The sequence below is a fragment of the Colletotrichum karsti genome (assembly GCF_011947395.1).
Source record: "Colletotrichum karsti strain CkLH20 chromosome Unknown Scaffold20, whole genome shotgun sequence".
Lineage (NCBI taxonomy): Eukaryota > Fungi > Ascomycota > Sordariomycetes > Glomerellales > Glomerellaceae > Colletotrichum > Colletotrichum karsti.
The window spans coordinates 1-272,116 of record NW_024065920.1 but is presented as its reverse complement, the minus strand read 5'-3'; the positions used below and the strand labels follow the sequence as shown (position 1 = coordinate 272,116).

At 53.7% G+C, this 272,116-nt stretch overlaps 71 protein-coding genes across 71 annotated transcripts; 28 read left to right on the top strand and 43 right to left on the bottom strand.

Moving 5' to 3' along the window:
* Positions 1-725: 725 nt before the first annotated feature.
* Positions 726-3,928, bottom strand: CkaCkLH20_06674 (uncharacterized protein; the record flags this gene model as incomplete). The annotated part of the gene is made up of 2 exons (XM_038889391.1): positions 726-3,731; positions 3,833-3,928. 2 exons carry the CDS (start codon positions 3,926-3,928, stop codon positions 726-728), a joined length of 3,102 nt encoding a protein of 1,033 aa, XP_038745203.1.
* A 3,341-nt stretch (positions 3,929-7,269) lies between these two features.
* CkaCkLH20_06673 (phospholipase a2) lies at positions 7,270-9,117 on the bottom strand (the record flags this gene model as incomplete). The annotated part of the gene is made up of 1 exon (XM_038889390.1): positions 7,270-9,117. One exon carries the CDS (start codon positions 9,115-9,117, stop codon positions 7,270-7,272), a length of 1,848 nt encoding a protein of 615 aa, XP_038745202.1.
* Positions 9,118-10,688: 1,571 nt separating this feature from the next.
* CkaCkLH20_06672 (major facilitator superfamily transporter) lies at positions 10,689-19,959 on the bottom strand (the record flags this gene model as incomplete). The annotated part of the gene is made up of 7 exons (XM_038889389.1): positions 10,689-11,301; positions 11,365-12,083; positions 12,148-12,416; positions 12,497-12,685; positions 12,781-13,244; positions 18,071-18,221; positions 18,279-19,959. The coding sequence occupies 7 exons, from the start codon at positions 19,957-19,959 to the stop codon at positions 10,689-10,691; spliced, it is 4,086 nt and encodes a 1,361-aa protein (XP_038745201.1).
* Positions 19,960-22,226: 2,267 nt separating this feature from the next.
* CkaCkLH20_06671 (uncharacterized protein) lies at positions 22,227-23,565 on the bottom strand (the record flags this gene model as incomplete). The annotated part of the gene is made up of 2 exons (XM_038889388.1): positions 22,227-23,068; positions 23,118-23,565. The coding sequence occupies 2 exons, from the start codon at positions 23,563-23,565 to the stop codon at positions 22,227-22,229; spliced, it is 1,290 nt and encodes a 429-aa protein (XP_038745200.1).
* An 815-nt stretch (positions 23,566-24,380) lies between these two features.
* On the top strand, positions 24,381-25,486 carry CkaCkLH20_06670 (uncharacterized protein; the record flags this gene model as incomplete). Its single annotated transcript, XM_038889387.1, has 2 exons — positions 24,381-24,687; positions 24,747-25,486. 2 exons carry the CDS (start codon positions 24,381-24,383, stop codon positions 25,484-25,486), a joined length of 1,047 nt encoding a protein of 348 aa, XP_038745199.1.
* An 897-nt stretch (positions 25,487-26,383) lies between these two features.
* CkaCkLH20_06669 (uncharacterized protein) lies at positions 26,384-27,795 on the top strand (the record flags this gene model as incomplete). Its single annotated transcript, XM_038889386.1, has 2 exons — positions 26,384-26,690; positions 26,750-27,795. 2 exons carry the CDS (start codon positions 26,384-26,386, stop codon positions 27,793-27,795), a joined length of 1,353 nt encoding a protein of 450 aa, XP_038745198.1.
* A 9,148-nt stretch (positions 27,796-36,943) lies between these two features.
* Positions 36,944-37,984, top strand: CkaCkLH20_06668 (uncharacterized protein; the record flags this gene model as incomplete). Its single annotated transcript, XM_038889385.1, has 2 exons — positions 36,944-37,154; positions 37,212-37,984. 2 exons carry the CDS (start codon positions 36,944-36,946, stop codon positions 37,982-37,984), a joined length of 984 nt encoding a protein of 327 aa, XP_038745197.1.
* A 260-nt stretch (positions 37,985-38,244) lies between these two features.
* Positions 38,245-39,216, bottom strand: CkaCkLH20_06667 (uncharacterized protein; the record flags this gene model as incomplete). The annotated part of the gene is made up of 1 exon (XM_038889384.1): positions 38,245-39,216. One exon carries the CDS (start codon positions 39,214-39,216, stop codon positions 38,245-38,247), a length of 972 nt encoding a protein of 323 aa, XP_038745196.1.
* A 1,200-nt stretch (positions 39,217-40,416) lies between these two features.
* On the top strand, positions 40,417-46,734 carry CkaCkLH20_06666 (uncharacterized protein; the record flags this gene model as incomplete). Its single annotated transcript, XM_038889383.1, has 11 exons — positions 40,417-40,578; positions 40,650-40,793; positions 40,847-41,372; positions 42,429-42,580; positions 42,633-43,162; positions 43,216-44,112; positions 44,175-44,216; positions 44,921-45,243; positions 45,308-45,634; positions 45,712-46,389; positions 46,448-46,734. The coding sequence occupies 11 exons, from the start codon at positions 40,417-40,419 to the stop codon at positions 46,732-46,734; spliced, it is 4,068 nt and encodes a 1,355-aa protein (XP_038745195.1).
* Positions 46,735-46,921: 187 nt separating this feature from the next.
* Positions 46,922-48,799, bottom strand: CkaCkLH20_06665 (cytochrome p450; the record flags this gene model as incomplete). The annotated part of the gene is made up of 5 exons (XM_038889382.1): positions 46,922-47,084; positions 47,138-47,304; positions 47,386-47,700; positions 47,785-48,657; positions 48,749-48,799. 5 exons carry the CDS (start codon positions 48,797-48,799, stop codon positions 46,922-46,924), a joined length of 1,569 nt encoding a protein of 522 aa, XP_038745194.1.
* A 6,240-nt stretch (positions 48,800-55,039) lies between these two features.
* CkaCkLH20_06664 (manganese ion homeostasis) lies at positions 55,040-57,198 on the bottom strand (the record flags this gene model as incomplete). The annotated part of the gene is made up of 2 exons (XM_038889381.1): positions 55,040-56,797; positions 56,848-57,198. 2 exons carry the CDS (start codon positions 57,196-57,198, stop codon positions 55,040-55,042), a joined length of 2,109 nt encoding a protein of 702 aa, XP_038745193.1.
* Positions 57,199-59,836: 2,638 nt separating this feature from the next.
* On the bottom strand, positions 59,837-62,779 carry CkaCkLH20_06663 (glycoside hydrolase family 3 domain protein; the record flags this gene model as incomplete). The annotated part of the gene is made up of 7 exons (XM_038889380.1): positions 59,837-59,885; positions 59,939-60,429; positions 60,478-61,780; positions 61,829-62,048; positions 62,095-62,353; positions 62,402-62,527; positions 62,582-62,779. The coding sequence occupies 7 exons, from the start codon at positions 62,777-62,779 to the stop codon at positions 59,837-59,839; spliced, it is 2,646 nt and encodes an 881-aa protein (XP_038745192.1).
* Positions 62,780-70,728: 7,949 nt separating this feature from the next.
* On the bottom strand, positions 70,729-71,870 carry CkaCkLH20_06662 (uncharacterized protein; the record flags this gene model as incomplete). Its single annotated transcript, XM_038889379.1, has 2 exons — positions 70,729-70,886; positions 70,982-71,870. The coding sequence occupies 2 exons, from the start codon at positions 71,868-71,870 to the stop codon at positions 70,729-70,731; spliced, it is 1,047 nt and encodes a 348-aa protein (XP_038745191.1).
* A 3,859-nt stretch (positions 71,871-75,729) lies between these two features.
* On the top strand, positions 75,730-77,580 carry CkaCkLH20_06661 (uncharacterized protein; the record flags this gene model as incomplete). Its single annotated transcript, XM_038889378.1, has 3 exons — positions 75,730-75,855; positions 75,915-75,998; positions 76,057-77,580. 3 exons carry the CDS (start codon positions 75,730-75,732, stop codon positions 77,578-77,580), a joined length of 1,734 nt encoding a protein of 577 aa, XP_038745190.1.
* A 1,408-nt stretch (positions 77,581-78,988) lies between these two features.
* CkaCkLH20_06660 (uncharacterized protein) lies at positions 78,989-83,745 on the bottom strand (the record flags this gene model as incomplete). The annotated part of the gene is made up of 2 exons (XM_038889377.1): positions 78,989-80,008; positions 80,062-83,745. 2 exons carry the CDS (start codon positions 83,743-83,745, stop codon positions 78,989-78,991), a joined length of 4,704 nt encoding a protein of 1,567 aa, XP_038745189.1.
* Positions 83,746-84,789: 1,044 nt separating this feature from the next.
* Positions 84,790-86,534, bottom strand: CkaCkLH20_06659 (uncharacterized protein; the record flags this gene model as incomplete). Its single annotated transcript, XM_038889376.1, has 2 exons — positions 84,790-85,793; positions 85,880-86,534. The coding sequence occupies 2 exons, from the start codon at positions 86,532-86,534 to the stop codon at positions 84,790-84,792; spliced, it is 1,659 nt and encodes a 552-aa protein (XP_038745188.1).
* Positions 86,535-88,126: 1,592 nt separating this feature from the next.
* Positions 88,127-89,038, bottom strand: CkaCkLH20_06658 (uncharacterized protein; the record flags this gene model as incomplete). Its single annotated transcript, XM_038889375.1, has 1 exon — positions 88,127-89,038. One exon carries the CDS (start codon positions 89,036-89,038, stop codon positions 88,127-88,129), a length of 912 nt encoding a protein of 303 aa, XP_038745187.1.
* Positions 89,039-91,507: 2,469 nt separating this feature from the next.
* CkaCkLH20_06657 (acetamidase) lies at positions 91,508-93,446 on the bottom strand (the record flags this gene model as incomplete). The annotated part of the gene is made up of 5 exons (XM_038889374.1): positions 91,508-91,921; positions 92,039-92,477; positions 92,528-92,655; positions 92,747-93,130; positions 93,189-93,446. The coding sequence occupies 5 exons, from the start codon at positions 93,444-93,446 to the stop codon at positions 91,508-91,510; spliced, it is 1,623 nt and encodes a 540-aa protein (XP_038745186.1).
* Positions 93,447-93,918: 472 nt separating this feature from the next.
* Positions 93,919-95,697, top strand: CkaCkLH20_06656 (uncharacterized protein; the record flags this gene model as incomplete). Its single annotated transcript, XM_038889373.1, has 5 exons — positions 93,919-94,271; positions 94,343-94,681; positions 94,742-94,825; positions 94,888-95,064; positions 95,136-95,697. 5 exons carry the CDS (start codon positions 93,919-93,921, stop codon positions 95,695-95,697), a joined length of 1,515 nt encoding a protein of 504 aa, XP_038745185.1.
* Positions 95,698-96,047: 350 nt separating this feature from the next.
* CkaCkLH20_06655 (ABC-2 type transporter) lies at positions 96,048-100,727 on the bottom strand (the record flags this gene model as incomplete). Its single annotated transcript, XM_038889372.1, has 4 exons — positions 96,048-97,882; positions 97,934-98,459; positions 98,517-98,676; positions 98,731-100,727. 4 exons carry the CDS (start codon positions 100,725-100,727, stop codon positions 96,048-96,050), a joined length of 4,518 nt encoding a protein of 1,505 aa, XP_038745184.1.
* Positions 100,728-103,218: 2,491 nt separating this feature from the next.
* Positions 103,219-104,067, bottom strand: CkaCkLH20_06654 (retinol dehydrogenase 8; the record flags this gene model as incomplete). The annotated part of the gene is made up of 1 exon (XM_038889371.1): positions 103,219-104,067. One exon carries the CDS (start codon positions 104,065-104,067, stop codon positions 103,219-103,221), a length of 849 nt encoding a protein of 282 aa, XP_038745183.1.
* A 1,001-nt stretch (positions 104,068-105,068) lies between these two features.
* CkaCkLH20_06653 (uncharacterized protein) lies at positions 105,069-105,585 on the bottom strand (the record flags this gene model as incomplete). Its single annotated transcript, XM_038889370.1, has 2 exons — positions 105,069-105,430; positions 105,498-105,585. The coding sequence occupies 2 exons, from the start codon at positions 105,583-105,585 to the stop codon at positions 105,069-105,071; spliced, it is 450 nt and encodes a 149-aa protein (XP_038745182.1).
* Positions 105,586-106,307: 722 nt separating this feature from the next.
* CkaCkLH20_06652 (CDP-alcohol phosphatidyltransferase) lies at positions 106,308-111,437 on the bottom strand (the record flags this gene model as incomplete). The annotated part of the gene is made up of 7 exons (XM_038889369.1): positions 106,308-107,351; positions 107,416-107,541; positions 107,663-107,772; positions 107,950-107,972; positions 110,716-111,107; positions 111,168-111,256; positions 111,332-111,437. 7 exons carry the CDS (start codon positions 111,435-111,437, stop codon positions 106,308-106,310), a joined length of 1,890 nt encoding a protein of 629 aa, XP_038745181.1.
* Positions 111,438-115,800: 4,363 nt separating this feature from the next.
* On the top strand, positions 115,801-116,624 carry CkaCkLH20_06651 (PX domain-containing protein; the record flags this gene model as incomplete). Its single annotated transcript, XM_038889368.1, has 3 exons — positions 115,801-116,265; positions 116,326-116,504; positions 116,561-116,624. 3 exons carry the CDS (start codon positions 115,801-115,803, stop codon positions 116,622-116,624), a joined length of 708 nt encoding a protein of 235 aa, XP_038745180.1.
* A 1,578-nt stretch (positions 116,625-118,202) lies between these two features.
* Positions 118,203-120,401, top strand: CkaCkLH20_06650 (iq calmodulin-binding motif protein; the record flags this gene model as incomplete). The annotated part of the gene is made up of 1 exon (XM_038889367.1): positions 118,203-120,401. The coding sequence occupies one exon, from the start codon at positions 118,203-118,205 to the stop codon at positions 120,399-120,401; it is 2,199 nt and encodes a 732-aa protein (XP_038745179.1).
* A 2,937-nt stretch (positions 120,402-123,338) lies between these two features.
* On the top strand, positions 123,339-124,527 carry CkaCkLH20_06649 (glutaminyl-peptide cyclotransferase; the record flags this gene model as incomplete). The annotated part of the gene is made up of 2 exons (XM_038889366.1): positions 123,339-123,982; positions 124,029-124,527. The coding sequence occupies 2 exons, from the start codon at positions 123,339-123,341 to the stop codon at positions 124,525-124,527; spliced, it is 1,143 nt and encodes a 380-aa protein (XP_038745178.1).
* A 539-nt stretch (positions 124,528-125,066) lies between these two features.
* CkaCkLH20_06648 (oligosaccharyltransferase subunit ribophorin ii) lies at positions 125,067-126,152 on the top strand (the record flags this gene model as incomplete). The annotated part of the gene is made up of 4 exons (XM_038889365.1): positions 125,067-125,200; positions 125,288-125,486; positions 125,558-125,845; positions 125,913-126,152. The coding sequence occupies 4 exons, from the start codon at positions 125,067-125,069 to the stop codon at positions 126,150-126,152; spliced, it is 861 nt and encodes a 286-aa protein (XP_038745177.1).
* Positions 126,153-126,493: 341 nt separating this feature from the next.
* Positions 126,494-127,021, bottom strand: CkaCkLH20_06647 (uncharacterized protein; the record flags this gene model as incomplete). The annotated part of the gene is made up of 1 exon (XM_038889364.1): positions 126,494-127,021. One exon carries the CDS (start codon positions 127,019-127,021, stop codon positions 126,494-126,496), a length of 528 nt encoding a protein of 175 aa, XP_038745176.1.
* Positions 127,022-127,856: 835 nt separating this feature from the next.
* CkaCkLH20_06646 (glycosyl hydrolase) lies at positions 127,857-129,884 on the bottom strand (the record flags this gene model as incomplete). The annotated part of the gene is made up of 2 exons (XM_038889363.1): positions 127,857-129,320; positions 129,375-129,884. The coding sequence occupies 2 exons, from the start codon at positions 129,882-129,884 to the stop codon at positions 127,857-127,859; spliced, it is 1,974 nt and encodes a 657-aa protein (XP_038745175.1).
* A 1,890-nt stretch (positions 129,885-131,774) lies between these two features.
* Positions 131,775-135,106, top strand: CkaCkLH20_06645 (rhoptry protein; the record flags this gene model as incomplete). Its single annotated transcript, XM_038889362.1, has 2 exons — positions 131,775-132,984; positions 133,035-135,106. The coding sequence occupies 2 exons, from the start codon at positions 131,775-131,777 to the stop codon at positions 135,104-135,106; spliced, it is 3,282 nt and encodes a 1,093-aa protein (XP_038745174.1).
* Positions 135,107-141,461: 6,355 nt separating this feature from the next.
* On the bottom strand, positions 141,462-143,609 carry CkaCkLH20_06644 (uncharacterized protein; the record flags this gene model as incomplete). The annotated part of the gene is made up of 2 exons (XM_038889361.1): positions 141,462-141,763; positions 143,063-143,609. The coding sequence occupies 2 exons, from the start codon at positions 143,607-143,609 to the stop codon at positions 141,462-141,464; spliced, it is 849 nt and encodes a 282-aa protein (XP_038745173.1).
* Positions 143,610-144,967: 1,358 nt separating this feature from the next.
* On the top strand, positions 144,968-146,236 carry CkaCkLH20_06643 (heterokaryon incompatibility protein; the record flags this gene model as incomplete). Its single annotated transcript, XM_038889360.1, has 1 exon — positions 144,968-146,236. One exon carries the CDS (start codon positions 144,968-144,970, stop codon positions 146,234-146,236), a length of 1,269 nt encoding a protein of 422 aa, XP_038745172.1.
* Positions 146,237-146,239: 3 nt separating this feature from the next.
* Positions 146,240-149,065, bottom strand: CkaCkLH20_06642 (uncharacterized protein; the record flags this gene model as incomplete). Its single annotated transcript, XM_038889359.1, has 2 exons — positions 146,240-147,985; positions 148,943-149,065. 2 exons carry the CDS (start codon positions 149,063-149,065, stop codon positions 146,240-146,242), a joined length of 1,869 nt encoding a protein of 622 aa, XP_038745171.1.
* A 1,492-nt stretch (positions 149,066-150,557) lies between these two features.
* Positions 150,558-151,150, top strand: CkaCkLH20_06641 (RNA recognition domain-containing protein; the record flags this gene model as incomplete). Its single annotated transcript, XM_038889358.1, has 2 exons — positions 150,558-150,818; positions 150,896-151,150. 2 exons carry the CDS (start codon positions 150,558-150,560, stop codon positions 151,148-151,150), a joined length of 516 nt encoding a protein of 171 aa, XP_038745170.1.
* Positions 151,151-152,065: 915 nt separating this feature from the next.
* On the bottom strand, positions 152,066-157,567 carry CkaCkLH20_06640 (uncharacterized protein; the record flags this gene model as incomplete). The annotated part of the gene is made up of 3 exons (XM_038889357.1): positions 152,066-153,737; positions 153,785-155,207; positions 155,257-157,567. The coding sequence occupies 3 exons, from the start codon at positions 157,565-157,567 to the stop codon at positions 152,066-152,068; spliced, it is 5,406 nt and encodes a 1,801-aa protein (XP_038745169.1).
* A 2,134-nt stretch (positions 157,568-159,701) lies between these two features.
* Positions 159,702-162,211, bottom strand: CkaCkLH20_06639 (subtilase; the record flags this gene model as incomplete). The annotated part of the gene is made up of 3 exons (XM_038889356.1): positions 159,702-160,398; positions 160,453-161,027; positions 161,078-162,211. 3 exons carry the CDS (start codon positions 162,209-162,211, stop codon positions 159,702-159,704), a joined length of 2,406 nt encoding a protein of 801 aa, XP_038745168.1.
* Positions 162,212-164,969: 2,758 nt separating this feature from the next.
* On the bottom strand, positions 164,970-166,487 carry CkaCkLH20_06638 (vacuolar targeting protein; the record flags this gene model as incomplete). The annotated part of the gene is made up of 2 exons (XM_038889355.1): positions 164,970-166,151; positions 166,233-166,487. 2 exons carry the CDS (start codon positions 166,485-166,487, stop codon positions 164,970-164,972), a joined length of 1,437 nt encoding a protein of 478 aa, XP_038745167.1.
* Positions 166,488-167,291: 804 nt separating this feature from the next.
* On the bottom strand, positions 167,292-169,010 carry CkaCkLH20_06637 (mrs7 family protein; the record flags this gene model as incomplete). Its single annotated transcript, XM_038889354.1, has 2 exons — positions 167,292-168,856; positions 168,950-169,010. 2 exons carry the CDS (start codon positions 169,008-169,010, stop codon positions 167,292-167,294), a joined length of 1,626 nt encoding a protein of 541 aa, XP_038745166.1.
* A 2,445-nt stretch (positions 169,011-171,455) lies between these two features.
* Positions 171,456-172,322, top strand: CkaCkLH20_06636 (adenylate kinase; the record flags this gene model as incomplete). The annotated part of the gene is made up of 2 exons (XM_038889353.1): positions 171,456-171,612; positions 171,673-172,322. The coding sequence occupies 2 exons, from the start codon at positions 171,456-171,458 to the stop codon at positions 172,320-172,322; spliced, it is 807 nt and encodes a 268-aa protein (XP_038745165.1).
* A 1,222-nt stretch (positions 172,323-173,544) lies between these two features.
* On the top strand, positions 173,545-174,806 carry CkaCkLH20_06635 (uncharacterized protein; the record flags this gene model as incomplete). The annotated part of the gene is made up of 2 exons (XM_038889352.1): positions 173,545-174,034; positions 174,082-174,806. The coding sequence occupies 2 exons, from the start codon at positions 173,545-173,547 to the stop codon at positions 174,804-174,806; spliced, it is 1,215 nt and encodes a 404-aa protein (XP_038745164.1).
* Positions 174,807-175,387: 581 nt separating this feature from the next.
* On the top strand, positions 175,388-176,558 carry CkaCkLH20_06634 (uncharacterized protein; the record flags this gene model as incomplete). Its single annotated transcript, XM_038889351.1, has 3 exons — positions 175,388-175,753; positions 175,808-176,012; positions 176,128-176,558. The coding sequence occupies 3 exons, from the start codon at positions 175,388-175,390 to the stop codon at positions 176,556-176,558; spliced, it is 1,002 nt and encodes a 333-aa protein (XP_038745163.1).
* A 319-nt stretch (positions 176,559-176,877) lies between these two features.
* Positions 176,878-177,813, bottom strand: CkaCkLH20_06633 (uncharacterized protein; the record flags this gene model as incomplete). The annotated part of the gene is made up of 3 exons (XM_038889350.1): positions 176,878-176,929; positions 176,985-177,587; positions 177,644-177,813. The coding sequence occupies 3 exons, from the start codon at positions 177,811-177,813 to the stop codon at positions 176,878-176,880; spliced, it is 825 nt and encodes a 274-aa protein (XP_038745162.1).
* Positions 177,814-179,033: 1,220 nt separating this feature from the next.
* On the bottom strand, positions 179,034-179,543 carry CkaCkLH20_06632 (uncharacterized protein; the record flags this gene model as incomplete). Its single annotated transcript, XM_038889349.1, has 1 exon — positions 179,034-179,543. The coding sequence occupies one exon, from the start codon at positions 179,541-179,543 to the stop codon at positions 179,034-179,036; it is 510 nt and encodes a 169-aa protein (XP_038745161.1).
* Positions 179,544-181,383: 1,840 nt separating this feature from the next.
* Positions 181,384-182,587, top strand: CkaCkLH20_06631 (ER lumen protein retaining receptor; the record flags this gene model as incomplete). The annotated part of the gene is made up of 3 exons (XM_038889348.1): positions 181,384-181,537; positions 181,597-181,865; positions 181,934-182,587. 3 exons carry the CDS (start codon positions 181,384-181,386, stop codon positions 182,585-182,587), a joined length of 1,077 nt encoding a protein of 358 aa, XP_038745160.1.
* Positions 182,588-183,390: 803 nt separating this feature from the next.
* Positions 183,391-184,666, bottom strand: CkaCkLH20_06630 (uncharacterized protein; the record flags this gene model as incomplete). The annotated part of the gene is made up of 2 exons (XM_038889347.1): positions 183,391-183,970; positions 184,161-184,666. 2 exons carry the CDS (start codon positions 184,664-184,666, stop codon positions 183,391-183,393), a joined length of 1,086 nt encoding a protein of 361 aa, XP_038745159.1.
* Positions 184,667-186,754: 2,088 nt separating this feature from the next.
* On the bottom strand, positions 186,755-187,909 carry CkaCkLH20_06629 (uncharacterized protein; the record flags this gene model as incomplete). Its single annotated transcript, XM_038889346.1, has 3 exons — positions 186,755-187,209; positions 187,275-187,309; positions 187,368-187,909. 3 exons carry the CDS (start codon positions 187,907-187,909, stop codon positions 186,755-186,757), a joined length of 1,032 nt encoding a protein of 343 aa, XP_038745158.1.
* An 860-nt stretch (positions 187,910-188,769) lies between these two features.
* Positions 188,770-189,939, bottom strand: CkaCkLH20_06628 (uncharacterized protein; the record flags this gene model as incomplete). The annotated part of the gene is made up of 2 exons (XM_038889345.1): positions 188,770-189,230; positions 189,312-189,939. 2 exons carry the CDS (start codon positions 189,937-189,939, stop codon positions 188,770-188,772), a joined length of 1,089 nt encoding a protein of 362 aa, XP_038745157.1.
* Positions 189,940-190,663: 724 nt separating this feature from the next.
* Positions 190,664-191,824, bottom strand: CkaCkLH20_06627 (uncharacterized protein; the record flags this gene model as incomplete). Its single annotated transcript, XM_038889344.1, has 2 exons — positions 190,664-191,163; positions 191,221-191,824. 2 exons carry the CDS (start codon positions 191,822-191,824, stop codon positions 190,664-190,666), a joined length of 1,104 nt encoding a protein of 367 aa, XP_038745156.1.
* A 411-nt stretch (positions 191,825-192,235) lies between these two features.
* CkaCkLH20_06626 (AT hook domain-containing protein) lies at positions 192,236-194,952 on the top strand (the record flags this gene model as incomplete). Its single annotated transcript, XM_038889343.1, has 6 exons — positions 192,236-192,334; positions 192,898-192,913; positions 192,967-193,006; positions 193,062-194,436; positions 194,486-194,656; positions 194,713-194,952. The coding sequence occupies 6 exons, from the start codon at positions 192,236-192,238 to the stop codon at positions 194,950-194,952; spliced, it is 1,941 nt and encodes a 646-aa protein (XP_038745155.1).
* Positions 194,953-198,176: 3,224 nt separating this feature from the next.
* Positions 198,177-199,345, bottom strand: CkaCkLH20_06625 (uncharacterized protein; the record flags this gene model as incomplete). The annotated part of the gene is made up of 2 exons (XM_038889342.1): positions 198,177-198,605; positions 198,698-199,345. 2 exons carry the CDS (start codon positions 199,343-199,345, stop codon positions 198,177-198,179), a joined length of 1,077 nt encoding a protein of 358 aa, XP_038745154.1.
* Positions 199,346-200,012: 667 nt separating this feature from the next.
* On the bottom strand, positions 200,013-200,813 carry CkaCkLH20_06624 (40s ribosomal protein s11; the record flags this gene model as incomplete). The annotated part of the gene is made up of 3 exons (XM_038889341.1): positions 200,013-200,081; positions 200,161-200,399; positions 200,636-200,813. The coding sequence occupies 3 exons, from the start codon at positions 200,811-200,813 to the stop codon at positions 200,013-200,015; spliced, it is 486 nt and encodes a 161-aa protein (XP_038745153.1).
* Positions 200,814-201,334: 521 nt separating this feature from the next.
* On the top strand, positions 201,335-206,067 carry CkaCkLH20_06623 (Spc7 kinetochore protein; the record flags this gene model as incomplete). Its single annotated transcript, XM_038889340.1, has 3 exons — positions 201,335-201,547; positions 201,596-205,352; positions 205,406-206,067. 3 exons carry the CDS (start codon positions 201,335-201,337, stop codon positions 206,065-206,067), a joined length of 4,632 nt encoding a protein of 1,543 aa, XP_038745152.1.
* A 970-nt stretch (positions 206,068-207,037) lies between these two features.
* Positions 207,038-210,591, top strand: CkaCkLH20_06622 (uncharacterized protein; the record flags this gene model as incomplete). Its single annotated transcript, XM_038889339.1, has 3 exons — positions 207,038-207,287; positions 207,345-207,348; positions 207,405-210,591. 3 exons carry the CDS (start codon positions 207,038-207,040, stop codon positions 210,589-210,591), a joined length of 3,441 nt encoding a protein of 1,146 aa, XP_038745151.1.
* Positions 210,592-210,793: 202 nt separating this feature from the next.
* CkaCkLH20_06621 (uncharacterized protein) lies at positions 210,794-212,245 on the bottom strand (the record flags this gene model as incomplete). Its single annotated transcript, XM_038889338.1, has 2 exons — positions 210,794-211,608; positions 211,657-212,245. 2 exons carry the CDS (start codon positions 212,243-212,245, stop codon positions 210,794-210,796), a joined length of 1,404 nt encoding a protein of 467 aa, XP_038745150.1.
* A 714-nt stretch (positions 212,246-212,959) lies between these two features.
* Positions 212,960-214,359, top strand: CkaCkLH20_06620 (uncharacterized protein; the record flags this gene model as incomplete). Its single annotated transcript, XM_038889337.1, has 5 exons — positions 212,960-213,193; positions 213,244-213,367; positions 213,421-213,447; positions 213,749-213,813; positions 213,868-214,359. 5 exons carry the CDS (start codon positions 212,960-212,962, stop codon positions 214,357-214,359), a joined length of 942 nt encoding a protein of 313 aa, XP_038745149.1.
* A 1,432-nt stretch (positions 214,360-215,791) lies between these two features.
* On the top strand, positions 215,792-217,281 carry CkaCkLH20_06619 (casein kinase II subunit alpha; the record flags this gene model as incomplete). The annotated part of the gene is made up of 6 exons (XM_038889336.1): positions 215,792-215,864; positions 216,005-216,046; positions 216,185-216,363; positions 216,443-216,637; positions 216,694-217,113; positions 217,165-217,281. The coding sequence occupies 6 exons, from the start codon at positions 215,792-215,794 to the stop codon at positions 217,279-217,281; spliced, it is 1,026 nt and encodes a 341-aa protein (XP_038745148.1).
* Positions 217,282-218,066: 785 nt separating this feature from the next.
* Positions 218,067-221,186, bottom strand: CkaCkLH20_06618 (uncharacterized protein; the record flags this gene model as incomplete). The annotated part of the gene is made up of 1 exon (XM_038889335.1): positions 218,067-221,186. The coding sequence occupies one exon, from the start codon at positions 221,184-221,186 to the stop codon at positions 218,067-218,069; it is 3,120 nt and encodes a 1,039-aa protein (XP_038745147.1).
* A 373-nt stretch (positions 221,187-221,559) lies between these two features.
* Positions 221,560-226,643, top strand: CkaCkLH20_06617 (ATPase; the record flags this gene model as incomplete). The annotated part of the gene is made up of 5 exons (XM_038889334.1): positions 221,560-221,770; positions 221,826-223,154; positions 224,126-224,317; positions 224,372-225,339; positions 225,396-226,643. The coding sequence occupies 5 exons, from the start codon at positions 221,560-221,562 to the stop codon at positions 226,641-226,643; spliced, it is 3,948 nt and encodes a 1,315-aa protein (XP_038745146.1).
* A 287-nt stretch (positions 226,644-226,930) lies between these two features.
* CkaCkLH20_06616 (putative acetyltransferase) lies at positions 226,931-227,695 on the bottom strand (the record flags this gene model as incomplete). The annotated part of the gene is made up of 1 exon (XM_038889333.1): positions 226,931-227,695. The coding sequence occupies one exon, from the start codon at positions 227,693-227,695 to the stop codon at positions 226,931-226,933; it is 765 nt and encodes a 254-aa protein (XP_038745145.1).
* A 1,002-nt stretch (positions 227,696-228,697) lies between these two features.
* On the top strand, positions 228,698-229,216 carry CkaCkLH20_06615 (uncharacterized protein; the record flags this gene model as incomplete). The annotated part of the gene is made up of 1 exon (XM_038889332.1): positions 228,698-229,216. One exon carries the CDS (start codon positions 228,698-228,700, stop codon positions 229,214-229,216), a length of 519 nt encoding a protein of 172 aa, XP_038745144.1.
* A 321-nt stretch (positions 229,217-229,537) lies between these two features.
* On the bottom strand, positions 229,538-230,731 carry CkaCkLH20_06614 (putative ankyrin repeat domain containing protein; the record flags this gene model as incomplete). Its single annotated transcript, XM_038889331.1, has 1 exon — positions 229,538-230,731. The coding sequence occupies one exon, from the start codon at positions 230,729-230,731 to the stop codon at positions 229,538-229,540; it is 1,194 nt and encodes a 397-aa protein (XP_038745143.1).
* A 651-nt stretch (positions 230,732-231,382) lies between these two features.
* CkaCkLH20_06613 (uncharacterized protein) lies at positions 231,383-232,192 on the top strand (the record flags this gene model as incomplete). Its single annotated transcript, XM_038889330.1, has 1 exon — positions 231,383-232,192. The coding sequence occupies one exon, from the start codon at positions 231,383-231,385 to the stop codon at positions 232,190-232,192; it is 810 nt and encodes a 269-aa protein (XP_038745142.1).
* Positions 232,193-232,792: 600 nt separating this feature from the next.
* On the bottom strand, positions 232,793-233,272 carry CkaCkLH20_06612 (uncharacterized protein; the record flags this gene model as incomplete). The annotated part of the gene is made up of 1 exon (XM_038889329.1): positions 232,793-233,272. One exon carries the CDS (start codon positions 233,270-233,272, stop codon positions 232,793-232,795), a length of 480 nt encoding a protein of 159 aa, XP_038745141.1.
* Positions 233,273-234,467: 1,195 nt separating this feature from the next.
* CkaCkLH20_06611 (uncharacterized protein) lies at positions 234,468-235,938 on the bottom strand (the record flags this gene model as incomplete). The annotated part of the gene is made up of 5 exons (XM_038889328.1): positions 234,468-234,707; positions 234,800-234,889; positions 234,987-235,603; positions 235,653-235,840; positions 235,892-235,938. 5 exons carry the CDS (start codon positions 235,936-235,938, stop codon positions 234,468-234,470), a joined length of 1,182 nt encoding a protein of 393 aa, XP_038745140.1.
* A 1,700-nt stretch (positions 235,939-237,638) lies between these two features.
* CkaCkLH20_06610 (ABC transporter) lies at positions 237,639-242,377 on the bottom strand (the record flags this gene model as incomplete). Its single annotated transcript, XM_038889327.1, has 2 exons — positions 237,639-238,199; positions 238,250-242,377. 2 exons carry the CDS (start codon positions 242,375-242,377, stop codon positions 237,639-237,641), a joined length of 4,689 nt encoding a protein of 1,562 aa, XP_038745139.1.
* Positions 242,378-248,322: 5,945 nt separating this feature from the next.
* CkaCkLH20_06609 (uncharacterized protein) lies at positions 248,323-250,721 on the top strand (the record flags this gene model as incomplete). The annotated part of the gene is made up of 5 exons (XM_038889326.1): positions 248,323-248,442; positions 248,531-248,633; positions 248,691-248,924; positions 248,973-250,062; positions 250,112-250,721. The coding sequence occupies 5 exons, from the start codon at positions 248,323-248,325 to the stop codon at positions 250,719-250,721; spliced, it is 2,157 nt and encodes a 718-aa protein (XP_038745138.1).
* Positions 250,722-251,244: 523 nt separating this feature from the next.
* Positions 251,245-256,007, top strand: CkaCkLH20_06608 (DnaJ domain-containing protein; the record flags this gene model as incomplete). Its single annotated transcript, XM_038889325.1, has 2 exons — positions 251,245-252,350; positions 253,571-256,007. The coding sequence occupies 2 exons, from the start codon at positions 251,245-251,247 to the stop codon at positions 256,005-256,007; spliced, it is 3,543 nt and encodes a 1,180-aa protein (XP_038745137.1).
* Positions 256,008-256,197: 190 nt separating this feature from the next.
* CkaCkLH20_06607 (isoflavone reductase) lies at positions 256,198-257,392 on the bottom strand (the record flags this gene model as incomplete). The annotated part of the gene is made up of 4 exons (XM_038889324.1): positions 256,198-256,461; positions 256,554-256,892; positions 256,953-257,237; positions 257,303-257,392. The coding sequence occupies 4 exons, from the start codon at positions 257,390-257,392 to the stop codon at positions 256,198-256,200; spliced, it is 978 nt and encodes a 325-aa protein (XP_038745136.1).
* A 1,064-nt stretch (positions 257,393-258,456) lies between these two features.
* On the top strand, positions 258,457-259,792 carry CkaCkLH20_06606 (L-iditol 2-dehydrogenase; the record flags this gene model as incomplete). The annotated part of the gene is made up of 4 exons (XM_038889323.1): positions 258,457-258,510; positions 258,581-258,951; positions 259,029-259,425; positions 259,490-259,792. 4 exons carry the CDS (start codon positions 258,457-258,459, stop codon positions 259,790-259,792), a joined length of 1,125 nt encoding a protein of 374 aa, XP_038745135.1.
* A 134-nt stretch (positions 259,793-259,926) lies between these two features.
* CkaCkLH20_06605 (fungal specific transcription factor) lies at positions 259,927-262,042 on the bottom strand (the record flags this gene model as incomplete). Its single annotated transcript, XM_038889322.1, has 6 exons — positions 259,927-260,422; positions 260,478-260,636; positions 260,686-260,904; positions 260,974-261,106; positions 261,174-261,373; positions 261,432-262,042. 6 exons carry the CDS (start codon positions 262,040-262,042, stop codon positions 259,927-259,929), a joined length of 1,818 nt encoding a protein of 605 aa, XP_038745134.1.
* A 3,655-nt stretch (positions 262,043-265,697) lies between these two features.
* Positions 265,698-267,261, bottom strand: CkaCkLH20_06604 (uncharacterized protein; the record flags this gene model as incomplete). Its single annotated transcript, XM_038889321.1, has 3 exons — positions 265,698-266,106; positions 266,162-266,305; positions 266,363-267,261. 3 exons carry the CDS (start codon positions 267,259-267,261, stop codon positions 265,698-265,700), a joined length of 1,452 nt encoding a protein of 483 aa, XP_038745133.1.
* Between the last annotated feature and the right edge of the window lie 4,855 nt (positions 267,262-272,116).

The following is a 272,116-nucleotide window of genomic DNA, read 5'->3' as shown; positions in this document are numbered from 1 at the left end:
ACAGGTGAGCAGGGAAGTAGTAACCCTTTGCAACCAGCTTCGGGTCTTGTCCAAAGACCCGGGGACAAGTCGAGCCCACCACCCATCGTCTCCATGTGAAAGTCGGGCTGTTGAAGACAGGGGCATGCGGCACGATGGCCTGGAGTCGCATTTCCTATTGTGACTGGTGAAGTGGGGTGTATGGAGATGTCATGGGCGAGCGTATTCTCTAGATGCCCTCAGAAGGGCACGCAGCTATCTGCATCGTCGTTGTTCTCGTTGTCTTCGTTATATTGGTAGTCGTCTCCTAGTTACTGCGAGATCCTAAGCTGCTCAGCAGAAAGTGTGTCGAGAGAGCAGAGTAGAAGCAAAAGTAAGTGAGACAGACCCCTGGATGTCCAGAAGAGTGTTGAAAAGTAGTCCATGTTACTTCCATGCAAGAACATCGACACAAGGCCACCAGCAGAACTAACCATCTAACCCACTTCATGTCACATCCGAGAAGCTTTTGCTAATAGTGATTTGATTGTTTCTCATGTCAGCCACTCGCGAGAACTGATTGATCTATGAACTAATATACACATTTTGTACAAAGAAACTCGTTGACCAAGCTTGATCGATCACCATTGTTGCTATTACTGTTTCCTAAAATCCTGTCGTCGTGACTGCGTATGCTCAACCAGAGCTCTCAAAAAATCCAATTTTGGGCCAATGAAATCAGTAACCCGCATCACGTATGTGGGGGCTCAATGCAGCTTTTCCTTGAGGTAGATTACGGCTGCGTACCCGGCGCAGCACTTGGTGGTCATTCCGTGGGAGCACCATGGGCACTTGACCGTGGTCGAGATCACACCGCTCACTCCCAACTTGTGGTCCTCCACCATGCCATCGGGTTGGGCCATGCATTCGTAGACCTTGCTCGGCATGTCATGCAGGAACTTGCAGCTGCAGCATTCCACGAGCATCTTGGCAACAGGCTCAGGGGCGCCATCCGGTGGTACGATGGACGCGCGAGACGCACGACTCGATCGTGGGGGTACCGGCATAGACTTGCGGGCCTGCTCCAGATAATTCGACGGGTTTGAAGAGGCCTTGAGAGAAACGATGGACTTGCGCGCATCCGAGGACAGAGGCGAAGGAGCTGGCGACTTATTTGTCGGGCTGGAGGTTCGCTTGGCTGAACGTGGCGGAGGAGGGGGAACCAGGGGTCGCGGAACCAGCGGTTGGTGCTTCAACTTGGGAAGGAAACTTGTGTCGAGAGCCAAATCAGGGCTCGAACGGCTCTTAGACAAGCTCGGGCGACGCTGAATGAAATTCTGAAGCTCTTCCTCGACCATTCGCGAAACATCTTCAGTCTCCTTGTGAGGCTGTTTGCGTTCAAACTCCTGAGAGCTTCCCATGGATACAGAGGTGGCTGGCGATGCCAAAGCTGACCCATTCTTGGATGTGTCGGTGTACGCCGGAGTAAGACAAGCCTCACTGTCCGACTCGCAATCAGCAACGCTAGCCTTTTTGCCGAACTTTTCCGACACGAGGGCCTCAAGCTCGGAGAGATGAGCCTCATGGTTTTGAACCGGAATCTGAGGCGGAAGGCTGATCCTGGGATTTGAGGCAACGGGAGAAGACATTTGCATCGCGGCCTTGTGCGAGTGTCTGTACGATCTCTCGTCATTGTCCACCACCAGTGGCTCGTTATCCACTCTTCGTACTTCTTCATCCACAGAGTGAACTCCTTTTTCTGACTGAGGCCTTGAGGAGTCTGGTGTCGTTGCTGGTGATGGCGAGGACATCGGCTCCTCAAAAGAAGACATGGAGGACCTGTCCGTCGGGCGAGCTGATGAGTCCCTCGAAGGCATGCTAGGCTCGGCAGACTCGGCAAAGGGGGGCCGAACAGGCGGCGCCGACAGCGGCAAATGATCCAGACTCGAGTATCGCGAGCTTGACGTTGAATCCGGGGTCAGAGTCGTGTCGCGTGCAGCGCGAGTGAAGTAGTTGGAGACCGGAGGCTTCGAGGCTGAGGGAGAGACCCTGTTGAAAGCCGCCTTGGCGGCATCCTTAAAACTTCTGATGGCCGCTCCAGGGGTTGGAGGAAGCCTCTCCCGGGACTCTGACCGATCGGGGGGCAGCGGAAACTCCTTGGAGAGTATTCTTTCCCTTGATATAGGTGGTTGTTCAGACAGTGATCGATCGAATGACCCGTGTCTTGGACTATCGTTAGCTGGAGGTGTGTAAGGAAGACGGAAGGAGATGACGAAGTCGTCGCCCGGGCTCGGATGATCCTTGGAGGAGTTGAGATTCGTCAGAGAACCGTTACGAGGAGGAAAGTTGTTAGCCATTGGGCTGGTCTCCGATGAAGAAGAATACGAGTGAGGCTGGTACTTCTGGTTGGCCTGAGGTGGATAGTGAGATTTGGCAGATGACACTCTGACTTCGTCGTTGAATCCGTTGATTGAGCGTTCCTTGCTCTGCTGGCGATGGTTGTGCACGTAGCTCTCCCTTCTGCGACCACGATCTTGCTCAAAATCGACATTGGGCTCGACAAGAGTGAGCTCAATCTCTTCAGTATCAGTGGGGACAGGCACTGGGTATCGGGTCGGCCGGTCTTTCCACTGCTGAAGCTTGCTGACATCCGGAACTGGCGGTACGGCGGGAGAATTCCACTGCTGGTTCCACGACGGTACCTTCATCGAGATATGCTGCGACTTTGGTCGAAGCGGACGATCCTGTTGGCGCTCCATTCCTGGCGCCATAGGTCCGTCTGAGGCAGAGTGCGGGAGAGTGGGAGGGTTAAAGGCACCAGATACAGCCACTCTTACATCCGGTCCGAAAGACTGAGCCCTTTGATTCGCCAGAGAAACCGGTGGAAGTGGTTTTCTCAACGGAACGCCAGATGCTGTTTGTCTCTCCTGATCCAGCTTCAAGCCGCCGATGAAGCTCGGTTCGTCATTGCCAGGGTAATGCATCTTCTGACCGGTGATGGCGGCCTTGAGCTGCATTGCCACGGAATCTGACCTCTGTCTGGCATGTTGAGGGCGAATGGGCGGCGGCGCTTCATAATACGCTTGAGTGCTCGCGGGTCGAAGTCTCTCATCGGCGAGCATGATAGGGCTGGACATGGACCGAGACGAGTTCGGAGGTCTTGCGACGGGTGGTGTTTTGTGCAGTTTGGCTGTCAGTCTCTTCTTGACAGACTTGGCCTCCTTTTCGGCCAACTTCTCTGCCTGTTCCTTCTCCTTCCTGCGCATCTTGTCCTCGTTCTTCTTCTCTTTCTTCTTCTTCCCACCAAAAGCTTCCCAGCTTGGGGAGTGACAAATTGAGGACTCGTCGTCTTCCTTGGGCTCGTCCTGGGTATCGACTCCCAGGAACGTGACCGTCTTGTGCTTGTGATCGGCGGACTCCCGGGGTACCAATGCACGATCGATCTCAGTATGTGTGTTGGCCGGTGGTGGCACCGAGATTGAAAGCGAAGGTACGGCAATGGTTCGGCGGGCAGCTTTCATGGCAGAGGGTAGCGGCTCGGGTTCTTGAGGCGGAAGTGTATCCCTCCGACGAGACTGTATTGGAACAAGAGGCTTCACTTGCGGTGGAGGATGCAGGGTGGGAAAAGGCGACAATCTCGGAGGGGAGTGGGAAGGGCGGCCCTGATTAAGTTGATGGCTCAGAACCTGCTGAAACGCCATTTGGGATTGGTGAGCCGGCGTGGGCAGAGACTGGTGCTGGTGCTGGTGCTGGTGCCCCTGAAGACGCTCGAGCTACGAGATGAAGCGTGTTAGTGGAAAGGAAGCTATAATAGCCAAATTGGTGTGGATGCGATCGAGGCAGAAGGCGCAAGACTAGGGCGGGCATGGCTCACCTTTTGGAGGTGCTCCAGTTCGAGCATCTTCTGAAGGCTGTCAGACCTGTCGCGGCGAGGCTTGCCCGGGTTTCGCTGAGCGGCCGTAGAAGTCATTGTCGGGATCGAAGCCGTTTCGAGGCGGTTTAGAGATGGGATATTGCGGGCGGAGTTGTGGCGTCAGAGACGAAGAAGATAGGCGGCTAGCGGTCGCAGAGTACAGGAAGAGGTTAAGGCGACGCTAGTTGTGGCGTCTCGATGGTGTCATATCCTCGTGAAGATTGTTTTTGTTTGTTGAAGAGATTGGCAAGATCGACAAACGTGAAAGAAGACGGGAAAACGGTTCGAGAAGAAGGTTGCAGCGAAGCCAGGCCCACAACGGTGAATGGCGTTGATGATGTCGACGATGGCAAGTGTGCGCCCGGAAAAGACGGTGAATGAGCGAGCTGATGAGACGAAGAAGAGGCGGCAAGAGCTAAGACGCAGTTGGATCGCTGGATGGGCAAAGAGAGAAGTGCGACGAAGTAACGTTGTTGTGGAACGGAAAGATGTCCAAAGAGAGTCGGTGACGAGAAGGAAAATGGCAGCAATTGCCAGCAGCGAACGTAATATTTGGGTGATAATGAGGGTGAGGTAAGGCAAGGTGGTAGGTGGACCGGAAGGAGCTGGGGTTGATTAAGAGAAACGGCAAGACGGGAATCCAAAAGTGGTTCTCGAATGCGGGATGCAGCAAAGAAAAAGAACCTAGGAAACACAGATCGGGCAAGGTGCCCTGGTCTCCGGACGATCTAGAATTTGTTTATGGGGAAACGCTTGGGATGATGATGCCACAGACGCAGAGAGGCAAGACAGCACAAGAATAGGTAGGTGAACATCAGCTAGGTAGAAGTTAAACCGGTGAAAGTCAGGACCCAAGAGCGTCTTCATGATCAGATTTCGTCAGATCTCGTCTGCACGACAACCGGGAGGGGCCATGGCTTACCTATCCAGCGGGACACGGACTGGGGACTGGAGCATCACCCACGAGTGCCATGGGGATGGGCTCCTCTGGAGGGCTTTTCCAGATCAAAGGAATGGAATCAACAGAACGTAAGCTGGTCGCTTGCCAATGGGAGGACCCGGCGGCTATCACGTCTGACTCCTTGAGGGTGCTCAGAGGTCAGAGGTCAGCGCAACGCAAGTTGGGATGGTGATCAGCCTTCTGTGGTCTGAGATGAGGGCCGGGTACAAGAACAGGTGCGTCAGGCACGGCAAGCGAAAGCAAGCACAGGTGCATATTCAGCCGGACTGGCAGGAAACGGGAGGCTAAGGTAGGTACCAGAGACGAGAGACGTGCTTTGGCAAGAGAATTGGCTGTCTTCTCCCTCGCACGGGAATTGTCGCTTGGCACTATCAGTTGAGAGAAGAACAATGTACCTTCCCGTGCCATGTCATCGTGGATATATTGCCTGATACAAAGGAGAGCAAAGCGGCGACGCGCATACAGCCATCGGTTGGTGGGTGGTGTTACACAGCAACTGCCAGCGACGGAGGCGGAGTTGGTAGCCAGCAAGACATGCCGGATAGGTGGTCTGCAAGTATACTGATGGCTGATTTTGTGTCTCTAGCCACATGAAGTGTATGAAGTGAGGTAAGAAACGGTGTGGTGGGATTCAGGATTTCTCTCTGCATGTTGCTAAAGGTGGGATGACAAGATGGAAGCTTGATACGAGATTTCGGGACGTTGGCTACCCTACCTAGAAGCCCCAGCTCGACAAGGGAACCTAAAGCTGCAGGCGCCACCTGGCTCTCCAGACCCCGCCCCGCTGTTAGCGAGGACCGGCAGACATCCCCTGGCTGATCAGCACCGGGACAAGGGCTAGCCTAACACGGACGCTATTTCGGGATGGAGAGAGGCGACGAGACGATTATCTAAGCTAAGGCGGGGCACGTTGAGGACGGTACCTTAGGAAATGCCTCCAGTGTCTCATTTGTTCTTAATTTTCACCCGTTTGTTTCTGAGGTTAGCAGACCGTTGCCTTTCAGTTCCAATGTGAGTATTCCTTCCCGTCTAAAATCTTAGCTGCAGCAAAAGAAGCAATCATGGGTGGTTCTGCTCCATGTTTCCCCACATGGTTCGGCGTTCCATTTTGCGAAGAAAACACTTGCGAACCTCCCCGTCGTGCCGCCGCCAAAAAGCCTCCCTCCCACCTTATTTCCTTTCCTCACCTGAATTCGAAGCTGGCCACCAGACTTCATCCCACGCGCCGCACATACACCCATCAGCTCACAATATAGCCTTTCGTCACGGACATTTTCCCTCTCCCGCATCCTCCAATTCCTCATCCGACCTCTGGCTCGCCATTAAGGTTATGGTTTACCGATCGCCTAACAGCTCGCATCATGGCCTTCCACCTGCCTCCTGCTCCTGCAGCTCCATGGAAGAATCCAATAGTGCCTGACAGCACACTTCGTATTACCGTCGTCCCATCAACTGACACTTGCATATCAACCACTTGCGGCGCCTCCCACACCACCATCCCGCAGCACGCAGCATGCGATCGAAGGGTTCCCTTGCTCTGTCTTGGCCCAAGCTCTATTCCACATGGGAGCTGCTGACACTGCATAGCATTTCGTCCGAAAGACACTGGTGGCAAGAAAGCTGCAAGCCTGCAAGCCCACCGCAGAGACGAAAATAGCTCTCGCACAACAGCAATATGCACCTGCGACAAGCCTGCTGCCAAGCCGCACGTCAAGAAACCAGGCAAACAACCCTTTCTCTGACTCTTGTTTCCCAAGACTCAGCCGGCGAAACCATTTCTCCCCACAACATCACTTCTCCAGGGCCGGAACACCCTTGATTCGATCCGATCGAAATTTACTGGACGCCAACGTTCCTGGGGCTAATGCTTTCCGGCAAGGCGTCCGAGCCTCGCCTCAAACTTCAAACCAAGACTACCGTCCTCTCACGACAAAGCGCAGGCCGCACGAGCATCACACTTGTGGGACGCGTCGAGATACCTTCGCGGAAGAGCTACGTACTTTCCTGGTATCGTGGGTAGTCTATGATCTGCTGTGCGCTTCAACAGTTCTGTCCGACCATGCCGATGGCTTGCATGCTGCTAGACCGTTGCCCAGTCATGACACCATTTGGAATCATGTTTCTTCCCGTTTCAACCAAAGACTTTCCAATTCCTACGATGAGGCGCGTCAATCTGGCGCAGGATCCAGTTCGTGGGCTTCCTGGTGGGCAGGACGTCAAAACGCTGTTCTCTACAGCATTGGTACACTCTATAACACTGCAGATTGATTACAGAAACATCCCGAATCCACGAATGCGGTCGGTTCGGTTCAACTCCGAAAACGCCAAACATCAACATCGCTACCCATTTACCCAGTTTAATCGGCCCAAAACACCAACAAGCAGATTCACTGCGTCTCGAGAAAGTTTGCGTCGTTGTAAGCCAGCCGACGTTGATTTAATCCGTCGTACGCTCTCGCTGTCGCACGTACTTTTCGACAAGCTCGCTCCCTGGGCTGAAATGCATGAGGAGCTCGTTGCCTTCGCCCCAGTTGATCAGCCCCGGAGGCAAGCCGGATCCTCCCTTGCGGAATAACACTCGCCTTTTGTGCCGAAGCCAATTCTTCACCCGGAGGCTGGCCTCGTTGTCCACTTTCAGCCGAACCGCAATCCACTTGTCGTCAGGGCGGTGATCTTGCGTCACTACAGCATCTGGTGCTGACGGTGACTTTGCTGTCTTGAGAATCTTTTCATCCACCCACATGTTGTACTTTGTCTGTTCTGGAGGCAGAGTAATCTTCAAGAACTCGAGCGCTGGCGAGACCGTGAGATAGATTGCCCTCAGCGGGTTAACCAGCGTCTTCATCAGCAGGTCCATCCAGGTGGAATACAGGATCGCGAAGTCGGTCTGGGAAAGGTGAGTTGACCCCCGGATGGTCATCATCCAAGTCAGTGCGTCCTCTCCCCTGGCTTCATTGCAGATGTCGACGAGCCTGTCGAAGTTCTCTTGCCAGTGCATAAAGGCCTCCGATCCGATCGACAGGAGTGGCTTCTTAACGCGATGTCTAGCGTCTTCTCCCGGGTGAGGCGTGGCGGGACCCCAAGCGTCGAGGATGATGCCTTGACCGACCCAGCTGAGCGACTCTGTTCTTAGCATTTCGACCGTCGTTGCTCCGCCAAACGAGTGGCCCATGATCGTCACATCCTCCAGAAACATGCGCCCCTTCCAGTCGCTCCAATCGATTCCCGTCAGACCTTTGGAGCTGGAGGCCACATTGCCCTTCCTCCTCAGGTTCATGGCTTCAACCTCGTGTCCTCGGCCTTCGTTGATGTACCCCAGAACACGATACGCCTCCTCCATCTCCGTCATTCTCATTTGAATCTGTGCCGTTCGCAGCTGCGTGTCGACCCCGCGAGCGTTGTGGGGTGCCGTGTCCTGGGCGTTGTCTTTGGGGAAGAGGTAGTCGACGCAATAATGCTGATCGTTGCCCTCCTTCCCTTTTTTCTTGTTCTTGACCTTCTTCGCGCTGACGCTCTTGACATGGGCGTTCGTTATCGACGAGTCGCTGTCGGAGACCTCGCGATGCTCCGGGAGGTTGACATATGTCCTCGCACCACTGCCGTCACGGTGCTCAACCGCCACGACGATGAAGCCGTAACTCGCCAACTCTCCACAGATGGAGCTGTAGCTCATTCTCGACCCGCCGAGACCGTGACTGAAGATGATGACGGGGAACCTCGGCTTGGCCGACGACGTGGACTCCTCATTCCTGGCGGCCCTCCCGGCCGGCCCGCCGTCGCCCAGCATCTCCTCAGGCCAGTTCTCCGCCAGCTTCGCGTTCCGCAGGGCGGGGAGCTTGGTGAACATGGACGTGGAGGCGATGTACGCCGTCACGGGAAGGTGCGGGACGCTCATGAACTTGGCGTAGCCCTTGCACGTGAGCACACGCGGGCGCGGGAGCCATCCCACCCGGGAGAGCTTCTGTTTCTTTTCCTTCTTGGCGCTGCCGTCCTGACGCCCGGGAGCCGCCGCCGCCGCCGGGTCGTCGTTGGCCTTGGTCTTGAGTGTGCACGGGTAGTAGACGGAGAAGAGCACGGTGTCGAGCCTCAGCAGCGGAACGTTGTCGCGCCTGAGCTCGGAAAAGGTGCGCGGCTGGCGGGCCGGGGCCTCGATCTCGAGGAAGCCCACGCCGTACGGCCCCGTGTAGTACGGCAGCGAGTGGAGGAAGCGTTCGCGTATCGTCCTGGGCGGGTGGGCTTCCGATCGACGTCTCCTGTCGTTTGCGGACGTCGTCTTCTCCGCCATTGGGGTGGGCATTGCGAGGTAGCGCTTAGTCGTGGACGACTAAGCAGGTGTAGTCGTCTTACAGGTTTTCTTGGGTTGGGTGGTCGTCGATGTAAGTGTGTCAATGGTTCGAAAAGAATGCGAGGGTTATTGTTTGATTATAGATCTGTTTCCACCGGACTCCATCTCTCAAGGTCCGGCATGTGGGAAAAAGAGGAATGCAAAAGAAAAAAAAAGCGGTTGGTTGGTTGGGGGGGAGAGAGAAGGGCGATCGGATCGAGGAAAGGATCAGTCAGGGTCTGAACATTCCAGACTGACGCTTCCTCGCTTCTTTTTCGCCCTTACGAGGAGGGCCTTACGGAGGAAACGTTATCTTAGTTAGTCCCCCCTCCCTTCTAGCCCGAGGTGATTTGTCTTTGCGTGCGCGCCGCGCTTTTTCTGCTTTCTCGCTCGGTCTAGAAATTGGAAGTTCGCAAGGGGTTAAAAAAGGAGGGACGTGTGTTGTCGAAGAACTACCTACCTACCGACGAGTCCGGATGAACGCACTGACGTCATGAGCGCCGGGGTTTCTGGTGTTCTGTTAATTATCCCCGGACTGGATTCCGTTTTAGTGCGTGTTCCTTGCAGGAACACGTCCGGGCAAGGAACACGACCGGGGGTTGTTTGGTGGGTGTCGGCAAGCCAACGAGTAAGCAAAGAAGATGTTGAAGTTATTTCAACAAGATGGAAAAGCCGTTTTGGAATCGTGGAATTTCCTGTCGGAATGTTTCTGAGATGTTTTTGCTAGTACATGGCAGGGCAGACGCAGGGGTTCACTCAGCGAGACATGCAACTTTGGGGAATCCGTGCGTTTTGGGTCTCACATGTTTTTTGTCTCTCTCCCGTGCTGCTGCGATGAAGCAATTGTGAATTAACCCGAAAAAGAACATGAAAGTCAATTCCTGCTGTTTTGGTTTATGCTGGTATCTGTATCCGTATCCGTACTATATACGCAGGACCGAGGTCCTGTTTCGCTTTCTCTCTCTCTCCCCCGGCGCTCGGTTCTACACAGTCAAAGGCAGGACCTCATCCTGCGACCTGCCACCCCCCCTGCTCGTCTGACTGCCGGCCCGGGGATCTATCGTCCGGACAAATTTTGGCCGGCCGGTCGTTGCCCGTTCTCGTGACCGGATTCGTGTTCGACGCGAGATCTTGTTGATGATGCGCCGTCCGGCGCCGCAAGATGTTGTGCGACTTACGTTCGTCGTGCTTTCGTTCAAGCCGGATTCGCTCGCTGCGGGTAACTCATCCGTCATTGGGGCTTTTTCGGGCAAAAGATCGCGTGCTTGACGATTTCTGATGCGCCTTTTCTCGCGCGAACGCTAGGTACGTTGGCAAGCGTCGGCCATGATCCGGCTGGTCCAGCGGTTCCTGTCTTCGCGTGAGAACATGAATCGGGGGGCGCGGCGCTGCTTCTGGAGATGGCGGGTCTCCCGTTGTGGAGCCGATGACGCCAAGCCCCGCGCGATTCTTCGGCCCTGTAATTTGGAATCTTTCGATTTGCCGCTTTTTGGTGATGTGATTCTAGAAACACCTAAGCCTCAAACCGAGCCTCAGTTCTGTTCCGAAAAGCGGCCGTCGAGGACGTTGTCGAACTGCCACAGCTCCGGCTGGTAATCCATCGGCAGCCGCCAGTCCGACATGTCCATGTACCCGTTGTTGAAGAACTGGCCCTCGGGCTGCATCCCGCCCATATCCATGAACCCCGGCTGTTGCTGTTGCTGCGGGGGATGGTCCGACATGCTCAGGCTCGTCATGGGGCCGAGGACGTCCCCGCTGCTTCCGGTCCGGGCGGCCGCGGCGGTGGTGCCGCTCATGGCGGTGTCGGGAGGGAACCCGGCGACCTGCTGGCGGGCGACGCCGGTGGCGGGGGATGTGCCGCGCATGGATGTCGGAGGCGGCGCGATGGCGTTGGAGGGGCGGGAGACGGGGAGCATGTGCGGGGGCAGGGTGGGCGTGTTGGCGAGGACGGAGGCGGCGACGTCGGCTATGACGCCGATGATCTGGTAGGAGATGACGGACTGGTGGCCCGGGTCGAACTTTTCGAAGAAGGAGATGACGGTGCGGATGAGGTCGAGGTCGCGGCGGGCGCGGGGGGAGGTCTTGTTCTGGAGGATGTTCACGAAGAGGATGTCCACGCTCCATGCTACCTGGTAGAGGAGATACCTATGCGGGAAGTTATGTCAGCATGTGTGATGTTTGAGAGAACATGAGAGCGGGAGGACTCACGGTGTGTACGGGTGCTCGATCTGGTGGTAGTTCAGCAGCGAGATTGCCGCTCTCGACGCGGATACGCAGAGGGCTAGGGAGGGGCCGATGTCGGGTGCTTCCATGCTCTCCTGGTCGTCCAGGCTCGGGAGGCGGAAGGCGGCGGAGTGGATGGCCACGACGAGCTGGAAGTAGGTGAAGTGCAGCGTCGTCAGACACACCATGCGGTGGTAGTCGCCGTCGAGTAGGGCCTCGACGCGTTCGGGATGTATCATTTCCGGGATGCTCTCCCTCCACTCCTGCAGCTCAGCGTCGAGGCGGCGGATCTCGGCCTCGAGCTCCGAGGGCGGGACACCGCTCTTGGAATAGAGCGCCGACGAGATGCGGCCCTGGATCTGAGCGAGGCGGATCTGCTGGAGGAAGAAGTTGAGGGTGACGTTGTTGGGGTAGTAGTACATGCTGTAGCCATCGGCGGGATGCTCTTCGGGGAGGTCGAGGAGGAAGTCGTCGCTGATGAGCGGGGGCTTGCCGATGCGGAGCATGAGGTCGTGGTCTATGATGTAGGCCTGCCAGAAGAGGCGGCGGCGATGGAGGTGCTCTACGGGGTTGAGATTGGAGGGGTTGGCGAAGGCGAGGTCGGGTTCGGGGCGGTGGTAGCCCGACATCAGGAGCAGCTGGACGGTGAGGCCGAGGACCGTCAGGGCGATGTGATTCTCGGACATGAAGCTGTAGTACAGGATCTGGTAGAAGCACAGTCAGTTTTGCCAGTTGTGGTGAATGATGTGAGATGAGTTTGGAACTCACGATTGAGAGCAACGAGCCTATTGTGAGCGGCGAGGGCGAGCGAATGATGACGTTCGGGATCATGCCCAGCGCGTTGTGGATGTACTTTTCGTACTCTTCCTTGTTGCGCATGCGGTTCCTCTTGCGCAGCGTGTGGGCGATGATCGAGTTGACGGCCATCCGCCAGCCCGGGTCTGCGATGGGCTGGCCGTGGAAGTAGGCTCGCAGCGCCGCTCGCACTTCGTGTTCCTGGAACAGTTTGATACCGGCGTTCATGGTCACCATATAATCTGTAAAGCAAGATGATTAGCTCGCGCTCTCTGATTGTGTGCTCACAACGGTTTCGGGAAAGGGGGGAAAGTGTCTTTACCGTTTACGCAGTCCATGATGACATGGTTAGGAGGTAGCGGGTGGTTGGTGTCTTCTGGTGTCAAGTACGGTTCCGGGTTGTTTGCCAGAATGCTGGGCTGCAAAGCGTTCAGGGCGTTGCTGAACCTCGAGTCTCCAATGAGGAGCTCGATCTGGTTCAGGCCTTGCGGCGAGAGCAGCGAGCAGGCGCCTAAGGGGTCGACCGCGTTAGTTTTTCTCTTTATCGTCATCTTCACGCAAGTTGTCGTCGTCGACTACAACTGGAAGTTTCGTTCCAGAATAGACGTTCGACCTTGAAGCGGAAGTTGCTGGACGAGGGCCTCTTCTTACCTGCGGCAGCGACCACCTGCTCACTGGGAGCCCCCACATAATACGGCCTTGCGCCGGTGGAGGAGGTGGCGGACGGCGGCGACGGGTACGTGTCAGGGTTCCCGGACGACGGGCTTGCGCTACTGGCCTTCCGCCTCGACAGGGGGGAGTGGGAAGCCGAAACCGAAGCCGACGCCGTGGCGGAGGAGGCTTTGGCCGTGCCCGTTGCCGTGCCCGTTGCCGTGCCCGTTGCCGCCGCCGGCGGTGCCGGTGGAGTGGTGTTTGTGGCAATCAGAGGTGAGACGCTTGATGTCGTCGGTGTTGCCGTCATCGCAACCTCGCTGGACTGCGGAGGAGTCGTCCCCGGCTGGTTGGTGGTTTGAAGCTCCTCCACGAGCCTCTCCATCTGGGCCAGTCTTGTGACGACATCTTCATAGAGCCTTGATTTTTCGGTCTCGTATTAGCTGCGAGTCCCACGTCTGAAGGGAGATCGGCAATGTGACAGGCGGGGGCGGATACAAAAAGAGGATGCTTGATAAGGGTAGGGGTAGTTCCTGAGATGATGATGGAGTGGAAAAGGGGGCAAGAAACTCACGGCCTTTGACGCCGTCCTGAGGAGCGTCGACCTTCGGGCCAGGTACATTCCAAGCCATACCTGACGCAATTGGAACAGATTGGCGTCTTGTGGTCGCATCTGATCTGTAAGAATGCCGTACCGGATCGCCGGTCCGCCGTCAGCCAAGATCCATCATAAGTTCAGATATATTTCCCGTCCGCCTCACACGAACCCAGATACCCGGATACTGGGCTCACTGAGCCAACCCACCGGCAACGATCGTCCATTCAAAACCCCTCAGCCAGTGATGAAGTGCTATTCCCGCCCGTCCAAGGGCCATGAGCGGCAAAGATGGGGAACGAATCTCATCAACGTACCTTGCGGCGCCGACATGGAGTGCAAGCCAACGGACGCGGCCTCGGAAGTGCGTCGGACCCGCGGTTCGCCGCTTGTCCGTCTGGCGGTGACTGCTGAGCTTCGGGGCTCTGGTCCATAATAACAGCTTAAATTTTTTCCTTCTACGTCCTTCTTGGCAATAAAACCCGGACTTGTTCGGCGTGCGGTTGGCCGTTGCCGTGCAACTCTTTTTTTGCCTGTTGTTTTCTTCCTCGTGGGGTTTACCGTTTACCAAGCTGTTGGAACCGAGAACGATGCCGAAACCAAAAATGAGGGCCCTTCTTCTTTTCCCACCCCTTTCAATGCGCGAAAAAAAAATGTTAGAGGGCTGCAGAAAAAGGCCAGCAGGGCGTCTTTGCGTGCTTCAAGCGGAGATGGGGATTTGGGACGGGGGGGACTTGATTGTGCGGTGTTTGGGGTGGTGGTGGTGGTGGTGGTGGGCGGTTGGGTTTGGGGGCCGGAAAAGCATGTGCAATCCAATCCAATCCAGTCCAATGTCATGGATGGTGAGTCCCCTACCTTGCCTTCAGCTTGTTACTGACCGTAGTTCTGTCTCACCGATCTTTTTTCCTTGGTGCTCGTCGTCGACCTGCTGGTTTCCTAGCGTCTTTCCCCCCTCTTCTCGTCTTTGTCTCTCTGTCTCTCCTTGGCTTGCCGCTGGCTCTCTTTTCCCCGGTCAAAATTTGGTGTCTCTCTCTCTCTCTCTCTCTCTCTCTCTGTGGCTCCCGGCTTCCCTTCGAATTGCGCAAATTGGCGGATATTTTTGATTGTCCGTCGGAGTGCGCGGATGGGCGTGTAGGTGGTTTATACCCAAAGGGATGGTCAGCGCCGACGCGACCTGATGCTTGTCTGGTGTTTTAGGGGTGAAGTCTAAATGCCCCCAACCTTAAGCCGATTCCACCTCATTCCTCTCCCGTCAATCTCTGGCGTCTCCACGGTCGAAATTCGGGCGAAGCGTCCGCGTCGCATCCCATCCGGGGGAGAGAGAGAGAGTGGTGGAGGCCCAGGGTCTCTCTTTCTTCCTCCGCGAAAAACCTTGGCTTGCTGACCGCAAATTAGACCGAAATATTAATCTTTTCCCCAAGTGACGCTCGCAATAGCAACGGGTAGGGCGTAACGCAATTTTATATAAACGCTCGTCCCACGTCCTAGTCCGCCTTCAACTGGTGTTGGCCTCTGCATATTTTCAGTCTCATCTTTTATTTCCCTCCTCACTCTTAACCCCCCCCTTTCATCCCAGGAGATGACGACCACGAACTCTCAGTGAGCCCAGCAGCGCCCAAAAATTCTCCAACGGCGCGCAACTCTAAAAGCCCTTAGCACCCCCACCGTCATCTCCCACCGAGTCAGTCGCCAACACCGATTTCGCTGCTCTTTCGCTGCATAGTAATCCTGCATTTCCACGCTGTGGCTGTAGCGTAGCGAGCCCGGCTTACAAATTGATGCTACGCTGCCTACCTCAGGTTTGTTGGACGGGGCCCGTTTCGCCTCAGGTCGACGTGCGAGCGAAATGCGCGCAGAAACTCTGTCGGTCTGGATGCCTCGAGAAGGAATCACGCCGATAGGCTGGGCTGCGTCGAATCAACAGACGACAACCCGGCCAAACCCATCCCTTCGGTCATTTCGCGACAGAATGACAGGTTCGGGAGTCCTCGAATGGGCAACTCAGACGAACGTCTCCTTACCAACCTCCGAGGTCGCATCGACGAGACTTTTCTTCTTCTTACTGTAAGAGCTATTGCAACGCTATCGCCCACCGGAACTCGTGTTGCTATACGACAGATATCAGGAAGGTCCAACTCTAAAGAGAGGAGCCCGCGCTCTTGATGAAATTGCAACGGAAATACCGATACTCAAAGTCTTGGGAGAAAATATGAGTTCCCTGTCAAAATTGGCCATTCAAGCCTTTTGATAATTGACAGAAAGTTTCTGTCAATTTCCGGATCAGCCTGAGGCTTGAAGTCAAGCTCAAAAGCAACTGTCATGGCAAAAACACTGTCAATGATGGTGCCGTCTCAAAAGGGTAACCCGGCTGAAGTTGGTAGGGCAAGCCAATCACAACAACTGTGTGGTAGTCGATCTGAGAAGGTTCAACTAGTCCTTCAACTACAGACCCGTTAATGCCATTCTGCCACGCCGCCACGCTGGCTTCATCAACTACGAACCCGCACAAGAACGTCGTTCAGTAATCACCACGCGGAGGTCTCCGCGGCACGAAATGTCGGGAACACATGCTGCGGGCATAGCTTCCAATTGGCCGCCGCACGTAGTCGTGCATCCTCAACTCGGCATCAGCATAGCGCTTGGTTTTCTAAATGAATTTTCACATAGCATAGCATTGATATGGCACTATGGAGTTGACGCCTCTCGAATGATCCGGCCTCTCCTGCGATCTGGTTCAGCAACTGATCCGTACGCTCCATGAGCACTTATACAAACTCGTCCGTTGCCTTAAAGACGTTACACAGCTAAAGACTTACTGGCATATCTGACTAGGGGAGACATCCCTATGTCCAGACTCCAACCCAATACACGTGAAACGCAGAGATCCGACATCTCTACTCTAAGCTGCGTATCATCTTGGAATAGTCCGATGGAGACTTGCAATGTTTTGCTTGTCTCCGCGAGTCAACAGCTTCTCCTGTTGTTGGTGGTATCGTTATTGACATCGCCCTTGTCGGTCTCGTTCCGTAGTGCTATCCTCGGTCGTACTCCGTTTGCTTGGATAATCTGTTCGAGCTTATGCGTTTGGACTATTGACTAAGTACATCTTAGTCCTCCGCTTCGTCGACTGTGCCGACACGGCGCCATATCCCATTGCTGTACCGGATGATGGTCTGCACCCGAATATCGACTCGGTGCTGGCGCTGCTCCGATGCCAGACTCACTCTGTAGTCACGCTGTTGATGATAGAGAAACCACTCGAATGGCACGGTGAATGCTTCATTAAACGGCAACATCCTCCAAGATTCCCGAAGGTCGTGAACTTTCAAGCGCAACTGCTGCATCTCGCTCTGGGTGTACTGCTGCATTTTGCATCGGCCAGTAGGCGTTATGAAGTTTGCGGAGACCGTGAGGCCATCATAGTCGTGCGCAGCAACGAAAGAGAAAGTCCTCAAAATCCGCAGAGTCCTTCATCAACGGATCGTATGAGGAATAATGGGCGCTATCGAGGTTGTGGTAGGCGGGCACTCTCATCGCCAAATGCTGCAGCCCTCGGAAGCGATCGCACAACCGCTCCGCTTGGTACAAAAGTGCCGTGACGGTTGGGTTGGAGACGTGTATACTTTGCGTGTCGAAGAGAGTGTCCAGATCTGGGCGAAAGCTACGAATGGGCATCTTGTGGCCGGCATATGTAGAGTATTTGAAGCGGAAGGTGTCGAAGACAAACTCCCGAGAGGCGCTACAAACGTGTGCCAAGTTGGAAAACGCCGTTTTGACCGTCAAGCTCGCGATATTTTTAGGCAGACGTTCTAACGAGGCTATGATGCAGACCTCAGGTTCGTCTTCGGGCAGTGCGAGCTTCTAGATCATGGCCTGCAGCTTGTAAGGAAGCTCCAATAGTCTGCTCGAAGTCATGTTGTCGAAGTTTTGAAGGTGGAAGAAAGGAAGCTCCCACAGTCCGCTCGAAGTCATGTTGTCGAAGTTCTGAGTGTGGAAGAACAAGCTTCGATGAAAGGATGAACAGCAAGGATGTCGATGGATGGGAAGAAAGTGACATGGTCGGTGAGAGGGAAAATGATTTTGACATTTGCTGGGAGCAAGGCGTCCTGATTGAGGAGAGGCTGACTTAGGTGCCTATGTACCTAGTAAAGAGTCAGCTCCTTCCCCGACCACCTTACTGTGGTTTGAATAATCCAAAGGCAGCAGCAGCAGAGGCTACAGTGCCTGCCCGAATGAGCGGGACTAATGATCACTATTGCACGTGAATTGGAGAGTATAAACAGCTTCAACCATCTCTGATATTAGGGGTATTGCGTCGTATCTGAAGTAGAGAGTGTGACACGTGTGCAATCGAGCTTGATATTGTTCGCCTAGCTGAAGAACAAGTAATAATATGTTTTCCTAACTTCGCGTCATAGCCTTTCTACCATTGAGCACTCGAAGTTGATACACACAAACTTCGCTTGCGCAGAATACAAGTCTCTCATACTGAATGATCTGAATTACGACTATATTAATGAGCTAGGTAACTTGGCTAGCGCCATGGGGTATCGCAGGTCGCAGAATAGACATTTGATTTCCAACTTTTCCAACCTCTCAAACTACATGAGGTCCATGAATTAATGACATATCATGACGGTCAAGATTTACTTGCGCCTGGAAGGGCTGTTGGCTCTGCTGGCAGACGGGGTGCCTCTCGGGGTACCGCGGGGAGTCACGCGGTTCTCGCCAAAGAATCTGGAGTTCTGGCTGTACTGGCGTCTGTTTGGAGGACGTCCAGAGGCATCAGCACCGGAAGTGCCTGAGTGAAACTTGTCAGCGTCTTGGTCCAGTCTGGAAATATTTGAGATTAACTCACTGGCATCTCCAGGCACATGGCTCAGGCGGCGGCCGCCAGCATCATCCCTGGCACCGGCCAACTTCTGAGCGAATGGCGACCGGGCACGCAAAGTAGGTCCCTTCCAGTAGATGACGTAGACGGCGGCGACCAGCAGGAACGAAATGCAGAAGAGAATCGTGCAGGCGTATTCGAGATTCTTGCCGGTCTCGGTACCGATGTTGCTGAAGAACGGGACAGCAGGCAGAGTAAGCACACCGGCCAAGAAATCACGAGCCCAGCCGTTACCACCAGTTGCAGAGGCGGAGTAGGGGCCGTAAGCGCAAACCATGTAGTCGATGGTGGCCATGTAGATGGCGTAGTTGGCAATACCGACGATGGCGGCGAAGACCATGGAGCCGATCCAGTGGATGGGAGGGCCCTGAATGGTCCAAGCGAATCCGATGAGGCCGATGGGCAAGCACGGAGCAGTGTAAAGCAGGAACCAAAGGCGAGACTCGTACTGTGCCCTGTCGTCGTTGGGCTTAGCCTCGCGTTCCTTGATGTTGCGACGGATGGCGGGGATGAACAGAGCCCAGGCAAGAAGGTAGCCGATACCGATGGGGATGAAGGCCAGACCAATGTCAACGGTGGAAAAGTTCCACTGCTTGTAGACAAGGGCGTAGGACTGAATGAACATGAAGATGAGGGCATCGGAGAAGCCGGACAGGAGCGACAGAACCAGAACGATGGGCTCGGTGAGGAACATCTTAAAAGGTCGAACCCAGGTAGAGAGAACCTCCTTGACGGAGAAGCGATCGGCGAAGGGTACAAGCTCGTCGGGACCCCAGATGTTGGGGTTGCCAGCCGCTCTGCGCTTCTTGGCGATCCTGTTCATCAAGATGGTAGTGCGAGTTTCGGGGACAGCGACGGCGTGAAGCAGCTGAACAGCAACACCAAAGATCAGCTGAACCCAGATGGACCATCTCCAGTGCAAGTGCTCCTCGGTGAAGCCGCCGACGATGGGGCCGAGAACAGATCCGAACACAGAGGAGAAGACGACGTAGGCGACGGCGTACTGCTGCTTATCGGACTCGAAAAGATCGGCAATCATACCCAGGGTGACGGAGCCACCGGCAGAGGACAAACCACCGAGGGCACGGCCGACCATGATGGTGGCAAAATTGGGGGCGAGTGCGACAGGAAGTTGCCAGATGTTGACGAGGAACAGTGAGAGCTGAAGAACTGGCCAGCGACCAAACTCCTCGGACCACGGAGCCCAGAGCTCGCAGCCAAAGGCGTAGAGAACCAAGAAGATCATGGCACCACATCTGGCACCCTGGGCGCTGACGCCAAACTCTTCCGTGATACCAGGGATCGCGTTGGAGTAGAGCGAGGTGTTGAAGTTCATGGAAACCTGGACCCAGAAAATGACGGTGAGAATGAACCATTTCTTCCACTTGGGAAATGAGTAGCCGAGCTCATCGTAGCAGTCGTCCTCGGTGATCTCGTACTTGTCGTATGTGCCCAGCTTCTCAAGCTTGGCTCCGTTGGCGTTCTCGCCGTGTTCGACGGCTTTGTTCTCCTTGGCGATAGCATCCTCGCCTGAGGAGTTTCCATTTGTGGAAGATTTCTCCCTTGACTCGAGCTTTTCGTTGGCGAGTTCAAGATCCGCCTGGTTGATGACCTGAGGCGGATCGTCGGCGAAACGTGCATTCGACATGTTGGACCGTCAACATGCAGATGCGCAGTGTGGATGGAATGGTATCCTGTTTCCGGTGAAAGAGTATGTTAACTGGGGAAGAAGGTGGGTGATAAGAGACAATTCCTTCTCCGCCGATCGACCTGCTTATGTATAGTAGCAGAGAACGAGACAACCTTAGCGGATAGTTTGATCGCCAACCTTGGGGAAGCAGCGGTTTTATGAAGCGACCATAGTTTCCCATCATCAAGGTCAGATCCAGAACTTCGGACGGAGACCGAGGAACATCTGCCCATGGAGCCCCAACTCTCCAGGTCTTCGTACCATGGTCGATTCCAGTGTCCCCAGAGCAGAGGACATACACCCACCCGTGACATCACCGGTGCAGGAGGGTGGCGCGAAACAGGCAACCTCTAGCGCAGCACAGTCCCACTTTGAGATGCAGCGCTGTTGAGATAAAGCAACTAGTGCCGGTCATGTCGCCCAAACGTTCGACCCTTTGCTGGTCGCAAGCCGCAAATAATCGGGACAGGACGGTCCACTGTGGATGCGAGGAGCAGTCCGGAGGAGGGTCAGAGCGAACGCGGAGAGCTGTGAGAGACACATGGCTGAGCTCTCGTGTGAATTGACGCCATCCACGAGCTTGCGTTGACAGTGACAGTTGGAGATGGGTGAGGTCTGTGAGAACGACGGAGAGAAAAGATGCGGCTGCTCTTGTGTGGCTTTGCCAAGTTGCGGCAAAGCGGCAGCGAAGCTTGTTTCCCTTGTAGGCGGCTCTAGTCCGCCGTGCCTGACAAACCTTCCGGGGCTTCTCATTGGACGAGACGGGCAGGCGGGTCTCGATGACGATCAATGGTCGTAAACTTTTTCTCTTGCTTATTCCCACCTCCCGCTACCTTTACCTTACCTTGCCGGATACACGTACCAACACCAACAAAAAGTCCTCCGTCTCCATTCAGTCTGTCACTCAGTCAGTCGGACTGCCGAACAGGGCAAGGCGGGATGCGGGTGTGCGAACGGCTCCAGCTATGACGTCCTATGTCCGGGGACTCCGAACTACTGCGAGACGGTTAGAGACCGCCTCCTTTCCCTCCGCATTATTATTTGTTTGGTCAACATTCGGCACATGACATTGAATTGACGTTCTCTCAAGGTCAATTGGGCTTCCTCAATCTGCTTCACGTGCGGTCTGGAATTCTTCAGGAGGCGAGGTCAGTTCAAGGTCAGCCACTCCCGCAACCCCCCTCCATCTTTCGCCTCATCCCATCTCCAGAACCTTGAAGCCAAGCCTGGCCAGCCGCATCATTACATCCGAATCCTTCCTCGACGGCCCGAATGTCGATGAAACATACTTTTGCACCGCCGAGGCATTCCGAGCTGATCAAGAACTCAGCTTACCGCCCCTCTCTACCTTTTCGCCGTCTCCATTTCCTGAGCCTCAAGTGAACCGACAAACAGGAGTCTCCGACCACTAACTTCTTTTCTTCGCTGGTCTCAATGCCACAAGGTATTCCACAACGGTGGAGGCGTCGTACGAGCCGCCATCCAACGTTACTTTCGTCCCCTCGCCATGGTTACGACTGCGCCAGCTGCAAGATCGGATCACCCCCGTTGGCCAATCGAACCGTTCCAACCGAAAATTCATTTCTCACCATCTTGGTGGAAAGATTATGTAATTACGTACCACACATCCACCTCCAGAAATGCATAATGGAGATCTCCACGTGCGGAGGACGGGCGTTCACAATGTGCCCCCTTCCTATTCCGTCTCCTCGACCAATCACACGTCTGAATCGCTTCCCGATCCCCGGAAAGGTCGAGAATGGCAATCCGTCGCGAACAAAGAAAAACATTGTCGCCGCGAAACCGCCGGACTGCAGAGAACAGTCGGCAAGGGGCGGTGAAAAATTCTTCCAGGTGCACAACGGCGGCTGCATTCCCCTGCGATTTCGCGAATCGCCGCGATGGAACATGGCCGAGGTGATCGCCCTCGACCCGTTCTGCCAAGTCGATGCTCGGAGCTTGATCTCCTCATACCCTGGTACATCACCGATGACGCCGACCGGTCAACCGCCGACTTTGACGGGTCACGATAATTTCTCTCCGACCACATCGGAAGACGAAACCAGCGATACCGGGGTATGTTAATAGAAGCTGCAGCAGCAGCAAGGCTCAGAATGATATGACTGTCATGTGATGAGAAGTGCCCTCTGGGGACCGTGAGGCAAACCACGAATCCGGATCCTACTCCGATCGGACACCAGATTCCGGTATCTACCCTTATTGGCTCAGAAAACTCTCTCAGTCAGGGGAGGGAGCGGCGAGAACCGGTCGCGCTCATCAAAAGACTTGGGGCGCCAGGCCTTGAGCGCCCTCCAGTGATCCAAGATGTTCCTTTCGGAGTCCATCTTCTCACCAGTGCTCTTCGCAACTCTTCGAAATGCCTCTTGCACGATGTCCTCCAGCGTCTGAGGCGCCTTGCGCTGCTCTTCCCGGGGATGCGAATACCTCGTGGCCTCAGTGAAAGGATTCTCGTCCGGTTTGAAGAGTTCCTTGAAAGACGTGAGGAGCTCTACGTGAAGCACTCGGAACTCATTGACAGTGCCCTCCAAGTTTCTCACAAAACTGGGAGAGTCTTCATCTAACTCGATCCGCGCCGCGCCGGCTTCAGGATCCACTGAGATCCGAACACTGTTGCCCCTCGGGTCCGGATTGTGGGGCCTGAAAATCCGGGACCGGGTGTCGGCGTCGGCTGCGAACAGGCCGATCGGGACTGGTACGCCCCAGTTGGGCACTTTGTAACGTTTCTGGAAGTCGACGAGATAAGGGTTGGATGTCCAAGCCCATTCGATACATTTTGCGAATTGAGAGGGGGTGAACTGGCGGGGCCGGCGGGCGGCGTGGATTTGTTGTGCCAGGTCGTGACGTAGGGCGTTGAGGTTGCTCGTGACTTCGTTCATGGCGTCCGTTCGTTGGGATGAACTAACTGGCTGTGATATCAGGGCTAGTATCTTCTTGTCCAAGAGTAATGGCAGGTTCTCTTCTGGTGGCGGGCTTTCGAACCAGGTCTCTTCGCCGTAGATGATCGAGACGGGCTCAGTGGTAGATAGACGTCGGGAAAGTCTGAGAACTGAAAATGATGAGCAATATCCAGGCTGCCTTTTGGTCCTAGGACTCACTGGTCCTGGGCTTCATGGCCTGGACGATTCGCCAGGGGAGATAATCCCACCACGGCACCTCCTGCGCGTCCTCCGCATCAACTATTCGCTCGCGTTCCGCAGCAGACAGAATGGCGCAAAGCTTCCTCCTCGCATCATCACCGACGGATTCTATGTCGTAAAGGAGAAAACAAAACGTGTCGACTCCGTAGAAGGGAGAGTGTCTCGTGTCGTTGAGGTTTTGCTTGAGCACCCTCCGCGTCAGGCGGCGAAGCCAGAGACAGTGGGGGAAGAGGTACATGTAGACGCACTGCAGGCTGTTCATGGTGAAGCAGAACCACCGGATGGCCTGGCCGGATAGCCAAAGGTAGATGAAGGCGCTGAAGAAGGGCGGGAGGTAGACGGAGAGGATTGGGTAGTTGGCTGTGAGAGCCTCCAGGTCTGGAGATGGTGTGATGTCTTCCAGCATCGTGTGGAGTGAGATGGTGGTTGAGGTGTTGGCTGAAGTGAAGTTGGAAGTCTTAGAGAAGGGATGAGGAGAAAATGAGTATATGTATTTTGAAGGACGGCGGCGTCAGACTATCCATCAGGTGAAGGGACTGGAATGTTCTTTCCACCTCGTGAAACGGTATGTCATGTGCTTTGTTGTCAACAGTGTCTCTCAAACTTATAAATATGAAATTGAGAAAGTCGAAAGAGACTACAGACTGCTTGATATACTGAACGGAGAGATTATATCATTTCGAACTGCATTCCCATCCAACATCAGTACCAGACCGCTCGTGGTTCGCCTCAGGGATTGTTCTCGGAGTCCAGAAGCCTATGAGCTCACCAGATTGGAGGGCTTGAGGCTAATTCATGCAGTGATCACCAAGCTTATGAAGATATATAGAGAGATAGGACTATATGTCTGTACTGAAAAAATGAGATATCGAGTGTCATCAGAATGATGCTTCAGTGCCTGATCTACATCACCGCATCGGGTGGGACTGGGGTTTCAAGGAAATATTTCCTTGAAATGGCAGAAAATATTCCAGCCATCTCCGAGTCTAATTTCAGACCGTCACCCAACATTTTCCTTTTCATCTCGAGCAGGTCGGACTAAGGTAGCTTATGCTTTTCTTCTCATCATTTCATCAACTCCCTCTCTGCCTCACACGTTATGAAGCGAGACGCTATCGCTGGAAACCTGCCCTTTCCTCTCTTACTTACATCTTCAAGGCTCAAAGTTTTCTGATGTACTTAGAGAAGTATATTGTGCGCCTGTAAAATTGTGGAGGGATACTGAAAAGGGTCAGCAATCTTCGCTCTTCCCAACCCTACCGATCTTCCAACTTCCTCCACGGACATCACAACTCACAAAACTCACAGGACCAGCACCAGCACCACGCAGCACAGCGACAGACGACACGAACAGCCTTCTTCTTCTTCTATTGGGACACCCAGGACAAGACGAAGAAGAATTTTCCCGACTCTACAGAGCAGGTCAACATCCTCATCCAGACGTTCTTCCAGCAGAATGAGTACGATGATCTCATGTCGTGGGATGTCTTGTTGCGCGATCTCATGGTCTTCGTACAAGACAATCTAGGTAAGTACTCACCTGCTGCTTCGACCTCACCTAGCGGCGGAATTACTCACACGGCATAGCGTCCGACGTCATGCCCGAGAGCGACGATTACGAGTGGCTCAAGTGCGCGGCATCCAAGATCGCTGAGCCTCATGTCAGCTGGTCCCAGCTTCACCAGAACCTCGAGGACCACTGGCTCACGTCGGCGGCCATCCCCAACCTCATCGCTCACATCCAGACCGTGGCCTACCACCCCGTCGAGACGCGTTCCTCCTGGACCCTGAACACCGCTTGGTCCAGCAACCCGTTCCTGGTCGAGTTCCAGCATTCGCAAAACGTCGGCCCCTGGGAGATCAACCTTCCTCTCCAACTCGACAAAGCCGAGCTGCCAGGACAGAGAGATCTCGAGATCGTCCTTCAGAAGATCAAAGACGAAACTTTCCCGAGCCTCCAGATGTACTTCAGCATCAGCATCAACACCAGCCTGAACAAAGTGGTCCTGACGTGGGGCTCTGCGTCTCAGCATGTCAACATCCAGACCGTCAACTTGGCCAAGCGGTTGTACACCGGCATGCTCCTCTGGGTGGACGACATGAAGCAGACGAAGCAAGTCGCGTCTCCCCACGCCATCCTTTGGCACCAGTTCGGACAGTGGGAGCAGTGTGGTACATTGAAGACCAACAAGGAGCTTTGGGAGGCCATGAAGCGTCTTGAGCAGATGAGCCCTCCCGAGTCTCCCTGGCGTCCCATCAAGCCCGCATTCAGGAAGACCACCGAATTGAACGAATCTCCTACGAAGGCGCCTCGGAGAAAGTTTTAGAGGACACGTCATGGCAGGGTTTGTGGTGGCCTGAAAAGGCACATTCAACACGCCTGGAAAGGATTCATTTCGATTTGGGTAAGTCGAGAGAATTCTATTCTTGTGCAAAACAGCAGGATAACGATTTTCTCAGAATTTGCAAATACGCTCATCGAAAGCGGGATGCCGCAAATAAATCATTGCCCAGCGTCGCAACCACACGATATCGGGAAAACGGATTGGAAGCAAGATGGACAGCCTGGAATTGCATTTGTAGCTGAGGGGATTGTGGGCAGATTAGTAAAAGCAGAAAAAAAGAGCTTGTGTACACGGAAAAGAAATTTCTACTTTTAGGGACATTGTGCAACGTCCGAAGCCAACCTGCCATGAGTAAAAAGGTTCCCCTCGTAAGGGCTTCCTAGTTCAAGTCGGGGTACAGTCTTTTAAAGCTTATATCAGTATCTCGCATCTTGCTCTCGACTCATCCCGAGCCGGCAATGCAGGCCTTCATCAAAAGGGTCGATGGTTCTGCATCAGCTTTTAGTAGTTATACCAATTCGGAATCTTCTAGAAATCTTCTGGTATCATGCCCTGGCATCTAATAGGCCTACTTACCTAGCGAAAGCCCAGTTTAACAGGGAGCGGGAACGGCCGCTTAATGGGTTCAATAAACAAACATTCCTATTTCGAGATTAGCCGTTAGTTTGTGACTTCGGATAGGTGACACGGATAGTTGCTATGAAAGACAAAGGATCTGGTGTTTTCAAACAAGCTGCCAAACATTTTGTCTGGAGCGCAGTGAAAGTTCTTCCAGTATCGCCTTCATCTTTCAAATGCCATTCCCACGTGTCGTTGTATTCATATCAACTGCATCAAACTCCAAAGATCACCAAATCGTTAATCCCTGTTTCAATTTCTATGTCTCGATCGGTATCGCTTGGGGCGCGGAGTCCTAGTCGCAGAGAGTCCTCGCCACTTCAAACCTACTCCTACAAGTCAACCGCCGAATTCGGCACCATGGATCACAATGAGATCAATTGGAAGGAGGCTTTCCTGTTCTTCTACTGGGATATAGAGAAACACTGCCCAGAAGGAATGAACCGCGTGAACGAGTTGATCCAACACTTTCTGTTCCACAAGAAGCCTTCAGCGGTTGACGATATCCGCCCTCAGTCATGGAACACATTGTTGGCCCATTTGATGAGAGTCTTGCGGTGCCATCTCGGTGAGCACCAATTTGATGCATTCTCTCTACGCCCAGGTCTTTGAACTGATACGGGGCAGCTTCCAATATCTTGCCGGACAGCGACAACGAGTACGAATGGCTGGACTCAGCCAACGTCAAGCCCGCAAGGCCGTATGTCAACTGGATCCGTCTCGCTCCGCATTTCGCAGAGCATTGGTCCGGCAAGGCCCCCGCAATAGAAATCCTCGCAGTCATCAACCATCTGGAGACCGTGGCCTACGGACCCCTGGAGTCGCGTCCGACCTGGAGCACCACCATGCAGTCTGCGTGGCACGCGAATCCATTCTTGGTGGATTTTCAACAGACCCAAGAGCTCCCGGTAGCATGGAGCGTGCCTCTCGCTTTTGATATCGACGCCCGATCGGAAGAGCTGAAGGGCATCGAGATTTTTCTCTGGGGCGTCGACGATGCTTTAACCCATGAGCTCGATGGCACGCCGGAAGTAACCTTTGACTTCACTTTCGACAATAATCTGGGCTTTTCTGCTCTCATATGTCAAACACCTGACCCATTCAGTCGTCGCACGCTGAACTTGGCGAAGAGGTTGTACACGGGGCTGCTTCTCTGGGTGGACGAAGTTCGCGAAACAGGCCGGATCACATCACTCTGTGTTACCCTGGAGAAGGAGTTGCACTTGTGGAAGGCCTTAGGTGATACGATGGAGGTCAACAAGGCGCTGTGGAATGCCATGCGCAAGTTTCGCCTGCGAGCCGTGCAGCGGAAACGGCAGAATCAGATGTCCAAGGAAGTCCCCTTGAAGTGTCCCCTACAGACTCCCGTTAAGCCTTCGGGAACGATACAAATCGAGACACCCACGAATCCGAATGAGAAGATGGCCATCAAGAGCGACTACACGCCAAGGACTCAGGGAATTCAGAGAAATACCACATTCCAAGAAGTTTCAGTCGAAGAAGCGGTCGACAAAAATCTGTGCCAGCCCGCCTTTAAGGGAACCAAAAGAAAACACATATTCGAGAAGGCTTCGATCGGAAAGAAGGGGAAACGAATACGGCGCCGTTCCCTAGAGTCAGACACCTCCGAGTACATGCCGTCTGCGGACGAATCCCTGTACTCGGGATACTAGGACTGAATCACGGAAGAACCACGTTTCAGGGCCTGCATGTAGGCTGTGGGATGTTGTGCTTGATGGGTTCGAGTTCAAGGATGAGCATGCTTAGGCGTACGACGTTGAGTTAGTAGAATAGAAAGACTGGTCACGGTCTCGATAGACTCAGGCATGAGAATGATGTATATTTATTCGTCAATTGATATCCACGGAGTCAAACAGATGCCGCAGGAAGAGATGTAGGCAGCTTCTAATGGTCATGGGCGTCGACCAGCAAAGTCAGAAGAAGTCAAACATCTCAGAATCAAGATGGATCTATGAAACATCCTTCCATGCCCAGTACCTCATCGTCACCTTTGCTCCATCTGTGTCTGACGGCGCCCGGCGGGTGCTCTCGAGCCCGACGGTCGCCACCATCCGTATGCCACCAATTCATGCTCTTCCATCCTGGGTCGTCGGGAGAACGGCATTTTCCAAATTGCTTCCATGTAGATACCGTCACAGACCATTGCTTGCGCTTGTAGCACCAGTTGACCTTGATTTGAGCGTCTGTCAGACACGCAGGACAGGACAGTATGGTACCGAGCAGCAAAGTCTTGTGATACTCTGCTCCGGAGCGACGAAATGAGATTGACTGGGAGTCGTGACCGTTGGAGCGTGGCTTGCCCCATACATTGCGGTGGCAACAGATCTCGCCAGGGTGTAATCTGAAAAAGCGTTCAAGATTATTCATATCACCCGACAGATCATATACTGTTAGGTCCATAAATAGGAAGAGCTCGTCGTCAATGATGCGTGCTCGCCAGCTGTATTTGATGTGTACTCCTTGTTGATGGAAAGGTTTCTCCACGTCCCTGTTGAGTATCCGAACCGGGAAACCATGTGCGTCTCCGTATAGATGACGGTTCATAACCAATCTGACTTGGTGATAAGATATCATCGCCATTGCAAGAGGCGGAGTAAAGCTGATTAAGAAACATGGACGTTTAGAATAAAGCTCCCAACTAATTCTCGGTTCAGACCATTGTCGCCCCCATGGATGAAGGATAATGCAGTAAGTGCAGTATATAAGGTGAGGAATATCCTTTTCCAGTAGTGTAAGGAATGTCCTCTTTGATTCAAAGCTTTGGGTTGACGAATCAGGAAAATAAGAGACGTAATATAGCCGACAAGTTAAAGCAAATGATAGGATCGACTCGGGTTCCAGGTAATTGAGGATGAGGAGTATGATTTCTGGTGGTACTCTGAGGGTTGACGTTTGTTTCTGAGTTTCACCGGGCGCCTCAGATGCCGAAGCAGACGACGCATGACGGGGAACATGCCCATCGAGGGCGAAAGAGCGAATGAAGATTGTTCGGAGTGCGTTTGTGTTATGGCGGAGCTTTCCGTGGATGCGTTGTTGGTATTGGAAACACTTCACGTCGGCTCAGATGGATAGACTGTTGAGGTGAAGCGTGCTCATAAGTGAAGGGCGTTCTGTGATGGGCGCGTGACGGTCATCGAAAGGTTACCGGCATATGTAGGCACTTTTTTCCGGGGTTATTTATGTGTTGACGACAGATTTCACTAAATGGTCACACCTTGATAGTTTGCATCGAAATCTTGTTCCTGGAATCACCATCACGGTCAACCACACTGACTGCTAGGCATCAGAGACTACCACTGGAATCGCTGAAGGGTTTGAGAGTTTGGAGGCTGTAGCGAAGTGGCTGGATTCAGTCTAATGCCTGTATTTAAGATTAAAGACGACGACTATGAGTGACTTGTACTAGGATGTATGAGAAGATCCACGTCAAAGGCGTTGTCGAGATACGAAGTCCAAAAGTTATCGTAAAACAGCTGAGAGTTTTCTTGACTGAAATCTTCGTAAACCTGGAAGTCCTGACTTTGGGAGTTGTTTATGCTAGTTCCATCCGGTTCTGGACATTCGATATCTCGAGCGCTCCCAGCACTTGAGCTCTCGTTCATCACGCCGTGGCATGGTTCCTCGAGGCCGGTTGTCTGCTGAAGATAACCGGATGCGTTATGATCGAGGTCTTCACGTTGACTCACAGGCAGGACACTCACTATGCTTGACAAGACTCTGACAATCGACCCACTGGAGGTAGCCGAGCCCTGCCCCGTCAATCTTGACATCAGGTTGACAAACGATTTGGAGATCCAGAGCCTGACGGGCCATGATTTGGAAAGCTCGCTCAAAGCTAGCAGGCATTGTCTTGACTTGTTCTCGGCAAGCTGTCGACGGATGGAGTCCCTTCGGCAAATCACGATGGTGTGGATAGATAAGGCTCCGAATAGGGCTGGCACTCTGTAGGATGTATGGGATCAGAGATGAATCTCTGCATCTTTTGGGAGGTGTTCTCACAAGTGTATTTGTGCAAACCTGATGGTTTCGGCTGACAGCTGGTCTTCTGCGTTGCGGGTGATGGCGTCGGCTGCCATTCGCGCCCGCGTATCCCTCTCTGCTTCTGTTGGAGTCGATATCTCGATTGACTTGGGTCGAAAAAGAAGTATCTGACAGTACCTATGCGATGATGAGTAGAATCTCGATATATGATAACACATAGGCGTCTTACTGGTAATTAAACTGCAACATGCTGGCCCAGAATGGTGCACCTAGGGAGCCATCAAGTTGCGACATCCGAAGTTCATTTGGCAGATCCGACTCCCATTGAAGGAGCCTGGTTTTCAGTGCTGTTGTTTCAAACCTTTCTGTTAATTCACGTCGAGGGCTGAACTCGGCGATTAGGACATCTCCAACTGAATAGAGCAAGCATTAGCATATGTGACGAAACTTTCAAAGATATTTGGGGCTCTATGCAGCGTACGTATTACAACAAGCTTCGACATTTGGACAACGTATGAGACGTGAAACTTTTGTTGGTGCGGTATGAGCATCTGATCATAATCTAGATCGAAATTGAAATCTCCCTCTGTGAGGGCTTCGACATCACAGTCCTCGTCTCGAATGCGGCAAGGCCGACCAAATGCTGCAGAGGTATGCCTTTCACGGATCTATCTTGGTCAGCTTTGTCAATCGATGTGCCTCAAAGGTCACAGCCGGCCTTACGTATATTGCCCACCAAATCCTTCTTCTCAGGGACTTCATTCGGGGGCTCATTGAGGTCGACGAGGTCCTAAACCATCTCTAAGCACATCTTCCCGAGCTCGGAGGTTGGTCGCTGATCTTACAAGCGGTGCATACCGAGAGATTGTGCGAATGTGGTTGCGCATCCAACCCAATGACAATGATCTTTCTGCTCATCGTATCCGGCCCACCAAAAGCCCAGAAGGAACAGAACAGCCACGACGTTAATGGGGTCGGTGTCATAATCAGCATCATACAAAGTCTTTGCGCGACAGTAGTAGGTCCTCCTGGCGGTGGTCCTGTCACTGAAGCCGCCTTCCTGAACAAGACTGTCACTGCAAACTGTGAAACCTAAGAGGTAAATCGTTTGCAACACCATTGGAGACGCCTTGCCTTCGAGATACAGTTTCGAGAACTTTTGGCGGTCAAATACGGGGAAGGCCACGTGAACCTGTTCGAAGAAGGCTCGAATCAACTCGTTGGCCACAACAGGAGCCGGCATAGTCAGAGCTTCTCCCAGAGACATGGGTAATTGAGTCTTCTTGGGTCCGAAGCTGAGAGTTGACTGGTCTACGACAAACGCTGGGATTGGATAGTGTACCCGAAGAGGCTCAGTTGAACCATCTTTGGGCCTGTGAACCACTTCGACAATGTATGATACGTTAGATGTGGTCGATGGTTGACGCTGCTGAAGATCTCCTTGCGGCTGTGACCACCCTGATGTTTCGTGCTCCCGATCAGGTGGAGGATAACTCTCCTCGAATGAAATGGAGACTTGCTCGACATCACTGTTTGGCTCTTCGATACTGCGTGGTGTTTCTTGTCGATTCAAATTGACTGAGGGCCCATCAGTTTGAGGCCCTTGAAGACTGGTTCGATTTCGTGGCCTTTTGCGAATGTATCTGGTTTGCAGGTAGTTAAGTAAAAATTTTGACACAGTTAAATAGGCTCGCGAGTATCACATACTTGCCCCTCCTGGACTCGATCAGTTCACAAGGCGTCTGGCGTGTGCGGCATTGCCAACACGGTTGACCTTGGTCCGCGTCACATTTGACCCGCCTGGCGTTGCAAGCTTTGCAAGCTATTCTCACACGCTGTGTTCCCGGCCTTGGTGTACTTGCTGTAGTCAAGTCGCTGCTGGCGCTAGGAATCGATTCGGCCATCTTTCCTGGCAAATGATAGCGTGGTACTTCGTTCAACAAAACGGCGAGGTTATTCGCGGCCTGTGTGGCGAATGGCGGGTGTCTTGACTAAGACCCCGCGGCAAGTTCAACCTAAAGTGCGGAGAAGAGCAGCCCAAGAAGCCGAGGGCTCTTATTTGGTCTCCACGTGACCCTAGCTTACACCTCGTTAATGACGACCCTCATGACATTGAACACGTGAATTGTACCATTTCCAGATTAATTGGAGAATAGATCGTCTGTTTTGTGTTCAGGAAAATCTAGTTACAAGCCTCTATCTCTCCAATGGCTGTGGAAAGCCGTTTCAAACCCTCTACCAACGCCTCTCTTCCGAAGCTGAAAGTAACTCGAAACCAGCCAAACTCCTCCGGCATATAGACACTGCCCGGCGCAATCATCACACCATGCTTGACACAGGCATTGATAATTTCTACTTCGCGCTGCTGATGGGCAACTGAGCGCTCGGACGTGATCTTCAACGTGCTAGAAAGCAGGTACTGGGCCGACCGTAATGGAGGCGATGATATGAAAAGGTGCCGTAAATCGATCCAGATGAAGAGTCCAGCGTTCCTAAGTTAATGTAAGTACTGAATACGATGTATCATTAGGACAAGAAAAGCCCACATACATCTCAAAAAAGCCAATGTTGCTTTTTCTGAGGAAAGATGTGGCGACTTGGTAGTTTTCAACCATGAGGTCGGTCTTTCTGATCATGAAATCATTCGTCCACTTTTTGTTCTCCAGCATTGCAGCCCAAACATCTTGAAGAACGTGTGGTGACCAAGAGAACATGCTTATGTGGATATGTCAGATACGATAAACCCGAGGTAGTTGGAGAACTGACCTGATGCTCGACATGGCGCCCAACATGGCCTCATTCTTGCTGTAAACCATTCCCAGACGCAAACCATTGGCACAGAAGTCCTTGCTCGCCCCATAAAGCACATGCAGAAGCGTTGGGTGAATAACTTCGCGTAAGTCAAGCGAGAGAACAGAAACAAACGATGCTTGGCCAGAGATCGCAGGATTAGGGAAGACGGACTTGGCGTATATCTCGTCGGAGATTAAATGAAGTCGGTTTCTGCCACAGAAGGAAGCGAACTCCCGGAGTGTCTCGGCAGGATAACATCTGCCCAAAGGATTGTGTGGGCTTCAAACCGCGGGTGTGAGCTTTCTTGTAAGCCCGCCGGGGATACTGCAGAAAACCTACTTGGAGATGATAAGAGCACGAACGATCACGCCTCCAGACTGGGCTTTACGTAATGCCGCTTCCAAAGCAAGCTTGTTGACTTCGGGTCGAAACAAATCGTCAAGACCGTTGAACCCTTGAATTCCGTCGTATGGGACGCCGACAATGCGAGTATTGCTCCGATTGAGGAGGTCGAAGCTGAAACCATTGTAGAATGGCTGCGGAATCAACACGCATTCGCCCTCATCACAGATCGACCACGCCACCGCATCCAAGCCACTCGCCAGACCAGGTGTGATGAATAGGTCGCCAGCGCTGACCGGCTCGCGAGGATGAAACTCGTCATTCATGTAATCACTCAGAGCATGACGAAGGCGCAGTGATCCACGTGGTCCTGTGCTGTAAGTCAAATGATTCAGAGGAAGAATATCGATCTAATTTCATTCCGAAGTCAGCCCTGAGAGGCCACACTGGCGCGGAAGACTTAGGGACGTGGCGGTATAACCTGGTCTTTCATAAACTCGGCGACTTCTTTATGTAGAAGGCTATTCTCTGCCAGACGCAAAATGACTCTGACTGCCACTTAAGCCATGTACGTTACTAAGATTGAGGATGCTCAACTTACGTTCCGTCAGGGTTGTTTGGCGACCAGGGATTGGCCATAGACTTCTCCCGTGGTCCCCATATGTCTCGATGCACAGAATTGTAAGCGCCTCTCTTTGACAAGCGACGCTCAGAAATTGCCCAATTCACGAGCTGTTCCTCTTCCGCCGGATCCATCTCACGAGTTTATCTGGGTTGCAGAATCCGGTGCGGAGTTGGAGAAAGTCAAAGTGTGTTGGTTAGATTGTGATTCTTTCCGTCGGATCTGTGTTGTAAGGTATATTATTTGGATCTTTCGGTGCAACATAATGTTAACTAGAGAGTATATGAGGGATAAATACACAAGAATATTCTGCCGTCAGTGACTCTTCGATTCTCACCCAGCACCGAGCTCGCTTCGGGTTCTTCCTACTATGCCGAGTCACCTCGGGTTCTTACTATGTGGGGCCGATCGCCGGTCCAGCAGCAGTTAGTTAGTCTACCTTCATGGCATCACACAAGTCTCAGCTTTTGACCAGGTCTCTGATATCTAGCATCCTGAATGCCACTGTTGACAAGCACTGAAATAAATTGACTCCCTCTAGAAATGACGTAAATCGTTTACCTACTCACTGCATCCTCCGTGGCTTGGGCTCAGGAGTCAGGACCGCGACGGCTCATCGTATCAATCTTTCATCAGATCGCGCCAGAAGGACTTTGTCGGCAGAGAGCACGCGTCATGGCTGAGAAATCGGAACACACCCTGGGTCGGTGTCTCGTTGATGTCAGCCATGACCCTCTTACAGCGACAACACCCGAACGCGGAACCTCACCAAATGCCCATATTGCTCATTCCTCCAGCCAGGACACGTTACGCCAAAATCAGGGGATTTCGACATCTTCGCGAAAGGAGCAACCCAAGGCGTCTGACCATGACAGCTTCCTCGTTGCTTTCGATGGCGCCGACGACCCAATGTGTCCTCACAGCATGCCCCTATTCCGCAAGTGGCTTGTCGTGAGCATTGTATGTCTGGGAACTATTTGCGTGTAAGTCTACATTCTCAACCTTGTCTTTTTATTGCGCAAAATTTGCGATGCAGTTTTCCTGGCGCCTTCATCCTGTGACATAACAATCATGAGGAGAAAACCTCGCCTACATCCTAGCAATAACGTCAACTGAGCAGCCACTAACCATGCAATCCTAGTACGTGCACCAGCTCCATATATACGACCACTTATACTCAAATGAACGCTGAGTTTGGTACATCATCACTCATATCAACATTGGGTCTGTCTTCTTTCGTCCTTGGAATTGGTCTAGGACCGGCGATCACCAGTCCTCTGAGCGAGGAATACGGCAGACGGCCGATTTACCTTGTGTCGTGGTCACTGTTCATCATCTCAACTGTTCCATCAGCGGTTGCTAAAAACATCGAGACGATTGCAGCCACGCGGTTCTTCAGCGGATTCTTCGGCGGCACTTTCTTGTCAGTTGCAGGAGGCACTGTGGGCGATGTCTTTCTTCCACATGAGATTCAAACGCCGATGTCTTTTGTGTCTTTAGCCCCCTTCGTTGGGCCCTCCACCGGTCCCCTCATCGGTGGTTTCATCAACTACAGTCTGGATTGGAGATGGACTTATTACATCATGATCATTTGGTCCTCAGCCCTGTTGTTGCTCATCATAGCTTTCGCACCCGAAACATACCATCCCATCCTATTGCGAGGGAAAGCCAAAAAACTCCGGAGAGAAACCGGAGACATTCGATATCGAGCACCAATGGAGAAGGACGCGGCGAGATCAAAGACACAAGCAGTGACAATCTCAGTCTTGCGACCGTTCCAATTTCTCATCTTGGAGCCCATGTGCTTGTGTTTGAACATCTACTCGGCAATCCTCCTTGGAATCCTGTATCTTTTCTTTCTTGCCTTTCCTCTGATATTCCGAACCCAGTACGGTATGAATATTTGGCAAATTGGTCTCACTTTCTTGGGTATCATCATTGGTATGTGTTTGGCGGGCACAACGCCACCGATGTGGGCTCGAATGAGGAACTACCTGCTGGAAAAGACTGGCCACAGTGAGCCTGAATTTCGTCTACCCCCTGCCATGGCTGGTGGTCTTCTCATACCTATAGGCTTGTTCTGGTTTGCCTGGACAGCGCGCTCCGGGACTCATTGGATACTCCCGATGATTGGTTCTTCAATTTTCGGCTGCGGGTTAGTGATCCTTTCGCTTTCCGTCCTCGCAAATGCTAACGTCGACTCTTTGGCAGCACTGTATTGGTCTTCACTGGTATCTTCACATTTCTGGTTTGTTACCTGCATCCAACAAGTCCCGAGGAACTTGCAGAAACTGATACTTCAAACTCCAATAGGTCGATGCTTACAAAAAGTATGCCGCATCTGCAATGGCTTCGAATGGTTTGATAAGGTGTTCTTTTGCAGGTACGTGAAAGAGTTCTGATGGAATCTACATAAGCTAACAAATTAGCTGCATTCCCTCTTTTCGGTATCCAGATGTATGAGAAACTTGGTAATGAATGGGCAACGAGTCTCCTTGCCTTTCTGACAGTAGGAATGATGCCTTTTCCATGGTTGTTCTTCAAATATGGAAAAGCCCTCAGAAGCAAAAGCAAATTTGCAGTCCACACAACATAGAAAGCACTTTCACCTCATGCAGTGGGAAGCCACTGGTGAATAAAGACGTAACATCCAAACTTATCATTTGGTTTTCTTATGCTTTTTGATTGAGTAACTGAACTTCATTGTTGCTAAGCCTTTCAAGCTCCATACCTGCTAAGGCTCTCGCTCGTCATCGTTGATGTCTGGTGCTTGTCAGTTTTGTCTCTATCTTTGATCGCCTTCACTGGTCTCTGTTGCTCTTCAATCTTCTATTATTCTCCCAGACTGTTTTCCTCTTGGAATACGCACCTATAACAACATGAGCTGCGCTCCGACATGTGTGCTGTCACTCAATTGCGATCCGGATCTGGCTAGAGTACCCTCATTGTGGCTTGTTCTTGACGTCACTGGCTGTTGGCTGAGTCTACAGCGTCTACAGCGAAAAGTCAAACCAAGCAGCCCCTGAATCCGACGTATTGTTCGCAGTCCCCGCGGGTCCAGCATGACACGGCCTGACGACATCAACTGGAAAGAAGCCTTCTGGTTCTTCTACTGGGAGCTTCTGGCAAATGACGAAGACCATGACCACGCGAACGATGGTTTCATTCTCACCATCTTCCAGATGGAGCGGCTTCCAATCAACGCAACCAAGCCTCCGAGATCATGGGATCATCTGTTGTGGCATCTCATGAGAGCTATGGTGTACCAAAGAGGTGAGAAAATCCAAGATTCTTTGCCACCTGAGCTTTCCCATCTGACGACTACTCGAGGCCTCGGATCCGGCGCAGAAGAAGTGGGAAAATACGATTGGTTGAAACATCCTCCCACCTCCACACAGAGACCCTTCGTGGACTGGGTAGACTTCTTGGACTTCCGTTGGGACGCTTCGCAATTCAACATTGAAGACGACAGCTTCTGGGTGCTCGGATACCTCGAAGAGTGCGCCTACGAACAGTCTCAAGGACAAACCGCTCCATCTACGACAATGGAAAAGGCTTGGTCTCGCAATCCCTACCTGCTCGAGTTCCAAAAGGCCCACGGTCTCGCCACTCCTTGGGCAGTACCGATGCCGCGGCAGTTAAATCACCCGTCATACATGACTCTCTCAAAATGGCCCTTCCAGGTCATTTTCGACAAACAGCACGGTGTCGCTTATCTCAAGTCTCTGCGCAACGGTAACCTCACTTGGCAAGCGCTCAACGAAGCTCGATACTTTTATACGGGGATGCTTCTGTGGATTCACGAGATGAAGGTCAATGGCTACGTACGAAGCATCAGGTCCTTTATGCAGCTCAGATATGAAGACTTGCCCAGCGGCTCGTCTGGCGGAGAGCAGGTGGCGTTGTGCAAGAGACTCTGGGAGGCAATCAGGAAAGTGGGACATCAGCGTATCTTTCAACAACCACTACGCCTTGCTGTACCCCAAAAGCGGATCGTCCTGCCCCTCCCAGCCAAGCGTACGGCACCGGCCGTACTCGCCCAAGAATTGAGCAAAAGATTCAAGAAGTGCGTCAAGTCAGAAGGTGAATCGGATGAGGATTGACGCATTAGAAGACTTCAATTTTACAGACACCAGCGGTGTTGAAAACCCATAGGGATCGACAGAGGTCATGTTGCCCGCAAGATTGTAGCGACGGTCCTGTCATGTTACGGAGTTGTAATACTTAGAATGCATTATCAAACAATACAGCATTATGTGAAGAAAGAAAAGCCAAAACCAGGGGTATACGTCAATATCAAGTATTTGCTGTATTAATCGTATCTAAACTCAGAGAGTTTAAAACAGGTACATTCTTTTCCCCATCAAGCCTGTTTCTTCTTCACCAAAAGAAGAACCCCAGACCACCCGATCGTCAACTTCTCATTTCCCTTCTCAACACCAGCATCATGAAGTAGGCCTTCAACTTCCCTCCGCAGCATCCTGACAACATCGCGTTCAGTCCCGGCATCATCGGGGTTCGCCTCGCGCCATCGTGTGACTTGGCTTATGGTGCTCATCATGTTCTCCATATCATCCAAACTCCAAGTCAGCTGGTGGAAGAATTTCCCATTTTTCTCCAGCAAACCATCTTTGTTCCACTCCTTGCGATAGAAAGTGCTCTCGTCAAATTCCGGGATTGGCTCCTCCAAATTCCAAGGAAGAGGCAGCGTCTCGTATAGGTTTTCACCAAGGAAGTTACCCTGCGCCATGTAGGGCACTAGATATTTCTCCCGGCAGACTTGCAGGGATGTCTGGATGCGTTCGTGATTGGGCACCGAGGGATGGATGTACATGGAGCCGCCGCTCCAGAGAGCAACAGTACCACCTGGTTTCAGAACGCGAGCTGCGGCGGCCCAGAAGCCGGGCATGTCGAACCAGTGAGCGGCGGTGGCGGCAGTGACGAGATCAATGCTGCCGTCCGCGACGGGCGGAGACAGATTTGACAGCTCTTCGGCGGTGGAGATATCGAAGCGGATCGGCTCCGAAGTGGAGGAGACTCCACCCAGGGACCGGGCCGCGGCAATCATGCCCGCAGCGGGGTCCAGTCCGATGACCCGTGCAAAATGCGGACCAAGCTCTCGAGCAACAGTGCCCGGACCGCAACCGACGTCGAGCAGGGCTTCCAGCTTGCCGCCCGTAGATGTGTGGTGGTCTAGTATGATCTTGTACAAACGCTCCTGGTAGCCGCGGCGGCCTTTGGCGTAATCTTTGCCTTGCTCTGCAGTGTAGGCTCGGAAGGTTTTCTCAGAGGAAACTGGGGCCGGGATGGCGGCAGCGGCGTGGGGCTCAGCCATTATGTCGAGTTTTTGAATTGCTAAGCTTGGATGATATGAGCTTGAATGTGGAGTAGGGAAGAGATACGTAAACTGCTAGTAGCTAGATTAATGAGGAGAGAGACTTTATTTTTTGGATACCATCCAGTAGGTCTTTATATTCCAAGTGAGTGCCTTCTGAAGTCAATTCACATGAAGGGAGGCTATTGCATTTTGGTACTTTGGTTGAGACGACGCCGCTGGCTGGGTATTCCCAAGAAAGACAACGAAGTGACCAACAGCGAATCAGATGCTAAGGCGCATGCGCTATTCCCGATTCAGGTCAAGACTGCGAGCTGGGGCTTGCTCCGCCCGCCGATGCGCTGCCGGCCACCCGGATCCCGCCCGGTTGTGCCCCTGATCTTTGCCATCGTTAACACTGACAACATTCCCAAAAATTGGTTACGCGTTTCTCAAAAAGCTGAAGACTCCTAAATTCAACCGCTCATCCTTCTTCCTCTTGGGATTTTACCTCAGCCCTCGGACCGGTGTTTTCGGGAGAACGCAGAGTAAAGGCCACAACCGGAGGCGGAATTTTATCGCAAAGTCCGAATCCCGCTACGCTGAAATCTCTCTTCTCCGAAAGTCTTTGGAGGCAGGGTATTGCGACTGATCTTATTAGCGACATAATTTGTACAAGATGGTCTACTATGGTGCACTGAGCAAAGGTTGTCAGCGCTGTCGTCAACGCAAAGTTAAAGCAAGTGCTTCCTCAATCCCGGTTCGGGTCAATCCCGAATGCCTTTCGAGTTACTAACATGGCCTTGATAGTGCGACCAACGAAGACCGGGATGTGTCAAATGCGAGAAGGGAAAGAAGCCGTGTCCCGGGTATCGCAACCTAACCGACATTGTGTTCCGAGATGAGTGTCAAAGGATTAAGAATAGATTCTACGAAGACGTCAACGCAGAACAGGGCGAATCTCGTACCGTTCAGAAACAGAGGGGTGCTTCTCCGAGAGCAGATCCACGGTTGCCCGTTTCCGACCCGTCGGCCATCTCCCCAGGCGGCATTTTGCCCGTCTTATGCCAAACTCTTGAAGAACGAGCAGCCAACTTCTTTTTCGCCTATTACACAACAACTGGCCCGCCTTTCTGCGATACTTACCAAGCATGGCTGGCCCAACAATACCTGGAAGACGGTCCCCAGAATTTAGTTCGCGCCACCATCCAGGCGGCAGGAATGGCAGCAATCTCCAATATCTTCAATGCCCCAAATGTCGTTCTTCGGGCGAAACAACGGTATTGCCAAGCTCTCAAGGCCACTCATTTGGCACTACGTGATCCTGGTCAAGTTGTGGCTGATTCAACTCTCATGGCAATTCTCTTGCTAGGACTATTCGAGGTGTGTCAGTTCAACTTACTGTTCGGAAACGTAGGCTGCAAAACGTCGACCAGAAGCTGATACTATCATAGATAATCAGCTTCGAAAATTGGAAGGACTACCATACATGGATGACGCATATTGAAGGAGCCATGGCTCTGCTGCGGATTCGTGGCCAAGAGCAATTCTCGCGAGAACTGGGTATACAGCTCTATGTCCAGTTTCGGAATTACATTGTAAGCCTATGTTCCTGGTGGCGTGTCATTTCAAGTACCTAAGTGTGTCTCAGCTCCAGGCTTGCATACAACGAGGCGCGCAAGTGCCTCCTGCCTTGGTTGAGGTGACGACCGCCTTCGAAATCAGCAGGCTCGGGAAGCGCTACAACAGCATTCGACCAGGATCCTTAGCTCTTATAGGGTTTCGAATCGTCAACCTACGAGCAGACATCAAAAGCCATAACGTCACTGATCCACAGGAGATCTTCCGTATTGTAGTCGACATCAATGACGACCTACAAGCTTGGGCAAGCTTGCAGACAAGCAGGGTCTACTATGAGACAGAAGCCGTCGATGACTGCACAGGCGCCTACTTCAATGGTAAACGTCACATATACGCCAGCGTATGGGGTGCGCAGGTCTGGAATAACTGGCGATCACTGTCAATCCTCACCAACCAGATCATGTTGGACTATGTCAATCAGCAGAAGGTGTATGCCGAGGAAGTCAGAGGAATAATGCGCGAAGATTCCTTATCAGCCATACGCAAACTCTCAACTGAGATCTGCATCTCGACAGCTGATCTCTCCGATTCCCCACGTAAGTCCACTCAGCACCAGTATCGCGTCAAGAAAATAGAAAAACTGATAATTCGGAGGCGCATCCTCAATGATCTGGCCTTTATATATTGTGTCGCAAGAACAGATTAATAGCACTGAAGTGCGATCTTGGGCTGCTGACAAGCTGCACGGCATCAAAGTCTCTCTGGGAATCAATCAAGCAGCAGTTTTGGCTGATGCAGCTTGTCCTAACTGGAGAGAATATGGCATAATTTCGAGCATGGACTTCCTTCCATGACGAGTGCTTCTTCGCACGCTGATTAGGAGCATATAATAACCAAACGAACACGTATTAGCTTATCATATTGGCATATTCGATCTTGAATTGGTACTCGTTGCCCGTACTTCTTTTTTCTTCCCACGTGCAGTTTGCCGCGGTTTCCCAGATGGTAGCCCCTCTGCTGCGGTTCAGAAATTCTCAAGAGAATGCAGCTGTAGTCTCAAGGTTTATTTCGTCCGAAACCTTCAGCAGCTGGACGAAGCTCGACCTGAACAGCTTGAGATTGTTGCTCACTGATTCAGTCGCTTGCAGGATGATTAACAGTAACTTACGGGTAGCCTTCTTGATTTCGGCTTTCGGACTGTTTTGACAATCAATAGCTGAGCAAGTATTAAGAGCCACGCGTTGCGCTTACCACAACCTGTCCGTAGAGAACGCCATTTCTTGATCATTGGAGCTTCATTCTTTTCTATCCAAACACGTCTTGCAGACTTCTAAGCCTGACAGTGGCCGCTGCTGTACACCAAGCTGTTCAATGAGACGTTTTGTCTGCCATGACTCGCATCGAGCAAAGTCTCGTAGCTGTGACCTGGTTTGGTTGGAGCTTAAGCTTCTCGGCGATTTCAAGAAAGGGTAATGTAAACACATTTCCGCTTTTGGAACTCCGAGTCGGTCGAGTGCTTCCTCTTAATTCAGGCCCGGTATATATAGCTGCCATCATACCTAACTTCCTTTTTCGACCAAATTTCTGCGTCATCCTTTACAATCACTGATTCGAGTACTCTTGGCTTCAATCCCCTCGAACCGTATTAGCAGTCATGGGTTACATGATCTCATGGACACCAGCGGCACTTCTGTCGCTGGTCCTGAAGCTCTCTGCCATTTTTATCGGCACTCTACTCCTCAAGGTTGTATGGAGGGCTTATACCATTCGAAGGAAGTTCAGACAAGTGAGAGCGCAGGGTATTGTGAGTATTAATGATCGGGCTGGTGGTGTCAAAGACTAACATCACTACACAGCCTATGCTGCCTCACTCATGGATAACAGGTCATCTGAACGTCATGTTCGAGTTCCGGAAGGAATACCCGGGAGACATCAACATCGGGAACTTCCATCCATGGATCATCAACAACTATAGGAGATACTTCCCCGACATGGACCACTGCCCTCCTGTCATATACTTAGATCTGTGGCCCGTTCTGAGGTCACCTATCGTGGCTGCCTACAGAAACACCGTGGCAGCGCAGTTCACTCAGATCAAGAACCTCGACAAGCATCAGATTTCTCTCGACTTCATGAATCCCCTGACCAAGGGCAAAGACATCGCCACTCTCCAAGGCGAGGACTGGAAGAAGTGGCGCGGGTGGCTCAACCCCGGCTTCAGCTCGAGGAATGTTTCGACCATGGTGCCTGAACTCATCGAGGAGATTAAGGTCTTCGCTGAGAACCTACGCCAGAAGGCTGGTCAGAACGGGTCTTGGGGCCCCATGTTTCAGTTCCGCAACATGACCACAGCGCTCACCTTCGACATCATTGTTCGTGCCTCCTTGTAAGATACCCCTTTTCCACAGATTTGTATTCAGATTTACTTATATAATCAAGGGACGAACGCTTGCATGAGCAAACGAATCCAACTGGCGGACCACTCAGGGTAGCTCTTGCAGATCAACTGAGATTGATGGGCATCCGGCAGGCGTTCAGCTTCGGCTACCTGTTCCCATGGCAGAACAAGGCAGTCGAACGCAACAATCGAATCGTCCACAACCAACTATACCCTAACATTGTTCGTTCGGTAGAATCGGGCCTCAAGCCTTCCAAGAAGAAGACCGTACTCAACCTAGCTCTGACGAATCTCGCGGAGGAGGCTGGCGGTCGCCCAGTAGACCCAGCTACCGACCCTGACATGATGGAGACCATCATCAGCAACCTCAAGACTTTCCTCGTCGCCGGCCACGAGACGACCGCCAGCGCGCTGTGCTTCATGTTCAAAGTTCTTCAGGACAACCCCGACTGCATGGCTAAAGTCCGCGCCGAGCACGACGAGGTCTTGGGACCGGATCCGGACCAGGCGGCTGAGATCCTCAGTGGCTCCCCTCAACTGCTCGGCTCGCTGAGATATACTCATGCAGTCATTAAGGAGACGCTGCGCATGTATCAGATGGCTTCAACTATGAGAGGTGGAGAGGCCGGCTTCTACCTGAATGACCCAGAGGCTGGGAGGCAGTATCCTACGGAAGGCTTCCTTGTATGGGATGGTGGCCCGGGAATGCAGCTTGACCCGTCTCTGTGGCCTCACGTTGACAAGTTCATCCCGGACCGCTGGCTTGTGCCTGCCGAAGATCCGTTGCATCCTGTCAAGGACACATGGCGAGCGTTTGCCAGAGGTCCCCGAGATTGCATTGGTCAAGAAGTCGCGCTGGTGGAGATCAAGTTGGTGGCAGCTCTGATCATGCGCAAGTTCGATGTGGAAGAGGCGTGGGAGGATTGGGACATCGCCAAGTAAGTCGACTCAGGCTTTCCTACGAGATGATGAATGACGATTGACTAACCATGAAAAACAGAGGACTCAGTGGAAAGAAGGATATGGTCAGAGGCCAGCGTCTGTACGTGGCTGGGGACGGTATTGGGCATCCTAAAGATGGCATGCCGGTCCACGTGAGGCTTCGTCAAAAGTGATCTCCTGGGACAGGACGGTTGTTCCATGTGCGACCGCTGTGTTTGGCCCAGATCAAAAGGATGGTCAAGTGAACTTTTCCATAGAATCCAAGCAACTCAGAGACTTGATTCACTTCCGTACTGGACCGGGGAAATCGTGACCTCCAGTCTATTGGTAAAGGATTGCTCATTCAGAACGTCACTCCCCTAGGCCACACCATTCTTTTTTTTCGATGACACGGCCCGGTTTGGCATCAACATGTCGTCGGCACGCAAAATTACCGAATTCGGTAGTTCCCAGGACGTTAGCGTCGCAGCTGTCGAGAAACATTGTCTCAGATGCCTCCCGTTTTCAGCGGCCGTGACGACTGCATCCCCTTTGTCTACTATACCCCAATCTCATAATTCCCCGCCAGAGGGCGCAGACGGAAAGATGCTGAAAACTTGGGACTCTTGCGTTTCCTCGCCATGGCTGTTCATAGGAGATCGAGGCCTTTGTTGCTTCTTCTGAGCGCCGTTTCTGCTGTCCTTGGCCAAACGGTATCAGTGGAAAGCAACGGTTTGAACTTTCTTGGCGTCCAAGATGAGAGTTCTGGGTAAGCTATCTGTTTTATCACCGAGGCGCCTGATTAGACACTTACTATTTGCACAGAATCAACAATTTCTTGGGCATCAGGTACGCAGAGGCGCCGGTGGGAAACCTGCGATGGAGACCACCCGTACCTATCCGGTACGAAGCCGACTCGGACGCGGCGGTGCACATCAATGCGACGACGTACGGGCCGAATTGCGTCAGTGGAAGAGTGCCCTGGAGCCCATTTTGGGAGTTGGCCAACAGCAAGAAGAAATCTCATCGGAGGAAAAACAGCCACGAGGAGAACTTCGAAGATGAAGACTGTCTGGTATTGAATATTCAGACCCCTATGAAGCCCAGGTCCAAGCGGCTTCCAGTCCTGGTCTACATACACGGCGGAGGTTAGTAATATCAGGGGATTTCAACTTCTACGACTCTGTTCAGCTCATAATGTTTAATGAACAGGATACGTGAGCGGCAGTGCCTACCCGGTAAACGGGAACAGCCTCGTGGCCCAGTCTGATGGGTCGATCATCCACGTTCAGTTGCAGTACAGGCTCGGAGCCCTAGGATTCCTCTCGGGCGACGAAGTCAATCATGACGGCACGGCGAATGCCGGCCTTTTGGATCAGAGAATGGCGTTGAGGTGGGTTCGTGACAATATCCATGTCTTTGGCGGCGATCCCACCCGCATCACCATCTCGGGCAGCAGTGCGGGAGGGGGGTCTGTTGCAATGCAGATGGTAATGTTCGGCGGATCCGAAGAAGCCCCTTTTCAAGCGGCGATTTTGGGTACGTCGGTTCCCTTCTCTAGCATCGCGATTATCCATCACGACTTACTTCATAAAACCCCTTATTAACATGAACAGACTTCCCCTGGTGGTCTCCAATGTACGACCGAGACTGGCAACAGAACCAATACCGCAATCTCTTAAGAGCAGCCAGGTGCTCTTCCCTAACCTGCCTCCGCAAAGCCTCCCTCACACGCATCATATCCGCAACGGAAGAAGCCTCCCAAAGAGCCTACAACAAAAAGCAATTCGCCCACGGCACGTTCTACTGGGGCCCGGTCGTGGACGGCCATGTCATCGTCCGCCACCCCATCAGGGAGTTCCGCGACGGCCGCTTCACCAAGATCCCCGTGCTGACGACGCGGAGCTACGACGAGGGTTTCGTCTTCACCAACGTCTCCGTGGAATCGGAGGCGGACGCCATGGCGGATCTCTCCACGCTCTGGCGCGAGGACGACGGCTTCTTCGCCAAGACCCTGATGATGCTGTATCCGTCGACGGTGTACAACAGGTCGCACCTGGATACCTTCAATCGTCGTGGTGGGGCCCAGTTTTTGAAACTCATTGACCACCCCCTTTCCGACGCCTTTGTCAGGTTGTCTACGATCTTTGGCGATGCGTTCATAAATTGCCCCACGAGCCATGCGGCCAGGCACGTGGTCAAGTACGGCCGGAAGGCGTGGAAGCTGGTCTTCAAAGCGGGATATGAATGCCATGGAAGTCCACTTTCCTTCCTTTACAGCGAGAATGAGAACGGTACGCCCAACTCTCCCAGGTTGATTCGTTACTTCGGTGCTAACTTCCAGTCTCACAGCCGACGGTCAACAAGACGTTGGAGATCTGACCTTCCCTGGGAATCCCACGTTGGCGGACAGGCTCCGCAGCTATTGGATCTCGTTCGCCATACACCACGACCCCAACAGAGGCCGATACTCAAGGCTTCCCGCGCCTTCGTGGCCGGAGTATGACCCGGAGGATCCGCATGTTCTGTGGGTTGAACAAACTAGTATGCGAACTCGACCAGACCCGGACAATTCGGCCAACTGTCAGTTCTTCCATGATTGCCGCGGCAACAAATGTGGTCTTGTGGAGGAATGGTGATCGCTTGGTCTGGTTAAGTGGTCATGGGACGCCTTTTGGTTTTCAGTGTCAGAGCTCGTGTGCTCCGGTCAAGGGTGTTCAGGACAAGAATCACGTCGTCTTTATTCAGTTGCCGGCATAGCGTACTGGAAACATGTGTTAGACAGCGTTTCCCATATACGAACTTGATTCCTCCGGAATAGTCCCATCAGTCCCTCACGACAGGCTTCAAATACACATTCAGCGGTCCCTTCGCCCACAGAACGTATATCATCTGCTTTTCCATCCAATCCTGGCTGTCGTCCGCGAGCAACAGATCGAAGTTCCATATAAGTCGCGCCAGCATGATTCTCATCTCGACGTATGCCAAGCTTGTCCATCGTCAGCGTCCATCACACTTCAAATACGTAGTCACAGTACTCACTTTCTGCCCAAACAGTTCCGAGGTCCGACGTGGAACGGCTGTAGCGCCTCTCGTTTGTCAGATGCGTACTCGGGATCTTCCAAAAACCGCTCCGGATGGAATTTGAACGGGTTTTTGAAGTTCCTCTCGTCGTGATACGTCGCCCACTGATGAATAGCGACTATCGTCTGTTCGCGAAGTCAGCAAATATCCAAACCGGCGGGTGATAGTTCCGGGTTTATCGATAGTTCTGGAGGGTGTCAACTCACATTCTCCGGGACGTAACGCCCGGCGACTGTAGCGCCGCCCTCCGGCGCAACTCTCGGGAGGCCCGTGGGCACGGGCGGATACATCCTCAACGTCTCGTCGAGACACGCCAGCATATAAGACAACTTATTGACAGAAGTGAGGTCAATCTCTTCTTCCGTTTGGAACATCGTCCGGACCTCTTTCGTTAACTTGTGCATCTTGTCGGGGTTTTTAAGTAGTAGGTACGTGACCCCTGCGAGGACCGATGCCGTAGTCTCAGAGCCCGCGATGATGAGAATGCTGCTGTTTGCTTCGAGCTCGTCCAAGGACATGTTCTAGTCCCGATAATGTTAGATTATTCGACCCTCTCTTGATCATCAAACAACAGACACTGGGCGAAGACGTGCGACCGTACTCACCCACTCTTCCCTTTTCTTCAGCAGCCCTTCAACCAAATCCGACCGCGGGCCATTCTTCCCTAGCTCGATCCTCCGCAGAACCTTCTGCATTGTCATCTGCCTGTGTTCTTCCCTCCTCCTATGCATCGCCTTCGTCGACAGCGCTGCAGTGATAATGCTCCTCAGCCAGGGGTAGTGATTCGCCGTCTGGAAAGCCACGCCGACTCTCACCATCTGGAACACCGTTCTCACCCACGGATGGTAGTCGCAGTTGTCTAAACATCCAAAGGGCTCCCCAAACGCTAGGTCTCCAATGATATCGAACGTGCAATAGTTGTACCACAACGATATGTCGATCGGCCTCTGCTGTCCGCCCGAAGACTGCGAAGAGGTCGTCGATGCGGCCGCATGTTCCCGCATTCTCTGGATAAATAGGTCGACGTATTTCATGATGACGGGCTGCTGCTCCCTCAGCGCGCGGTCGCTAAACCCATGCGACATCTGCCTCCGCAGCGCGGCGTGCTGGGGCCCCAGGGCCGTGATGATGTCTCGCGGGAGGCCTGGGATGGGTCTGTAGAACGTGTCGGACTTTTCAAAGCTGAGAGACTGCGTGGTCGTCGGCTGGCCTGCGGCGTTGCTGGTGTTCGTTCCTGTCTTGTGGCCAAAGATGACTTTCCACGCCCCCGCGTCGGAGAAGGCCAGCTCGTCTGGAGCGATGCGGACTACTTGGCCATACTTCCGGTGGAGTTCTAGCATGTCGAAAGAGAGGGTGCCGCGAACGAGTCTGTAGCAGTACGCGGCGCGGGTGGCGCGCATTGCCAGAGGACCGGGGAAGTGTCGTAGCGGATGGAAGAAAAGGTTGTAGATTATGTAGTATACCGTATAGACCGAGATCTATGAAGATTTAGGGAGGATTCTTAGGAGAAGCATAAATCGTTTCTGGGTTTTATCGTAGAATTCTCTGGTAACGGAATGGCAAACTTACAAGAATCACGCCCAGGCCAAGGGCCTGGAGAGCCAGGGTAATCACCGCCATCTCGAAAAATTCGTGGTTAGAGCAAACCAAGAGACGAGAGCTTGATAAACGTAAATGAACTTCTAACGAACAAAAAAGGGTTTTGTCGTAGTATTCATACTTCTTCAACCTGCCGAAAAGAACGAGGTCCACGCGTCGTGCAGCTCAAAGATGCCAGCTCCGGAAACCCTCATCGTCACTAAGACCGAGTACGACGGCAAAAACCGAGAATGGGCCGTTTCAACGGGTTTAGACGCCGCTAAACAGACAAGCATTTTCCAAAGACGAAAGAAAAGGGACGAAGCCAAGTCTGGGGTGTTTAGCAGAACTCAGAAAAGTGAATCATCGGATGACAACGGTGGCACGAACCTTTCCGCAGTCAATGTCGTGAGGGTTGTCTCCATAACCTGGGCGCACGGCATACCTTCCCGTCCCCTCATCTTCCGGGATACCTGCTTGAACGCCGCGCGTTTCGCCCAGGAACGGCAACTGTCCACCTGGGCTGCCGCTGCTATCGGGAATTCGTTGTGATCCGCGATACGAGCGACGAATCGCGTACTTACCCGAGCGAACACGAGCATGTCGTAACTATATCGAAAGCGACGGTATAGAGAACTCATAGCATTGGTGCCCGGGGATTCAGTTGCCAAGAGCCTCGGTGTAGTGCATGCTTTCCTGCCTCTGGAACGCCGCCGTATATGACCATCCTTGCCGCCGTTCCTGTTTTGCGTATCTGCGTTCGTCTCAATCCGACCTGAAGGTGCTTTCTTTTGCTTCTTTTGGAAACCAGTAGCCGTTCTTGGGCCACCATGGTGGTAATCTGAGTTGAAGTTGGCTGTTCGCGTTCAGCGATGGCCTTCTGCAAATGTATTTGATCTTCCTGTGGCGAATAGAATGTTAGACCGACTACGCGTTATGTTGTTTGACACACACACCTTGGTTGTTTTCGAAATCACAGCGGCTCCCTGCCGAGAGCATGATCTTGCTGAAGGCCGCCATCTTGTTCCCTATGCATCTCCATAGGTTGACTGCCACAAACGAAACCAACAATGATGCTCGAAGGTGTTCTTGAGTCCTCGCCCGGGTTCGTGTTTGGCACCGTGGTTAAATTGCCCGCAACGGAGCCGATCGAACAGCCAGCACCGATCTCGTTGGACATGACGCAGACGATACTATTGCAAACCGTTTCCACACCGCGCCAGTGTCTCCCAGGCGGCAGCCTTCAGCCTCGAGGCCCAGCCCTTTGATCAGCGTACGAGGCGTTGTGGAGCGACGGAAAAGGGTGGCTTCGACAAAATACACATCTCCCAGGACGAATACAATCCGAACGCTGGAGGGCCGTACGAAGAGTTCCATGGAAGCCGGTTATGGACGACGAGGACGTTGGTAGCGGCGGTGATGATGCTCGGCTTGCCGCCAAAAGCGCCTTCGGCAGGGGTTGGTAGCTCCGGTGCCTTCGCAATGACAGGAGTGGGCTTGAGATGCGAGGATGATGGGCTTGCTGGAGATCAGAAATTGAAAAGCAAGAATATGCGAGAGAATACCGCTCAGAGATAATTTTGAACACAGTGTTTATCAAAATAACAGATAAGGTCTTCGATTTGAGTGAAAATTCTGCATTGACGATTGATAAGCTGCTGGCATCTTTAGATGGCAAGAGGGGAGGAAGGAGGGAACCCCAAGGTACTTAGACAGGTTATCAAGACTGATGTGCCCTTTCTTTGATACTCTCCGAGGACAGTTAATGCCTTCCATTCATTGCCGGGACCTTGTCGCCGTTCCAGTAAGTCTTTGCTATGGAAGGCACTGTCACTGCCGGAGCGCTTGTTCCACCCAAGGCAACCGCCCATCCCTCGCTGTTTTTGCACCACAGACAGGATCTTGAAGGAGATTAATTCAACGACAGAAAGGAAATAACTTATGTCAGATCTTTGGAGAGAGAACAATCGTTTTCCCCTGGAGAAAAAAAACGATCCTCCGCTATAAATCGTGGGTAAAACAAAAAACAAAAGACATACAACACCGGTCATTCGCTGGCCGTCACCGAACCAACTACTACTCCGGCCCTCACTGGCTTATCTAGGGGAGATCGGACGGGATCCCGAGTTTTCCAGTGGGTATGGTCGTATGTGTGTGCCCTGTCAGGCGGAAGACTTTCTGCTCAACCCTTAGATAAAGCATGATTGCTCTGTCATGAGACCCGTCATACCCTCCATAGGTTATTGATTTCCCTGGAAGTTGCTGGCCTAACCTTTTCAGCTACCCCGCTCGTTTTACGGACAACGTTTGATCAATCTGTGGTATAGATTCCAGATCGTAGAATGGGAAAGGAAGAAGCTCAATGGCGGAGAGAGATTCACTTGGAACAATCCGCGGATGGGGAGAAACATCGGGCAAGAGATCTGGACACGCATGAGCATCACCCATGATCAATTGCCAGATCACTGGTCGAATCGAAAACGAAGTTACATTGAATTACGCGCCATGTCGGGGGCCCAGTCATGTCAGCTTTCCGACAAGCGGCTCAATTTCGAAGCTGATGCTTGGAGAGCTTTCTTCAACCTTGTACATCAAGCCTGAGCATATAGTCATTCGAGGAAAAAGAAACATTTCGATGAGCAGGATCTCTAGATTTGAGGCTCTTCTGAGCTTGAGAGACCTTCAAGGGATAAACAACGTCAAGAAATGTCTGCCGGAAGCTGTGGTGCTGAGGATATTCTGGCTGCAAAGGAAGCACCAGTCTCCAGGCTGGGGAGGGCAGCTCCAAGAAGCACTCAAATCTGCAAAGCAAACTCGATCTCACAGATAATGAAGATTTGAGAATGTTTTCTTCTCCTTGTCGCGGCGCAGTGGCTACGATCCAAAGTGAAAAAAAAAAAAAATGAAAAAAAAAAAAACCAAACCCCCAGGTGCCCACAACGCCCACAATGCCCACGATGCCCACGATGCCCACGATGCCCCAGGTGCCCACGATCCCTCAGATGCCTACCCACAAGACTGAAGTCTGAAAACCCCCGGGCCCTCTGTTCAGGCGACCATTACAGCCGCCCTGAACTCCCCTTCCTTTCCCTCCCATGGTTGGGGTGCTACGGTCATCACATTGCCGGAATGGTGACTCTCCAAAAACCTCGCCTCGCTGCTACGCCGACTTGCGTCAGCTCGTCGCCCAAGGGGTGAACGCGCGGGCTGCGGCCGGCGAACACCACCCGAGGTTGACGCCCCCGGGGGACCATTACAGCCCGATAGCTTCCCGACTAGCTCCCGGTGGAAGCCCCTACCGACAAGAGTCGCAGGCCGGAGCCTGTTGGGGCATATTCCTGAACACGGTCAACCCGTAATGTCGGGACTCAGACGACCGGCTAGCCGATCATCTGAGCGAGCATTCCGAAGAACAGGAAAACGGCGGCGGCGGCGAGTCTGCATGAGAATACAGCCCAAAATACCGGACTATCTGGCCCTGTACGACAGAGAGTCAGCAAAGTCCGGAAGAGAAAATGAGATCGGAGCAGGAATGGCACTTACTGACAGGGTCATCGCCCCCAACCCGACGATGCAGATAGATCGATATACACCACCCCGCCAAAGCGATTATGGCAGACAAGATATTCCTTTTAGTGGCGTACACTGGAAGGTCGTCAATCCAGCCGAGCCAGATGAGACCCTGCAGGACGACACTGAGGGAAGAAAGAGAGAGCACAGCGTAGTACATGTTGCGATTTCTTGCGAGGTGAGGAGAAAAAGAGAAGATGGAGGGTCGACGGCGAGGAGGAGGGGATTAAGTAGATTCTCTGGGGCCAGCTCCAGGCAAGCATAGGCAGGAGGCAATCAACGCTGTTGCCGAACGTTAGGAAGGACGGCAGGGGAAGGAATGAAGGAAGGAAGGAAGGAAGGCGCGGCTTGTCATTTGTAGGAGAAAAGGGAAGGAGACCGCTTGATGTTCACAACTTGGGAAGGAGGCAGCATAGGTCAGAATACAAAAGGAAGGCACAGGATGGAGTCGAGAACAAACGGGAAGGAGACTCCAGAGATCTGGGGAAAATGGGAAGGCGCCGGCCCGAAAGATGAAAAATATGAGAAGGAGGCAACTGCTGGCTTCCAGAGAAGAAGAAGGAAGGAGGCAGATCAGCACCACACTTAGGAGAGCATGTAAGTGGAAGTCGCGACGAAGATACAGGAAGGGGATGATTGGGAATTATGAGAAGGGCAGGAGGGTGCAGACTTATGGAAAGCTGGTGGTGTTCGAAGTGAAGAAAGAGCAAAAGGAGAACGAGGTGTAGAACTTTCCAATAAAACAGGCAGCAAAAAGTCAAAATCAAGAAACATCAGGAGTGATGGAGCCATTGGTGTTTCTTCAGCAGGTGGTATCTTTCGATCACAAATGCGCCTCAAACCTCACATCTATGAGCTGAAGTCTGGAGATCACGTCCCCAACGGGTTAAGAGGAAGAAAATGTTTCAGCGTGGTGGGAATTCATTCAAGTACCTACACGCTTGTAAGGACTCTGCACGTGTGTTGTCGATTTCGCCGATGCATTGACGATGCGACGACAGGAAGGAGGGCAGAGCTTCTGTGATTATCAACCCTCCGGAAGAATATTCAACTTCTTCCTGTGAAACACCAGACCCCTCTTAAAAGGTGGCGACGGCAGAAACCAGCTTGAGGAGAATATCCTGGAGCTGCCTACCTGGTACTTTCTTGTCGCCAGCCTCGACGACCTACCTTTATCTTGAGGTGATCCTGGTGCCGTCTCACTGCGCTCGTTGGTACATTAAGCTGCCTTGCTATCTTTGCCTTCTGCTTCTGTCGCGGTTAACAAACTTCCTTCTGCGTCATCTACCTCAGACGTGGACGTTCTCTCAGGCAATCGCATAGTTGGCGCATGTATGAGTAGGGGAAGCCACGGCTGCTCCATCAGTACGGCGGTTGATGGACCGTTTGATCACAAGTGAAGAAAAGTTCCACCATTTATGCAGCACGCTCACTCAAATAATGCGAGGGTAACGTGATGACGAAAATGATATTGATTCTTAGGGGTTGTCTCATATGTTCCCTTGGCCCTTCAGGTTGGAGCGTCTAATCCAGACGAAGTTTGTCTCCGTTCCAGTCATAGTCCGGCTTGCTCAATCGAATTCTTTCCTGAACACCGCCGAACCAGAACAGCCCTAACAAAGTAAAACCCCCGAAGACCGAAAACGCGGCCATAACACGAGTCGGTCTTTCGGGCGGTTCGATCTCCAGGAAAACCCACAAGCACAGCACTACCCAGACGGCGACCGCGGTAAGTGAGATGATGTACGAGGCGCCTTGCGCAGCTTGCAGCCGGGGAGGACCGTTCGAGAAGTAATGGAGTCGCGCGGGAATGTGGAGGATGTTGGTCTGAATGTGATATCCTCGGGCGGCGACCGCAACCAGAGCGGGACTGGGGCGATTATCGACGATCTGAAAACTGAAAGCCTGTCTGGTGGTCCAGAGTGTGTCTCGTATTGAGCGGAACATCTGTACGCATTAGCAGCTGAGGTATTTAGGAAATAGAGCATCGCGAAGTACCTTGATTTTCTTCTTAGTAAAATATAATGTGTAAGGTAGTATGCGAGGTGTGGTTGTTTGGGTCAGGTTGGCAACCAGCGACTGTGAGTTTGGGAAGGTAGGTAATTAGCTGGATACTTATATTCACCTATTCGTACATCCCTCAAGGTCAAAATAAGCTTACCTGGCGTGTGGTGGGGACGCACAATTCATTCGAACTTCCCAAAGGAGATAGATATCCAGCCAATAAAAGCAGTCGCTTGCCACGACGGTTCATCAACACCTATCTGCGATACCTAAGGTTAGGTACTCTCCCATGCACAACTGCTATCCTTCATTCCGTGTGCTGTTTTGTTCTTGTTCTGGCTGGTTTGGATGAGTACTACCCTTGTCAGCAAGGCCAGGGTTTTCTTGCATGTCACCTAGCGGCGTTGCCTGTACCGTTGGTGATGAGGGGATATGGGAGTATGAGCTAGAGTCTTGGGCAACGCACGATCTAAGCATCAACTACAGGGAACTGCTTTTCATTACGACCCCGCGATCTGTCGTCGGGGGACTATGATTCAAAACCAAACAACGCCGACGGACCATTTTCTTTTGTACCCAAAAACAAGAGACCCCGTGTCAAAACAGCCCGCCAATGCAACCGCGCTCAATGCCGGAGTTCTTCAAAGAGGACGATGACAATAATAATACATGCTCGAGGAAAGAAGAAACGGGCAACCGTCGCCCGTTCTATCCCTTATATGCAAGATATGCCCAAAACAAGACGACCATCCACACGACCCTCCACGTCGAGAAGCCAATCTCCCGCAGCACCCTTCCGATCGTCGTCCGCGACCGCTGGGACGCCGCCTTCCACGTCAGGCGAGGCTTTCCCGCACCGTAGAAGTCGTCCTGGAAGATTTCGATCCGCGGGGCGCGGTGGCCCCAGGCCTGCTTTTTGAGCTTGCTCTTCGGGGGCAGCGCGGGCGGAGCGGAGCCATTCATGAGCGATCCGCTCCTGGTCCGCGACGAGGAGTTGGTCTGGTACCGGGTTCCGGATGACGCAGAAGTCGAGCGCATGTTGTACGTGCCTTCGTCTTCCACCTTTTCCTTAAAGGTAGGTAGGATGTTAGTCTTCGGCTGCTCTGCCTCCAGAGCAAACGGCGTCAGGTTGAGGACGGGCACCAGGAAGGATCTGATACTGATCGCGACGATGCTGACGAAAGCCAATCCGATGTACTTCGCGTAGGTCGCGAGCTGGTTCGGCAAGAGACACAGGTGAGTCTGCAATGTCTTTTCCGGAGCTCCGGGAATGGGCTTGCCGTTGGCATCGACAGGGTTGTAAAGACTGAGCATGAGAAAACCAGGCGTGGGTACACCCATGGCCATGCTCACACTCTTCACAGTGATTTCCCGCACATTGTCCTTTTGAGGCGAGTGGACGATCTCGCAGTAGTCGTGGTCGTCTCCGGAAAGAACTTGCACAATGTTGCCGACACTCTTGACAAGCTTCACGGAATCGTCCTCGCTCAGCACGTTCTGATACTGATAGCCTTTAGAAACAGAGATGGCGTTCCGGTGGTCGGGAATAACAGGGCCCTTTTGTCCCTTTGGCGGTTTGGCAGGGGGCCAATGCTCGCGGTTCGGTCCGCAGGGGGTTCCAGGGTCTCGGTACAATGGCACATGTGTGAGGAGGATCGTGGGAAAATCGGGGCCATCTTCGCCAGGCGCAATAGTCGGGACGTTGTCCACGTTTGCCGTGTCCAGCTCCTCGACTAGGTGGTTGTAGTTGAGGCCCTCCACATCGCCCCTCCAAAAACGCAGCTCCTTTTCCACCGCCTTCCTCTTGGTAAACTTGACATCTTTCAGGAAGATGTCGGTTGGTGTGTGAATTGGTCGCAAGTCTCCCCGTTCTGCTTGAGGCGAGGAGCTTGCGCTCAAGGAGACGGTGTCAACTGAGACGATCGAGTGATTGCCAACCACATCCACGCGGTTCACGTCTCCGAAGTAGGAAGCGAAGCGCTCCCTGACCGAAACCTTGACTTGGTCACCGAAGCCGAGATCGTGATTTCCTGGCAAGCCCGCCACCAACTTGCGCCCCCTCTGCCAGCTGCCGGCTTTCGTGCCGCCTAGGTTCGCCCAATTATTGAAGAAAATTTCGCCAAATCGCTCGTACTCGCTCAACCAGAACTTGTCTCCGTAATGTTCGTTCCACTCCTTGACATGCTTCAACTCGTTCTTCGGCCGACGGGCAACCGCCCACTCGGGGTCTGGCCAGTCGGTCTTGCCCGTCTTCCACTCTCTCCCGCCGTCGAAAAGATCGCCCAGGAAGAACAGCGAGTCGGGTACCAGCTGGGACTGGAGCTGGGTGAAGCCTCTTCGAAGGTAGTTGTCGGTAATGAGTATGGTCAGGTCGGACAAAGGCCACGGCCTGCCAGGGTATGAGTGAGGGTCGATGATCTGGGGGTCGGCAACGACGATGAGGTGGTGAGGGTTCGTTCCGGAAGGCTGCATCTGGTCAGCATCACAGGAAAGCTTTCCTTATGCATTCAACATACCCAATTCTCCCAGTTGCTCCATCTGCATTCGGCAACGCGACTGCTAAACACCCAGCGCTCGCCCCAAAGAAGCACCAGCATCCAAAAGCACACCAGAAGGTGGGGGAAGCTCAGGAGACGTCGCGCCGTCAGGTTCTGGCGCAACTGCCAGCCGGCCCTGTACAGCATGTTGATCGCCGAACGCCGTCCGCGGGTCTGCCAGTAAGCCCAGATTGATCGCGATAGGCGCGCAGCTGCGTCGATGACAGGTCTGGCGCGGTCGCGGAAGCTGGCGTCATTGTGTTGAAAGGGCAAAGAAGAAGCCGATTTGCCCTTGTAGGCGTAGCCGTTGCTGTTGGGCGGAGCCATCATGCCGTAATGCGCAGTGCGCCTGCCATTCCCCTGCAGCTACTACTGCTCCTTTTTTTACGGGGCCCCGGAATGGAATGGTCGCAGGAAACCTGGACCAGCGTGTCTGTCGTGTCTGGGCAGGGCTTGCGTATGCGGGAGTGTGGGCGGGAAGGGAAGGGCGCGCTTCTTCGGCAACTTGCGCGCGATCGTCTCGTTCGTCGAGGAATGGATTGGTCGGAGGGGTAGGTCTCAAATCGTGGATTTGATACAAAGTCGCATTGATTTAACGGAGTAAGGAGAAACGACGTCGGGTCGGTTTGGCCGAAGAGGCAACAGACAGAATCCAAGAGAGACACAAAAGAAAACGGTGGTATCCAGGCTGTCGAGCGCCTGCGTCGGAAAACTAGTTAAACAAAACGTTGTTCATGGAAATTGAAGAAAATAGGAGAGAAAGACGCGTGGCGATAATGAAGGGAAGGTGGTAAGGTGCAGAAGGCCAATTCCACGTCACGAATCACGATATGAACACGGGGTGGCCCCGGCAGCTTGGGATCGGGCCCGGCGTCCATGTTCCAGCAAGGTCCCCGCTGGGGAATCAACGGCACGATGCACTGGACTGGAAACAACCAGCGCTGCATGATCCACTGCCAGCTCGACTGGGAAGGGAGCTCCTGGTGCTCTTTTTTTAAGGGGAACTTGCTCGGCAAGTCTAACCCGCAAAAGCAACGCTCCAGGCCCGGGCGGGGCCAGCTGAGCTGCATTTTCCGGGCCATTTCCCTTGACGTTGCCGAATCTGCGGCTTGGTATCCGGGGCACTGAGGGGTTTCCCTGGCACAGACATGCCGTCGTGACCCAAAGACATCACCAATGCTTCCCCATAGAGGCACGAAACTCCCCTCGCCGCGCTCCCTGATCCTAATCATATGGGCGGTAGAGATCAAGAAGCTTCAGCTGAAAACATGATACGGACAACTTGGCAATCCACATGCGTCCCGGACTACAATCACCGGCCCCGGGCGCTCCTGGACGGAACTCGAGACCGGCATCGACGAGCAGCTTCCCGACGCCGATCCCGCCAGCGCGGGTACCCCATCTACGCCGGGCTCGGCGTGCCAACGGCCCACCCATCTTCGTCGAACGCCTTCATGGAAGACATCTACCTCGCCGAATGCTGACATGTTCGACACCCGCCGGAACCCGGGACGGCACAAGGGCGTTTACGTGTAACGTCTCGCATACCCATTCCCGCGGATGAAGAAGCCGGGCAAGACATACATGTAGCATCGAAGCTCTCCTCGCAGTCATGTGTGGTAGTGTTGATAGCTTTTGGCTTCCAGCACCTTAGGTAATCCCCTCATCGAAACACCAAAGACCTCACCACCATCACCATCATCACAGTCCAACAAAACCACCCTCCCCCCTACACAACCCATCACGCCCCAATCCACCCCAGCCCTCTCATAAGCCGGCACATCTTAGACCGACCACCTCCGATCCTCGCGCCTCAAAAGTACCCGCGGCATCAACCAGCACGACGGATTTCCTGGAACCGACAGCCAACCTCGTGACACCCTCTCATTCAGCCGGCTTCCGAGGCGAGATTGAGGGGACGCTGAACACCCGAAGAATGTCTTTGGGGGGTTTAAAGTATCTCGAGGCAGCAGAGGAGTGTCACGCCGGACACGACATCGCTGCTCTGCATCTTCTTCCGGCGACTCCATGTTCAAGATCATCCTCCGTCCGGTTCTACGGACTGAGAATCATCCAGGTAGCAAGACGAGACTGTGCTCCCGAGGCATCTTAACGCCCCCCACGAAGCACGTCCTCGTCATAATCATCCTGAACCGCACACGACACGCCCCCCGTGTCCTTGGTTCATATGACTACACATCCCAAATAACCCAGCACGTGGACCATGCTAAACAATCTCCCGAACCATGCCTCTCTCAGGCAAGTATATTGGTGGAAACACAAAAGGTCTTTGCTACGAACAAGAGGGAGATAGGGTACCATCGAGCGTTCCCCTCACGATGCAAGATAAGGTAAGGCTAAGCTCGGAGCCCCGTCACCATCAACCCGCTCTGGGAAACATGGAGGAAGCCTCCCGAAGTTCCCACCCCACCGTATAGAGATCCGGACGCTTGACAGAAACGGTGTTCGGACGACAGCGACGACAAAGATGGTCCGTTTTTGATAGACAGACGCGTGATTATGTTGGTTGGCTCTGGGATATTGACCCCCGGTGCGAACCGTTTCTCGAGGAAAAGCACCGTTTCTGATGCCATGAGACTAATCACGGAGCTTATCACATCAGTGGGTGTGGCATTTCGGTCAAAGACGTGATCCATGCATCTACATGACCTACATCTTCAATGCACTCAAATCCACTCAGGCACAGGCCGCTGACGTGGACATGTACCCGTTCAAGGTCAGGTTCATGACCAACGTCTGCCATCTTCGTTTGACGACAGAAGCAAAGGGAATGGCACGAGACTTGTTTGGTCCCAACTTCAATTGTCATTGGTGTCGTGGGCATATCCCCCACTTCCCTACATCTATTCAAACCACACTGCACCCAAGATGGCGCGTGATCAGACTACTGACCGAAAGAGCAAGCGAAATGGTGTTGTGTATATCGCGGACAAAAGCAGACCGAACTCTAGAAGACCCAGCTGAAAGACTCCTTGACATCGAATTGGACCGAGTGCCTAGCATAGTGGTCAGCGTCAGCGTGTTCAGGGAGAAAGGGCGGTGGACTCACTTGATATCAGCGGACGACGCGCCAATGAGAACCTTGAACGTGCCCTCCTCTGCGATCCATCCGGGAACAGATGTGTCATAGTAACCCACGGCGTACTTGTCGAGATAGATGTGGAGGTGCTTGGTCTCCCCGGCTTCCAGGAACACCTTCTCAAAAGCAACAAGCTCCTTCTCCGGCCGTGGGAGTCTCGACTTGTCATCACGCACGTAGATCTGCACCGCTTCAGAACCAGCAACCGACCCGATGTTGCTGATGGCAAAGACGACCTCGATGGTGCCCCGGGATGTAAGCGTCTTCGTGCTGATGGACGGGCGTCCGTACTCGAAGGTGGTGTAGGACAAGCCATGACCAAAGGGGAACAGGGGCTCGATCCGAGCTCGCTCGTAATGGCGGTAGCCGATGTAGATTCCTTCGCCGTAGTTGACCTTCAAGTTTTCGCCTGGCCAGTTGTTGTACGCTGGCGCGTCCTGGATGCGCTTGGGGAAAGTAGACTACGGCTTATTAGCATGTACCGTCAGTCAGATGCAGAGAGCACCTACTGGAAGCTTTCCGCTTGGGTTTTTGAACCCAAACAAGACATCAGCAAGGGCATTTCCAGCCTCTTGTCCTTGATACCACCCTTGGATAATGGTAGGAACTTGGTCGACCCAGGGCATGGTGACTGGCGTGCCCGATTGGTTGACTACGACAGTGCGGGGGTTGGCCTTTACAATCACTTCGATGAGCCTGTCCTGACTTCCGTCAGACGGAAGGTCCATGGTTTGTCTGTCATATCCCTCAGACTCCCATTCGGCATCAAGGCCCACGATGACGACGGCAACGTCGGCGGCCTTGGCGGTATCAACTGCCTCTTGCAGGAAGTCGACCTGATCTTCTTCCTTGAAACCAATACGGCAACCTCCATACTTGTGCGTAATGCCGAACTGCTTCTGCTTGGCGATCGGTCGGAGCTCGTTGGTCATCTCGACTTTGAGTTCCACTGGCTTACCAGCCTCCATATCGACCTCAACCAAGTAGTCTACTGAACCGTCGAACATGGCCTCGCCCTCCTCTGTCCAGTCCCATAGATCCAAAGCAAGCTTGCCGTTGACGAAGAGCTTGCCAGGTCCTACGCTCATGAAGCTGACGGTGTGCCTGCCGGTCGTCTTGGGTGTCAAGTAGGTCGTTGCAACAGCAGACCATTCGGGGCCAATCTCATTGAGTGGTGCAGAGTCCCAGAGAAATAGATCAGTGTTCACCCGCCTTTGGACGACAACGGGCTTGCCCTCAAACTTGTCCCCAGCGTACCACTCAATACCGACCCCGGGCTTGCCCGACTTCTCAGTACAGTACGGAGAGGCGACCGGAAGCCACTTGTAGATGTGGCATCCCTGCGCAAAAGTAACCTCCTGCTCAGATGCAGCTCGAATACTCTCGAGAGGGATCGTTCTGTAGTACGGGTTCAAGCTGGCGCTGCCACCGCCTCCCGCAATGGCTCGATTTGCGTTCGGTCCGATCACCGCAACTTTGGTCGTCTTCGGATTGAGCGGCAGAATGGCACCGTCGTTCTTCAACAGTGTCAAACCCTCAGCACCGGCAGTACGAATAAGACTCCTCGTCGATTCTCGGTTGTCTTCCCTTTCTGCTTCCTCCGCAGACATGTCGCTGCCTTTCAGGCGTTCAACCAATGTGAGAACATTCTCGGCCGCGCGATCGATATCCTCCTTGGAGATCTTGCCCTCATCCATCGCTTTGGTGACCTTGTCAAATCGCCACTTCGGAGAATATGGGAACTCGATATCGCACCCCGCAATGATGGATTCAGATGTCGAGTTGGTGCCACCCCAGTCGGAAACGACTGTCCTGTTGTAAGTCAGTTCAACGTCCAATCTTTCTACTCAGCTCACATACCCATCGTAGCCCCATTCACCGCGAAGAATGTCTCTAAGCGTCAAGTTGTTCATGTCCGCATGCACACCATTGATCAGGTTGTACGATGACATCAATGCCCATGGGTTCGCCTCACGGACGGCGATCTCGAAAGGTCGAAGGTAAATCTCCCGAAGGGGTCGTTCTTGAATGAGCGAGTCAATCGTCAATCTGTGGGTTTCCTGCTCGTTGCCCACGAAGTCTATCAAGTGTTAGCGGACGGCGACAAATGCATACAGGCCACGAACGTTTGATGGTAGCTGCAACCCCCTTCTCCTGCAGCCCACGAATGTACTGAGCAGCCAGCTTTCCGGTCAGAAGGGGATCCTCCGAGAACGACTCGAAGTTGCGTCCGCCAAGGGGATGACGGTGCATGCAAACAGTTGGAGCGAGGAGAACGTTGGCGGATCTAGCCTTAGCTTCATCGGCCAAATGTTGACCGACTTCATAAAGCAGGTCCTTATTCCATGTCGCTGCCAAGGAAACGCCACAGGGGAAAAGGGCGGCCTATGGCCATCAGCCATGTCAACTTCTTTGGCGAACTTCACAACATACCTTTGTTCCTCCAACGAAGATGCCTCCACGAGCTCCATTGGGCCCATCTGAAGTTTTGACTGCCGGGATGTTCTTGGACGGAATGGTCTTCGTTCTCCAGAAGTCTGCGGCCGTGAGAAGCGATATCTTAGCAAGGTTAGCATCCATAAGCCAGGTCCAGAAGCAAGATGTAGATGATACCTTCTCTTCCAGTGTCAGCTGTTCTAACTTCTTCCTTGCTGCAACTCGGGTGTCCTTCATGAGTTGTTGGACCTTCTGTTGAGGACTGTAGGGCGGAGAAAACTCCGTGTTGGGCGTTGAGTTGGACATGTCGGTGTCCCTTGGGGACGTAGGAGGATCAAACTCGTGATCCTGAGTTTGGTTTTGGACACTGTTCATTATTGAAAGTTCTCTTCTGGTCTTTTGCCAGGATTGCAGTAAGCAGTCGTGTGGAAAGAACGTATAGTTTCGCTGTTGTGGTGACTGCCTCGTCTTATATACGCATGCAGGTTGAACCAGAATAACGACCAGCAGCGATTCGAAATTGGAGGGCAAGTGTTGATGATATACTCAAAAGAAAGACCAGGAGAACGATCCTCCAAAAGGCTGCTTTTCTTATGCCTGGCCAAGAACGAAAATGGCCATGTCAGAAATAGCATAGGCAGTCTGGGAAGGGTCAGGCAACAGAACAGCACTGGGTTCATGTAAGTCTTATATGAGACCTGATAGCGGGCAAACTGTCAAAGCGAGAGCTCAAGTGACCGACATTTAACCGGCACAAATGAAGGATGATCACTGGATATGAGGGTAATATGGGCTGAGCGGTGGGGAGAACAAGGACGGAAGCAATAGGAATGGGCAGGGAAGTGGGTGAGTAAGAACGGGAGAGAGACGACACCGCAGCGGTTGACGTATCTGGACTAGTATGCGGCTACGGAGGGTGACTTTGTCCATGACAACGAGTAAACGGAAGCTCAACGGGCAACTTGCCGAAAGCTTGAGGACATTCCTCCGTCCGTTCATGATAGAAAACGGAACCACCGGTTGAATAAGGAAACATGGGAAGCTGGGATGGAGAGATCGCCCACCACCATGCAGGGGCCTTGCAGGCAAGCCCTCTGTTGGTGAGGACTGAGGATTGCCGGGGAGCCGCCGACTGCGTGGAGTGGAGAATTTGGAGTTGCTTCGAATTGTGTCACTTGACTCTAACGCACGCCAGGCCCGGGTCTCTCCTGTCCTTGTCCTGTCCTGCCCTGCCATGCTAATTCCCAATGGGATCTTTATCGATGCTGAGTATTCGGTTACGGCTTTCTGGGCGACGTAGCCACATCGGTAGGAGCGGACCGTTCGAGCGGTGCAAGCTGGACGTTTCCTTTGGAGCATGATTGGAGTAGGGATTGGGGAAGTGCAGGAAGCTGGCCGCCAACTAATATTGGTACATTAGGCCTTGCGGGAGGTGCAGGTGGGGAATTGGGGTGGTTGCAGTGCTGTCCTGTGGTTGATCAACTCTTCGCAGGGCGTGAAGTTAGCAACATCGTTCCGTCTCTCTGGTTGTGCCGTGTGATGCCCGTCTTGTTCCTGTATGAATGTATGCTTCCGCTGGAGATGTATATGAGAGTCACTAATTGCCAACTCATTGTTGTCATCAAAGCTGAATTTGCAAGACAACCGTCGGTTGGTCCAGATCGCAACGATTGGTACCCGCATGCTGGAGACATTGCTTTCCAGCACATACTGATGTCCACTGATGTCAGGACGAGGTTCTCGGCATCGCGGATACCTTCGCCGAGTGGCCGACGCTTCGAACAGGCTCGGGGTCGTTTCGTAGTAATGCGTGAGAGTGCAGCTGATAACCGTAAATAGCGAGGCAGTCGGGCCATTCTAGCCATGTAGCAGAACGTTAATATCTGGTGGGCGAAAAAGCTGGTTGCGCAGTATGCTCAGAATTGATACCATCGGGGAAGCAGCGAAGTGCAACACAGCAGGCAGTGCCTTCCGACGGCCCTGCGTTGCAGAGGCCTGAGATGCCGGGCCTTGGCTCTTCTCCTACAGGTTCCCTGCACCAATACGAGAACGCAGCCGTCAGCTCGAGACGTATCGAGGAGCTGAGCTTCTTTCGAGCTTCCAGAACCTGTAACTGATCGGCATTCTGTGCAGTCGAGTGGTGAGAGATATAAAAAGGCGGCATTTGGCCACCCCTAGTTGTGTGCTGGTGGCGACGCTGCCTGCGAACTCGATGTCCAGTAGGATAGAGCGGACGGGAGAGTACAGCAGTTTGACATGGCGATATCGAGATCCCCAGCGCCCTGAGCTTTTTCATGCATGTCCCTCGGGATCCATCCGCGGTGGAAGCCCGACTAGCGGCACGGCGGCCCGGCTACCCCAGCGGCCCCGCCGGATTGGCTGGCCGGGGAGAAACTGTCAGGGCAAGACGTTGAATTGGAGCGTGGGGTCCGACTTCCGGGTCCCAGAGAGACGGCTTTTGGCCATGCCTTTTCCATAACTGCATTGCTTGTCAGCTTCCAATTACGGGGGCACTGGATGAGTTCGTCATTCGCTTGCCGTCCAGTGCTAGAGAGATTCCCGTTTGTCCCCCATTCGCCATTGATAGCTGTTATTGCGAAGACGACCCTGGCGATGTTGCTGATGCTTTGCTGGACCCATCATCGTCAGCTGGCTGTGCGCCAGCTGAGCATGGCTTGTGACGGCCACAGAGACTGCAATGAGACGTTGCGAACCGCTGATTATCGCCCGAGACCTAGACGAATTCGCTGTCGGTCTGAGGTTAAATCTGCATAGCATGCGGTGAATTCTGTTTCCATGAACCGGAACTCGATCCAGATATTTCTTGTTTACGGCGCAAGAGATTCGAGGCGGGAAACTTCAGTTGATGCTGTGTACCAGAAATGGAGGGTTGCGTCGAGGCTCAACGGTGCCTGGCCCTCGGCTTGGCAGAGTGCGACCCGGAAGCGGGCGACAGCAACACCATACCGTAACTTGAAATGCAATTGACATCTGCCGAACGCTTCTTTGGCTGAAAATTGACCTTGGGATTGCGGTCAACGATGGCGGATTCGGGCATTTCCTGCTTGGTGCGTAGGATTGGTTGCATCCTCTGTTGACGGAGGGTTGTCGCCGCGTTGCATTCCCATCTTCTTAGAATGAATGACACCCTGGAAGAGACCGAAAGATAAAGTTCATCCAGGGTCACCACCTGCGTCCGAACGCAAGGTGCGGATGTCTGTTCCAGGAACGCGTTCGTTTGACCATGACATGGCGGTGGTTCATCCCATTCGATGTAACGCGGCAGACAGACGGCCATGTGTGCTCCATTTTCGTTGGAACTTCACATGCAAAACCGTTCAGTATGAGCGTCGGAAGTTCATGGATGAATTTGTTGCTTCTGAAAATCTCAGCGTCGAGACGGCATCTCGGGTAGTTGAAGGTAGGATTCCCAAGAAACTGGATCGCGGAGGTTGTGAAGTTGGGGAATATTGTTACGAATCCGTAAGGTGCGAACGGAATGGAAGGTGCTCCCAACCTACCTACCTAACCCCGCTTTCCTGTACCAGATACACTATTCAATCGGGGAAGGAGAGGCATTCAGACAGATTTCGGGAAACCGAAGAAGAAGCGGAGGAGACTGCAGTACGGCATCGCTGATACAACTGTGATGGGCGTGACTTGCATCGCATAAGGTACAGTACCTGTACTGCCATTCCTCCCGTCACTTGAATCATTCCAAAATCCCCTCTGCGCCTGCATGACATAGGTCGTCCCTTCGACAAGCTTTCACACATCGTTCTCCAAACAGAGGGCGTCAAGTCCGCTGAATGGGTCCTCTTATTTCCTTATGTCGAGGCTCCTCATGTCGAGCTTGCTCATGATCCTATTTTCGAGCGAAGACAGGGTATCCCCCAGCAATTCCGTCCTAAGTCCTGCTACGCCATGGATTTGAATCAAGACCTTTCCTTTGGTGCAGTAAATCGTTTCTTTCTGGAACGCCGGTAAGGTAACTTGCGAAGGAAATCCAACCCTGACACCGTTGACAGGTTCAACTTCCTGCCTTTTCTCCACTCGGCCGGCTTTCTGTGGCAATCGGAGCTGTTGCAACGGCATCGAACTGCCGCAGAGATGAACTCATTGCACGCTCATCCTTGTCCGGTGGATCGCCGGATTCGTCCGCTTCTCGGGGACCACGCAAAGTGTCCTATCGCGGATGGCCCAATTGTCCCCGAGTTGTTTCCTATCACCGGCAGCCGGTGTCTCCTCCACCCAAGCATCAATATTGTCGTTCTCTTCCCGTTACCGACTGCCGTCCGTCCGGATCCATAACCGAAACACCGCTACGGATCGTCCCAGGTCTTCGTCGACATTTCTTTGACTTATTTTGTTTGTCGACATTCGAGGCAATGAATATCTAAGGCGAGACTTTCGTTGTCACTTACACGCTGTCCAAAACCGACTGATCATTTGCACTTTCGACAACTGCCAGATACCACTGCCCTGCATAGCAACCACATCACGCCTGCATCCGGTCAATCTCGAACCAAACGAGACTGCAAGGTTCCAATTGTACCAAGACGATCGCTGTCACCTTCCGAATCAGCCTACCGGGCCGCCCCTTCAATTCAAGACTTGTCTTGATCTGCATCAGCCAATTTCAAACCATTAGTGCCATTCCCGCATCACGCTATTGCTGCCGGTCATGTTCGAGTATGAACTGCAGATACGACGGCCAGAAGCCTCGAGTAACGAAACGAAACCCGCTCGTGATAACGAGATTTTGCAACGTCCTGAAAAAGAGGAAGATGAGCAACACCCGCCTGCAGACTGCAATACAGCAGAATCGGACGACAACGGGACATCGAGCTCATCCTCAGGACCATCGGGCCAAGTTCCGACTTCAGCAAATGCAAAGTGCATTGTCCAGCGCTTTTGGAATGAGCAAGTCAGCGTTGTAGTTGATTTTGACGACTGTCGTGATCATTTAGGTACGTATCATTGGTTTCTTAGTTGCAAGTCTGTCCAAGTGGAGTTTCATATAAGAGCGCTCAAGATTAGATTCGGAGGGGACCTCCCGGGGGCGACCTCCTCATCATCCCCGCCTCATGTAGAATCAACCCGGTTCTACGGGAAGAGAATGAGGTGCGGAACAATGTCTGGTAGTACCTGACGGCTGGCGAAGTTCAGGCACTTTTACCTCCGCCGCTACACCATCCTAATCTGAGGCCATGAAACGAGGCATCCATCCGATCGATTAATGTGCAACCCCTTTCATAGTTCATCCCTTGTTAGATCAGTTCATCAGCCTGTCCATGTAAGGGTCTTCCTGCGCGCCAGATAACATAGCAAATCTTGTTTTACCCAGTCGATGGAACATGACGCAGCAGCGCAAATTAAGACCACGGCACACGAGTTTTGTTCTCCAACTGTTCAGACGGTTGAAGGCCTTGCCCGAAAGTCGAGTGATCGGCCCGGTAGTGCGGCCATCTGTGTCCGAAGTCTGCCTCGAGATATGACATTACGGTTCGATTACTCCGGCTCATCGCTAACAGACCAACCTCCGCCATCTCCAAGCCCTCGAGCGGACCTTTCTAGGATACCTCCGCACCGGACTCGCCACAGCTATTCTGGGAACCATAGTCGCTCAGCCGCTTACGCTGCAACAGTCAGACTCGGGTTTTGGCTACTCCGCACTTGGCAAGCCTCTCGCCAGTGTGTGTTATGGCCTGTCGATTTGCACAACGCTTCTCGGCGCCTGTCGCGCTTGGAGGCTCCAACATGCCATGCTCCGCGGAAAGACGATCTCTGGCGGGTTTGAAATCATGTCCCTGGCTCTGGGTTTCCTAATGGTATGCTTCTCATCTGTGATCTTTCAACGCGTCAGATTGTGGGCGCCGCTGATCCATCGCAGCTCATAATGATATTCTTCGGTCTCTTGATCGCTCTCGACGTCGTCAAGGAATCTTCCAGTGTCTAACCACCATTCTATTGGCCGCGAGCATGGCTCATGGATTCAAGTCAAAAACTCTGCGGCGCCGCTTGATGTTGCCAGCATGGGGTTCACAGATTGAAACTCAAGCTCGACACCTACAACAAGATAAATGCTGATCATCACACGGGGTAAGTCAAGATCCAGTGTCATCGTGATGATGAAAAATTGCGGGCTGAATTAAACAATTTGAGATAGATTAAACGGCCACAGACAGCTTCGCGGTTACAGAGCCCCTTCCAGGATGCAGGTCCAGCTCTATTTATCGTGCCGTGTCTTGGCAAAACATCGTTTCCGCTCCGCGGATTGATCCACCAATTGCTGCTGGCAAACGACCTGCTTCGGCAAGTCTCTATAATATGGGGACTGCATCTTAGATGAATTATGCGGAGGTTCGATGCCCCTTCGCTGCCGATCACGTCGTATGAGATCCTGGTGCGTAGCATGCACGGATAGACGCTACCGAACTCATCGGCCTCTTGAGGCTCTACTTGCGAAGCCTCGAAATTATTTCAACTGCGGTAATGACCTTTTCAGTGACTTGTGTAAAGATCAGGCCGATTCGGATGTGGCTCCGCCGACCCCACACGGCGAATTTCGGGTCTCGATCGGACGGATCGGCCTGGGTGGGGCACAAGTCGCCGGAGCTCTTGCGTCCTTTAGGCAGAAGTTCACGTGCCAGCTTTCAACTTCACCCCCCAACTCGAAAATGCACCCAGGCAGGCTGCTGTATCGAATCTAAACAAATTTCCACCTGCGTCCTACTTGCTCTCGAGGACTTTTTGCAACCACGGAAGCTCATCGGACGGTTCCGCTTCTCAGTTCTACCACGGCACAATATCTGAGGTAAATATGCATACTTTGTCACCACCCCGCCCGTCCGCCAAAGGCTCATCGAACGATTTTCCAGATCAGGTGTGTCACAACTTCTCCATGGACTCCGCACATCCGGAAGGTGCCGTTGAAGGGGCGGCGGCAGCTGCTCCACTCGGCGAGCAGGCAACAACTGCCGGCGCCCGAAGGCGGCGCAGAGGTAAAACTTTCTCACACGCCGCTTTTGAGCAAAGCTTTCAGCCAAGCTGAGGGATATTGATGCAGGCCCGATCGATGTTGAGCGCCAGTGTGGGGTGGCCCTTCCCGATGGTCGGCGGTGTGGTGCGGCGTTAACGTGCCGGCGTCACTCGATGGGGAAGAAGAGAGCCGTGGCTGGGCGGTCGGCGCCGTTTGATGTCCTGCTTGCTGCTTTGATCGATGAGAGGGTGCCATGAGCTAGTGAGTCGATGGTGAGTCACGGTCTTTGGTGGGCGGGAGCTAGGTTGGATAATACGGAAGTTTAAATGAGAAGAGCCTTGAGCGTTCGCATCATACGGGGCACGAAGTGGACTCTTGGTCAAGTGATGGCGTGCAGGCAGAACTGGTCAGAAGCGCGCCGCCTTATTGACAAGCCAAATCCACTACCATCATGAACTCAGTTCGGAGAATCTGGTCAGCCTCGTTCCTCAAAAGACTAAAACCTTAAACATATACTGCGTGGTGTGATAGATGTGGACTTGGGAGAACACACTGTGTGGAAAAGAAAGCACATATTCACATCTCACAGGGCGCCACTGGGATAAGCTTCGCGACAGCCTGGCTATCCTGCAACTATGCTACACAGTATGAGCCTTATCGCGTGCCGAAAGAGAGGGCCCTATTTCTCTCCCGATCAGCCAAGTGACTGGTCATGTGGAAAACCAGAACCTCGTGTGCCGGCTCCGAATCCAAGTACGAGGGCGGCCTAGGTCGCCCTTCGCCTTTGTCTTTACGTTATGTGTAACTCAACGTGTTGATGTTTTCTCTGACTCACAAAACGTTGCGTATCGTGTCAAGTATGTAGCTGTATACGTACTTCCATGTCATCGCGAGTTGGTGAGTTTACGGCTTCATCGTCGACAGCAAAGAACGAGGCATCGGTTTAGCGAGAAGTTATGTCGTGGATATGATGACACTTATCGATGAAGGGGACCCGGAGCAACGCCATTTGTGCATCTATATCTATCGAATCATGATTAATCTACAAGTAGCAATGAGATGATCCCACCCATTTTTATCACCCATGAATCAAACGCCATGGTATGTATGCACCACCTTCGGACTTCTAGGTGATCCCAAACAAACGCCAGGGTATCTATGCATCACCTTCCGGTGTCTTTTCCCAACCAAACGCCACGCTTATCCATGCTCCCAAGTCCCTGTGTCAATCACGGGTGAGTGCTCGTACTCTTCCGACCTATTCGTAAACTCCACCATCTCCGTTTCCTCCCGCCCAATGCCGTATTAGGTATTGCCTTTGATGTGTTTCGACTACTCCCAGCTATTTGGTTTTCTCTATGCTGTTCACGGAGCGCTTCCCACTCCGCCTGTCGCTCAGCTTCAGCCCTCCTTGCATCTTCTTGTACTGATGAATCAAGATTGTTGATGCAGGTCTCGATCGCATCGCGGCGGTGGGCCTCGGCCTGGACTCGAAGTGGGCTGAAGGCATGTGGTGAGGTGACTATCATGGATCATCAGTGTTAGAATCGATATGGAACTGATTTTGCATCAGCTGAGTGCGGCTCAAGACTTACGGTCATTGATAAATAGATCCTCGATGCCTCGAAGCTCGGGGCTGAATTTCCCAATCAGCCTGAGATAATTCAGCTCTGCGGCATCGTCGACAGATTCGAGATCGATCAGGCACTCCTCATATCTGGAGTAGACGTCCATTTCGAACAGAAAGTCGTTGCTGAAAATGATATCGGCTGGAAGATTCTCCAGCACGTAGAAGTCCTTCGCGACACGGTCTTGGGTGTCCCCGAATCTCCATTCCATCTGCTCTTGGACTATTCCCGAGGTGATGACTGTTGAGCCGTCGGCCAATTGTAGTTCCAACCAGTGTTCGGGACTTCGATCGATAGCGAACCCGCGCGATTTTGCGTACGATGCATCGACCAACATCACATCGGAACCTGTGTCTGGCAATGCAAGAGTGGGCAAGCCATTCATGTAACCTCGCAGACGTTGTCTTCCGCCACCGATCAAATTCAGCCTGAGTGTTTTCGCGGCGTCAGATATGATGCGTCTGATACGGCGCTTGAACTTGGTCAGCGTCTCAGTGATGCGAAGGAATTGGCCGGAGAGGATGAGGTCGTAAGAGCATCCAGGCATGATCAGGCAATTGATGTCCGTTGCCCCCTTCTCTTCTGCAAACGCAAAAGGCACTCGAATCATGCCTGGCGAGAAAACGCTTTTGCCAGATGGTAACCGAATGATGCCGTAAGTATTGGGTTGAGGAGACTTGCCTAGACTGCTGGCAATCTTGTCAGAAATGAAGTTGAGCTCGGCGCCAGTATCAGGCACGGCAACAACCCTTTTGAGGCCGATTCTTCCAATAACCAAGTATCTCGGTGGCTCTTCACGACGATAATGCTCGACTGTGGAATATCTGGTTCCAATAGGCAAGGGCAATGTTCTCATGGCTAGGCGGCGCAAGGCAACATTAGTAGGTATAGCATCAACCTTTTTGTGGTGGCCGACATTTCCACGGACCAAGTGTGTCGGTGGTTCTAAATGACGGAAATGCTCGGCTGGGGAATTTTGCGAAGCAAGGACCTTGCTAATCTCCATGTCGTTTCCACGATACATGTGAGTTTTCATAACTCGTAGTGGTCCCTACTTGATGTTATCCCACCTGGCATGACTGAATTTGGAGGGAAATATCCGCTTACTACATCTTCCTGTGTATTCAGTGGTGGTCGATTGATTGCTTCGAAATCGACTGCTTCGAAATCGATTCGCATGTTTACGTCGCAAAACTAGACGAGCTGAGTTCAGCACCAACAAGGCGCAGACCCCGCTAGAAAAATGGAGGATAGATGGAAACGATTACAAACGGCCTGAGAATGAGCATATTCTAATGTGTTGTGCTCGGGAAGAAAAGATAGATAACTTCGGAAACAGATTGCACTCCCCTAAGTATGTCAGCGCCGATAAGGCGGCTCAGTTGGCTTGTGTGAGAACACGTGGCTGTGCTTACTCAAGCCAAATATGCAGAATTTGCGGCCCAATAAGTGGCCAAGGCAATCTGCGCAGCACCTGGAAACGCCTGGAGGAGCGGTAAGCCAAGCCGAATGTGCAGAAGTTGCTGCCCAATAGGTCGTCGAGGCTCTCTGCGAGGCGTTCCGAACAACCCTTGGTAGAGAGGAGCTGATATGTCCTTGACATACTATGCCATATTCATTTCAAGTCCTCACTGACCTACCTGGTACCTCAACGACATTATGGAAGATATCGAGAAGGCGGCCGACGAGTTTCGGCAGAAAGCCGGCGAAGGATTCGCAGCCGCCTCTTGGTGTTGGCTCAAGACGAGGATTCGGAAAGCTTCATATTCCGTAAGTTCAGCCAGTTAGGCGCTCGGAATCTGCTTTACTTGCAATGCGAGATACTCGTTATCGAAGATAAGTTACGCAAACTTGATAGAATCTTTCTTGACAGCAGTGAAACTCCCATAACGGAGGCGGCGCGGAAGTGGGAAAAGCTTGTGGAACAGTCCACGAACAATAAGGATGCGGAAGAGATGATGCAGACGATCAAAGAGCTGAGGAGCAAATTGAGAGAGTATCGTAAGTCTAGGACGTTGATGATAATTTGACGAGAACGCTGACTTGAGGGAACAGATGAAACTTTGAAGCTGCAAAGCGAGATAGCTGGACTGCATCGTCCAGAAAAGAGAGCCGTCGAAGCGACAAGACACTGGCTCGAAGAACCTCTCCCGATTCTCGGAGGGAAAGCGGCGAGGTACCTCAGCGAAGATGCCGACTTGGTTGCTTTGAAGGCGCCAACGGAGGTCGACATACTCTCAAAAGCGCTGCGAGCTTGTTGGCCGGGAAAGGTGAGGAGAACCGTTGACATTCTGTCTCCATCATTCTTGTAGCTAGCGTTCTTCTGTCGTCCGAGTAGTCTTGCTTACACGTTTTAAGGATGAACTGTCAAGAAATGGACTCCATCGAATACGTCGATATAACGAGCACTCCATCACAGTAACTGTGGGCATCATCAGCATCATTCTTGCGGCGATCCTACTCCTCGGAGCCATCATCGGGTTCTCTTTTGTCACGACGTGGGCTGCGAAGCTAGTCATGATATGCTTCTTCACCATAGCATTCGCTCTCAGCGTAGGCCTCACAACGAATGCAAAACGAGCCGAGATATTTGCGGCAACGGCAGCGTGGGTATTCGTCGGAGCTGGTGCAGCCTTCTCTTTTGCTAACAATCTGTAGGTATGCTGCCGTACTGGTCGTGTTCGTAAGCAACGGAGACCTCTCAGGGAACCAACAATGCTGCCAGGCAGCGGCGCAGCAATGAAGTTGGCCGCTCGCTCGGCGCTCAGGTTGTGGGAAAAAAGTTTAGGAAACGGGGCCGATGCGCGTGGACGGGTTCGTCTCCACAACGGATCCCGGCTTGGCCGACCGAACTTGGGCCGGCGCCGTGGGTCCTCCGGGGACCAGGGGGACGGGAGATCCGTTGTTTTTCTAGTGTAGGTAGCGTGCGAGAAGGTTGCCAACACGAGAAGGAGAACGGAATCGGAATGGTGTTGCAAAATTCGGGCGGGGTGTCTTGGGAGGATGCAGAGAGTCCAGGGATTGCGTCAATAGTTTCTGGAATGGAAGGATCGACCTCCAATGACGATATGGGCGCATACGTATTGTACCTATTGTGTGGTACGGGTGCGATCCGATGGCACCCGACGGTGCGACTCCGAGCCGAGTGAAAACCCGCGAGAACGGTACGCGGTTTCCGTACGGATAGTCCGACCCGAACAACTCAGTGTTGCCTCCTTTTGCAGAAGTGTTGAACTGCCCGTGTGAGTCGGGTGACTTTGAAGGGAGGAAGGGGGCAAGCTGGGCTGGAAAGTGAGACTCCCACATTCGGAATCATGTGGAGTGGATAAGTGGATGTCGCCTGGTGGAGAGAGCAGGCGACAGTGGGCTCTCAGATTCGTCGCGACGGTGGTTCATGTACCTGCATAAGCCAATCAGAGGCCGATCGCAACAGACCTCGCCGCAGTATTCGTAGTCAGCTCATACTAATATGCTTCGGTATTCGTATGGATATATTATGAATAGGCTTTGAGGTGTCAAAGTGAAAGCATGGAGAGGCGTTAGACCTTTAATAATTCTGCATCATCTCTGCCTAATGCATGTGGGTTGGTTGCCTTAGATGCAATACCGCTTCTCTGACTGCGTGTAAACAGTTTCTGGTGTAGGTACCTACCTCAAGTGAGCTCAGGTCCGATGCCCGAGCTTCGGAGGCATCGTTGGTGTACCTAAGGTAGCTTCAGGCAGGTTGAAGCGGACGACCGATGCAGCCCCAAACTTCATTTCGCCGTGTTCCGTGACAAAGGGCACATCTTTATTCAGCTGGAGCAAACAGTTAGTTGCAGCTTCCTGAATCCCTGACAAGCTCCCTGCGCGTCTCCTGCTCCCTAGTGTTCCCAAACCGAAGACATGACCGCCTATCTGCATCGCTTTTGGAGGCGCCCCTCATCTCATTTTGGACGATTCGATTTGTTTGTTGTTGCGTGCTAGGAAACAGCACGTGTTATTCGCCCGAAGGCCAGGGAAAACGGGGGGAAAACACTAACTGCCCGTGACTGTCGAATGCATAAGCCACACCAAGGAAGAAACTGTACGTATTCGTTGGGTCGTGATGGCAAAGAGTAGAAAAAAAAGAAAAGAAAACACTAATTCCGTCATAATACCCACCCAAGGTCCTGGTACCTACCTGCAACCTGCGCACTGGGCAGTCTTTGTGTGTCCGACCGCGTTCCGACTTTTTTCTCCCCGTTGACCACGGTGCCACGGTGCTACAAACAGTAGCAAAAACGGTACGAGCGAGCGGCAAACGGACGAAGGAAAATAACAGACCTTTCGAGTCGTAGGTAGGTGGTTAGGAATTCCCCGTATCTTTCGACATCACCCTCAGATACAGCATAGCGCCGAATCCAGCTTGCCGCCGCCTGCGCCTGCCGCTTGCCCTTGTCTCTTCTCTTGCCTCTCCACCTTCTTCTTACCCCCCGGCCGTCAAAAACTCAATCTTAGCGGTACACAAATATAACCAGCCAACGCCCCTCCTCCTCCCCCCTTGCCTTTCCCCGATTCCGCGCTCGCGCAATCTTCAACTTCAACTTCGACTAACGTACAGGGCAACCAGCGACTACACCTGCCACCCAACAATTGCTTTTACTGGCCCAACCCATTAATATTCAGAGCTCTTAGAGCTCACTTTGCCTCTTCTTACCCTCATCGTCCGCGATAACATCGATTTTTTGCCCATCATGGCGTGGTCAAAGACGACGCGGATCAGCATCATGCTGGCCATCGATATCGTCTTCTTTCTGGTTGAGTTAATTGTTGGTTTGCTCGTCAAGTCGCTGGCCCTGACCGCAGATGCCTTCCACATGGTACACATCACACCCGTACTGCGGAACCGCTATGTGTGACGCATTGCTGACTGTTGTAGCTCAACGACATCATTTCCCTTTGTGTTGGTCTCTGGGCCGTCTCCGTCGCGAGAAAGGCCACTACCGACAAGTACTCCTATGGCGTAGGTCGCCTCCCATTCCGAACCTGAAGCTATCACCCCTCTGACTCCATTTCCGCAGTGGCTGCGAGCCGAGATTCTCGGTGCTTTCTTCAACGCCGTCTTCTTGATTGCCCTCTGCGTCACCATCATCCTCGAGGCCATCACCCGATTCTTCGATCCTCCCGAGATCGAGAACCCTCAGTTGATCTTTGCCGTCGGTGCCCTCGGACTTGTTTCCAACCTCGTCGGATTCTTCGTTCTCGGCGGCCACGGCCACTCCCATGGTGGCCACGATCACGGCGATGACGAACACGACCATGAGCACGCTCACTCCCACGGCCACTCCGACGAGCACGCCGCCGAAGAGGGCCGTGCTACGACCCTTGCCAGCGATGATACCGGCAACGTTGCCGACGTTCTCCCCGAGGCCGTTGTCGCTAGAGCCACCGCCGCCCCTCAGTCGCCTCGCCACATCAGATTCGAGAGGGAGTCTGATGCGTCCGGCCGAAACCAAAGCCGTGCTTCGGGAGCGTCCAAGGCTCAGGACCGTCGCAAGAGCGGCAGCCGTCACCACTCGCGCCTCACTAGCATTGAGGATATCAGCATCTACCCCTCGAGCTTCCGACAGGAGATTATTGCCGCCAGCCAACCCCAACTTGATGGTCAGGAGTCCGCAAGCGAGAGCGAGATCGAAGAGACGGTCGTAGAGGACGGCGATGCGGACGAGGAGTCCCCTCTGCTCAAGTCAAATGGCAACAAGTCTTCCTACACAATCGAGCAACCCCGTGGTCGTTCCGGCTCCAAGCGACCTAGAAGAGAGTCCAGCTTGCACGTCGGCCACAACCACAACAAGGAGAGAAAGAAGGCCTCGGGCGGACACGGCCATAACCACGGCGATATGGGCATGAATGGCATGATTCTCCACGTCATTGGTGACGCCCTGGGCAACGTCGGCGTTATGGTCTCCGCCCTCATCATCTGGCTCACCGAGTGGCGTGGCCGCTTCTACTCCGATCCCGCCGTCTCTCTGCTCATTACCCTCATCATTCTCAGGTCCGCCTTTCCCCTGACTAAGGCTACGTCCAAGATTCTGCTGCAAGCGACCCCCGATCACATCGACCTCAACGAGATTCGCGAGGACATCCAGGGCCTCCCCGGTGTGGTCAGCTGCCACCATGTCCACATCTGGCAACTCTCAGACACCAAGATCATCGCCTCCATGCACGTTCAGGTGAGCTTCCCCATCTCGGCAGAAGGCGGCGAGAAATACATGGAGCTCTCCAAGAGGGCACGCAAGTGTCTCCACGCCTACGGCATCCATTCTGCCACCATTCAACCCGAGTTCTGCGGCGATGAGAACTATCCCGAAGACCCCCACGCCCAACACGCACTACAGTACGACGGAGCTGCTACTTACGGCTCCCCTCCCAAGCAGGCTTGCCTGCTTGAGTGCGTCGACGACTGTGTTGGCAAGGGTTGCTGCTCCGGATCAGAGTCGACTGCCGCCGGCAGCGTACGTAGCCACTCGGCCCACAGCCATGATGACCATGCTCATGGTGGCCACGGCCACAACCATAGCCACGACCACGGTCACTCACACTAATTCTGATCACAACGCGGTTTCTCATTAATAATACCCCCATTTTCTCGGCCGCGACAGTTGGAAAGGGGCTACATGGGGCTTTTGTCATTATTGCGACATCACTACAGGCGGGCGGGGCTTTTTTGTTTTTGCACACATTTTGCAGACGCGAAGTCTGGCAATTAACCCAACAAAAATACCGGCGTTTTTGGGACTGGGAAGGGGGCGGATACACTTGACACACTCTGAAGTTGGGGACGGAAACATTCTTCGTTGCCGCCAACCGTCACATGACAAATTCATTTTCCTTTCTTTCTACTTGATTTTGCGGGAGTGGCATTCTCTATGTAAGCGTATCAGTCACCAAGTCAGTCTCAGTCGTCGACTGCATCGTGGGAAAGGTCATACAGGAATGGCGCCGCATACTTGCTGCCATTTCTGGTTCTGGGTGTTTAGACCGTTTGTAAGACTATCAAAATATTACTTTTAAATTCGAAATGATGCGCCTGCAGAGGGCATGCACAAGAGATCCATAGTGCCGTAACAGTAAATGAGTTTCGGCGACGTAGAGATCTCTCTCCCGTGTTAAGCAATGCATTCAACGAGCAAGCAGAGGGTCTTTGAGGGTCGGAACATCACGCATCTCGGTCGCGAAGAGAGAAACAGGGAGGGACACGCACACGTGGCCGATGGAGTGTCAACGTCCCCGGCTCCGACAGATCTCCTGTCCGACGGGCGAAACTTGTTGATCCCAGCCGAGGTCCTATCTGGCTGGCTCACACATTTTTCGTCGTTCCTCCTTGTGGAACAAGACTGTCTTTGCCAAGCCCAGCCAGCATGAGCCGCAAGTTGATTCCTTTCTGGGTAGATACCCTCGTCTTGGCTGAATACGGGATGCCAAAAGAGGGCTCAACGCACTCGAGACAGTTCTAGGAACGGCGCAGATCCAGCTAGACATCCAAAAGTCAGGCCACAAGCACGAAAGTATCTCCTTCAGGGTCGAGGGTATCATTAAAATTTTGCTTCTTTTAGAAGTAGTTATGTACACACGCTGACCACCCGTCGAAAGATGGCATCCTCTTGTCCTCGCTTTTTCTTTCTTTCCCCGGCTCTCCTTTAAAAGCCGCTGTGCCCAACGTACCACCTGGCCCGTCTTCTCCCTCCTTGTGTGCCCCCACCTTCAGACCGAACGCCCGATAATGCTGCTTGGTGTAATGTCTCGGGAGCGTAAAGCGCCGCCGACCAAGAACAGGAAAAAAAAAAAGAGTTTAATAATAAGTGAAATAAATGATGCCACGACGAGTCAGCGGACTCTTAAAAGCGCTTTAGGGGAAAGTAAAGAGAGGAAGACACCCCCTGCCCGATGATCCCTCTGTTGACGCTCCCTGTCGGACGAAGAAACCCATCCTCTCTCTCAGCATGGGCAGTACTATTTCGGAGGCGCCGAGGACGATGGCTTCTTGATGACGAGCTTGACGCGCTTCGGCGGGGGCTGGCCATCAGCCGGCGGCGGAGATGCTTGCGGCGGAGGCGGCTTAGGCGGAAGGGATGTCGCTGGCGGCGGCGGGGGACTAGCCGCTGCGCCTGACGAGGCCCCACCGGGCAACGGCTTGCGCGCGGGCTTGGCCATGATGCTGCCGTCAGATGGACCGGGTGCTGGAGACGCAGCGGGAGAAGCTCGAACGCTGAGCGGAGACGCAGGCTTGCGAGACTTGACCAGAGACGGGTCTCTTGGCGGGGGCATCTGGGATACCACCCCGGCTTTCTTCATGATTGCCTTGAGGTTCGGGTGCTTGAATCGAACCATTCTCCGGCGCTTTGGAATGGTGCCATCGGGACGAACGTTCAATTTCGCCTTCTTCAGAACTGGAGATGCGTCGTCAACCCCAGGGACCTTGTCAGGTCGAGGTCGCTTGTGAGCTTTACTGTTCAGGGTGTCGGACGACGGTCCGGGCTGAGGTGTAGAGCGCCCGTTCGATGTAGAACTTGAACCAGATGGCAACGCAGATTTGGCGATGGGAGGTTTGGAGGCCGCGGGTTTGCCGACAGAAAGCTTGGTGGTTTGCGAGGGCTTCGATACCGTAGTCTTGATGACAGAAGGCTTGGGTGTCGACGGCTTCGGAGTTGTCTCCTTTCTGATCGTCGATGCGACAATCGAATCTGCCATGGGCGAAGGCGCGGAAGTTGGCTTGGGAGACTGTACAGCCGGGGATGGCGAAGGACGTGGGGCCGTCGAAACAGGCCTAGGGGCTGACGGCAACGGTTTGTTGATCTTGGCAGAGCCACTCTTCATGTTGACGATGAGGCGCTTCGGCTCAGGGGGCCGGGCCACAGGCTGTGGTTGCGGCGGCGGCGGCGGCTGAGCTTGCGGCTCGGGCTCCGGCTCGGGCTCCTTCGGTTTGACTTGCGGCAAGGCTGTCTTGTAGTAGGACTTGAAGTTGACCATGAACTTTGATGCTCGTTAGAAGAGAACAAACACACTACACGCAGGTTTCGACTTACTCTGCCTGGGTGGGGCTTCACTGGACGAGTGGCTCTCCACCGCTTGGGGAAGTTGAGAGTGATCGTCCATCGGTCAGCAACATCAAACATGGTAGCACACAGCTCGAGGAGCGTGATCTTTTCGGCACGACCGAGCACTGCAGAGTTCAGTGCCTTCCAGACTGCTTTCTGCAGCGCCTGCTCATGTTCCGAGTACTGCTCTTCCATCTCCGTTCTCAATGCAGCCAGTGCAACGTCGACATCGTGCTTCCTGTCGAATTGTTTGCGGCGCTCCCGCGTCTGAGCCTCTTGATCATGTTCGATTTGAAGCACGTCGCCGCTGATAGGGGCGCGGGCTGACAAATTCGGTCCGGACTGCTCGCCAAAAGCCAGAGCAGCCAAGCCGGAACAGAAAATGTTGAGAAGCTTGTCCCGAACGAATGGGGACTTGTCGGTGCTGATGACGGACAAGATCAGGCGGAAGATAGGCATCTCCATCATGTAGCCAAGATCGACAAGAGCCTCGAAGGCTTTGATCCGCACTAGATCGCAGGTCTCGTCCTGGAGATATTGGATGAAATCCAGTGCGTTTTTGGGAATGACACCGGCCTTCATCAACTTTCGTCTGCACTCAAGGGCAGTGGTGGTCCATATGTTTTGATATGAGTTGGCCCACTCATCCATCCTGCGGAAGCGATCAATCTCAACCAGGGCTTCGCCAAGAAAATGGTGCTCCTCGACATTTGTGTCCAAGTCCATTTGATCACCAGACTTCTCTGGGATAAGACTGGTTGCTAAGGCATCCAGAAGCTTGGCAACGTAGAAGTGGTCCGAGTAAGGATTATTCGCGTTGTTGTTGTACTGAACTTGGTTCAAAAGGAGCCTCCGAGCTACTTCGGGACACTTGCCGCTTGAGTCGCGAACCCGAGCAATGGCCATGGGCAGTGCACTCTGGACGATGTACTGCTTCTTGTCCGAAAAGTCATTCGGCCGGGGCGTTTGCGTATCGGGGTAGCAGAAAAGCTCCGTGAAAGCCTTCAGCAAGTGCGTCATGCCTACCATAGAGGTCTTGGCCGTAGCTTCTTGGGGCAACGTCTCAGCCGCCATCGTTCTGATGCCATGGAAGTATCGACGATCCACCAGAGTTCTAGTCAAAAACGTGGACACCAGCGGATGTGCAGGGACCTTCTTCAGATAGAGCATCGAGTCCTGTTGCGCAACCACGTCTCGGTCCTGCTGTAGTTGAGACACGTACATGTAGCTCTGGAGGTTGGTCTTCATCTCGCAAGCCCATTCGAAATCAGCGTCCATCCGGATCCATTCATAGGATTCTTGGTCCATAGCCTTCTCGATGTCAGCCTCCCACTCGGAGAACTCCCATTTTTTAAGATCGTCGGGCCCAGTCAAGACGTCTCCCAGACAATACAGAAGTGTCTCCTCGTTGTTATCTGGGTCTGCCGCTGATTGCGCGCTGAGCTTCTCGGTCGCCCGCCTTTTGCGCTTGAGCCGCTTGTACTTTGTGTTGTATGGAATCTCGAACTTGGCAACCTTCGCAGCGTCTTCTCGGATCTCTACGATGTGCTCGTATGGAGTACCGTCGGCTTCGTGAATCCTGATGGTCATGGGACCTGTGAATAAGCCAACCGTGTCCTCGCCTTTGACACCGTGGAACTTCTCTTTGACGGCGCGCAAAAATTCCGTCTTTTTCAAAACTTGTGCCTCAGTCAAAGTTCTATCTTGAACTTGCCGAATCGTCATCTCCACACAGAGACGCTTTTTGTTAAATCGCTGATAGACGTCGAATCGAGGGCAGCCTGATCCGTAAACCCACTGGTGCCAGAATGCCTCCAGCTTGTTTCTTGCGTTCTTCTCACAGACCCGTTGGAATGATTCCGTGTTGATGATCCACTCGCTCTGCTTCTCTCCAATGTTGGCTTTGTAGAGAATTCGCGAGATGATGCGGGTCAAGTTGGTCTGAGCAGGCGCCTTCATAAGACGTTTGTCGAGGATGAAGAGAACCAGGGGGGCTTTCAGGATCATGAAATCCATCTCGAAGTCTCCGATGTGTAAGAGGTTGCCGAGTTCATGTAACGAAGGCCTTTTGATGTCAATATTCACCAGCCGGTCTGACATTTCCTTCATCCGAAACCTGTAATCGTTGTTGCCACAGAGCTTCTTCAGGAAGAGGTCGGTCATGTAATAGGCAATGCCTATAACCACCCAAAGATCTCTGCGTGTGTTGGGAAAGAGATTGATACCACTCCACTGTGACGCTAGACTGAACACCAGTTGTCTGGTGACGTCCACCTCTGTGTCGATGATGTCCTCGGGGAAAAGAAGGCGGGTGCTGACGAAGGACAGAGACTGCAAAGCCACGGTGTCGTTGACCATGTCATCCAGAAAGCACATCTTGTAGTTCTCAAAGGGGTATCGGGCGAACGTGAGGGTGAAGAAGTCAGCTGCTGCCGCAAGTGCGGCACATGAATTCTGGACCTCCGCAGCCCTCCCAGGCAGACAGTAGCCGTGAATTTTGAGAGCACTGGCGCCAAGCTTCTCGTCGTTCTCCTCGGTGCGGAAATCAGAGAAGAGATCCACATGCTCAAATGGGCCGACGGCGAATCCAATCTTTTGGACGGACACGCGCTTGTCCATATCAAAGCTCATAATCTTCTTGCGTTCGTCGTGAGGATCCACAATTTCGTCCGACAGCGTGCCGGAGCAGACCACTGTCATCTCGAGAAGCTTGTCCTCTTCGGTGAGAGAAAACTCCCTGTCCGACTTGTGGCTCACATGCCCACGTTCTCGGTTGCCGTTCGTGTTGCCGTTGGACCTCTGTTGGGTGGCCAGTGGTTGCCAGAGAGCGTCGCCGAGCGTCCTTGGACATTTGACCGCTATTGACCAGGTGGAGAGCTGTCCGTGATCATCGATGCAAGGGAAGATGCAAGAGGCGGTACCAGGTTCAATCGAATGTCGTGTGTAGGCGTGAGGGTATCTGAGGTCGCCAGGGTCGACTCCGACGAATTGAATGCCATCTCGGACGAGTTTGGTCTTGAACGGTATGGTCACTCTGTACTCGCGTCCAGGAATCAAATCGTTATCGAGCTCGGCACTGCTCGGGTTCACGTTCGAGACGCGAATCTTGAGCGTCGGTCGCTTCGGGACTCCCGCTCCCGGCTCTTCCTTGACCTTCTTCAAGTCGCGGAGGTTGACTCGCAGAGCACCGTCCACGGGCGTACAGCCAACCAATTCTCTATTCTCGGCGGGCACGTCGCTCTGTCGGGTGTGCGTGAGGGGTCGCATGCGGATCTTCCTCAAGTCGTGGTGTTCGGCGTTCCAGTTGTAGTACGAAGGATAATCCAGCAACTTATACGGGTCCTTGTAGCTCGCTGAAACCTTCTTCGGGGCACCGGTGGGCTGAAGATCCTTGATCACCTGTATCGTGATTTTTTCGACGTCGATTTCTGTCTGTCGCGCATCGATGGCGAGCTCGTCGACCTGACAGCCGGCGACAACGGCTATGACGATTTTAGATTTTCCCTCGATCCGCTTCTCGCGAAAGTTGACCTCGAGCTGGACATCTTGTCGGACGACGAAATATGGGTACGGCGGCTTGTCTTCGATGGGAGGGAGATCGTCTTCTGAATCACTGCCGACGACTTCTTCGACGACGGCGGAGGCAGCCGCAGCTGGGTCGAGGGGGTTCATGTTGGCCTAGTTTGCGCTCGAGACTGCGGCGTCGCAGTTAAGCATCAAGGACGTCCACTCGCTCGACTCGCTCGAATCGCGAAGGCTGGTCGGGGTGAGAGGTGAGGTCGGCGGAGGGCGGGCGAGGAAGGGGCGCCGGCGCGAGGTTCTCAGGTACGAAATGCGTCGAGGGCCTCAACCATCCTGTCGCTGTGGCCGTGGTCGTCGCGCGATGTTTAGGTTTGTTTGAGGAAGCTGTGACGAAGGGACAACGAATGAATAAGAATGAGAAATGAGATCCTTCGCCGTTTGGGGAGAAGCGAAGCTGCTGTAGGGTGTACGGCGAGGGTGCCTGGGATGAAGTGGCCAGGAAGAAGACGAAGACCAAACACAGATTCTGAGGTCGACAAATCGTTGATTACCTTGCCTCAGGTCGGGCCTTCCACACTCAGCGCGTCCAGGTCCACGGTTCGCCGCGACAGCGCCTGCCAGAGATGGAGCTGCCGGAGCCACCTTCCAGGCTGGCTCGTGCACCCGTTGGGTGGACCTTGTTGGATCTATCCTGCTTACATAATTACCTACCTTACCTAACTTGCGTCCAATCAGATGCTTTGGCTTTCTCGAGGGGGGGTTTGTTAGGTAATTAGTTAGTGGCTTTCAACAGCTGGCCCGTGCTTCTTCTTGAGCCTGAGGTGCCTTCCATTTGCTAGGTATGTAATGCACATGAGCTTCTGCGGCCGATTCAAGACTTCCCCCACCAATTCTTGGTGTCTCTAAAAACGGCACTTTACGACGGACAGCAACACTCACGGCTGTACATGCTGCCTCTTTCTATCTATTTCGCAATTGCCTCCACATCAAATGCGCACCATGCGTCAGGTCTTCTTTTGGGCTTTTTGTTTTGGTTCAAAGTCAAACGCTTGTTCTTCGGCCATGTCATCGACTAGTCTACAATGATTAATGTTACAAGAGTGGTATCGCGCCCTCAAATGCAAGGCCAAACAAGAAAGACACAGATACACAGATTTTTACAAGATGACCTCCGATTTGAGAACACAGGAAACCTCAGTGTCTGCCTCGGCGGTCGCGGCGCCTCTTTCGCGCCTGCATCTTCAACGTCTCCTCATCACGAAATTCTTCGGGGAGATCGAAATCGATCTCGGGTATCTCTGGTATCGGAAGTCCCCATGCCACCACTTTACGGCCCGCCCGCCTATGCCGGTGTAGGGCCGCGTCTCGCTCGTACCTCTTCTTGAAGAACGACTTGAATTCCCTTGGCGGTTCCGGCTTCGGGGGTGGCCGAGGCTGTGCTGCCGCCCTTGGGCGCTTCTTACTGTTCTTTGCTCCTTTTGACCTTGCTGACGCTTCATCGTGAAGCTGGTTGGTAGCGGACTCATCATCAGAATGGCCCGGGGGATCACCGTCGCTGATATCACCAGCCTCATCGTCGTCATCGTCGACGTCCTCGTCACTCGCAGCCGCTGAAGAATCGTCCTCGCTCGTTTCCTCGGCCTCGGCTTTTTCCGCCAGAGCACGATCTTTTTCGGCCTTGCGACGCTTCTCCTCCAGGCTCCATTGTCGAAACCTTTCGAGAATGGCCTGACAGCCTTTGATGAAGTGCTGCCGCGCCGGCTCATACTGCTTCTTTCGACTTTCTGTTATGCCACTGACACCCATGACTCGCAGCCAGTCATGACCCTGCAGACCACCCAGTAAACGAGCGATCTGATCCTTCTCATGTTGAGCCCGACCGCGTTCCGTGTTGCGGATGGACCTCTCCGTCCTTTCAGCCCTCTTGTGCGAGGGCACGAAAGAGGCATCGGGAAGGGGGTCCTCGACAGGTTCTCTCTTGTGAGAAATTCCAAGGAAGTCAAAGTCGATTCGTTGGGCATCCACAAGGTCGGTGAACAGTGCGTCGCCGTAGCCACGGATGGGCACTTTGTGGGAGGTCGTGGACGAGTCGTTTGGCGCACTGGGTTCCGCACTGGTAAAGGGAAGCCACGGTGCCGGCTGAAGACGTGTGGGGTTCGAGTCAAAAATGACTATTGGGGTGTCGACGTTCAACAAGTCTAGAGGCCAAATGTCAGTAAGTGTACGACAACAAACGGATGTTCTTGTGCAAGGAGGGCGGAAAAACAAAATGGGAAGTCCATACGTTGTTCTTTGGGGTCGTTCCCGATGACCTCGTCATACTCGGGGAAATAGGCTGACAGATCGCTCTTGAAACGGGTGGCTTCTTGGGAGCGCAGTTTGCGGCCCCCCTCCTTTGTGTGGGTATCGCCTTCGCGGGGCTGCAAACGATCCAGCTCATGTTTAATACCGCTGATGACCTTTTCTTGGTGTTTCGTCAACTGAGGCGCATTATCGGTCGCGATAGCTGGGGCGTCGTTCAGGGGATGCACTGTCGCGACGTGTTGAGCGGGTTGTTTCGGGGTCGGCTTCGGTAGGGGGGTGGTCGTGGTCGTGGTCGGTTGCGGAGTTGGGGCGACGCTGGGGACAACAGTCGCGTTCGCAACAGCGGATTTGACGCTCTGGGGAGCTGGTTTAATCAGGATCTCGATACTCGAACGCGGTCGCTTCGTTTTTGGGTTGTCAAAATCGACGAGATCTGCCTTTTCGAGGGAGCGCTTGGTGCGACCAGGCAGCTGTGTGTGGTGGTAGGCGGAGATGTTTTGGGGGTGGGCGCGCGTCACAGTGTTCGGATTCGCGGCGGCAAAGGCCTGCTGCTGCTGCTGAACGGGGACGGCTGGAGGATGGTGAAGATGCCCTTCAGTGTTCGCCCTCCTGGTGGAGCGCGTGAGGGAGGCCATTGGCGACGATTGAATAGCCATTCATTGTTCTCCTGCCGGATCGTCGCGAGGGCGATTGACGTGTCGATCGATGGAATTTTTTTTGGTCGTCTCTGCTGCGCTTTTCGTCTCGTGTCGGGTTCGTTGATGCGATGCGGGAAGTGGCTGCCTCTGGCAGGAGCAGGAATTTGGGGGGGTTTTCCAGGTTGTTTGCTCTTTTCCTTGGGCAATTTGCACTGTCTTTTGCTGGGCGCGTCGTCCACCTGGGCACTAACTACTACTGCTACTGCTACTGCTACTGGACTGCCAGTGCCCTCAGTGTTTGCGTCCACCACGGGAATGCCTGCCTCTGTTGGACTGCTGTGGTCACGGTGGCGGCTCACTGCCATCGGCGGTACCGAAGGAGGGGGAAAGGTATGATTGTGGTACTTTCTCGCATGTGCAATTCCTGGTGACAGCAGATGTACACAATGCATTTTCCTTCCGTCAACCGCATTTGGAGACGACAAGTGAACCTGACCTCATCCATTTCTTCGCTCTCTCCCTATTTCCCCCTGAATTGACATCCCGCCAACCCGACGCCAAAGCATTGTTCTGCCATCGATGATTCCATGGCTAAGAGCCACTAGGGCGTTTGGCCCTGAGCCGCATGTCGCGAAGGCATTGACCTGAGTCAGGCATCGTCTTTTCCGAGCTCTTTCGTCGTCATTACATCACTATCCTGTCGATATATCCAGGCAACAAACGTACCCATTCTTTCCGCCTCAAGTTGAAGCGCGTCAGAAAATATCGCGATATCACCTCTCATAGGTGCCTGGAAAACTCGATTTTGCACATTATCATCAAGACCAAGTACCATACCATACCTATGCGCCGATAGTGGCAAGCGTCACCAGAGGAAGACACTGCTCAGAGTAGCTTTGTCATTTTTGTCGACCCAAATAGGAAAGAAAGTGTCTTCCACTCAGAAGTTGCTTTGGAAGTCTCAACATTTCACGGAATCACATTCAAGTCCTTCTGGCTTGCTTTCTTGATGTACTTTCATGGCGTCCTCTGCCTACAGAGTCTCGAACAACCTCGAGGAAGGAGTCCTTCTTATCGAGTCGGCCTGGGATGCTCCAGCGAGCTGGCCTTGTATTAGTCCTCAGTCGACTAAAACTTTGGGCTAAAACTCTTCACAGTCCGCCCGGCACTGTTAGACGATCTCAAACTTCTCCAGAACACAGCCATGGAAATGATCTTGACCATCTCCCACCACCCCTACGTCCGACAGGCGAGTGCACCAAGCGACTCTCTCGTCCGGTTAGCAAAAGACCGACTGAGGTGGAAGATGCCTAGCCTGGTGAATCTCCTTCTGCCATTGTCATTTCGGGCGGGAATCTCCTCCCAGACCAAGCCCGCGAGGCCACTCAGACCGAGGCCGTGACAAGCACCTAGATGCAGCAGATGAACCTCCAACGAAGCGTCTTTGCCCGATTTCCCCGACAGGAACTACGTCTCACAACTGTCCGGAATCATACGAAGCAGCGGAAATGGATGGCACCCTCCCTTCGGCTCGAGCCCACGTCGTGTAGAACGTGATAATGGTCCGGAATATCCTGGCTTCCGAACCATCACGCTCTCCGTATTGCACCCCGATTCGTAATTTTGCCGCTATTCACGAACTCGAACCTTGCAGTCGGCTCCTGGATGTCCGCCTGCGTCCGCATGTCAAAACAACGCGGTCCGGTGGAGCAGGCTCGGAACAGCACGCCCTCGCATGCCCAAGACCAAGAAGGCGCCTGGCACTGATCCGGGCTGTTCTGTGCCTTTCCCGGCACAAAGTTCCAGAGCAAGTCGTAAGGCAGCGTCCCTTTCCGATGGCCGGCGAAATGCTGTTGTTCCAACACCCTGGAGGAAACTTCGGCGATGCCAGAAATGGCCAAGATGCGGTCTCGGGTGATGGGCAGCGTTCTTCGCGTGTAGATATGAACCAAGACGCGCCAGGTGACGATCACACCCTCGTACACGTCTACGTTTCTCTTGTGCCTACGACGGGTCTCGCCGTACATCGCTTCCCAGAAGCTCTCGCTTGGGTGCAGCCCGACATCGTCCTGTTTCGGTCCAGTCCTCCAGCCGTCCTTGAAGCTTTGTTTCTCGCCGACGAACCCGCACGTCCAAGACAGCTGCTTGGTGTTGTACTCAAGCAATCGCGGCGCCAGGTAACACTCCGGCAGGGTCCAGCCTCTGTAGTCGATCGGGTCGGACATGCCCTCCTCCTGGCTAGTCAGGACGGTTATACCGTCTGGCGAGTGCAATCCAGGGCGCTGAAAGGGGGTTTTGACCGCCATCGAGGCAGCGCTCGTCAAGTGGAGGTCGTGGAGGAAACTGTCCACAGCGTGATTCGATCGGGACGCCATGATCGTAACCACAGCGCTGGTGTTAATTTGTGGCATCAGGGCGATCTGCTTCGCCTTTTCGACCTCGTCGTCCTGCACAATGCACAGGGAGTCGATCCAGAGATACGAGAAGCCCGTTCCATCCATGCGGGCAGGGCGTTCCAGTCCAGTACCATGTTTCCAGAGTCGATACGAGCTTGAGTGGTCTCGTGCGGTTGGTCATCTCCTCAGCAATAGCTGAAGGCAAGATATAGCTGGGGTGACGACGGGAAGTAAAGGGCCACTGGGTACGCATCGTTTTCGGCTTTAGAGACCTCGAGGACGGCCTTAGCATGAAGTTGAGCTCTAGCTTCGGACATATATCGTGTTCGGCCAGGCATTCTACCACCCAACCCCCGTTTGGGGTTCTCAGGAGAACCGATCTTGGAGTTTATGGGACGAGTGCTGAGGCAAGGCGCAGCCAGGTGATCTGAGTACATCTTGCCACGAGAAGTCACTGTCAAAACCAAACTCTCATGCCTTACCTGGTTCAGCGAAAACATCAAGTCAACCGCAAAACTGCGTCCAACATCTCCCTCGCTCCCTCTTGAAGTCCTCCACCGGATCCCGGAGTCCAATCCATAACTCGACAATCGGGAATTGCTCAAAGGTGTACTATGTCGTGAAAGCTTTTCTGCGCAGAGGACCTAGCGAAGTCATCGTCGCATAAGCAATGCTACGGGATTTGAGGATGTCGACTGTTAAAGCTCTGTCCTGATTTCCAGGCATATATGGTGGCGGGCATGGCCGTAGGGTCGAAAGGCCCGGTACCTTGATGATGAGAGTTATATCCTAGTTGTTCAGTCGGCCTTTTATGCCTAGCGGGACACCTTTCTGACTGAAGGACCATGAGGGCATCGTGAAGAATTTTTACCACCTGCGTGGCACCCTACCCCCCATAAACCGCCGTAAAGCTCCTCCACAACCGGGCCTAGTTCCCGGTCAATAAAACTTTACTCTGTTGAACGTAATATCTAGAAGCCTTGAGAAGGAGAGGACCTTAAGGAGATAGGCTAGACTATTTACTTAAGTACCTGACTACATTAGCTAGACAAGGACGAACATCCCACATCTTCATCTTCAACATATTTGTCTCCTGAATACCTCCCTCCCTCTTATTACGTCCTGGCCCATGACCTCCCTATCTCTCACCAGACTACGTCAACACAGCCTAACGATGGATATTTTCGATGTTGATCCAAACAACGAGCTGGGCTGCCTCATTATTTTCTTTTTCACACGTGCCGTCATCTCGCTCGGGCGCACCATCGTCTCGTACTTTCCTACACACAGCATTCCCGCCCGCTTGGAACGGAGTTTGACCCAGGCACGCATCCCGGAACGATTGGGGATCAGACCTGACGGCCAAAACTGCACATCGAGCATTCAGTGTAGCGTCTGTCTCACGGAGTTTCTTGTCCTTGGCACCATGATCATCCTTGGACTATACTTTGCTATTTCCACCACGAGGTTGCCTACCTTTCGACGCACTCCCGGGGCCTACGCTTTTGTCTATCTCGTAGCTGTGGGCAGTCCCGTCCTGTCGCTGGCTATAGTGTGGTGGAGTTGTACTGCCTTTGAATCGCTGGACGGGCAGTGGGCGTACCTCAGTAAAGATTTTGGGAATCAAGATTGGGTAAGAGACATAATCCACCACCTCCTTCTTCCGACCCCGTTCCGCTAACCTTCGGGCTCCCAGACTACGCTGGCCGGTCTTTAAGGCAGCAAGACGTCCCAAGTTGTACAAGTTTCAAAAACTACAGCTTTGCGGCAAAGGCAGCATAATATCATCGAGGGAAGTGAAGCATGTTGTCACAAATCGTCACGCGGAACATCACTGCGGAAGATAGACAGTGCTCCTTGCCTAGGCAAATGCTGGAAGTTAGTCGCTTGCATTTGTTATCTATCCGCACAAATGTGTATGTCGCCGCTTCTTGGACTGGCTTGGTCCCTGTGTGGGAAGAGTGGGAGGGTTTGAGCAACGAAGGCGCTCTCTGGGGTCATATGCAACCCCTCACATGAGAACTGGACCGCGAGCTGCAGCAGAACTTATAGCTTTGATCCTTATTGTCTTCTTAAAGGGCGAATTACTGGTGGCGGATCCCTACGCGATAGCCTGCGTCTCCATGCAGACGTCTAGGTTGCTTGCCCTGCTCTACGCCACGTCCATAGCGATAGAAACTCTACAGGCCTACGGTCTCGCAAGTGCTTTAGACTGAGTTATGCATCAACAGAATTTCATCTGATTCAAAACCTAGCAGTTGATTACTGTATCGTCTATCTCTTCCATAAGCTCTAAATGGAGTCCGGGCTTGATGTTAGTGAATACTACGAAGCGACCCGGGGCGCTTGCGATGTAGGGCACCATGTGTCCTCTTTGGCTGATGTTTCGATGCGGCTAAAAAGAATTCACAGAATCGCCTCTTATAAACGGCTTGTGGTCGGTTGTGCCGTGATGGAATTCCGCCGCACGGCTAACTACCACCTGCCGGCCGGACGGTTAAGTGGGGCTCCGTATCCGGTTCTCTTTCTCCACTTTTACGGTCCCGGGTCACGCCGGTCAAGCCGCTTCAGCTCTCAAGTCATCCCCGCCTTTCTTCCCATGGCCATCTCCATCCTCCGCAAGATCCCCAGACACTTCTCGTCCTCATATCGGCGGGTGACCAGCTGAAGAGAGACAGGAGCATCTCTGTACCTCCCGGGACCGGTGTAAAGCTCATGATTAAACTTATCGTCCGGGTTCTGGGGTGTATACCCGTCTTCTGCTATGTCTAACCTCTGATCGACTTGCGTGACCGGGAATGACACGGCTGGGTAGTCCAGGAGATTCCACTGGGACGTGTAGCTCCAGTACTTGGCGCTGTCGTGCGGCGGAGCACACCCCGGCCCGACAGGGCACAGGATCGCGTCGACGGGGTGGCCGTCCCGTTTCCCCGTGTCCAGCCAGAGCTGGTTGTACATTGCTCTGTATGAGTTGCGCGCGGCTTTGAGCTAGATTCGCGGTTAGCGGATCATCTATCAAAATCTCGTATGACACCAAACCAGAAATCCTTCCAGCGATGGCAATCTTGGCACGAAGAAACGTATCTAAAATCGGAGTGAACTCACATCCCACACTTCCTCCACAGTCCGAGGCTTGATATTGGTCTCCTCTAACAACCAACTCGTGAGAGGAAGCGTCTCTTCCCCCCCGGCCGCGATGACCTCCCTGAGCCGACGGCCGCCGTCCTCATAGTACAAAGCGCTCGTCAGCCTCCAGCACTCGTCATGGCCCCTCGACTCCCAGTCTACCACTTCAAATTGTTCAGGCGCCGCTTTCAGTGCATCAACCACCGTGTCCATAGCCCGGAGGACCGGCGGATGCGGCCTGACAACGCCGTCGGAGCGCATGATGCCGATCTTGAGCTTCGGCGGGAGCGCGACCTTGCGCCACGGGATCGGGAGGAGAGTGTTTTCTCGGTTCCATGGACACATGTTGAGGTAGGCCCTCATGAAGAGCTCAATACCGGATAGGGTCGGGGAAAGGGGCCCGATGCAGCCGGTGATTCTGGGAGGGACTTAGTGGCTTTCTTCGCGTACAAGGTTCTTGGTTGTCACTCTTCTTGGCCAAGAATTAGGCCCATCCCTCCTGTATTGCCGACTCGATTAGAAGTCGGTTTGAAGCCGTAAACACCGTTGTTGGCGGCCGGGACTCGTATCGAGCCGCCGATGTCGCCCCCAAGCCCCTACGTAACTCCTGTTAGCTCCTTAACATCGAGACACACAATTCGCTTCACGATGATGGAAGAAGACATCCCGTGGATGGTTGTATCTTACCAATGAGCTCCCCTTGAACCCCACTAACGCTCCTTCTCCACCGGAGCTTCCTCCCGCGGCCAAGGTCCTGTTCCATGGATTCAGGGTCCTTCCATACACGTTGCTGTTCGTCTCGAGGTGCATGACGGACTGCGGCTGCGTCGTGCGGGCAAGTATCACGGCGCCGCACTCTCGCTCAAGTATCTCGTTGAGGCTGCAACGAGGAACCTGCTGTCTGTCACACCATGCGACGAAACCGTTGTTGTTGATCTTCCCCTCGAACCCGAACTGTTCCTTGACGGAAATAGGGAGGCCGTGGAGAGGACCGGCGGGCTCTGGTAGAGAGTCTAGATACCTAGCTCTCGTGATGGCATGGGTGTATAGTAGCTCCGTGATACAGTTTACCTGGGGGCTGGTCATTACGGCGTTCGGATGCGAGACTTTGGAGGGGCATTGTACTTACCGTCTTCTGTGCTAGGGCAGCTCGGGCGAGGAAGGCTTTGACGACCGTCTCGCAAGACAGTGTTTTCGAGGCCATCTTGTCTATCAGAGTCACCGCGTCGGACTCGGTGATTTCCAACTCTTCTGCGGTCAAGATTTGTGCGGGTATCCCCTGCACATTCTGAGGGAGAGGTTCCGGTAGCTTGATCGGGGGAAGTGCGTCGACGAGACTCTCGTCTCTGATTGCGAGAGCCTTTGCGACGAGTTGGGTCGGATTCATGTTGACTTAGATGAGGCAGGAATCAACTTTGCCAAGAAGAGAGGTGGAGGGCGGGATGTTGAACGTCTTCCACGGACAGCGAGTCCTGCCCGGCACGAGCTAAATACACAATTACACGGACCTCGAACCAATTGAGGTCTCCTGTCGTTTGCAAGTCTACGAGTTACTCTGCCGAAGACACTCCTTCGTGAGGCCCATGGCGGTGCGGGGTTCGTGACTCGGCTCAGTTGTTCAGGGACGAGAGTGACTCGGCCCAAAGCTGTTATCAGAGCAACCAACAACGATCTAGATCCTGCTGTATGAGCCTAACCAATGAATGAAAGTTGAAGCGTTCAAGAGCGCGATAAGCTTGCTTAAATATAATATTCATGGCCGTCGGAACAGGTACTCATCCACCTCGAATGTCGCCTCGAAGCTCTGTTCTTTACTAAACCGCCTTACATATCAACCTCAAACTCGGCAAAAGTCGCCGATGATGCTTTCCTCCGACTCAAAGCCCGTAAAAGACGATCTCTCCGAGAAACACGCGGAAACATCAAGCGTCATCCTCGACCAGACCGCCGACGCACACGTGCTGGACTCATGGGAGCAACACATCAGAGATGAATATCTCAAGCTCTCCCCTGAGGAAGCGCGCGCGGTCGAGAAGAGGTTGAAGCTCAAGCTCGATCTGAGACTCTTCCCTTCGCTCATGGTCATGTACATCCTCAACTACATCGACCGCAACGCGCTCCCCATCGCCAAGCTCGCGGGGATATCGGAGGAGTTGGGCCTCTCGTCGACGCAATACGGGACCGCGATTTCCATCCTTTTCGTCGGATATCTGTGAGGAAAAGCTCTAGCCTACCCCGAAAGCTACATGAAAAGATTCTGACGACACATCTCGTATCCGCCAGGTTGATCCAAGTGCCCAGCAACCTCTTCCTCTCGAAGCTCCGACCGTCGTGGTATCTCCCGGGTGCGATGGCCGTCTGGGGCGTGGTATCAGGATGTACCGCTGCGGTACACAACTTCGAAGGCCTGGTCGTCGTCCGCTTCATCCTCGGTTTCTGTGAAGCCCCGTTCTTCCCAGGGGCCGTCTTTCTCTGTTCCTCGTGGTATAAGAACAACGAGCTTGGGCTCCGCGTCGCTCTTCTTTTTGGGGGCAGCATGCTGTCTGGTTCCTTTGGCAGTCTGATGGCCATTGGGATCACCGAGCGCATGGGTGGTGTCGCCGGTATCTCGTCCTGGAGATGGTGAGAATCTTATCAAGACAAGGATGTTCACGTGCGTTACTGACGTGGACGGCTGGCAAGGCTGTTTATAATCGAAGGCGCTCTGACTGTTGCTTTCGCCGTCGTTTGCGTCTTCACGCTTCCGAACTACCCTCACAACACGCGGTAAGCATACCCGACTAGATCGATATGTTGAATCTTACTGAAGAAAAGGGGGGACATGGCAGCTGGCTAAACGAGAAAGAGTCCATCGTAGCACAATATCGCCTCCTCGAGGACCTCCACGACGCCCCAAGCAGCTCGGCCGCACTGTCTGAAGGACTCGTGCTGATGCTCAAAGACATCAAAGTGTGGATCATGATGCTGAACCACCTGCTCATCACAATCTGCGCATCATTCACAAAGTGCGTCATCCATCTACTCCCACTCTCTACAACGGCACGATCTTTGAACTTCCTACTCACTAACCCAACAGCTTCTTCCCCACAATCATGGCGACCCTCGGCTTCTCGCGGAAGATAACTTACGCGATGCTCTCGATCCCGTACCTGACGGGCTTCTTCATCGTCCTCCTGACCTGCTGGCACGCCGACAGGCGCCAGGAGAGGACGTGGCACATCGTGGCGAACCTTTCCGTCTGCGTCGTCGGGCTGGCCGTCATGGGCGCCACACTCGCGGTGCCCGCGCGCATCGTGGCGAGCGTCCTCATGATCTCCGGCGTCACCAGCGCGTCAAACATCAACCTCGCCTGGATCGGCAGTTCCGTGCCCTCGCCCGCGCCCAAACGCGCGGCGTCTATCGCTTCGATCAACATGGTTGGCAACATTGGTAACGTCATTGGGGGTTATTTGTTCCCTGCTAGCCAGGCGGACCGGTATCCCATGGCTGTTGGCGTAGAAGGTGGCGCGGCGTTGTTGGCAATAGGGGGCGTGCTGGGCTATCGATGGTATCTGAAGGGGCAGAATAAGAAGATGAATGCCGGGGATGCAGATGCCGTCAGAACTACTGGAGTTTCTGACTTTCGATATGTACTGTGATTCTATTGAACTGAAGGAACCTGGTATGCCTGTTGCCCCTTACGTGGTTAGTATGGCTCAGAACTGGACAGGGGTAATCCGTAGCACAAAGTTTATGCACTGCATCCAAATTCACCGTTCATCACATGCCAACTATTCATTCATGAGATGTATTCTGTTTATTGATGATACGGAATAATCTTGCGACAGGTCTAGCCATGTAATCCTGAACCCATACTTAGGAAATATCTATGATGCCCATCGTGAATATGCAGTAATTTCGGTCGAGAAAGTGAGAATTAGAGAATGTAGGAAGTTCCTGTTCCACTGCTTGCGCCGTGGAGATGTAATTTGCGTTTTGATGTCTTCACTCAAACCTTCTTCTTGCCCTTCGGCATGCGTACAAGCCAGTAAAGGACCAAAGAGGCGACGATGTTGAAGACGATATACACCATGCCAATACCCCAATCGCGCCACCTGTTGTCGAAGTTGGCGCTGATGGACGTAAGGAAGACGTTGGTGTCCGCGATCGAGCAGAAGCTGCAATCGGCGGTGGCTTGGGGATTCTCAAGCTTCCCACCCGCAACTTCCATGTATCCCTTCATGAAGGCTTCGCAGGTTTGGTTGGCTGGGGGGTTGAAGTGAATGAACTCGTTGCTGGAGCAGGTCACCTGCGAGTTTGCCAAACCCGTGGAAAGAATCGACGAGAGCAAATACGTGAACGGCGACACCCTGTACATGAAGATCCAGAAACCCGGCATGTTATCAGGGCTGGCCAGGACACCGCAGAACAGCAGACACATCATGAACATGACGTTGGCCAAGTTACCGCCCATCTCAGCCGTCTCAGTGATGGCAATGCAGGCATGCGCGAAGGTGCAGGTGAAGATGAGGAACTGCCAGAAGAGAAGCCACATGAGACCGGCACGCTCGCTGCTCTGGCTTGCGAGACCGTTCTCCGAGAGGCCGACTGGATAGTAGACGCAGATGAACATGAAGACGGACATGAGGGTGTTCCAGGGGATCTCGGTGACGATTTGCGACAGCATGAAGACCTTCCAGCTGTATGTCTTCGAAGGCCGTTCACGTACTTCGTAAAGGGAACGCTGCGTCACGAAGTGAGGCATCTGCTGCTGAACCAACTGACCGAAGATGGATAGAATGTTGAAGATTGCGAACATTTGGTTTTGCAGGCCCTGAATACTGAGGGGGGCATTGAGGAAGACGAGACCGATGAAGAGGGCGACGGAGCAGCAGAGAATGAACTTGGCGTAGATGTAGGAAGGAGTGCGCCAGTACTGTTGGAACACGCGGCGAGTGACGATGAGGAATTGGTCCCCCAGAGAAGCGGCGAATTCGCGATGAGCGGCGGCCTTGTCTTCCTCGGAGTCAATGTGCGCAGCGCCTTCTGACTTGAGACGCTGAAGCTCGTCCTGAACAGCCTGGTATTCCGGACTGGACTTCCATGCCTCATGCCAGTCGACTTCGGTAGTTGATCCAGGGGCTGCGCCAATAGCAGAAAGCATCCATTCGGCCGGGTTCTCGCCAGGAGGGCACTTGGGAGCTCCGTTCCTCTCGAAGTACGACGTAAGGTGGTGGGAGTTCTCTCCAATTTCGCCGAAGTAGACGGTTCTACCTCCCTTAGCGAGGAACAGCAAGCGGTCGAAGCGTTGGAACAACATGGCGGACGGTTGGTGAATCGTGCACAGGATGGACTGGCCGGCCTTGGACAACTTTTCGAGCAAATCCAGAATAGCCCAGGAGGTTTGAGAGTCCAATCCAGAAGTCGGCTCGTCGACGAAGAGAAGAAGGGGAGGCTTTGCAGCCAACTCCACGCCGATAGTAAGTCGCTTGCGTTGTTCAACGTTCAAACCCTCTCCAAGTACACCAACAACGGCGTCAGCGTATTCCTGCATGTCCAAAAGCTTGATGACCTCGTCCACATAAGCCAATTTCTCGGCCTTGGGCGTGCTGGCTGGTTGTCGTAGAAGAGCGCTGAACTCCAATGCCTCACGAACAGTGCTCGTCTCGAGATGAAGGTCCTGTTGCTGAACGTATCCGGTTTTCCGTTGGAAGGACTCGTCACGAATCTTGCCATCAACGAGCATTTCTCCCGTGATCACGCCCATGGAAACACGATCGGCCAAGCAATCGAGCAGGGTGGTTTTTCCGGCACCCGAAACACCCATTAAAGCGGTAAGTGTACCTGATGATTATGTCAATAAAGTCCGATGAACATGAGGCAAAGAAGACCAACCTGGCTTGACCCAACCGTCAACGTGGTCGAGAATCCTTCGCGGTTCACCCTTGATCTTGATGTCGTAGCAAACATTGTTCCAGTGAAAGACGCTGGTGGAGGCCTGGATCATGCCGTCGTTGCCGGAAGCGGCTTTCCCTCCCTTCTCCACAATGGTGGAAGGCCCAGTCATGGAGGTCTCGACATCATCCTTGACCTTCGAAGGAGCAGCGACGCCGCGGCGGAAAACGAGAACTTCGCCCTTGGACTTCTTGGCGGAGACGTACTCGGTGGCGACGAAGTAGACACAGTGGAGGGCGATAATGAAGGCGATGAGAATGCCGATGTTGCGCCACTTGTGGGAGGCGAAGTACTTGTACTGGGAGTTGATGAAGGCGTCTCCGCTGACGGTCGAACGACCAGGAACTGCACCAACAGTAGAGCAAGCTCTGTTTTCGAGAGTGACGTTCTGGTAGCCGTCAATCAAAGGGCTGGGGACGAAGGCACCGCATTCAAACTCGCGGTTGTGGAACTCGTTGATCATGAGCTGGAGAGGGGACATCAGTACTGCCATGCAGAATCAGGCTCGAATGGAGCAACTCACCGATTCGAATCCGTACGCCACAGGATCCAAGTAGTTGATCCATCTGCACCAGCCAAGCATGTAGTCGACGGGGATGACGAAACCAGTGAAAATGACCAGTGCCAAAATCAGAATCGAGGCAGGAACCATGGCCTGTGACAAAGTGCGAGAAAGAGATGCGCTTTCCTTGTGTTAGCTGCGTATTCCATGTGAGAAGAACCAAGAGGGTACTTACATCGATCTGAACAGACCCGACATGGAAAGCACCATCAAGAAGGTTGTGAACAGGAAGAAGAAGAAGTTTCCAGGCTCGCGATTCAAGTTCGTCATGAAGTAGATGATCAAATCGTAGCAAATGGTGTTCAAGACCTTGTATGGCATGTCGACGAGGACGGAGGAGAAAGATTCGGCGGAGGCGTGGTAGAAGGCGTATCTCCTTTGCTTTTCAACAATGGGCCGCTGTGCATACTGCGTGAGAATTTCGAGGGCGCTGGAGAAGGCGTTGGCAAGGATGGCGACGAAGAGAACAGTAGCTCGCATTTGGAAGGACGAGGTTGTATTCGGGAGATTGTAGAACAGAGAAGACATGATCAACGCCGTGCAAGAATTGGCAATCAAGGCGAAGAGTGTCAACCCAGGACTGCCTTTTAGTAGCTTGAAGCCACGCCACAGGCACAGTTTGACCTGCTGTCCGTAGGAGAGGATGAAGGGGGACTTGAGGCGCTGGTTCTTGGCCTGAACAGTCTGCTTCTGGTTTCGGAAGGCTTGGGCATCAACGCCGTCGATGGGGTGGTCGGCCTTGTACTGTTCGATTTCCGCGGCGAGTTTGTTGGAGGCCTGGCTGGCCTTCCAACAGGCAGCGAATTCGTCAGGGGTGCGAGGTACGCGACCTTCGAACCCGGGACGCACGACGCGTTCGGAAGGCGCCGTCATCGAAGTGAGGAAGTCGGGGGTCGTCTGGCGGGCGGGACATTCGAACCCGAGATCGATGAAATACTGTCTGGCTTCGGTGGCGCGTCCGAAGAAAATCTGGCGACCTTCGTAGAGAACAAGGGCCTTGTCGAAGAGATCGTACGCGCTCTGCGGCGCCTGGTAGATCGAGACAGCGCAGGTCTGTCCAAACAGTTCAGACTGGAGACGGAGCGTCTTGCAGAACTCGACCGCGTTAGCAGCATCGAGACCTCTCGTGGAGTTATCCCAGCACTGCAACGGCGCGTTGGCCAAGGTGGCCTCAGCGATAGTCACTCGCTTGCGTTCTCCTCCAGAGACACCACGGATGTATTCGTTGCCCACTTGAGTGTTGACGGTGTGGCTGATGCCGTACATGGCCATGACGACGTCGCGAAGGTGGTCGCAGTATTGCTCGGTTGTGATACCGGGAGGCAGGTTGCGAGGGCAGCGAGCTCGGGAGGCAAAAGTCAAGGTGTCGCCGACGGAAAGCTGGGGGAAGTGGACGTCGACTTCGGCCGTGTAGATGGCATCGCCAGCATGGTGCTTGTGGAGCTCCTTGGCCGAAAGACCCTGGTAGTTGAAGTACGCGCGCTCATCGGTATAGATGCCGTTGGTCTCGCCGGCGATAGTCTTGAGGAAGGTCGAGCAGCCAGATCCGGGGGGTCCAAGAACGACAAGCATCTCGCCAGCCTCAACAACACCGTTGAAATCGCGGAGAATGTCGATGCGGCGCTGACCACCAGTCTTCGAGGTGAGCTTGCGGGTGATGCTGGGAAGCTCGAGCCAAATGTTGCCGACATCCTTCTGATAATCCGTCTCTTGTCCATATCCGAAGACGTTCAAGTTCTGGAAGGCGAAACCAGCAGTTCGAAATCCGGAGCCGTGTTCGTTGGTGACGTTGGCGAGGGTCTTTGCCCACTTGCGGGCGTTGAACTTGGAGCCACGAGGGTTGAGAGGTGAGTCGGGGTCGTCGCTGCCGAAAAGAGCCTGGTTGTTCTCGCCGATGTTCACTGCGGAGTGTCGGGTGTACTCGCGGGCCAGTTCCTGGACGATGGAGTGGCGGCGTTCCAACTCGGTGTCGTTGCCATCTCCATCTGTCGACGTAGAGGCGTCCCCCTCGTAGAGTGAGCTTCCTTCAGCAGCCTTGGAAGCTGGTGGTTTCTCGTTTGATGCCGCATTCGCTTCTTGTTCGTCCACATAAGTCTTCTGGCTGCCGGCGGGAGAGCGACCGGCCACCCGCGCCGTGTGGTCGGCGTTGAACGGTACGATAGGCGCAGACATGATGTGATCCGGTGTCTATTATCGGATGATGATAAGGGGCGTCTGGCTGATGGAGCGGTTGCAAGCGTGTCTTGCTATCCTGAGCGGTACTGTTAACTTTTGGATCTTTCCCATCACAATCCCATAATGAAGCTTACCGATCAGCATCAACCAGGTCTGCGCTCAAGTTGCCGTAGACAGCCTTGAAGTAAACAATAAAAAATTAGGTAGAGGTGTAAGACAGACTTAAAGTAGAAAGTTGAGTAGAGCAAAAGGCAAGGAAATGGTGCCCAAGGTTATGAAACATGGCATGTAAATAAGGCTAGGTCTAGATTTATCATGAGCTTCACGGACACTCTATGCTCCCCGTCTGTCCACGGCCCATAATACGCAAGGGGTCCATCTCAAAATCCGGGCTGTCAATTTCGATCCAGCGCCCCGGGTCTTCCGTGCGCCAAATAAGTCAAATCTCACGCTTTTGACGTAGTAAGGGGGCCATGTGCGTTTGTCAAAACCTGACGCGGGTCTCGAAAAAGTGCTGCGTGTTGTTGGTCGTCTGCGAGCCTTGTCCACCTGCGTGTAAGTGAATGGGTCTCACAGAGGCGGGCCGCCTTGGCGATGATCATCACGTAAAATCCGCCATGTCGTCTTGGAGCCCGTAGGTTGGTGTGGATCCGTAGAGGCGGGCTCTCGGAACCTTGAAGTGCCCCGACGCGGACGCCGTCCACCCCCGTTTTTTTACCGAGAAGTCCAAATTCCCCAACGTCTAAATCCAACCTTACTCCCACTTCGAACCCTTAAAAAGACCACCAGTTCGTTTGATCTTTCTTCGTTCTGGGTGTTCTTGAACGTGTGCCGCACCACCCATTCCGGGCTGTTACTTGCCCAGGCCCCAGTTCTTTTCCACAAACAAGCAGTTCAGTTTCATATTCCCAATACTGGAATCTTTTCCAACTGCGAGTCTACGAAAGATAATGTCCTTGTGGAACCACGGAGTTAACACCGTCTACGATCTCATTCTTGTATGATAAGGTTTGGCGGAGATCTTCCATTCTTCTACTCTCTTCCAGTCCCTGTACTCGCTCACACCTCCATCAGCACCTCGAGTGACATCGTTGCCGTCAACTTCCAAGAACAAGCAAAACGTGGCTTCCACATACGGATACTGAATTGAGTCCGCTGGTGACTCAAAAAAAACACGACATGCACGGTAGTGGGTGTGGCAGGGACTGCCCCTGGCGTCGAGCCCGCTACCCTTTGCCTAATCAACGCTCGAGGCTTAAAGGATGAAGACTCCATGCCTTCGGGGTCCGCTTGCAACACCGGAAAGAAAGTCTTGCCTCATTTGTAATCCGAGTTGCCGCTACGAGCAGTGCATGAATGGAGCCCTTCGGCTTGCTCCCTCGGGACAAACTTCAATTTTTCGATACCAGCTCTGAGTTGCTTCAGGGGTTATCTTGCTCGATCAGATATCAACCTTGCAAATTGCTGATGGCTCGTAATAGGCTTCTCCATCACCCCTTGTACCCACGTACCCAGCTACAGACGAGGGGAAAAAGGGATAGCTTGAGGCGCGGCAATTCGTCATTAACACGAGGTGCCGTCAACTTGCCAGGATCCACGCATCCGTCTGCTAAATCCGAGGTCCCCAACTCTTCATATGGGAGGCGACGAATCACATTCTAGCTGGGCCCAAATATCTGCAAGTATTTCGTCTGTCTGCGGCTGATGATCCCCTGACGGAGTGACCCCCGGTGCTTCTAGAAGATGCGTTCAGACATTCACCCCTTATTGGTGCATCTGATGTCGTTATCAGGGCAAACAGGACCCCGACGCGTACCGAATCATCTCGGATGCTGTCTTGCACCCGACGCAGAATGGATTCGAAGGACGTGTTGATGACCGATGCGGAGGCGGGATCTCCCTGCCGCCCCGGATCTGGTCGACCGAACGGGGTCCGACACGGCAAGTCAAGTCTTGTACATGCCATTTTCGGACTCCCATAGTTTGTGTAACCGCGAGACATGTTTCAGTTTGAAGCGTCTTTCTGCGGAAGACGACCTGCAGCTACCTCTGAGATGTTCCCAGACCAACTATCTTCCCGGCCAATCATCTCTCAAACCATCTTTCAGACCAACGAATAAAATATTGAAGGAACGGCGATGTTCATCAACAACGAGCCGAGCATTTCCCACATGCTGCATAATAACTCCGGTCAACTAAGAGATAAGTCATGCCCTATCAAACAGCAATGGGAGAAGGACCTCAATGTGTTGTCTCAATTGAGCTGTATTCATGACCATAAATTTCGTTTCCCAAGCCCGTTTTAATAGACACAGCGCAAAAAGTTGCTGGAGCTAGAGATTATACCTGAATGTTAACTATTAAGGTCTTCTTTGAAGGTAAAAGAGCGATTTCCGATGAGAGAGACGTGCAATTGCCGTTATTCGTAAAATGACAGAGTCGCGTACCAAACGATAACCCGAGAACCACTGCCAGAAGAACAGACAATCTAGAAGTCAGTCGTATCCGAGATCGACTGCCACTCATCCATCAACCGAAGAGTCTCCTCACACTTCCGCCGAACCGCAGCAAGACAGTCCGTTCCCAGCACAAGCCTGACAGGAACCTCCCTCCCCTCGGCAACCCCAGACTTGGTCATGACGTCCACCACAACGCGCGCCCCCTTGACCGGGTCCCCGGGCTGGTGGTTATCCGCGGCGTCGAGCAGCTTCTTGTACTTCCCCGCCGGGCCGACGCTGTACGCCTCCAGATCGACCTTGGCCTTGACGCGGGCGCCCGGGTTCAGAAACCCGGTGCGGAAGTAGCCCGGCTCGAGACTGCACACCGCGACCCCAAAGGGACTCAGCTCGTCCCGGAACGCCTCCGTCAGGTTGCTCACGGCGGCCTTGGTCGCGCAGTACAGCCCCGCGGCGGCGCAGCCCTCCCAGGTGCCGAGGCTGCCGAAGTTGACGAGCACTCCGAACCCCTGGGCGCGGAGGTGCGGCGCCGCGGCCCGGCACACCTTGAGCGTGCCGAGCACGTTCGTGTTGAACTGGTCAAAGGCCTCCGCAGCGTCGGCCTCCTCGACGGTGCCCTCCAGCGCGTAACCCGCCGAGTTGACGACGTGGGTGATCTTGCCGTGCAGGGCGAAGGCCGAGTCGACGGTGTCGGTGATGGCGGCCTCGGAGGCGGTGACGTCCAGCGGGAGGAGGTCGGCGCCGGCGGAGGCGAGGGCGGAGATCTTGGAGGGGTTGCGGGCTGTTGCGATGACGCGGTGGCCGCGGGCGAGGGCTTCCTTTGCGATCTCGAAGCCGAAGCCGGAGGAGGCGCCGGTGATGAACCAGACGGGGGAGTCCATGATGTTATGATGTTGCGGTGAGGTTTGCAAATTGTTAGTATGTGATGGTGGTGCTAATTGGCACAACTTGTCGAAGAACACGAGTGAGAGGTATGAGAAGTAGGAGGTTTATAGTAATGAAGAGATATTTCAAGAGTCAGTTTGAATACGAACATCACCATATTTAAATAGTAAATCCCCTTGAATAAGTTACCTGAAGACATAAGAGACAAATCAGGGTGTCGTAACACCAAATCCCATTGGCAGAGGCCCAACGCCAAACTCCTAATTGCTGACACGGCGATAATCGTACGGCGCTGTCTCCGCCCGACTGGTGTGGCTGTGTGCATTGCAGGAACACTTTGAACGAATGTAAAGAAGCATCGTGTTGAACCTTTCCTGGCTCGGGGCTTGATCGTACCATGCGTGGTGACGACTATTGACGAGGGTTAACGCCGAAGGATCACAAAAGACGATTGAAGTCTCCCTGCTGTCGGCGATAGGAGATGCGATGAAAGGCGCACGCTAAGTGTAATGTAGCTCAACACTATTGGCGCCGCATTGATGTCATTGTTAGATTGTACACTCTAGGGTCGGCCGTGGTACCGGACTTAGTGTCGGACTACGGAGGCAACTGCGGGGTCATCGGCGATGTGGGTACATCGGAGGAAGTGGGACCGCCAGGCGGTCGCGGGCCCGTCGGCGACTCTAGGGTCAAGAACCGGCCCTCCCGCTCCGTCTCCAACTCTCAACTCATTCTGTGCCTTATTACGCAGGTACTTCTCCGTTTACAAACGGCCCCACTCATCGTTGTTAACATCCCTCTCAAGCCACGCATACTGCACTTCCGACAGCCTGCCACCACGCTCCTTCTCGAGTCTGGCGCGCTCGATGTTGATACGGTGCCGTTCGAAGTGAAAATTCTTATCCTGTATAGCAATGTATTCCTCCTCGAAACTGTCCCAAGTTTTGTACAGCTCGGGATCGACCCCGCCCGATAAGCGGTGAATCCTGAAGGCCGCTCATCGGAGGCGCAGAATGTCCCAGTCGGGAAGATGGTCGGGATCCTTGGCCCAGATCCTGATGACCTGGCCGTCCTCAACCGGACGAGTATTTAATGCGCGGTACTCCTCAGCCAGCTCGCTCCAGGGTTTGAGCATGTCTCGCGGGTCGGCATCGGGAGCGGGCGAGTCGGTAAGGTGGCTGGGCACCGTTGTGACTCGGAGATAGTGCAGACGGATGATGATGCAGTGCTCGTAGCCACCATCAAATTCATTTTTACGCAGCCGTCGACCCGTGCTGTAAACCGAATCGGGGGAAGATTCCTCGACGTCTACACGCTGCTTCTTGGTAGAGGCGTCTGCATTCTTCTCGAACGCTGGATCTGTGAGACAAGCAAGTATCCATAATCCTCGCGATCAGCTTTTGGCGTGGGCGAGGATCGACCTCACCGAGGTAATACTCCCGCCCTTTCATCAGGCCCTCGGGGGTGGGGGTCTCGCCTATGAATGTCGTGTATGGCGGGAAAAAGATGTTCAACGTCTTGTGATTAAGTAGCAAACGGAGAGAGAAGTACACAATGTGAAGGTTAATATGGATTCTCTAAGGATCAATTCGTGTTGCCTTGTACATAAACATAGAGTAACGATGGAGAAGTTAGGGAATAAGACAGGAGAGGAGGCAGATATTGGATCGAGAGTGGTAGGGCATCGCGGTTAGGGCGGTCCCATGGTCGGGACAAACAGGAAGTCTCACAAGGTTGACGAATGAATCTACCGACCAGTTACTGATACTTATCGACCAGACTGTCAGGCACTGTTATTGTCTCGCAAAACAGCGGATACGTTGTAGGAACACTGTGATCTCCCGCTATTCACACTTGACATTCAACACTACCAGTTGAAGTTTGAACTTTGATATTATGCAAAGGAGATCTATACCCCTGAATAGTTATAGTACCTGTAACGTGGTCCAGTCATGCCATATCCACGGCATGCTCACCTCAAGCGCCGAAAAGAAGGAACAACAGCGCATGCAATGTTGAAATTGAGATCAGCCTCCTGCAACGCCGACTTCCATGCAAAATAAACTCAATCGTATCCCTCGCGGCCGCAACGAGACGTGCTGTCATTCCATTTACTCAAAAAAGCTCTCTCGTCTTTGTCGTCTTCTGTTGTCTCGTCATCACCGTTCTTCCGCACAAGTCGGTCGCTAGTGTTGAAACCCCCTTATCCACCTATTACTAAGCCAGCGGCCAAGTTCTATTCCTTCTTGAAACCGTTCGCGGTACCGTTGAGAATCGGCCCCGTCTTGGCTGCTTCAAGAGCTTGCTTGTTTGCGAGCTGCTTCTCCTTAGGAATTGTGAGGGCGTTGATGCCGAGGAAGTTGCAGATGCTCGTGATGACAAGGTACGCCCAGCGGAAGTAGACGACAGCCGAAAAGATGAAGTAGCCGTACAGATAGTACAGCTCGGTCTGAGCGCTGATAGCAGAGATACCGATGACCGGAAGGTTAGCCAGGCAAGCACCGCCAACAAGGGGCACGAGCATGACGGTCCAGTAGGGGAAGGGCTGCTTCGTCAGGTGAGCAAGAATCATCTTGGTGGTCAAACGGCCGAAGACGAAGGACATTGTCAGGCAGAAAAGCACGAGGTGGTTTTCGCTGCGGAGGCTCGTGTAAGGGGAGTAAATCCATGCGCCAATAGCGAGGGTGTACACCGCCATAGGCGTCCACTCCAGGAAGACGGGAGCAACGGGCTCACCGCGGGCACGACGGGCCTTGATAACGTGGAGAACGCAGAAGGGGACGTGAGTCGCGAAGAGGGAGAAAACGATCATGCCAATCCAGATGTCACGGATGGAAGTGTCGCCCATCAGGTGAGCGAAGCCGAAGGTGTACTGCTCATGGCCCTCGCCGAGGAGATTGATGATGGGCTGGGTCCAAATGCCAGGTCCGTAGATGCCTGAAACCACCATGACGCTGCAGGCAATCAGAATACCCTCGGTAGGTCCGTTGATTCTGCCCAAGTACAAGGTGTGGGTGTGGTAGGTCTCCCAGGTCGAAAAGAACATGGGTAGGCAAGGCACGAGAGCCGTGAAGACGCCGGACTTGGAGCAGCCGAGACCCATGGCGGCAGTCTCGAGGAGACTGGCCAGGGTGCAGTTAAGAGAGTCGATACCGTGGTCGAAGAGTTCGCCGAGTCCGCTCGAGGTTCCGGTGCGACGCGCCTGCTTGCCATCGAGGTTGTCCATGGTCTGGTACATGAACAGACCGAAAGCGAAGCTGTAGTATAGCCATGATGGCCCCTGAGCGGTATCAGCAGCCGCTCGCAATGTTCCCATGTCCCCTCAGATGTATTTTGCGACGTACCGGTCCCACCAAATCAGGCATAAAAACGACCAAGAGGCCAATGTTTCCCAGGATGAAGAAGAAGCCCAACAGCGTCACCATGTTCGGGGCCAGCCATAACGGCAGGAGCTCAACGGCGGCGTTCCACTGCAACGAGGAGAGTTAGCTAGCTGTCGTGGAGAGGTCGCGTGATGGCTGGCAGGCTAAAGCCGCTCGGACGGCGCGGGGCAGAGCGTCGTTGGAGGGGATCGTCGGAGGGGTTACGCACGTATGGGCGAAGGATGTAGTTGGAGATGGGCGACTTGTCGACGGCAGAATATTTGTAGGACTTGAGATGAATGAGGGCATCGTCCGAGATGCATTCGGCGGCAGCGGCCCCTACTCGAAAGAAACGATCGTGTTAGCCACCATCGTCGTGACAGAAGCAAACCCCGCCATAGCTCCCCACGAGGAGGCTGCCATTCATGAATTGAAGGCGCATCATTCCAAGGAGCTCGGCGCCAGCTGTTGCCTGAGCTCTGGGGAGGGAGGGAAGGGAGGGAGGTTCGTGCTCACTGTCAGAAGTCTTGGTGCCCATTCTGAAGAATTGCGTCAGAGGCAGCGAGCGTGGTCTGGAATGACGGCCGTCGGTAAACTGCTGTGGGGGTTATGGCAGGTGAAGTAACGTAAGGTAGGTAGGAGGAGGGGAGGAGGGGAGTAGGAGTTGAAGGAGGACCAGAAGCAATGAGAGCCAGGGGGGATCAAACAAAGGGTCTTTTTGGTGGGGGAGATCTGAGATATCTATAGCACGAGATGAATGCTAAAGGAGATAGGTGCGCGCGGTTTCCACCGCAAAAAGAGAGCAGTACATGCAAAACTTGGGATCGAAAAAAATGATGGGCAGGCAGTGGTAGTCGGCCACCTCATTGAGTTCGCATCATCGACGGTGCTGGCCGTTATTTTTTTAGGGGGAAAAAAGGACCGGGGGGGGTCGGTGGCCTGCACCCCAGCTCCAGGTCTTGCCAGTTGGGTGCATGGTCCACCGCTGAGCTGGGCAAGTGGGCTTTGCGAGCAGCAGTGGCCCCCGCCCACGGCGTCCAGCAAGCAGCAAACAGCGAATGACAGGTGCGAGAGGCACGAGCTTCTCCTTCCGGACCAGGACTCTGGGCTGGGCGCGGCCGGGGCGGGAAGGGAAGGCAAGAAAGAGGCTCAATGCCGTAGGTACGCGGCCGGCTCGACGTGCATCAACCCGCCTCAGGCAAGCAGTCATTTGGTCGTCATTCGCTGCGGTTGCAGGCGTTACGTAGCTTCCCCACGTACCTGCGAATTGGAAGCCTGAAAGAAGCTCGTGATTCCTTCTTCTCCTACATCAATTGCTACCTCTCACTTCCACTGCTGAGTACCTCTTCGGTGTCCTCCAGATCGCCGCCTTACCTAAACCTCACATCATCAACACCATCTTCTCCTTTTCTTGATCTTCCCCTGCAGCAAATCGCGCCAGGTATGGCCAGCTTCGAACGTTCCATCTCATCTTGATCACGAATCACAGGCCGACCACCGCGACCCTGCCACGACGTCCAATGACATCGCCGTACTCGCCCCCGCTTCATCTCGGCGATTCAACAAAAATCACAAAGACCCTATCAAAACGCACGCTCCCGACGCCCCAAGCTCCTCACCCGTTTTTTTTTTTCTGTCGCGCTCTCCAAAAACCCTCGCTGCAAAAAGCCCGAGAGCGACGAGACAAGACAATGACCATGCAAGGATGGCCCTTCTGCCCATTTACCGCCTTTTCACTCCGTCCTCACCCATTGGGTTGGTTCGAGCCTTTTGAAGACGCTTGAGATAGCCCTAAGGCAGCTCCAAGGACTCGCAGCTCCTGGACTCTGACAACGACGTGATTGACATGTGAGAGTCTCCGCAGCCGCTGCTACTTCACCTGATCTCACGGAGGAGCTACGGCGCATGTCGGTAAGATGGCATCGCGCGCCGACTAACACAAATCTACCGACCACCCCGCGCACACAAGAACCAAGACCAACCGATCTTGAGCCAAATCATCCTATGTTCGGCACTCTCAAGAAGACCTATCGAACAAAACGGAGAGAAGAACCGCTCATTGGCTGACCGCATCTTCCTGCGAGATGACATGTGAGGGAGCCCTGGTTTCCCAGCCCAAGATACCTTCAGCCTCAATAGCGTGACGGATGGACCCACCATGGATCGGGTCCGGCTTTTGTGCCGCCAGGCTGGTCCCCGTGACCCCCGCCCCGGCCGCCTAGAATGGCCGCCGTGGCACGGCCAGAAGCATGTGGTGGTACAAGCAGCTTCCCGTCTTGCTGGCCCTATCGTCGACGATGCCCAAGATCTCGAGTTTGTCCCCGTCTGATTGGCGCCCGCCACGCCGTCACCGTCCCCGCCCCGTCAACCCCGTTCATTCTTTGTTCATTGTTCCGCGCACGCGACGGCTTGACGTCCCGACCTCGCTTACCAGACGGCTACCTACCACCTACCGACCTTAGCTTCCCTCACGGTATCGGAGTCATCGCCCTACGGGAACGAGCCTAGCGTCAACCACGTCACGGGACAGATGGGACGAACATGGAAGATGGTCTCGTGCCCATCTTCTCGATAACATCACATCTTGTCTACCTGCGTGATGAGCGGCCCATCGACCGAACTGGCCGCAGACCACCCGGGATGGCTCAGCGTAAGGATGACGAGCCGATGCGCACTTGAAATACATAAGAAGCTGCAAAACATCGTGCAGACTTCATTCCTCACTTTAGACACACTCTTGAGTAACAAAACAAGCCGCGAAACACACACATATCGTGGAATGTCTTCGTCCGATTGATCACATCCCACACACCCGAGATCACTGCATCAAGGAACGCCATCTTCATCTTTAGAAGTCGGTGCCCAAACCACAGGCCCGCTTCCTTCGCTTTCATTGACTCGACCGAGCCTCTTTTTGGCCAAAACTAGAACGCTAAATGACAGATATTTCACCCACGCCGCTCTCTATCTCTCTTCCTTTCTCTCCTCCGCCGTCGTGTGTTCTGCTCGGATGATATTACAAGACATTACGATGATTGTTTTTTCCCACGAGATTTCCCAGTAGTTCCGGTTCCGTATGATTGAAATGCCGTTGAGAGGAGGGAAGCTGATATTCCCTCCGCCGTATGTAAACGCCGAGCATGTGAAATAGTTTGTGCAAATATGGGGGGTATTTGAAAGAGTGGACGAGACAGAACACACGACTGCAGGATTCCCCCCTCATTATTTTCCGACTGACAGAACGCCTGACAGAACGCTTCCCAACGAGGACACGCCTCTTACAGCAAGAGAGCGACGCCGCCGAGCAAGCTGCCGACGAGCACGGCAAAGCCAGCCTCACGGCCCATTGCCAGAGCCGCGGCGCCGGAGCTGCCGCTTCCGTTGCTGCTGTCGTCACCGGCCATGCCGGTGAAGATGGCGCCGCTGGTCTGTGTGGAGGAGGCCGTGGCCGTGGCCGTGCCGGTGCTGGAGGTCTTGTTCTCGCGGGTGGGGTTGCTGGCTCCGCAGGGGTGGTCCTCGCGGCACTTGGACGCGCACTGGTTGGCGCCGAGGCCGCAGTTTGTGACGCACTGGTTGCCGTACTCCTGGCAGACGTGGTAGGGGAGCGTGAGGGAGTACTCGGTCATGTTGGGCTGCTTGCCGTCGCCGCAGATGCAGCCGTACTCGAGGGTTTCCTGAGATACCGTGCGTTAGCCTCTGTGGACGGATTTCTGGGACAAGGGGGAGCTACTCACGGAGTTGCACGTGTTGACCAGGGTCGTCCTGGGCTCGACTTGTTGGCAGATGATCGGGCAGGTGTTCGTCTCATCCTGGCACCATGACTCTGCACGTTCCCGTTAGCATGGAAAATCCCGGATCTCAGCTTCCGCGGCCGCGGTCTGAAGAATAAACAACGTACTTCTTGTGGCCAGAGGAACGGACTTGGGGTTGATAACGTAGTCGGCGTGGGCGGAAGCAACGAATGCCGCAGCAACGGCGAAAATGGTGCTCTTGAATGAAGGCATTGTGACGAGTGTGTGCTGATGTTTCGAGTCGAGGTGTTGTTGTAGTTGTTGTGGACAAGGGAGCAAGGTCCAAGGTTCGGGAAATCGAATTCAAGTATTAATATCAACCAGCTGTGTCGTTTCCTGGTCAGCAAAAAAGCATTTTTGTAGATGAGAAAGCCGTGGGCTCTGCATTCCAGAGCTCTCCCACAGCCTCACAACTCCACCGGGCTTCGATAGTTGTTTGAGCAGCACATGGCTGGGAAGGGGGCGATGTGATATGAGGCGTTAGGAATGGGGGTTCCTACTTACAGACTAAATGGATTGACTCAGAAGCCGTTGGTGACCAAAAAAGGCGAGTGTCCGAATTTGTATTAGTAGCGAGAGGCGGGCTATTTCGTGAAGGCTGCAACTAAGAAGAGCGAGCGAGCTTCTCTTGTATGAACGAGGGCAAGAGATTATATGTGCAGGAGGACTAGACACGGGAGGAAGAAGAAATCTCAACTGTGTAACAAAAGATAAGACACGGGCTGAGGATGGATAGGTCGGAGGAAGAGGTGAGGAGGGAGGAGAAGAAGAAGGAACGGCATAGACAGGAAGGTGATGGGTTCATATCAAGCAAAAACTCGAGCGTTAGCCGTGCATTCACTAGCTTCGCTCAAGGTGCCTGGGCAAGAGGAGGAACTAGGAGGAACATGGGTATGGAGGAAGCCATTTTCCTATGCTAGGCCAGGCATCGGGAGCTTCTTCCTACTCAAGGTCCAAAATAAAGGAGGCCCGGGGGTCCCTGGCTACAACGCCACGGGCAGCGGGCTCGCGATATCGACTGGAGAGAATAAGCGCAATTGGGTTTAGCTCGTCTCCACGCCAGCCATCCGGTGTATTTCCTGCTAGTAGCCAGGGCCAGGGTTCTTGGGGTCTCTTCGCCGGCTGCCAATCACGGTGTCGAAATTATCTCGAGATGGAGACGTCGTACCATGAGTGTGACCGTAAACTCGTGGAGTCACCACTTGGGGTCCATCATAGCGGTGCTTCTACCGGCTTCTCCATATCGTTGGTAAGACGTCCGTATTCGTAGGTCGATGAGACTCGGTGTCTCATCGCCTCAGCCGAAGATACTCTCCTCTTCCGTCTGACATTTGTGGTTCTCTCTCCCTTGTTCCTTAGCCCTTGGCAGAAGAGGATAGCAGAGATCCGCTCAAAACAATCCCGAAGTCGACCCTAGAGTGCCAATCCCTCAACTTCAGGCAGGTCGGCAAGTCGGTCAGTCAGGAGTCCAACAGCCGTGGCGACCTGCCATGCTAGGCACGTTAGGGTGATATTGTTCTGGGGACGGCCCAGGGTCTTGCGTACAAGAAAGAGCAGGGCTTCATGGTGTTGTTTTTTTGGTGGAGTTTGAGGCTTAGTGGAGGATGGAAGGGTTCAGTGGCCTTCTGGGCAGGGATCGGACGAGGGTTTCTCTGCAGCTCCCAGGGCCTCTGCACTCTGTCTGCAGCACCGATGGCACTAAAACGTGCTAGCATTGTTTTTGCCCGCTCCGCTAACGAGATCGGGTGTCCATTGTTGCCCGGAGATGAATCTCCCCTCCACAAACTGACACCCAACGCTGGCGGCACTGGCAGCGGCAGCATTGGCACTGAATGCCCTCGGTATGTCCAGTCGAGGTGAGACCTGTGAGTTCCCTTGCCTTGGCTCGTTAATTTGCTGCGCTGGACCATGTCCAGAAGAGAGGGCCGGTCTCTCCGTTTATCGCCATCTGTTGATCATCAACGATCCGTCCACCAAACCCATGGCCAATTCCAGCCTCGCTGTGCAGTCCCGTCCATGCTGTGCGTTCGAGAAGGAAGAGTGAGCGTCAGCACAGCAGCCACAACATTCCCGCGGTTGCCCGTATTCAATGCGGCGAAAACACACTGACGACTCCTCCGTGTCTGGTCGTCGGTCACGCCCGGATCGATCTCGCCAAACAGACCGCTCAGAATCAGTTCAATTCCCACTTGACTGCCAGTTTTGCAGGTCGGATGACCGGCCCCATAGTTGATTACGAGGTTGCAGAATAGACCGGAACTGTCTTGCTCTCCATAAAACCTGCAAAAGCGGCGGATAGTTTTGAGGTCTTCGGAGCCAAGGCTCCATCAAAGTCCCCCCTGCCAGTCGCCGCCAGACGGATATCGTGCAGTAAACTTTTGCCAAACAGGCCAGACCCCTCGGTCTCCCCTAAGTGCACATCTTTACGAGACCACCTCCGCTTGCAAGATGCATTTGTTGCGAAACAGGAGCTGTCGTTGTGCCTCTTTGGCCGTACGGAACGGCCTCCGATTGTCCCAACCGCCGACATTTCTCAGCCGTCGACACGACCTGCTGTACTGATATCGCTGTTCGCAGCGTCTCACTGGAGTGATCGCCACTCGTATTCTGCAGTCTGCACCTCACCAAGCGGGTTGTGCAGACCATGGACGCAGCTAGCTCTGCATGCTAGAGGGCCTTGGCTAGGCGACTGTTTGAAATATGATACCTGGTACCAGAAGGAATAAATAGTAAAGAGGTTGGAGAACGAAGTGGCTGGCGGAGCCCGAGCCGTTGTCGTTGGCGTGGTGTCTCTGGAGATGGCTTTGTTGATGGCCGAAGCCCAGTCCGGTCTCACGCCGTCCGAGATCCCCAATGAGTCCGCGTGGCCGTTTCTCGCGTCAAACGAAACTGTCCGCAACGAATAAAGTCGTTGGACGTCACGAAGACACCGTCGTGCTCGTGATGGGCGTTAAGGCCAAGGGATGCCGCCACAGCTGGATGTGTCAAGCTGTCAACAAAACCCACACTTGCATGCGTCTGCCTCTCTTATTGACTTGTCGTCTGATGCGACGAAGCTTGCGATGCATTCCTCGATGCAGAATGCGTCAGGTCTGGTTGCCGCAAGTACCGAGGAAACTTGCCACTGCGCCAATGAGGGCGCACCAGGGTCTACGACTTTAGAATCGGAGTCGAAGCCAAAGACCCTGGTCAGCGAGATGCACCCTTTCAACTCTCCGCCTCCACTCGGGATCTTGGTTCTGCAGCTTCGTATCCGCACCGATGACTTAGACCAGATGCGATAGCGCGGGGAAACAGCGCTTGTGCCGAAGGAGTGTCTGCCAGTGTTTCCCAACGCTTGCGTCTCTCGAAGCGCCACAACCGGGACTTCGGTGCGTTCTGGTGCGTCTTGGTGAATCGTCGGTGTCACCTCGCCGTGACTGTTGGAGTGGTCGATTCCAGGGAGAGACCCGAGAATAGAATAGTGGTGTGAGACTGATGATGTGTGGCAAGAAAGATAAGACAGAGCATCTCTCCCTGCTTGAAAGATGCTCTGTTTCTTGGAGTTTCGAGTCTTGTTCTTGGCTGCACATCGCAGAAGTCCAGCGCTCCGAGCGGCAGCTGCATTTCCATCCCATGTGGACCTCGCATATGTATTTGGCGGCAGGCACCGCTGGACCCCTCAAGCGCAAGGTCTTTCAAGACAGCAGGATAACCAATCCATTACAAAAAGACGATGTCAAGTAAGGACGACGAGGTTGATTTGGTGATGATAAGGGAGCGCAGGAGATGACAGTAGCAGCCAGTGCTGGCGGCATTGAAAAACGCTGCTTCTTTGGAGTGCCTACCTAGGTAGGTAAGGTAGGTCGTCCTATTTTGCAGGTCCACCCTCTCTCGTCCGATAGCACCTGCCAAAACATCAAGACGTCCTTGCGAGACTTACCTAAGCACACCTCAACTTGGCAGAGTTTGTCTTTCAACACATGATCCTGGGCAATTGAGGGGAAGAACGTTTCCTCAGGTAAACTATGGTAGGTGCTTTCGTCCTAGCTGATATTAATGATGTTTTGATAACACAAACAAACAATATCAGAGATTTTCCTTCCGAACTGCTCCAACAGTGAATACCGTCATCTTTGTTTGACAATTGCATATCTCGCTTCACTCTCGATCCTCATTTCCCAACTCCTAACCGCCAGAACATTCGTCACGTTGCAATCAGCGGCCCGACTTAATCGCCGCTCGCACGTAGCATCCATCCAAATCCATCATCCATCGGAAGCCTCAGACAATTGGACTGCTGCACGCAAGCCAAAGTAGCTTCTAGTCGATCTGCACAGCCACCGGACCCTAACGCAGCCCAAACGGACCGGAGTTCAAGAAGCGCCCCGAGACAAGTCTTTCCTTTCCCTAGACTCGGGATATCACCAATACGTCACATATCCTCACGCAACGAGACACACGGACTTTGCACCAGCGCAAAACCACCAAACCTCAATCCTCACGAATCGCATCGCAGCGCATCGCAACCGCAATTGAGAAAGACGAAACCACGGCGCCTGTTCAATGATATAGCGGCCGCACCGCACATGGATTCATGGACTCGGCGATCGCATCCCAGTTCCCCACGAATGGCACCACACACGGCAGCGCCCTGAACGGCAGCCACCCGAAAGCTTCCCCCAAGGTTACGAACGGCACGATCGCGGGCTTACTGTCCCGCCAGAACAATGACGGTACGCGCGGCGGGCTGTTCGGGGACGACGACGACGACGACACGGCGTCGGCCGACCAAGCTTCTTCCGTCGCGAGCCCGTCATCCGTAACGTCGCCGCCGTACTGGATGAACCATCACCAACGCTCCGTCTCCAATGTGTCGGTCGAGTCCGTGCTGCCCGCTGGCGCGATCACGATGCACGACAACGAGGCTAGCGACCGAAACGATCGCAACCGCGCGTGCTGGGCGAAGAGCGTTGAGATTACCGACTACGTGATCGTCAACGGCAGTACGACCAACATCGGGGCTTTCGTCGTGTGGAATATCAGGGTCGAGACGCTGCAGGTAAGTGATCAGGTCGTGACGGGCGAGGTGTCGAATCAGCAACTGACAGACTCTGTACAGGGGAGCTATATGAACATCCGCAAGCGATACTCCGAGTTCGACGACCTCCGCGAAAAGCTCATCAAGTCATTCCCCAACTTCGAAGCCGCGGTGCCCCCTCTACCGCCCAAGAGTGTGATATCGAAATTTAGGCCCAGATTCCTTGACAAGAGAAGGTCGGGCCTACAATACTTTCTCAAGTGAGTTTCGTCTCGCCAAGATAGCGACCGGTTGGAACATCGCTAACTTGTGACAGTTGTATAATGTTGAATCCTGAGTTCTCCGGGTCGCCAGTACTCAAGGATTTTCTTTTCTCATAAACATAGTGTCTAAATACCTAACCTATTTTTACTCTTATTGTATATTGTTTGGAAGGTCCTGCAGCACGGCACGGAGATAGCCGTGTTTAATCGCGGGGGCGCAGCGGCGAGCCCGAAGAGAGGGGAAAAAAGCTTTCCAGGCGGATCAGTCAACCAGGGAGCTGAGGGGCCGGTTGCACATACATAGCGGGCACAGACTGACCCGAATCATGAACAAATGAAGATGAACGATAATGTGTCGCACGGGCAGAAGAAAACCTCGAGCCCGGTTTACGGTGACCCGTTTCTGGATGGCGGAGACGATGGCCGGTAACCGCCCTGCCCGTTGCCGGAGCATGTCTCGGCGGCCGCGGGGGTCACTCGGGTGGGGCCCTCGCGCAAAAAAACACAAAGGGCTGCCGTTTTGGTCGCCGTGGCAGTGAAGTGTCCTGTGCTCTTTTTTCCCGTCTTAATAGGTAATTTCTCTTGTTGGTTAGGTTGTCAGCTGGGCGAGGAGGGTCTTGAAGGTGGCCGTCTCTCACCCCGCAAGATTGACCAGGACGCGTAATGTACAGCCCTCCTCGCCAACGTTTAGCGGGGGCCAGCAACGGTTTGGCATGCTTCCAAGGCGGACCAAGACCGTCAAGACCGTCAAGAGCGCCTAACGCAGCCCAGTCCGTACGCAAAAGGCCCAAATGGAGATGGCGTTTAGCGCTTCAACTGCACAGCAACGCCTCTGTCGTCGGGCTGCAAAGGTGGGCGAAGTCTGCTATTTCTGGGTTCCCTGTCCACTCCGTTTTCTTCCCGCCCGTAAAAGCCACATCGTGAGGAGAACTGGAAGTGTCTGAGTTGCGATCACCTTTCGGGTTGGCTGGACAGAAACCCATCTCTATTGGCTCTTTGGCCGTCAACATCTCAACCTGGCGGACTGCGGATGGATGAATAAACCGCGATGGCGAGTAAACGTATATGGCCGCGTACCAAGCACGCTGTGTCTATGTTCACGGGTTTTCTCATGGTCGTCAAGACGGTTGGTCATGTTGCGTCACAGCCCCAGCAAATACACGTTACGGCTGAGCAACGACCACACCATGTTGCTTTCGCTGGGTAATATGGAGAACGAAAACCGCCCCCAAGCTTGTCAGTTGCAGAGCCTGACAAGGATGGCCTGTGGTATGATGCAGGGCGATGTTGATTGTTTTTAAGATTCCTCTTCCTGCTGTTCTTCTCAAAGGAGATGCCGATGGTCCTTTTCCCACGTTCCCCCCAACCTAATATAATTTCATAACAGAGAAAGGTCTCACCCTTACTATATCTTCTTTAGTTTATTTGCAATAGCCCCCCGTCTCTCGCCTTCAAGGTTGCTTACTTCAACCACATGGTTACCTTTGAAGCTGTTCGACAAAAGTTCCAATTCGCGATCCATCTGACGCCGTTTACATCCCACCAACCTCTCACCAACCTAATAACATAAGCTTGCCGCAAGATCGCCCGATATACACACTTCAACCTAGCAACAACCTTAGCCAGCGCCGGGCAACCCTACCCAAAACACCACCAAAAAATCATAGTTCCAACCTGGAACCACCAGAAGACCGGATGCTCGCCCCAGCCGCCATCGGCTCTCGGGCCAGATCCATATCCCTACACCGTCGTCGCAAGCAGGCGGCGGAAGACCCCGCAGGCGCAGTAGCAGCACTCGCCGCCGCCGTGGCAGCGCCCATGATGACGAAATTCGACCGCCCTGCTTCTGCCGTCGCAACCGAAAATGACCTGCACGCTCAAAAAGAAGCAGTCGGCCGCGACGAATCTGGACCCCGGAAGACCCCTCTTCACCACCACGTTTCTTGCGCCGCAATTACCCCGCCGGCGAGCCCTCCCGTGCCAAGACCCGACCAGCAAGAACAGGAAGAACATCTTAACCCGGACTTTTCTGCGACCGTGACGACAACCACGACGGCGCACAGCCAGAGCGGCGACGACACATGCTCGCTCGCGCATGATAGCATCACTAACAGCGCGCGACAAGAGTACATGGACAGCCTGGTCCCGCCGTCCCGCGACGAGTTTGACAAGATCGCAGAGGTGCAACGCACCAAGGAGGAGGAAATCAAGCGCAGTCGCAGCAAGAGGAGATCGATGCAGAGCCAAATCTCCGTAGAAGGTGGGGTTGGAGAGGTCGAGGCGCCGCTGCAGTCGCCCGCATCGAGGGGGAGGGGAAGGAGTAGCAGCGATGCGATGAACAACGCTGCGACAATGATCCAACGCAACTATCGTGGCTACCGCGTGAGACGAGAGATGCAGGGTTTGGGCTTGGATGCCTCGACGAGGTGGTCGTCCGCCATTGAGGAGGCGCGGTTCCGCCAGCTGAACAGGCCGAGAGCAAAGAGCTCCGCGGCCTTGTCTGTGAGCGGAGACCAGCACAGCGTTCTTTCGAGAGACTCTGATGGCGGTATGCGCTCGGCGACGGCGCGGGATAACTGGAGGAAGGCGGCGACGATTGCGCGCCGTGCAGGGCACGATGACGCTGAGACGGACTCCGAAACGTCGTCCTCCTCGGATGACTCTGAGGAGTCGCCTGAGCAGAGGGCTGAACGGCGACGGCGCCGCGAAGAGGCCAACGGGAAGCGGAAGAAGGACTCCAAGATGATGGGCCTGCAGTACTTTCTCGAGATGGTCGACCTCAAGCACCGCTACGGGAGCAACCTGCGAGTGTACCACGAGGAGTGGAAGAAGTCGGACACTAACGAGAACTTCTTCTACTGGCTTGACTACGGTGGCGGCAAGAACATCGAGATGGAGGCGTGTCCTCGTGATCGGCTTGAGAGGGAGCAGGTGCGGTATTTATCACGAGAAGAGAGACAGTATTACCTCGTAGAAGTCGACCAGGAGGGACGTCTCTGCTGGGCGAAGAATGGCGCCCGGATCGACACCACCGAATCGTACAAGGACAGCGTCCACGGCATCGTGCCGGCCGACGACCCCACGCCCGCCTGGTCGCAGAGCAACGTCCCGCCCTTGGAGGACCGCGACGTTGACGACAGCCGGTCGGAGTCCTCCGTCGAGTCGGCGCTCGAAGCCGACCGCGCAGCCAAGTACGCCACCCCGGAACTCGACAACGCAACGGGCATGAAGAAGGTCTCGCACCTCTCCGCGGCCACCGTCTTCAACAAGCTGCTGCGCAAGTCCGTCAAGAAGAACACCTGGATCTTCGTCGCCGACACCAGCTTCCGGCTCTATGTCGGCATCAAGTCCTCGGGCGCCTTCCAGCACTCGAGCTTCCTCCAGGGCAGCCGCATCTCGGCGGCGGGGCTCATCAAGATCAAGAACGGCCGCCTCTCGAGCTTGTCGCCTCTGAGCGGGCACTACCGGCCCCCCGCGTCCAACTTCCGCGCCTTCGTCAAGTCCCTCAAGGAGGCCAACGTCGACACCTCGCACGTGTCCATCTCCAAGTCGTACGCCGTGCTGGTCGGGCTCGAGGTGTACGTCAAGTCGCGGCAGAAGAGCAAGAAGACGCTCGAGAAGATGAGCCTGAAGAAGGAGAAGATCGTCGCGCCCGAGGAGGCGCGGAAGCGCGAGGAGGAGGAGATGGACAAGAGCGAGAGCGCCGCCAAGGAGCGCAAGGTGCTCGAGAGGGAGGCCGAGGAGAGGGAGGAGAACCGGGCCGCCGTCAAGCTGATGAGGAAGCTGCACGTCTCGCCCAGCGAGCCGCATGGCCAGAGAGACGGGGATCCTGCGGCGATGGAGCCGCTGGCGGAGGAGAGGACGAGGGAGCAACGGGCTGCTTCTGGCGTTTAGGGTGTGCTTTGTGGCCACCGCTGGCTCCATTGACCGGGCAGAGTGTGGATGAAGGTATGCATAGTTGGTCCCACGGAGGCTTTGGATAAGGGGTGGAAGGGTTTGGTTTTTGGATGTTGTTTTATACCCATGCGCGCTGAGGTTTGATCTCTTGCCCTGAGCGTTTAGATCGATGAGCAGATGAATGTTTAATGAGGCCCTGCATGATACATCTTCACTGGTGATACGCGTCATGTCACATGTATTGGGCCAAGGGTTTTGCAACGTTCATGAAGAAAAGCAAGCTGAGGTCTTCCAGACGCACATACAAGCAATAATTAAAGCACATTAACTCCGTTGACCGCCGTTATTATGGAAAAAGCGTCATCTAGACTCAGACCTGCTGTTCTCGCATTTCACGCGACGGCTGTTCCTTGCTCAAAGTTTGCTGCAAAAGCAGCGGTAACAGTTCCGGCAACATCTGCTGCAATGATCGCTCCATCGACTGCTTCAGCGATTCCTGCAATAACTGCTCCAACAGCTGCTTCAAATCCAACGGCTGCTGCAACAACTCCATCAACGGCTCCCGCAGTGCTTGCCCAAGTACCCTCTGATCATTCTGTCCTGGTACGTGCCCTGCGGACGGTTGTTGCAACACTTCTGGTGTTGACTGAAGCAGTGCTTGTTGCAGTAGCTGCTGCATATTTTGTCCCAAACGTGGCTCCGAAATTGTGCACTCGTCTTGTTTCATGCCATTCCGAGCTTCCGAGTTCATTGAGAAGAAACTCAAGGCTACGCAAGCTGTCGATATGAAGAATATGAGAATCTGTAGGTTAATATTCAGTACTGCAAGGCGAGAAAGGGAGCCTGCTCTTACTCGGCAATCGTCATTCAACTCGCCACCGCTTCGTGCAACTGGGGCGATGATATGTGTAGATAGCCCCAAAACCAGGAAGAATAACGCGTAAGAGAGACACATGTAAGGAGCCTGCCAAGCAAGCACACCAGTCCAGTGCAATCCACCTCCCTTAGCCAGCCAGTATTTGCTACTGAAGCAGGCTAGATTACTTTTATGCTGGTTTGCCTCTATCAGTACTATCTGCTCGGCGGCAATTGTGATTGTGACCACTGATAACAAGATACTGCTATACAAGAACGCGGGAACAATCCAGTGGTTGTCATAGATAGTTGGCCATGACAACATACCCGCAACGCTCCCGATTGCGAGGCCGGCCTAGAAGGTCTATATCAGCTTAATGTCGCCGCATATTGGGCGTTGTCCATTACGTACGCCTAGTTGTGCGAGGTTTGCTTCGCTTCTCTGTTGTTCCAGCCACTTCTTGACGTGCTGTTGCGTAGTCAAGTAGCTGTGATTGGTTAATTCATCGAGTAGGGCCCGAGTGGATGGACGGAAAATAGTGGCGTATGACCTGCTGAAAGCGTAGCTGAATGGCTTCAAGCCCAGTTGCACGAGCCCAATCGCAGCTAGAGCGACCTTGACCCTAGTCAGTGACTGAACACGTTTTGATACGTATTGATTGAACTAGATTTGCGAGTAACGGACTTCCATGATGTCTGCGTGCTTAGTGGCACTCAGAGCTGCTTGGGGTCACGGATTGGTAAAGAAATCGCAGAATACGTGTATGTTCAACAAAACGCAAGCTAAAAAGATATCTGAGAACCCAGTGCATATACGTAACAATCAAAACTATTGCGCAAGGATAGCTGGAGCTGGACAACAGGCCCAGGACATGAAGCGCAGCAGAACCTGGCTTTTTAAAGCAATACTAATAATTAGGGTGGACGACCCCCATGGCCCAGACTTGAAATTCCATAGGATTCTATGCATTTCATGTGTAACTTCTGTTTTGGGGTGGCCGCAGTTGCAGGTTGCATCTGCAAAGAGACGAATTGCGATTAGTTGAAATTTATGTCAGCACCGCATCCAGCGACTCTGGCCGTTGAGGATTTTCACTCATATCGGATCTTGAGATGGAAATTCATGGAGAGAATAAAGTCCAGCAGGCTCATCTGCAGTGTGGAGTGGGTGACTGGTAGCCTGAGAGACGAAACGTCATGTTGCCGGCTGGCTTTCTCTCAAAGTGTTGCCTATTGTTCTGAACTCGATTTGGCTCAAGTCAGCGTTGTTAATTCGATTCGCTGGGCAGTGCTCTGTTTGTGAAACGTAGGCAACTATGAGCACATTCGGTAGCAACATGGATGCCCAACGAGCTGATTGATGGAGAACAAGACTGCGTCGCCGCAAACCGCGGCCCAGAGGCCGTAAAAATGGAGACCGGGGTAGAACGCTCGGGACCGGAGCCCGGAGACGGCGCCCCACTTGTCAAAGCGGGCAACCTCCATACGTAGGTCGTTACATCGTAGCTAGTTGCGATGCATAATTTCATGATAAACATTCAAAATAGGACACTCAGATGCCACTATTTAAACGCAATGTTGGCTGCTCTGTGAAGATCTCTTTGCCCATGGGACCAACTTTGGTCTGGCGATCGACTTGACAACCCCTCACCGTCCCTAAGCTACCTACATCGAGATATACGGAAGGCGGTTGTCGACCGTCTCGACGAATCGTTTTGGCAGATTCAAATTCGCCGGCCTGTCTCTTCATCGGCAACCACGTTGAGCCGGCAGTGAGTTGGGAGATGAAGTCAGATTAGTGCGTGGTTTGGTCGGCAGTGGGCTCTGTTGGTGGAGCCGCTTCGGAACATTTTCCAGCAAGCACCGACCGCTAAGTTTGGCGGGGACAAGGACCTGCCGTGGACCTGAGTCGCATTTCGACTTCAGGGTCTCCTTCATCTTGACACATTTTCCCCCGCCCAACATGGCCTCCGCGACTTGAGAGCCCATTTTGCACGCAGCCGACGAGCGACAATTGACAAAACTCCCAGTCGTGGTTCACAGCATGATCCCGCTGTCCCCGACCTGGTCCGCGGAAAGATGGGTCTCCTGACCTCCCTCCCGAAGCTACCCCTCGTCGGGTCCATCCTCCTCGTCCTCTGTTCGCTCTTCACGCAGGCGACAGCCTACACCGAGCTCGGCGACGACGCCCTGCGCGCGATCCCGTCGGGAGGCGACGCCTTCGACATCCAGACCGGCTCGCTGCTGGCGCCGATCCTCATCCCTCGCGTCCCGGGCACCCCCGGCTCGGCCAAGGTGCAGCAGCACTTTGTCGACTTCTTCCGCGCCAACCTGCCGCAATGGACGATCGAATGGCACAACTCGACCTCCAAGACGCCCGCGACGGGAGATAAGGACATACCCTTCACCAACATCATCTTCCGCCGCGACCCGCCGTGGGCCAAAGACGGTGAGGTTGAGCGCCTGACGCTTGTGGCGCACTACGACAGTCTCGTCCACCCTGATGGCTTCATCGGGGCGATTGACAGCGCGGCGCCGTGCGCGATGCTGCTCCATGCGGCACGGAGCATCGAGGATGCGCTGGTGAAGAAGTGGGAGGCTATGGAGGCTTCCGGCGATGCTGGAAGCGGGCTCGAGGAGGAGAAGGGAATTCAGATCATCTTGCTGGATGGAGAGGAGGCATGGGTATCTTGGACCGACGAGGACTCGCTCTACGGAGCCAGGTATGTCCCAGTGGGTGTCGAGCGTGGCCTGTCTAACATTACATAGGGCTCTGGCTGCAAGCTGGGAAGAGGAGATTCACCCGAACTCCATTTACAAGACCGGACTTTCGTCCATCAGCCTATTTCTCCTTATCGATCTCCTGGGCGCTCCGAATCCCCAAATTCCCTCATATTTCCAGAACACTCACTGGGCGTACAAGAAAATGGCCAAGATCGAGCACCGCATGCGCGAGCTCGGTGTTCTTGAGACCAAGCCGAGGCGCTCATTCCTCGTAGACAAGAACAAGAAGAGCGGGGGTTTCACTCAAGGCTATGTTCTAGACGACCATGTACCGTTCATGCAGCGCGGCATAGAGATTCTGCACATCATCCCCACTCCGTTTCCTGATGTTTGGCATAAGATCACGGACGACGGGGAGCACCTGGACCTACCAACGGTTCGGGACTGGGCTCGCATCATCACGGTGTTTGCAGCGGAGTGGATGGAAGTGGATGAATTCTTACCCAAGAAGACGGAAGCCGAGATGCCGCATGACGAGCTTTGATCCTCTTTGTGTTCAGAGTCATATAGAGGAGCTTTTCTGTGTTGGTATCGACAGTTACTGCGCCTGATTTGAGATGAGACTTGCATCATAGACCTTTCAATTATGAGAAAATGTTCTAAAAGTTGATTTATGAGGGATGTTGGGTTCTAGACTTTCAGAATGCTGCGCTCATGGGCTGGAGTGGAAGCACCACATGATCCTTGCTCCCTCTTCTATTTATGTCACTTACAAAGCCTTCATCTCATGAAATTGACCCAAGGTGTAATACTCCAAACAAGTGAATTTAGATTTCTCCCGAATTTCTTCCATTTGTATCTAGAGCCAGTATTTGTTTGTTTTCGGCTCTGCCATCACCTCACTGTGTATCTTACTGTGTTAACAGTCGCCGCACAGTCTCCGAAGCTCCACTGTCCATGGTCCGTGCACCAATCGGTAGTTCGTCAGGACACGAAAGCTGTCCATAAGTGCAAGCACCTGGTGATGTTGAAGCTCCCGCCCCAGCTACAAGCTGCAACAGACAAGCCGCCCAACCAGCAAAAATGCGATTTCTTCACTCCTTGACGCCCGCCCTCGCGCTTTTTGCGGCTGGTGCCGCGCAGGCCGCTTCATCATGGGGATTCGACAGTGCCACCGTCTCCGTCTCTGGAAAGGGCAAGGATGCCACCAAGGAGAAGTAAGTCGTTGGAGCTGCCACGGCAGGCGGCCGAGGGAATGCCCTCAATTCCGGAACCCAATTGCTGACGAGCTGCGACAAACACAGGTTGAGCGTGACTGCCCCTCTCAAGACCCCCGTCTCCCTCGGAGCCAAGGACTCTCTCAAGGTCATTATCACGGCCAAGGAAGGCGACCAGGCCAAGCGCCCTCACCAGGCCTTCCTGATCCTCAAGGAGACCGAGAGCGGCCTCGAGGCCCCCTTCCCTCTGGAGCTCAAGGAGAACGGCCGCGGCGTCGTTGATGTCGTACGTGCACCCGAACCAGACTCCTACCTTTCCAATTGATCGTCCATCACAAGCTAACACAACCAAAAAAGGCCCAGAAGGACCTCCCCATCCAGCATCTCCTGGCAACCAAGCCCCTCCGCGCCAGCCTCGTCATCGGCTCCTTCGGCGCCTCTCAGGCCCTCGACGCCATCCTCTTCGATGTCGACGTGAAGCGCGACCCCTCCGCCGTCCTCCCGACCTACGACGCCCCCCTCCGCTACGGCAAGCAGCCCGAGATCCGCCACATCTTCCGCGAAGACCCCCGCAGCCCTCCCAAGGTCATCTCGCTGGCCTTCGTGCTCGCCGTGCTGGCCACCATCCCCGTTCTCCTCGCGGGCGTAAGTCATCCCTGAATGCGGAATCGCATATCCGATCAAGTAAATGCTGACTTGACCTCCTTTTCAGTGGCTCGCCCTCGGCGCCAACTTCAACCACCTCTCCAAGGCCCTCGGCGCCGCGCCTCTCTCCCACGCCGCCTTCTTCGGCTCCATTGTCGCCATGGAGGGCGTCTTCTTCCTCTACTACACCACCTGGTCCCTCTTCCAGGTCCTCCCCGTCATGGGCATCGTCGCGACCTCCATCTTCCTCAGCGGCTCCAAGGCCCTCGGCGAGGTCCAGAGCCGTCGCCTCGCCGGCCAGAGGTAGACATTGCTGTTGTTTTCACGACTACATACATATCATGGGGAAAAGCGGGAGAGTGGCAGGGTAGAGACACCATCAGGCTTTACGGCGGAAACTTTGGTTGTCTTTTTCAAAAAAGTTCGGAAGGGGCATGTTAGCCGTTGAGACGTATCCCCCGGCCAATTGTACATCAGCATTCACGAAAGCATCTGGGCATCTGTGGAATAGACGAGACCGAGGGAAAAGAATTAAAAGGGTTAAACGAACCAAAGGAAGTTGGTATTCAAAAGCCGTCTAGAAGTAACGCCATGCTCGCTCGCCCAAGTGAAACCCATAAACCCCATCACATCTCATCCACCTGTTCCCTAAGCCTTCTCCCACCACTTCTCGTCACTATCCCCTAGAACCTCCACGCTCCTCCTCGCCGGCGCCGTCTCCTCGTACGCGGGCGGCGGCGCCGGCACATCGTCCCCGGTCGAAGCCCTCCTCCTCTCCACCCCCTCCTCCATCCTCGCCGCACCTTGCCTCGAAGACTCTCCCCCCATGTATGAGACCTGCTGCTGCTGCTGCTGCTGCGGACGAACCACCATCCCGCCCGGGACGTAACCCGGGTACCGGCCGTTGGAGTACACCTGGGCCCTCTGCGCGTGCCTCATGGCCCTGCGCTCCCTCTTCTGCTGGCGGCCCTTGCCGAAGGGCAGCGCGACGGCGCAGATGCCGCAGGGCTGGCCGTTCGGGCCGGCCGTGCAGCCGCGGGCGTCGGCGTGGTCGAGGGGCACGCCGCAGGAGTCGACGGCGACGGGCTGGCCTGCCTGGTTGTGGTTGTGGCCGTAGGGGTTCCTGCCGGCGGCGACGTGGACGACGGTGGAGACGAGGCCGGTGATGAGACCCATTTGTGTGTGTAGGTTGTTGTTTTTGTTGGTTGAGAGAGGATATGTGGTGGGTGGTATTGGTGAAAGTTGTAAGTGCTGTGATTCAGGTACTTGATAATTCAAAGTGACTTTGAGATGAGATGCGTAGATTGAGTATAAAAGCTCTGATAGAAGACTCAAAGATGCTGATGTTGCTGATGATGTTCCCCCGAATCCAAAACCTCACGACCTCCGTCCTTCTTTTAAACAAAAAATCACCGTTCATCATGCCCCCCAAGCCTCAAGCCATGCCGCCCTCCAAAGCGCTGGACCTCCCGATTGGGAAGCCGATTCGAAAGCAGCACGCAGCGGCTTCGCTGCAGCCAAGCCACGGCGGCCCAAGTGGGCCCGCCGGCACCGAGTTGCCGGGTGCGTCCAGTCGCGAACCCCGGTACAATGGAGAGGAGGAGAGGGCTGGGTCTCCAGCCGCGGACGCTTGCTCGAGAGGAATGTCAGCTCTTCGCACTCGGCAGTGTGGCCAATCAGAAGAGACGGGGAAGAAGGAGTGTTAGCGTTGCGCGCCGGTGAGGATGTGTTTAGAACAAGCGGGTGGACGACGAGTGTAGTTAGTCAGGTTGATTAAGTAGGTAGTCTAAAATTCGACCACGGGATGTCCGATTGAAAGCTAAGGATGCGCGCACGTTTCTTGCAAAGACGATGAGATGCGAGTGCGAGGTAACAGACAGGGCTGAAAATGTGTCCAAAAAGAAGGCCGTCGTTAAACCGTCCGGCGGCTGTGCAATGCGTATCTACGGGTACTCATCTAACCATGCTTCGTAGGCACGGAGTAGGTACGTTATCCAATAATTCATGACTTTCATCTTCGTGGCTGCTGCTTCGCGGCAAGCGTGCCGTTCGAGGCCGCGGCGAGCTCCCACCAGGCCCGCATTAGGGCCATGCCGCCGTTTTGCGTCTCGGGGGTCCTTCCCCTCCCGCGGTCGTTCGGATCGCCGCTCGTGCCCGCCGCCGCAGCGGGTCCTCGCCGTTCGGTTCCGTCTCCGTGATCATCTCGTGGTCCCTGTTCGCTTAAGCGACCCAGCACCTTCTGACCAGTTCGTTCCTGACCACCAACCAGCACATAGCTCCTCGTCTGGTTCTTTTGGGCTTCGCCGTTGGGTGCCCACACCTTATCTGGATTGCCGTTGGCCCAGACGCCGTCGTGCGGAAGTCCGTAGTTACGGTAATCCGTCACGTTCGGCTCGTTATCGGGAATGCCGTCCGTCTCCACCGTAGGCATGACGCCCTTGAAAATGCCTGCAGCCCACCACATGCCAAAACGTCCCTCGCCGTCCCTACTCAACAAGGCTGACTTTGCATTGTGCTCTACCCATTTCAGATACGCCTGGCATGCGGACCCGTGAGCCGCCTTGATCTGGTCATAGGCTTGTGCATTTACAGTCATGCCAGGTTGAACGTCGGCTGGGTCTAGGTGTTGGCAGAATGTAACGAAGTGGTGGAAAAAGATGCCCTTAAACGTCTGACCATCCTGTGAGCATGTCGCGCTGGCATCGCACCGGTCTTCCATGATACCACCTCTGCCCAGGCCGCGCCAGGGAGGCAAGTATCCTGGTGGAAGGTCTGAAAGATCATCGACCGGCCTGTCGGCCGCCAAGTCCCAGCCCGAAGCCTTGATAACTGCCTGGATCAACCTGTGCCCATCTTCGAGGTAAGATGCGCTACCAGTGGCGGCCCAGAGTCCGCGCTGACCAGTCAGAAGCACGCCTTGATTGTAAGTAAAGACTGCCTCACTCCGCGAATCGCACACGGTATTGCCTGGCTTCGACCTGTCCACGTGATAGCCGTCAACGTAGAGACCTGCTTCATTGGTCATGTTGACACCAGTGAGCCACTTGTAACCTTCAATGGCAGCGGCAAGGTACTTGGGCTCTCTGGTAGCCTTCACCCCGCTCGCGCCGTTGATCCAGGGAGTCGTGTTATTGTCTCCCGGGAACCACAGGTACATAGAGATAGATGCGGCAATCCACAGCTCATTAGTGATTGCGTTCTTGTAGGGCTCCAGTCTGGGGTTCCAGTTCATGCCACCGCCACAAAGGCGGGTGTCCCAACCTTTGGATCCGAGGTCCCAAAAGATTCTAGCTCTGTGTGCGAAAGTAGGGATCCAGTACTGGCCATGCCAGGGGCCATTTGCCAATGCATCTCCAAGTCCGGGGGTCGCACTCTCGTTAAGGCCCTGTCGCGAGTAGAATAGTCCGGAGTGGATGTCGATGAATTTGACGGCATCAACCCAGCCGAGAACGACCCAGAGAATGTCGTCGAAAGCCTGCCGAGCTGTTAGGTACTGCTGATATTTTTGTTTTTAATCCGTCGCACGAACCTGGTTGCGAATCGCAACGGCATCTTGGCCAAAGTAAGAGGCCACGAGCTGGGTGAAGAATGTGTCTATCAGGTTGCGCTTTGCGCCCTTGTCGGAATTTCCTCCGATATCGAGGACTGCCAATGCTTGCGACAAGGAAGTCAGAGCACCTGACAGCATTGTCTCCATAACAGCAGCAGTCCAATCGATGGCTGCGGGCCAGGTTCCTTGGTCTGCAACAAAAAAGTCATGTTGCATGACCGTCATGGCCTCGAATGCAGCCTCGAGAGGCTCATTGTTGGTCGTGGATGTATCAAGGGATGTCTTCTTCGCAGGCCGGGGTGTCTGCAGGAAGTTGGTTGGTTGTCTAGCTTCGCAATCGGTCGGAGGCTGGGATTCGGAGTAGAAGATGGGGCAGTACGGCTTGGGCGCATTCGGAGGTGTCGCCGCAGCGAACGCCGTCGAGGGCGAGAGCAGAGCAAGCGCTGCGAGGCAGGCACCGGACAATCGGAGGAGAGTCGATCGGGCCATGATGGCTGTTTCAAAGGCAAATGACTATATTCAAGAAAAAGAGCAAGGAGCTCTCTAAAAGGCCGCTCACGTAGAGCAGGGCAATGCCATGTTCAGGAGGGAATCGCAATCGCCTCGACGAGTTTCGGCGCAGGAAAAAGACGCAGGAGTAAAGCGATCGTACCGCGACAAGCGATTGATGGGAAAAGAGGGAAAAAGAAGACAAAAGTGAGGGTCGTTTAAGGGTAAAACAAGGTAACGAGCGGAAGGATGGCGGCGCTGAGTAGCCGGGCGTTGGCGATGGCTGTCAGGCCAAGCCAAGCCAGCCCACTTTACCAGGTAAGATCCACCTGCACGAGGCACTCGAGTGGTCGCAGAATGGTGCACCGAGGAGGGTGGTGACCTCGTTCGGAAGGTGGCGGCCACTACCAGATTATGTTCATGCGGGGCATCTGGAGTCGCCAAGACCCTGATTCCTAACCTGAGTGCTGTGTCGAGGTGCACTTTTGGCACTACGAATTGCTACAGATCATCTTTACCGCAGATATTCTTCTGGTCCAGCTTGATGCTGCCATCTACCAGGAAACTGGCTACACGCATGAGGAAATTGATCACGAGTACTCGTCTAAAACGGGCTAGCCGAGTAATGCCTCCGTCTTGTACTAACATCTCAGGTTCGGTCCAGCTCCCTCGGCGGTGTGAAGCCCACGATGGCACAGCCCACCCAAGGCGTGATCACCTGCCGATATCTGGCGATGAACTGGTGGATCTGGTGACTTGTATCTGACCCTCGGACATGACCATGAGAAAGTCTGCGGATACGCTCAGCCATCGAGATAATCCATGTGGAGAAAGCTGTCTGCGGTTTTGGTCAAATACCTAGGCGAGCATGTCTCTGTAAGCTGGAACTGACATTCAGTTGGAATGACGAGAAAAAGCCGTTGAAGAGGGCCCTGAGGAATGCATCGCTAGACTGAAACGAACTGAGTCGGCTTCTGTAGATGTTTCTAGCGGTGCGCGACCACCCGCCAGTCCGTGTCATGAACTCGACTAATTGGCTTTGATGTGGAAGGGTCTTCCCGTTCTCCATTGGCTGCCGTCTTACTCAGCGATGCTATTAGCGGCAACCCAGAACATCCCAAGACTCGAGAGTTGGAGGAAACATCGACAGGCCAGCTAAAGTGCCTCTGGCACGTGCGTCTTCACCGAAGCACACCGAACCGAGCTGGCCCTGTCCGAGGTGGAGAGCTCAGGTCATCCGCCGGGGCCTACGTAATTTAATAAAAATATGGACATTTCTAACCTCATAACCATCGATACCTACTCGTTGCAGTACTGCCGTGAGAAAAGAAATCGACTATTCGGTTCAGTACTTCTTTGTACACCCTCATTGGCCCGCTGACGTGCAGACAAAGAACGCGCTCTTTGTGTCTTGCAGCAGCAGGCAAGACGCGTTTCTGGTTTAGACGCCTAAATCTCAGCGCCCATTCGCTGACAAAGTGCGCTGGGCCTCCAGAAGCAGGGCAGTCAGCCCCACTAACCTGCTGCCGTCCCGCCCTCTGCCCACGCCCGGCCGCGGGCCAATTGTTTACACGCTTCACCATTGGAAAGTAAACAAACGACCCCTGCCCTGCACGTAGAACGCTTCTTCTCCATCAACCTTAACCTCCGCGAGCTCAACATCTCCAATCTTCACACTTGCAGAGCCATTGCGTCCGCATTCATGCCTTGAGCAGCTTTCTCCTGCTCGGTATTGCTTCAGTGCAGCTTTTACGATTAATACAACCCAAACATCGACCCGCCGACGCGTCGTCCCCAGCTGCTGCTGCGCGAGCGACGTGAGTTTCCCATTCTGCCTTCCCAAGTCGCCTCCCGTCCTGGAAACCGCGTTCAACGCGTGAAAGGGTAGTCATGGAGTCCGACGCACTACATGGTCGCTACCGCTCCCGCGTTCTACGAGAGATGAACGCTAATCGCGAGAACCCTTTCAACTCCCCGCCATCTTCCACCGGCTCCCACGGCACCGTCAGCCCGACTATGTCCTCCGTCTTCTCGGATCCCGACGGCGAGTCCACGCGCAGACTTAACGAGGATATAGCTCGTCTTGTCAATCCTAATAACGGAAGGCTCCAGGTCGACTTGGAAGCTGCCCACCGCAAGTGGCCCGAATTCTACGCCAAGCCAAAGAACCCCGAGCCCAGAGCAGCCACCAAGACCAACGGTTCGTTGCGGCACAAGGAGAACGTTTCACACAAGAGCATCGTCCAAAAGTATCTCTCAACCATTGATGACACTGAGCAAGATACCTGGCAAGGTTCTAAGCGGACCCGCGCTGAGATGCAGCCCCGCGTCGACAACGACTCGGATCTTTCTTCCAACATGTCCAAGTCGCCATTCCAGTTCGATATCAACGCCGAGAACTTCCGTTTCAACCCCCAGCAACAACGACACCAGAGCCCTCTCGCCAAAGGCCACGCTCGCACCGCCTCCGGAAACTACAAGGCTGCTCGACGGGCCTCAATGGCCGCGAACGCCGAACGCAGGAAATCAGACTTCTTGGCCCCTCCTACGCAGGCCACACCCAAGCCTGAACCGGTCCATAGCGCTCCTGCAGTCGAGTCTACTCCCGTCACCTTCAACACGATTAAGAGCCACTTCCCCTCCCCGGCGACCACAGACAGTCCCGCTCAGAACAACGTCACATGTCGATCATTCTTCATGCCCGACATCTCTCACCTGAACGATTTCATCACGGGCAAGCTCCGCTTCGACGGCGGCGTGCAGAACGGCGTTCCCGTCTTCGTCAAGAACGGCCGCGTTCGCAATCGCATCGAGACTCAGCCGCCTAATGACCACGCCGAAGTTGACGGTCTTGCGATCCCTCCAGACGAGGAGAACTTGTTTGTGTCTCTGGATATGATCAGGGACGAGATCTGCAATCTCCAGGAGCACGATGATCTAGTGCAAAGACATGCGCTGGCGTTGGAGGAACAAGTGGTCGACTTGAAGAATGAGCTTAAGCGGTTGAAGGGCCGCAAGTCAATCGATAGCGCCATTGGTTCCAGGACGGCCTCAGAACCTGAGACCGCTGCCGATGAGCGTTACCACATGGAGAAGCTTCGTAAGTTCAATTGCTATGTACCGAGGAGAACTTGATCTGACCAGATACAGAACTTGAGTCCCAGATGGCAGCATTGCAATCTCGACTTGAACAGGCGACTACCCGGATTGGTGTCAGCGAGGCCGAGAACAACACTCTATCGCTCGAAAAGGACCGGGCTGTGAAGAAGCTTCAAGAAGCTTGTGTGAACATTGGCGATCTGATGGACAAGATTGAGACGCAGGAGAGAGCGCTTCACGAGACTCAGGAAAGACTCAACGCTACCCTGGAGATCAATCATAACCGGGAATTCGTCCAGAAAACATCCAGCTTCAAGCAGACCAGCGAGGCTCTGCAAGTCGACAACAAGTCCCTCCAGGCAGACAACAAAACGCTCCGCCAAGAACAGGAAACTTTGCAGCGAGAAATGGAGGAACTGCGAGCGGACAACAACTCTCTGCGCCGCGAGCAGGAGTCGCTCATCAGTGAGAACAGGTCACTACGCAGCAACGCGCGCTCACTCATGACCCAAAACGAGGAGCTCCGCCAAACCGTCGAGAATGCAAAGGAGGACATCCAAGCTGCTCACGAAGAAGTCGAGGCTTTGCAGGTAGAACTTCAGACTACGGAGCAGGAACACGGTACCCTCAAGGAGGACAACGATAGCCTCGTTCGCCACAACGAGAAGTACTTCAACGAGAACAAGATCCTTCGTCGCGAAAACTCGGGCTTTGAGAAGAGCCTGCACGATTTGCACGACGAGAACATTCGTCTGAAGGAGGAGATCGAGTATCTCAAGCAGCAACTCGACCACTGCCGTCCGCTAGGCAAAACGGAGGAATTCTCTGCGCGCCTCAATAAGGAGGTCGAGGATGACGATGATGAGGAGGGAGAGAACATGACCTCGGCGTTCTTCATGCCTGACATTACGATTGACAGCACGCAGAACTCGAGAGTCGTTGACGTGACTGCCGAGGAGAAGGCAACACCGAAGCGGACCCCTAGCAAGAGGACCATCGAGGTCACCGAGACGACAGAGCAGACCGACCGCAGTATGAACGATCAGGACACCATACAGAGCCGGCGAAGCTCGGTCGCCGAATCTCGCCCCAAGAGACGACCGTCCGCCTCTCGGGCTCCCAGCTCTTCCCAGAAGGTCGCCTTCTCTTTGCCGGAGGGATCCGCCTCGAACGGGAAGAACAGCAAGGCCTCGAACCTCGCGAACAAGGGCAGCAAGAGAAGCAGTAACTCTCACACGACCTCCAAGAGCTCCGTCAAGGGTGCTTCCGTACCGGATTTGGATCCCTTCCAAAGTGATGACGAGGGCACCATCCAGTCGCCGGAGCATACCCAGACCCACTCCATGGTCGTTGACGTGAAGAGCCGGAAGGAAGGATCCTCAAAGTCTAGGACTGTCCGGGAAGAGACCACAAACACTACCCGCAACTTGACCAGCCAGAGCCAGAGAAGCGTGTCTCTCAAGCCGGCCGTCAAGTCCTCCCAGAACAAGTCAACCACCATCGACTTGATGACCCAAGGCGGACTCGATAACACGACCACCGAGATGAAGGGTAACTGCCCTGGCCTGTCTCCGGATGCTCGCCGCGTCCTTGATACTTTGTCAGGCCACAGCTGTAAGAACTGCATTGTGTGCACTCGGATCAAGGCCCACCGCGGAACAGTGACTGCGGCCGATATTGCCGAGGGCAAGAAGCGGATCAAGGTTTCAAGACCAGTCCCTCCGTCCGAGCAGTACAAGCAGTTGGGCATGTCCACAGAGGACAACACCGTGCGCCCTTCCCAGCCTCCCGGCCACGCTTTGGCAAAGGTCATTCAAGGCCTCAGGGACGAGTTGGAGCACATGAAGATGGAGGCGGCGAAGATGCAGGCCCGATACGACCGACACAATCCTGCCCTCAGCGAGACCAAGCGCAAGCAGCTGTTTGCGGATATCCAGGTCAACCGGAACCAACAGGAGGTGAAGAATGGGCAGATCTACGCTCTCTACGACGTAGCAGAGGGTCAGAAGCAAGCAGGACAGGACATGTCGGAAGAGGAGCTCGACGTAACCGTCTTTAGCATTACAGGATTGAGTGTCAGGGATATTACTGACCAGGTTACTTGGGAGGGCATTTCAGCATAGGAGGAGCCATCCAGACTCGTAACATGATGCGAGTATTTTGTATGGCGTTCATGGGGATGCATTTGACGGTATCACGAGGTTGAGCCCCGGAAGGTTTTGGTTTGGCCGGAGATTGACAAAAGGCTGTTTTTGTTCGGTTTATCGCGTTTGGACCGCGTTGTACATATTAGGCCCTTTGGCAGAGGTCGTTTGTGGGCAGGAATTATACCCCAGGTCAGAAACACAGTGTGCATTACATTAGTAGTTGGCATGGTGAAGCATTTCGTGGTCTTTGTTTGTTGATTTGCTGCATTGTCTCGCAACGTCGGCTATTGATTGCATCGTCCAGGTTTGCCTCGAGTTGATCATCCGGGTGCTCACTGGTCGTTGAAGCCACCCGCTCAGCAAGGTGCTCTTGCCAAATAAACTGGGAGGCAGCACGCAGGCCATCGGCGGAGCCTGATGCCTGAATTTTCACGGACTTTCCAGTCCTGTCGTTTCGACTGAGGGTCTTTGAGGAAGGCGCGCAGGCGTGGGCTTGGGTTTCGACGGCCTAGGTTCGTGGCCGCCGGCGGGCTCTTTGCTCTCCCGCGAAAGCTCCTCGTTGCCGTAGAAGGTAGGAATGCTTGGGTGAAGGGCGATAACGGAGGGCAAAGTGCTTCCGCTGGTCGAGACGGCGATCTACGAACGCCCTGGGTCGGCAGGCAAACATCTGCTGAGCGCGTTGGGTGGGAACTTTATTCACTCTCTTCGGTCGTCGCGGGCTGTTGGGACACTGCCCGTCAGGGCGGAGGTGGTGGAAAGCTTTTCACGCGAGGCAGCCTTTCTTCAGCCGCCAGCCAGCAGGACAGTCTGAAGTTGCGCGGCGAAGATTTCATCTCACGGTGTATTCATTTAGTCACATCACGACAGCAGCGTGGGCTTTCGTATCCAACGAGGCGTCCCCATTGCCACACCCTGCTCAAGGGCTCCAGACGCATTTTCCTCCCCTTCTTGTTTACACGCGTCCAAGAGCCACAGCAGCACTTCCCTCACTCCTCCGACTCAGCAGGCACCGTAGCTTCCGTTCTGGGCAAGACTCTTCTTCATACCGCCGCGCAAGGCGACGGACACAATGAAAAGTGTTCAAAATCAAAAATTGCACCCACGATGGCCCCGAAGGGCAATCGAGAGAGGTCGACTCCGCGATGTGCAATGCAGGCCTCCCTCTCTGCCAGCCGGATTTCTTGATCCCCAGCGGACTGAGCAAGGTAAGTATGAAGAAAAAAAGATCCAAAGGAAGTCTGAAATGTGCGGGGAGAGACGACGTTTATATAGATGGTGAGGGCGGTGGTCGATGGCAGAATCGGGGGGCGCGATCACTCCTGGGGTGGGTCTGCGGTTGATTTTTTTGATTGGTCGGGAGAAGAGGGTGCGGTTTGGTGGGGACCTGGATGAGGTGGGCCTGAGGATGAGGCTCCAAAGGGTTGCTTGGGACGCCGCTCGAATGTTCCATCTTCAGAGTGAGGAAGGTACTGCTCCAGGCATGCGGCAATGATACGTCTCCATTGGGGACTTGAGGCCCTACAGCTGGTGTGAGTGTTACAAGAGCAACTCGACAGGCCCACCCTCTGCTTATGGCACTGCCTTCTCTCGACCTGTGCGCCTACGTTGGTATGGGTGGCATCTTGGTGTGAACCTTGAGGTGGCACGCCAAAGCGCCACAGCTCCTACCGTGGTCAAATCAACGCAGCCGACGAGGTAATACGGAACAACCAAAACTTGTGTATCTAATTTGCGGAGTGCAGCAGTATGCCTTGTCCAACAGGCGAGGCCGATGCGACTTCTAGGGCCAAGAGATCGAGTCTGTTGCTTGGGCATCCGTCAACTAAACGACTTTGATTATTCCACGAGGGGTGGACATGCTTTCCGTTGGCCTGGGTCGTCACTGCACGTGTGTCATGGTATGAATACATACCCGACAGCAGCCCAGGTTACACACGATGTCATACATAAACGCCAATGCCGACCCTCGTCTGAATCGCATACGAGTGACCATTTTCTTTCCGTCTTCGCTCTTCGCTCTTTGTATGACATCGGTCTCTCCCTCACTCAACAATGGCGCCTACATTCGCCAAGCGCTTCAGACTCGACAACGGACTGAAGCGGCTCCCGGGCGGATGGCGAAGATTGGCAATTTTGAACGTCACCATTATGATTACTTTGTTGATCGTACTTCTGGTTACCCTTGCTATTGCCGCATCAGCAACTGGCGAACTGGCCAGAGCCTGGCCGCTATATAATGCTAAATGCAAAGGCAATAGCACCGGCATCATCGACATCCTTCTACATTTGGTTATTAATACGATATCGACTGCTATCCTCGCTTCGTCAAATTTCTTCATGCAAATCCTCAACTCTCCTTCACGAGAGGAAGTTGACACCGCTCATAGGAAGAATAATTGGCTGGACATTGGTATCCCATCATTGCGAAATGCATTTTATTTATCCTACTTCAAGTTTATTGCCTGGTTTCTACTATTTCTAACATCAATTCCTATTCACGTGTTCTTCAATAGCACCATATTTCTCATGGACAATCGTTCAGGAGACTACCACGTTACTATCGCGACTGAAAATTTCACCAGCGGCGGCAACTTTTATCTCCCAGGGGCTAGCCTCATGACTACTGATCTCTTTACACCCGACACAGGAAATCGGAATGAACCGGCGTCTTTTCTGAACAAACAAGACTTCGGCGCAATTCATAGCTTTCAAGATTATGTCTACGACAATTTTGAGGAACAATCCCGCAAAGTCCGGAAGGCAGCCGCCTCGGCCTCTCAATGGGAAAGGTTGGAAGCTTCTGAGTGCCAGAAATTGTATGACAACGAACTATGCACTGGTGTAAGAGGTTATCGAGATGTCGTGCTGGTCACCACAGGCGCAGACTGGACACGCAAAGCACTTTGGAGCCTTGCCCCTGATTCGGACAACATCTGGGAACCAGTAGTACCGCAAGGCATGACAAATTCGGTGTGGTTCTCGACTCAGTGCAACATGGTGGGACACATTACCTCCGGAACTGTCCCTTCCTGCAATGCCAGCTGCAGCATGGTCTTCAAATCGCCAAACCCCGGCGAACCTTGGTTGATCAGTATCGGAGACTGGTATAAAGTCCTTCGTTTCAAGTCTGCTACCAGTACTACCTGGAACACTTCGGTGTACTCCTCTGCTATAGGCAATCATCACATAGGCCTCAGATTCAACTCATTCGATACATCCAGCGACCTGGCATCGCTCCGCATATCACACTGCTTGGCAGAGCCTGTGCAGTCGGCCTGCTCCGTTGCGCTTTCGAAAACCTCCCTTCTCATCGTCGTTTTATCAGTCTTGACGAAGATTGTCATTTGTATTGTCGTTATCAGGGTTCTCGGTCCTCGAGAACCACTTGTCACTCTTGGGGATGCTATCGCGTCATTCATCACAAACCCAGTCAGGGGAGCTCACGAGCGAGGGCTTCTAACCTTGAGGTCAATACGACACGACGATTCAGCACAGTACTCCGGCAAAATTACAGCGCAACAGTGGACCAATAAACGGTTCAGGAGGGCTTCTGCTGTGCCATGGGAGATATCATACGCAACTTACGGCATATTCACGGCGAGCGTCATCGTATGCCTACTTGTGTTTCTCATAGAGTTGGGAAACAACATACCTCTGTAAGAAGCCGAACTCATGTTTGATAACATGCTGATTCTCTTCCTTAGAAAGTGGATGGGTCTTCGTGGCAAAGACCCAAGCAATGTCGTCGCAGCGATTCAGGGCAATGCGCCGTTCATGTCCTCTGTTATCGTTGCCAACACTCCTCACTTATACCTTTCCTTTTGGTACTTAGCATATAATTCAATCGTCACTCGGCTGGAGATGAGCCGCGAGTGGGCTATGTTTTCAGTGAAATATCGCCCGTTGCGGGTTACTCGACCACAGTTAGTAGCTAAGACCTGCCATCTACAATAAGCTATCGATAGAAAGCTGACCACGTCTCAAGAGGCCAACAGATTGGAACCTATCGCCTTCAACTGCCGTATAAATACAGCGCAGCACTGATGTTCATCAGCGTGATGATGCACTGGTTGATGTCATTGGCGATCTTCGTTGTTGCATCTCAGGGAGGTAAGTTCTGCGTAGGCTATATAAGATTTATTACTTATCAACTTCTCACTTTAGATTATTATCTCTTGGAAAGACCTGGTCAGACTGGGGACTTGGTCGGGTATGTATCCGACCAAGTCAGCCTCCCTGAAGGTGCCATCGTCGCTATCGGAGTCGCCGCTCTTCCGGTCTTGCTACTTACCATATTCGGAGCCATCATAACGGCGCTTCCTATTGTGCTCTCCACAAGATACCTGCCAGGATACATGCCGGTAGTGGGATCGAACTCGCGAGCAATAGCTGCTGCAAGTCAAATCTCACCGCTTGCAAAGGTTACTCGGCTGAATCGTCATAACGAAGTCAAAGAAGACGGGGTCGAGCTTGAAGACTTAATATCAGAATCAAACAATAGCGGATGCCTTACTGAAGAAATTGTGAGGTCTGACTCTCAAGCCAATATTGCTTTCCGCCTCTTGAAATGGGGCGAGGTCCAAATGCCGGAGCAGTGGTATCATCGGATGAACCGGAAAAGCCCAGGGGGGGAAGACTTCGGACATTTGAGCTTTGGAACCATACTTGATGACCCTCGGCATCCACTTGAAAGGAAGTGGTATGTTTGAAGTCTCAGCAGTATTTAATTGTGGCGCCGGTATCTTTGAAAGGGGAACACTAGAGAAAATCATCAATGATGAACTGAATAAGATTAGAGACATGGGTAAAAAGCCGATAAGGGACTGGCTAACCCCGATAATCATCCTTCCTACCATCTATACTAAAAGGCAACGGTCTTGGCCCCTTCATCCTGCGTGTCGCTACACGATTTCCCTGCCTTTCTAAGACTATTTATGTTCCATCCGCATCTAGGCTTTCTTCTTGGGAAAACAAACCTCAGTATTCCTTGCACTATCAACAGGCTATAGCAAGGTCGAGTTCCTTGTAGGCTTTGATGAAACGAACCCGTCTGCGGCAAAACGCCATCTCGAATTGAGTGTCGAAGCCTTCCCTGTGGACTGTGTTTCATGCAGTATCGCAGGTTTCTCGAAGGGTGGCATTCTCCATGTATGGGGCCACTCATGGTCACTATAGGCGGCACGACCTTGAGCTAGTATTGCTTCCGGATTCTTGCAACCTCTTTGCTGGAGTGGAAGTCTGTCAGAGTCGAAGAGCTCCACGCCCACACGGGAATGCTGGCCTAGGCAGTCATGATCGGACCGGCTCTTGGTGGCTTCAGGCCAAGGGGTCAAACCTTTCGTTTGGTACCTGGCGGCATCGTTGAATTCCACCTCTTTCAGTCGTTTGGAGATCGCATGATGAGCATATAAATTGGCGTAATCAAGAGGTGTGAGTCCGTTATCGTCGGTGGCGTATAACGACCGCCCTCGATAAAGAAGCATGTCGACAGCTTCTGGAACACCAGCTCGTGCCGCCCAGTGCAACCCAAGATCACCTCCACATGTTGATGATGTTGGATCCATGCACATTGTTGCCCGATTGAACCAGCCGCTGATTACGGGAGAATAAAACAAGCTGATTTTCTCCAGAGTCCATGTGTTCAAGAAGAACTTGGTAGTCTCGGAATGAAGAGGCGTGTGTCTTCTGGAGTGTAAGGCCCATGTCGATGCGGCATACGATGCAAATTCGAATGGACTGCAGCGTGCCACGCTGCTCGACTGCTGATATGCCACTACGTAATCCGGAGAACACCACCCATAGACATTCGTGATTATAGTGAGGTACGTGACACATGTTGCTGCCATCACTGAATCAGCTTCAAGGAAGTAGTTCAGCTTGGCATGCCGGAAGTATTCTGCTGCTGTGTAATGAGCCAGATGAACTTGTCTCTGAATGTCGACAATGAGAAGACCAGCGCAGACGGAAATCAAGAGATCCGCCGCTGTGAAACCATCGTAATCGAAATCGGAATCTCCAGGCTGAGTGGCAATGGCATATTGTAGCTCGGTTGTGGTTAGTGGCCGAGCTGCAAAAGTGACCCAGGAGATTACCTTCATTGCCAAATCTTGATAGTTATTCCCCTGCGCACTGATCCTCTCCAAGATCTCATCATAGGCGAACTTAAGAGCACTCTCGTGGTCTCCTTTGTATTGTTTGAATGCAGATAGAGCGCGTCTAACGTCTCTTACGGAAGTCTTGCATTTCAACATGTCGAGGTAAAGTTTGGCTAGAAGAAACCTATATAAGCTTATAATTAGCACGCCTGTTAGGTGTCTTCATAACTGAAAACTTACATTCCATCCACTGCATCAACTACAGTCTTTGTGACAGCCTCCTCCAGGCCATCAGTTTCAATGATCCTTGACAGAACTTGGGGCGCGTGAGCCTCGACGAACTTTCGCACATCGGAATCGGTTGCGTTGATTTCGAGAGTAGACGAAAATCTGAACGCCTCATCTATATCTGGAAGGCTCCTCGAAGTGACGAAAAGATTGACCTTGGGTTCTAGCGCGGACTTGAAGTTCAAGAGAGTAGAGATGCATGATGATCGACAGCCGTCGGCCTCTTGGCACTCATCCAGTCCATCTACAACTATGAAAAGCTTGGTCAGTTTGCCTAACGCTTCGCGCAATGCTAAGAGCAATTCTCCGGTTTTAGGCCTCCTCTTTTCTTTGGGCGTATTGCAATCATTGTAAAGATGTTCTACTGGGCCAATGATCGAGTTTCGCGTAGCCAGTTGTCGGAGAAAAGTAGATAAGAGTGCTTTGTCGTCTTGCAGTCGGGCTTGTTTGTATTTGAAGTACATGTAGACGAGCCCGACGGACTGGTTGTTGCTGAAGCGGGTGCTAATGTCCTCGACGACCACTGACGTGAGAGTCGTTTTCCCTGCTCCCGGTATACCGGGGCAGAACAGGACCTCCCCCCTTGAACGACGCCAGTCGAGATACCCTTGAGAGTCAAGGAACCAGTTGACTGTGCCATCTTCTCGTTTGGAAAGGAAGTATTCTTGCTGATGTGTGTAGTCCACTGGGTCGAGCCAATTGAGCTTGTCGGCTAGCTCAATATCATCTGTATGTTGCCTGATTTGTATCACGTCTTCTTGTGTTGCAGAGGTTCGAAGTCACTAACATGCTTTTAGTCAGATCTCTAACATCGAGCTTTGCATCTAGATGTGTTTCAATACTAACATTTCCCCACACTGTCTCGCAACTGACGGGGCAGCTGGTCCCAGACTGAACGTTGACTGCTCATCTCGACTGGAGGCACGTGGCTCAACAGCTCCTTCGCATACGCGGCAGCCACGGCAGCTGCGTGTTCCTGTCATGCCTTGTTCTTATGAGAGTCGCAATAATCGCAAATACCTCGGATAACGAGACATGGGAGATCCATAAGGCCGGCGGCCTCCATTTCGAAGCAAAGAACCTTGCCGCCTAACCTCGCATTGACCGTATCTCGCACAGCAGCATTTGCCGGACGCAATCAGACCATAGTGAACAGTCATGTCTCTAGGCTGTCTTTTGATTGCGTTGGCTCTGTCGCAATGGCGGCAAGAAATCCTTAGACTAGCCATCTTGTCGTCTTGTCGGGACTGGGAAGACCCTTTGTTCTCAGATGGTTTATCTGCGTGGCTGTACTCCGCTGGGAACAGGATGTCTTCAAGCCGGTCGGTTTTCTGATACTTTTCAGCCAGTCTAGGCCATTTTGCCACCATGGCTTCAAGATATTTCGGGATATTTGTCCCCTTCATTTCATGCTCGCTTTGAAGCTTAGAGAGGCGTGATAGAAGAAATTTGGGTGGTCTGTTCATAGACCCAGTCTTCTTGAACCCTCCCTCCTCAGCTTTTCCCATATCCCACTGCACCAAGCCAGGAAACCCTCCTGTTGGCGTACCCACGACAATATCGCCAAGTCGGATGTCGGTTCCTTCGTCGTCATCAAACTCGAAGCCTGACGGTACTCCGCCGCCTACTCCAACCATCAGAAGGAATTTCAGCTTCGGAAACGTCGTGATCATGTTTGCAGCAGTCTGGGCGGCTGCCACGGTTCCGATTGTGCCCTTGGGAAGGCAGACTATGACCACATTATGCTTTCCTACTGAGCCGAGGGTGTATGCGTTGTTGTCATTCGGCGGATTAGGGAGTTCGGGATGCTCTTCGTCTAGCATGGCTTTAGCGGCAGTCTGCTCTATGGGAAGGGCACATAGCCAGCCGACTGAGTATTGGTCGCGTTGGGTTTCGAACTCATCGCTGTTGTAACTGTAAGTCTCTTGCTCGGCACAGCTTCCGTCGTCAATCATTCCCCATTCGCTTGAGCCATCTTCTACCCCGTCTGCCGTCTTCGTAGTAGTCGATTTCGTCCCCGGCAGCTCTTCATCGGCGCCTTTCAAAGTCGTTTGCCAAAACTGCCCAATGCTCTTGCGAAGTCTTTCGATGTCCATCTCTTGAATACGCTGCCGTTTGAAGCTTCAAGGGCCAGTGTTGCATTGACGCGAGCCAGGTAGTTGAATCCCAAGAGCGCCGCCACCTGACGAAGTGGAAGACAATCGATTCAACGGTGAGAAGAATTGTTGTTCTCAGGAGGTGAGGGGTATCAGCCTGTTCCCGAAGCAGCCATTATTGAGTGGTCCTGGTTGGTCAATCAATAAGACTGTGTTCAGCTGCACGTCATCTGCATAACGAGACCTGCCGCAGCGACGCTCCGTATGCAGTTACCAGCGCTAATGAGTGAAGTTCTGCTGTTGTTAGGTGTGGTTACGTTTTGTTCAATAGAAAGTTTGTCAGTTTTTCTCTACTTGACACCACGATTTATTCTGAAGTGAATACTCTAGAAACAACAGTGGCAGGCAACGACGACAACAGTGACAATGACAACGGTCCATAATGACAACGGTTTACAATGACAACCACGGTTTAGAAAGACAATCATATTTTATGAAGGCAACAATGGTTTACGAAGACGGCAACGGTTTACGAGGCAGCAAGAGTTTACGACGACGACGACGACGACGACGACGACGACGACGACGACAAAGACAGCATGAAAATAGCATTGACATTGAATATCGCCATCACCAACAATAGAAGAACAATGACTGCGGCAGGAACATTGTGACGGGTAGGATGTAAGCAAGCTGCGACACTGGGGATAGTGACAATACCGAGATTCAAGTTCTTAACCAAACAAACCGCGGTCAAATGAGCGTCTGATCAATCCGTTGACAACTTTCCATATGTCCAATGGTCGTTGGCACAAAATAGCAGCTAACATTGCCCTCTTGCTAGGGCTAGCTCCCTACTGGGATGAAGGTAAATCCACTAAGCCCGCTAAAAGCACCGAAGGATTTATCTCAGTTCACGGTTCAGTGGTCATTTGACCAAAGTTCTTCTCCAAACCCTCAACGTGGGCTTTCATCTCCCAATTAGTACAACACTGGCAAGAACCCGTGAAACTCGGTGGCTAGAGAAAGCCACGGGAAGCGCAATATCAATGTCACAGGGTATGGAGTCTCACACAGCTTCGTTGGTATAATATTTCTCATATCCAATACCCAGATCCATCAAGTTCTTTCATGGCTAACTTTACCGATCACCTGGAGCAGTATTTTCTGATCAGAATCAGAACAGTGTCGGCGACGATAGCAGCGGCGACGACAGAGACGGCAGCAGCGGCAACGCGGTTAAAACTGCTGCCTTGAGCCAAGATGGACCGCGCTAATTGCTCCCGTAAGCCAATATTTCACTCATATGGCAGCGCCCTTCCATCTTGCGACAACGAAAGACTTCGAGAAGCGTAAAGATGCCGTTCCAATACCAACCACTCCAGGGCGAAGACATACGTCTTCTCGCAATTGAGCCGGTAGAAGGGGGCAACTCCTCGGCTCCTATTCATTGCAGAATCGAGCATGTCGACTTGTCTGCCCAAGCCTCAAGCCAGCCGTTCAAGGGTCAGAACAACGTCTGGCCCGAGGCTAATTCAACCCGCGATGTTACCGCCATATTCAAGGACGCAGAGGACGCCATCGCCCTGAATCAAGCTGGCAATGACGGCACTCTTCCGGGAGATCCACCGCCAGAATGGAACTCCAATGACAACAACCTACCGTGGAGGCATGCTTGGGGAGATTTTCTAGCCCTCTCGTACGTCTGGGGCCCTCCGACTCCGGTTCACCACATCGTCCTGGAAGGCCATCAGTTCCCCGTTGGACCGAATCTGTACCAGGCTCTATTGCATCTTCGTCAAGCGCAAAGAGTCCGCCAAGGCTTCAAGCTATGGATCGACGCCATTTGCATCAATCAGGAGGACATTGCAGAGCGAAGCGCCCAGGTCGGCCGCATGAGAGACATATACGCCGCCGCCTGGCAGGTCGTCGTTTGGCTCGGGCCGGAAGCTGACGACAGCGAGCTCGCAATGTCCGCGCTGAGCTGGATAGCCGCCAGGAATAGGACACCCAGCCCTTACGACGGATTCTATCGGGAGAGCACAAAGATTGATGCACGACCGCTGTTCATCATCTGGGGTACCTTCAAGAGCCCGTTGAAGAAGGCAGTGTACAAGGCTTTGTTCTCCCTCCTTTCGAGGCCTTACTGGCAGCGGATGTGGATTCTGCAAGAGGTGGCTATGGCCCGTCCTGACGCTCCGGTTGTCTGTGGGAAGAGCTGCCTGCCATGGCGAGACATTCATGAAGCTGCCTTGTTCATCAGCAATGACGAGACAAGGTTCGGCAGAGAACTAGTAGGAAGCACTCGGCCACGCATATTGGAATCTTGGTCTTTCGAGTTTGCCAGAGACAGAGTTGTCCAGGAGAGGGACTGGTCTTCAGAGAGGATGTGGAATCTTCTGACAGATATGACCAAGGTTCAGCAGAACCAGAAGGAATCAACCGCAGAGGTAGACACGAGGCATCCCTTTGAAGTGCTTCAACCACTCGTGCTCGCCAGAGACGCGAAGATCACAGAAGAGAAGGACAGAGTATACGGCATCCTGGGTATCAGAGCCATTGCGGATAGGGTTCACATCGTTCCTGACTACAAGCTGCCTATGGAGGTCCTCCCAATTCCTTGGTAGCATTCACTCGCGGGTAACGGCGTGGTACAAATGGTACGCCGCCACAATGGACCGCGTGGCGTTGGCTAAGGCGATGCCGTCCTTGTACAGCAGCATCATGTGCCTGTACGTGATCAAGCCACACAGAACGGGGTTTCTCTTGAGCAGACGGTGCTTTTCCAGCTTCGCCTTGGCTTGGGCTCTGGACTTTTTCGGCACCTCTTGGAGCCTGGCCTCGAAGATGGGGTCGTCGAGCATTCGCTGGGAGTCCTTGCCCACCTGTCGCGCATTCATGTCGTACGGCCCCATTGATTCCAGCGTGCCCAGTTCCGTGTTGATGGCAATATAGTCCTGGACCAAGTCTTTCATTGCCCTCATTTTGTTAAGGAATTGGTCAATGAGATGTGTGCTGCCAACATCGAGGCCGAATCTCCATATGATATCCAGGTGCAATTGCGCGCTGAAAACAAAGTGAAAGGGGATCTTTCTGGTCTCGAGAGCTTCCTTGAAGCCGCGCAAGAGGTTGTCTTCGACTGGCCAGTCTTGGACAGACTTTATGACGACCAAGAGGTCCTCCAACATTGCCTTGAGATGACCATGGTGGGCGGCGTACCAGCTGTTTTCCATTCCGGGCTCGTCGGCTTCGTTTCTCGGGAGGATTGGACCGATGGGCTCGCCTTCTGTCGACAAGGCAGGGAGGATTTCTGCCAACATGTTGTAGGCATTCACGAAACTCCAAGAGCCGGCGTTATGCTTGAGCTCTGCAGCATCCGGATTTTTGGTAAGACCAAAATAAGAGTTTTCGGGGTTCGCCTGCTCTCGATAATGCGTGAGAATCGCCTGCTCCTTCAACGTCTTGTAGAACACTTCCTCTCTGCCTTTGAATTCTGAAAAGACGTCATTGATCATGTGTCGTGCGAGATCAAGAGCGGTGTTGGTAGCAATCGCCACAGCAACGAGATCGACTTCGTTGATGCCGTATCCTTCCATGTATTTACGCCAGAGCACTCTAATGCACATCCGGATGTCGTAGAGATCCCTCCACAGAAGTTGGAAGAAGAAAATTGCATCCTCGGTGGAGTCTCCGGCCTCAGCCTCATAGATGACATTCGGGTCGGGTCGGGGAATCTCAATGTCAGGAGCGTCAAGGAAGGCCTGGGAAGGCTCAAATACAGACAACCCTGCGAATCTGTTGGACAGGTGATCGAGGCCTTCATTGCTAGCCCGCGCTCCGTCAGCCGTCATACGTGGCCTAAGGACCTCGCGGACTTTATCGAGAATACCGAGGAAATAGTTGTGCTTCAAGTCACTAACAACATTGCGCTTCGCCCCATGCTCGGATAGCTTAGCGCTGAACTGGGCTCGAAGGGCTATGACCCGATTGAGAGCAGAAACGAATGCGTCGGGAACCTTGGCCTGTTTCTTGGTACTGATGAACTCGGCTAAAGGGACGAATTCCTTGACAGCGACGGTGTATCTCTTAGGGACAGCTGGCGCCGCGTCGTTCTTCTTCGCGGGCTTCTTCTTCTTTCCTTTGCCGTTGGTTTTGCCTTTATCCTTGGCCTTTGGTTGACGAGGCGTGTCCCCAGTCGCCGGGTCGGCAGAGGGTGCCGATCTGGCAGCGACCTCAGAGAGGAGGTCAGTTGGATAGCCACATGATTTGGCTGTGGTAGCAAGCCAGGACGCGACAATGTCGGTGTCCTGCTTGTACCTCTGGTAAGTGCTGAGAAGTGGCGCCGGCAGCATGACTTCAACTTGTTTGAAGAAGAGCTGAATCAAACAAGAAGACCAAGTTAGTTTGGCGAAGGAAGTGAAAGAAGACCTTCGGTGACCGCGTGGAGGGGACCGAAAGTTTAAGTGAGTGGGGGCCGGTACCTCTGCGACCCGACGTGATAGCAAGACAGTCTCACTTCTGCATGCCAATAGCTTTGACCGTCCACCAATAACATGTTCTATTTGAGGAATGGCTTACTCCCTGACAACAATTATTAAGAATTGCGTTGACGAGCAGAAATTTGACGCAAGAATGCTTTTACCCAGTAAGGAATTCCTTCTCGCAGTTCTTGGGCCTTGGAAAATGCCCCGGTACTTGAGCGGCAATAGTGGATACCAGACTCGGATCCGAGCCGGAGCTTCCACACGGTGCTCTACCGGGACAGTCGGGTAGTCGGGCATTTCATCGCTGGCCACCGGGGCTATTGTTGAAGCTTCATGTACGTCAAAGCGCGGAAACCTTCTCGAAGAAGAAAAATTTGGGACCAAGGTTCCTAAGTTTTGGGACTTCTAGGAATCATCATTTCACTTGTGGCGTGGATGCAATCATGGCATTGTCAAGCGCTTCAAACCGCGCATTTGATTCGATAACATCCGACTAAGATCGTTATGATGAAGCAGTCGGTGTACGCAGTCCGCGAAGAAACTCAAACACCCAAACTCCAAGAGGTATTCCCATTCCAAACCGACGCCCATTTCAAGGACGCGTACACCGAAAAGCAAAGAAAGACCCAGCATCATAGCCAGATCATCATTTGGCGAACAGACCAATGTGGCCGTTCAATCCTTCACCCCATCTTTAAAAACACACGTATTGCTAACCGCGCATGCACGCCGCAATGCAATCGAGGCAACTGGAGCAACATTGGGCCTGTGAGAGTCGACCGATCAGCAATGGGCAGCCTTACAACGTACGGCCCACGATGTGACCAGATCGTCAGAGCAGCGACTTACACATGACCAGGACTTCTTCTCCTCCTTTTCCCTCTCTTCTTTGGAGAGGGCGTTGGGGTTCGGCTGAGGCTGGGTTGGCTGCATGGTTTGCGCCGTGGGCTTGGGCTGCTCTTGAACCACCATTTTGACGGGATGTGGGATGATGCGCGGAGGAGGGATTGACGTGGAGTGTGGGTTGATTTGCGGTTGCGACTGCTGTGATGATAACCCGTTGTTGATAGATCGACGACTATGTCACTGAGAGTCAATCGATTGAGAAACCTCAACCTCAAAAAAAGACGCGAAAATTGCAGTGAAATCTTGCGGCAACGAGATCCCAAGAAATCAAAAACAAGGGGTTCATCCTCAGTTATATCGCAAACAAGCAATCCCCGATTCCCACCTCACCTCCTGCAGACACAACCAACAATCTCACCCCCTCGAGGCAGTGCAGCATCCCTCCGCCAAGGATCTCGTCCGTCCACATAATTTAACATAAAATTCGCCCAAAACGGGCCCAGAAAAAATACGCGGACTCTTTGCGCCTGGGTATTAGCAGGTAAGCGTCGTATGTCTTGGCTCGAGGGTTGCATGGACTGCGGGTTTCGCTTCCCGTCCAAATCTGCCAAGCGACGAACCAGACGGCCTCAATTAAATGGGATCGTTGATCGACGCGTCTGCGTGAGGCCGTAAGCCGGTGCCCCTGGATCATGAATTGCACCACGGCCGCCGTCATTGGGCCCCGGCCGTCATCCCCGGGCGGGTAGGTCGTGAAACGGAAACGATGAAACAACCATCATCCCGGCCGAAATCTCTCATACTGAGAGCTCTTGCCCAGTTCTCGGCGTGCGTGCTTGCAATAACAAAGCATTATTCGCTTTCTCGGCATCCAATCTCCCACGGTGGCAGTTCTGGCGTGGCATTCGCGCTGCAAGACGGCCCTCCAAAAATGATGCAGGCAGCAGTTTATGCCCCCCTGAGATGTTGGCCTTTCAGTGGGGAACCGTTCATCTGCTTCAGACGACTCCCGCCAGTGATCGTGAGGCTGAGCAGTTGAAACAAGATGAATTCTCGTGTCAAGTCGCCCTGAGACGACGAAAGAAAACGCCTCGTCAATCTTGAATTCAGGTCAGGCTGTCTTTCGGCGGTGGGTAGGGCTGAGACGGAGGCTCATGCCCCCGTGCCGTGAGTCTCAGGTGCCCTTCTTAGCTCGACAATACAATACCATCAATTGTTGCACGTGTTCGAGACTTCACAGACAGCTGCTATTGAAAAGAGCTAATTCAATTGGCATTAGAGACGGTTGTGTTGAAGATATGAAGCTCTCACCACTCAACCCTCAACTGATCGGATAGCGCTGGCTGCCACGCGAGGATCAACACGCCGTCCGTGCACAAGCTCCGGAAGATACGTACCGAAAGCCACCGTCCGTCCACTTTTTTCCTCGACAGCCTCGTTGACCTCAATCGCGCCCCGCCATACAAACGACCACCGTTCAACCTCACCCACCGACGTCACACTTACTCGCCGCCAACACACACGCGCGCCTCGCGAAACCACCTACCTCTTCCCCCGTCGAAAGCCACATTCACCCGAAAGAAAAGCCCTGCGACAAGCAGAACACAAGCATCCAAAGATGGCCGACGTAGAGATGGAAATCGACAACCCGCCCTCCCCGGGCAACGCCGCCGCCGCCGCCGCCGCCCCCCCGGCGCGCAACGAAGAGATGCAAACCCACGGCCGCGCCACCGCCGTCCGCTCCATCGAGGGCTGGATCGTCATGGTGACCAACGTCCACGAGGAGGCCGACGAGGAGACCATCCAGGACAAGTTTGGCGAGTACGGCGAGATCAAGAATTTGCACCTCAACCTGGACCGAAGAAGCGGTTACGTCAAGGTAAACTACCCGCTACTCTCCCCGGATGCTCTACGCCATCTTGAGAACAAGTTTCACTAACGTCTACATCTACCCAGGGCTACGCCCTCATCGAGTACGCGACCCTGTCCGAAGCCCGCGCCGCCATCGACTCGGCCCACGAGACGAAGCTCCTCGACCAGACCGTCTACGTCGACTTCGCCTTCGTCCGTCCCCCGCCCGGCGGAAAGGGCGGCGCCAACAACCGCGGCGGAGCGAGGGCCCAGAACCGCGGTCGCGGACGCAGCCGCAGCAGGAGCAGGAGCAGGAGCGCCGAGAGGGACGCCGCCGCCAAGGACGGCGATATCCAATGATCCCCTCACGCGTGTGGTCTAGGGCAAGATAAGACGATGGATGGAAAAACGCGCGGCATGCGCCACACAGCCCGCGCGGACGGAGGTGAATCTCGAATGAGAGAATGAGGTCAAGAACAAAACGACCTGCCGATGTGTTCGCGGTCTGAATAGAAAAGAGACCGCGGAAGATGACACGTCGGCATATGTTACATAGTCCGAAAAGGTGGGTTCACTCACGTACTTCCTCAGGTGGTGTCTGGGCGTTGCTGACGAAACGACATCACAGGCTACCAGAAAGTTTGATATGAGAAGTGCTACTACGAACCAAGACGAGCGGGGATTTAACATTTGGAATATCCCGAGTAGCCCCGTAAGGCCATACGATCCAATGCTTGATTGACCCCCGTGACACGCACCTTACACAACAGTGGACACTATTCCGCGTAGCATGAGTATGTTTGGTTGTCCATTGAGTAATCACGCCTACGTTTTGTCTAGAGCTCGTCTAGGGCAACATGCTTAAGGTACGGCAACACAACATGAGCCAGCCGGTGGTTGAGGTATCTCACAGAGCAAACCGTGTCCCCGCCAATCTCTCAAAAGTCACTACAAGTCACCACTTCAACATCAACGTTCAAAATCGAAGAAATCGAGGTCATAATCATCATTAATAAAGGGCCTGAGCCGTGAAGGTATTGGAACTCCCGAGTCCCAACCAACAAATCCAAAACGAACCCAACTTTTCGTTGCCCTCGAATTCGTAATCCTACTCCATTGCAATGCCTCATAATGCTCGTTGCTCAAATACAATGTTTGCGGGTGTATGCAAGAAGAGAAGCTTCCGTCGCCACAACCTGTTTTGCAGGGTCGAAACTCCCAATGGCTTAATCTGATGCAATGTAAGCACTGCTACTTCCTTCCCCACTGCTCACCTCACCTCCTCTCCTGCCGCCCGGCATGCTGCTGGTATCTCGCGGGTGAATCGTAACGCGCAGACGAGTCGTATGTACGGGAAGAATCGTATCCTCCAGGCGACTCGTACCTCGCGGCGGCCCTGGGCACATCATACCCGTCCCGTCCGGCAGGTGGAAGCGGCGCCGCCGCGGTTTGAGGTCTGCCCGTGACGGGTCTGTCGAACTGCTCCTCCTCGCCCTCCAACTCCTCCGGCGGGCGACTCGTGTCTCTCTTCTTGCTAAGGCTGAAGAAACGCTTGAAGCCCGCCGGCGCGGGCTGCTGTAGTATCGCGCCCTCCTTCGCGTCGTCCCAGAAGAGTCGTGGGACGAGAAGTCGGTATTGCGTCGTTATGCCGGTGGGATCCTTCGGGTTAACCTCGACGTTGAGGCAAATGTCCAGGCCGCCCTCGAGGTCGACTGCGAACTTGTCGGCCTGCTTCTGCTGCTTGATCGACAGTCCGGTGGGAGTGCGGTGGAAAGGCCTGGGCGGCGGCATCGCGGCTGAGCGCTCGGTACTCATAGTACGCGCGCGAGTCGGCGGGCGGGCGGTGAATTGTGACTCGTCGCCGGGCTGGTACTCGTCGTGGTGCGCACCGGCTCTAATGGGCGCACCTCTCATTCGCACGGCGGGCTGAGCCGTGAAGTATGAATCATCCCCAGATTGATACTCGTCGTGGCCTCCTCCGCGTAGACCCATGCCTCTGACACGGGGCTGCACGGCGGGCGTTCCGTCGTAGTGGTCATATCCGTAATGACCGTCTTCAACTGAGCTCACATTGTCGTCTTCATCTTCTCCCCACGATCCATTGATGCCACCGTCATCGGGCTTCGACTTCTTGCTGCCCTTACGGCTGAAGAAATTGCGCGTCAACGACATCGACCGCTTTGGCTTGTCAGGTTCGGCAGGTCGGCCCCCGTCGGTCGAGTTACGACGGGAGAGCCTTCGGAACAAGCCACCGCCAGCCTTGCCGCTGTTCGAGATTGGCGGGCGAGATGAATCCCGAGGAGAGTCTTTCTGAATGTCAGGACGGTATGCCGGTCCCTTGTTGGAAGAGAAACGCCGCAAGAGACCACCGCCGCGACTAGGAGGCGGGCTAGGGCTTCTATCGTAGGCCGACAGAGGCGGCGTGGGCGGCGGCGTGGTGCCGGGACTCCACTCCCGAATGGCACACCAGTTCCGATGCGGCAGGAGATGCTTGTTGTTTCTGGGTTTACCATCAACACCGTGTCCGAACAGCGGGATCATGTTCTCATCGGTGGAATCATCAAAGTGGTGGATCTTGTTGCGCTTGTTCAAGATGTCTGCCATCAGATCGGGAGGCGGGGTGTTGACGATGGCTGATGAGATGACGTTCGGCATATAACGGAAGTCCTTATGCTTGGGCAGATTCAGCTTGGGATTGGCGTAGAACTGGCCAACAGCCGCAAGGTGAACATCGCCACTGAGGAACGTGACTCTCACGGACTTGTCTGCCGACAGATCCTGCATGTCCTGAATGACAATCTCCCTCTCCTTCTTGTGGTTCTTGGCGGTCCAGTGGTCATCGAGATCGTCAAGAACCTCGACACCACCATCAATGTGGTTCAGCGTGTTGCCAAGCATTCCCAGCTTGCCAAGCGCCTTGACGGGATCCATAGCTCTCGATGTGAGACTAATCTGTTAGTGTGTTACAAGTCATTTAAGATGGGCGAAACTCACATGTTCTCCAGCCAAACCAGTCTGGGATAGGCAATCGGGACGCCGAGCAAGACAAGCAGATGCTGAGTTCTACCGCTTCTGAGTTCTTCGTAGCATCGGTCCATCATGTGCTGCCAAGTCTCCTCGCTCACAACATCACCCTCCGTTCGCTCCGTTCTGGCATCGACGGCCAACAGCGACACCTTGGAGCCGAGCTCTACGAACAAGCTGCGGCTCAATTCGTTGATGTATGGGCCTGGCCGAGTACCAAGAATCCAGCTGGGTTCAGATGCTTCCGTCTCTTGAGGGACGCTCTGATGCTGGAACAGCATGTAGTACTTGTACGCCACGTTGCCGAGTCCAGAGAATACCGGCGAGTTCATGTCGTGGTGGGCGTACGAGCCGAAGCCGTCGGAAATGTCGTGGTCGTCCCACATATTGACCATTGGGATCTGTGAGTTGGCCACGCCAAAGAGACCCTGCGAAAACCACATGCAATATCTCTCAAGATACGCCTTCTCTAGTTCGTCCTGCATCGTCGAGGTGAAAGGCGCATTGTGCTTGTGCAAAGGGTTCTTGATCATCAACCACTCCCGGAACTGCTTGCTCTCGTCCATCAAGCAGTCGTTGTAGATCTGATCACCACCGCCAAGCATAACATGGAACGGCTGCGACTGATGCGTGTTGAGGACGTCGCGCCACATCGGGTCGGGTCCGCTGAAGTCGTCGGGGTTGACGCTCATGCTGAAGCCGTTGCAGCTGTAGAACATGATGTTCATGGACTCTCCCGCAGCAGGAACCCAGAAGCCCATAGACGGGCCGCGGTTGATACGGTACGCGATCCGCTGCTGCTTCTCGCGGAGTTCAATCTCGATGTTGAAGCGCCAGAAGGTGTAGCCACGCTCCGCGTGCAAGCGGAATCCGCGAACGTCCTTGTACTTGGAGACCTTTTCGCCGTCAATCTTGACGCGCTTGCGGCGGCTCGAGAATGATCCTGGGTAATCCATCGAGCCATCTGCCGGTGGCACGTCAGGAGGGCTCTTGGTCTTCTCAAAGAGTCCGTTATCCGACTCATCTCTCGACAAGTCCTTGGCCTCCTCAAGGTGGTCGACTGGTCGTATGTAGAGAGTTTCTCCTCTTCTGCCCAGCTTGGGCATGCCAGCAATGGGGTCTACATACTCAGGGGGCAGATCCTGCTCCCCAGAGATGGTATGCGGTGGAGGTGGGAGCAGATCGAGAGGCTGCACGAACAGTCTCAACGTCGGTGCAATCTCGTAGGAAGAGTCGCTGTCTTGCGTCACGATCATCACCGAGCCACGCCATGTCGTCCTCTCGGTGGCGGCAGTGTTCCTGCCGCGAGGAGGTACCTTCTCATGCTTGAGTCCGCAGTATCTCAACAGCGGACCGCACTTGAGGTACAGTGGCGGCTTGAATCTCGTGGGAGCTACCAGCTGTTAGCATCATTTCTTCATCAATGACATCGTGAAACCCACCATTAGTCTCATCGTATTCACCGTCGAAGGCTTCCGCCTTGCGCGGGCGAGAGGCACTTCCTCTCCGCTTGCCACTGCCCTCCCACCACGGCGAGTTCTTATCAGCTGCAGGGGGCTGGTCGTCGTTGAGCTCAAGCAAAGAACCAGACAGAGTGCCAACTGTTGCTTTCTTCCACTCGTCAAGGTACTTGGGAGGCTTGTAGATGCCCTCGCCCGGGCGAAAGCTGTCTCGGCCATGGTACAGCCTGTTCGAGATGCGATGACCGCGCTCATCGTACTCCTCATCGTCGGAGTAGTACTCTCGGTCATACTGTCTCCCGCGATCCGTCGCCTCCTTGTAAGAGCCGTGGCGTGGTTCATCCCCTCGGGCGCCCGAAGCAACAGGCGCATAACGAGGATCATCCTCATGGTCGTGCTCGTAGTCTCGACGGGTCGTAGGGGCCGTCGCACGTCGTTGGACTCCTCCCATGTCGATTCCAATTAACCTCGCAGCCTTACTGGGGATGCCCGCCCGTCTGACTTCTTCATGCGTGGCGTCCGGGGGCAATGCCTGTTCATGCGCCGCATGCGACGCCGACCTCTTGACGGGAGGGCCACCCTTCGCAGCCGCAGATTCATCCAAAGCTGCGTTGCGGAACTCAATGTCGTCGTACTTGGCCTCAGCGTCCTTCCGAATGTTGAACCACGGATCATTCTTCGGCGCCTTCTCACCCTTTGGCTGCTTCTTAAGCTTGTTGCTACCGCGTCTGGTGAGTGACCAGCTAGGTCTTCGAGAACTGGTCACCGGGGGCGTCGGCTCGGGACTAGACTCTGGGCTCTGTTGCCTTTCAACCGCCGCCGTCGGCAAGTTCATGTCATTCTTTGCTGCCCGTTCACGGAAGCTCAAGTTACGTTTAGGGATACCCGAGCTTGAAGCTGGCGCCTGTCTGGGTTCCTCACGCAAACTAACGCTTCTCTGGGGAATGGCCCCGGCAGACGGAGGGGCGTGTCTGGTTGCAGCCATGGCGGGGGCTCTCTGCTGATACTGACCAGAACCGTACTCTTCATCCACAAAACGCGGCTGCCGTCGCGCATCATCAAGAGAGACTCGCGCTGGCGCATGCCGCCTATCATCGTGATAATACTGCGTGGGAGCTCCACGAGGAGCAGCGACATTGGCCTGTTGCTCGGGCGCCGGGCCCCTCCAGTCATCATCGTCGTCGTACGAGACGTCACTGAACCGCACCTGAGGAACAGGCGCAGGAGGCTGCGGCTGCTGTTGTGGTGGTTCTGGGAGTGGCCGTTGAGGCTCTTGCTTGATCAGCGGTGGTTGTTGCGGCGGCGGCTGCGAGCGGGGTGCGCGGTGTGATGCCTCTGGAGGCTGTAGGAGATCCGGATTCTGCGCCGCCGCAGCAGCAGCCTTCTCTCTCGCCCGGCGCTCCGCAGCCTCCACACGAGCCCGCTTCTCCTCTTTTGTGATACTGTCGAGCGTCAGCTCGAGTCTTTGAAGCGGAGAGCGGTCGTTGGCGAACTGTCTGGATCCTCCTCCCGAAGCCTTTCTGCGGCCTTCTGACCTCCTCCTCGTCGAGCCATGCGATTCGCGGCGCTGTCCCGTCTCATCGTTCGTATCGAGTGTCCGCTGGGACCGGTCGAGCGGCGGGTACTCGTCCTGTCGTTGCGCCTGTTGCGGCGGCGGGGCCTGCCTCTCGGGCGCGGGGTCCCTGTAGTACCCCTCGGGATTCATGTCAACGTCGTCACCGTCCTGGCTCACCAGCGGGCTGGGATATCGCGGAGGACGAGGTGGACCTTGGGCGGGGTGCGTGTATGGCAATCCACCATTGCCGTATGGATGTCTGAAGCTCACGGGAGGACCCTTGGGCACATCGGGCGCAGCTGGAGGCGTGGCACCCACGGGCAGAGACTCGTGGTCGACAACCGGGTAGTCCTCTTGCTCTTTGCGCTCCCGACGTCGTCGTTGGCGTCTCTCGGCTTGCTGGTCCTCTGGGTACTGCGACTCGCCGTAGGGGAAGGTCGGCGGGCGCGGGGCGAGGCCCTGGTCGGCGAAGTGTGAAGCAGTAGGCGAGGCAAAGGGGCTGAGAGTCGAGTCGGTGACGGCCTCAGTGTTTGTCGTCTGGAGAGAGGTGCGATTTGACTTTGGGGGAGGGACTGGAAGAGGACGACTGCCCGAGGCTTCGTCGGCTGCCGAGGGGGCCAGGAGGAGATCGGCGGGAGAAGGTTTGCGATCTGGCAGGCTAAAATCCTCAGACTGGCGTCGTTGGCGTCTGGCGGACTTGGGGCCTGACAGGTCGCCCCAATATGGTGCACTCGGCATGGTCGAGGAGGGCCAACTTTTTTCTTTCTTTGATCTGCTGCCGTTTGGGAATAATTTGGTGCAGCGGCGCTATAATCGGGCTGCAGGGCGGCGGCTATCGACGTTGAGAGAGGGCTGGGCTGGACACGCGAAGGACCGGTGAGTCTGTTCGTGCGTGCGTTGTACCGTCTGTGGGAAGCAGACAGCTACGATTTACTCGGCAACTAAAGCGTCAATCTAGCAGTAAGGTAAGGTAGGTAGGGACAAAAAAGGCCGGGCGTCAGAGACATATGCAGCTTGCCATAGCAGCCAATGCGATGCAGACACGCGCGCGCAACGGAGGGTCGGCGGGATGCAAGACAGGGCCTCTCGTAAGTGAGTCGCCGAAGTTGCGTTGAGGTTTTCCCTTATGGAAGGAGGGTAATTCACTTGAGTAGGAGATAAACCAAGTTGCAGCGAAAGATGCAGGCTGGAGGTTGGAGCAGAAGGAAAAAAGAGGAGCTTCGTCGTTTTTTTTTTTCACCCTCTCTCTGCTTCGATGCGACTCAAGCATCGAGGCTTATAAAATGGCGAGGTTGACGGGTTGTGCTACGGCGTCATTTGGTCACCTACTCGGGTTAGCTATGGGGAGCTTGACCAGGGTTGAGGGCAGCTTGGGCGGAGATAATCCTGGCATCGGGACATGGGTCTTGAGTCTGTTTCTGATCCTGCTGCCAAACCACGCCTGTCATGACTGTCATCGATTGGGCTGGCGAGAGCTTGCCTGGGCCCGGCTACGGGAGAGGTAGGGAAGGTATCCGTAGCGGGCAGCTCCTTACGAACAGCCGAGACGGGGTTGATGGTTGACGGGGACCAACCTTCCAAGACGAAGGCATGACGAGACGGTAAGAGAGCAAAATCATCGAAATGATTAAAAAAAGACAACACCGAAAAAAGAGGCGGTCGGAATGGAGCCACTGAAAGCGCTCTCCTTCCCCATTGACCAGTGACCACGACTCCAATCCCATGTGCAGCTTACATGCGCCCCCCATCGCACCATATTCTGGTCCATCGGATGCCCAGCAAGCTTGCTACGCGCTGCAGCTATCCATGCCGGCTTCCTTGGCTCTGGCATTTAGTATGCGTATCCATACCTAGGGTATCCGTAAGGTAGCAAAGCATTCATTTTTCCCGTTGGGCCAAGGTGCAATAATCCGAAGATGCATGGGACTTTTTCTCGGATGACGGTCAATAAACGAAAAAAACCAGGTGGCTGAAATCAACAAAATCCATTCGAGTAACAACAAGGTTAATTGATAGACGCGGCACACGTTTGTATCCGTATGCTCCCGTCGATTCGATGAGGTAGCACTCCGAGGCCTACCTGACTTACAAACGGGCCCTCTTCCCGTTACGAAGAAAGGACCTCGTCCGAATATTGAGGTGGCTGGCGACGGTCGACCTCGATACGGCACAGTTGTTCCAAGGAAATCCAAACAGGGCCCCCCGATTGACTCGGCACTCGTACCAACAGACAGGCCATTGTCTTGAGGTGGATGCAGAAGACGTCGGCGGAATAAGCAAAAAAATGCATGAGCAGGATAAGACAGATCGGATAGTGCAAACGAGAGGATGAACAGGACTCTGAAAATAGCAATGCGTGCTCAGCTCAGACCCGGAGTTTATTCTGCGATGGCCCTGCGACCATTCCTTACTAGCATTAGCGGCAAGCGAAGAGAAGATGACAGACCAACTATTCAGAACTTTATTATCGTTGTCCTGGTCGTTCTGGTCCCGATTGTCGTCGTCTTCATCGTCTTCCACGCCGTTGGTGTATTCGCCGCTGTATTCCTCTCGCCAATATTGATGGCTTACCGTGAACCACGAACCACGACAAGCTAGCTAGCTGTCGGGATGGCCCGCCATTCGTCATCGGCGCAAACCAGGCCCCCCTTCCATACTAACACGGGCTTTTCATGCACGTTGTGAGGCTCTTAGAAAGGCTTCTCAAACTCAATACGAACATGGTATTTGTACGAAGATATATGCGGTTGATAGATTGGTTGAGCCTCAAACACCAGATCCCCTCCAAGTCAATTGAACCAACTACCCGAAATGCAACAGAAAAAAAAAGGTCAAGGTATTTCTATGCAAAACGTCCCATGCAGCCGTACGCCTATTTTTCAGTCAACCTGTCCGTCTCCCCGTTACCCCTGCCATCTCTTGAACGCTCGCGATCCCTGTCATGGTACTCGCTGCTGTCATCATCATCATCCTCGTCGTCTCCTGCAAATGCATCGTACAACTCGCGGCCGCGGGTGCGCTTCTCGCCGTTCAGGCCTTCCGTCTCGTCCTCGTTAAGGAGCTCGAATTCGTAGTTGTCGCGAGGCGCGCTGTTGCGACGCTTCCTGATGTAGAACCAGATGCCGAGAGCAGAGCAAAAGACAGCAATGAGACCGATCGCGCCGTAAACCCAGACGCCGGCCTTGCCGAACGAGGGCAACCACGAGACCCAGTTCGAAGGGCTGGTAGTGCTTGCCGCAGCATCTTCGGTGCCCGTTGGCGCTCCCGTCTCCGCTGGTGTTCCACCCTGCACCTTCGTAGGGCGGTTAGGGTGATCCGAGGGGACGACTGGCTTGTCCGTGGCCGGCGCCGGGTGGGTGATTGAAGTGGTGGCAGCAGGCAGCGTTGTCGTGGCGACCAAGGCGTGATCGTTGTCGTCTTCCTCGGTAGGCATGGGGAGAAGCTTGGCCTTGCTTGCGTCGATGGACTCACCCCAGAGCTTGAGGTGCCAGTCGACGAAAGTACCCTGGTGCTCGTTCTCTTGGGAGTCCTTGACAATGACAGTCCACTTTCCAATGCCAGACTCGCCCCTGGTTACCAGTTAGCACAGCTCTAATCAACTTGACCGATACGAGTCAACTCACCAATGCGCAACACTCATAAACGTCCAGTCAACATATCCGGAACGGGCCGAGTCCATCTTGCGAGTAACGGACAGATGGCTGGTGACGCCTTCGGGACTGATCAGTTCGGCACTCAAATCACCGCGGCGGGTGTGGTTCACGTTCATAGTGACCGTCACATGCTCCACTCTCTCGAGGTTGGCCTCCTTGAGAGCTTCGGCAGTAACCTCAAGATTGACCGCAACACCATCCTTGCCCTGGGGAATAGCCTTGTTGACGTGGACCCACGGGGAGTAGTACCACGCCTGCGGCTTGACGTTCTTCCATGTCTTGGCCTTCTCGACCATGGCCCAGGCGTCAATCTTGCCGTATCCGTATGTGTGACTGAACTTCTTTCCGATCTTTGTCGGCTGCCATTCTCCGTCCTTCTCGTCGATAGGTACGGCGGTGTTCATAGCGAGCCACTGCATGTCTCTCCAGGTCAGGTCAGGGCGGGCTTCGAGAACCAGGGCGTAGACGCCGGCACCCAGCGGGGCGGCAGCAGACGTTCCTCCATGGCCGTTGTAGCAAGCATTCGTGCCAACATCAGTGGTGTGCTGCGACAGTGTTAGCTTTGTTTCATCGCACGAAAGCATCGAGTACGTACAATGGCATCTCCGCTGCCACTGCTGTATGTGACAACGAGCTGAGCAGAGCACTTCTCCGAGTAGTAAGGGTGTTGACCCTTCCTGTCGATAGCGCCCACGGTGATGCTGTAAATGGAATTCGTGTAGCCGTCAAAGTTGCAGTTATCATCATTGGCGGCACCGTTTCCACTGGCAAAAACGTAGATGGATCCCTTTCCGCCACGGCCTTGCTGGATTCCCTTGAGCATCGCACGCTTGATCAGAATGCCGGGCGCGTCCATCGACCGTCCATCGTCAGGGGGTCCCCAGGAGCAGGAGTAGATGTCGTTGTGCTGGTAGTCGTAGGTCATGGCGACAGCTTCGTCGGCGTCCGAGATGAGCTTGCTCAGAATGCGAATACCGGCGATTTTGGATTCGTAGGCGACACCAACGCCGCAGACGTTGTTCCTCGCGGCCGATACTTCACCGGCGCAGCGAGTGCCGTGCTTGTCATCGCTCAGCGTGGGCTTCGGCTCTTCGCGGTGGTCGTTGAAGTCGTAGGAACCGGCGGCGTAGTAGTTGGGCTTCAGGTCGTCGCTGTACATATCGAGGCCGTCATCCACAATGGCGACAGTCGCGTTCTTGCCCGTGATACCCATCTGCCAGACACCGGTGACGTTGATGTCGTGTCCTGGCTGGACGGTGTTGAGCAGATGCCACTGCTCGTTGAAGATGGGGTCGGCGATGTTCAGGGACTGCATGATCTTGTTCATCTGTTGAACCATGCCGGGATCCGCCGTCTCCTGGCGAGCGAAGTTCTTCGGGCCGTGTAGGCGAGGAGGCACTCTCTTCTGCCAGGGCTGGCGAAGCTGCTGCTTTTGCGCCAGGCGGACGCCATCGAGAGGATCAGAACCGCCCAATCCTCGCCTCCTCAACCTCCGTTCCTGCAAGGCAGGCTTGACGATATCGTGCGGCTCCTTTCTCGTGGAGAAGATGTGATGGCCGTCGAGACTGCCGAGCGAGCCCTCGTGGCGCAAACCCAGGCGATCAGCGACTTGACCAGGAGATGTAGACGAATCCAGCTCGAGAACATAGTAGTCGTTCGTCTCGTAGTTTCGAACCGAAGCACCGGCTGCGAGGCCGAGCAGGCCTAGGAGAACCGCGGACAGCTTCATTGCGGGCTAACCGTGGATCCCTCGTAGGGACAGAAGGAATGTGCAGAGAGGGAAGAGCTGAGGACAGATAGGCGTCAGCATCAAGCACCGTAACACAGCCAGAGCTCGGTTGGAGGTGTGTTGCTTCTGAACTAATTGAGTAGGGGGGAAATAATAGACACGATCGTACCTCGATTAGGGGAACAAAGAAGCGGACCGGGGCCGTCTAGGCTGGGGGAGAGAGAGTGGACGTGGAGGACGAGACGTGTTCGAGTCGCAAGTGGCAAGGGCCGCCCTTGAAGATGGCCAAAGCTTTCGCAGTCTTCCCGGCGCGATCTCTGTTTTTTTATCGTAAAACCAAAGCCGGAATTCGCAAGCAGCGCGTGAGGCGAATTCTTGTCGCTGCTTGGCAAGGGCAGATTTGATGGAACTCGCCGGTGATTGTTTGTCGGTTATTACTTAAGAGGCCAGAGTTCACGCGTAGGAAACAGCGGGGAAGCCTCGTTTCATCGTTCGCGGGCACTCAATATGCGATATAGGGGATACGTCGGGACCACGGCGAGCGTTAATGCCAACACGGAAAATAAGGAATGGGAGCTTGGAATGACAATCCAAAAGCGATGATGTTGGTAGCAGCAAAGGAGGAGAAAACCAAAAGGCAGGAAAGGTAAAATGCGAACAAACTATCGATGCTACTCAGGGTAGGAATGAGAAATCCGGAACACAGGACGACCTCTGCTGAGGTAAGATGATGTTTCGTGGCCTTCTCGAAAACGGCAGGAACATAAAGCACTCCCCAATACCACCTACCCTTCACAACTATCCAAAGTACCTTACCTTCCGAGCTCGTCTACTCTGCCTCAAGACGGACCCTGTCTGGACCCCAAGCGTTCCTTTCGTTGCCATTGCTGCAGACAGAGGGATTGCGCTAACGACAAGTCGCGGAATGGTACCTGCACTACAGATCACCGAAAAGGAAGGCAGCGATTCAGGTGCAGCAGAGACCAGTGGTCCACCGCCCACACTGCCGTTTCAATAAAGGCGCAGCCACCATCGAGGCGCCTCATTGGCCACGCCGCGCGGCGAGCATCCTGGGACAGCCACGGGGACAGATTCAGGCTGCTGCAGCGGCGAGTTGCTGCTATTTTTTACACGGGCATTCTTCACCCTGGATCCAAGATATCGCGAAGTACGTACCGTACCACCTGTATTCGTAATGCCGCCTTGCACATGCTGCAACTCCCAATCTCCCACATCATTTAATCGCAAATATCTGCCTTCATCAGGTATATCCGGCGCAAAACACCACCAAGACCATCGTACTCGTACGAAGAACCAAACCCGCCCAATGACAAAATGAAGTCCCAGACAACATGCATCGCCTAAAAGTCTTGGCTGAAGAAAAAGACAAGAAGAGGCCCAAACGCCCAGGAGTCCAGACGTCAAATCATAGGTTCGCGGGCCGGGAAGGGCTGCACATCTTGGTTCCTTGGCGCTTGATACAGTCAACCGTTTCGGAATCGATGCCGTACCTCGAACACCCATCTCATACACACCCGGGTCATAAAACGCTATAACAAGTAGCATTTCGAGCTCACAGTCTTCTTCTTGCTGCCTTAGTCTGAAAAATTTGAACAGTGGTTGTCCAGGCGTCTGTCTCTCTTCTCCGGCAGTCGTCATCCTCAGTATTGTCCTTGTTGCTGTCGCTGTCGCTGTCGTCCGCCATCCCCCAGTGTCTCTATCGTATTACTGGTCTTCTTATTCAGCTCTAGCCTGGAAGGAGGTAATCGCAAGTCCATCATTAATAACATAAGAATAATAAGGCCTTCCATGATGATGTTTGTGTAATATAAAGCTTCCTACTTATCGATCGTCCTGGGTTTCTTGAAACTTTTTCGTTTTCGTCCGGCAACGGCGGCGATTAAACTACGTACCAACACCACCACACAGAAGAATATGTGTGTGTCGTGCATGGTCGTAAACGTCCAGCCAGGTTCCTGAGTCTCAACAATCAGTCAGCCCAGCCCATCCACACATGCATCTTTAGACCGTTTGACACTGCGTCCGGATGAGAAACATTTTTTTTATTCTCTCCCCCGCCATCCATCGGCCATCCCTGTTTCCGCATGAAAAGGACCCTGACTGGAGTGTGTTCGAACGCAGCGCAGTGCGTCGCCAGAACCACCGCGTTCGATTCAAACAAGACGCAGGCGACTGAATAGTAGTACGCCGCGATGGGGTGCCCTGTCAGCAAAACTCTGCTTGGCAAACTCGTCTCCTGTGGTTTGTGTTTCCCAAAGACACGGCTAGAGAATGTTTGATCGCCATGCAGCCACTTCAGTGTTTGCGGGTGCGGGTGCCGTCGTGGTCGTAAGTCAAGCTGCTTCAACTCGTATGTGCTCGTAGTCAGGCAGTGGTAGGCCAGCCTCGACCTTACATATCGATGACTCTTGACAGAAAGGTCTCTCGAGGTGGCCTCAAGCCATCTCTGTTGATATCATAGAGAAAAAAAGTGATATTCGTTATCAGCAGAGTTGCATTGCCTCTTCATAATTAATGTCCAGCCCTCAATGTCGGGGTCCGAAAGGTATCCCAGAACTCCATCTGAATGGCCGGCTCTCATCGCCGGGCTTCTTCAAAGCATTGTTGTCCCGGTGCCATCCGAAGCATTTCCGTATTCCAACATACAACAACCCATTACGCGTAGCTACCTCCCACCCATTGCTTGAATCCATTTTTCTGAGGTCTCGTCGTCAACTTTGACAGTGCTGTCTTTCAACTATTCAGCCAGCCTACGGCCGGGAGGCTCGACGCCAGTGCTGCGAGTGCCCGAAACGCCCTCCTTTTCCATCGCCTTGACATACCCCTCCCAGATCCCAATCACGTCGTCGTAGAACTCAATGTGAGAGTCGGCGAGTCCGCCGAGCTGCTTCTTGAACTCAACCCGCTTGATCCGCTCGAAATCGGCGACTTCCTTCACAACCTCGTCGTCGAAGAGCTCGCTTGTCTTCTTGGCTCGCTCCGCCTCGGTGGTGAGCTTATCGATGCTCATCTCGAGTTTCCGTTGCCGGTCACGGCGCGACTGCTCGTGGTCTACTCCGCGCACATCTTCCAGCTTACGCATGAGCCTTCCGCTAGCACCCGAGAGACCGCCAGAGCCTTGTCCGGACTGGAGCATGTCCCTGTCAGCGGTATTCTTGTTAAGATACTCGGTGAGCTGCTCGTAGTCCACCTGCTTCTGCTCCCGAGCCTTCAGAAGGCTCTTCAGCGCGATGCTGTAGGCTTGCATGTCCCGGAGACTGCCCAGATAATCCTGGTCGGTGACGTCCCTGAGCTTTCTAAGGCCCACCGCGGTGTCCTCGACCGAATTGGCAAAGTGCCTGACCTCGTTCTCGACGCCAGGCTCAAGGGTGATGAGCTTCTGGAACTGCTCTGCCAGGTCCTTGAAATCGAGCTCGAGGTCGGTCTCCCGGCGAGCCACCCTTGCGACCACTTTTTCGATGTGGGCCAGGTCCTCGTCCAGTTTGTCGCTGCGCTCGCGCACCTCGAGAAATCGCTTATCGTGCTTGTGGGCTTTGGTGAAGGCGTTGAGGAAGCTGTCCGTCAGGTTGTCGAAGACACCACTGCTGCCTGCATCGCTGCTCTGCGATCCCCTCGTACTGCGACTGCGCATCGTGGCGTTCCAATCGGGGCTCTCGAGAAAGATGTGTAAGATATCGGCGCGACGAAGGACGGGATGAAGGGAGAGACGGGTCAAGAAGCGCTGGAGAGAATGCGCCCGGCGGTTGGTGAAGTCCGAGCCGAAGCGGTTGCCGCTGACATATTCCATACGCTGCTTGTCGGGGAGAGGAGGGACCGCGGCGGTGGGATATTCTCTGCTCAGTGCCTTATACAAGAAGACGAAATCCGTGAACCGTCGGCGGACGATTGCCTGCGATCGCTGAAAGGTCGCAAATGTGGTCTAGGGAGCAGTGTTAGAGCGCAAATCTCCAGCGGGGACAGCCTTGTAGAACATCGCAACAAAGCCTTTGGATTCCCTTACGTTGGTAGTAATCATGTATGATACAAAGGTGTCTTTGGAGCCATCGTTCTCCTTCAGCGGCTCGGAGACGGTGCATTCCAGCACTTCCTGGCCGGTGGTATCTGCGGCATCGCTGTCAAAGGCTGAATGTCCGTTGCGATCGGCCTCGTCAGAGTTTCTGCCTGCCACTGAGCTAGAGCTCTCAGCAGCAGCGGCTTGCTCCGAGTGCCAGGACACATTGGAGAAGTCGTCGTGATGTTGATCAATAACCGCCATGTCGTCCAGCAGGATGGACGTGGGGTTACGTTATTGTCGTCGTCGGAGTTGTTGGATCGGGTGATGGGGGCCAAGTAGTTCGCTATGGGGTATCGTCGAAATGATTGATAAGCCCAGGTACCGTCGAGTGACCGAGGTCCGAAAACTAGTATATCTCGATTGTCGCAAGAAAGAAGGGATGGCGGAGGGATCGTCTTGTTTGCCGGACAATGGCAGGAAGTGTCGGCGGCAGTGGTGGGGAATGGGTTGGAGCTGCCTGCTGTCGCCCAGCCGTGGTGACCAGCTTGAGTGTAGCTGACCTGATGCGGTTGGGCAGTGCGATAGCGGGGAGTCGTTCAGGTACCCACAGAGGTCCCCTGGAACCGGCGAACGATGAGGTAACTCGCTAGCATCCGGGAAACACCGTCAGACGAAAGGCTATGACGAAGTCAAAGCAGAGAGCAGTGCGACCTTGACAAGGTGCCAGAGCCAGGTCCGGGGCCGCTTTTCTTTTCACTTGACAGCATATGCAATTGCAGCAGCACTGAAGCTCTGGCCACAGTCTTAGCTAGTAGAGATGGGAGGAACCGTTTGGAAAAAAGAATTCGTATGGGGTAAAAATCTACATAAATGGTGGCATCCTACACAACAGCCGCCCGTTATACAGTAGTGGAATCTATTCGGTTTCCTGAGATGGATCTTTCTAGTGACCTGTGCTGTTCCCCTGGGTGTCATGAACCCTCTTTTAGTACACGCTACCCAGCCTTATGCCATACACGTCTAACAAAGAAAAGAAAATGTGCTTGTTTACAGCTGTCGAGCGATCTATTTGTCGCTCTTCTCCGCCTTTTCAATCGTAGCATTCTGGTCTCTCGCCGCCAGCATCTCCTTCTCTGCGTCCTTGGCCTCCTGGGCCTGGCTTGAGGGAGCGGCCTGAGCCTCGGCAGACTGGTTGCTCTCCTCCTTCTCGTCGATGTCGTCAACATCACGAGGAGTGGCAAAGCCGGTGCTGGCATTCTCCTCGTTCTGGCTGTTCTCCTCGTCGATGAGCTCCTGTTGCTCCTTGAGAACCTCGAGACGCTGCTTGTTGGTAGCGGCGCCCTCGGCGTTGTGCACCTCCAGGGAGATCTCGTGGAAGAGCTCATCGGGGATGGAAGAGAGGACGCCAACAAGCGCCTCAACCTGGCTGTGTGCGGGGACTTGGCCGTACATGTAGGCGTTGCTCAGAAGAAGCAGAGTCGAAGGGACACCATCCTTCAATCTCAGGTCCAGCCACTGCTGGAGGTACTCACGCATCCTCGCAGGGGACACGCTCTGCGTGCGGATGCCACGGCTGGCACACGCCATCTGCAGCTCGCCGACGGTCAGACTGTCAACACCCTCGTAGCTGATCTGCCTGTCATCTCTCTTGATCTGGCGCATTCTGTGCCTGACTTGGTAGCGGAGCATGTTGTCCGTACCAAAAGTGTTCAGGTTCATGTACCTGCACATGGAGACCAGCTGGGGTCTTGAGAGGTTGTCGAGAGTGAGGTCGTCCTTGAAGACTTTGCAGACCTTAATGATGTCCTCGTGGGTGGGCGACTCGCCGGAAGAACGAAGCTTCCTGAAGAATGTGGTGAAGGCCTCGCTCCGGGTGGTCGCGGGGGTCAAGGGCAGCCCGGTCTCCTTAAGACTAGATCGGAGGAACTCGCTGACCTCTTTGCGCGTGGCCCTGAGGATGTTGGCTTTGGCGTCCTTGGACTTTTGGCCCTCGTACGTGCTGGGCAGCAGGTTGGGGAAGAGTCGCAGGGCGACGGGGAGGAGCAGTTCGGCGAAAGGAACGATGACGAAAACCGAGAACGGCACCAGGCGACCGAGATCCTGGACGGTGCGGCGCAGTTGCCTGTTCTCCCTTCGGCTGAGTTCGTAACCGGCGGCCATCTTGAGAGCAAGACGAGTGCTGATCCTGACCTCTGCGGCGAGCAGCTTCGTTCCGTCCCAGTAGTGGTGGACCTCCTTCTTGACCTTTTGCCAGAGTGTCAAATCCTCCTTCTTTGCAGCCTCTTTGCTTTCGACATCGGTGTTCTTCGCCGCAGCAAGCTCCGACAACGAGGCGTCGGAGTCGGCCTTGTTGGCGACGGCCTTCTCGGAGGACTTTTCGGATTGAGCCGCATCCTTGGACTCCTGTGTCGCCTTGGATTCCGTCTTGGCCGCCGGCTCCTTGGGGAGAGGTTTCTTAGCCTCCTCGACATTGAAGCCCGGCGGCGGACCGCCCTGGCCGTGGTTGTGATGGTCGGTGCCTAGATGGCGGACGGGAACGAGTAGGGCGATGGCATTTGTTCGACGAGGCAGGTGCCTTGCGTTTCGGCCGAGCACGGCTGGCGAAACACCGAGACTAGACAGCGCACGCGCTGCGGAGAGTTAGAGATGAGGTTCAGAATCGCCCTTCGCCGCAGACCACGGCGATGATCGGGCAGAGAGGCAGACGCAGGAGGTGGGCTTACCGTTGCCCAGGAACGGGTTAGCAATCACCGCCCGACGAGCGACATTTGCTGAGGCGCTCATTATGCAGCCGTGTTTGGGTGGCAAGGAGGTGCACCGAGAAGGTGGGAAAAGTGGGTGTGAATAATCAACAGACTACCGTAGAGCAACGAGCATGGGCGATGTGTTGTGAGTCGGCAGTATACTACAAAATAAGGAACTGTGATGAAGGAGAGGACGGGGAGATGTATGTAGATAATGCGATGCGAAACGACCCAAGAATTCTGGAATGGAGGGCAACCGATCGCATCAAATGGGGTGCTACCACGACTTGTCCCTGGCTTCCGAAACCACCCATTCTGGGGGGGTCCAGGGACTGGATTCAACACGTGCAAGATCACGGGGTTTGCCTCTTTTCGCTCTCGGGGTTCGCTTGCGGCGTTGAAGGTACTGGGACCCCAAGCACGGACGAGGCACCGAAGCCAGCTCCGGGACTCGGTACGTACCGATGAAGGATACGTACACCACTCTTGGGCTGAGCCCGGACCAGACGTCCTCCACTGTTTGGATCATTGGACAGATCCAATTGGTGCGTCTGTCCTATCGCCACATGGGTAGCAAAGAAAGACGACGGCGGTCTCCTGTAGATCGGTGGGTCATCCTGGCCTTAGCTGGCGGTGCAGGCAGCGCTGGCTTGAATCCCGTCTGCTGGCAGCTTATGTTTGGTGAGCTGCGTGGCTGCTTCCACGCTGTTCTGGTTCTCGTCCACCCGGGCTGTGCCTATGCGTGCCTTTCACCCGTGTCGGCGATAGGGGCAGAATAAGCCGGGTGGAACGGCCGGCGGACGCTGCGGCACCACCGTGTACTGTGGATTGCCTGGACCGAAGCCATGTCAGTTGTCGAGACTGACGTGGGCTTTTCAGATGGCGTTGTGTGGAGGCCAGATCGGCGGTATCGGCCTTGCTACTGTATCCGTATGAATGTTTGGATGCCAACTCGGAATAGAAACTTGGCTTCCTTTGACATTTTCCCTCTGGGGCTTGGCTCCTTGGTTGCTGTGAGGTACACACGCTGTTGCAGAGTCATGGCTAGCCCGGAGAGAACGGGATGAGAATGTTCTTATTGACTTTCAAATGTCTCCGGTGCAGATGAGTCGAGGTCAGGGTCCAATACGGTCGAACCGAAACAAGGGCCTACTGACAGGTATATGAGTTCCGAGCATCGTCAACCAATCCGACTTACCAAGCAACCAACTCACCAGTCCAATTGAACGACTTGCAGCCCGGTCGCTAAACGACGCGAGGGTAGGATTGGGCTATTGCGCGATCGGAATGTTATGCGCTGATAATGACGGATATGCAGCCGAAGACCGCCTCAACAAATGCTCCCTAAATTTTTTGGACTCCGCTTGCAACTTTTTTGGTGGGAAGCACACATTCGATCTGAGGGATCTGGGGGATCTGGGGTTCTCTAGCAAAATTGGTCTGCCAGCTGGCAGAGACCGCAGCCATCTGTGTCAACGGCTGCGACATCAAGACCAGGTACGTACCCTCCAAGACCTTACCTCCGTGCGCTATCTTATCCCCAAGATCTCGTCATCAAAAGTGATGACACCACACTGTGCCTATTGCTGGCCTGTGATGTGCCAGGTGTTAGTGTACCCCGGACTTTAGAGGTTGGCACCGTGGCCCTTCAGGGAATCAAGCATCCAATGGTCCAAGACATCCGTCAGGGAAGGCATCGAAGGGTCCAACTATAACTTAGGTTTGGTTGCTCAATGAGGTATCTCCGACCCACCCCGAGGACAACGGGCATTAAGGTGTAGGTAAGCACGTAAGGTAATGGAAGTGAAGCTGTTACATTGGAATAACCTGGAATCCACCCAAAGAAGGCGTCAACGGTTACTGCTCAACCGCGTCGGACCTCAGGGAGAATGGAGATGGAATGCAGCGGGGGGATCCTCCCGCCGTCGGCCACCTACGCAAAGTGCCCACGGTAGTGTCTTGGACGCGCCGCTCAACGCCCATCCGACCATCGACCGATTTCCAAGCATCCCCGTCCGAGTTACCTTACACGCCAATCTCCATCACACTCACTCAACCCCTGCACTCACGCTGCTGCATCCCACCACCGCGGTTCTGCGTCCGCCGCTTCTCCACCCGCCCTGCTCGGCATTCCTGCTGTACCACTACCAGGACCAACTCGAACGCTTTCCATCCACCTTTCTCCGATTTCTCTTTTCTTCCCTTCTTCCACCAGACTTATCCTCACCACTCCGACTTCTCGCTGTAGCCATGGACTTCTCCTAATCTCCTCCCGACCACGATCCCGCTTGGGTCTCGCGATTCCCGACCAGCAACTCTTCCCCCGCACGTCCCGGGGCCAGAGCCAATTCCGCCATCCAATTTCGAAGCTGCTCCAACTTGAACGACTCTCGTCTCCTACTTCGTCCCCCTCACTCCCCTCCACCAAAAGCCCGAGGCACTCAGTCGACCACTTGCGCCGATCAACTGTCAACCCGCCTATACTATGAGACTCCATAAAGCCGCCCGCGTTATTCTCGTCGGAGCTCCCGGTGTTGGAAAAGGAACCCAGTCTGAACGACTCCTTCAGCGCTTCCCGCAGCTCCAATCCATCAGCACGGGAGACCTTCTCCGCAACAATGTCAAGCTCCGGACCCCTCTCGGTAAGTGTCACATGCCGCGCCCGTAACCGCATCGCACATGCTAACCACTATTCACCGTAGGCATCAAGGTCGAGAAGACCATGAAGTCCGGCGGCCTCGTCGCTGACGACTTGATTATGCGCCTGATCTCTAATGAGCTGTATAAGAACGGCTGGCTGCTTAACCGAGGCCGCCCGCAGGTCATGACCCTCGCGTCCTCTGCCGCCACGGTGGACTCCTTCTATGAGGAGCATCTCGACGACTTCGTCACCGCCTCGGGCGCCCTCGACAGCCACGCGCCGCCCGAGGCTTCGGAGGATCCCTCGGCCTCGTTTATTCTCGACGGCTTCCCCCGCACAGCAGTCCAAGCCGCGACTTGCGACAAGCTCATCCCCATCAACCTCGTCGTCTCGCTCAAGACACCATTCCACGTCATCATGGAGCGCATCTCGGGTCGCTGGGTTCACGAGCCCTCCGGCCGCGTGTACAACACTACCTTCAACGCTCCCCTGGTGCCCGGCAAGGACGACATCACCGGGGAGCCCCTTATGCAGCGCCCAGACGACACTGAGGCTGTCTACAGGGAGCGCTTCCGCAAGTTCCAGGAGACTAGTGAGCCATTGCTTGAGCATTATGCCAAGAAGGGCGTTCTCTGGGAGGTCGAGGGCATGAGCAGTGACGACATTAGTCCCCTGCTCTTTGACGAGTTTGAGAAGCGCTTCGTTCACTGAAATGTTTTTGAATATTCATTCCTTTTATTGTTATATCCAAAGGAGTTACAACGTGGTCAAGATACCTCGGGTTGGCCATCAAAGACCCCATGGCCAAAAAAGGGCAGGTCGGGAGGAATGGGTATGAACCCCATGGCACGCGCAGATGTTTCCTGCGGTTTGGTTAAGCGTCTGGTTGGCACTATACATCCTATACGTCCTATACGTCCCTTTACCAATGTACAAACTTTTCATTTTCCCATGAACCATCCCGATGAGCTTCTTGTGCCCAATGTCTAATTCCACCACCACCAGCCAGCGTCAAGAAGCTTCAGCCGCCTACGCATAAATGATGTGCGCGCCAACTCCAGTACCGCAGCACACCTCGGATATCTCGTCCGGGGACATGTAACGCGGTTCGCGGGGAAGGTTCAACTTAGCCATCGGGCGGCAGGGATGCCTTGCTGTCATCCAAACAAGTCAAACCATTGCTACGCAGCGCGCGTTTAATGCGAACGAGGCCCGGACCACCCATCCACCCACCTCCACTCCTCGGCTCTCCGAGCTTCAGTAGAAACCTCGGTTGGTAGGGGCGTCCGTTACGGCGCCGGGAGGTCGCGGCCCGGAAGGCCCATCCGCATCGTGGGCCCCCGACCGGAGTTGTTCGTAGCTCGACATGTCGGCGGGCTCTTGGTCGGTTTCCGAGACGTTTGGAGCTCGTGCACAAAGCACTCTGGGAGACAGTTCTACGCGATCGCTACTTCGCTCTCATTCTGGGGAGCGTTTGCGAGACGTTGAGATGCAGTTTGGGGTGAACCATTAGCTACGTGTTGGAACTGGTGCCCGGCTCTAAAGGAGCTTTTCAGCGATTTACCAATGCGTGTTCTTCGGTTCTTTACTACACTGTTAGCACTTTAGCCCGTGCTATCTCTCAATAAAGTCAAGTGAACATAACTAACAACAGAACTGATGTTGACGAGCTGAAGCTGGCTCAGAAACATTACGTATACTTCATATTGTTGATGGGTGGAACGTTTAGGAGAAATAAATCAAGAATAGCCAAATAACTATTCGATTTCTCCGAACACTTGGAGGAGTTTCTATTGACTTCCCGCACCTTGAGAGACCAACTTTTTCAAATTACTTAAGTACCTTACTCATCTACCTCACGATACATATGTCCATCAAGAAATTTCTCTTACCTCGTCAAATTCGGCAGAGGCATCAGCGAACAGATCACATCATGAGCAGCCCCGACCCGTCTATGCCAGCCCGAGGCGCCACCCCCACCACGGACCACGTCGTCAACAAGCTGAAGAGAGCCCTGGAGAGAGACGATAATGACGACACGGATTCGTTTCGGGCTCTGAAGGTCAGAGCGGTTGATGCTGTCCTGACTGCCATCGATGATCCCAACGTGGCAGTTGGCGACCTTCGGAATATGCTGCGCCGCTATCAACTCCCCCATCTGGACGCTCGTCCAAACAAGCCCCCCTACGACTGGGCCAACGATTTTGACGAAAGGTACAAGTTGAACAAGGCGACTTTTCACAAGCTTACAAAAATCCCCGAGGGAAACGCATTCGCGCGGGGACGTATCGTCTCGGCGGCCGTGATGCTTGCCCCAATGTGGCGGTTGCGAGAAATCTGTAACATGACGGCCAATCACGAAGTCGATTTTGTTCTCGACTGCTACCCGCTAAGGGACGGTCTGGCTGCTCTCTGTGACCTCTGTGAGTTAATTCCTTCAATCTGATGGACGTTGCTAATCCTCATTCAGCTTTGGCTAAGGACAAACCTCGAGAATTGGAATGGTCTGAATCCGATAACGAATATGACGACAGCGACGACGAAGACGACAACTACAAACCTGCATACCATGAGTGGTACGGCATAAGCAAAGAGGAAGTCAGCGCGGAGCGGTCGGCGATAAAAGAAGCCTTCACAAGAGACAAGCACTACGTCATTACCAAAACGCCAGGAACCAAGCCGTGCTACTTGTTCAACCCTTTTCTCAGATCATACTTGAGGAAATTCCGACGAGCGTTGAAAACCGTTTCTCCTATATGGGGGGAAGAGAAGATCGACGGGTATTTGGCCAAACTGACAAAGGAGAACCTCAGCGGACCGTCAAATATGATCTCCGTGAGCCCTCTTGCGAGAGCCTATTGGAAAAAGGGGTGGATTGCGCTGGAGCCGATTCGACAAGAGACTCCGACAAGTCTCAGAGTCCGTTATCACGTCCTGAGAACCACCGGGGATGTCGACTGGAAAATCCGTCATGATATACGAAAGCTTTTGCAGCCAATTCGCGACGAACATGGAGTGGATATCGCACTTTTTGAATATGGCACCTACGAGCATATCTCAGACGGCTTTGAGTTCCTCATTACTGCGGATGATGCTGGAGATCTGCCTGATCTGGAATTGACGAGGCTATGCTGGGAGATTCGCCAGATGGCTTCGATGGCGGGATTTGGGATCAGTGAAGATGGGTTTTATTAGGGAAGCGCGTCGATATAGGACAACTAGTGTCCATCTCCTCTCCTTTTTGGCTTTTTGAGATGATGGGAAGGAAACTACCTGAGGCGTAGACGAGCAACTCAAGGAAACTAATGTTGCCAAAGTAGCTGGGTAATAGAACCTGTAGTCTGGGCTTATGACGTGAAACATTAGCAGGTGATTTTTGTTCAGCCTATGCTTGCAGCCCATGAGATGCAGAATGAAAACATGTGATCTGGTGCCTATCAAGAAACTGCAATTGTTAGTTGGTCCCTGATGCCTCACATTGAAGTGATTATTGTAGACTGGATGTCTTTTATTTCCGATCTGGTTGTCTGATCAACTACAAAGGGCAGGTACGTCCACATCCACGTTCTTTCCGTTATTGCCTTCTCTTTATTATTCCCCCCACCTTCTTGCCCAACGACAGGTACCAATTTTTCCCCTTGGTCTACCTTACCTACCTTACCTCCATATCCATCCTTCTCTGCAGCATACCTTTTTTCCCCCTGTTCCTTCCTTTCTCACCAGACTCAACCACTGCTCGTCGTCGTCCACATAATATCTCTGCACCCCAACACACAATGAGCGACGCAAAACGCCCAATGTACACGGACGATCCGGAGTCCCTTGAGACTATGTTGGTACAGATTTTGGCTACGCCTGCCGAGCCTATTCTTGAGGATGGCGACTTGATCGTCTCTGTCGTCAACACAACTTCCTCCGAAATCAACAACTTGTGCGTCTCGTCCGCCGTTCTGAAGATCGCCTCGCCTGAATTCGCGGCACTGATGGCCATCTCGGAGGCTGCTCGCGAACACAACGTCGTGCCTGTTGCAACGAACCGACCGTTGAACGTTGGTATGCGGTGCATCCTTTCGCTTCTTCACCACACCAATACCGACGAGTACGAAACCATCGACGCTCAACAGCTTTCGAACATCGCCACCGTCAGCTCGATGTTTGGCTTCCACAAGGCTCTTGCTCCCTGGATCTCCCGCTAGTGCCGAGAGATCCACGAGAAGATTGCCGCGGACTGCAACGCTGACGCCTGCGACATTGGCGCCTTCCTGTTGGCCGCTACGAACTTCAAGACAGATGCCGAAGTTGTCAAGATGAGCAAGCTGGCATGTCTGAAGTTGCCGGCTACGTTTGTCGAGATGTGGTCGAACGACGAAGATCTGGCCCAGATCCCGCAGACGCTCGTGGGTAAGATCCCCCGGCCCCGCCCTCTACCATGATTCGTCACTATCGTCGTTTTCCCTCGTCACTGTCATGATGTTATTCCTCTCGTCTCATGAAGTATTACTGACCATCGCAATAGCCAAGCTCACTAATGATATGCAAGCTTCCTTGGGTGCCATCACCAAAGCGCTCTTTTCGTTCGAAGAGCTTGCAAAAGCCCGGGGGGCTTATGACACTCGTCAACAGCTCTGCCTTGGTTGCGGTCGACGACCCCCCGCCAAAGCCAAGAAGTGCAACCCTTGCCACAACCTAGACCTTCTACCCGATGTCTGCACCACGGCTTCGCGCATAGGAAACTACTTCCTTGCCCTTCAAAGACACGGTCTCTGGCCCCCTACGGTGTTGTTCAAGGAAGAGATCTCGCCGTCGGACATCATCAATCGCATCGAAGAGATGGCGCGAGACACCAAGCACACATGCAACGGTGAAGGAAGATGCCCCCTGGTCATCTGCCTGGAGAAACTGCCTCAGACTATCAATGTCGCGGTGGCAGCTTTGGACGAGATGTAGTTCCGACCAAGCGCTACGATGATTCTGTATACACGGACGATGAATGGCAATGAAGGCGATGGCATCAACGGGCTGTATACACGGAGGATGTAGAGAGGAAAGGAGTGATAATGGAGGCAATAGCATCAACAGAAGGGACCATGACATGATCGGAAGAGGAAGAGCACCGAGAGACGTACAACGCAGAATGTGTTAGGATTGTTTGCTAGTCAGATTCCTGGGTATCCCCCAACGCCATACAGAAAAGTTCTTGATTTTCCCCATCAACGCCTGAAGTTCTCCAATGCGTTCGTATCATACAGCCTTGTGCTTTTGTAGATCAGAGCTCCTGCTCAGGAACCCACTCCATGTCGTTGTCCACGAACTTGTGACTAGTCGAGTGGTTAGCATCCTCGCCATATCCTCTCACCAAAACAGCAAACTTACTTCTTGATCTCCTTGTTGATCAACACCTCCTCCCCGTACTCCGCCAAAAGCATGTCCTTGTACTTGAACGGGATCTTGGTCCTCACGCCCTCGAACGTCGTCTCGAGCAGCGGGTACAGGTACGTATCCCGGAACTCGTGCCCGTCCTTGGTCGCCAGCACGCCCTCGCCCTGCGCGTGGCCCTCAGCATACCGCACCGCCGTGACGTCGACGAACACCCCGTTCTCCATGTCGATCCAGCGCGCGTCCACCGCGTCGGAGCCGTCGACCGCAGCCCCGCTCACGTAGGCCGGGTTGACCTCGAGCTGGAACTCGCGGCCGCCGGGGACCCTGGGGTACTTGTAGTACCAGGTGGTCATGTTGTAGTAGGCGGCGAGGAACTTGATGCCGTTCTCGGACAGCTGGGCCGCGGGGCGCACGTCCCAGGGGAGGACCTGCTTGTTCCACCACCAGCCCAGCAGCGCGTTGTGGGCTAGCCAGGTCTGCACGCCCAGGTCGCGCAGCGTGGACAGGTAGGTCTGGACCAGGACCTTGACGGCGTCGCGCTCCGCCGTCGCGTTGAGCGGCTTGGTTGCGAAGCGAGGGTCGTAGTGGGCGGAGAAACTGGATTTAGAGTCAGTGCGTGTGCGATTGAGTAGAGGTTTGGGGGGAGAATTGACCTCGACTCGGGGAAGTATCCCGCGGCGGGCTGTTCCCGGGACTCGTCGGTGCGCGTCACGGCGGCGGCGGCGCCGGGGCTCGGGATTTTTGAGGTCGGGTCTTGGATCGGTGTGGCTTGGGCGAGGGCGAAGCCGACGCCGATCGTCGAAAGCAGGCGTCCGAGCTGCATCTTTTTGTCTCCAATTTCTCAGGGGAAATCACCAATTCGTGGAGGTGAAAGTTCTGGGAAAGCAAGCAGGCAAAAACAGCGGCTTTTGTTGGGACTACGCGGTGGCCGGGTTTGCTTATATCCTCCCCTGCCTGGCTAGGCGTAACGTCATCGAAGGTCGTAATAAAAGGATTGGGAAAACGCGGCGCCCACACCCGGATCTTTCGGCAAGTTGGAAACAGCAGAGCTGACCTGAACAGAGGGAGATTTGACGTTTGCCCCAAGACAAAGAAGAGTGGTATAAATAAAACAGTTTGCGATTGATGCTACGCTGTACCAACCAACAAACAAATAAGCGCCATGAGGGAGGTATTGGGGGAGGGGACCAACGAGTTATCATATATCCAAGCGCTGTACAACCAACAACCAACAAACAGACCCCCAAATGAACCGATGCGTCTTCCCGGGTGGATTGGGGGAGGGGGACAGAACCCCCACGAACATGAGAATACTACCTATTAGAGGAGGGCTGCGTAATTCGACCGGCCCTGTCGAAAGTGGCATTGCTAGGGGAGAGCTTAGCCCTTCCGGATCGCGAACCGCCCTACCCAACGGGCGGCAAGCTTCACAATTCGCGGCTGGGAGCCCCCACAGCACGGCATTGCGACCAACAGCCGGTGGCTCCTTAGTGGGCCGGAGTGTGCCGTCCCCGCCTCAGGAAGGGGGGAAGGGGTCGTCGTCGTCGGCTGGGCCGCGTCATTATCCGCTGTTAAAGGTATTTTAGCACAACTAGCACTGCCGTCAGTCCCGCTTCCCGCACTAATGATATCGCGGGCGACACCTTGTCGGAGCATTTCTGTTCGGCCGTGGGGTTGTGGGCGCCCACATCCCGATGGCGACGACGTTTTTTTGTTCGATGCTTGGGCATGCTGCGCGCGGCCGGTGCGATGACGAGAATGACTCTACTTTGTGGGACCCAAAAAGGACGGTGTTATGCTCGCCCCGAAGTTCTGGGACTGGTGTATTCGTAAGACGAACTTTAGATCGTCTGAATTTGAGGAATCGCGGTTGTTTTCCGTTGATGGCGGAACGGATGTCGTGTCTCCCGGGCTCGGGAACGGCGTGCGACGGCGGGAGATGAGATCATCTAGACCGAGCAATTCGGGACAGAAGTCTGTTTTGCTGGATGGACGAAAGTGTCTGATGAACTCGTTTGACGACCGTGCTAGTGCGGACGGCGTTCACACGTCGTTTCGTTGTGACCCAGTAACCATGGCGATGGCCTGATGAGCGATACTCTTGTCATCGTCGAAGGTGATAGTATTGTTAATACCACCGAAATCAATCCAGACAGTGTCGAAATCTTCATTCTCCTGCTGGGTTCCCTCGACCGGAGGAGTCATGGAGTCTGCCGTGGCGATGTACCAGAAAATAATCTTGAGAACGCCGTCTGTGACACGCTGAGATACGGCGATGGGCTCTGTGATGGGACGCCGGCTGTCGCCAGTGGCTAGGGTCGACATGTGCATCGCAGTGAGCCTGGCTCTGATCCCGGTTTCCTCAAACGTCTCTCGCTCTGCTGCTTCCTCGAGAGATTCGCCAATATCCTTGCGGCCTTTGGGGAGCATGCACTCGCCCGTTGGGCGGTCACGGATGAGGAGGACCTTCGATCTGTTGACGTCGATGGTTACGGTGCCGCAGCTGATGACGAATTGGCCGGAGAGGGCTAAGCTTCTGGTGACGCATGCCATGTTGGAGCTTGAGTTGTTTGGACTGTGATTGAGAGAAAAAAGACGCAAAGTCCTACAAGTAAGTCGCCCTTGAGCCGGACTCCTAGCAGAAACAAAGTCGGCAGAAAATTGTGTCTTGGTTTTGGCTGCCTAATTTCGGCTTGCTTACGGGAAGGTGCATACCTAAGGTGCTTACCGATCGTGGCCGCAGAGGTATCGTGGTGCTGGGCCTTGATTTTCCCGTTCTTTATGCTGGCCAGGAAAACCGTTGCCAAGCTCAAGATCGGGACCTTGTTCGTAGTGCCTCCGATCTTAAATACTACCGGACCTTACGGATAACGTTAGCGCTTCCACCGGCGCGGCGCTCAACGGGCGGCGTCTCCTCTAGGCCGGTCGCCGGTCTGGGCCCTCCGGAAGGAAGCGAAGGAGGGCCCACCTCAAGCGCCGAGCCGTCAGCGAAGAGGCGGGAGAGCTGCAATGAAACTCCAATCTGCCAGATTGACGCTGCCGCTGCCGCTACTTTGGCGGCCCAAGCATGCGGTAACGTCAATCTCCAATTTCTTCAGTACCAGAAAGAACCCTGCAAATTCGTTCAAATCGTCTGAATGAATACCTTGCGGAGGCAGACGCCCGCCTGCGCCAGACCAACTACGAAGTCTCTGAGAATGGCTTCTGACACAGATGGCTGCCTGTTGGCAATTCGCGGTGGATAAGGACGCCAGATGACGATGCAAATGTCCCGTGTATGGTGAATAGCCGCGCGTCGAAGAAGACTTCTCGGTCATTTCAACATCAATTGAGGGGCGGTTGCGAAATTATTTAGTGGTGGTACGTACGCTGCTGTGGTGGAGGATCCTGGTGCAAGAGAAGACGCGAACAACGGACGACAATGTCTGCCGCCGATTCTCCCAAGAACTTTGAACACTTCGATAAGCAAAATTGGTCCCGGTGAAGTAGAAAACACTGTTAAATAACTCACGAATGGCATTCTGCCCGTTCTGAGCTCGCATTCCTTGAAATGGCATGGTCTTCGCAATCCGCGCAGCAGGGAACCCACTCACTCCCCGCTAAGGGAGCTATCATAGCGGCGGGGCATCTTCTTAATCGCTGACGGCTGCATCTTATGTCTGCTATTGACTCTTTCTTCTCAGTTGCTATACCTCTGGCTATTTTTTCTCTCTCTCTCTCTCTCTTGTGAGATTGCTCGGTTCAAAAACTGTTTGCCTAACAGAAACCCAGTAAAGAGTGACGAATCTCGTGTTACTCTGAGACTTCGGATTCCGCAGGACAGGATACGCTAATCGGCCGCAGTGGGGTTACATAAGCGACCCTGCATCATCGGCCCAATCACAGCGCCGGCAAGCGGTGCAACGTGGCTGGGGGGCCAGGCTGTCGTCACCTTTCGCCAGCACGGATAAGGCACAGGCTCGAGCTGATAAGGCCAGCTGGGCAGCTCTCCTGCCTCTGAGGGGAGCGCATTAATTACCTGCCCAAGCAAGGTAGCTGAATGAACCTAGAACCGCGCGAGGCATCTGGAACTTGTCAACCAACCTACAGCCGCAAGCCGCATACCTTACCCGTATTCGTAGCTTCGTCCCCTCCCTTCCCCTCCATCTAAGCTTCCCAACAATCCCGTACGCACGCAACGTCCGCCCGATTCTTCCGCTGCATCATCGATATCCTGAAGACGTCCGATCCGTGTGATGTGAAACGGCGCCGGCGTCTTCCCTCCCGTCCCGTCCCGCCGTTTGCTTCTTGTCGTGCGCAACCCGCAGTTTCCGAAGCTATCCAATCCAGATCAAAACACCCAGACGATCAGCCATCAGACTAGCGGAAGCTCGACTTCCCACCGTACGGCACCATGACTGCGTGGAACGTGAGTTGTCGAGAACCGTCGAGGGCCTCGCGCCAGAAGCTGACGGATTGGCAGGTTTTCCGATTGCTGGGAGATGTCTCCCATCTCCTTTCCAAGGTCATCTTGATGCTTGCGATACATCGCAACAGAAGCGCTGAGGGTATGCATACTACATTGAAGCCACGAAGTTTGAACCACAGCTAACGCACGCGTGCGCAGGTGTCTCCCTCATCACGCAAGGGTTATACGCCCTCGTCTTCTGCACGCGATACCTCGATTTATTCGCCGAGCAATCGGCATGGAACTTCATGTTCAAGATATTCTACATAATGTCGTCCATCTACATTATCGCCATAATGCAGTGGGCGTACCCCCGATCCAGGGAGCGTGAGATCTCCTGGAAGGTCGGCGCCGGCGCCCTCGGCGGCTCCCTCCTCCTCTCGCCCTTCACCATGCTCATCTTCGAGAAGTTCTGGGGCTTCAGAGTGGTAAGTCAAAGCGCGCGCCTACATGCCGTTCAACGAACAAGAATCAGCTGACAGATCCTCCTGCCCAGTGGCTCTGGGACTTCTCCCAAATCCTCGAATCCGTCTGCGTCCTCCCTCAGCTCCTGCTCCTCCGCCAGACCACCGTCCCTACCGTCATCGACTCCTTCTACCTCGTCACCCTCGGCTCCTACCGCGCCCTCTACCTCATCGGATGGATCACCCGCGAGCTCGACATGAACGACAAGGCTCCCAACACCGTCTCCGTCATCTTCGGCATCGTCCAGACCGCCCTCTACATTGATTTCGCCTGGGTCTACTACACCCGCCAGCGCGTCAAGCTCCGCAACGGTGGCATCGTCGACGCCGACGACATGCGCCGCAGCTGGCTCCTCAACCGCATCTTCGGCAAGCGCTTCGACACCCATTCGGAAGACGAGGAGAGCGCCCCTGCTCTCGGCGACGACGGCGCTCCCCGCCGCGGCGGCAGCCGTCCGAAATGGGGCGCAAGGGGTATCTCTGTCAGCGCCGACGAGGGCGTTCTCGATACCGACCGCGACAACCAGCGCCGGGACGAGGAGCTGGACCCCGATGCCAAGATGCAGGATCCCGATGAGCTTGCCCGGGTGCTCGATGATGACGATGAGGACGACACGAATAAGGCCTCCGGGAGCAGCGGTGCGCCCAATGGTATCCAGAACGGCCAGGAGTGGCGTGACACTTAGATTCTGACCTACGGCGTTGTCTTGACTTGGTGGTACTCCGCCTCTCCTGTGGTCATTCTCTTTGTGCTTGGTCCTTACTTGCAACGTATTTGGGATGAAATAAGTCATCACGTCGTCCATTCGAGCGGAATACACCACGAGCAGAATGGATGGAATGGATCTGCTCAGCATGCAAGAGGCGTCTTCTCAGCGAGACATGGTTTGACGATTTGTTACAAGAGGTACGAAATGGGATGACCTCTCGAGCGAGGATTGGACATGTTTTCTCCTTTTTTTTCACGCAAGTTATAAGGGACTGTAAGTTATGATGTTCAATACAGCCAGTTCCTCAAGTTGAATCTCAATGTTTCTGAATCTTTGAATCTACACCTACGGCCGTTGCCTGTGCTGCCGCTCGTGTTGCTGCGTAGAGCCCTACTGTATAAACATGTATCTGACGGTCCTAGACGACCTGTCATACCGACGCTGGGGGTCTAACTACCAAAGGGTATCTCTGTACGTATGTATGCCGCACATGTTAACTCGAAGTAGACCGCCGTCATACCCATTCGTGCGGCTGCCCGGACAGCCCTATCGTTTGCTTGTTTAGCCGGGATATTAAGTGCCGACTGCGTCCTCCTCGCAGCAGCTTGCCGGCCCCTTACAGATAAGAAGCGAGGTGGACGCGACGTAGCCTTTTCAGCACAACGCTTCCTCACTACGCGCTGATCCTAAATCCGTCCGTGACGCCGGGCGTAGAGTCCGCCACTGAAAAATCCCAATATATGCACACACACATAGTACACATCACGCGCCGCCAGCACTCAACCAGCCGTGGTCGTCGCGTTGGACCCAACCTCGATGTTGCCGCCAAAGGCAAGCGTCTGTTCGACGCTGGTCAAGTTGGCCCAGTCGCCCACGAGCACGGCGGAGTCGACCCGGAACCCACCGGCGGCGGTGGTGTCGTTGATGCCGGTGGCGTTCTTGAGGTAGCAGAACTGGCCGGTGCCCTTGATCAGCGCGACGCCGACGCAGATGCCGCCGCCGACGTAGACATCATCGCCGACGGCGTCGCTGTAGCCCTGGTTGTACTGCGCGCAGAGCGTCATGCACGAGAGCATGTCGGGGACGGTCATGACGAGGATGTCGCGAACGCCCGGGTTGATGCCCTGGCGCTGTGGCCAGAAGGTGTTGCAGAGGACGTCGAAGGACATGACCTGGTCGTTGTTGAAGCGGATCGGGGAGCCCGAGGCGTCGTAGGGCGTGATGCTCTTGTTGGAGTAGCGGGAGGGGTTGCTGCCGTCGTAGCAGTACGGGTTCAACGGGGCCGGGGAGGGCACGCCGAGGATCTGTGTCACTGTCGACGGATACCCGTCTATCGTCCTCGTGGTGGTCCTCGTGGTGCTGGAGGCGATCGTTTCGCGTCAGCCAGGGCTGCTGGCTGGGATGGTTTCTTTAGGGGGGAAAGAGGGAGATAGAGAAACGTACGAAGCGGTCTTTTCTCTTTTCGTTCCGGTCTGGGGAGGGGAGGATTGGAGAAAGAAGAAGTAGATATAAAGAATGAAGCCCGTTCAGATTACGGGTTCAGACGTACCGGTTAGCCAAACCCAGCCCCAGGCCGACGGCGATGGCGACGCCGACGATGATGATGCCCAGGGCGACAGCCGCCCAGAAGCGGAAGATGGTCAGACCGAGGATCGTCTTGCGCGGCTCCCCCTCGACCTGCCCGGCGTTCTCTAGTTTCCGCATCCAGCCCGCCATGGCGCCGCCGCCGCCGCCGCTGCTGCTGGCCGACGGCGCGGACGCCACTGCCGCCGGTACCGCTGGAGCATATGTGTGCGCTATCGGGAGGACCGGCGCGTTCTCGGTGCTGATCCTGCGGGATTCGGGATACGGCGGCGAAGCATCGGGGACGTCTTGTCGGAGGTGTGCTGCCTGGGGATATGAGTTGTCGATGTGTTGTATCCTGGGCGCCTCGGGGGCCGGTGATGTTGTGGCGTATTGCGTCTGCGTCTGCGCCGGGTCGACTGTGACGGTCCCGGGTTGCCGCCTTTCGTGGACCGGGATGATGAACTTGTGTTTCTCTTCCTCCATCTCCATTTTCGGGTATGCCACCTGCGCGGTTGTCGATAAAGAATGAGTTGGCTCGTCCCTCGCTGTTTGCCCCTCTAAACCCCCTTCTGGTTGTTGTCTCGTTGCGCCAAGTCAGAGCATATGCAGGTCCCCAGGCGTCAGGATTCGACGAAACAAGCAGGCCGCCACTGCAGCCTTCCTCCTTCCGTCGGCTCGGGAAGGAAAAAAGGAGAGAGAAAGAATATGTGTGGTCGGAAGGAATCCCCGACGGCCAAGTAAGAAACACACGGAAAGGAGGTTGTACGGCCTGGAAATTAAAAGACGACTGAATGACAGCGAAAGATGGGAGAAAAGACAGCACGCGGGGCGAGCTGGGCCGGCAGTCGTGCGTGGGTAGCAGCTTAACGAGGAACACTAAGGGGATGCAACCCAACGTGGAGACGCGAAAAAGCAGAGGGTGAGGTGCTGTAATGCTTGGCTTGGCGTTGTTGGACGTCTGCTGCTCGCTCTCTCTCGGTTGGTTGAGATTGCCCTCTGTTGCTTTCGTATCGCTCAAAATGACGATAGTGCCTTGACTGGTGCGTTTAAGGTCGGTCCACTCGGGGTTCTTCCTTCTCGTTCTTCAAGGTGTCCGAAGGTAGGAGCAGGCGGCAGGCAGGCGGCGGCTGAGAGAAATGCCCAATTCCGAATGGGAAGCTGTCTATTTTGCCATTTTGCAAAGTTGGAAACGCTGGGATTAAGACTTCGGGCGTTCCCCGGACCAGGGGGGCGGGGATAGGCGGGAAGCTTCACTTGAAGCCTGTTGACCCTGTTCTGCACCGCTGATGGTGATTTTTGAGATGTGGCTGTAGCCGATATAGTGGTGGAACCGGTGTCATGGATGGAGCACTCTCGTGAGCATGCGAAATGGCGTCCTTGAGCTTGGCGGGTTGGGGGGCACGACGTAGCAATTCGTAGAGATCCAAATTTAAAACCAAGGAAATCCAGGGATATGCGAGTGGTGCGGGCGCTCCATCGTGTGTGCGTTGGGTGTGTTTTGCGTGCTGTTGCTGCTGCCGTGTGTTAGTGTTCATGTTGGTGTGCTGTTCAGCGACCCGGCAGCTCTTCGGACCATTGACAAGACAAGATTTCATGCGTTGTAGGGGGGGTTTGGAAAAAGCAAGTGTTAGCACTGGCTGGCGAGAGTCGCTTTCTGGTCTTGGTCTTTTTTCGGCATTTGGAACCGACCTCTTTGGCAGGGATCACGATAGCGAGCGGTCCCCGGTCGTCTGCAATCGATCATCCTCCCGCCTTGCGTGAAAAGGGGAGTTCGTCCGGGCTTCCACTCGGGGGAAATGTGGAGTTGGCTCTCCACGCGACGGTCCGCCTGAGCTGTTTGGTTTTCAATTTCATGGGGGTCGCAGTCGCGGTCGCTGTCGCTACCGTAGGCGAGTGATTGCTTCTCCGGGGGAGCGGGCGTTGTTGGTGTTTGTCTGGAAACTCGGATGTCGGGCGAGTTGCTTTTTCGACAGAGCGAACGAAGATATTTGTCAACGTCGTCTGCCTCATTTGAGACTTTCCTCCCAGATTTCGAACTGCTGTCGCTCTTTGTCGATAAGACCTGTTCAACGTGCAGCAAATCTGCGGAGCGGTCACGCGGAATCTGTCGGCCAAAATCCGGCGTACCCGATCAACGGGATGTAACGGAAATGGCCTGTCATCTCGGAGGCATTGTGGGCTTTTTGACGTTGATAGGGCCGAAGTTCGAACGTCTCTCTCTGCTCTCCACGGACGAGGGCGGATTCACCCGCCGTCTCCAAGGGCATTGTCGGGTTCGGTGTGGATTATCGAGTGATTCTGTCGAGGACGCTCGCGAAATGAATTCCGAGGCATGTCACGTGGTCTCGCCGGTTGAGGGAGCTTAACAGCAACACACGCTGGTAAGTGAGGTCCCATGCCATGAGGTAAATTTGACGACATGTCTTGGTGGTAGGTGGCTTATGCAGCTAAGCTTTCACAATGGTGGCTGAAGGGATTGTGTAAAATTCTCTAACAGTCTATCGAGCGAAGTCAAAAATCAAATACTTTGTTGCTGGTCCCAGAGATCCCTCCCACGCATCAGAAGACTAGTCGTCTCTAGAATACGATGACGCGCCCCTCATATTCGGAGTAACGCTTCAACAGCTCAACCTGCAGTTGTTTCTCAGAAGTCTTGGCGATGGTGTCCAGTTTCTCGGGTAGAGCAGCAAAGTGAAGTCGCAAGGGGCAAGCATCACCGCCGGAGCACTCATGCTCGACTCTCTCGCTCAACTCAGAATATGCCTTGACGATCTGGTCTGCCATGAATATACTCACGAGTTCAGAAAGAGGGATGATCTTGATACTCTCGAATATACGCATACAAAACTTTGCGCGAGATTGCGCGGTGCACATGTCGGGCTCTGAGGGCATGTCCTGGCCACACTTGACGCAGACCCGGCAATAGAAGCTGTTGGTTGAAAACGACTTGTGAGTCTCCAGTGTATCCGGAATGGAGCTCGCGGCGTTGCCGATATTGATGGTAAACATTTGCGACAGGAGTCGGATGTTGCCTTTGATATTGACTTGTCAGTAAGCTTGGACAGGCAACAAGAACGATGCGGTGACTGATACGTACCCTTGTATATCGCTGACGATTCGATATCAAGTCTCCTGATCACGGGGCCCTCGGGCTTCAAGTTGGCAAGCTCCACCAACTTGGAGAACAGACGCGTGTCCTGTAAGTGTTGGGCGGCCGTCAACAACAAACAAAGTGTGGTCATCGCGCCAGGGACCCGGCGCCAGCCGTTTGAGCTGCTGCTCGCACCAGCCAGAGAGCAACGGTGCAAGCGCCTTCTTGAAATCGAAAGTCACGGTGTATTGCGCGACTCCGAGGATGGTTTTGGCTTCGGGTTCTCCGCAGTTCACGCGGTGCAGAGCCGCGAACATGCATCGACCGGCGTGGGGATCCAAGAGGTCGAGGACCATGTAGCGACGGCCGTCCTTCTGCGGTGCAGCGAACTGCATCATGCAGCTGAATTTCACGGAAGCCTTTTCGAGGACCGGGCGTGACACGCGGATTGTGTTCACGGACTGCGAGTCGTTCTCTCGAAGCCCGATGATGAGGGAGCCGTACTCAGACATCACTTCCGGGCTCGCGCTTTGGAGCGTGGGCAGTAGCGTCGCGCCCCGAGCAATGCCCTCGATGGCCTTGTTCTCCTCGATTCGGAAGGACATCACGCGCGTTCTCATGTTGTCAACGTTCTCGTGCATAATGAAGGCGGATGTTGTTGATAAACAATGAGTACAGGCTGAGACAGATGAGAGTGATGGGTCGACCGAAAGGGAACTTGACTGAGCTTTTGTAAAATGAGGGCAAGGCTAGAATATGAAGACAGGGACGTTCAAGGGATGGAGGGAACAAGGGCATGATAACTCCTAGGCGGAAGGAGGAGCAAGAAGCGAAAGCCTTGATGATGTACAGGAAGAAGACGTATTCGAATGCGGAAGTATTGACGGCACAGTCCATCAACGTCTGCCACTGAATATACGTTCTCGTTTCCCATTCTTCCTGCAACTTCCAAGGCTGCGTTGTTCGAAGGTGAGATGAGTTGAAAAGTCGTAGTGGTGACACCAATACCTTTGAGGCAGCCCGAATGAATGAATCCCTGGGAGTCGACTGACATTGCAGCTATTAGAAAGCGTCCCCGACCAATCTCAGATGAGCAGGGACCAATGAAGGAGTATCTATACAGTACAATGAGTCGGCGCAGTTGTAGAACGAGTGTTTGATGCTTTCGAATCCCCTCGAGTCTTGCGTCACTTCAGCATCTTGGCGCTGTTGATATCGAATCATCTTTGTTGCTAAATTTGCCAATAAGACGAGTGAAAACCGCTCTTTTGTCGAGCTTCTACATTCCTAGTGTTTCTGTCACTATCACTGCTATCTCTCTGTTGTCACCTTCGACGTATTCCGATAGAGACACTATTCGATGTCGATGAGCTTGGCTGGTGGCCGAATGTTACTACCGAGCCGCAGGATCGGGGAATGTCTAGTCTCTCTAACACAACACATGAACACTCTGCCCGATCCATCATCTCCCTAGTATCAATTCCCCCCCATTGCCCGTAAATTACCCCTGAAAAAAGCCCGAAGCCTTCAAGTTTGGCTCAGGTACCTGCTTGAGCGTGCGGTTCAGTCTCTGGGAAAGACCTGTGATATGGAATCGCAAAGGACAGCTATGCTCGCCGGTGCAACTGTGCTCAAGGTATTCGTTGAGCACGTAGACGTGTTGGGCGAGCTGGTTAGCGGAGAACTTCTGACGTGGTACGGAGGGCGGCCACATTCCTGCCTTCATGAAGATGTTGAAGAAATCAGCGATGCGAGACTGCTTGTTGCAGTTGCTGACATCTTGGTCATCGAAGGGAATACAGCAGTTGCTGCAAGATGATGTATTTTGTCGTCTGCCGCAATCTGGGCAACGGTAGAAACGAGTGGCAAACTGCGTACGACCAATCTGCAGTGGGCCATCGAGGTTTGAGATATCGTCCGTCATCCGAGTGAGCAACGCAGCCACGTCGATGGAAAGTGCGTCTGTGAGATATGATGTTAGTAAATCTGAATTTGGAAGAAAGAGAAGAAGAAAACCAAGAAAACCAAACGATCAGGGCATACCTTTCATACCCTCCGGTACTAGAGGTTTATCGTGCATTGCTGGAGTGAAATCGGCAGGGGAAAGCTTCCGGACAGCTTCCATCCAAACTTTGGAGAACTGTTCGGGTGCTTCGAAGTCTTTGGCGCTTTCCAAGAGGGGGCCGAGGGTGTCGGGCTTGATGTGGTTGCCACAAGCAATCTGTGCAATGTGCGGCTCGTACCAGCGGTAGACCCACGAACTGAGGGCTTTGTTGAAGCCAAGTTTGGAGCTACATCCGGCAACACTGACGATTTGGTCGATCTCGAGAGACTTGTATGCGATGATGTTCCAATGGTGCAGAACGGAGAAGATGCAATCGAGGGCCTCTGACACCACGCCTTCGACAACGAGAACCCGGTGCTCGCCGACCGTGTTGGACTGCGTCCTGATCAAGTTGGCCATCACTGGAGATGCCACCTCCAATACCGGGGACAAGACGTGGTACCACCTCTTGAAAAGTTCATTGTCGGAGTCGTAGAGGCCGATGAGGAGTTTGTTGCTGTCGATGTGCGGGCTGAAATCCTCCAGCTCTGCAGCGTCCAGCATCGTCTCCGTGACCACACGGGGGTCTGGAGGCGTCTTGGCGACTGCAGCGTAGCTCATCGACATTGTTGCGTAGTCCGGGCGGTGGGACTCGTAGACTGAGGTTTGTGTGAGGAGAAACAAACGAGATGGGTGGTCGGAGAGTTAGAGACCTGGACTAGATTAAATTTAAATACACAGCCAGATCCGAGTTGGAATTTGCAAGAATGGTATGGGGATCAGAGAACAAAGAGGAGCAGACGAGAACTCGCGGTTAGAAGCAGGAAAGGTGGTCAGGCATCTAGATCAATGCACGGAGAACGTTTGGTCCTCTGTCAAAAGCCTACGCCGACAAACGGACCCGAAAAGAGGTGGCATGTCATAACTTTTTGATCGGGTTGCAAACGGCGAGTCAATACCTTGCCGTTGCCTTTTTCGAAATCTGTTGGGAGCCTGCTGGATTGTCCAGGAAGGCAGCTGTCAGAGTCGAGAATAACCATTGGGACTTTCTAACCCAGATGAGTACCTGCATTAAAGTTGCCAGAAGCACCATCTGGTCCGTTCGGCGACCAAAAATAACGTGAAATTCCAAACTTATTGATTTGCAAACGCTGTGGTGCCATGTTGATGCTATGGTATCGACTCAACTCGCCCGAAATCGCTCCGTGAATGCTATGCCCCCATGTCGCAGGTACTTTTCATATCTAGAGCCCTGAAACGATGAAAGATTCCTGAAATGTCAAAAAAACTCCGATTCCCTTCTATCACACACAAGCTCCCCATGTCTCTGGGCACGCCCTGCGTCAGCCCCTCAAGATTCCTCGGGTTCCGGCTTCACAGCAACCGCAGTCTCGACACGGGGCTGGAAGTCGACTTGTGCTTGCTGGAAGATGGCGGTCGTGGCCGCATGCAGGCCGTCTAGGTTCTGTCTCAACGGGCAGTTCTGCTCTTGGTTGCAGCCGTGAACGTTCATCTCCTGGAGCTTCTGTAGGTGAGACTCGAGTGTCTTGAGGGACCACGTCACGGGAATCTTGCTGGGAGGCCACAGGGAGTTCTTCATCAGCATCATGATGAACTCCGTCGTGCGTTGCTCTGGACTGCAGAACATGGGAATCAGAACGTCATTGCAGCCAGCGCACTCAGGTTCGGAACACTTGTTCCGCACTCTCGAATTGGTGGCCTTGAGACAATGTAGACAGCGTCCTCTGTGCATCAGACTGACGCGTGCCTGGTCGGCGAGGCTCACGATCGTTCTTTCGATGACGCCGCGAACGCTCTTAGACGCCTCGGCAATGTGTTCTGAGATGTGTTCTGAGAAGAAAGTTAGCTCTAAGATCCAAGCGATTATGCGTGAATAAATGTAGATACCAATGATTCTCTCATCCAGCTGCGAGATGACCGAGTTCTCAGTCCATTCGTCGAAGTCGAAGTCAAGGGGAAGAGTCATTATGGTCTTCTTCAACATCCGCTGGAACTCGCTCTCATGGCCGAACATTCGGAGGGATACCAACAAATAGCCGGCTTCGATGGGTGTGGCCTTCTTGCAGTTGGGCTGCTCATTCAGCCACTGGCCGATCCATGCCTGCAGCGGACCGACGCAGCCGTACTTGTCGCAGCACATGGCGACCTTCGCAAGCTTCTCGGGCGTAAGATGGACTGGGCTGGAGTGTACTCGGTAGTGAAGAAGGGAGAGTATGATTTCCATTGCTTCGGGGCAGTCATCCTCCAGCGGGATGATCGGGCGTTCGCCGTTCTGAACTTGGGTTCCTTCCCTGAAACTAGACGTCAGAAGCAGTTTGAAGTACGGAGATGTGACTCGAAGAAAGTGCGACGAGACGTATAACTTCTTCCGAACCTTCTCGTCGCTGACCATAAGGATAGTATCCCATTCGGGATGAAGCTGAAGCTCGACCTCCTTGATCATCTCTTTGGCGGCCGTGTCGGCGGTGTGGGTCTCGACGGGTGTTGACATGGTTGGTAGTGACGGTGAACTCTGCGAAAGTTCAGTAAAGTGATGGGATTGTGTGACTGTAGAGTGTGTGAGATGGGTGAGTGGAGGCAACCTGGGTTCTGAAAGTGAGTAAGTGGAGAAAGTGAAGTCGAAAGCGAAAACCAATTTTGTGTATATGAAAAGCTTGTATCTGATGAGGAAAGAAAGTTCTCTCGTAGGGGAAAGAAGTAACCTGTTCGCGGCGAGTCCGATAGGAACTGTTGAGTGGTTGAGCCAACTTCTGCTGAAAGGCTGCGTGAAGCAGGATGAGTGAACGCAGCTTCAGCGCTAAAGTTTGCGTAGTGAAGTGACTTGAGAAAGGCAGTAGCTAAGAGTTCTTGTAAGTTCCGGAACGAAGTGAGCTTGATCAAGTCGGGTGAAATCGAGCGAAATATGTCGAATCTTTATGACCCAGGTGAGCGATCTCACTCGGATTGCGGGGATGGTATCTCGGTTGTAAAGAGGAAGTCCCACTTTGAGAGTGGGATGAAGGTGAGAGGCCTCAATGATTAAAGCTGCATCGAAGTAAGAGGTGCTGGTATGTTGGATGCCTCGGGAGTATCACTGAAAATAGTTGGATTGGTGAAGGAGTTGTTAGTGATTGTTGTTTCTGTGGGAAGTGAGTTGTGATAGCAATTCAGTACGTTGGTGCTGCGGGCAAGAGCAAGATCAAGTCCATGAGAAAAGCAAAAATTAAATAGGGAAAGAGACTTTGACATCTCCATTCAATTGGCTTTCAATTTTTGGAGGTTGCTCAAGTGAAGTTGTGGTTTGATGACTGGGGTGATGTCGATTCGGGCTTCCTTACCTAACTAAGACCCTTGTGAATGCACGGACCAACATGCAGGGGTTCCAATGTAAACTGCCAGTGCGCGTCACGTCTTGAAAGTGCAGCAAGGACGCGCCCCCTCCACCCTGCCCAAAGTATCTTGATTCCAGCTTCAAGGCTTCATCCCGATAACAACAATCTTACGACGTCGGTCTCGTCTCTGATGAATCGCACAATTTCTCCGACACATATCCGCGGCTTTCCCGCTCCTTCATTACCAATCTAGACCGCCAGCATGGAATGTAAGTGCGCGATTCAACGTGAACCCCGCTAAATAGTTGCTGATTTCCTATAGCTCGGGCGGATCGCATGCAGCAGCGCATGCGCGGTGCTGGGTAAGTCTTGACCTGGCTATGGCTTTTCGCCAGAATGGAGATTGACAAGTCGCAGCCACGGTCAGATCGAAGACGTCTCGTTCCAATTGGACCTGGCAGGAGATGACCTGTCAAGCGAAATCGACACCCAAACCAGCCCCGAGGTGCCACCGCCCCGAACGACGCCCACACCGAACACATCTGCGAAGAGGCGAAAGTTGGACACAGATGCAGCCCGGACATTACTGCCGCCGCCCGGCAGTGCGAGCCAAGCCAGCAAGCCGGACCATTCCGAGCTGCAGGAAGGATCATCCACCGAATCTGCTCAACCTATCGTGGAGGAACAGACAGACCCAAATGCAGTCACGGAGGAGGACCAGCCAGACTCTGTTGAGTCATTGCCGCCATCTAGGCCTCTCGCAAATGCACCGCCGGTGTCACCGGTACAGAGGAGGTCCATCGCAGACAACTCCGAGGTGGAGGAAAGCCCTGCGGACGCACCAGGAAGTGGTCGACGTCGCACGATTACAAGCAGCGCTCTTGCCTCAAGTGCCAGATTGCAACAAGCGCTCTCCCCAGACGAGAACGCGACCGAGACGGTGCCTATATCATCGCCATTGGAGCGTAAAGTTCGGAGGACCACAATCAACACGCGCAGATCAACAACAAGCAGCCGTGGAAGTCGCAATTCCGCCATATCTGCAACCGAAAATGCCCAAGACCTGTCAACCGAGGCAGCAGAAAAGTCTGACGACCGCATAATATCCCCAGAGTTGTCGTCGCGCTCCACTCGACCAGACGAGTCGGCAGCAGAGGCAGAAGCAGAGCCGCAATCATTTGTGGAGCGAGATGAGCAGGAGGAGCAGGAGCCTAGCCAAGATCATGACGAGAGTGTGGCTGAGGAGATTGATGCGAGAGAAGCGGCCCAACAACTGGGGCGGAAGAGACCCCGCAGGAGCCCACGAGGGCCATCTACCGAGCCAGACTCGACCATTGCGGACGAAGAACAAGAAGACCCATCTCCAAAGAGACGAAAGAAACAATCGAAAGCGAGTCCAGCGAAACAAAGACAAGGACGGCCAAAAGGAAGCTCTACAGCAAAAGCCGCTGCACCCAAAGCTGCCCGAAAGCGCAAAACCAAAACGGCTTCTGACGCTCCCGGGGGCGACGAGAAGTGGACTATTCCTGTGCAACGTTTTACGAAGAAGCAGGCTATTGAAGGCCACGACGATGGCGAATCCACTTTGGATATACCGTTTGCAAAGGTCGGCGGAGTAACCACTGTCGATGTTTTGGCAGCCGTGTGCGATGAAAGCATCCAGGAAGCCTTGCAGGTTTTCAAGGAAGGCGTTATAAATGCGGAGGACAGGGCCTCCAAACGAGAATTGCAGATGCAGGCGCAGGCTTTGAGGTCTTTCCGCGACGAATTGCGAGATCGATTCCTCCATCAGGTAGGTGGTGATTTCCTCACGCTTGATTGCCATCACTGATCCAATCTAGGCTGTTCTGCTCGACACACAACACAGCTTGCGCCAGCGACTACGTAGTGTTCAAAAAGAGCGGACAACGCTCAGGGATGAGATAATGAGAATTCGTAGCGAACGGGAGCAAGTGGCGATCCGGAAGGATGCTATCAGAATTAAGCACGACAAGATAAAAGAAGAAGCTCTGGTAAGCACCCAAACAAGACAAGCTATCTCAGCCTTGCAGCTAACGGGTGTCCACAGAGCCAATTGAGCTTATCTTCGCAGATGCACGACATCGATCTGGCTGTAGAGCGAGGTCGTGCGGCGCCAGAGCTCGGCCCAGCTGAGAAGAAGACGGCGGAGTTGGCCAACCTAGAGTTAATGATATCCAGAATCACGGACCAGGCCTGCACAAAAAGCGATACAGGGGGAACCTTCAAACAGATCAAGGACTTCAATGCATTCCTCGAACGCGCCGCAGTGGCGTTGGAAAACAGATAGCAGAATCCGGGGCAAAAGGGGCGAGACTAGGCCCCATCAACGTCATGTCTGATGTTAAGCGTGGTGCGGGTGTCAAATGTTCACGTATGGATTTGGTGTTTGGGGTTTGACGGGTGGTTTGGCTGGGGATACCCATGGATTTCGGCAATCGGCTCCTCCAATTGAGGATTATTTTGATCAGAAAACCTGCTGGCCGAGCGCGGGTGGCAGCGCTTACTACGCAACATGGTGCGAACCTTATTTGGCCGTCGCCAGTCCTCGCGTCCCGAAAGAGGGAAAACTACGCAGTAATAAAGTAGCATATCATTGCACATCATTTCAACACGAATTGTCCCCTCTCATCGATTTCAAGGCCAGGTCGAGGTCGAGGTCGTTCTGGGCTCTTCATTTCCAAATTCTGAAAGCCACCTCTATTTTTGTCCATTTGCCGTCTTCGGTATGGTTCTCTTTTGACGTCACTAGCCTCATTCGAGGCGCAGTCCACCTCGACCTCGGATTGTTTTTCGTCCCTTCAACCCTGGACATGAGTCGTCGGGGTGGCCGTGTCATGGCGTCCGTGAGGTGTTAAAGGTGCCCACTCTCCGCATGTGGCGGTCGCCGGCAACTTCCACCACCTGCTAAGGTAGGCGATCGTTGTTCCCGCCCGCTGTCGCGTCGCCCGTGTCATGACATGTGTGCCGCTGCGCGAGTGGTTCTTGAATTCTCATCCGGAAGTACGGCACTTGGACGGTGGCCCTGGCCCCAGGTCCGTCATCAAAGTTCCCAACCCACGGCACCGCCTTACACGCCCCCCCTTCCTTTCCCCTACCCTAGACCCCGAATGGACAGGCAAAACTGGGTTAAGCCTCTGCTTGAGGTTCGTGATTGGGCGCCTGGTTGCCGTTTTACTTCCGACGAAGGGGGCACTCGTGGGTGTCAGTTGATTTTTACGGGAGGGAAAGTGGAGGGAACGCGAAAGAAGGGGGCGTGGGCGAGGCAGAGTTAGGGATCCTCGGCCACCGATAGCTTTCATTCTGCTTCAGCTTAGCATGGGGGGTTGTTCGATGAACGGAAGGGGAGAGAAAGGCAGAGGTTGGTTGTTGTTTTTGTTGTGCCTTGTGAATGGGGTGTGGACGAGTACATAAGTGCGAAGGGGACGTCCTCCTCTCCCTTCTCCAGACTTCCTGTTGCTTAACTCAACTACCAGTCTTTTATTCCTATCCACAAGCTTCCTTTCGAGGTCTCACCTATCGCCACTCTTTCTCTACCACATCTCCATCTCCAAACTATCATCAAAATGCCCGCTCCCGAGGCTCCCCAGCAGCAGGCCCCCATGGAGGTCCCCTCTGACAACGGCATCGTCACTCAGCAGCCCGTAAGCACTTCCTTCTCTCACTCATCTATCGAGATCGATGACTGACATTGGTATCAACAGTCCGCCGAGCCCCAGCCCGAGATGAGCCTTCGTGGTGGTGAGGAGGCTGGCTGCGAGATCTGCTGCGGTCTCTGCGGCTGCGAGGAGTCTTGCTGCTAGACGACTTTACAAGAAGGAACCTCACGGAAGGATGAGGGGGAAGCATGACTGAGACGACTACGATTACCCACATACCACCTGTCTCTAGTTCACAAACCCCGATGGCGTTTGGCGATACACTCCTGTTGGAGGAATGAGTGATTTACGGGTTACATAACATACAAAAATATTTACAAATATTGAACAAAACATCATCGATCTTTGTGTGTTTTCGAATGTACGTTTGCAATGCATGTCGTCAAATGTCTTGGTGTTTTCCAAGCGAGCTTTGGCTGTCCCTGGACTGCCAAGAGCCTGCCAAGAGATCTACCCGCAAAGCTTGGCGTGCAGTGGTGCTCTGGGCGGCGGGAGGGCTGAAGGGCGCGCTGCAGAAGTTCCAGGCCAGACGGGCAGTCCTTCGCCAGGTGGGAGGCCACCCGAGCTCGGGCTACTGGCACCCTGTCCAGTCCAACCCATTAACCTCCTGTATCATCTCTGCAGCTCAGGGGGGTGGGCAAGCAAGATAAGACAGACCGCTCTTCGTCATCCCGCCTGGCGATCAGACTTCTCTCGAGTTCGCTCGCCAGTGAAGAAGCAGGGACGGAAAGTTTTCCAAGCCCTTCCGTCGAGCCATCCGCGCCCGTCTTTCATGCCGAATAAAACGACCAAAGCGGGAGTCAAACCCATCACCTTGAGGGTACGCCATGAAAACTTTGATTCATTCGTCTATCGAGTTGTTAGTTCAAATTCACCTTGCTGCTATCGTTATATGGCATCATGTCGCTTGGGGCATGACTAATCAGGATAAATAATGGGTTTTACAATGAGTATCTAAATAGTAAAGCGCCCGTCTTTCATGCGAAAGTTGTCGTCCAATCCTTACCCTCTCTCTCTCATCAGCTCGTGAAGACGAGGCATTTTCCTATCTAGCCGGCGGCTGGTTCTGGGCCTAGCTAACCTAGGTTTTACGTTCCCGCTACCCGCGCCGCTCGCTGATTCGGGCGAAACGCGAACTCTGCATACGTACTTCTTCCCATCCCACGCGCTGTTGATCCAATTGCCGTGATGCTTCCTGGCAAAACCGGGAGCTGAATCCTTGAGTTGAGTTGGTCTGGTGTTTGCGAATATCCCCGTCCCTTGCCTTTTTTCTGGAGGGGCAAAGTTGAGATGGGATGAATTTTTGGAGGGAGCGGTTGAGTTGGCTACGTTGCCCCTGCTGAGGGAATTATGGGGTTCGTGTGGTGTTTCGTTCTCGGCTGTGTTGGATTGATGAGGTCACACTCTTCATGTGCTGCGAGAGTTGATCGTGATCTTTAATAGTCCTGCTATGAACATGATTGACTTCAGAGAATTTTCAATTGCGGTGACCAATCGTTCGTAGACGACGGAAAATTAGATGGATTAGGAATGGGATGGTAGATAATTCAGTCGATGGATTAATGGCCAGGAGCACTTTGCATGAAGGACGACATCACCGACGATGATAATGGCAACTTAACACCGGTGGCCTTCAATGGGTCTTTTTGTGCATTTCGAGATGCTCTTCTAGAAGTACACGATAGTCTACAGACATAATCACCCGCCTGCTTCGTCGCATTCCGACAGTTGCAGGCTGAGTTGCCAATCGCCTCGTGGATGTACAATTACACCAGCTTCTCGCCCCATCCGAGCAAGCGGCGTCCGCATCACACCATCACCAACACCCTCCACGGCCTCGAGTATCTGATCGACTCTACTTTCCTCCAAACGCCCCCGAGATCTTGTCCATGACGGTGGCCTTGCCCTCCGCCTTGCGCTGCTGCTTCTCCTTCTCCTGCTCGTCCCACAGCTTCTGCACGTTCTTGGCCACCTCGGCCTTGGCCTGCAGGTCCGCCCGCAGCGCCGCCTCCTCGGCCGGCCGCTCCTCCTCCGGCAGCTGCTCCAGCTTCTCCCTCCACGACTTCTCCAGGTCCGGCCGGGGCTGGATCGCGGCCGTCTCGGACGCCGCGGGTATCGAGAGGTCCAGCTTGGGCAGGGGAAGGCCCTCCGCCTTGGCCGCCTCGATCGCCTTTTCTTGTTCGAGCATGCGCTGGTAGAGCGTGTCGGCGTGCATCTGGATGTTTTCTTCCACCTGCTCCGGGCGGCCGAAGGAGGACTGGTAGCCCAACGCCTTCAGGAATCTCTGTGTGCGCGAGGTGTCCCGTCAGTAAAACTGCCTTTTGTAAAGCCCGAATCCACCAAGCCCCCCGAGGGATCAGAGACGTAAAAACATACCGTCTGCATCGTATAGCACCTCTCGAACCTCTGCACCTGGTGCCTGCACATCTGCATCCTGTCCTCCCACGCGCCGCTCTTCATGCAGTTCACCCACTCCTCCTGCTGCAGCGCGCAGTTCTCGAGCGCCGCGCGCCCGATGCTGTGCTTGCGCTGCTTGTACCCGTCCAGCACGTCCATCAGCTTCTCGTGGTCCGTCTTGCTCTCGGCCTCGACCTCGGCGTACGGGCGGTATGTCTTCCACAGGTGCGCGTACCTGCCGTCCTGGAAGAGGCTCTCCTTGGGCACTTTTGGCCTTGAAGGGTCCGCATTCTGTGATGATTGTGTTTGTGCGGATATTTGTGCTTGTGCTTGTGCTGATTCTGCTGCTGCCTTGGCGGCTGCGAAGGCTTGTTCGGCTTCTTGGACGGCGGCTTGCTGTACTTTGACAGGCGACTCGCGCTCGAGGAATTCGCGGAGCTTGGGGTCGAGGGATTTGAGGGGGTCGGAGGAGGAGGTGTTGGAGCTGAACCAGCCGTCGAACCAGCCCATCGTGTAAGATTCGGCCTCCGAGGAGGAGAGGGATCGTCGGGGGTTACGAGACGTCTGGCTGGGAGCTAGCGGTGCTCGGAGGGCTGTCGCAAACTGAAGCTTCTTGAGAATTTCCAAGGTGGGAGTGCGTGATCCAATCAGATGCTCAGAAAGACAGGGCAGACATGTGTCAAAGTCTTTGACGCACTGTCATTTGCACTGTCGTTGAAACGCAAATTCATCGAATCTTATTTGCCAGCCTTTTGGGCAGGGTGAAAAAGCTATAGCAATATCGTAAATGTTGAAATGTCACCTGATTGAGTCTGGCGATGGTGATCGGCAGCAGTCTTCAATATCGTGGAGTTCCATTCAGACCAATTGTTCAATTCCCAGAGATTGTTGACCAAACACAGAAACCTCAGTCTTTTGGCTCCCGAGCTAAAGGGTGAAGAGGAATATGGTTTCTGACCATGTCGACTTACACCGTCACCAATGCACGAGTCACATGTGGAAGACAGTTACACGTCCAATACCTAATCATTTTTTTCGTTCATCCGACCTGAGGCGCATCGCAGTTTTCCGTTCCCGCAAAAATCACAAGCCCATCGTAAGTGTGTGCCCAAGACAGCCAGAGTAAAAGAACCTCTAGTTCACAACCGAAGCTTTGGCTGATCGAATTCATTTTGGTCTTGATTCTGCAACTATAACACAATCATTGTGATGTGCAGTTTTCCCGATGACCTCCCATCCGGTATGTAATGAAGAACCCACACCGCAGTCACGCCGTAAATGCCAATGAGCCGATTTAGAACTTGCTGAACTTCTTGACAGCCTTGCCAGTGCGGGGAAGGACACGCAGGACGTTGAAGCGGACCTGGGGGAGCCGTGTTAGTGACCGTTTCTCAAGCTCCTCTTCACGTCGAGAGCTCGTTGGGGGGTTCGTCGCAACATACAGTCTTGCTCAGAGGTCTGCACTGGCCAACGGTGACCTGGTCACCCTCCTCGACACGGAAAGCGGGGGAAACGTGGGCGGCGAGGTTCTTGTGGCGCTTCTCGTAACGGGCGTACTTGGGGATGTAGTGGAGGTATTCGCGGCGGATGATGAGAGTGCGGTGCATCTTGGTGGAAACGACGGTGCCGGTGAGGATACGGCCGCGGATAGAGACCTGGCCGGTGAAGGGGCACTTCTTGTCTGTTAAACGGCATAACGTTAGCATTCATGCTTTCCGGTGTGTCGTGTGCGCAATCAACGCGTGGTGTCGTTTGTCGTATCCCGAAAAGTCCCCCCCTCCTCTTTCCCTCGAGACCCCCAACACACTTCGCAAATTTCCTCTCGAGTGTCGCCAAATTTCGTATCCAAGACTGGTCGCGCCGTCGCGTGTGCCCGAATCCTCCAGCAGTATCATTCGTTCTCGCTCGCAAACGTACCGATGTAGCTGCCCTCAATGGCAGTCTTGGGGGTGCGGAAACCCAGACCGACGTCCTTGTACCATCTGCGACCAGACTTGCCGGGGCGGGCAGACTTGGCCTTGACCTTCTGGTTAAGGAAGATACCCTTCTGCTTCTGGAAAGCCCTCTCGGACTGGACGGTCAACTCGGTAGCCATCTTGAGGTCGTGATGCGGTCGGGTCGACTGGGCGTGGGGTGCTGTTGGGTTAGGAGCGTCGTTGTCGAGCACTTTGTCAAAGTATGCGGGATGGAGCGTAGAAAATCGTTCAGTTTTGCAAGCCCTAGAATGTGCGCGGCGGAAAATGGTCCGTGCCCGACTGCCCTTTCCTCGCTTACCTACCTTTAGCTGCGGACTCCACTCTTTTTTAGAGTCCCTCCCGTCAGCCACGACTGCATGTTGACTGTGGCTGGAGAGGTCGAAAATCTTCGGGAAAGTGGTTGGCCCAGCACTAATCGGGCTTGTTGACATCATTCCTTTTCGGCCAATGAGAGGCCTATTCGAAAGTAAACAGTGACCCATGCAGCCCACCACCCGCTCTTCTGCAGTGCAGTGTTAAGGGACTTTGGCACTTGGACATTCACGCCACTACATTCGCGTTCCTCTTAAAAGACGTGACATGTGCACGTCTAGCCCTGCCATCTGAAGCCTCACAGTCATCCGCCAAACCGACATTCAAGATGGCTTCATTCGGCGACGCGACCATGCCTGCCACGCGGCGGACGCGCAAGTCCATCGGAGCGCCGACGTCGTCGAGGAAAGGAACCGACAAGGAGAATGCGACGATAGACGTGGGCAGTACGCTTGCCGAGAGTCGTAAGAAATCACGAAGCAAGAGTATCGGCCCGGGCGGCCTTGATGCCCTCAAGAATGCGAGTGGCAACCGCAGAGCAGTAAGAATGCTCGTTTTGGTGCTGTGCACGCCCAGCTAACCGTCGCAGTCACTCGCTGTGCCTTCGCGACCCCCACCACGATCGATTCTGAAGCCTACGATGCCGCTCCTGCCCGAGATCCCGACCTTCCGCAAGCGCAACGCAGACCTTATCGACCTGGGACCGTCCCGGGCCAGCACCCCTACGAACACCACCAACAGCGACCTCCCCGGGTCCTCTGGGTCTAAGATTGCCCTGCGCACGGAGGAAGAGCAGCAGGCCGCAGCCAGAGAGCGAGAGGAGCGCGAGCGTCGCGATGCCAGGCGCAAATCTCTTGCCAACCGCAGAGTATCGTTTGCCGCTGAGGCGACATTGCACACGTTCCACGAGGTCGAATTCAATCAAGACTCGACAGGATCAACAGACTCGACGCGACGTGCATCCCGCGGAAATGCACAGGGGTCTGACCGGCCTTCCACGCCGCAAGAGCAAGAAGAGGAAGTTGTCCCACAGTCGCCAGAGAACCAGAGAGAGCTGCATCAGAAGAAACGCAGGCGTAGCTCGACCGCCAACCTCATGGAGTTCTCCGACCACGAGGATAACACTACGGCATCCGGTTTCAGTTCAGACTCTGAGCCGGCTGATGCAGTCGAGGAGATGGATGCCGATGAGGAAGTCGACTCAGACTCTAACAGTGACTCGGACGACGAAGGTACAATGATGACGATCGACGAGCATGAGGTCACCGGCGCCTCGGTCATGTCTGGTCGCACAGTCGGCACAGACGACGAGAACGACACATTAGATGAGGCGCTTCGGATGGCTGCACGCCAAGCAGGGACACAACGACTGGGATCCGACGACGAGGAAGAGGAGGAAGAAATCATCCCTTCTTTCGGATGGATCAAGAAGAAGCCAAGCGACGAGGCAGCTCAAGATCGGGAGAACGTCCCGCTCCCACCTCCTTCACGAAATAGTGCTCCCGAGGAAGAAGAGGATGACGATGATGGTATGGACATGGACATGGACATGACTTCTGCGGTCGGAGGCATTCTCAAGGATAAGACCTCGCAAAGTGTCCCTGACCCCAACGAAGACATGTCTATGGACGTTACTCGTGCCATTGGCGGCATTCTTTCTCGAGTCAATTCGCAACAGTCCGAGTCAAATCAAGAGGACCAAACCATGGACTTCACCACTGCTGTCGGTGGCATCCACAAACAAAATCCCAACGACACCCTTTTCGATGAGAACGAAGACGAGGATATGTCGATGGAGTTCACCACCGCTATCGGCGGCCTTCTGCCTTCTCAAGTCAAGAGAAACACAACGCAGAAGCGTCGTAGGACGATGACTGCTCGCGATGATTCTGTCATGGAGGAATCGACAATGGATATGGACATGACCGTCGGCATGGGACGCATCCTTCCCGCGGCGGACAAGACCATCCACGGTGATGCTACCATGGGCATGGACATGACTGTTGGTCTTGGTCGAATTATGTCTTCGCCAGACAGATCTATGGAAGAGGAAGATGCCACAAGAGGCATGGATATGACCGTTGGTGTTGGTAAAATCCTTGGCGATGTCACCGAGTTGCCGGAGCAAGACGAGCCGACAATGGGCATGGATATGACTGTCGGTGTTGGTCAAATCCTACCCACTGCCCAGGCGTCTGATGCTGAGGATGTTACCATGGGTATGGACATGACCACTGCTGTCGGGGGAATCATGAGACCACCGCAATCTCCCGATTCCAGAATCGCGGCCAAGAAGCTTATGGAGGAGGAAGTGGACAAGCCTGATACGCCCTCGAAGACGATGTCAGTCAAGCCTGCGTCACCTGCAAAGAAGCTGGCTGCGTCGGTCAAGAAGAATGCGTCTACTGGGTCCGATATTGGCAGTAGCCCTGGCTTCAACCCTTTCCAAGGCAAGGGTCTGCGCAACAGCATGCACCGCGCTGGTAATATCGCCGAATCTCCCGCTAGAAGCCCTTCAAAGAGTCCCGTTCGCAGCGTCAGGAGCGCCAGAACCCCTAGCCCGGCAAAGTCTGTGGCCGCGCCTAAAGTTGCCTCTACTCCACTAGACAGCTCGCCTGTCAAGACGCCGCAATCCTCAAGAAAGCGAGGTCGCCCTCCCAAGTCGCCAGCGAGATCACCGTCCCCACCGAAAGCTACTCCTCAGTCCCCCGTAAGGAAGACTACCACGCCCTCTGCTGAAAAGACGCCCAATCGTTTGGATATTTTCCAGCACAATCCCGCGACTGGCGCTAGGACACCTACAGTTGTCCTCACACCTCAGCCTCGCAGACACTCTGGCATTGGTGCGGACAAACCTGGCCTGGGCTCACCCCGTGTCGCTGCTCTTCTGGATCGAAGAGGGTCTCTAGGGGATGCAGCCCAAGAGTTCGTGCCTGGGAAATCTCGCGGAGTCACTTTCGGCGACCCAAAGGTTATCGAGATTGAAATCGACCAGGATCGGCAGGATGAAGAAGACAAAGAAAACGGTCGCAAAATTCTTGAGCGCGAGGCAGATGGCGACAACGAGAAGGATGCCACACTCAGCCTGAGAGACATGATTGACAGCTTGAGCCCCAAGAAAAAGCGCATGCAAGGTCGCAAGAGTCTCCACGTCGGAAGTGCAAAGGGTCTGCTTGGTAAGCGTCCCGCTGAGCTCGATGACGAGGAAGATCGCGAAGACAACGACGGTGTCAAGAGACTCAAAGGCCACCAAGGTAGTCCTGTCAAGAATGTCAAGCTCCAACAGCCCCCGAGCATGGCAGAGACAACCGGCCGGAGGTTGACTCGGTCGTCCCAACGATTCTTGGAGGAAGATACGGTGCCCAAGTCCACCCCTACTCATTCCGAGTCGCCGCTTAAGGGTGGAAGCAAGGCCAAGTCTCCCCAGTCCCAGGGCCGCTTCAGAGATGTCGAGGAGGATACTGTATCTCATCCGATTAACCTCGATGGCTCGCCCGCCCGCGATGAAGCGGAACTTATGGATGGTCAGCCGGAGGAGCGGATTCACCTCCAAGACTTCCTCAACATGACATCAATTAGGTTTATGGAGCTGACAACCACGAAGAGACGTCACACTCAAGCACCTGATATGTTCAAGGATATGGGAGGCAAAGAGGACATGTCTCTGGAGCGCTGCGTCGTCGCTGGAGCCTGCACGGTGCCGATGCTAGAACTGTTCCAACATTCCTGCCGCGAGCTCAAGAAGTACATTTCTGAGGGTCGGAGGGTCGTTCGCGAGATAGAGTCTGAAACTTTCGAAGAAAACCCGCCCCTCTTCCGAGAGTACATGTCCGCATCCCCGGACTTCAAAAATCTTCTCGATAACCAGTTCAAGAACGGCAAGACTCACGCCCGTCTCGAGAGCAAGGCCCAGTGGTACGACTGGCGCATGAAGCTCCAGGAGGGTCTGAGGGAGGGGCTTATCAGGATGGCCGAAGGCATGACGGCAGATGAGAAAGTTCTTTCGCAGCAACAAAAGCTTCTCTCTTCCGTTCTTCCTGCGATTGTGGCGCGCTACACTGAGCTGGAGCAGGAGCACGGTCACCTCCAGGCTGCTGCTGAGGAGCTCGCCGACTGCGACCCGGAAGAACTCGAGGCTGCCAGATCCGACTTGGTTGAGGTTGAAAATGACGTGCAGGAGAAGACTGCGCGCATCGCTGAGCTTCGACAGCAGCTTGAGGACGCCGAGCATGGTGTCGAGGAGTTGACGCGTGAGAAGCAGCAGTGTCACGAGGATATCAAGGAGGCAGAGAAGATTCGCGAGGAATGCCGTGGGTGGTCAACAAGCGAAATCAGCGCCCTCAAGAGTAAGTCTTTCCTCTGATCCATGGTCCTCTGGACTATACTAACAAGTATGCAGGCCGAGTGGATGCCCTCGAGAAGCAGCACGGCTGGGCTGTCACTGGAGTTTCTGGCAGCCAGATCTCAATGACATATCGTCGCGAGATTGAGCTGGTCTTCGACATTTCATCCTTCCAACCCAAGAAGAAGAACTCGCGGATTGACCTGTGGTACATCGCCGACAACCGTGCCAACCACCCTATCCCGGTGACGGCGGAGAAGGAGTTTTTCCTGCAGTGCATCAGGGATCACATTCGTGCCCTGCCGCAGAGCCGCACTAAAATTGCGGACCTCCTCCACATGATCCGCGCTGCATGGGACAAGGCTAATTCCACGTCAAACCATGTCCGGCAGCTCAACATCACGTTCCCAACCACCGTCACCAGAACCTCGGACTCGTCTATCGCCGTGAGGTCAATCATTCTCATGGCGCCGTTGGAGACCAAGGTTGACATTGCCCTCGAGATCCGCGGTGCAAGCAAGCCTGACGGCATTGAGTTTTCGCTTCATTACGAAGCTGCGGTTGTGTACGGAGAGCACTTCAACACTGCCAAGATTGCCGAGTTCTTGACAACTCACTTAGGCGACAAGGCTCTCTCCCAGGACGAGGGTGGTCCGTCGTGGAGCGATGTGGTGGTGAACCTTCACGAGAGACTCTTGGCGCGGGGGCGGAAGCAGTAGTCGTTGCGCATTGCTAGTATTGCTTTGTAATGAGTGATGAGGGAGAGGTTTATTGTGTCGGCATACTTTTGTGTTGGTTGGGTGGTGGCAGGTGTGATTTCTCGGCGCTACGGCGGATACCCTGTGCATAGTCAAATTACGACATTGTTTTTGTTAGTTTGCAGACTTATACGCAACTAAGAGTTGATTTAATTGTCAGTACTCACTCAATGATCGGTCATTGTGATGAAGCAAGTACCATACTCGGTCATTGTCCTACGTAGCTAAACAGACCTATCTTTGTTAACGCCTTGAAACAATGCCTTTTACTTTCACCTTTTAATGTATGTCACCGAACAGATTGTTGATTTATTTGTGAATTTATTTGTTCAACCCCAGGCAAAGCTCTAAAGTAATACACTAGGTTTGATATTACTGTGACGTTGAGATGATGGTTTCCACTCGGGAGCGAACCGGGCCTCGGTGAACGGGCCTCTCACCGAGGCCATCACGACCTCGAGATGCCTCACGGCGACGTTCCTGCCTTACGCCCGCTCAAGTCGCGTCCCTCGTGTGTGCCTCAAATCCGTGGTAAAAAGAGACCGACGTCACTCGGGCAACGAGTCGAGCCTGAGGATCGCCTTCGACCGGCGGCCAAGTCCACTGAGAGGTGCGCTGTACCCCGGCGGCTCGCTCACTGTTATTGTCTTGACAGCACCGCGTCGAAACCCACCCGAGTCGTGGTCACGTGCCCCACTTGCCCTCGTCTTGCTCCTGCCTATTGATATCTCTCTCGCGCGTCGAGGTTTTGAAAAAAACCTCCCTTCCTTTTTTTCTTCGCCAACGTTGATTTCAAGTCAGAACACCGCTTATCACCGCTTTACAGCGTTTTCGTCTACTGAATATCAACATCGCTCTTCTCTATCGTCTTTTGACGTCGTCTTACTATTACCCCTTATAACACATGCAATCCCCCGGCTATTCAGTCACCATGTTCGAGTCCGTTGCGGAATTGTTGGATCGCTGCCTCCAAAAGGTCCTGGCCCTGTTTCCCCCAGCTGCCATCGGAATCCTTGGCCTTCTCGGCATGATCCTTCTTCCCTCGGTGATGGATGAACTGTATAACCTATGGACGAAGTGTGTCCTGCTTTACGTCGACTTGTTCGTTCGTATTTGCGTCGCCCTGTCCGAGGTCAAGCCCGGCAGTGGCCAAGAGCCCAGGACCCCTGGAACCTGGCCTGGTTATCCCGGCGTGGATGTTGCCCATTAGGACTGGGACACCACGACCGCGGAGCCAGTTATGTGAGTCTCGCTGCTTCGCCCATTGCTCCTTCCAAGATTGCTAACCTCGTCGCCAGGCCCCCCGGCACACCGCATCCAGAGGTGTGCCAACACCATACTCACGACCAGAACGCCCCGTGCGTTTCTGATGCTTGCAAGAACGAGAAGGACAAGTTGCGCGACGAGATTGAGACCCTCCGACAGGAGAATACTGTTCTGAAGGATCGTTTGGTTGTCAAAGAGAAGAGAACGAGCGGCCGCATGGTGCCTACCTCGGTTGCCTTCAAGCATCCGAACTCGAAGACATCCCGCCTGCGAAGGCAATTCTCGAGCAAGCAAACGAACGCCAAGTTGGATGCCGTCGATCTTCCGCCTTCCGCGCCTGCTGCCATTTCGCGGGCACCGCCTGCTTCGGATGACGTTGTTACTCCGGTATCGCCTTCTTCGCCTGCTTCGACGGTCGTAATCACTTCGATCCCGCCTGCCTCACCCCGACCTGTTTTCGTTGCTGCTTCCTCGCCTGCTGTCGTTGCCCCGAGCGCACCTTCCTCACCACTCGCCATTGCTCCGATTTCACCTGCATCGCCCGCCGTCACACCTGCCATCGTTGAGGCGGCCTCCCCTGCTGTCGCGACCCCAGCTCTCTTTATCCCATCGGCAACTGTCTCTCCCGTCGCTCTTGCCCCGGATTCTCCTCTCTCTGATGTATTACCCTCGCTTGGCGAATACGTGGAGAACGACAAGAACGAAGATGACGAGAAAGAGTTCAAAGAGAAGCGTAGCGATAAGGGGAATGCGGAGGACTTGGAGGTATACCACAAGGATGATACCGACGACGACGACGACGATGATGAGGATGAGGATGGCAACGGCCCAGAAGGTGGCTCTGCAGCGCTTCAGTTGAAACTCGCGCCTTCACTCGCTCCTTCCTCGGCATCGACTGTTGCGCCTGCCCCCTCTCCTCCTTCAGCTCCCATTCGCGCGCCTTCTCCTCCTCCGTCGGTACCGGTGATCGCGCCTGCTCTCCCGTCTGTGGATTCTTCCTTGGGTTTCCCGATTCCGGTCGCCGCTTCCTCTTCCGCTTCTGCTTCGGATTTAGTTCTTGCGCTTGCCGATCCTGATTGTGGTTCTGTCCCGCCTTCCCCTGCTGCCCCCAATTCTCCGGAGAAGCGAAAGCGAAAGAGCTCGGGACCACACTCGCCTATCCGAACGACACCCGCTCCGACTTCCAAGGCCATCGCCGACGCCTACCACACTCCTGTGGGTATTCCCGAGGATATGGAAGGTGTCGTGCGTGAGGCTGAATACGTCAAGGATGAAGACAACCACAATGATGTCGATCAGATGGATGAGGACGAGATTTCGAGGCCCCCGACTCCCATGGATTGGGGCACGTACATCGATGAGGATATCGACATTTACGACGCAACGCCCTCTCTCAGGGCCGTCGTAGGAGACGAAGACCTGGAGATGGCGATACTTCCAGAGCCAGCTATGGACACCAACGTGACTGAGTTACAGATAGCAGTCGACAGGGAGGTGGAGATGGACTCTGGTCTTATCCAACCTCCAGTCGCAGCTCCTCGGCTGTTGGCAGAAACTCCAGATCCGACGACTCTTGTGCTCGCTCCGGCAGTACAGGTCGATGTCAGTGCATCACGCTTCTCGACCGAGATGTGCGGACCTCTAATCCAGGAGCAAGCTGTTGTGTCAGTCCCTGCGCCTGTTACTCCCGTTGCTGCGCCCGCTTCACGGATGACAACTCCGTCGCCGACACGGTATTTGGACGAGACACTGGACGATTTCTCCCCTACTCTTCCACCATCACCCGGAAGTTTCGGTGGCCCGGCATTCCCATCCTCACCCGTCTCCGAGACTTCTCCGGGATCTTTCGCCCTGTCGCCATCCTCTCTCATCCTCTCGCCTTCCTCTCTCGTCCTTTCGCCTTCCTCTCCTGTCCTCTCACCTTCCTCTGTTGTTCTTTCTCCTGCCTTTTCTCTTTCCCCAGTCCTTGAGGATTTGAATAACGAGGAGACAGAGGCGCAGACGGAGACGGATGCGGGGGTAATTGTCGAAGAAGTGAAGGCGGACGATTCGGAGGCAACACCGAGAGCCCCAGCCTCGCCAATCGTGGCACCATCCTCTCCTTTGGCTTCTTGGACTGTGCCTTGGACGCCGACCCCGGCTCCTAGAGTCGTGGCCATGGCTCCTGCGCCATCGACACCTGCCATTCCGACCCGTAGAGATGTCACCCCTGCACCACCGACAACTCCGGCGTCCAGCAGAACCGTTGTTCGTCCCCCTCCCCCTCCTGGGGTGTTTCGGAGGCCAGCGCGGTCAGCCAATCCTCTGCTGGCACCGCGAAGGAAGCCCAAGCCGCAGGTTCCTCGAACGAAAGACGCACCCTGTGCGCAGCTTGGACAAGATGGCCGTCCAATTCGTTCTCGTGCACCCTCGCCGGCTCTTGAACCATCGGCTCCTGCCCCGACCACTGCGCCTGCGCCCGCTTTTGGCGGCTTTTCGCCCTCCCCGTCTCCTGCAGGCCCACGGCTTGCAATCTTCCCAATCTCCGGACCGATGCCGGCTACGCCTACGCCCCCATCCCGCCGATTGTACCCGAGTACACCTGCCGTCAAGCGAACCCTCTCAAGCGCAGAGGCAGACTATTCCCCACCCCATATTGTCAACTTCCAGGGACGGGCGATAGCCCAGCTACCAGCTCGGGCCAAGAAGGAGCGGTCTGCGGCAGACGAGGAGGGGCGGCGGCAGGAAGCAGCAAGGGCCAGAATGGCATGGAAGCAGAGAGTGGAGGAGTTGGAGAGGCAGGAAGCTTCGCGTGCTGCTGAAGAAGCACCTCGGGCGAGAATGCCACGGGTCGGAGCCATCACCGAGGAGGTAGCTCCTCTGAACAACAGCCTGCTTACGGTGGGCTCGGATGAGTTGCATGCCGAACTTCGGCACATCCTCTCGCCGTTGTATGGCATTCTCGACCGCCCCACCCCAGACTGTCCCGATGGCAGAACCCTCAAGGCTTACGACCGGAGTGAGCTCCAGTGGCGCGCTCTGCGAATGTGGAGAGCGTCGCTCGAGCAGCCCGATGGAACATTCCTCACGAGGGTACACTTCGAGGGACTAGTCAATATGTGGATGGAGGAGTTCCTCGACCTCCTAGTCAGAATACGGATCCTAATCAAGGACGAAGAGGAGATAGAGGCGATACTAGACGAGTGGAGGGGAGAAGTCGATCATCAAGGACGACGCTAGGGGTAAAGAAGCCACCATGAAGCAGAATGGAAAGCGAAGACGTCGAGACGCCAGAAAAAAAAGAAAACACAACAAAAACAGAGAGACAGTGAAAGACGGAGAAGGAGACAAATGTAGGACTACAAGAAAGCCTGCCAATACAAGCAGGCAAGCACTGTTATTGTTTTTGTCTAAGTATATCGGCGGAATGTCTTTGTCGGAATTACCTATTCTTCACCTTTGTCCAGCCATTTGTTCCGCCACCTGCCGTGCGATTCTGCGTGCCTTCGCTCTCTTCCATGGCCCAAGCATCATCCTCCAAGACTTCCCACTCGGGCGCGGCTACCTCACTCAACAGCTTCTTCTTGAGCTTGTCGGCAAGCTTCAAGGGGCTCGGGAGCTTGAAGCTGCGGACGAAATCGGAACCCTCTGCACCACCCAGGAATGCGTGGGCGGTACCGTGGGAGTATCGTCCCATCCAAGATGACACTTTGCCGATCTCCTCCTGCTCGGGGGTGTCATGCTTCGTTGCGGGAGATGACGAAACAGGGGGGTAGATGCGACCCGTCTGAGTGCTATGAAGCTGCTGGCCGATGAGAAGGTTGTACAGATTGCGACCCATGTGGCAAACGTCTTCGAAGGAGTTACGGTCACCGACGGAAACCCCTTGAGTGGAGCAAGCCCACGCGATATCGTACGCCAAAAGAGTAACTCCCTCGAGGAAAAGAGAGTGGACGGCCGGGTCTTCCTTGGCGAGGACTGGGAGCGCCTTGTCGACATAGAGGGGCCGAGGTCGCGGCACATACTGTGGTTGGCTGTCGCGTTCGTCTGAACTGAGGTTCGGGATGACAGACGTACCCGGGAAGGGTACATCGCCGTGCTGATACGACGATGTAAGGTTGAAGATCGTGGGGCGCGGGTAGTCCCGACGCGGCAACGTGATCTCTGCAGGCAGGCGGATGGAGAGGTAATGCGACGTCAGGGCGACAATGTGGGCCATGTTGGCGAGTGAGGTGGATAAGACCTCGGGAGACGCAGCTTCGCAGGTCAGTAAAAGTCATTGTCATCAGATGCTCAGATACTCACCATTCATAGACGAAAGATCAATGACATCAACGCCACCGATCTTGTAGTCGTATCGAGACGAAGAGCCTTTCTTGATCCGACGAAGACCATAGAGCTTTGCTGCTTCCATACACAGAAAGGCTCGAGTGCCAGCCATGTTGTCGGCGCTGCGGTTCCATTTATACTTGTTAACCGAGATGGAGCGTTCACTCTCGTCCAGCTGCCTTGCTCTGCGCGCCTCGATGCCGTCCGAAACAGAGGCTAAGTCCGACTTGCGGCGCGAGAGAGCAGCCTTGCGATCCGCGATTTCCTTCTTGGCGGCAGCGATCTCATTCTTCAGCTTGTCGGCTTGTGCGATGATCTGAGCGGTCCGGTCTTCAGCTTGCTTCTGTTCGGATACGGACGACTCCATAGCAAGATATTGATTGGGCGCATCAGTGGTTTTGTCCTGTGAGAGCAAATCGTTGATCTGTTGCTGAAGGCCCTCATTCTCCATCAAGATCTGGAGGTTCTTGAGACGACCCTCATAGCAGTGGTTGCGCGCATCAACGGCGCAAAGGAAAGGCCGTTGCTGGGTATGATGCGGTTTCTGACATATGTCGCAATTCATCTTGACGGCGTCTATCGACACAGCGAAGGCGTCGAGTCGATGCGGTAACCACACGAGGACTGAGCGGCATGAATCCAAGGGTCGGCAATAGCGATGACGTTGGGAATTTGAGTTTCCGACGGATATAGCTGAGTTGAGCCCCCAGATCTTCGGAGGAAGCGGCGACCTTGAAATACGCAGTTTCCGGAAAAGAAAATGAGTCGGCCGCGGTGCTCAGGCGACCTGACTGGGCAGGTCTCGTTTGAAGGTCGTCGAGTCACGAGGACGAGGTCGGGTGAGAGACGATTGAAGTGAAAGGGAGCCAGAAGAGGAAACACTCGAGTGCCGTTGGCGCAGCGGGACTCCGGCAGGCAGCAGGGGTGGTCCTAACTCATCCCGTCCAATTTGGATCCCTGTCGGGCGCCACATTTTTCCATGGCCGCGCCACAACTGCCATTTTGGAGTTTGGCAGTTTGCGACAGCAGGCACCACGCACGACCACTTTCCCACAGTCGGGGGCCGTTCAGTGAGGTGGCCGCTGTCAGTCCTGCTTTCTTCCACTAAAACGACCTTCGGTTTGCACCAAACCTCAACCTCAACTCAAACCAACCAACAACGCTTTCCTCAAAGCGCGTCGATTAAAAATCTGAGTTGGGCCGGCGACCAATCTTCCGTACGGTCAAGTCGATACGAACTTAAGGATCTCAAACATCTCAGAGACCTCAAACAGCGAAAATGGCCGACGAAACCAAGGAACAGCAGAAACCCAAGTCTCTTCCGAGCACCAAGACGCCCGAGCCACGGCTGGACCAGCAACTGCCAAACGGCCACGGCAACATCACGCCCGACACTCCTGGTGTCTTTCCTTCTTTCGACTGGGAGGATTTTGAGGCCCGTTATGAGAAGGCTCTCGTCGACGCCGACGAGAAGGAGCGGGAGTTGTTGCAAGAGTTCGAAGGTCTTGTGAAGGTGCGGTGAACTGCATCAACTGCACTGATATTCACTGACCTCGCCTACAGTACTTCAACGTCTGGGCATCCACATCCAGCGCCCACGACAACGACCGCGCCGTCAAGCGCCTTCACACAAGACAGAGATTCGTCAACATACAAGAAGAGAACATGGCTCAGAAGCAGCGGCACAGTGAGTTCCTCCCTGCAACATACTATCGACGTGCTTTACTCACACCGTCTCAGTGACGGAGGTCCTCCACGCATTCCAGAGTGCGCTTGCGTTGTTGAGCCGGACGTAGACTTCTGATCGAGGAATTGGGGGCTGAGTGATGGACTGTAATGTTCCTACACTTATGCAGAGAAATGCACACGATTTTGGTCGCTGCACCTGATCGTGTTCACTTCTCGCCCTTTTCCAGCGTGACGAGGTGAGGTCCCCACACGTGACCCAAGCTCGCGGACGCGCCTGGTCCACCTCATTTCTTTGGCCTCAGTCCGTCATCTTTTCAACATTTCTTTATTTCATCCCCAGCTCAACCACGAAAACTCTTTCATCACTATTTTTGGCCAGCCAACATGGCCACTGTTTGCCCTGACCAGCCCCGGGCTCAGTTAGCCATCCCAAACATCAGCAATGTGAGTATCTCTACGCGAAGCATCCGTCGCGTTCCAGTTACTAACTCCTTCCAGGATGAGTTGGTATCATTTTTCGAGTCGCACTTCTCCGACGCTGCCATTCAAAAATTCAGTACGGATTTTCTGAGCCCTGAGAAGAACGCAGGCGCCACAGATGCGAGTGTTTTGTACCATGGTGACGTCGGCGAGGAAGACTACTACGAGGAAGAGGAGGATGACCTCGGCTACTACCCTGACGGCGTGAAGCGCACGCTCACCGATGAGCAGATCGCTATGTTCCGCCATTCCGAAATTGAGGCTTTGAGGAAAGAGGAGGAGAAGACCGCGGAGCGCCGCGCAGCTGCTCCTCAGCAAACGCTCGAATCTGGCGAGGTCGGCGACCATGTCGACACAAACGACACCGAGACATATCACCAGCCGTCCAAAACCAAGAACAAGAAAAAGCGGAAGGCTGGCAAAGCCAAAAACCAAGAACCGAAACCCGACCTGCGCAAACGAACCTGGGACGTCGTTGAAGCTGGTCTAGACTCGCTCGATTACGACTGATTCAAGCTCAACAAGATCAAATTTAATCACAATCAACGCCCTGGTTGTTGCTGGGAGGAATAATCGGCCGGACACACGCTGTTGGACCTCCCATGCACGCCAAATATTCTGACTGGCTGGCGGAAATTGTAGGCCGGTCACACGCTTGCAGATCTGCCAGTTCAGTCTGATGCCGATGTTGAGAGCAACTGACTCCATCACTTGGGCTTGATCTTACAACGAGAAGAGCAATCTCCAACCAACGCCTGGTCAACGAAACGCAGAGGTATGTGGATGTTTTTTCCTTTTGTCTATTTCACACATGCAATGATGAAAACTTCGTATCGTCATCCTTAGTCGGATCCGAAGCTCCAGGCAGACGACGGCAATCGGCCTATGGTTGACAGCCTGATCTCTGAGAGCTTGGACATGTCGAGCAATAATCTTCTCTCTGAGCATGCATCATGAACTTTTTTCCTTTCCTTTTGGCACAAGCTTGACTGCGGATGCTAACTTGTGCAGACAGTTTCACTGGCAGAATTGGTGTCGAGGAGGGATTTGGCAGAGATGATATGTTGATGCGTTGGACTATGCCTCACGGAGACTGTTTGGTGTCACTTGATGGTGATTCAGTGACGAGGCAAATAATCTTGTGATATGAATACAAACAAATACCAGTATCATGACTTCAAACTGAACGATGGAGGATTTGACTTGTCTCCTGTCTGCATGTGACGTGATTGTTTGCTTGCTTACCGTTTTAGGGACAATCTACATCACACCTCCACGCTGTAATAACTGCGCGGATACGGAGCCAATACCACGACGATGACAACGACACTGACAATAGTAGTGACACCAGGTTGTTGACTTGCCCTTGGGGTTGGCGTTGACTGAACTTGTGACGGTGTGATTTAGTCCGCACCTTGTTTTATGAAATGCATTGTTTCGACTTTCTTGTACTCGAATCGGTCTCTGACACGCCTCGGGAAGAAAGCGGCAGGACATGCGTCTAGAAGCCTGCTGGCTTCGGGATGGCATTCGTTACCTGCCCTACGGATACTGAGCGCAACTGGCAGCTGGCAGCATCGAGATTGGACGGTGGGGCTTTGGTGACGCACGGATCAGGTGGCCTTGTGTTATCGGGCACGGTCTGGACGATAAGCGCGTAGGGACCCGCCTTGCCGCCTCGGTCGAGGGCCAATCACTGAGAGGTCCGCTAAGCCTGATTTTGGACATCCCACCTTGATTTACTCCCTGCCCCGTTCCAGTGTCCCTTCCACCACTCACTCCACGTCCACGCTTGACGCTTGCCAGGCGACCAACCTCAGCCACGCCGAGACCCCTCCTCCCGTCGTCTTGCCCACCTTCTCCGACAAATTCCAACCTCACGCAACATCACCAACCGTTCTTCTCGAGTCCTGCGCCCGATCGCAGGCAACGGTAGCCCAACATGGCGCGGGTTTACGCAGACGTTAACCAGAACATGCCCCGCAGTTACTGGGACTACGACAGTGTGAATATCAGTAGGTTTTCCTCTGCGCTGGTTCCCGTCGCGCCGATCCGGTAGTTTTGGGTTCGACCGAGGCTCTACCATCTTTTCCGGAGCTTCCTTACCGCTTTCTGTCCCTCCTGGAATCGCGATTACTGACATCTTGTCCGGCAGGCTGGGGCGTGCTCGAGAACTACGAGGTCGTGAGGAAAATTGGTACGTTTTTTTCCTGCATCCGGTTGGGGGTGGCCCACGCGCGCCGGCGCCGCGCATGCGCAATCCTGCATACTTTTTGCGCGAGTCGAGGTCGAAGCAATATCGGGCAAAGCTGACGCAGGGCTACAACTGCAACAGGCCGCGGAAAGTACTCGGAGGTCTTCGAGGGCATCAACGTCGTCAACTACCAGAAATGCGTCATCAAGGTCCTGAAGCCCGTTAAGAAGAAGAAGATCAAGCGTGAAATCAAGATCTTGCAAAACTTGGCCGGTGGTCCCAATGTCGTGGCATTGCTGGATGTTGTCAGAGATTCGCAAGTACGTTGAACCTCCTCTTTGCTCAATGTGCGCCATCAAAACTTTGGAACCAATGACTGACACACACCCTTCTTCGCAGAGTAAAACGCCGTCGCTGATCTTCGAGCACGTCAACAACACCGATTTCAGGAGCCTGTACCCCAAGTTCAACGATCTGGACGTTCGTTACTACATCAACGAGCTCCTTAAGGCTCTCGACTTCTGCCACAGCAAGGGCATCATGCACCGCGACGTCAAGCCTCACAACGTTATGATCGACCATGAGAACAGAAAGGTATGTGGTTTTAGCGGACAACATACGGTTCAGGGCGTTAGCTAACGGTGGAGTAGCTGCGGTTGATTGACTGGGGTTTGGCCGAGTTCTACCACCAGGGCACGGAGTACAACGTTCGCGTCGCTTCGAGATACTTCAAAGGACCCGAACTGCTGGTTGACTTCCAGGAGTACGACTACAGCCTCGACATGTGGAGTCTAGGGGCTATGTTCGCATCCATGATCTTCCGCAAGGAGCCCTTCTTCCACGGCAACAGCAACTCCGACCAACTTGTCAAGATTGCCAAGGTTCTGGGTACGGACGATCTGTTCGACTACCTTGACAAATACGAGATCGAGCTTGATGCGCAATACGACGACATTCTGGGTAGGTTCCAGAAGAAGCCGTGGCACTCATTCGTTACCGCCGAGAACCAAAGATTCGTCTCTAATGAAGCAATTGACTTCTTGGACAAGCTTTTGAGATACGACCACCAGGTATGCTCCTTGGATACTGATGATAATAAGACATTGCTGACAGATTTGTAGGAACGCCTCACTGCCAAGGAGGCCCAGGCGCACCCGTACTTCAACCCCGTTCGGGACCCCGAGGTCTTCAAGCAAAACCTTGCCGAGCAGCGCGCGTCCGGTGTATCCAGCAACTGAACCGCGAACATCGCTCTGCCAAGAACGAGAATTGACTCACGACCGTGATATCCTGCAGTCCGCCGTCCGCATCGGGCCTGCATTCACTAGTCAGCACAGGACCCGACGAGGATGGGTAATAGGCGGCTCACCTGTCATCTACCTAGACCAAATTCACACATCCACTCAATACGACTCTAAACTGATTATGGACATCGCATGCCACGAAATCCCTCCCGCTCCTCCACCTCCACGAAACGGAATGAATCTCAAGACCGGTATCAATCTATTTTGGACGACGGTACAGATGGCAGTGCACGAAGAAAGAAACAAAGGCGTAATCGTCGATTGGGGCGGGAGGGTCAGGATGAAGTTTAGCCCGGCGGAGGAAAGCGAATGGGAAACGGATAGGGGAATTTGGCATGCTAAAGGATCCGGCCCGGTATTTTCACCACATTGAGGGGAAAGGCGTTTCGCGAGGTTGATGCCCCCTATTTCGTTCCAAATGCCCCCCTTTCTCGAGGCATCCCCTCGTCCATGGTTTTGCGTGGATGGCTTTGCATATGTGGTTACATCATGATTTTCCTTTTTATTTCTTTATTACAGAAGCTATCGGGTATTCGTCTATGCAGCGATTAATGAGGAAGCGTTTTGTCCGTTTCCATACTCCCAACCAAATCTTGCCAAACTGCAAACGCTCCATCCATGATGAAATTTCTTTTGTTCGGCGCCAACCGTAACGAAGGGCCTGTGGAGAGATTCCACCAAAACCGTATAGCAATTCTGCCGGAATCATGAACAACCGTCTAAAGACACGCGAAACAGAAGTCCCTGTCACACTTGAACCCTTCCTCCCCGCATCGACGCATGTTCCCCCCCGGCGTGCGGACGAGCGAGCCGGAGGGACTGCCGACCTGGGTCTTCTTGGTGGGCGTCGCGGCGAAGGCCCACGCCAGCTTACGCTTCTTGCTCTTGCCTGTCGTCGTCGTCGTCGCCGTCCCGCTGCCGCCCCCGCCCGCGTTGTGGCTGCGCTGCTTCATGGGCGTGGTGACCTTTGTCTGCGGCCCCGCGAGCAGGACCGGCGCGTAGGCCGTCGTCTTGCGTCCGCTGGACGAGGGGCGCTCTGTGTTGTTCGTCCAGGACTTGAAGAGGTCGAGGGTGAGCTCGTCTTCGTCGTCCGAGATGAGGGAGGCGAAAGAGCGGGAGGGGGTTTTGGCGGGTTTGCGTTGGCGTGGCGTTTTTTGTGGGCGGGGCGTGTTCTTCTGCTCGCGCGGGGTGCTTTCTGCCGGGGTGCTTTCTGCCGGGGCGTCGGTGGCGGTTTCTTGGGATTTGCGCTTGCGAGAGCTTTTTGGTTTTGAGGTATGTTGGCGGGGAGTGGGCTTTTGTGATGTAGAAGTCGCTGGGGGTTCATTCGGCTTCGATACCGGCGCTGCTGGGCGGTGTTCTGGGAAGGCTGCTACTTCTGGACGTTGTTGAACCGATGGGTCTGGGGAGGCGCGGTGCTGCGTCGTTGAAGTAGGGGACTTTGATTTGATGGACTCACGTCTTCTGCGGACCTTTTGTGCGCGGGACGTGGATGGACTGCTCGAATCCAGGTTCAGATGGCCCATGGGGGAGGTTGCCCCCTTTTGGTCTTGGAAGTGAGTTCGTTTGGGACGACGTGGGGGAGTCTGCGGTGCTGCGTCGGGTTCACTTGGCTTTGGAATCGTCGGTAGCTCCACGTCCATGGGTTCGGGGTCGAGCTGAGGTTCAGGTTCTGGCTCTAGCCCTGGCTCTTGCTGTTGCTGTTGCTGTTGCTCTGCCTCTGGCTCAGGCCCAGACTCAGACAGCTCTGCATCGTCGACATCATCCAAAATGATGACGTCGAAGCCACGATCCGCCTCTTGCTCTGCAATGTCAGGGGGTGGCGAGTTCGGCGGGATTGCCATGGGTTTGCTGGGACTAGATGAGGGAATGCCCGCCATCAAATCAAGGGCCTCTGCGACAAGCAGGTCCTCCAACGATTGTTGCTCTTCGGGTTCCACGACGGACTGTCTCTCCAGCGTCGACGGATTCTCGTTGTTTTCCTGCGGAAGGTTGTCGTGCGGGCGGGCGGGCCTGTCGGATGCTTCCTCAGCTTCCGTGGCTTCTTCTACGTCGACCTCCATAGTGTCGATGTTCTCGGAGGAGGGCTCGACTTGGGCCGCAGGCGGAGCCAGAATCCAATCGTCATCTTCCTGCTCAACTCTAACTACCGGCAACTCTGCGGTTTCCATAAAAACATCAGGGGCTGGCGAAGGTGGCTCGACGTTGACGGGAGCGGGAGCAGGAGCAGCTGGTTCATTACCGCGTTTGGCCGCCGCACGTCTCTTTCTCGGTATTGCTCGCTCTTTCGGCATTGCCTCTTCGGCGTCTGAGAAATCATTGTCGTTTTGGTATCTTGTGAAGATTTCTTTGGGGGGGGTTGAAGTCTTCTCAGGTGCTTCACCCGTGGTTATTGTAGTTCCTTCCACAGGAGCAGCGATTGGCCCGGAATCACTTGCTTCCTGAGTGCTAAGGGGCGCCGAGGCATGCGAGAGATCCTCCGTCACGGGGTTGTCCTCCTTTTTGATACCGTAGGTATCGGCGTCTTCGGGTTCTTCAAACTCGGTGATCGTCCCGGGCGGAGGTGACTTCATAACCAACTCGACTACTACCCTATGTTGTGAGATAGTCTGCGTTTCTCCCTCTGTAACGAGACTTGATAATGAGGATGCAGGATCGATGCCGATAGAGGTATCTTCGTTTGGTCCACTTTCTGTCTCATTCTGGCTCTCTACCGGTGTTACGGGCGTCTTCTTTGGTCTTCCAGGGCGCCGTTTGTTATTTGGCCTCTTTTCTGTCGAATCATGTTCCTCGGGGTTGCTCTCGGAGGGCTTCTCGGAACTCGACTTTGCAAGCACCTCGTGGGTATATAGGTCTTCCACTGATGGTAACGGCTGCTCTCGAGCACCGTCCGCAGCCACGTTATCGTCGCTGATGGGCTCTTTTTCTTTTTCCTGGGTTTGAGGTGGCCGTTCCGTCATTGAGACACCGAGAATGTCATCTTCGTCGTCTTCGTTGTCGTCACCCTCGACCGTAAATGCTCGCAAGAGCTTCATCGAAGGTGGCCTCGCCGGCCTTATGTACTCCTGCCTCGCGCGGGAGAACGTAGCCATGTCGATGCGAGGTGGTTTCATGATCATCTTGTCCTGTTCGTCGTCTGGCCTCGAAGACCACACAGATCGGGAACTGATAGGAAACCGATATCTCGCATCGCGCAGATTCGACATGATGGTTTCGCTGAGTGTTTTTGACTCTATTTCAGGGGCTTCCCATGTTGGATCCAAGGTCTGCGGCCTTGAGCCCCAAATGTCGGCGGACGGGTTGGAGCTGCTAGACCCTGGCCTGCCCAGCGTAACAAGGCTGGGGCGTCGTTGAATCTCCATACTTGCTCTGCGAACCAGAGTGGTGGAGTCACTCCCTCCGTTCTTCTTGCCGTGCAGGATCCTTTCTTCGTCCTCCTCATCTGACTGGTCAGATCGGCGATTTCTCTCTTGGTCATCATCCTGGGAACCGAAGGCTTCTTCCAATAGCATACCCTCGTCTTCATCCTCTTCACCAGGAACTCCTGTATCCATCTCATGACGCATGTTCTCCAAGTGGCCATTGTTCGTAAGCAACTTGCCGGTTGCGAGATCAATTTCGTCGCCAATTCCCGTGAAATCTTTTTCGTACTTTTCGAAAATATGCTCAAAGGTTGATTTGAGCCTATGAGCGGCGAATCCTCGAGAAGTCTCGAGCTGAATACCGGGATCGCGCATCTGAGACACATCTTCGGGGTCATAGTTGAGTTCGTCGTATTCATCATTTTGCGACTGGGCCAACGGCGACGGACCCTTCCTCGGTCGTTTGGCTGGAGGTTCCATGATCGTCTTAAGAAAATAAGAATTAATAGTTTATTATGTATAACACCAGATGAATGAGAACTTCTGACGTGAGGAAGGCGATGGAGGATGGACCAGCCCACCACCAAACCTCGAAGTGGTTGGCCGTGAGATGAAAGACGCGGTTCAATTGAACGCGGCGCACAGACCTTTCCGGATTTCGCGTAAAGTGGAATGGCACAGACCATCTCATGTGGGGGCTGACTTTTGTTGCCAGGGAGCACCGCTGTGACCGTCCCTGACTGCTGCGGACTCTAAATGATTAGCGTCCAGGGCACCTACCTACCTAGTGACATTGAGCTTGCGGCCCCTAAAACAGGCGGCTCCCATCCACCTCGCCTGCAGCGACAGTCAGCTGGGCACATCCACTGAGTTCTACCTGCACCTCGACGCCCGATTACATCACCAGACCTCCAACTCTTTTCCCTCGTCTGTCTTTCACCTTCATTCTGATCCGCGCCAGCATGCGGGCAACACCACGATGTATTGCCAGAAGTGCCGCACACCGCTCAGACTCGACAGCTCCCTCGAGGACCTGAACCCCGCGGCTTACGATCTCCTCGTCGGTTCGTACCAGCTGTTGCCCTGACCTATTGTGCAAAGCAAAGCTAATCCCTTCAGCTTCTTCATCGCAGACGTCCCCCAAGAAAACACACTCCTCGCGACTTGCGAATCCCCAGGATAGCCAAAGAAGAGCGCTTTACGACAAAGTATCCCAAAATGCAGCTTCCGCGACCTTCAAGCGCCACGGGAGCGGCCCGTCGACCTCGGCGCAAAGAGACTCGACCATGTCCTTCATTTACCTGACAGAATCTCAAGTCGCGCAGCCCGTGCTTTCGAGACCCGATCCCCCACCGACGAATCCCAAATCGAGAAAAGCCGGGAAGAATGGAACGAAGGGCCAAGACGAGGCGCTGAGTGAAGCCCACAAGCGAGAGCGTATCAATAAGCTCTTCGAGATTCTATCCGCACGATCCGACATCGACCACCCTATCTGCGTCGAGTGCACCGATATGCTAGTCGAAGGCCTGCAGAAGAGACTCGAGACCGCTGCCAAGGAGCGCGACGCCTACGTTGGGTTTCTGAAACAGGTGCAGAGCGATAAGCCGAGCGAGGAGGACATCAGAGCTCAGGAAGAGGCGCTGAAGCAGGCGAAGCAAGCCGAGGCGGATGCAATGTCAGAGCTGCTGCGCGTAGAAAAGGACAAGGCGGCGGTTGATGCCGAAATCGTCGCTTTGGAAGAGGAAGCTGCACAGCTCGACCGAGAGGAGGAGCAGTTTTGGCGCGAGCGTAACGCCTTTGCCACCAAACTTGCCGACTTCCAAAATGAACGCGACAGTATCAACTCAAAGTTTGACAACGACGCCCAACTGCTGGAGAAACTGCAACGATCCAACGTATACAACGACACTTTCTGTATCAGTCATGACGGCACTTTTGCAACCATCAACGGCTTGAGACTGGGTAGAACATCCAGCAAGCCTGTGGACTGGCCCGAGATCAACGCTGCCTGGGGACACGCCCTTCTCTTGCTTGTCACGGTGGCAGACAAGCTTGGTTACAAGTTTGATGGGTTCGAGCCGCAGCCGATGGGAAGCACCTCAAAGATAATCCGATACGAACTTCCATCTCCAGCCGCCAGTCGCTTGGGGTCGCATCGAAACGCGCCCCCGCCAGCGCCAAAGAAGCATGTTTTGGAGCTCTTCTCAAACGGAGACCTGCCTCTTGGCCTGACATTCATGCACCGCAAATTCGACAATGCCATGGTTGCGTTCCTCGAGCTTGTGCGGCAGCTCGGCGCCTTCGTGCACAGGCAGACTGAAGCCGGTGGCCATCCACTCAGTCTTCCCTATAAGATAGAGGGTGACAAGATAATGGACGTCAGCATCAAGCTGGGTATGACACAAGACGACGGGTGGACGAAGGCATGCAAGCTTACTCTTACGTGCTGTAAGTTTTTATTGGCGCACGCTAGCAACGTGAACACTACAGCCAGAAACGCAAACAACTAGGCAACTTGCCAGCAACTTCTTCTAAAGCACCAAGAGAAACGGATTCTCGGAGTTTGGTGGAGGGCAAAGGTTGGGAATAGAAGCGTTTGGGGATACTGGCGTTTCGGGACACTCATCAAGGGGTGGTTTATCTGGAGACGCGGCGCATATACCTGTAATCAGGAAATCAAGACAACACCATTTACCATTTCAAACTCTCAAGATGAAGCTTCGTTTCACGTAGCTGACGAGCAAGTAGTTGATTATCGGTGAGATTACATCCGTACACGAGCCCGAATAAGCCTGGGTATCACCGCCGTATCAACCACGACTGACTGGAACATTGCAACCTAAGGTATTCTGCAATAGCGTCTCATCCGGATCATCATCCGAGTTCCACGTGATGACGCTAGTTTCAATGCCGCAGTCTCACTGCATCTACACTTCAGTCAGCCCCGAATCTCAATCTCGCTCGCCGATTGGCGACTTCGGCAGAGCCAGGCAGCAGAGTGCCTCACAAACCACAGTCCGCCTGGCTGCCTTACCGTCTCACACCACAAGCCGCCTTTATGCAAGTCCAGAACAAATACACGACCGAGTACCAATCCCCTTGAGGGTGAATCGCTCATACCGAGGCGGGGTATCTGCCGCCCCGTTTCCGGTACCAATGAAATCGAGAGCACGATATGAGGTAGAATCATCGGTTTCCAGCCTGTCGTTATCCTCGGGGGAGCCGCATCAGGCCGCAAGTGCTCATAAGCGGCCTCCGTTTCCTCCCCTCCATCTCCCCCCGTTTTTCTTTTCATCTCTTTTGCCAGTCTTTCAGCTTGAGACTGACTCCCAATTCGAGCTCCAGCCTGATAACAACACCACTCAACATGATCGGTCGAGGTGATAGGGTGAGCAACATCCAAACATGCGTGCCCACAGTCGCTCACATGGCAAAGACCATCGACGAGGAGACCGGCTCGACGGTGAGCTTTCAGGAAGTCGCCTTTAGGCGTGTTGTACCCCCGAGCGACGACAAGTCTCTGGTTCTTCAACAGGACACCCAAGACACCACAACCCCAGACGTACTATATGTGTTGCATTATACTGGAGCGGGTGGCAAGATTATCAACAGTGAGTATCAGGCATACCCCTTTCTGTAGCCTCCGTACTGAGACGCTTGGTTAGCCCGAGAGAGCGATACGCCATTCAAGGAGATCCCCGACTACGGAGCCGATGAAGGCGAGAGCACATCAAAGCGTGCGGTAGAGCCTGTTATCGAGATCGTCACGAAGGTCTCGTCTGGCACCAGGGGCAGATCTCCTCGGCGCATCCGCCATCCCCCACCCGTGCGCAACTTCGACGATGACGACGACTTTCTCTCGAGCTCTTCCGATAGCGAAGACGATAATGCATCTGACAAACCGACCAGGGTTGAACGTACCCGAATGATCATACATTCTCAGAATCTCATCAACGCGTTGAGAGCTATTGTGTCCTATTACCCTGACCTAAACCTCCTCGGAGAGACAGTCAAGATTGATGCACCCTACCGTGCCGTCGTGCATCACCGCGAAGCACTTTCCAGGTACAAGTTTCACCAGCCGGCGCATCACTCATCCGACTATGCGCGCGTGACAGCAGAGCATATCGATATCCTCTTGAACTTCATTGAGCAGATCCTTGGTGACTCCATCCGCAAGGAGGAGGAGCGGTATGCGCGCAACATCCCCGTCGCCACATTTGATAACTACTGGATGGCGCTCAAGCCTGGAGAGGTCATCTATGCCAACAACGAGGATGTCTGGCAGCCGCATATCGTCAGCACATTGAGCCAAGAGGCGACATCTGACGGATACAGACGTCAGTGGCTGGTCTCCTGCTGGTTGCTCGAATTGGCCAACAGCAAGATCGTGCGGAAGATGTTCCAGTACAGACTGCCTTCGTGGACTGGCGAGCAGGTCATTCACTCATTGGACGTCATGCCGGCGAGGTTCTTCCCTGGTGACCCCGAGAAGATGCTGCAAAAGCAGATCAAGCTGGGCAAGTTGTACTGGGAGCTACTTCAACGCCCAACGTACATGGAGTATGATGGCTTGTTGGTGCAGAGCCCAAACTCCCGAATTGGGCCTGCATTCCGTGAGCCTTCAGGCTACGTAAGTTGATTCCCTCTGCTATTAGCTTCTGGGAATTTCAACTAACAATCAAATAGATGACTGGCCGTGTCATCTGTGATGCTGACGGTTACCCTCGATTCGCAATGCGTTCCCCGGAGAACCAAAACCGCCATTCGCGCAATGGACCTCGCTTGCCCCCAGTGCCTATCAACCAAGGACCTCCACCGGCGCAGGACCATTTACCATACTTCCTCCCTCGTTGTGGCTGCGATGTTTGCAACGCCGCCAAGTTTGAGAACGAGCCAGGCCCATTCGCCGCTTTCATCAAAGTCAGCCCGAAGAAGTCCGCCCCTCCAACTAGTGACCTGTTCTACATCGCTTGCACCAAAGTCATCCCTGCCTTCCTTCTCGGCGAGCGCAGATGGGGCCACTTAAACCTCGAGTGCCTCAAGCCTGTCGTTACCGACCGTGATGCCTTCAAGTACCTCGTCCTAGACGACGAGATCAAGATGACGGTCAAAGCCCTCATCGGCAAGTTCGCCGCCAGCGACTCCGGCAGCGTCTCCCCTTGGGGCAACGACTTCGTCAAGAACAAGGGCGAGGGCCGCATCTTTCTCCTCCACGGCGCCCCCGGTGTCGGCAAGACATGCACCGCCGAGTGTGTGGCCGAGCTGACCAACCGGCCCCTCATCTCCCTGACCTCAGGCGACCTCAGCGTCCACTCAGACAGCGTGGAGAACAATCTCTCCTACTTCCTCGAGCTAGGCCAGCGCTTCGGCGCCCTCGTCCTCCTCGACGAGGCGGACGTCTACCTCGAGCGTCGTCGCGCCAAGGACATCGCCCGTAACGGCTTGGTCTCGGTCTTCCTGCGCGCCCTCGAGTACTACCGCGGCGTGCTCTTCCTGACGACGAACCGCGTCCAGGCCTTCGACGCCGCCTTCACGTCCCGCATCCACGTGGCGCTGCACTACAAGAACCTGAGCGACCTTGACCGCGAGCGCATCTGGGCCAACAACTTTGAGCGGCTAGACAGGGACTCCAACGGCCGCGTCAGGGTTTCCGTTGCCACCCGGGACTACGCGTACGAGTCGAGGGATGTGCGGTCCTTGCGCTGGAACGGCAGGGAGATCCGCAATGCGCTGCAGACTGCGCTTGCGCTTGCTGAGAGTGATGCTGCTGACGAGGGGAGCGAGAAGATTACCGTCATGGACAAGCATCTCAGAGCCGTTGTGAAGATGAGTCGTGGTTTCAGGGACTATTTGCGCAGCGGGAGTGTCTATGATGGCGAAAGTGAGCTTGGTATTGAGGATGAGGAAGAGGAAGAGGAGATCTACTCGGACTAGGCACCTCTGGCAGGATACGGGATGATCGTAGGATGCTGGCCTCCTTTGTTTGGGGTTTACTAGTGGCTTTCAACGTCAAGTTGTGAATCAAATTGTGTCTGATGGTTTGGTTTTGAGAAAGTCGGGTTGACTACACGTTTTGCGAGCCAGGTCTCGTCCATACTTGCACCGGACAGACGTGCTTCATTCATTCAAGAATAATAACATACGTTACTCAAAAAGTCCGCCACCGCTTGATATCCATGACGTCTAAACACCAACAAAAGACCACTCGCCAAGACACTGTTCTACGCAGCTTTCCCAACATGCTTCGCCTTCCGGATCATGTGCCTGAACGTGTATCTCCCCCACCCCCGATTCCCTCCTTTCCCACCAGGCGCCCATTCATCAAGATCGTAATCGTTCCTCCCGACCTCCTGAAATCCAGCCCTTTCGTAGACAGTGTAGCTCGAAGGCGAAGCGTGAATCCAGCACGGAAGGCCATCTGCGTCGATCCCCTCGAGCCCTTTCTCGATCAGCTTGGTAGCGATTCCGCGTCGTTGGTAGAGCGGATCCGTAGCCAGACCCTGCAGAACCATGTACGTCTTGCCCTTGAGATGATTGTCCTCCATCGACACCCTGTCTTTGTACATGAGCCCTCCCAGAACTCGAGCTGGATCCTTTGGCTTTTCCCGGGTTTCCTCCGCCGGCGTATCGGGGGCCGGTTTTGAGTCACTCGTGTCGCTCACCAACGTGGCCGCCGGATCCTCGGCTTCGCTTTCAGTCGGCGTGGCTTCCTTGAGAATCCAGCAAGACCATCCCAGCACTCGCCCGTCGGTGTCAACGGCTTGCATGAGCTTGGCGGTTGGATCCGCGATCCATTCCTGGATGGCGTCTCGCATGAGGTTTGCATGTGCGTTTTCGTCGCGGCCGAGGAGCATCAGGTTCGAGAATTGATCTGTTTTGAAAGCGGCGGTGTGGACTCTGAGCAGAGCTGGGACATCGTCGAGGGTGACGGGGACGATTGAGACGTCCAGTTTTGGGTTGCCGCTCGTGTCAGATTGATCTGTCATGGCTGGTGTCATGAGATCTACCCCTCATCACCGCCGGGCTCGTATTCAACAAGAACAACACTGGATACAATGAGTCTTCAATTGATTGCAGTGTGCCCAATCTGACAATAGTTTTACAACGGTGGTATCTTTCTGCTGTATTCTGCTGGAGGGAAGCAAGGTATAAGGAGGTTATATTCCGTAGCCTGAGATGAAATGATAACTTGTTTCTTGTTTTTAAACACACAGGTTTGATATGAGAGGAACTTTGGATCGCTTAATAAAATGTGTCAAGAAGCAGGGGTTCTAAGGGCTAACGCTTTAAGGATGGTGATATCGCCGTGCCCCCCAGCTTGCATCTTCGCGATTTCATGATAGCGAATGCCAGCCCGAGTGTTCGCCTTCCTGCCATCTCTTGCCACTGCTGGCATTTACAATAATCCAATTTTATCTCTTGATGAATACTTGAGGGGCAATAACGACAACTGACAATAAGCACAACACTAGACCTACCAACAACGATACTAGACCTACTAGCGGCAAGGGCAATCACAGAGGTAGCGAGAACCCGAACCGCGATGCGATCACACAAAGACAATACGTACGAAATTTATAAGAATGAAGTCCAAGATCTGCTTTGACAATAGCGTTGTATCGATTGTCTTGATCACGTGGGCTTCCTAGCGCTCATTCCTTCCAAGCGGTGGTAAGATGGCGGAACGTTAGCCCGGCATAAGTGTCTTGAACGGAAACATCTCACTCGTCATCGCTATTTCGTGGCTTGGTTTAGTCTCAAATTCGTGTCTGCATTTCAACACGTGATTGGCTTCGGATCAATGCGGAAGAGGCGTTGATTCAACGTCGAAGCAACAACAACAACATTGCCCGAGTCTCATCCATCGTCATTGTACTACGTCGAGTCACGCCAGCTGCGCTACCCGGCACTTGATACCCGGATCCCTCACTCAAACCCTCACTTACCGTCTCGCCCTAAGCCCAATCGTCCTCGGAGACCACCCGAAAATGGCCACCACGAACCCGCCTCCCGGGTCCTTCCACACCTTCTGGAAACCGGCCGCCCTCCCCGTCTTCACAGGCCTCCTCTCCCTCCTCGGCGCCGGCGACGGCCTCCTCAACCTCACCCAGCCCGAGACCGGCGCCGCCAACTTCGGCCTGATCCCGCCGTCGCGGGCCTCCGTCTCGCCTGCCCAGTTCGACGCCTTCCACCACGCCCTCATCAAGGTCAAAGGCGCGCGCAACTTGCACATGTCGACGAGCATCATCGCGCTCATCCTCTACGGACAGTTCTCGGACGTCTGCCGCTCGTCCCCGGCCGCCGCGACGGCGGTGAGGAGGTGTATCGGTCTGGTGCTGACGCTGGGCACCGGCGTGGGGTTGAGCGGTGCGTTCGTCATCTGGGAGTACGTCAAGAGCGCGGAGAGCTCGAGGAAGGCGGTCGAGATTGGGAGGGCGAAAGCGAAGGCGCATTTTCTGACTAGTTTGCCGATTCTGGCTCTGGGTTTGGCTTATTTGTATTACTGAGCTCTTGCCCGCTTCGAATTGGGAGGAATGTGTATAACTATGACCATACTGATCTCTCCTTTGTTAATTTAACGGCTGAAACCTCATGTTGTAGAATAGAGTTCAACCCATTTTAGTGTTCTATCATGAATGAGACTCATATTGGCCGAGAATAATTCTCATGGCGGCTTGTATTATGAGAAAGTAATGTACCTTCATGTTGGATGAACGCATCATTCTTGTTAGATCCTCTTGTCTCTTTTCAAGATTCCTAGGTATCTTGCTGTGAACAAGCTTATTGATGCGCTCTTCACTGTCGGTTCCTTTAGTCTCTCTCCAATTTCAGTCTCGGTGTTTGCCTCCAGATCTAGTTTTCATCTTTTCAATAATCTGTGCCAGAGGGTTGCTGCGGGCTTCGTCCGGCACAGGAAGTGTTGTGCTGGAATGAGCGAGTTCCTCATCATCGCACAAGTACGCTACGTAGTCCTTTAGCATCTCCGAGTCCCATGCTGTTCCTGACTTCTCGGCCGCAGTCTCAAAAGCATCGCGATTTGTCACTGGCTTCTTAATGCGCGGATCAGCTCCCTGCTCAAGTAGATACTCGACCATGTCCCACCATCCATGGCCTGTAGCACCCGTCAACGCCGTACCTCCTCCGTAGTTGAACTTATTGACATCAGCACCGTGTCGTATAAAAAGCTTCATTAAGCCAAGCCAGTCATACTTCTCCAATGTCTCACTATCTCCGAGACGACCCAGTTGAATCTTGAACCGGCGTAAAACGATGCCATTCAGCGGCCGAGCGAGGTTGGGGTTGGCGCCGTGAGAAAGAAGAAGCTCCATACTGTCTCGCCAGTTCTCCCTCACTGTCCGGTCCAGACAGAGGCCCGACGATCGATCCATCAACGGCGCGGACCGCAGACCCCAGTTCATGCACCTATTGTCACAAGAATGCGAGATGTCCGGATCTGCTCCATATTCGAGGAGGAAGCGAACGACCTCCGCGTTATCGAGACAGTTCTCGAGCGCTGTGCCCATCCCACCATCGTTGCTGGGTATGCTTTGGTCGGGGTGATAGCCATGTTCGACGCAGAGCTGGAAGAGAGGCAGTGAGCGACGGTTACAGGTCGCGCCGATGACCATGCTGGTGATAGTTGTCCTGCACTCGTCCAGGAGATAACGGGCAACCTCGACTTGGTCTCGGAGAGCCGCGCACACGAGTCCATCTCGCAGTCCAATTGGGCGGAGGATGTCCCGTTTGTGGACGAGCCAGTCTTTGACGTCATCGAGAGACCCGTCGTGGCATGCCACAAGAAATGGTCGAATCCCCGGGACTCTGTACTTTTCTGGTCTCCTCTCTAGCGCGAACCAGAGGCTTGACTTTGGCAGAGGCGGTGGGAGAGGGGCCAGATGGGCGAAGTGGCTTTCGTGATCTCGTCGGAGGGCCGCGCGCTGTTTCTCTTTTCGATCTTCCTTTCGACACATGAGCTCCTCCCAGAGCTCCATGTCCTCTTGTGTGCAATCTCGACCCGGCATTTGCTCGATGGCATTTATCTGAGCTTCTTCCTCCTCATTTCTTTCCAGGGCTGTCTCCCGGCACTGCCTCCACGCCTCGGAAGAAAAATGTCGTGTCGGCGGCGCGTTGATGAACCTGCCATGTCTCCTGGGCGGCGGCATAGTTGTTGACTTGTGTAGTAAGGTGCGTTATGAATATTTCAGATGAAATTGGTAGCTTGGACAATCGTTTGCTTCTTTAAAAAGTCCCAAAGTCCATTGTTGACGACCAACAACACTGCTCAGCCACAATATCTCAGCGTTGGTGCCTATCGATGTGCGGCCCAGTCACTTGCAGTTGGCTGTGGTTCATGCTGACGGAAAACGGCATTTCGCCAAGTGGATTATGCAAGCCAAGACAGTTGATCCTTTGGCTACCCCTGGCTAAAACCTAATGGGTATATTATGTTGTCAACCCTTGATATTTCATACTCTATTCTCCGGGGCGGGCTATGGAGATCTTTCATTCTCTATCTTTACCCCCTTGCAACTGGTCGACGGCAGTAAACCTTGAAGAGTCCCGACATCACCGGTACCTTCACAATCGCTGTTTTTATCATCGGAGTTCTTCAACGTCGCCACTAGAAGACGCCGCCTCAAATAAAGGCAATAACCAAAGCAGAAACTACCAGCATGTGTGTAGTTTCACACCTTGTCTGGTCCCTCGTGGGCGCCTCAGCCTACCTTGGGGCTATTGCTGGCGCTACAGGCGGCGTACTGGATATCGGCTTGGTCTTCCCGCGCCAAAACGAGACTTATGCACCGATGGAAAGATTTCCCTTCGTATTTGCGCTCCAGAACGCCAAGTTGGCCGAGAATCTCAGACCCCTCATTGAACTCAACGTCCTCAACGCCTCCATGTCCATGCTTGACAAGGTCGTAGACAGAGAGTTCGACCTCATTTGGGCCAACTACTCCACGGAGCCCTACTTCGTCTACGGCTTCGCCGACTTTCGAATCGAAGGCCCTCTGAGGCTACTCTGGAAAGCCTGGTGGAGGAATTGCGACGAGAGCGGCGACGAGGTCAGCATCGTCAGCAACAGCAGCGATCGCTTCGTAGTCAACTTCGACATCAGACAGGGCGCCCCAACAGCCGATGTCGTCGCTACCACGGCTGAGGAGGATACGTGTCCCGGGCTCACCATCGAGGTGACGGACAAGACGCACGATGTCCCCGAGCCCCTTTCCGGCATCAACAAACAATGGGGGATGTGCGCGGTCGTTGCCTCCTCATCTCCGACGCCGACTGCGAACCCCTGCAGGGTCAAGATCGACGAGGCTACGGTTGAGAGCATGAAAGCCACCGAGCTCGAGCGGTGGTGCAGGAAGGCATACCCTCCACCTGACTGCCCTGAGAAGGATCAAGCTGTTCAAAAGTTGGCTATTGCTGGCGGCGCCACATTTGCAGCTGTTCTTGGAGTTGCAGCGTTTCTCTTCGCCTAATCAGACCACCGGTGGCGTGTTATGATATCTGCTGCGTCACCTACTGCCATATTCCATCTACTTAATCAGTTTTGTGATTATGTAGTAATTGTCGTTAAGGAGGCAAAGCTTATCCACCAGTCACTTCTCTGAGGAAGCTGTCTTGCGTGAATACAAACACTATACTGGTAATATATACAGTTCCTTTCAACCCTCCGAGAAGGTAGCTAAAGTTGCCTTATGTGAATTTAATAGCTCCTAGAACCAAAAAGGTGTTTAACTTCTATACCCTCTTATTCATTTGGTTTATTATATAGCTTATGCTTTATATAGCTCTTATATCTATTTAGTATAAAAAGTAGTAAAATATAAGACATTAATAGTATCTTTAACCTATACTAATATATAGTATTATATAATAATAAGTAAAATCTCTATAGCTACTAAATAAACCCTCTTGTTTTTACTGACTATCTAAGCATTTAATGCCTTCGATCCATCAGACGCGCCCAATCTCCTTTCGCACCACCCCCATGAAACGAATCTATCCATCATTGCCGAGAGACCGGATGATCGAGCAGATTCCCGTTTCCCAATAGGAGCTCGCTGCTGCCTCCAGATCTAGTCGACATGAAGCCTTTCCACAGCCTCCGGAACTCCCTCTCCGGCTCCTCTTCCAAGCCCGAACCTCTTTTCATGGAAGTAGCGGAAGGTACGACCCAGTAACCAAAATGAAACAAGGCCGAAGAAAAGAAAGGCGAGGACGGCGTGAAGAGCGACGTCGCCGATCAGGGACAAGACCAGTAGGATGGCGAAAGCGAGGCACATCGTGGTGCCCAAGACGCAGACCTCGTCGTACATGCCGTCTTGGACGTTGCTAGTAATCCGCATAAAGTCGGGGAGGCGCAGCGTGTCGTGTGTCTTCCGCACGCGTCGAACGATGGCGGCCTTGTGTGGGAGGATCAACATGGCCAACAATTCGTATTCTGCCTCGCAAAGCGCGTCTTCGGCTTGCATGTTGATGTCCCACGCGACCAATGCAGCCACGATGCTGAAGAAGGAAGAGATCACGTGAGATCCTTTTGTTGCTGGTGGCTCCATTTGAATGAGAAGTATGGGTCCAGAAGACCTTCTGTGAGCTATTGCTTCGGAATAATCGGCTAGAGATGGCGTTGCAGAGTGTTGGTGGGATATCGAAGAAGGTTTGATAGTGTTGATGTGGTACTGGAGGTGTAGTATTGTAATGTGTGAAAGTTGTAATACACCGGAAGGGACAGGGTGCAGAGAAGAGGGAGGACTCAGCAGATATTTATAGGTGTCAGAAACGGTCTAGTGATTTCGTTTCCTGCTCAAAAAGTCTCGGCCAAAAAGATGGGAAAACTTACCGGAGATACCTTACGAAAATCTAAAATTGATCAACCCATGAGACAGGCTTGAAAGTAAGGTCCGGTGGCCCAAAAGATTAGGGACAAACGTCTCGAAGGTTCTTGAAAGGTCGGGCGGGCGTAGTCATAATCGCATTCTGCACGAACGATTCCTTCAGTATTCCAAGTCCACCACATCCGCTGCAGCATTTCACTGCTGGCAGGAGGGTCTCGCCGTACCAGTGCTTGCTGGCCGCCTTGGTGAACAATCCAGGTTCTCACAGGCGTACGCATTGCAGCATTGCAGAACCCCATCTCGTGGCTTCAACATTTCACAGTCACTGGCCCCGAACGATGTCACGCATTTGCTACTGTACCAACCTCTGCACCTTGAACCTCGCCGCGGCGCCGCCCTGTGTCCCTACGTATCAGAAAATGCGCCGTGTGTTCTCGTGACCTCCCGACCTGATGCCATTGTTACCTACGACATGGAAAAGTGACGACCTTGTCGAGATCTGCGATTTTGGATGACAGTCATGGACAACAGTTAGTCGGAGCGTTCATGAACTAGAGGGATAGGTAAGTACTTACAAAAAGTCAACAGGCTGCCCCAAACACATGGTCGGGGCAGCCCAAATGCCCCTAGGATCCAACGGTGCAACAAGAGAGGCCACGAGCAAACCAGAGGTAGTGTAGTACCAGCTGCCCAAGAAACCATCGTCGAGACGATGCCAACCCCAAAAATTGTCGAGGGACGGGAGGGGACAGGTTCCAAAAAGTGTGCCGAGAGAGTGACCTCATGGACTCGAGTTCGCGTCTTCTGTCGAGGAAGAAATCAAACATCGTTGAGCTACCAGATATGTCAAGACTACTTCTTCTGCATCCACGCCTTCCGCCTTACGCATCACACCCGCCGTCTATCTGTAACTCGCCTAAACCCTTTCCGCGATCACGTCGACCCTACTTTTGTGCGGATCACTATCGGTCTGCCGATGGCGCCCTTCAGGTCGGAACAGACGAGCTGCGGCTTTCCAGCCTTTCGCAAGCACCGGCCGGAGCTTCGTGAACTGGAGCCCGAGCACGAAGATGGCCACGGTGATGGGGACCGTAGACGCTATGTAGGTGGTCCAGGAGTGATCGTCCGTCGCGAAGAGTCCGGCGCTGAAAATCGTCTATGCAAAATTTGTGATCAGCCAGACCCGTTATTGCAGAAAGAGGCAAACTGAGGGAAACTAAATTTTGTCCGGGGTATGCATAAACGTACAGCTATCAAACTCGCAGGTGCGAAAATCAAGGCTACGATGGCGATCATGGTCGTCTGCGAGGCCTCTTGGTGCGCCGTCATGTTGTGAATCTTGGAATGTTTCGTTAGTTGAGTACCGACTAGATGCGCAAAGAGCCTGAGGGTCTCGATGACAATACGATAGGAAATCTTTCTGTCCAGCACTCACCAAGTCAATCTGCACAGCAACACGCTCCTTCAGCCCCTGAATCTGAGTCTTCCTGCTCTTGGTGTGAGCCAGCTGAAACTTGACCGTGTTCGACATCGCGGCGCTGATTTTCTTGTCCACCCCTCCCACGCCCTCCCACATCGGCTTCGCATCTTCCAGAAGGCGCTGCAACTGCCTCCACGCGTCGATCTCCTCGTTGACGGCCCTGGCGGCGAAGACCAACTGGTTGTTGCACTTGTGCAGGAGACCCATGCTCGTGTAGTGGTCCTTGGGCCAGCGGACCCTCTTGGTGAAGGGGACTTCTGGCTGGTCCTTCCGCGGTGGCGGGACGCACGTGTTGGTCTCCATCTCGACCTCGACGATGTACCCGTCCAACTTGTCCCGCTTCTCTTCCGATGTGCGCCCGATGTCTTGGAGCAGCGTGACCAAGAAAGCCAGGGGGTGCCGCCAGTCGACGCCGATGGTGGGGGCGAAGGTGTTGTTGACGACCCGGCGGAGGTCGGACCTTTTGTCTTCCAGAAGGAGGCAGGTTACGGAGCAGTTCTTCTGGGCGAGATTTATTCTCATTGAGAGGAACGATTGCCTCATTGGAGACTTGGACGTGGATAAGGTGATGACTATCGAGAAGTTAGAGATGCTGCCGAGATTACACGTTGGTCTGCGTACGCAGAGATTTAGAGAGGCCGTTGGCGCTTTCCTCTTGCTCCTCGACGAAGCTGTTAAACACTCCGTGAATCGACTGAGCCACTTCTTCGCCAGTACTTGCCAGCCCGAAATCTTCGGTGATTTGGCGGAAGAGGAGGCCGTCGAGGCTGATGGGCTCGTGGGTGCCGTATCCATACCCATGAGCGCCGCTTTGGTCTGTCAGCCTGAGATGTATGTGGCTAATCCGGCGAGACACTTACATGAGGGTGATAAAGGGATATGGGCTGCCTTCGGGTTTGCATTGCATACGATTTGTCGAGTCTTGCCTGAAATCCTGTGAGACGATGAATCGTCAGCTACAGTACAATCTCGAGTTACGAGGCTCTTGTTCAGACCGACCTCTAGAAACCTCAGAGTCCCGTCTCTATTGGAAAGCCATGCCGACTGGCGGTTTGCTCGTGTGTAGTCATTGGCTTGATAAATCAGCAAAGTCTCGTCGGGGAGACGTATAGGTCACTCACCAAGCCCAGGCTGGCTACTGTAACAGCATAGATCTGCTTCATGTCTCAAAGAATAAGGCAAGAACACCTCATCTTCGTCTCCTGCTGATTCGGTCGGGACCCTCTCGACGTGCGTGATCACACCCCCTGATTTCTTTTTATTCTCGACTGATGCCGACATGGTGGTCAAGCGCTCAGAAGATGAACCATACACTTTCGTAGTAGGATCGGTTGTTTGGGAAGTGATGGAGTTCGCCCAGGTTCCAATCAGCAATTCATGGTCCAGTTTAGTGCGAACAGCAACCGTTTTATCATTCCCACCGAAGTACGCATCCAAGGCCGCTCGAATGGCAACCACGACCTAATCAGGCGGATCAGGCTGTGGAAAGGTCTCGGCTGCCGCAGAATTCATGTCGGTTTTCAGAGCAGGCCGTCACCATTGGATGCCTCGTCGTACTGCAGCACTCATCACACCCCGCCAAGTCGACGAGGTGCCAGTCTACTGGCCAGCTGTCCAATATTTGAAGAGAAGGGTGTCAGATGGAAGACCAGGGGTCAGCTGTATCCAGAAGGTGATGCGGCGCCAATAATTCCTTGTTGGCGAAGCTGCAGTTCAGCACCCGGGAATGGGAGCGGGAATGCGCCCAGAACGTGGTGTTGCGATGTGATGAATCCTTTGGAGTTGCCTGCTCACGGGCGTACTAATGAACTATTGCAGCTCAACCCGTGTATTGATTTATTGGATTAGAGCGAGTGCAAGTAGTCAGGTAGTTGGGTGGAACCATCACATTGTGGCTACATCGAACGATGCACCTCAGACAGCCCCTTGTAAGTTGTATGTTGAAAGCAGATGCTGTTCCAGCCGTTCTGACCCGGAAGACAGCCGGTCAGAACACCCTATTTAAGAATCCATGTGTTGGGAAGAATGACTTTCACCACCAAGTCAAGCTAGCGCAGTAGACTATGCGAAAGTTGAAGAAGAGTCGATCGATGGAAACCAGCACGCCTTGTTGAACTGCATTTGCCGTAGAACTCGACGCTTAACATACATGAGGCCGCATGAATACTCCTGGAATAAACGACTACCAATGGACAACGATGATGGACGGCCTCGACCGACAACCATATCTACGATGAATCGACGGGACGATCCCCAGCGTCAGCTTTACTGCGGCACCTCCTCCCCATTTTCTCCATAGGAACTAGCTTAGACGTGAGACATCGAGGTCGACATGTCAGTGCTTGCTGGCTGTGGCGGACATTCGGGATTCACATAGGTCCAGGCACCAATGTAGGCATACTGTTTGTTGAATTCTTGTGTGTTCCAATCAAAGCCTTCTATAGGCGACTTTTCGTCCTGTTCTTATACTACTCAAAAGGAATAATAACAATGCGCCGACAATGATACCATGGAAATGTAACGCGCACTCGTGGAGGGCCACGTCTCCAGCAGTCTCCAAATGGGAAACCGATCAATGAAGCTCCTCAACCAGTCTCAGACGGGGTTCTAACCGAAAACGATGTTCTTCAGCTTCTCCTTCTCACCACTCTCTTCGCACATGCCGCGGAAAACACCATTCTCCTTCTCCCAGAGCTCCTTGGGTGTGCCGAACTCGGCGACGGAGCCGTCGCTAAGCACCAGAATACGGTCAAAGTCAGCAATGGTGCTGAGACGATGAGCGATGACGATGAGCGTGGAGTCGTTGAACTCTTCGCGAATGGAACGCTGGATGAGGGCGTCGGTGTTCATGTCGACAGCGGAGGTGGCCTCGTCGAGAACCATGACCTTGGGGCGGGAAACGATAGCGCGGGCAAGGCAGAGAAGTTGACGTTGACCTTGCGAAAGGTTACCACCACCCTCGGAGATAGCAGAGTTGAGGTTGCGGAAGACGTTGACATTCTTGGCTCCGTTCAGCGAGGGGGCCGCGCTGCTTGACGGCTCGCCAGGTGTTGACGGCGATGAGTCGATGAGGTGCACGCGCTGAAGAGAGTCACGAAGTTCGACGTCGGTCTGATTGTCGAAGGGGTCGAGGTTGGAGCGGACAGTGCCGGAGAAAAGGACAGGATCCTGGTCAAATGTTAGTCTTGGAATTTTAGGGGAATTCTCGCATATCTTACCTGAGGAATAATGGCCAACCGGGACCGCAGGTCGTGGAGTCTGATCTTCGAGATGTCAAGGCCGTCGACGAAGATGCTGCCGGATCGGGCCTCCAAGAAGCGGAACAATGCCAGTGTCAGCGACGACTTTCCAGCTCCGGTGCGACCAACGACACCGATTCTCTCGTTTTGCTTGACGCTGAAAGTGAGACCCTTCAGAACGGGAGACAAATCCTCCGCATAGCTGACGACGAGATCCTTGACCTCCAAACGACCCTCGGTAGGCCAGGTGGCAGGGGGCTCGACACCACCCTGGTCCTCAGTCTTGAGGTCAGAGTACTCGACCACACGCTCGGCCGCGTTCATGTCAAGCTCAATGTTGGCGTAGTGTCGAATGGACCATACGATGGCCTGCGAGAACTCCAGTGCGAAAGAGAGCGTGAAACCGGCGAGAGAGGCGCTCATGTAGGGGCTTCCCAAGACAACCAACCCGACGGCGGTAGAGAACAAGGCGCCGATGAGCGACATGCGCCAACCCATCCAACGGTTGAACAGCCACAGGTACCAAGATGCCATCCCATAGTCATCCAGCCTCTTGTACATGGCGTCAACGTAGGTCTGGGCCTTGTCAGCTCCGCGAATGGTCATCATACCAGTCAGGGTCGAGCCGAAGAGATCGAAAATCGGGGACTTGACGGTACTCTCAAGTCGCTTCGCCGGTCTGGCGCCGGCCAGGTAGCGTCTGCCGATCCAGATGGCGATGGAGAGAAGCACGACAGCCAGAGGGATGATCATGGGGGAGACAGAGAACGCCGTAACACAGATACCGATGACGCTGAGAATCGCACCAAACACTCCAGAAAGATCCATGCCGAGTCTGTTGTCGATGACATTGAAGTCGGCAGTGAAGCGATTCAAGATGCGGCCGGTAGGAACAGTGTCAAGCCATCGGAGCGGGGTCCTGAGGACGGTTCTAGTGATACCCTTGAACATGCTTTGACTGGCCTTGTAGCTCATGCAGAAGAAGTAGAAGAAGCGACCGGTGCCCAGAATGGCGGAAAAGGCAGAGATGCCGACGTAGATGCCCAGGTAATAGTAGAAGTCATCGTTCTCGTTTTGGATGGTGACAAATCCGGAAGGCTTGTGCGGCGGTGCATGGAGCAAGCTGTCTTGGAGAGTGTAGGCGTAGGCATGCTGGTGAGTCGTCGTCAAGGCGTTCAGGGTTTGCTCTTCGTAATGGCCGGTCCAAAGACGCAACCACCACGAGCGGCCGATAACGATTCCCTGGTAGAGCGCGAAGAGGAAAAAGCCAAAGCCCCACCAAGGCCAACCACCACTCTGACTAAGGTATGCGGCGTAAACGTGCTTCTTGATGGCGCCCTGCTCGCGAGCTTCGTCTTCAACAAATTGGCGAGTTGCTTTGGACGGCACCTTCTTCAACATTCCGCCATCACCGTTCAGTTCTGCGACCTCGGGAGCTTCGATGTCTGATGCCTCTTCAGAGTTCACAGCCGTAGCGGCCTCCTCGTCGGCGATCTCCTGCGCGGATTGTTCGTGGCTCTTAATCAACTGCAGTGTTCCATCCTCGTCAAGATCCGACTTGAAACCGGAGTGCTGAACGGTACCGTCTCCGAGCTCAACAATGAACTTGGTCTTGGGCTCAACAAGAGCGACGTGGTGAGTGACCAGAATGCGGGTGCGTCCCTTGCAGAGTTCGCCCGTCAAGCACTTCTCGTAGATGTGGCGACCGACGTGAGCATCGACGGCGCTGAAAATATCGTCCAAAACAAGTATACCGGCGCGAGAGTAGATAGCTCTGGCCAGGGTGAGTCGCCACTTCTGACCACCACTGAGGTTGATACCGTTGGCTCCCAACTCGGTCTTATCTCCGTCCGAGAGCATCTCCAAATCTTTCCTCAAAGCGCAAGCATCAATGGTCTTGTTGTATCGTTCCTCGTCAAGAGGAAGTCCGAAGAGGATGTTCTTCTTCAAGGTGGCGTTCTCGATCCATGGAATTTGGCCGACGAATGAAATGCTGCTCGGAATGATCCAGTTGTCGCGATTGGCCTTGTCATCATGACGCTCCGTCAGAGAAGGGGGCTTTGGTGCGTAGATTGAGCCAGACAGCACGTCGGACTCGCCCAGGATGGCCGCCAAAATCAGACTCTTGCCAGTGCCTGTCTTGCCAGAGATCACGGAGAGCTCGCCGGCAGGGAAAGTCACATCGACGTTTCGCAGAATGAAACGGTCCTCGTCCTTGGTCTCTTCATCAACAGGCCAAGCAATGGACGCATTCTCGAAGGCAACGTCAGGGCCTTCCGTGACAGTTTGTGTCTTCTCCGGTCCGTTCAGGTAGTCTTGCATTCTCTTGATGGAAACATTGGCATCGATGACATCTGTTATAAGCTCGGGGATAACAGCCAGGGTAACCTCGAGGTTCTTGAAGACACCGATACTGACAAACGCGACCGATGGGATCAGGTTGCCGTTGATCAGGGCGTAGACAGCCAGAGAAACGGCTGCAAGGGCGATGGGACTGGTGATCCACATGCCAAAGAGCACGGTGTCGCCCTTGAACACCTGCCAGATAGCACCGAGTTCCTTCTCACGCATATCCAAGATTCGCTTCTCCCACTGAGGCTCCAAAGCGGAAAACTTGATCTGGCGCATACCCACCAGGGCTTCGTTTACAACGGCGAGCTTCTGGTCTCGGATCTTCATCAGCTTATCCTGCGCCCTCGAATAAACCTTGGCGTAGGTGAAGTTGATGGGGAGGAGAATAGCCCAGGCCAGCAGTCCAGCGCCGAGGGGTCCCCATCCAAGCAAGTAGACCAGGAACCAGATGGCGACTGCCAGCTTCGCCGTACTACTAGGGAAGAGGAACTGGAAGGCGGCGAAGTCGGAAACGCGCTTCGCATCCACGCCAATCAGGTTGATGATAGCTTGCCGAGACTTGAGGACGGAGTCGTCTTCACCCTCCTCGTCGTCTTCCTTCTCTTCCTTCTTGTCGTCGGCCCCGGTTGCCTCGCCGTCTTTGGAATCATCTTCGGTCTTGGAAGCTGCCTTTACGTTCTTGCGGCGCATAGACTTTTCGAAAATGAGAGCCGACAGAACACCTCTCAGAGGGATACACAATTCCGCCCAGGAGAGCCAAAACATACAGGCCTCAACCCATGCGTCAGCGAGAATAGCGAGCCCTAGCCAGAAGACCAGAATCCAGACATCAGCCGAGAGCTGTTCGCCGGGCTGTCTCTTCTCCAAGGCCGTGAGGATCTGCAGAGTGACGAAGGATGGAGCCATGCTCAAAAACGACTTAGTAAGAGCAATGGTCCATTGGACGGCCAGAGGAACTCGGAAAGCCCAGACCAGAGACCACCACAGGTTCGCACCAGGCTTGAAGTTGTACTTTTTCCACGTAGCAGAAGAATCTCCGGATCGAGTCCAATGGTCCGGTTTGGGAAGGTCATCCACCTCGAGATCGCCCTTCTTGGTGGCGTTATCGAGCAGATCGCCACACCAACCCCACGTGTAGCGGGTGTAAGCGTTGACGGTGTTCAGACGGTCGACGATCTTGCCGTCGAAAAAGACATCAGGTCTCCGGGGAAGGAAGATGCCAGTGATGGTGATGGCGATAGAGGCGACCAAGCCTCCAATCTTGAGGCCGAACGAGACCGGGTTGTTCTTGAGCAAGTGGGCAAGAACCTCCGTGTTTTGCAGAACCTGAACGGCGGAGAAGACCAGTCCAGAAAACCAGACGAGCAAGCCGAGGTTGTAGGTGTGAACCGAGTCGTTAGATGCGGCCAGAGAGACGGCCTGCAAGGCCAAGAGGGCCCAAATACCAGTTGACAGCCATTCTGCTATAAAAAGCTTGTCGTATTGGCCTGTGTGAAGCGAGAGGGTGGCCAGGGTGGAATTCGCTACAGAGAGGGCGAGACCGGCGAATGCGAACAAGTTGATGAAGGTCTTGGGCCAGCGATTTGAAAAGGCGGCCGATGCCTCGGGAGTGCTTTTGCCATCTTTGTCCTCGTAGAAGTGGTCCACCGGTTTGCGGGAGCGAAGCTGGAAGCCTGTGAGGGCCGGAGCTGAGGTGAGAGCAACAAGGCCCAAGGTAGCTCCGACCTCAATTAGCAGGATTGTCTCATCTTGCATGGTGACTCCGCGAGGAGGTTGGAAGTTCGCGGGAGGTCTCTCAGGGCAGGTTGTCGTAAAGACTGAGATACTGAGATAAGGCTGTTGTTTGTCGACAGAAAGGATTTTCTGGCGGTGGCGGTGTTTAAAGGCGACCTGGTCGATGGCGCAAAAGGGCCTCTGTCAGGATCCAGATGGAAACGGGCAAGGTCCACAATGAAGTCGGGACCGAGACCAGGACCAGGACCAGGAACAGGACCAGGACCGGATTGGTTTGTAAGCGCTTGCCGGGCGAAGTGAAAATGGAAAGGCGGCAAGGACCCCCGTTTCCCGTTTCCTGAAGCTAAGATGACCCCAGGAAAGAGCTCCACGACGTTTCGTAGCGGCGTTCGCTGCGGTTCGCTATTGTAAATATTACCGGACGGCAGACCGCAGGTGGAAACACGCAAGTCTGCTTGCACGTTTCAACGTATTCAGACCGGAAATGCCAGCCAGAGACAAGACGGGACGGGACGGATTTGGACGTCGGCAAAGGTGGTCGATGTGAGTCGGGTGCGCTCTCGGATTCAAGATCGGAGAGGTGGCGGCCGAGACGGAGCCGGTGGCGTGTCGCGGCAAGGTTCGTTTCGTCGTGACGTGACGTCTTGCGCACTTTCTCGGAATTCCGATGTCGATGCCCTTTTGCTTGCAGTCCGGGACGGGACAGCCAAGCTTTCGGTCAAAAGATGAGGGAAGACTGGGGAAGGTGAAGACGCGGCGAATGGGAAAGACGAGCTAAGCCAAGCCAACATCCAGATCTGACTGCCACGAGTCTACAGATACAAGATCCCAGAACTAGGGGAAGGACTGGAATGAAACAATCCAATGGTAATAGAAAAAGAGGCGCCTGAGGTTTAGAGAGAAGGAAGGACTCAGGAATCAATCGATGCGAGAGGAGCCGCTTACTCTAATTCATTATATTTCCCAGAGCTGCCTTACAATGGCTGACGCCTATTGATCATTGGTAATCAGAAAGAGAGAGTCACTTGTGGTAAGGTGAGGTAGCGTGCAGCTATCGCAAGTTCGCACTCATGGTACTTTTTTTTTCTTTCAACCTGGCACCCCCGTCCTCCGCCATCCCATTCCCAACCCACCTCATCCATCCATCCCCATTTGGGCCTCGTACTTTTCTGCCTCTTCGCTGACCAGGATCATTTCTGCACTGGATCCCATCCCATCACCATCCCGCCATCTGACGCTTCTTGTCTGCATTTCACCCCCACTCGTCCTGCAGTACCTGGAGTCCTGGGATCTCTCAAATACTGCAATTCGGATCTGCCCCTCGCGCGCTTCGCAACCTTCGACCTGCATCTGCATCACCTTGCCGCGCCATTGCAGCTTGATACCTACCTGACGATGGCGTTCTCGAAACCTGCGACGCTGTGGCCTGGAAACTCCAGGCAGCCGCCCGCCACGATGACGTTCGACGAGTCCTCCTAGCCGTCGACATGGCTACCTCGAGAATGGTGTCCACGGTTCAACATTGAACAAGGGCCTCCTTGATCGCCGTCACCACCATGGCCGCTCCCGCGACGGTGGTTGGCCCGCGGCCGCCGGTTGACTCATCGGCGGAAAGAGATTCCTACATTGGAGACGAAAAACCACACAAAAGAGTCAACGGAAGGGGTGGCAGGTGGGTTCGGGCTTGGCAGAAGTTCCTCTGGACCCTGGAGGCATGGAGCACCGGGGCATAAACGCCGGACCATCACCAACGACCTACCGCCGCGGGGATTGCAACCGTGCTACATTCGGTCTGGCAACCGTCAATCTGAGAAGCTCTCACCCGCCTGTTAGTGCATTAGCGCGACTGCAGTCATCATGCACTAACATGATGCTAATGCCTATCTGCAACATTCCCTCCACCCTCCACCACCTCCGGCGCGAGCTGACCCCTCTCGACCCATCCGCTTCCGACTCGCCGGTAGTCATCCTGGCATGAACTTATCCTCGTTCATCGATCATCGGTGCTGGACGCCCGTCCTGCAGCACGTCTCGCGACGTACCAACGGGAGGACCAATACCAGCTACCGCTGCTGGCGCGCACGGCGCATTCGTACACACTCAGACGCCAGCCATGAGATTGGAGAAAAGGGCCCAGACTCAGGCAGATCCAGACTCGGCTTCGCGACGATTTGAACCCGAGATGAGAAAAAGTTCTTACGTCTTGAATAGGCAGGTAAGAAGTTGGTTATCCGATCCCAGGCTGGAGGCTCCTAATTTGCGGGATGCGGGTCTTCTGGGCAAGCTCCAAACCCGTGCCGCATCATCAGGAAGGGCGGTCAGACTAGCAAATAGCGGCCGGTGATTCTTCGCCCGGCGCGGCTCGTTGAGTCGTGTGATGGATGGATCCCGCCCGCCGCTTTTTTCGCTCCTGCATTCCCGCCGTTGCTGACCCTCGCCGACTGGCCCGATGACTGCCGTTTTCTCTCGGTTGATAATAGCTCACTCTTTATGCAGAGCTAACAAGTCTTTGTACGAACGCTTTCCTCTAGTTGGAGATACAACTGGCAAGCCTGTCTGTCCCAGCTTATCAAAAGACTTGACGCCAGGGAGGCAGAAACATTCAAAGGTCGACGTCTCATCTCACTTCACCTTACCCTCGAGCACCTGCCGTAATAAGTCCCAATCCATCAGGCAGCGGCTGACACACCACCTCGGTTCGCGCACCTCCATCATGCAGATGAAGGCAGCGTTGTGTGAACTGGTTCTTGACCAAGGTATCTTGGTGCCTGCTCATGATAAGAAGCGATTTGGAAACGTCCTTTTTCAAGCCTTGAATTGCCCCCCTGCAGCAATGACCCTTTCCTGGCCCACAGGGAAATCTTCAAACCATGAACTGCAGCAAGCTCGACTCAGTCTGCAACGGCCGTCATCACGATATCCAAGCGACTTCGAACCCAAAACAGAGGGTGTTCAACTCAAGGCCCCAATCTACCTGACCGTGTGGCCCGCGCCCTTCGGTAAGTGGGATGTTCCTCAGCGTTGCACATCAACCAACATCCAATGTTTCGAAACGCCGTTGACGACGACATAAGACGGGTCATCATTTCGTTCTCTTCTCTTCCCACTGGTTAGCCGTTCGGCAGGCAGCACAACCTCTGTATGCGGCGACACAAGTCGTATAGCATTTTTGAGGCCCGAAGTCGGACAGCGGCGGCACATCTGGCGCCAGCCATCAGCGATCGTCGTTGACCCAAATGCAAAAAAAAGCAAGCGAGCAAGCAGACAAGCCATGCAGCTGCCGCGGAGTCATCCAAGCAATTTGCAGCTACGGGAACGAGGTGCCGACGTGGTGTAACAGCCACAGATGAGGCTCCTCGAGCCCTGCGATTGGTTTGCGAATGGGATGCACCGTGTCGCCCTGGTTCACCGCCAACGTCGGGAAAGGTTCAGACGAGACTTTGACGGTGGTGGTTCAGAGATTGTGTGATTCACTGTTCCCCACCTGAGACTTTGGCCTCACTTTTAGCGGGCTAATTCCAGCGGGCTGCGATTGTGTCAGAAATTGGCCTCCTGAGGTAATCATCATCTTGATGCCCGCCATGACTCTTCAGGACGATGGTTACCTTGGGAACGTGCGGCTTTTGAGTTGACTCAACGTACAGACGAAGATTGGCTTCTTCAACGCCTGATACCGACGCCCGCGGATGAGTGACGGAGCCGAAGGTGTCATGCCCGGCTGTCGTCGTCCGTTCTCGCAGCACCTTAATTTCCCATCTGCAAGAACTTGGTAATCCATCAAATTGCAGAAAGCCATGCGCGAAGCTTTCCTGAACTCAAGCGAGTCGGCGGTTCACGGTTTTGCGATGCGTCCTGTACACAGTGAAACAAGGCTGGTCGGGCGCCTTAAACCAGGGCAGCGTCGATCGGGCCTCAGCAGGGCCTGCAGCGTAACTAACCTTTGAGGCGGTGCCTCATTAAGCCAAGTAAGTTGACGACAACTACTCCGAGATGGTCGCGTGTTGGAAGTAAGGTGAAGTTTAGAAACAGGCGAAAGTACTGAAACATTAAGTTTCCTGCTTCTACTTCTGCCAAACCGTCGTGGAGGTTGATGATTGCCTACTCAAACGCAGTTTCCTGAGAGGGCCAAAGTAAAGGCTCTAAAGGACATGGGTGTCGGAGTGGATATTGCGTACCGGGACGCCAGTGATTTCAATTAGCCAGGCCGTCATTGGCACGGGGACGTGGACCTGTCAGCCCTGTAGCAACCACAGCTGAGGCCGACGTGCAAGAAGTGAGGCTCCTTTGACCGGTCACGATCCCTTGCCTTGGCTGAGGGCGGCTCGGTGATTGACGCGACAGGCTGGACTGGAGTCAAAGGGCGAAAAGGCTTATTTACCTTACTCGAAAACAACGACAAAAGGAAATCCTCCCTGAGGGACGCGATGAGACGACACACACACAGAGGAAACAATCCGGCAAACCCTGCCGAACACGGTTACGCCAGGTGAGCAGAGTAGGTACCGATAGAAACAAAACAAAAACCACAGAGGATGGTGCAAACCGAAGCATACACCATGATGAGATGGAACGTCTGAAATGACCATCGTCTCTTGTCCTGATCGCGGGCCAAAAAAAAGGCAGGGGAGGAAAGAAGGAGTGCAGTTTTTGTTTCGACGTGTTGCGCCCACTGCCTCAAGCCCGGCCCAGAGTTGCGTCGATCACTCTTTTCTGAGGACCAGGATGTGTTTCCCTGTTTCTCACTCAACTCTGAGATGAGAAAGACAAAAGGCTCGTATGTAGTCATCTAAGCTAAGTTTATCTTGGTAATTGCGTGTCTTCTGGGGCGTTTTTCGACGGGCATAATGATGATAATGCAAGCTGCAGGTGACAGAAGAGAGACAAGAAATGGAAATGGAGTAAGTACTGCTGATTGCGGATATTCCAATTCGTACAGATGCAGAAGAGACCTCATAAACAGCAGCCGTGAGAAGGCGTGAGAAAGCGGGAATGATTAAGGTTGGCCTGGTAAGGTGGACGCAGCGTCCAATGGGAAGGGATCTCGGTGAGCAAAACAGCGGGCTGGCTGTGACCCGTCCGAGCTGTCTCATTGGCCGAGTCGCGTCAAACACGGCTTCCCGTCCAGCACCTTCCCTGCCGGGCTCTGCCTTTTCTGCTGCCGCTGTTCTGTTGCTGCTGCTGCTGCTACAGCCGCCGCTGAATTACGGTAATCTCAGCTAAGACGATACCGATGCTGGGCGCTGCATTGCCTGGCCACACACAGCAGGTGGTGGATGTCTCACGCCTCACTTCAGTGTCTGAGCTCCTGCCAAACAGTGAACCACCCTCCTCAGGTGCATCCACTGCCCAAACCAGAGCGAACCAAACTCCACCCGACGCGGCAACGACCTTTCATCCATTATTAGGTAGATCCTCGTGACAATTACCCTGGACTGTCAGTTTGATTTTTTTTCTGTCTGATTATTTCCATTCTTCCTTTGTTCATACCTTACTCGTCAACCAACATCTCGTCGTTCTGGTATAAACACTGCCAGTTCAACACCAACCAACGAATCGACCAGCCTCCCGCATCTGCCCTGCACGTCCGCGCCTATCGAACCTGCAAAGAGCTGCTTCTGCTACCTTAGCCCCGATTCCGTCTCCTCCACTCAAATCCCAAGCTATCTCTAGGTACTATCTGCCGATGCTAAGCAACCAAGCTTGAACGTCCGCCTACCTTAACCGCCCCTCATCCTTCCATCCAGCCGCGGACGCTGCCAATTCACAACGCGAAGCTTCCCGACTCGCCTCGAACCGTCGTTCATCAAACCTCTTCGTCAACAATCGACCCCCCCTCCGAGGCGAAATCCCTTCCGACCACACGTGCCTCCCCGCCGCGCATACATCGTACGAGTCGATTGCGACGGGCCACTCTACCTCTCGATCCCGCACATGTGTCTCAATAACCGCCCACGCGAGCAGTCACGATGAAGAGCACGCCTCTGATCATCAATTGGCATGATCAGAATGCACCCGTCTACTCGGCTCATTTCGAGCCCCAAGGCAAGGGCCGCTTAGCCACGGCTGGAGGAGACAACAATGTCAGAGTATGTCGCATCCTCGCATCCTTGACCCCCTGGCCATGCCACCGACCTCCCACCTCACCTGGCCTTGCGAGGCTGACACCACGTCCAGCTCTGGAAAGTCGAGAGTGACGGGGAGGATAGGAAGGTTGACTACCTGTCCACCCTGACCAAGCACACACAAGCCGTCAATGTTGTCCGTTGGGCACCCAAAGGTACGAATTGTTGTGTATCCGTGTTGCTCTTCCATCAACTGACCATGTTCCTGACAGGGGAGGTTCTTGCTTCTGCCGGCGATGATGGGAACGTGATCCTCTGGGTCATGTCTGAACACAGCGGACCTGCCTTTGGCAACGAGGGCCTCGAGGACAAAGAGACATGGCGGACGAAGCACATGTGTCGGTCGAGCGGCTCCGAGATCTACGACCTCGCCTGGTCTCCCGATAGCTCCTACTTCATCATTGGAAGCATGGACAATATTGCCCGTATTTATAATGCCTCTACAGGTACGCACCGCTAGCATCAATCCCCGTGACACGCAGCTGACCAGTCAGGCACTCTCGTGCGCCAGATCGCCGAACACAGCCATTACGTCCAGGGAGTCGCGTGGGATCCCCTTAACGAGTACATCGCGACCCAATCGTCCGATCGGTCTGTCCACATCTACTCGCTGAAGACGAAAGATGGCCAGCACACCCTGAGCGGCACTCACGACGATAAGCCCTCCAAGATCGCGAGCCACAACAAGAGTGATCTGCCGCCTCGACGCATATCCTCCAGCAGCCCCGCACCGCCTGACTTCACCGGGAGAACTCACCTCACAGTCGAGCAAGCTGTTGGCTCCCCGGTGCCGTCCGCTCCCGGGACCCCGACGTCCATAGCCCTCCCGATGAACCCGCCGAGTGCCATCAGCCATAGTAGGCGGTCGTCCTTTTCCTCGAGACGCTCGCCTTCTCCTGCCCCGTCCATGCCACTTCCAGCTGTCATGCCGATCGAGCCTTCGCCGAGTACCAAGCCTCATCCCTCGGGCGGCCTTGGCATGAGGAACTCGATTCTCTATGCCAACGAGACGTTGTCTTCCTTCTTCAGACGTCTCACTTTCACTCCAGACGGCAGCCTTCTTCTGACTCCGGCCGGTCAATATCAAACTCAGCATGCCTCGGAAGGCAACTCCAAGCCGACATTCGAGGTTACTAACACGGTGTATATCTATACCAGAGGTGGCATCAACAAGGCCCCCATTGCGCATTTGCCTGGTCACAAGAAGCCTTCAGTCGTAGTCAAGTGTTCGCCCGTGTTTTACACACTGCGAAACTCACCCCCGGTCACCAAACACATCACAATCGACACATCTTCTGCCGAGGAGCCCATTCCGGCGCTGCCAGAGCCAGTTGCTAAGCCCTCGCCCTCCACGTCGGTGATGGAGCCTCCACCGCCGCCGACGTCGAACCCTGAACCGTCAAGCACACCCAAAGCCGAGACGGGCGTTTCTACTCCGGGACCCAAGGCAGCGTTTGCTCTGCCATACCGAATGATCTACGCAGTTGCCACTCAAGACTCTGTGCTTCTGTATGATTCTCAGCAGCAAACTCCAATCTGTATCGTTAGCAACCTGCATTGTGCGACGTTTACTGATCTCGCCTGGTAAGTCATTATGACAGGCCCTCTTCTGGTACAGTTCTAACGAGATCAGGTCGAGTGATGGGTTAACCCTCCTTGTGTCTTCCTCGGACGGGTTCTGCTCAACCCTCTCATTCGCCCCAGGCGAATTGGGGCAGATTTACCAGGGAGACTTACCTACCGCCAAAAACCCGTCTGTGCCCGGCGCTACACCAGCAGCTTCGTCGAGTCAAAGCACTCCCATACCTACCCCATCGTCCGCGTTCGCCCCTCCCTCGCCGTACCGCAACGGGTCGGGCCATCATCACCGAAACTCAACGAGCTCTTTCACGGCCCCTTCACCGCCGCCCGCCGGCTTCGTGAATCAGAGGCCCCAATCACCTGCGAGGTCGAACTCTACGTCGTCTGTAGCGACTCAGTCATCGCAGGTCGTCACTAACCCCAACCTAATCGTCGGTAGCGTTCCCGGCATTGCGGTCGCGAACTCTACGAAAATCACGGGCGTGCCCATCACCACGCCGCCCGAAACGCCGCGGACCAACGCCGCGGCTGTCTCGACGGCCGCTGCAACGGGTTCCGCGGCGACTGGAACCAAACGCGAGGCTAGCGAAAGTGAGAAGGAGGAGGGCAGCGGACCGAAGAAGAGGCGAATTGCGCCGACGCTGGTCGAGCAGAGGCCGTAGTTGGCGCTCGCTCAGTGAATGCGGATGACCCTCGTGTACAATGAATCATGGAACAAAAGCGTTGCTTGGATGGAGAACATGAATTTGAGGCAAATACTGCGCGATTCGACGACGGGGCAGAAGTAACGGACACTCGCGGAATTTACACTCGCGAACGGACTTGTTTGCATGGCATGGCGTTGCTAGGGTTTACCAAGGACTTCGTTGGTCTCTTGTTCGCTGGAATGGGATGCGACGTTGATAGATTTCATTAGCAATATTCTCCAAACCAATTGGTCTGTGACATTGAGGATGACTAAGATAATTTGGCTGACCGACACTTTGAATTGGGACAGCAAACTAAGAATCTGTGAATATGAAGTCGGGATATCTGCTTCATCAGTGATACAGAAACGTGCGCCATTTGAGGCCGCGCATCCGAAGTCTCATGCTGGTTGGCTAAACCAGCTGGATCTGAATCCCGACGCAAAACCTCTCTCCTACATCAACCAATACAACCCCATCACTCATCGAAGAAAAAAACATGACCGCCAAAAGACCTCGAAGCCCAGATCTCATCCCAAACCCGTTTATCAAGAAACGCAACCTCGAATGGTCCCTCGACGTCCCTCACGCCGATGATGAGGAAGAGGAGGAGGAGGAGGTAACCCCCGCGCGCAGCAGCGACCGCCCGGGCCCGAGCCTCTCCGCAACCCTCGAATCAGGCGCCGCGACGCACCCGGACCCGGCGGCGCACTTCTTCTCGCACCTGGCGCGGCACACGCTCTCGCCGTACCCGGCCTCCGCGGCGCGTCTCGCCGACGGCGGGCTCGAGGCGCTGTTCGAGTCCAACGCGGGGCGCCGCGGGGGCGCGCACTTCGTGGTGCACCAGCACGACCACCCGGTCGCGGGCCCGCACTACGACCTGCGGCTGCAGGTGAACGAGAGGAGCAGCGTGAGCTGGGCGGTGATGTACGGGCTGCCGGGGGACGCGAATTCCAAGAGGTTGAACCGGAACGCGACGGAGACGAGGGTGCATTGTTTGTGGAATCACGTCGTGGAGACGGCGAGTTGGTATACGGGGAGTTTGGTGATTTGGGATTGTGGGGTTTATGAGGTTTTGGAGAGGGGGAGGGGAGGAGGGCCGGAAGTTGATCCGGATTCTGGGCGGGAGGATGAGGAGGATGATGATGTGGATGGGAGTGGGATGACGGAGCAGGAAAAGTTGGCTAGGGCTTTCAGGGAGAGGAAGATTAGAGTGAGGTTACATGGATCCAAGCTTCCGAGGGGGTATGTGTTGAATTTGAGGTTGACGAGGGGGGAGGATGCGGAGGGGCGGAGGAGGAGTGAGAAGCTGCTTGCGGGGCCTGCGAGGAAGAGGAGGAGGAGAAAGGGGGAGGGTGCGGGCGTGAAGAAAGATATTGTTGTCGAGACCAGTTCTGAAGAGGACGAAGACGCTGATGATGATCTGGTCCCCGATGCTGAGACCGGGGCCGCGACGGAGACGAACGTCACGGACGTGGAGAGGGAACTGAGGGAGCTGGAGGACGAGACGGTGCGGATGACGAACGCGTATAAGGGGGCGGAGAACAGTGTTGGTAGTGTGCACCAGAGGAGGTGGTATATGTCTCTGGACCGGGAGGCGAGCGGGTTCGTGAAGGGTAGTAGGGGGGAGGGATGGGTTCTGCGGAGGGAGGAGGCGGGTGATGATAATAGAGAGGATGGGGATGGGAGGTTGAGGTTTCCGTTTTATGTGAGGGGACCGGAGTTCGAGAGGAGTGTTGTTACGGGACGGAGGGGGAATGAGGTTTTGAGGGATGAGGGGGTTGTTGGGTTTGTGAAGAGGAAGGGGTGGAAGCCTGTGTTGAATTAGGGGGAGACGCTGGGGATTACATGGAAGGGGTTTCTGGTTACTCGTTTTTCATGGTGACTGATTATAAGAAAGCGGGTTATCTTTGTTCTCCCTACTGTCTTCAAACGCCCGAGCCGTTGCCAAAGCCGCAGCCGGAGCTCGAGCCGATGCTGGCTGTGTCGGGACTCGACCCTGAGCCAGACACCACACTGGCTGAGAAACGAGACGCACTTGATGTCTTTCTGAGCGAGCTTGAAAATCTTCTTTCTAACCTATAAAATGGCTTATTGAACTTCAAGATGGGAAGTGGGCGAGTGTTCTCAACGTCAGTCTGGAGGATCAGTCAACATCAGGAGTCCGGGCCCGAGTCTTTCGGCATCCGGCGCAAGTGGGGCCGTAGATGACCCACCCCACCGCCATTCAATGCATGCTCGACACCCACGACCACGGTTCATCTCATGATATCTTCTCACTCCACAAAAACAATAATGTCTACGGTGTCCGTGGAGTTCTATCCGATGACACACGCAAGCGGGTTGCATCGCCGTCGCCCACGTATCTGTACCTGCATTGAACAGCGCAACAGTGGGAATCGCAAACCCCGCCATGTCAAGGCCCAATTAGGTAATACATCGGACGATCGCATGGCGTCGAACGACGCGCGGGGCTGGGTTTGCCCTTGTCGCCTTCCAGCTCGACCAACCTCACAAAACCGGCCTCGGCCGCAGGAAAACGTGAGGTTTTCCCGGGATGAATCCCTGTGCGAGCTGTGCTTAGCCCCGAACCACCCCTGAACTCGTGCAGCTGGACGAACGCAACCCAATCGAAATATTGTTTCCAGCCAATGGACGTAAACAAGAGAGGAGTCATTGGCAGAGAAGTGTGCCTTAATTGACCGCCCTCATGGCCACTTTCTTTCCTCTCCCACTCCTCCTGCCGTCAGCCTCTTCACTCTCTTTTGTCTTCACCACTGCTGCCGCCGCATTTCTCCCCTCGTAATTCCGCTCTCTCTCTCGAGCGATAGAGAGAGCGTGTACGTCATGAGCGACTCCCGCAGTATCCGGTCCTCCCGCACCCGCCGCAGCGGCGGCGGCGGCGGTGGCGGCAGTAGCAGCAGCGGGGCCCCGCGACACTCGTCCGAGCGACACTCTTCCGAACGGCACTCTTCCGAAAGACACTCCTCCGCACGGCACTCGTCGTCCGCCGCCGTTGACGACAACTCCTACCTCCGTCCCTCCAACCGGAGCATGCGCAGCAGCGCGCGCAGTGTGCGCTCCGTCAACTCCCAGTTCGCCGCTACCCGCCGCGAGTACGATTTCGACGATGACGACGAGGAGTCCATGGTAGACCGCATGACGATCGCCTCCGAGGCGGAATTCACCGGCGGCGACGATAGCACCGTCACCATCGGCGACTTCGCTCCGCAGGAGGACGCGGACGGCCTCGAGGGTGATTACTACGACTTGCTGTGTCTGCCGAAGGACCCCACCATCACGCCCGACCAGGTGCGCAAGGCGTACTATCGGCTGATTCTGTATCTGCACATGGACGGCCTGCCGGAGAGCCTGCACCCGATCGCGAAGCCGTGGTTGGACGAGGTGCAGAGGGGGTTCGAGACGCTGATTGACCCGCACCGGAGGGCGTTGTACGATGCGAACCAGATGCGGGACCTACCGGTCGACGAGGACTATCGATATGGATATGACGTGTCGTTGAAGGAGCAGTTGAGACAGAGGGCGGCCGATGTCGTACAGACGTCTTCTGATTTGGGGATACGGTTTGATGCGTCCAAGGCAGTGAGGCAGGGCGCCGCATTTACGCCATTGGACTTCACGCTCAGTCATTCCGTCACTGTCGGGCTGCCGCCTTTGGGTCGCTTGATGGGTCGGTCGACTCAGTCAGGAGATTGGGCGCCGTCCGCATCGAAGCGAGTTCCGTCTATTGCGGTGAACGAGAAAACGAAGGTTGAGCAGAAGAGAGAGTCGATGCTGTACCTGCCTCCCCCGCAATTGACTTTGACGGGTTCGGTGTACGGCATCGTGGAGGAGATTTATCGCGTTCCGTTGCCGCTGCTTGCAGATCGCTACCAGCCTCTCCTTCCCCTGACTATACCTCGGAAACGTATCATCCAGCTAGCAGAGCAGCGACCGTGTCCTCTGATCAGCCTGAAGTTCCGCCAGGATATCATTCACAGGAATGCCGAAGACCGCATTGCGAAGACCACCGTGGAGGTGGAAAGCGAAGTCCTCCCGGAGTCGTCATTGACAACGAGACTGACCCACCCTATACACCTCCCAAACAGCTCAAATCCGGTCATCCTCGAAGGAAGCGTGCGGACCGGACGCCCCTGGTTCCGTGAGCCTCCACGCCTCGCCGTCGGTCTGCACCGTTGGCTCGGCGCCGGAACAGCCTACGCTTTCGCCGACAGCGGCGACTGGAGCATGTGGCCTGGCCAGACGATTAAGCTGATATCCGACTTCTCGCAAATCAGCAAGACTCAACTTCTCACCGAGTTCCCCATGAAGACCTCTGCCAGCCTCGAGATCGGATACACGACGTCCCCGGAGCGTGTGCCCTCAGCAGGCCACGAGGATTCTCCGAAGGGAGAGTGCGGCATCCGCGGCCTCGACAACGAGAACAGAAACAGCAGCGATGACTCATGGACCGTCTCCACGTCCCTCACAGCCACCGCCGTCGCGGGCTATCTCCGCTATGGCCGCGATCTGCCCCTCTCCGGCTCCAAGGCCACCAGGCTCGAAGTAGAGCTGTGCTCCAACACCCTCCTCGACCGCTACGTCGCCGTCCGCAACCTCTGGAACATCGGCCGCTTCTCCAAGCTCGGCCTCGAGGTCGGCGTCAGCCTGCACAGCCTGCACCTCTCGCTCTACTGGTCCCGCCTCAGCCAGCGCCTCAGCATCCCGCTGCTCCTGTCGCCTCGCGCCGAGTACAGCCCCCAGGTCTTCTTTTACGCCACTGCCGTGCCCCTCGTCGCCTTCGCGGCCAAGCACTTCTTCGCCAAACCCAAGCGCGCAGTAGCAGCAGCAGCGCTGCCATCGGGTGTCGACCTACAGTCCTACATCGCCCGAAAGCGCGCCGCGGCGGACGATGTCACCGCCTTGCTCGGCCCGCCCATCGAGGCGCGGCAGCGCGTCGAGAAGCAACGCGGCGGACTCGTCATCCTGAGCGCCAAGTTCGGCGTCAAGGACGGCGCGGATTGGGCCGCCTTGGAGGAGGTCGCGGACGTCACGTTTGCGTTGGCGGCGCTGATCGAGGACGGGAAGCTGAGGATCCCCGCGGGCGTGCGCAAGGGCTCGTTGCTCGGTTTCTGGGACCCGGCGCCGTTGAGGCGGAAGGCGCTTCACGTGCGGTATCTGTATAGGGGCAAGGAGAGGACGGTGGAGGTCATGGGGCGGGATGAGCTGGTTCTCCCGCCTTCTAAGAGGTCCGTGACGTGATGATAAATGAAGGAACGGTGGGGATTTGCATTGGAAGGTGTCGATGTGTTATATATATCCAATACCAGCTTTCTTGACTGGACATTGACAGACTAGGTAAACAGAATAGTTATCACATGTTGATGCCATTTCTTGCATCTTCAAGTTCGTCAACGAAGGAAGGTACCAGACACTCTCTGCTCCCATCTCCTCAGCTGTAGGCAGGTCTCGCCTTGCCATCGAGTATCTCTTGGAATGCCTCTCGAAATGTGATCGGGTTGAAATCCGGATACAGGTCCGTCGCGAGCAGGTACCCCAGATACTCCGCATACTCCGGGCTGTTTTCCTGCCTGACGCCCGCGGCAAGGAAGTACTGCATCATCAGCAGATTCACAGTCACCTTGAAGTCCGTCTCCCCTTCGGCAATCGCCCGACGGTAGTCTTGGATCCTGCGCTCCATGTCCTCGGCAGACACCTAAACACCAGCAAACACGCATCAGCAATGTCCAACCCGGGATGACAGGAAAGTCAACAGCCAAATATGACTAAGAAGAAGTGAAAACTTACGTAGGTCCTCTCGATCTTTTCTCCCGACATCTCCTCCGCCAGGTCGTAAAGCTCGTTCATCCTGTGCGCGAACCCGCTCGCCAGCACGCACTTATTCAGCGTCCTGGGGTCGCGGATGATGCGCGCGACGTAGCGGCCGATGTCCCGCGTGTCGACCACGGCGCAGACGGCCTCGCCGTCGCCCGGGATCAGGTTGTCTCCCGTGATGTAGGCTGTGAGCACGTGCGGCGCGGTTCGCCCGGAGGGGAGGCGCGGGATGAAGCCCGCGTACCACCAGCCCACGTTGATCACGGTGTAGGGGAGGTGGAGGCGTTTGATCTCGTCGAGGACGTCTGTTTTCTTTGGGGGGTTCGTGTGTTAGTACATCATTCATGAGGTTACGTCGGACTTCAAACTCACCACGTCTTGCGCATCGTGAATACCCCTGGGAGGCATCGCCATGGCGAACTCGCTGGGCACGAAACGCTTCACGCCGGCTTTCTTGGCTGCTCGCGCCAGCGGGATCTGGTCCCTCAGGGAGGGGACGCTGAGAGGGGCGATGACCACGTCGATGCCGGACAGCGCCGCGACGAGGGCCTCTTCCGGGCCGGCGAGGTCCGCCGCGACGACTTTCACGCCTCGGGCGCGGAGGGCTTCGTGTTTTTGGTTGTTTGCGGATGCGGGCCGGGCGAGGGCTGTGACTTCCTACGTGAGGGTGGGTGTTAGCTGGCTGTTGCTTGTGTGGTGTTAAATGGCTCTGGGGGACTTACGAAGTTCTCGGCATCGTCGAGGAGAGCTTCGATTATGGAGCGGCCTGTTTCGCCTGTGGCTCCGGCTATGGCTACGGTTGTTCGTGTCATTTTTGAGGTGATCGGCGGTGTTCTTAGCGTTCAGTACTTGTTGAAATGGATACGTTTCCCGTGGCTACCACAGTTTCTTCTGGTGACGCTTTATATCTAGACATCGTTTTACAAACACCGCGCTCCGCCGACGTACTCCGATTGCCGACTACATAAGCCGCAGAGTTCAATGTACAAAGGCCGTTCGTCCGCCGTCGATCCGCCGATTTATTGCGGGGTTGCGGACTTCAATGCGGACTCCGTATGTTCGGGGGCGGAAAGGTTTGTCGGCGGAATCAAAAGCGGATCGGAGTTGACGATACCCATGCCGCGATTACTGTCATTTAGACATGTGTGGCTAGCACATCTGTCGTGGAGATTCGCAGAGAAGTCAGATATTTCAGAGCACGACGAGCCTATGCAACAACAGCAAGACATGCCGATTCAACGTTCGACCCCATCGACTAGACTCATCTTCGAGCAATTTGATAGCCTTTCTGATGCTGTGGTTGGTGTAGTGCTTTCGCGCTCTCACTACTGAACAGAAGCCACGACACCAAACACACCTTCAAAAGTAAACGGGACGAACTGATCAGAAGACCGGCCTGAAAGCATCAGAACCGTCTAGACGCCAACATTTATGTTATAATGGGGAAATGCACGTAGCTTTGGAGCGTAATTTGCCCCAGCCTCGGAGTTGGGGTGGGAAGCTGGAGGTCGCGATTGGGCTGTGACACCCCAAATCCCGGGTGTTGGCTCCAGGCCCGACCACAACGACAATGTCGATTCCGAAGGGTTCAAATTCCGTCTGTAGATTGATGCACATCCAAGTCGCACCGACGGCAAGTGAAATGTTGGGATGCACTTGAGACCCCGGAATCTGGTCTCCGAATATGGAATGTCGGCCAGGAAGTCAAGCTCGAGCTTCTTCGTTCGCAACCTCATAAGGGGTAACATCCGGACAGCATGACTCTTGACTTGGGCAAAAAGTTCAAGCATATTGTTAATTGATTGATGAAAAGAACATTACCGAATACACATTAGCCCCTATCCCAAAGACAACCATGGGAAGCACAGCAGCAATCATGTCCGCCCAAATCAAAGCCCAGGTCCTCTACGAGCCGAAGGACCTCAGGCTGGTACAGTCATTCCGACCTCCCGTCAGATGGATTAGAAGGCAATTTTACTAACGGAACTGCTTCGAAACAGATAGACCGGCCAATCGAACCCCCCGCCGCCAACGAAGTCCAAATCGCCATGAGAGCCACGACGCTCTGCGGATCCGACCTCCACTACTACACGCACTTCAAGAACGGAGACATCCAGATCAGGGAGCCGTTGTCGCAGGGCCACGAGTGCGCCGGCGAGATCGTGGCGGTCGGCCCCGGCGTCGACGGATGGAGCGTGGGCGACCGGGTCGCGGTCGAAGCCGGCGTGCCCTGCGACGCGTGCGAGGTCTGTCGGGACGGGGACTACAACGTGTGCGAGAAGATGAGGTTCCGCAGCAGCGCGACCGCGTTTCCTCATTTTCAGGGGACGCTGCAGGAGCGGTTCAATCATCCGGCCAAATGGATTCACAGGTGGGTTTATCGCGAGGGCCGGGCCTCTCAGGACTGGGTATTCAGGGGTACACCCAAGCTGACCATTGCTGAATCAGACTCCCGGACTCGCTATCTTTCGCCGAGGGGGCTTTGCTGGAGCCGCTGGCGGTAGCAATCCATGCCGTCCGCAAAGCTGCTGCCAAGCCGGGATCGTCTTGTTTGATACTCGGAGCCGGTGCGGTTGGTCTTCTCTGTGCCGCGGCGGCGAAGAACTCAGAGTATGGGAGGGTCGTCATGGCAGATATATCGACAGATCGACTCGACTTTGCTGCTAAGAACGGATTTGCCGACGAAATCGTGTTACTCAGCTCGAAGAGGGCTACGAGCACGGAAGAGGGACTTGCTATGGCGAAAGAGATTGCGGAAAAGCTAACGCAGAAGAATTCCGGAAACAGATTCACCAGAACCTTCGAGTGTACTGGGGTTGAGAGCTGTGTGAGAACGGCTATCTATGTAAGCGCGTGGCGCAACTATCAGCCTTGCTGCTGTTTTGTATTCGTGCTAATCTGATCTGTAGGCTACGCGCGGAGGAGGAAAAGTCCTTCTCGTGGGTATGGGCACGCCCATACAAACTTTGCCAGTAGCTGCGGCGGCTCTTCGGGAAGTCGACCTCGTTGGAGTATGGCGATACGCCAACTGCTACCCTGAAGGAATGAAGATCATGGAGGCAGCTGGGAAGACGTCCTCGATCCCAGATCTGAAGAGTCTGGTGACACATTCGTTCAAAGGTTTGGATCAGGTTCCGACGGCCTTTTCAATGGCTGCGAGGACGAGTGATGATGATGGATCACCGGTAATCAAGGTAGTTGTCGAGAATTGAACATTGGAAGGTTTGCAGTTGCTTCCGCCGTTCAACCCTAGGTTACCCTCGACCATGATTCATCTACTGCCACGGTACTGTGATATCTGAGGGCTTGTCGCCAAATTTTTTGACTTTGAAGGCACATAAATCCATCACCTCGGCGTGCGCGCTTCGGGGTCACCCTGGATCCTACGCTTCGACTGCGACGAATACGTCACAGAAGATCCCCTCCTCTTCGATCCGGCCGACGCAGCAACAAGCCGAGCCTGCCAAGCCCTCTTGATCTGCAACAAAACGTCCAAAGTCCGCGTCGCATTGTTGAACGTAGCCCCCAGCTCCGCCAGCGCACGGCAGCATACTTCGAGGTGGCACGACAGCTGCCGGTGGCTCTGGGCGTCGTTTTCCGACACCGAAGCGTAGACCAAAATTAGCGCCGCGCTGAATGTGATCTGGACGACCTGGATGTTGATATTGCTGAGCGAAAAGCGCTGCTCGTACCAGGAGAGGAGGATAGAGATGCGGGACGCCGAGCGGACGCACATCTCTCTCGCGTGCTGGGGGCCCTGTCCAACGCGTGGGATGGGCTGGATGTAATTCTTAGCCACGAAAGGCCGGTGTAGGACGATGGCTAGATACTCGAAAATCATGCTGCAGAAAAAATATCAGCAGCCCGTCTTTTACGTGGTTTTCTCGCGGAACCTACTGTAAAATCAACACGTGCGGACGGCAATCTTCCGGCATTGGCTTGTCCAAGTCCAAGTCGAGCTCACCCGGTAAGCATTGCCTCCAGGATAAGAGTCTTTGCCATGTTTCTTGTCCTATCTTCTGCAACTCGGTGTTTGATGCGTCGGCACGGAAATATCTGGGCAAATCAGCAGTGTTATCTGAGAAAGCCCGACAGGCCTGCTTACAGCGAGCTCTCAAGAGGAGACATTATTCTTGATAGCTGAATCCATTGCTCGACCAATGTTTCCTGTAAAGCCAGAAGCCTATCGGTTGAGCCAGGCTCTTTCGGTACAGCACCAGAGGCGCCACACCCTCGCTCTCGTTGGGAGAGAGACATTGGTGTTTCTACCGTGGCAATCTGAAGTATATTATGGAAAGGTCTTCCGAGGTATAAACCCCACATCCTAGCAGCAAAATTGTTAGCTTTCAACTTCGAGCGCATGCTGAGAGCATGTTTACCGGGCGAAATTTACCTATCTGTAGCGACAGCGCCCCAGAATGCAACGCTTCGGCCTCGAGCTTCCTCTATCGACATGGAACCGGCATCAAGGTAGGGCTTGACTCCGCTGTGCAATCCAAAGTCTATAGCGAGTCGAACAGCCATGCCTAATCAGATTCGGTCATCAGCGACGCTCTTCGCAAGAGAATGTCAGAGAATAAGGGCGCAACACACCGCTAAAAAGCCATCCTTGAGTATCCCGGGTGAAGGCTGCCTCATGACTGCTCAGAACTGCCAATGCTTGAACGGTAGCGATTTTGGGGTGTTCCAGCTCGATATCAAGCAAAGTCGTCGCCCGGCTGGCGAACAATTCTGATAAGGGGTTCGGAAGATTTGCATGCTTCCGAGACTCGAACGCCGCGCCAACGGCACAACTAGAGCACCTGTCAGAACTCTCAACTTTGAAGCACTCGTATGTGAAGAAGAGCGCACATAGAATTGAGAAGAAACGGGGAGAAGAACGGGGTGTCTTTGTTTCCGTCCTCGTACTCCTTCCGGGCCTTGTCGAAAAGCTGTCGATCGACGGTATAGAGACTCGGGTTGTGCCAGGTGAAGAACAAATCGAGCAGGTGATCAATCAGATCACCACCAAAGTTTTGATTAAGACCAGTAGCTTCCAGACGAGCTTCGGCTTGTCTGCCCCTGTTGCTTGATTTCGGGTAGAACACCGAAGCAACTCTTCCTCGCACCAAGTTGAAGTTCGAAGTTGCGCCGTAGAAGTGATGTTCGCCGTTGTCCATCGCAAGCAGGGAACCGAGCCGAGCGGAAAGCTGGTTTGTGACTTCCGAGTGGTCTTCGTCGTCGGTCGAGTCTTCGTCCGTGAAGAGTGTTGTCGGGGACGGGTCTAAGGAAGTGCAGTTCAATTCTGGCGCAATGGGCAATATTGGGTCCACAGCTTTCTGAGCTGGGAGACCGAGATCCCCTAAGTCGATGTTCCCATCAATTTGGGGCATCAAAGAATGATTCCAGACCCAGTCGACATCAAAACCGTTGTTCAGTGGCAGCGTCGTCTCCGATAAACTGTGAAAAGCCGCAATATCCATTGATATACTTTCAAGCGAGCTGTCCGGTACATGCGAAGCTGCCCATAACGCTGGATCGTCGAAAGGCTCATTTCCGTTTTCTTGTGGGCTCGTTGTTGTCTTCCCATGCTGATCGTCTCCTGCGGCCGTTGTTGAATCAAGAGCGACTTCCTGTAATTGAGTTGCGGCGGTATTTGGAGATTGCTCCGGCGGAACCGGAGACTTCGGTCGCTGGGGACCGTAAAGCAGAGCAAGTTGCTCTAGCATCGTCGCATTCTCTGAGTCTGGTGGAGGTACATCGAGGCCATGTGATGTTATGAAGTCTTCTAACTGCTTAACTCGGTGCAAATAAGTCTCGACCGTCTTTCGAAGCGATAATCTACTGTCATCAGTTTCCTACGGAAAGATTCACATATAAATTTAAGACGTAGTACAAAGAGGCGACTCACTTTCTCCGATCTACATCGGCATACGTACAATCCCTGCGCTTGGTGGTACACTGACGACATATTGGAGTCGTCCCATCGCACTGCATTCGCCAGAAATTGGTGAGCACATGCCATCTAGATGGGTAGATGTAAAGACAATCCATAGGACATACCTTGATTTTGTCATTGCGGCAGGGCCAACATGCTATAGCGATATGTCGCCGGCTCTTTGAGCGGGAGGCCGAGGCAGGCATTGTAGATGGTTTTGGCGGGAGGAGTAACGACCTGTGAGACTCCTGAAGACGGCCGCCGCTATGTCACAGCCCTCGATCTACGGAGGCGTCAACCAACGTTCCGAGCCAGGAGAATCACGAATTTGAAATCCTGGGGAACCCCGCAACTCGTCCCGGGGCCGTGACCAATCTTGGAACGAGTTCCAGTGCGGAACCTTTTCGCCAGGCGACGGATGATCTGGGAATTGAGGCAGCCTCGGATCAACAATCGGAACGTGTTGGATGAAGGAAAATTCGGTTACCGATCTAGCGGCGACGCCCTTGGCGTAGAGAAAGAGCGACGGAGAGACTGGCGGCTTTACCGCCAGCCAATCATAGACTTGACTCGGGATATGGTCTCCGAGTATAACAATTTGTACGAATACGTGAACGCTGTAAAGACTTTTCCTACGTCATTTTCCAATGCGTACAGACCGGAATACAAATACACGGAAGATTCCATTGAACTTGGTCGAGGCTTTTCATGATGGATGTCAAACTGAGACGCCCGTTGAACAAATAGTATCTCATATCGCCACGCACGAAACGCGGTAATATGCCAGCGAAAACAAAACCGCCTTGCACATGTGTTGACACAAGTTCCTAACCCTGCCTGACTGAAAATATGCGCGCCTAATATTAGTTGCGCATGGGAGATACAACCACTACAGCGATGCTAGACTCGCACGTAGTAAATCACTTCCCGGACTCAAGTAAAATTATGTTTTCCGACCTCATTCACATAGGCTACAATATCATCACGATTACAGCTTATTCGTTGCTTATTCGTTGAAAGCTTGACAGTCTGCTGTGTCAAGAATCGAGACAGCAAATTCAGAGCCAAGTTCTTACCAAGAATACAATTGAAACTCTTCTTTCAAAATTCGATTAGGCTCGGGGCGATAACAGAGACAGTTGAGTAAATAGAAGTGACAAAGTTCTGGCCTTTTACAAACCGGCCACATACATTGCAATGAGATAACCAAATTAATTGACTTATCCACTGGATCCAATCAAAATAATCAGCATGCCGATAATGTTATTGATCAGGGAATTGTTTCCTTCTACTCATAATTATGTCGTATTCACCTACTAATAATATCTTTATACAAGATCTTTGGTATTGTTTTAAACGGGTACCAGGGGGTGTGCTGCCTTGCAGACGTTGGGAAACCAACTGCTGCATGCTGATTTTCCCCGCTACTTGACGTCAAACATCATATCCGATGCCTGATACATAGCTACAACACTTCCTTGATTTGTAGACATCCTTTCAAAATGGCAGAGCAGCCTAACCCCAGCCTTGGTTCCTTCGTACGTTTAGGTAAAAGAGACCGAAAGTAACGATCAGTCGCCCATCAGGCCCTAGCCAGAGGGTATATGCTGACTGAGTGGCTACTTTAGACCTGGATCTCCTCGCCTAAGCTGGAAACTTGAAGCCAGCCAGCAACTTTCGCTCACCACACCCTACCCCCTTATGAGCACCATACACCGAGGCATAAATGATGACAACAAGGCCAGAAAATGTACATTCCACTGGTGTACGTATTCCAATGCGTTTACCGACAAGGGTTTTATCCTCGTACGACACAGGGAAGACGGTAGCTTCGAAAGAGTTCCAGTAGACAACACTACCGGTCGCGTTGCACTACCAGAGGAAAGCACAGACAGCCTTGTCATCGCCGCCGGATGTCACAATGCTGACTTGCATGATCTTGCGCCCGGACAACAGACGACGACACGCAGATTGGACCTCCCAGAGAGATACTACCGCGCACTCCGCGAGGGGGAGACATACTCGCTAGTATTTCCTGGCACAGAGGTTGGCATGTGGGCCTGGGGTAACATCGAAGATAACACAGGATTGGAGATGAAGGCCGGAAGGCTGCTCTCATCCGGCTATAGGTCGCGACCGCGTGCGAAGAAGGGCCAAGGTCAGCCTCGGCTGGTGATGCCTGGGGGAACCCTTGTCACCTTTTCCGTCGTAGAAGAGAAGGTGGCATGGCCTGAAAGGGCAGCCAGAGAATCCAAGGTGGGGTTCTCGATGGCAAATTTGGAAGAACAGAGTTGGAGATGGACTCTACAGCAGACAGAAAAAGGCCCTCGGAAGTCCTTGCCTGCTCCACTGATACCGTCTAATCGAATGTGAGTATTCATTCCCATGCAGTTATGTCTATGTGGGCTTAAGAGTGAGTCCTGAGAGCAGTCCCGGGGCACCAATATTCTCCGCCTCGCTCCGATGCCCACAGAAACTCCGGGGCCGTGGGTACTTGGATGTCGAAGTCACGATCACATTCGAAGGACTTCAGGGAGATAATGACCGACAGATGTCAGAAACTCTGCCTGTGACATTTCATTGGCTGTCGCTGGTGTCTGGACAAGGGGAAGATAACGCATACCAACTCTATCGCCGCCGGCGAGACGATGGCGCTGGCGATACCGCGAATGAGAGCAGCCTTTGGGATCCTTGCGAAATTGAAGAAACTAGTGCTGGGTTTATGGTTGTCGACGAGCCGGACGTTGCAGTTCGTGTCGGACATCACAAGCATTTTACAAGCTTACGCCCCGGAGAAACTTGGACAACAACCGAGACACTTTCAGGGAACGATACAGAGCTGCCTGGTGACCTGGCACCGGGTGATGTCTTTCGTTACACGTTTGAAGGTACTGTGGTTGATTGGTGGGACTGGGGCACTATGGAGGATCACTCCGAGACTATAGTCAAGCTGCCATGTTATGAGGCCGGAACTGTCACTGAGCCCGCTGACAATGGAGGTCGACCGAAGCTAGTGGTTCCTGCCGCAGAGCCGGTTGAATTTATGATAGAATAGTCGAATGGTAGTCTTCTCAGACTCTCCTGCATCGTCTTTTAAGCAGACAGTTGTACCAAGCAATTGAATAAACCACACTTAGTTGGCTGCATACAACTTGACCTCGGAATCGAATGAAGACGCACACCAAGACGCTCTATGTTGCTCAAGGTTCAGGATTCTCGCGGACGCTGACGTGTGAAGCCCTGGGCTCCTTCTCCTCGTCTTCCTGACTGGCGACGCGCTCTGAGCCCTCTCTGCCGAGGCTTCCGTCGCTTCCCACAGTCTTCTTCTCGAAGATCTGATCAATCTGCTCGAGGCTCATCCGTGCTGTCTCGACATAAAACAGTTGAACAACCGGAACGAAAGCCGCGTTGAAAACGGCGAACATCAAGTAGAACTTCCAGCCTAGGTTGGAAATTCCAACCGGGGTGATCAAAACTACCACATAGTTGTTTATCCAGTTCGTTGCGGTCGATATGCCCGCGCCGGCGATACGCATGCGTTGAGTGTTGATCTCGGCTGGATACATCCAGGGAATAGCTATCCAGCTGCTTCCGAACGCAGTAAAGTAACTAAGTATTGCGCATTAGCTCATGCTTCCTGCTGTACGGTCAGGGAGTGACTTACCCGAAAATAAAAGCCACTGCTACAGACTCCCATTGCTTGCCGCCGATACCAAGACCGATAGTGACGAGACAAAAGCAGAAAGATTGTGCGATTGCCCCCCAGAACATCAGCTGCTTCCGGCCGAAGTTCTCAATGAATAGTGGGCTAAAGCATGTCGAAAACAAAAGGTTCATTGCGTTACAGGACGAAAGAATGATCGACAGATTCCGACTCAGTCCCAGGGATGCGAAGACGACCGGAAGATAGTAGACAATGGCGTTGACACCGCTCCATTGTTGCATGAACTGCGTCCCGGCACCTAAGAGAACTCGACGAGTGGTGTGGAGGCTGTCCCTCTTGAAAAAGCTCTTGAAGTTGACCTTTCCCACAGACATCTCATGGGCGACGTTCTCTCGAATCCGGTTGAGCAGCTCGAGGTTCTGTTCTTCGGTTCGGTTCGTTCCTCCGAGCCTTCGAATGACTTGCAGCGCTTCTTCGGTTCGGTCCTGCATAGCAAGCCAACGAGGTGAGTCGGGTAACCAAGGTATGAGTACCATTGTCAAGAAAGCAAAGAAGCATTGGAAGGCGATAGGAAACCTCCAAGAAACGCTGTTGGAGGCAATGAACGTCATTCCGTAATTGAGCCAGTTCGCAGTGACGTTGCCGACTTGGTTCAGGGCCAGTTGAAGCACCATGATGCGGCCTCTCTGATGGGCAGCCGCTGTCTCTGATTGCCATACCGGGATGGCCGCTGTGTTCATGCCGTTCCCGACTCCGCCCACAAGCCTTCCGATGATCATCTGGGCGACATGATACGAGGCTGCTTGCAGAACAGCCCCGATGATCAACACGGTGCAGCCCAGGAGGATAGTCTTGCGACTGCCGAGCTTTCCGCCCCATATCATGGTGAAGATGGCACCAAAAAAGCATCCGAGATCGTATGTGGCAGTGATGTGGCCTTGAAGCGTGGGGTTTGGGTTGTTGAATGTCTTGATGAAGGATTCGTTGCCGAGGAATGCACCGAATACACCCTGCCCAAATCCGAAGGAAGCAAAACCAATTCCGCAAGCAAACGTAATGCTGGCCGCGAGGGCTTTTCCTTGAGCATGTTGGAGCCACATGCCTGATGATGTTTCGTTACTATGAGTGCAAGTTATCAAAGATTGTATCGTTGTTTATTGATAAAACGAAGAAACCCAATCGAGCCCGTTGAGGCTTTATACAAACTTCAGTACTACCGGACAATGGCTCCCGGATTGTCTATGGTATATTTGGGCTTATTACTTCAGTTACAACCCTGCATGGCTGTTTGCCAATGCAACCGGCATGGACACGGGGAGTGCAGGGTTTGGGAAGGCCGCAAGGACACCCTTTAGACTGACCAGGAACCCCGTGGGGTTATAGCAAGGAATGTCTGGGGTGTAAGCTAACCTGGGGAAGTTGTGGGGGTATTACACAGCTGCTAGCTAACTACCGTCTTTATAAAGTTGCATTTATAACTACTATTATTATTATTTACTAAAAGAATCAGAATAAAGGGTATAATAACTTAATTAATTTAACTATATTTTAAGTCTCTAAATCTAATATATCTATTAAGTCCTATTTATTTAGTTAACCTCCCCTATTTTATTACCCCCTCTATATTATTATTTAGAGTAATAGTCCTTTTAATTTAGTTTAAGTATTATAAATAGTTCTATTTTATTAATAAATATCTTTAATATCTTAATATTAATTAATTTACTATTTATTAATTTAATAAGAGATTATAAACTCCCTATAATATATAGTTAAATTATACTTTATACTATAGTATTAAGCTCTTCTTAATAATATCTATCTCTATTAGAAATAATATTATTATTATAATCTTTAGAGAGGAGTAATTATAATATAATATATTTAGTCTATATAGAGTAATAATATACTTTTAAGCCCTATTATATTTATTTTAAACCTTAAAATAGTTAGTAAACTACTAAATAAGCTACTTTTTTTTAAGAATTTATAGAAAGAAGTCTAAAAAAGAAAGTACTATTTATAGCTTTTAAGTAGCTAAATAGGTTTTTTAGACTTTTCTTCTCTATATTATTATTATAATATATTTATATTATTATTACTATTAATATTATATTAAGGTTATTAATATTATAAAAAGAATAAATCTTTAAGACTCTTATTATAACCTTAATTAGCTTTTATTTATTATTATTTATAACGTGGTTGATAAGCGAGTGGATCAGACAAGCAAGTAGATCAGCCAACCGCGTGAAACCGTCTTCTAACTTCTATATTACGTTACACTATAACTAAATATATTATTATAGGGTAATAAAGGTTAAACAAACTTAGCAATCTAAGCTATTAAGAAGATATTAACTCTTAGTATTTAAGCTATATCTTATATCTACTTAGTGCCCTTTTTAACCTTACGCTATTATTTAGAGGGAAAGGGATTATAATATAATATTATACTTAAGTTATAAAATTTAATTGCACTTAAAGAAGAGAAGCTAGTTAAGTATATTTTTAACCTAGATTCCTAATTATTTCTTCCCTATATTAGTAGTATAGAAGATATAGCTAATTAACTACTTATTAACTGCAATATACCCCCTATTGGGAAGTATTAGGCCTTAAACTTTATTAAGTAATAACTATAGCTCTAGACGTACTTTTTTTATAAGTATAACTATAAGAGGGCTTAATATAAAGACCTAGACGTAATAAATATATAGTTTTAACTTATAGTAAATATAATTATAAAATATAGCATTATAGACTTAGATATCTATAACTTTAATAAGACTAGGTTTATAATAGGCTAGATTACGTCTAGAATAGTTATAATAAGCGCTAAGAGGCATTTAAATATAAAAATAATATAGCCTAGTAATTATAAATAGGTTATAGTTATTTAGGCTATTAGTTTATTAGGCTATAGCGTTCTACTATATATTATTATTTTAGGGCAATATTACCTCTCTACCTAGTATATAGAAATAGGTCTCCTATATAACTAGGTTATTATAATGTCTAAAAACGGATAGATAATAAATAAAAGAGGCCTAGATTAGCTCTAGCACTTTAATTAGTATATAAAACTATATATAAGTAGTAGATATTACCTCCTTATTATTAATAAGTATAAAAGTTACTATACTACTAACTTTAAGATATATTATAAGGAAAATAATATTATTATACTTTATATATTAGCCTATTCCTCTTATTTACTTTAGCCCTTAGACGTTAGGTATTTTAGACTACTAAAGAAGGCATATAGTTAATAAATTAAGGATAAGATACGCTAGGGTAATACCTATATTATAAAGGAAGACTTCTTCTCTACGTTTTATAAGGCTTTTATATAAGCCTTTATAGTTAAAAATATCTAGGGAGGTTTTAGAGGGGCTAGGCTTATCCCTCTTAGTATAGAAAGTATACTATTAAAGCTTAATATTAAGTTATACACTCTAATACCTCTAGGGTCCCTCCTAATAACACCCCCCGTATAGACTTCTTAAACGCTAAATAACCTAATAGAAGTATCTTCTCAGTCTAAACTTATTAAGAAGAGAATTTCCCACTATTAAAATAGCTTACTAACTTTAATTATTAAAGCTATAGAGTATCTATTAAAGGGGGCGTACGGATTTATATACTAAATTGCTTTATTAAGGTCTGAGGTCTAGATCCTTTAAGAGGAGAATAACCTACTTAGTAGACACTAGAGGGCTAAGAAAATACGTCTTAGATAAGGAGGAAGTCTCACTATAGCTGAGGTAGAGGACCTTTAATTATAGAGAGAGGCTATAGCTTAGATTGAGGAGGAAACGCGCCAGAGTAGTGGTTGCTAACTAAGGATAGAGACGGGCTAATAGCAATATAGCGTCTATAGGAACACTAGTTATAATGCGTAAATATATCAATTTACTAAAGAAATGTCTGAAGAAGAAGATCTTAACTAGTTTATATTAAATTAATTTGCTTAATATTAGTTATTAGTTATGAATGTGCTGTAGTTACTATTGGCTGATCCACTCGCTTATCTAATCCACTTGCTTATCAACCACGTTATAACTTATACTATAGAGTTTTTAATAACTTTAATAGTTAAATACCATATTAACTAAAGCTATTATCTATTTAGTATAACTTATATTATAAAGTATTTATTAACCTTAATAGTTAAGTATTCTACTAACTAAAGCTATTACTTGTTACGGTCAGCTTATCCGACAGTAGGGTCTGCTAATAGAAGCTAAGGGATAATACTAATAAATAGTATTATATCGTTATAAGGTTATTAGCGTAGTTCTAAATAGATTAGAGTCTTAAGGGTTATAGTAATTAGTTATAAGCCTAATAAGATATTTATAGTATAAGATATACTAAAAGTATCTAAGAGATAAATATAAAGTTAATTACTAAAGAGCTATAGAAGTCTATCCTTAAGCTGGGCTTAAGTCCATCCTATATATAAGTCCTAAGCCGTTCCCCTATACCTCTACCTTAAAGTTATAGAAGTTAACTACTAACTCTTATTAACTTTATATTAATTAGTATGCTTAAGAGTTGCTAGAGTTAACTACTAACTCTATTAACTCTTATCTTATTAGCTAAGGTTATATAACTTATTCTATAGTTCTTCCGTTCTAAGGTAAGTCCTTTCTATTCCTATGATCCTATATATAAATATAACGTTCTAGCCGCCTAGTTGTCCTTATAGGGCTTTTCTCTACTAAGTATACCTAATAGGTTATAATATTAGGTCTCCCCTCAGATAGTCTTATCCCTAAGACCAATATAAATAGGTAGTATCTCCTAGGTTGGGGAGTTATTAATTATGCTTCCTAATTTCCTTATAATATTAATACTATATTAGGTTATATTTAAAAATTAAAATTAAAAAATCCTATTACCTATAAAGAGCTAGGTTAATTAGTCTCCCTTTTTAGATATAAAATGCCTTTTCCTTATTCCTTATATACTGCCTTAGGGGTTAACTATATTATATTGGAGGTTAATTTATTACGTTATTCCTATTATATAGGCTAGAAGAAATCTTATAATATCTATAGTCCTTTAGCGTTATTACTAATCTAGGTTTAAAAGCAAAAGGTTAAAGTAGATAATAAACTTAATAAGTTAGAGGAAGAGTAGCTTGCTCTTATAGTAAAGATATAGCACCTTTATTATTATTAAAAGGAAATTAATTATAAGGCTATAGACTTAATCCGGTTAGGTCTTTAGTATATAGAGGAGGTTGAGGAAGAGAATTATGAGGTAACGTTAGTTTTATAGAGTGTGGAATCTTCAGCAGTTAGGGCCTATAGGCTACTAGCGCTTTTAGTATAGTAGATTGGAATGGCGTTAGTTTAGAGGATTAGTCTCTAGATTTCTTAATAAACGGTACTAATATAACGTCTATTAGGCATACTAGAGGTTCTTAATGGGTTCCTATAAGTTATCTTTATATCTATATCCTTTCTACTTAATAAGATATTCTATATTTCTATTATTATTATAGTAGTCTATAATTTATTTAACTTTATATTCTAGTTTAAGAGGTTCTATAATAATATAATCTTCTATATATAAACCTTATAGTGCTTTTTTGAGAAGTAAAATATAAAAGACTAAATAGCACTTTATAGTATCTAGTAGTATAAGTTTAAAGTTAATATTAGATACCTTCTTAATGATTTCAAAAGGTCTAAGTTTCTTAAAGTCTAACTTATCGCTTAGTTGCTTTATTTTAATATTTCATTAAGTAAGATAGACGCTATTATTACGGCCAGCTAACTGATAGTGGGTTTATATTAGCAGTAAGTTAGGGATTGAGAACTATAAATAGTAATTAGTTATTTTATAGGTCTAGTTAAGTAATTATAGGTCTTTAAAGGTCTTAGTAATTAGTTAAGGCCTTAATAAGAGTTATAGAGTAATTATTACTTAGGTATAGCTAAA